Source organism: Salvelinus alpinus, chromosome 1, assembly GCF_045679555.1.
Source record: "Salvelinus alpinus chromosome 1, SLU_Salpinus.1, whole genome shotgun sequence".
In the NCBI taxonomy this organism is placed as follows: domain Eukaryota; kingdom Metazoa; phylum Chordata; class Actinopteri; order Salmoniformes; family Salmonidae; genus Salvelinus; species Salvelinus alpinus.
In genome coordinates, this window is record NC_092086.1 from 64960719 (window position 1) to 65189465 (window position 228747).

A 228747-nucleotide genomic window follows, 5' to 3' on the forward strand; every position below is an offset into this window, starting at 1 on the left:
ACTGCCTGTTGACATCTAGTGGAAGGCGTATGAAGTGCATACAGATCCATAAATATAAGGCAATTGAATGGGCAAGGCCTTACACAGACACCCATTTTCAGAATTTTCACTTCCTCTTTGGAAGTTTGCTGCCAAATGAGTTCTGTTTTACTCACAGATATAATTCAAACAGTTTTAGAAACTTCAGAGTGTTTTCTATCCAATAGTAATAATAATATGCATATCGTATGATCTAGAACAGAGTACGAGGCTGTTTAATTTGGGCACGATTTTTTCCCAAAGTCGAAATGGCGCCCCCTATTTCCAAGAGGTTTTAAGATACAAATGTCAAATACTGTATATGTCAACAATACTTTCTCCAAAGGACCCTTCTATGAATTAAATGTCATGAATATCCCCAAAACCATGTTTGTTTTTTGTTCTAATTTCGTGAGGAATCACCCAATTCACTTACACCAGGGCCTTCACACTGATGGATAAATTGAGGAATTTAATAATCAAGCTTGATTGAGAGAGCGCTGACATTGAGGGGTTTGCTTTTCAAATGTATCAGGTTAAGTTTGGCACTCCGGCTCCAGGCAGACACAAAAGGCCTGCAGCCTAGTACAGGCCCTGCTCTTCCTTACTCAGCAACAGAGAAACACAGGGCTTGCAACTGAAATGTGCTGCTCACAGTATATCTTTCTCCACTGTCCCTGTCCCCAACGGCCTGAAACCAGTGATCCTCTGCTCGCAAACACACTTGAACGTCCTTGACAACGTACCAACCGTTTGAGCTATACAAAAGGAAACTGAATAGCTCCATCATCAACATTTCATGCTAGCTGTGGAGTGAGTTTACAGCACGTTCTTATTAACGCCGTTACACTCACCCCTTCTAAATTCGCTACACAGCGAGCTACCCTGGCTGTTGAGCTGAGCCCAACTGCCGATACGGGTCTAACGGCACCAGGGAAACCAACGTCAGTGTGCGGCTAACAGTATAGCTTCCTTTTTTGTTGTTTCTTGTAGGGTTCTCTTGGAATTTCTTCAGAAGTGTAAGGTTTTGATGCAGATTTCATCATACAGGCACAATAATAGGCTAGCCATTAGCCACAAAGGACAACTGCACTGAGACAGAGACAAGCCAGGGAAAGACAGTAAGAAAAATGATTTCTTAAGTAAATAACTAATCTCCTTCCTCAACCGCCTCAGAGAACGGGGTCCATATGGGAAGGGCAACTGGCTACCTCTGAGGCCATCTGTGTTAAAACAAGACCAAGGAAAAAAATTGAGATCACAGACCACAAAAAGCAGCTGGGCCTGATGGGTGCCATGCCTCTTCTTCTTCTCTGGTATAATGGTGAACCCGCAAATGTTATGTGCATGCCGCCATCTACTGTACGGGTAGTGAACTGGAGAAAAAATGAAAGTCCATTGCGGAAAAGAGAAACAGCATTACACAAACAACAAAAAATCTGACTACATGGTTTCAGAGACTTGTGAGGGTGGAAATTCGTAGAAAGGGTTACTTGCAAGGCTTCGGGTGTGAAATCACGGGCACCAAAAAAGCATCCAGCTGCACTTCTGCACTCACAATAATGCCAATTTTCTCCAATGTATTCTCTGCTTGTGCTGTAGAGTTTATAACATTTGCAATAAGTATATAAAGTCCACTTTTTCACATGCAATAAATCATGATCCTTTCACTGGTTGCTCTACTACCATTGTTTATTCCACACTAATCTCTCCTTCAACTCTTCTCATCACCTTTGGATAGGAGACAGGGTGAAGGAGACAGAATTAGCAATAAGGGCTGTAGAGCCTAAGGGCACTCCAGGAATTCGGGCCAGTGTGCGAATGAGACATTTTTCCATTTCTTTCTAGAATCATTATACAGCCCATGACTATATTCTTCTTTTAGCTCCTTTGTTAGCAGTAAGCTATTGTTTGTAATTCATGCCCAGTTCTTTAGGCAAATGTTTGTATGGAAAGGTACAGTATTTTCGAATAGTTAGTTCCACACATAAATGCAGTTATTTAGGCTACCTGTTTCCTGCCTACAACAGTGAAATGTTGTTTCGGTGCACAGAATCATCGTAACCACTCACGAGTTAGAGAATATGTTTGTTTAATTCTGTTAATGCTTTCCATTGTTCATACTTCCCACGTTGTGTCAAAGTTCCGTTTGTCATGTCTTGTCTGTGTCATTTGAGTTATTATGAGGTAATTATGTGGTAATTATGAGGAAGCCAGTTACATTGGCTATTAGTTATGTGGTTACTTGTCATTTCTACAGACCTATATATATTCTACCCTGCCTTTCTAATGTCTTCGAAAGCCAAGTTACCAAACAGATTACCGACCATTTCGAATCCCACTGTACCTTCTCCGCTATGCAATCTGGTTTCAGAGCTGGTCATGGGTGCACCTCAGGCACGCTCAAGGTCCTAAACGATATCATAACCGCCATCGATAAGAGACATTACTGTGCAGCCGTATTCATCGACCTGGCTAAGGCTTTCGACTCTGTCAATAACAACATTCTTATCGGCGGACTCAACAGCCTTGGTTTTTTCAAATGATTTCCTCGCCTGGTTCACCAACTACTTCTCAGATAGAGTTCAGTGTGTCAAATCGGAGGACCTGTTATCCGGACCTCTGGCAGTCTCTATGGGGGTGCCACAGGGTTCAATTCTCGGGCCGACTCTCTTCTCTGTATACATCAATGATGTCGCTCTTGCTGCTGGTGATTCTTTGATCTCCGCATTTCTCAAACGACACCATTCTGTATACCTCTGGCCCTTCTTTGGACACTGTGTTAACTAACCTCCAGACCAGCTTCAATGCCATACATTTCTCCTTCCGTGGCCTCCAACTGCTCTTAAATGCTAGTAAAACTAAATGCATGCTCTTCAACCGATCGCTGCCCACACCTGCCTGCCCGTCCAGCATACCTACTCTGGACGGTTCTGACTTAGAATATGTGGACAACTACAAATACCTAGGTGTCTGGTTAGACTGTAAACTATCCTTCCAGACTCACATTAAACATCTCCAATACAAAATTAAATCTAGAATCGGCTTCCTATTTCGCAAAGCATCCTTCACTCATGCTGCCTAACATACCCCCGTAAAACATCCTACCGATCTCTGACTTCGGCGATGTCATTTACAAAATATCCTCCAACACTCTACTCAACAAATTGGATGCAGTCTATCACAGTGCCATCCGTTTTGCCACCAAAGCCCCATATACTACCCACCACTGCGACCTGTACGCTCTTGTTGGCTGGCCCTCGCTTCATACTCGTTGCCAAACCCACTGGCTCCAGGTCATCTACAAGTTTCTGCTAGGTAAAGCCCCGCCTTATCTCAGCTCACTGGTCACCATAGCAGCACCCACCCGTAGCACTCACTCCAGCAGGTATATCTCACTGGTCACCCCCAAAGCCAATTCTTCCTTTGGCCGCCTCTCCTTCCAGTTCTCTGCTGCCAATGACTGGAACGAACTACAAAAATCACTAAAGCTGGAGACTCTTACCTCCCTCACTAGCTTTAAGCACCAGCTGTCAGAGCAGCTCACAGATCACTGCACCTGTACATAGCCCATCTGTAAATAGCCCATCCAATCTACGTCATCCCCATACTGTATTTATATATTTAGCTTGCTCCTTTGCACCCAGTATCTCTTCTTGCACATTCATCTTCTGCACATTCTACCATTCCAGTGTTTAATTGCTATATTGTAATTACTTAGCCACCATGGCCTATTTATTACCTTACCTCCCTTATCCTACCTCATTTTCACATGCTGTATATAGACTTTTCTACTGTATTATTGATTGTCTGTTTGTTTATTCCATGTGTAACTCTGTGTTGTTGTATGTGTTGAACTGCTTTGCTTTATCTTGGCCAGGTCGCAGTTGTAAATGAGAACTTGTTCTCAACTTGTCTACCTGGTTAAATAAAGGTTAAATAAATAAAATAAAAAATTGGACAAGTTCAAGGGAGGGTATAAACGCCTGCTTTGGGTTTCTGCGTAGATTAGGTTTGACGATAGAGTAGGCTGCTGGAGCCAGATACACCCCTAACATCTAATAGCTAGGGAAGCTATAGGGTAAAAGGCGCTACATGGCCGTGCAGCATTTACGGTGATACAGCCTCTGCAGAAGTCAGGGCATTAATACTTGTTGCGCCTCATGGAGCAGCGCAGAGCTGTTTGTCTTTTTCTATTTTGTTTGAGAAGTAAGTGTATTGTCTATCCATTTGTCTTGTAAATATTAATCGCTGGCTATCACTAATGAACACTAAAAATAAATTTGGACACCTTTGCACCAGAACCTTCTGCATCCTTCTGATTATGGGCCCTTGATCTCAACGTTACCTACAGTACCAGTCAAAAGTTCGAACACACCTACTCGGGGATTTTTCTTTATTTGTATTATTTTCTACATTGTTGAATAATAGTGAAGACATCAAAACTATGAAATTGTAACGCTTGTCGTGGTTGGAAGAAGAGGAGGACCAATGCGCAGCGTGGTAAGTGTCCATAATGATAATTTAATAAATCAAACAGAACACTGAAAGAAATAACAAAAGTACAAACAAATAACCCGAAACAGTCCCGTATGGTGAAAACACTAACACAGGATACAACCACCCACAAAACAACGACTGACACCTGCCTCTGATTGAGAACCATACTAGGCCAAACACATAGAAAATCACCTACAGAACAAAACATAGAAAAACAACATAGAATGCCCACCCCAACTCACGCCCTGACCAAACTAAAAATAAAGACATAAAAAAGGAACTTAGGTCAGAACGTGACAGAAATAACACATATGGAATCATGTACTAAGCAAAAAAGTTCAAGACTGTAACGATATTCTTCGTCCTCCTCTGACGACGAATAGTAAGAAATGTCGGACCAAGATGCAGCGTGGTGAGTATCCATTTTAATATGAATAAAAATGACAAAGACAAATTTGACAAAGACAAATGTTCTTAAAGTTGTCTGGGATAGGTTTCAGCCAGTCCAGGTTAAAGTCGCCTAAAACCACCAGTTCCGATGATAGAAAAGGTTTTAAATGCTCAGTTATGATACTAATCTATCAACTGAAGCAGCAGGAGGCCTATACACTCCATCAACAAATACATGCACGTTTTGGCTCATGGTCACATCTAAAACCTGGAATTCTTGTTCATCTAACTGCAGTGTCCAATTTACAGTAGCTATTACAGCAAAAAATACCATGCTATTGTTTGAGGATAGTGCACAACAACAAAACACTTTTATCACGTCAACTGGTTTGATACATTCACCTCTGAAGGTAAATACTGTGCTTACATTCAGTAATCTTACTCTGATTTGTCATCCTGAGGGTCCCAGAGATAAAATGTAGCAAAGTTTTGTTTGATAAAATCAATTTTTATATTCAAATGTAGGAACTGGGGTCTACAGTTTGACCCCACTGCTGTCTCTGGCTCCACACCACCCCGCACGGCCATCTAGATGTCTGAAGGTTAGTGTATTTGCTGTAGGGAAGCTAATGATCCATCATGTATGACATTCCTGGGTGTGTGTAAACGTTTCTTTTTATTACCATAGCCTTTTTGTATTTTCTCTATAGTTATGTACTTGAAAATGTATAAATTGACCGATTCGGCACATTTGGGCAAACTCCTGGCGGACTTGATACAACATATTGTGTAGTGATGTAATTCTTCACTGGATCAGTCTGAAACTTTGCACACACACGGCTGCCATCTTGTAAATTCACCTAGAATCCTATCTCAATGTATAGCCCTTCTCTTGCAATTCAAAGATTATGGGGGGGGGGGAATAAGAAAACGTTTGTATTTTGTTTTATTTTTTACCAGATCTAATGTGTTATATTCAACATTACTTTCACATTTCCACAAACTTCAAAGTGTTTCCTTTCAAATGGTATCAAGAATATGCATATCCTTGCTTCAGGTCCTGAGCTACAGGCAGTTAGATTTGGGTATTTCATTTTAGGAGGAAATTGAAAACAAGGGCCCGATCGTAATAATGTAGCTAATGTAGAATTCCTTGACTGGAGTAGAGTATTTAACATCAGAAACAGTTTGATGTGTGATGATCGTTGGCATAACCTGGGTAAAATGTGGGTTATATCGCAGTCAGTCTCTCAGAGCAGCCTCAAAATGGCCTTGCAATGTATAACCCCGAGACAGTTTGGGTGAATTCCATCTTCTTTGTAGAATCTTTTCTCTTTCCAAAAAGTGTAAAAGTTATCAATAAAGACAACATTGACAGAGTTACAATAACTCTTTAGCCAGACCTGAAGTGATAGCAACCTACTGAATCTACCCTATCCACGTCTCATCGTGGGTATGAGACCCTATATAATGGGACGCTTGTTTATGTATCTCCATTTTTGCAATTAGTTCCATGGAGTCTCTTTTAAGCAGTTCAGAGCTGGCCAACTTAGTGTCATTAAATCCTACAAGTACTATAACAGTATCCGTCTGTGTATTTTGGCTTATGGCATCAGGGAGTAGCGTAGTGATATACTTAACTTTTGCACCCGGATAGCATAGGGTTCTGATCCCTGGCAAGGAGATGTTCCTTACCATTGAGCTTCCAATGATGAGCGCCGGTCAGAACCCCCTGCTACCGTATCTCCGATCAGCGACAGGCGCCGCAGAAATTGGCTGGGGAGAAGGCCGCGTAGATCCCGATTGCCGGGTGGAGACGCTAGCCGCCCTACACCCTGAACACGACAGCCCATAGTGCAGCGGTGGTCGTCATTGTAGAAGCTACAGCGTCTGCGTACCCGGTGTCCGTACACCTTGAGGAACACAGCGGGGACAGTAGCTCCAAACGAGTTGAGAGTTTAATATCATGATGCTGCGAGAAAAAAACTGAACGCTGGGGTGCAGGTCTCTTATTTGACACAGGTGAAGTTTTCAGAAAAGTTCTTCACTGGGATGACTGTGAACGTGTCAAATTAAATGCATTTAATGGCCTTATGGTCGGCGATAAAGTCAAAGGAGTTTTCACTGCTTTGTGTAGAAACAGGAGAACACCCTTCACTCAATTCAGCCATTTTGCTTGCTAGCCAATAGGCTAATAAAATGCTAGTAAAATGATCCAGGGACAAATCTAGCGGACCCAGCACCTTGGCTATCTGCGTCGCTGGATCCAAAATATTTAATAAAAAATAGATATAAAATACTACATAAATGAAATAATCAGATAATTAAAAGTATTCAATAAAACTGTTTGTCAGAAAAACCCCATGGCAGCATTCATCAGCTGTTTCCAATCAGCCGTGAGTATTCCATTATTATCGCTCTCCGCCAAACATTTTCTGGTTCCCATTTCACTGGCTGGCTGTCCCTCAAGTGTTTTTCTACATCTCTAGTGGACTCTGGTGCCGCAGGGAACGTTATCGACCAGGACCTCGCCTCCTCCCTGAACTTAACTTCATACCCACTCTCCTCTCCTTTTGCTGTCCAAGCCCTGGATATGTGACCACTGGGATCCGGCACAATTGCGCACGTCACAGCACCACTCCCCCTCACCATGGGACACAAGTTCCAGGAAAGCCTTCCCTTCCTCATCATCACCGCACCCATACATAAAGTCATCCTCGGCCTCCCGTGGCTCCAACTTCATAACCCCACCATCTCCTGGTCAAAGATGAGAATCACCACCTGGGGACCAGGATGCCGGAGGACCTGCTTTCCCACGGCCTGTGGTTCCACGTCGGGGGAGGGTCCTCTGAGTGTCCTCCAGCCCATCAATCGGTCCTCCGGTATCACTGACCCTGTGTTTTGGATGTAGATGTGGACATCCGCCAGGCTCTGGAGAGGGAACCTACCACTTGCCATCCAGAGTGCATGTACGTCCCTCACGGGGGTGAGAGATCGGCTGTTGACCTGGGCACACACATCCCTCGCCGCTGGACACCCAGGTATCACCCGCACTATCCAATCCCTTTCCGATAAATACTGGTGGCCCTCTTTGGCGCAGGACGTCGCCCACTATGTCCACTCATGTTCGGTATGTACTCAATCCAAATCTCCCCGGCACGCTCCAGCAGGAAAACGACCTCTCCCTCCCGTGCCTCTGTGGCCTTGGTCACATCAGTTCATAGACATTGTAACGGATCTCTCCCTTATAGCTGTCAGTTGCCTCAGTCATCAGGCAGTATGGGTTTTGGTTACGTTCAGGAAGCTTCTTCTGTTTTGTATTATCTTGTTTATTACTCACCTTCTGCACCTGCTTCTTGAGTCCCTGTGTATTCGTTACACGTTTAGGCTACTGTAGACCTTCATGCCAGAACAGTGTGTTTTAATCAATTATTTGGTGATGTGAATATATTTAGTATAGTTTTATCTAAAAAAGGATAACTTGATTAAATGTTGGTCCACCTCTTCCTCCACTGCTACAGATCCTCTAATAGGCTGCCACCGCTACAGTACTGTGACCCATGCCAGAGAAAAGGCACTTTACCACCCTTTTTCCTCTGTCTCCTTTGGAAGTGGATGAGGTTGCTGATTACATTTACTTTTGGGGAGGGTGAATGGATTCTTAGACTCAATGAGATCATTTTTGGTTGGCTAGTCGCTAGTAGGTAGTTTAGTCAAGATTAGTCTAAAAGCGAGAAAATACGTTTGGATGGCAGCAAAGACGAGAGGGAGTAAACGAGAAGTGTGTGGCCTCAAACATGCGTGCATGTGTCTTTCAGGATGACCATTAAAAGAACTGAAGAGTTTTACTTCAACTTCAGGCTATAATGGTCAGATGAGGAAAAGTACATTCAGGTTGTCTTTCATTTTACCACCTCCCAATTTCCTCGTTATTGGTCCTCGCTCGTCATTCTTCTCTTGCAGCCTTAGCTCTAATATCATTTGGTGCCTTTTGAAATGGACTGGAAGATTGGACATAAAAAAAACATGTCTCTGATTATTCAGACACTTCTCCCTGTCCGTTTAAATCTGCTCGGTGCCTCTCTCTGCAGACAGAGAATAGATCCTGGAGCAGGTGAGATAAGGAGCAGACAATAACACCCTGAGGTTCACCACGGTTCTCGCTCTGCTCCGAGGTTGGTGTCAGTTCTGAGCTGATGCTTCGCCCACACATAATACTGTCTGACTAACTTACTGAGAGATTAACCCTAGTCTGATCAACTACCCCTCTCTCCAACTTGGACCCGCTACCCAAGTTTCAAGTTTTATGAGTCGTATGTATGGGATACACATGGTATACTCACCACCCAACGGAATGCTTACTTGCAGGTTCCTTCTCGTCAATACAACAACTATAAGAAATAATAAAATATAAGTATATGAACATAAAGTAAATGTCTCAGTAGAATAGAATCACATTTTAGCATAAGTACAGTATATTACAGGAAGGCACAATTTATTTACATGTGTTTTGGGGAAGGGGATTGAGGGACAAGTGCTTAAAGTGTGCAGTATTTAGCAAATCATAAATAGAGTGTGGTAGCAGTGGGTGTGTGTGCGTGCGTGCGTGCGTGCGTGCGTGTGTGCGTGCGTGCGTGCGAGAGAGAGAGAGCGCATGTGTTCTAAGATACGGAGAGTCAGTGCAGGTGGTCAGTCCAGTTCAAGTGTTCAGTAGTCTGTTTAGCTTGAAGATAGAAACTGTCTCTGAGACCTCATGCGCGGATACTGTCTGCCTGACGGTAAGAGAGTGAACAGCTCGTGTGTGGGGTCCTTGATGATGCTGCGGGCCTTCCTCAGGCACCGTTTTCGAGTAGATGTCCTGAATGGATGGATGGGAGCACGGTCCCATCCATGTATGTACTGGGTCGTTTTCACTACTTGTTGGAGAGCCTTGCAGTCGTGGACGGAGTAATACCGGTACCAGGCTGTGATGCAACCGGTCAGGACGCCCTCAATGGTGCAGCGGTAGTATTTGGAGAGGACCCGGGTGGCATGCCAAATTTCTCCAGCTGCATTAGGAAGTAGAGACACTGTTGCGCCCTCTTCACAAGAGTGATGGCGTTGTTAGACCATGTCAATCCCTCTGTGATGTGGATGCTGATGAACTTAAAACTGCTGACTCTCTCTACTGTAGTTCCATTGATCAAATCAAATCCAATTTTATTTGTCACATGCGCTCAATACAACATGTCTAGACCTTATAGTGAAAGGCTTACTTAAGCCCTTAACCAACAGTGCAGTTCTAAGAAAATACAACAACAAAAAAGTAAGAGATAAGAATAACAAATAATTAAAGAGCAGCAGTAAATAACAATAGCGGGGCTATATACAGGGGTACAGAGTCAATTTTCAGGAACACCGGTGTTGAGGTAATTGAGGTAATATGTACATGTAGGTAGAGTTATTAAAGTAACTATGCATAGATAATAACAGAGAGTAGCAGCAGTGTAGAAGGGGGGGGGGGGTGCAAATAGTCTGGGTAGCCATTTGATTAGATGTTCAGGAGTCTTATGGCTTGGTGGTAGAACCTGTTTAGAAGCCTCTTGGACCGAGACTTGGCGCTCCGGTAACGCTGGGCGTGCAGTAGCAGAGATAACAGTCTAGGACTAGGGTGGCTGGAGTCTTTGACAATTTTTAGGTCCTTCTTCTAGCACTGCCTGGTATAGAGGTCTTGGATGACAGGAACCTTGGCCCCCGGTGATATACTGGGCCATACGCACTTGCGGTTGGAGACTGTGCAGTTGCCATACCAGGCAGTGATGCAACCCGTCAGGATGCTCTCGATGGTGCAGCTGTAAAACCTTTTGAGGATCTGAGGACCCATGCCAAATCTTTTCAGTCTCCTGAGGGGGAATAGGTTTTGTCGGGCCCTCTTCACAACTGTCTTGGTGTGCTTGGACCATGTTAGTTTGTTGGTGATGTGGATGCCAAGGAACTTGAAGCTCTCAACCTGCTCCACTACAGCCCTGTCGATGAGAATGGGGGCGTGCTCGGTCCTCCTTTTCCTGTAGTCCACAATCATCTCCTTTGTCTTGATCGCGTTGAGGGAGAGGTTGTTGTCCTTGCACCACACGGTCAGGTCTCTGACCTCCTCCCTATAGGCTGTCTCATCATTGTCGGTGATCAGGCCTACTACTGTTGTGTCATCGGCAAACTTAATGATGGTGTTGGAGTCGTGCCTGGCCGTGCAGTCATGAGTGAACAGGGAGTACAGGAGGGGACTGAACACGCACCCCTGAGGGGCCCCTGTGTTGAGGATCAGCGTGGCGGATGTGTTGTTACCTACCCTTACCACATGGGGGCAGCTCGTCAGGAAGTCCAGGATCCATTTGCAGAGGGAGGTGTTTAGTCCCAGGGTCCTTAGCTTAGTGATGAGCTTTGAGGGCACTATTGTGTTGAATGCTGAGCTGTATTCAATGAATAGCATTCTCACATAGGTGTTCCTTTTGTCCAGGTGTGAAAAGGCAGTGTGGAGTACAATAGAGATTGCATCATCTGTGGATCTGTTGGGGCGGTATGCAAATTGGAGTGGGTCTAGGGTTTCTGGGATAATGGTGTTGATGTGAGCCATGGCCAGCCTTTCAAAGCATTTCATGGCTACAGACATGAGTGCTACGGGTCGGTAGTCATTTAGGCAGGTTACTTTAGTGTTCTTGGGCACAGGGACTATGGTGGTCTGCTTGAAACATGTTGGTTTTACAGACTCAGACAGGGAGAGGATGAAAATGTTCGCCAGTTCGTCAGCGCATGCTCGGAGTACACGTCCTGGTAATCCGTATGGCCCTGCAGCCTTGTGAATGTTGACCTGTTTAAAGTTCTTACTCACATCGGCTACGGAGAGCGTGATCACACAGTCATCCGGAAAAGCTATGCTATTTCAGTGTTACTTGCCTCGAAGCGAGCATAGAAGGTATTTAGCTTGTCTGGTAGGCTCGTGTCACTGGGCAGCTCACAGTTGTGCTTCCCTTTGTGCTCTGTAATAGTTTTTAAGCCGGTGTGGTAAGATTCGATCTTAGTCCTGTATTGACGCTGTGCCTATTTGATGGTTCGTCGGAAGGAATAGAGGGATTTCTTATAAGCTTCCGGGTTAGAGTCCCGCTCCTTGAAAGCAGCAGCTCTACCCTGTAGCTCAGTGCCAGTAATCCATGGCTTCTGGTTGGGGTATGTACATACAGTCACTGTGGGGACGACGTCATCGATGCACTTATTGATAAAGCCAGTGACTGATGTGGTGTACTCCTCAATGCCATTGGAAGAATCCCGGAACATATTCCAGTCTGTGCTAGCAAAACAGTCCTGTAGTTTAGCATCTGCTTCATCTGACCACTTTTTTATTGACCGAGTCACTGGTGCTTCTTGCTTTAATTTTTCTTGTAAGCAGGAATCAGGAGGATAGAATTATGGTCAGATTTTCCAAATGGAGGGTGAGGGAGAGCTTTGTACGTGTCTCTGTTTGTGGAGTAAATTTTTTCCCTCTGGTTGCACATTTAAAAAGCTGATAGAAATGAGATAAAACTGATTTAAGTTTCCCTGCATTAAAGTCCCTGGACACTAGGGATGAGTGTTTTCCTGTTTGTTTATGGCGGTATACAGCTCATTGAGTGCAGTTTTAGTGCCAGCATCGGTCTGTGGTGGTATGTAGACAGCTACGAAAAATACAGATGAATACTCTCTAGGTAGATAGTGTGGTCTACAGCTTATCATGATATACTCTACCTCAGGTGAGCAAAACCTTGAGAGTTCCTTAGATATCGTGCACCAGCTGTTGTTTACAAATATGCAGCTGTATGTTATTAATGTCGTCGTTCAGCCGCGACTCTGTGAAATATACGATTTTACAGTTTTTAATGTCCTGTTGGTAGGATATACGTGCTTTCAGTTCGTCCCATTTATTTAGCTAACAGTACTGATGGCAAAGGCAGATTAGCCACTCGTCGCCTGATCCTTACAAGGCACCCTGAGCTCTTTCCGCAAAATCTCTGTTTCTTTCTCCAGCGAATGGTGTGGATGAGGGCCTGTTCAGATGTTTGGAGTATATCCTTCCCGTCCAACTCATTAAAGACAAATTATTCGTCCAATTCGAGGTGAGTAATCGCTGTTCTGAGATCCAGAAGCTCTTTTCGGTCATAAGAGACGGTAGCAGCAACATTATGTACAAAATAAGTTACTTTTTTTTTTTTTTTAAACAAACATAATAGCACGGTTGTTTAAGAGCCAATAAAACGGCAGCTAACCCCTCCAGGGCAACGTGTGAAAACAGCAGATTTATATGCACTGTCTGTGACATAAGTGTTTTTTGCTTGCTGGGTGGCAGTGTGGAGCTTGTTTTGTACTACCAAACATAACTTGTATAAGATCAAGACCAACGATGGAAAAGGCAACAAAAAGATAAGATAGTCTAGGCCTAGTCTACATGGTCAGGGTAATACACACAAAGGATTGGTTCACAGAATCACTACATAATTAAAACGCTTTGCTTTGCCCACCGTCGTTCACAGGGGAAATGAAAGCAAAGCTTACAACACTCACTGACATCTCTGGCCATTTGGGTAGTAGTCTGACTACACCCTGTGGCTTCACCAATTAGGCTACTTACTTCTCTTCTTCCTTCACATCCTCCCTTGCTTTACATAATGGATAGAATCTCTATTCGATTGGATGGATTTACTTTATTTTTTTTTTACCCCTTTTTGTTTCTCTAGTCCTCAAAATAATGTCATGGCTATTCACAGGCGACTTTAATTTCCGCTCTTGCCTCAGGAGTATTGTTTAAAGAAAGCAGAAAACTCTCAGAGTGTAACAGAGACCCAGTCACATCAAATGCCATCTGAGTGGACCTCATCACATTATCCACACTCATTCAGCCATTCATCATCAAACAGGAAGTGATTAACGTAAAGGACACAATGGATGTGAGCCCTCAGCTCCTGTACCCAGGGTCCTGGTACACGCTACTCACACTAATCTCTGTACAGCTGAATAGGTGCTTCCGATAATGTCCTTGGATATGACTATGCAATAAGGAGAATGACTGGCAGTGAGGATCTGATAAGGATAAGCTGCTTACTGAATCAAATACTGATTTTAAGTACCAAGCATAAAGATTCAGTCAAAGGTCAAGCATGAGGCGTAGAAGATTGATTGTGTCATCCGGTTCTGAGTGTCACAATAATGAGTATCGTAACGATAATTGCCTCCATTTCTCTGATTGTCATGTACGTCTCCTTTTCAGTTTGATACGAGTGTCTCTTGCAATGCAGCCACTACAGATCGTTCTACTCTCTGCACGCTCGCTGGTTTGGGGCTTGTTGACTGGGGTAACCATAGTTAAAACATAATCAAAAGTTTACCACAACAGGAGGACATGAAAATTACAATGCACAATATACTAATAATATTACAAATGTACCTGATATTTAAAAAAAGACATGTTTCCCTTTGTTCATTTCAGAGACAAATAATCCTGTTTTTTATTAAATGCTATACAGTATCCGCCTCACTCTCAGAGAAATAAGTAGTACTACTAGGTTTTACAAATGTTGAATATTGAAATGTACAAACTATCCATTTGTGACATCAATATAAAACAAATACTTTAAAAAAATCAATACTGTAAAATGAGATCTGTATGTAAAACATGTACCTTTGACATTTCAGTCATTTAGAAGATGCTCTTATCCATTGCAACTTACAGTGAGTGCATTCATCTTAAGATACACTATATGACCATAAGTATGTGGGCACCTGCTTGTTGAACGTCTCATTCCAAAATCGTGGGCATTAATATGGAGTTATTTCCCTTTGCTGCAATAACAGCCTCCACTCTAGTGGAAGGCTTTCCACTAGATGTTGGAACATTGCTGCGGGGAATTGCTTCCATTCAGCCACAAGAACATTATCAATCAATCAATGAAATGTATTTATTAAGCCCTTTTTACATCAGCCGATGTCACAAAGCGCTGTACAGAAACCCAGCCTAAAACCCCAAACAGCAAGCAATGCAGATGTAGAAGCACGGTGGCTAGAAAAACTACCTAGGTCGGGCACTGATGTTGGGCACTGATGTTGGGCGATTAGGCCCTGGTTCGAAGTCGGCGTTCCAGTTCATCCCAAAGGGGTTGAGGTCAGGGCTCTGTGCAGAACAGTCAAGTTCTTCCACACTCATCTCAACAAACCATTTCTGTATGGACCTCGCTTTGTGCACGGGGGCATTGTCATGCTGAAACAGGAAAGGGCCTTAGCCAAACTGCTGCCACAAAGTTGGAAGCACAGAATCGTCTAGAAAGTCATTGTATGCTGTTGCGTTAAGATTTCTCTTCACTGCAACTAAGGGGCCCGAACCATGAAAAACAGCCACAGAACATTATTCCTCCTCCAGCAAACACATTATTCCTCCTCCAGCAAACTTTACAGTTGTCACTATGCATTGGGGCAGGTAGCGTTCTTCTGGCATTTGCCAAACCCAGATTCGGGCTGTCAGATGGTGAAGCGTGATTCATCACTCCAGAGATTGCATTTCCACTGCTCCAGAGTCCATTGGCGGCGAGCTTTACACCACTCCAGCCGACGCTTGGCATTGCGCACGCTAATCTTAGGCTTGTGTGCGTCTGCTTTCCCAACAAACAGTTCTTGTGCTGACATTGCTTCAAGAGGCAGTTTGGAACTCTGTAGTGAGTGTTGCAACCGAGGAAAGGCGATTTTTACGCGCTAAGCGCTTCAGCACTCGGCGGTCCGTTCTGTGAGCTTGTGTGGCCTACCACATCGGGACTTAGCCATTGTTGCTCCTAGACGTTTCCACTTCACAATAACAGCACTTACAGTTGACCGGGGCGGCTTTAGCAGGGCAGAAATTTAACACACTGACTTGTTGTAAAGGTGGCAAAATGTCATTCAATAACTCAATCATGGACACTCTTACTGACATTTGTGGCTGCTTTGTGTGATGTATTGTTGTCTTTACCTTCTTACCCTTTGTGCTGTTGTCTCTACCCAATAATGTTTGTATCATGTTGTGCTGCTAACATGTTGTGCTGCTGCCATGTTGTTGTCATGTTGTGTTGCTACCATGCTGTGTTTTCATGTGTTGCTGCCATGCTATGTTGTCCTAGGTCTCTCTTTGTGTGGTGTTGTGGTGTCTCTCTTGTCGTGATGTGTGCTTTGTCCTATATTTGTATTTTATTTTACATTTTTAATCCCAGACCCCCGTCCCCGCATGAGGCCTTTTGGTAGGCCGTCATTGTAAATAAGAATTTGTTCTTAACTGACTTGCCTAGTTAAATAAAGGTTAAAAAAAATATATATATACAAAATGACGGTGCCACGTTGAAAGTCATTGTGCTCTTCAGTTAGGCTATTCTACTGCCAATGTTTTATATCGAGATTGCATGGCTGTGTGCTCGGTTTTATACACCTGTCAGCAACGGGTGTGGCTAAAATAGACGAATCCACTAATTTGAATGGGTGTCCAAATACTTTTGTATACAGTGCATTTGGAATGTATTCAGACTCCTTGACTTTTTCCACATTTTGTTACGTTACAGGCTTCTTCTAAAATTGATTTAAAAAAAAATCCATTCATTTACACACAATACCCCATCATTTTTTGCTAATTTATCTAGTACAAATTAACTGAAATATCACATTTACATAAGTAAAATGACTCTTGTACTTTGTTGAAGCACCTTTGGCAGCGATTACAGCCTTGAGTCTCTGGTTATGACGCTACAGGCTTGGCACACCTGTATATGGGGAGTTTCTTCCATTCTTCTCTGCAGATCCTCTCAAGCTCTGTCAGGTTGGATGGGGAGCGTTGCTGCACAGCTATTTTCAGGTCTCTCCAGAGATGTTTGATCGGGTTCAAGTCCAGGCTCTGGCGGGTCCACTTAAGGACATTCAGAGACTTGTCCCGAAGCCACTCCTGCATTGTCTTGGCTGTGTGCTTAGGGTCGTTGTCCTGTTGGAAGGTGAAACTTCACCCCAGTCTGAGGTCCTGAGCGTTCTGGAGCAGGTTGTTATCAAGGATCTCTCTGTACTTAGCTCCGTTCATCTTTCCCTCAATCCCGACTAGTTTCCCAGTCCCTGCCGCTGAAAGACAACCCCACAGCATGATGCTGCCACCACCATGCTTCACCGTAGGGATGGTGCCAGGTTTCCTCCAGACGTGACGCTTGGCATTCAGGCCAAAGCGTTCAATCTTGGTTTCATCAGATCAGAGAATCTTGTTTCTAATGGTCTGAGAGTCCTTTAGGTGCCTTTTGGCAAACTCCAAGTGGGCTGTCATGTGCCTTTTGCTGAGGAATGGCTTCCGTCTGGCCACTCTACCATAAAGGCCTGATTGGTTGTCTTTATGGAAGGTTCTCCCATCTCCGCAGAGGAACTCTGGAGCTATGTCAGAGTGACCATCGGGTTCTTGGTCACCTCCCTGACCAAGGCCCTTCTCCCCCGGGTGGCCAACTCTAGGAAGAGCCTTGCTGATTCCAAACGTCTTCCATTTAAGAATGATGGAGGTCACTGTGTTCCTGGAGACCTTCAGTGCTGCAGACATTTTTTGGTACCCTTCCCCAGATCTGTGCCTCGACACAATCCTGTTTCGGAGCTCTAGGGACAATTCCTTTTACCTCATGGCTTGGTTTTTGCTCTGAGATGCACTGTCTACTGTGGGACCTGAGATAGACAGGTGTGTGCCTTTCCAAATCATGTCCAATCAATTGAATTTACCACAGGTCGACTCCAATCAAGTTGTAGAAACATCTCAAGGATAATCAATGGAAACAGAATGCACCTGAGCTCAATTTCGAGTCTCATAGCAAAGGGTCTGAATACATTTAATGAATGTGCAAACATTTCAAAACATTTTTTTTCACTTTTTCATTTTGGTATTGTGTGTAGATTGCTGAGGGAAAAAAAACATGTATTTAATCAATTTTAGAATAAGACTGTAACGTAACAAAATGTAGAAAAAGTCATGGGGTCTGAATACTTTCCAAAGGCACTGTATATCGTGTTCCTAGGTGACAAAACCACATATCACAGTCAAATATATAGGATACGAAGATTCCATTCCAGCTAAACAGTGGATATACAGCTTTTGCCAGAAGATAACACATTTTCATACACATCATAAATCTATGAATAAAAAAATCTGAGAACAGTAATATTTTACACACACATGAAGGTACTCATAAGCAATCAGTTCTGATGAAATAACACAAATGTGAACGTGTTTTAGAAAGCGTTTCAAACTCGTCAAGTATAGACTGACTGATCAACAGCAGCAAAGAGGCTCACGTCTCCTTAAACGCTAAGAGACCTCAAATAAATCAACACTTCCATTGATTGTGTTGATCATCAACCCTGTTCAAGCTGGAACGGGAGGATGAAGCCTGAGGGGTCAGTTGTTTAATGGTTACCTTGAGACATTGGTTAAAGGTGGAACAGATCAATTGAATGACAGACTGTTTTTAATCTTCATCTCTCTGTCCCCCCGGGATTGAACCACTGTTCTGTACATCCTTCTATCTGTAGGATGACACTAAATGCATTCTTTTCAACCACAAAAATCTAAGTGATGATGTTAAATCAACGTGGAAAATTGATTGGATTTGCAAAAAGTTGTCAACTGAAGAACATTTTATATTTGTTCACCTAACTTCTAACCTAAATCTAATGACATGGTGACATTTGTTGTTGATTTCATGTTGAGTTCACGTTCATTGACAACTCAACCAAAATGTAAATCCAAAATAGACATTGAACTGACGTCTGTGCCCAGTGAGATTTGTGTTTCTATGAGTAAGGTGCCATAATGTGTATTTGCCTGAGAGAAAATCCTTATACTACATGAATGTAACATGATATAGTGATATAGCCTAGTGGTTAGAGAGGTGAGCCAGCAGCCTGAGAGTTGCTAGTTCAAATCCTGGGTCTGATGGGAAAAATCTGAGCTTGCAACCAGAGGGTTGCTGGTATCAAATCCTAGATGCCTTCCATTATGCACTTGAGCAAGGCATTTAACCATCACGACAACAGCTCTCTGGGTGCCCAGTGTGGCAGCTCCCTACACCTCTCAAAAGAAACCTGCTTGTACTATCCTTGTGGGTACTGTAAGTCCCCACTAGGATAGTAAAATAAGGAAAATTCTACCTTGTGGGGACATTCCCCAGGTCCTCATGAGGACAAAGGCTATTTTAGGGGTTAGGGAAAATAGGTTTTTGGATGGAAATACATTTTAGGTCCCCTAAAGGGGTGTGTGTGTGTGTGTGTGTGTGTGTGTGTGTGTGTGTGTGTGTGTGTGTGTGTGTGTGTGTGTGTGTGTGTGTGTGTGTGTGTGTGTGTGTGTGTGTGTGTGTGTGTGTGTGTGTGTGTGTGTGTGTGTGTGTGTGTGTTTCGGGGGGGTTGGGTTAAAAGCGGAAGTCAAATTTCCCTTGGATCTTGTCTGCAATTGACCAATAAAGTGATCTTAATCTTAAAAATAAAGCCGGACAGACATAACAGGCCAATGAGCCCACAGCTTGTCAATGGTTTATGTATAGTTTCACTGGTACAGATAGCCTAGCGGTTAACAGTGCTGGGCCAGTAACTGAATGGTCACTGGTTTGAATCTCCAAGTCGACAAGGTGAAAGCTCTGTTGACGTGACCTTGAGCAAGACACTTAACCACAATTGCTCCTGTAAGTCGCTCTGTATAAGCATATCACTCTTAATGAAAATGAAATACAGAAATATTTAATCGACATAAGTACCTGTGTTTATGAAGCATGTGAAACATTTTATTGTATTTTATTTGTCTGCTAAATTGCTCGAATGTAGAGTGCCTTCAGAAATGATTCAGACCCCTTGACTTATTCCACATTTTGTTGTGTTACAGCCTCAATTCAAAATGGATTACATATGTTGTTGTTTTTCTCACCCATCGACAGATAATACACCATAATGACAAAGTGAAAACGTGTTTTTAGAAATGTAGCAAATTTGTTGAAAATGAAATACAGAAATATGTCATTGACATACTGTAAGTACGTGATCTGTGAGTCTTTCTCGAGTAAGCCTGTTAGAACTCTGCACACCTGGATTGTACAATATTTGCACATTATTCTTTTTCAAATTCTCAGAGCTCAGTCTAGTTGGTTGTTGATTATTGGTATTTCAAGTCTTGCCATAGATCTTCAAGCAAATTTAGGTCAAAACTGTAACTAGGCCACTCAGGAACATTCAATGTCATCTTGGTAAGCAACCAGTGTATATTTGGCCTTGTGTTTTAGGTTATTGTCATGCTGAAAGGTAAATTTGTCTCCCAGTGTCTGTAGGAAAGCAGACTGAACCAGGTTTTCCTCTAGGATTTTGCCTGTGCTTAGCTCTGTTCCTTTTCTTTTGTATCCTAAAAAACTCCCTAGTCCTTGCCGATGACAAGCATACCCCTAACATGATGCAGCCACAACCATTCTTGAAAATATGAAGAGTGGGGTGTGAATACTTTCTGAAGGAACTGTATATCGTCTGTAAATATCAGTGTCTAATCATTTAATCATGTAATTCATTAACTGATTGGGCTTTCTGGACTTGTCTGTGAAGTATTGTGAGTTATCCTTTGAGGGCAGGGTGCCAGGCTGTGGAGTTTTTACAACTTTTGTCCGTTGTTTTACATCTACTTCCACAATGATTACTTGGTATTCTTCAATGGGTTTCAGCTGACATACAAACATCTTGAGAAATGTTTGTTTTAAGCCCAGTGTTTGACACATTTCTATGATGCAAAGTTCTGCAATCCAGGTTTTTCTTTCAATAAATGACAGACATGCAGGAGACTTTCTCGAGCACCAATGTTTGCCTTCAGGACACCAACACAAGAGGGCGCCATATAACAAGTTCAGAATCCATTCCATGTATTGGTCTGCTTTCGGTGGTAATAGAGGGTTTTCCTCAGTCAGTAATGAGTTCTTGTTTAAATTGGGTGGAGGCATTATCTCTGCAGCTGAAGGAATGCCAACCGCACTCACAGCATGAGCAGACAACATTTTGATTTATTATTTTCAAATTAATGTTTTCATGCCTGATGGATATGGCACTCGATTACAGTGCACGTTCACTCTTTCACTGCTTAGACTGTAATAAGCAATGCAAGGGAAGACCTTGGGAACATATTTCTGTTGTCCACTGTTCATTCTGAATGTTGCACGTCTAAAGAGAGTAAATGTAGGTCACTTCAAGGAATTTAACATTATCCTGTCAGTTGTGTCAGTTTTGGACGTGTTACACACATTCCAACGTTTACACGGAATCTCCAAGTGAATTCAACAGTCTGTTGTCTTTAGTTGCTATGGCAAATAATCAGGTGAACTAGGCTCAGAGAAGGTTGGAAAACTTTGAGCCAACATTCCAGGATTTTCCTGGAGTTGTTGTAGATTATTCTAAATTCCTCCTGATTTTCCAGCCTCTGGCTGCTCTTTTGTAATTATGTTGCAATAACATCTGCCTCATCAGTATTTTCTCACATACATTATACTGCTCTTTGTAAGGGACATATCTACGTTTATGGGAAGGGGGTTGTGTGTGTTTTTTATGGGGCACAAGGGAGGGTAGTACATTTTCCCCCTGGTTTACATTCACCATTTTGCAGGTTTTACTATGTAATGCCTTCCATCGTAGCCAAATGTCCTCATCTGCTTGCATGCACCTCCCCTGTCAAGGTGTTTTGGTACTCCCCATATGCACTAAGCCTTTCCACATGCTATACCATACTGTCTATCCTACCCTCTATACACCAATCATAGTGACAATAGTGGTAGGTGAACAGTTTGTCCAGATCTGCAATAGGCTAACTAGCAATCATTCAAAGCTGCACCAATTTTCAATATAAATCCACAAGAACATAGAGGAATAGCTGATGGGCAGCGGAGAGGCCAGCTGCGTCATTTGCGCATGAAAGGACAGTGAAGACATGAGACACGCAGATCATAAAGCTCCGCTATTGATCTTGTTTCGGGACAATACATAGACTAGCCTACAACACCACACTGTAATGAATAATTGTATTTTTGTTTTCAAGTGAGTACAAAACTCGACTCTAGGCTGTAAACTGCGGTGAAAATGTCATTTGAATAATGGCACAAAAGCCCTGTTTCATTCCATTTGGACCAGTTGTGTGGGTCTACTCTTGACAGTTTATAAGGTCTAGAAAGGTACACCCACTAAGCATTTACCGACGGTGACGTCTTTTGGACGCCATTTTTGGTGCTGCCCGGACCAGACCATTTTTTTTTGGTGCAGTCCGGACCGGCCTTGATTTCCACACCCAAAGACATTGATTTTTGGTCCGGCTGGACAAATTCTGAACCAATCATAGACGTCCATGTTTGGTTCAGATTTGGTCCGGTCAGACCGGCCTTGATTTCAGCATCCACAGACATCAAGTCCGGACAGGCCTTTATTTGGCCCAAACATAGACGTCTAAAGTTGGTTTTATATTACTTTCCCCTTAAGAGGCATTAGAAGAAGACAAAAATGTATGTTTCCAACTGAACGACATCTATTGCAGGATAAATCAATGTTAAAGTTTACATAGCTGGCCATATATGGATGTTATATTTTCCTTTATGGGTTGGTTATGTAGGCTTCTTCTAACCCATCGCTTTCTACTACATATAATAATACAATTAAATTATATTGTTACATTAAAAGCCCAAGTCTATCAGAATTCTACTCATTCCAATAAATGTTATTCTCTTTGATCTTCAAGAATAGGACTTGGAACTATGGAAGTATAGATTATCCAAATTGTTTTACCTGAGCATGAACCCAAAACGAAATACTTATTAGCCAGCCCTACTCTGTTGTTTATGATTTTGTTGTCATGTAGAACTGATTGGGATCATTGATTCAAGTTTAAAAATAAATGCTGCGCTCATGGAATGGCATGCTTTGAGCTCTACTGAAAAGAGCTATTTACATGTGAAAAATGAATGCCATATGCTGCATTTGCTAATGGCCTATTGTTTAACTTTTTGTTGGTGACACTTTTATATCTTGACAATATGCAGCTGTTTAAAGGGCAAATCCACAGGTGCAACAATAACAAAATGGTCTCTGTTTTGGTAAAAAGCTGAGGGATGGGCCTGGAGAAAAGTAACCACTCTCAGATGAATAGGCAGAGCTATGGATGCAATGACTGACCATCCATGATATCAAAATTATTGTTTTAACCATGTTATGAGGCTATACGGTGTTTGTTTACATTTACAATGTTTACAAACATTGGAGAAATACATGCTTATATTTTGGGTTCTCATGGAGTGTGACAGTTGAACTAAGCTCATGAGGCATTTATAAGTTATATTTTTCAAGAATCAATGGATATATATATATATATTAATGTATAGTATATATAATTTATAAGTCCAAAAACGGATGTAGCAACTACAGATTGTCCCTTTAAGTATATCAAAAGTGTGCGAGTTTGAGCATGTGTCCATTAGGCCTAGGGATTTTTTTTTGTTAATCAGCATGAATTAGATTAAAAGCCCCATTTATATTCCATAGGCTGGGATCCGCGCTATGCAGCTGTTGCAAGAGCGCATTTTTCAGTGGCTGTCCACTGGTTTAAAAAACAATGATTGATAGGCAGCTTAAACTTCTTGAATTTAACCATTATTGAGTGCAAATACACATTTAGATGTGTGAACAGCCTACAAAAGCCTATTCCTGCTCTTTTCCATCAAACCCAATTGGTGTGTAATCATAGTGGTCTCTGATATGTGGTCAGACTCGCTCAGGTGGAACAAATTTACGTGTCTTTTTTCAAAGCTGATTTGAATGTCAATGAGAAAACAGAGAAGTGTCAAAGATTTTTTCCGCAAACATCCTTCCTGAATTTAAAAGTAATCCTCGAAGTAATCATCTAGTTCTTCAAAAGTATCTGTAATCTGATTACAATATTTTTGCTGGTAACGTAACGGATTACAGTTACCGGTTTTTTGTAACCCATTACATGTAATCCGTTACTCCCCAACCCTGACTGTACTCTATACTGTGCTCTACTGTACTAAACTAAAATATGTATATTTGCTTACTGGGCAGTAGTAGGACAGTCTGGTTGTATTTTTACATCTGATACAGAGATGCGCTGTCAATTGTGTATCATTCTCTCAAGTCGTTTTATAATAATGTGACCCCATAGGCCTATGTTACCAGCAGGCACAGTTATTCAGGATGCGCAATCTGCGTCCTCTCTGACCTGAGCGGCTATTCCTCGCGCACCTAGAACCATAACGCCTCAATATAGCCCGACTATTTGTCCTTTAACATTTAAAATGTACAATTCTAGCATCCAAACTGTGCACCTGTCATTTGAGGAAAGGAAAGAGACATTAAGATCAAGATCACTTTATTGGTCGATTGCATGCAAGGTCCAACGGAAATGTGTACTTTCTGTTTGTCGAGATTGATACACTCTAGGCCTATTTGATTGTGGTGTTGAAAACTCAAACCATGATGTTGAAGTGCCCGAAGTCGGTAATCGGTATGGAGTTATGTATTGCTTATTGGTTGTGTGTGGTGCATTGGCACAGAAACCTGTTAAAAGAAAATGAGTTGCATATATTTTCTATAATTATAAATATAGCATCAAAATGTTGAAAATCTGATTCACCCCTAGCTGATAATTATTTGCAGTCATCTCTGATTGTATTGTAATGAGACAGACAGGGAGAGTCTTGTTCGTGGTGGTCGGCGAACCTTCACCCTTCTGGCCCAAAGCCTTGGGTAGCATCGACAGTGCCACAAAAGCAAGCTTACGTGGAAAAGTCGATATCCACATTTAGACACAGGGTCGCTTACAGTCAGGGGCGTCATGCACTCATTATTTTAGAGGGGGCACAATGGACGTGAGGATGCATTTTTAAAACACCTGAAACTGCCTTTTCTTGCAATCTTGTGCCATAATCATTATGGATCAACTGAAATTGAGAAAACAGTGTAGAATTTTAGCAACCAGGAAATTATAGAATGATTTCCACTAGATAACACAGCCACAAAGGCAGAACAGCTTTCCGATTTTGACAACAGATGCTGCTCTAGCTGGAGAAATCAATAGGAGATTATCACAACCAATCACAACACTGGCGGGTAACTAATACTGTTTAACACTATCATTCCGCCAGATATATTATGGACATTTTCTGAAATTACAATGCAAAAATTTAAATAAGCACCTTTAATTCAATGGGCTCCCGTGTGGTGCAGGGGTCTAAGGCACTGCATCTCAGTGCAAGAGGCATCACTACAGTCCCTGGCTGAGTCACATCTGGCTGTGATTGGGAGTCCCATAGGGCAGTGCACAATTGGCCTGGGTTTGGCTGGTGTAGGCTGTCATTGTAAATAAGAATGTGTTCTTAACTGACTTGCCTAGTTAAATATAAAAAGGGGGGAGGGTGTTCAATTACGATTTTTTACAGTAGAAGGGGAGGGTCATGTGAAAATATGTTTAAAAGTGGGGAGGTGTTTTTTTAATGACACCTGGAGTTGGACCTTATAGATAGAACCTGTTCTCATCTCAGTTACACTATGCTGAGTGGTTTCCCGGAGTCTTCTCCCTTGTCCTCCCCTCTCACCCGCCCATTCCTTACCTATATTTCTCCCTTTCTCAGTCCCCCTCTTTTCTTAGTGAGAAGCAGTCACCTTGTGATGTGTGCTCACTCCGCCTCTTCCCAGCTGATGCTCGCGCCCTGTCAATTTATTTTCTCAGATGAAGAGTTGAGGAAGGGGGAAAAGAAAGCAAGAGGGTCTGCGGGGGTAGCGCAGTTAAAACATCCATGGGTGGTTGTGTGGGCAGTCACCATGATTCTTCAGGCAGTCTAAACGAAAACTCTGACGGAACTGGAGGTAGGAAATAAGTTACATAACGTCGGGGTGGTATTTGGTCTATAGTTGGTGCTTTTTGGTACATGCCAATTTCATGCGTCTTGCCTCCCCATGTCTTCCTTTATTGCAGCCGCCTAGAACATCGTGGCGGCCACGACTATCAATCAGCTCGGATAGCCCATCTGGCCTCGTGCTAATAGCTTCATAGCTAGGCAACATTTTATGATCTTGAAAATGCCTACTGTTCGGTGTTAAATGACTGCCTTTGTCTGCTTTGAATGAAGGCGTTTGATGTTGTAGTTAGCCAGTCGGTTAGCATGCTAGCTAGCTATCTTGCTACATAATACGTTAAATGTGGGTCACCGTTTGGCACAAGAATGTATAAAATCATAATAGTAAACACAAACAATAATGCTTTGCTTTGTTCTCAGATGCATTTTTTTTGCAATCCTGTTGCCTAATTCTGTTTCATTTTCATGCGTCTTTTCTTGGGGTTCGACATTCTAAAGTGGGGGAGCGTACAATTTTTATTCTCAACTAACGTTAACTGCAGGACTCAAGAGGATGGGGGAGTTGCACCAAAAACACCGGTGGTGGTGGGTCTAGATTTCGAGAGAACGCCACCGCTTGGCGCGTTTACGTCTCCGTTAATTGTACTTTATCGCTGTATTCAACAATAACCAATATCTGCATATCTCAGTGACGCATAGTTAATGGATATTATGTTGCCACCGTGTTCATTCATGTAGCACACTGTATCCAAGGCTTTGTGAATGAGAGACTGGTATTAATCTGCTGGTTGGTCTCCTACGACCCTCGGGTCCCTACTTCACGTTGTTATTTCCTCACCTAGTCGGGATTTCCGGTGTCTAATGTTGCATATGTTGTTTTTGTTATGATTGTAACATGGTTTGATTGAGCTTGTGGTTGTGGGGATGAGGCTTGTACAGGCAGACAAAGAAGAAGTGTAAATGTTGTCTCCTTGCATAGATAAAAGTTATTGATCTTCTTCATGTTTGCATGGCACACCTAGGCAATGCACTTGTCCCTGAGGTGGGCCTCCCAATGCAACAGTGTCTTGGGATCACTGTGTTACCACATGTTATTAGGCCCACACTGTTATATTGCTATAACCAGGAAGCAAAGTTTTAGCCTGGGTACCAGTTAGTTTAGCTAACATTTCACTCCTTGCCATGAGGAGTTGGCAAGAGAGCAGAAACAGACTGGCATGCACCCAGGCTAGTGACGTTTGTGTTGTATGCAAATGTACACTGTTGAACATTTGTGGAGCTAATGTAACTTGCAACTGTCAAGATTCTACATAATGATGTAAAGTAGAGCGAGATGAGGAGAGCAAGATAGGGATCCATCCAGGGAAAGGCTTAACCCAGGGGGGTTGTTCTATATGAATTCAATCGCATTCTGACGGCACCCCTTTTGATTTGACGGAACCTTCCAAACATGTTTGTCCGTGGCAGAAGTGGTCAGAAAGTGACTTTTTGTACCCGAATGCCAAAACATTCAGGAAGTGGAGGTGCTCAAAGTTGACCTATTTTCCATGTCCCACCCTACCGTGAGACATCGGTCTTAGTCACTGAAAAATATAAACAGTTGAGTTTTATATAAATTGAAAGTTTACAAACAGGGTTGTCGAAATATTTTATGATTTCTTGAAACAGGTTTTTAAATAAATATCTTTTTTATTTTTATTTAAAGGGTGCAATCGAGAGTTCAAACAACAACAAAGCCATCACTCCACTACTAGTTTTGGTAAATAGCTGAGGGAGGGGCTTGAGAAATAAAACCACTCTCAAATTCGTAGACAGCTATGGATGTAAGGACTGACCATCCATGAGATCAAAATGATAGTTTTAACCATGTAGCAGAACGAGCTCTATTATAGTGGCCTCTGGGACATTCTAATGCCTTGATTCCATCTGAAATACACAGCTAAATTTATTGAATATTACTTGAACGACTTTATCTCCCAGATTGGTAAAAATGAGTTGCGGTATTGAGTAGAACGATGGGACTTTTATCATTTAAAATGACTGAATTCAGTGTGGTGTGTTGGATATCGGCCAGGCCTATTTGATCATGACATTTTTTTTACATTAAACCTGTCTTCTATTGAGATTAAAGCCATATTTAGAGTTTTACTGCAAGATATGAATTGTCACAATGATGTTTGTTCTTCAAATGATGTATTTTATTGACTCTGCGGCTGTGGACACTTAGGGTAAGGAAACCAATTTGTAATTTGGGTGACCTATCCCTTTATCACTTTGGCCTGTCAATCAATCACTGTGGGTGGGATTGTCAGTGGAGGGGGCAGGATGTTTGAGTCAAAGTGGCATGTCTGAAACCCTATCAAATCAATCACTGTGGGTGGGACTTTGAGGGAAGGTGGTAGATTTGTAATCGAGTCAGAGAAACTAGTCCAATCTACTCTTTGAATTTCATTTATTGTGGCAAAAACCTAAGAAAAAAGGTTGTGTTCTGTCAAGTACACATGGATTCCCTGTTGAGAAACAATATAGAATTGCAGGAAAATGGTTTTAAAATTGCTAAAACAAGTCACTTTAGAAATCACTGGCAAGTCTCGACATTGGCTTAGAATCCAAGGAAAATACAAACAAGATATTTGGTTTACTTGTCCCTATGCGATACAGTAACGGAGAAGGGCGACATCTTACGAGTTCCAACTTTGCTATATAGTGACTTTTGTCTTTATCTTTACTTTTTTTTGTACAGTTCATACTATTATCACATATGACCGCCAAGCACTTCTCGACATCAGATCAACAGTTACTAACCTCAATGTCTACTTCAACTACAACTCGGCCTCAGCTGTTCCACTGTTCGTACCGGACCCTATTCCTTTGTTCCATGGGCTGCCAAAACACTGCAGGCGTAGACAAGGTGGAGTCCTGGTGAAATTGAGGCGAAGAGCGAATCAAATGGCGTTCCCCTCAGTTATATTGGCAAATGTCCAGTCACTCGAGAATAAGATGGGAGACTCGACCGAAGCTTGTCCATCAGCGAGACTTGAAAAGTTGCAAAATTATGTCTTACTGAGACGTGGCTGGTTGATAACGCTATGCACGTAGTACTCAGTGGATTCTTCATGCAGCGACAGAATCGAACGGCGGCTTCGGGGAAGTTAAAAGGAGGTAGTGTTTTCTTTTCTTTTTTTCCCCCCTCATAAATGGCAACTGGTGTTCTGCTTCAATTGTGAAAGAAATCTTGAGCTTTTGCTCACCTGATATAGAATACCTCATGGTAAGCTACAGACCTTTTTTATCTACTAAGAGAGTTCTCATCTGTAATTATCACTGTTGTCTACATCCCTCCACAAGCCAACACCACTCTGGCACTCAACGAACTGTATGGGGCCATAAACAAACAAGAAACCGAGACTTTAACACGGGGAGACTTAAAACCGCCCTACTTCACTTCTACCAAGAAGTCTCCTGCGCCACTAGGGGCGCTAAAGACCACTTTTATTCTAAGGACGTATTCAAGAAAGCCCACTACGACCTCCGAGACATCAAACGTGCAAAAGGACAATATAGGAGGAAGGTCAAATCCTATTACACCGGCTCCGACGCTCGTCGTATGTGGCTGGGCTTGCATTCGATAACTGATTACAAAGGGAAACCCAGCCACGAGTTCTGCGTCACTGGGCAACTCCTAAATTCCTTTTTATGCTCGCTTCGAGGAATATGACACTCTGCCTTGCGTGGAATGCCCCTGTTTTTCCGGATGACTATAATCTCTCTCTGTGGCGGATTTGTGAGCAAACCGTTTAAACAGGTTAACAATCACAAGGCTGAGACTGAATACCAAGGCCCTTTCTCAAAGCGTGCGCAGACCAGCTGGCAGGTGTCTTCATAGACATGTTCAATCTCTCCTTGTCTCAGTCTGTAATCCCAACACTTCAAGCTGACCGCCCTGTTCCCAAGAGGTCTAACTTAACCTGCTTAAATGACTATCGCCCTGTAGCCCTCACATCTGTAATGATGAAGTGCTTTGAAAGGCTGGTCATGACACACATCAACACCATCATCCCAGACACCCTGGACTCACTCCAATTTGCATACCGTCCCAACAGATCCACAGATGACGCAATCTCAATTGCACTTCACACCACCCTCTCCCAACGGAACAAGAGAGGAAATAACTATGTGAGAATGCTGTTCATAGACTACAGCTCAGCGTTCAACACCATAGTCCCCTCAAGCTCATCACCAAGCTAGGGACCCTGGGACTGAACTAACAGGCTCTGAGACAGCTTCTACCCTCAACCCATAAGATTGCTAAATAGCCAGACTACTAAATAGTCTACTAATGGTACCCAAACTATCTTGCACTGACCCTACACAAACTCTCACTAGACTATATACATATACTATACACACACTACATTGACACTCCCACACACATTCACTACATACGCACTCACACACACACACACACACACACACACGCATACCAACACAAACACACATGCATACACCATTTTTTAAATTTAACTAGGCAAGTCAGTTAAGAACAAATTCTTATTTACAATGACAGTCTACTAATGGTACCCAAACTATCTTGCACTGACCCTACACAAACTCTCACTAGACTATATACATATACTATACACACACTACATTGACACTCCCACACACATTCACTACATACGCACACACACACACACACACACACACACACACACACACACGCATACCAACACAAACACACATGCATACACCATTTTTTAAATTTAACTAGGCAAGTCAGTTAAGAACAAATTCTTATTTACAATGACGGCCTACCAAAAGGCAAAAGACCTCCTGCGGGGACGGGGGCTGGGATTTAAAAAATTATAAAAAGACAAAACACATCACGACAAGAGACAACACAACACTACATAAAGAGAGACCTAAGACAACAACACAGCAAGGCAGCAACACATGTCAACACAGTAGCAAAACAACATGGTAGCAGCACAAAACATGGTACAAACATTATTGGGCACAGACAACAGCACAAAGGGAAAGAAGGTAGAGACAACAATACATCACGCAAAGCAGCCACAACTGTCAGTAAGAGTGCCCATGATTGATTCTTTGAATGAAGAGATTGAGATAAAACTGTCCAGTTTGAGTGTTTGTTGCAGCTCGTTCCAGTCGCTAGCTGCAGCGAACTGAAAAGACGAGCGACCCAGGGATGTGTGTGCTTTGGGGACCTTTAACAGAATGTGACTGGCAGAACGGGTGTTGGAGGATTAGGGTTGCAGATACGGGGGAGTGAGGTCTAAGAGGGTTTTATAAATAAGCATCAACCAGTGGGTCTTGCGATGGGTGTACAGCGATGACCAGTTTACAGAGGAGTATAGAGTGCAGTGATATTTCCTATAAGGAGCATTGGTGGCAAATCTGATGGCCGAATGGTAAAGAACATCTAGCCTCTCGAGCACCCTTACCTGCTGATCTATAAATTATGTCTCTGTAATCTAGCATGGGTAGGATGGTCATTTGAATCAGGGTTAGTTTGGCAGCTGGGGTGAAAGAGGAGCGATTTACGATAGAGGAAATCAAGTCTAGATTTAACTTTATCCTGCAGCTTTGATATATGCTGAGAGGACAGTGTACCGTCTAGCCATACTCCCAAGTACTTGTATGAGGTGACTACCTCAAGCTCTAAACCCTCAGAGGTAGTAATCACACCTGTGGGGAGAGGGGCATTTTTCTTACCAAACCACATGACCTTTGGTGTACTCCCTTGGTGACTGGCTGAGACAGCAGATTTTCTGACTTTATTCACTGCACTCTTTGAGAGCGGTAGTTAGCGAACCAGGCCAAAGACCCCTCCGAGACACCAATACTCCGTAGCCGGCCCACAGGAATGGAATGGTCTACCGTATCAAACGTTTGGCCAAGTCAATAAAAATAGCAGCACAACATTGCTTAGAATCAAGGGCAATGGTGACATCATTGAGGACCTTTACGTTTGCAGTGACACATCCATAACCTGAGCGGAAACCAGATTGCATACCAGAGAGAATACTATAGACCTCAAGAAAGCCAGTCAGTTGATTATTGACAAGTTTTCCAACACTTTTTATAAAGAGGGCAAAATAGAAATAGGCCTATAACAGTTAGGATCAGCTTGATCTCCCCCTTTAAATAAAGGATGAACTGTGGCTGCCTTCCAAGTAATGGGAACCTCCCCAGAGAGGAGAGACAGGCTTGGCGATGATAGGGGCAGCAACCTTAAAGAAGAAAGGGTCTAAACCATCTGAGCCAGATGTTTTTTTGGGGTTAAGTTTCAGGAGCTCCTCTAGCACCTTGGACTCAGTGACTGCCTGCAGGGAGAAACTTTGTAGCTGGGCAGTGGACAAAGCGGAAGAAGCATCGGGGATAGTCGCATTAGAAGGGGTGGGAGATGAGGGAATGTTGGACGGGCAAGGAGGCATGGCTGAATCAAATAGCAATCTTGACTTAATGAAGTGGTGATTAAAGAGCTCAGCCATGTGCTTCTTGTCAGTAACGACCACATCATCAACATTAAGGGACATGGGCAGCTGTGAGGAGGAGGGTTTATTCTCCAGGTCTTTAACCGTTTTCCAGAACTTCTTTAGGTTAGACCCACAGAGATAGAACTGCTCCTTAAGCATGTCCCAGTTTAGGTCACCTAGCAGGACAAATTCAGACTTAGTGTAAGGGGCCAGGAGAGAGCTTAGGGCAGGTAGGGTACATGCCGGTGCTGATGGAGGACAATAGCACCCAGCAACAGTCAACAAAGTGCTATTTGAAAGTTTTTAATACTTAAAACCAGCAATCAAATATTTGGGGTCAGACAGGGTGGAGACAACCGAGCACTGAAGGTGATCCTTGGTAAAGATTGTCGCTCCCCCACTTTTGGAAGATCTGTCTTACCAGAAAGGTTAACATCAGTATTCAAAACACTCTTCCTTAACCACGTCTCAGTAATGACTAACACATCTGGATTGGAGCTGTGAACCCACACTTTCAATTGATCCATTTTAGGTAATAAGCTTCTAGTGTTAACGTGCAGAGAATCCAGGCTTTTACGGGAGTAGAAATCAGTGAAGCACTAGTCAGAATTGGGGCTATCAACAGTAGGTGTGCCAGGGTGTACATGCACATTTCCAGATATAATCAACAGTGATACAATCAAGGCACGGCAGAGGACAGGGAAGGGAGAGATCTGCAGTGCTGATTTATGACATCTGAATGTGCATCAGGTGGCAACAAGATCATATTGTATAGCAATTACATCACGTAACATGAATACAATGCCGGCGAGAGGTGTTTTAGAATGGGATGGGAGGCCAATAGAGAGTCAGAGTCCCGAGTGTGGGAACAAACAGTCTTTCCCACGGTTGGGTAAAGAAAGTTCGTGATCAACAAAGCTTTCAGGAGTCTTGAGGCAAATGGCAAAATGCACAATAAATAAATAAAATGTATAACGACTTGGGGCTAGCTTGAGACCCACTTTTACACTAATTTGCTGCTGCTACTCTGTTCTACTCTTATTATTATCTATCACTTTACCCTGCCTTCATGTACATATCTACCTCAAATACATTGTACCTTTGCACATTGATCTGGTACTTTCTGTATATAGCTCCATTCTTGTGTATTTTATTTCTTGTTAATATTTTATTCTTTTAACTCTGCATGGTTGAGGAGCACTCGTAAGCAAGCTTTTCACCGTAAAGTCTACACCAGTTGTATTTGGCATGTGACAAATACAATTTGATTAGATTATTTTTTTTAACTACGTTGTATGATTTATGAATAGCAAAGGCAGAGTCACAGTTCACACTATTGTTGAGGAACTCTGGTTGGCTGAGCAAGGCACCCTGGTGTGTGTGTTGTGAGGTGAAACCAGAGCCACCTGCCAGTGCTGCGTTGTGTGTGGGATCTCCAGACCTCCTCACGCCATCCCTGCCTCACCTGTGCGGCCCAGTCATCATTGCGACAAGGTTGTGTGGAAAATATACAGCCAGTGAAATAGAACTCCGGTGTATTTGTAATCTCCCTCGGCCTGTTGCACAGACCAGGACAGGAGACGTTATTGCTGGTCATAATAATCAGTAGTCGGGAGAGCAAGAAGATACAAACCCCTCATGTACCACTACCAACATCCTGTGTTACTGTCATCATGACCCACAGCAGCTATGACCAGACCGGAGTCATATTCTATATCGATATCTCCATATATGGCTATCTAAGACCATACAGACATGATTTATGTTAGATGTATCTCAGTCTGTCATTTATAGAGCCATGAGCTGTCCTGTACTTGTCACACTGGCAGGCATGTTAGTCCCCAGGTGTCCTCCTGACTGCCCTCATACTATCATATCATAGTGGGACTGGGGCTAAGTTCAGTTGCAAGACTGGAGGGACAATGAGTATTGAAAACCATGCCAAGATGAAGTGTTGTAATGAGGGACGAGCTATCCACATTTCCTCAGTGCTCTTAAATGGTGACTGTATTTATTTTAATTACTCTGTGTTGAGTCTGGCATTTCAGGGTGGGGTTTGATCTAGGGTTGAGCGGTATCCAGATTTTCATACGGTTTCTGTACCATACGGTATTACCGGAAGTGCACACAAGGGGTGCTATTTCTTTTAACACACAAAACAATTTAGGCAACAGGGATTTTTAACCAAGAAGCTTGATTTTGCCATATAGCCACTTGGCTAGCAAGTTAGCAAACCAAATTCATAGCTGAAGCCCTGAGCTGGATGCAATTTATTTGGCACATCTTAAATGGTTATCTTATAGTGGGCCCCACCCCCCAAAAATAGACACTGATTTTACGGTATTGAAAATCATACTGTTGGTGTGTCTAAATACCTGGGTATATGGTATATCGCCCAAGCCTAGTATTCAGACCCATTGACTTTTTCCACACTTTGTTACGTTACAGCCTTATTCTAAAAATTGATTAAATAGTTTCCCCCCTTTATTAATCTACACACAATACCCCATAATGACAAACCAAAAACAGGTTTTCAGAAATGTTTGCAAATGTATAATTTTTTGTTGTTGTTGAAATGATAGCACATTTTACAAGTATTCAGACCCCCTTTTTTCGCCCCAATTTCGATCTTGTCTCATCACTGCAACACCCCAACGGGCTCGGGAGAGGCGATGGTGGAGTCATGCAACCTCCGAAACATGACCCGCTAACCGCGCTCCTTAAAACCTGCCAGCTTAACCCGGAAGCCAGCCGCACCAATGTGTCGGAGGAAACACCGTTCAACTGGCGCCCTGGTCAGCCTGCAGGCACTCGGCCCACCATAAGGAGTCGCTAGGGCGCGACGAGCCAAGTAAAGCCCAAACCCTCCCCTAACCCGGACGACGCTGGGCGAATTGTGCGCTGTCCTATGGGACTCCCGGCCACGGCCGGCTGTGGCACAGTCCGGGAATGAACCCGGGTCTGTAGTAATGCCCTAGACCGCTGCGCCACTCGGGAGGCCCTGATGCTACAAGCTTGGCACACCTGTATATGGGGAGTTTCTCCCATTCTTCTCTGCAGATCCTCTCAAGCTCTGTCAAGGTGGATGGGGAGCACCGCTATTTTCAGGTCTCTCCAGAGATGTTTGATCGGTCTCAAGTCCAGACTCTGGCTGGGCCATTCAATGACATTCAGAGACTTGTCCCGAAGCCACTCCTGCGTTGTCTTGGCTGTGTGCTTAGGGTCGTTGTCCTGTTGGAAGGTGAACCTTCACCCCAGTCTGACGTCCAGAGCGCTCTGGAGCAGGTTTTCATCAAGGATCTCTCTGTACTTTGCTCCGTTCATCTTTCTCTCTCCCAGTCGATGCCGCTGAAAAACATCGCCACAGGCTCATTGTCCACCCTCCCTCCCAGAAGCCCAGAAGGGATGAGAGATCCAAGCCAATGGGTTCGTAGCTGCTGAACTCCGCAGCACACACACTGCTGAATGTATATATTTTTTTCTCTTGCTTTGTTTTCTCTTTTCCATATTATGTCTATCTCTGATAAGCTACCCAGGAAAGGGCTTAAAATAGCCCATATTTATATATGTAGCCTTAGAAATAAGGTTCATGAAATCAATAACTTTCTAACATCAGATAATGTTAATATATTAGCCATTTCTGAGACTCAGTTAGATAATTCATTTGATGATACAGCAATAGCAATATAACATCTATATAAGAGACATAAATGCTTATGGGGGAGGTGTTGCTGTATATATTCAGAGCCACATCCCTGTAATGCTTAGAGAAGATCATGTGTTATTAAAGTGTTGTGGTTGCAGGTTCACTTGGCACATCTAAAGTGAAATGCTTGATAGTATGTGATGTGAACCAAGAGGTCTCCTTTCTTGGGGGCCAGAATATTGACTGGTTTTCATCAAGCTGCCCGCTCAAGAGGAAGCTTCTCACTGTAACCAGTGCTTGTAATCTGGTTCAGGTTATTAATCAACCTACCAGGGTGTTTACAAACACTACAGGAACAAGATCATCCAAATGTATTGATCACATTTGTAGAACTTTGTTCTAAATCTGTACCCATACCCATTGGATGCAGTTATCACAATTGAGTGACTGTATCCAGGAAAGCCAAAGATAATACAAAAGATTTTGCCGTGGGGATGAAGTTAAAAATATTTGTTGCTCTGATGTGATTAATCAGGAGCATCCAGATGCTGCACTTGAGGAATTTATGAAATGCTTCTTCCAATTATTGAGAAACATGCACCCGTTAAGAAACTGACTGTTAGAACTGTTAAGGCTCCATGGATTCATGAGAAATAGAAAAACTGTTTGTTTGACAGATGGGGCAAAAGGAGTGGCTAAGTCTGGCTGGCGCTCTGACTGGCTGACTTACTGCAAATTGAGAAATGATGTGACTAAACTGTATTATGAATCCAAGATGAATGATAGAAAAACAACTTTGGAGTACTTTAAATTAAATTATTGGAAAATTCAAATTGAACTCCATCGTTCATCGAATCAGATGGCTTATTCATCACAAAACCATTTGATGTTGCCAATTATTTTTAATGATTACGTCATTGGCAAAGTGGGCAAACGTTGAGCCATTGTATTCATGCATTAAAAAAAGAAGAAAAGCATTGCAAGTTTTAATTTTGTAAAGTTAGTGTGGGAGAAGTGGAGAAAGTGTTATCGATCAATAATGACAAACCTCCTGGCATTGACAACTTAGATGGAAAGCTACTGAGGATGGTAGGAATGGCTATAGAGTCAGCTATCTGTCATATCTGTAATTTGAGCCTAGAGGAAAGTCTTTGTCCTCAGGCCTGGAGGGAAGCCAAAGTAATTCCGCTAACCAAGAGTAGTAAAGCGGCCTTTACTGGTTCTAACAGCAGACCTATAAGCTTGATGCCAGCTCTTGAAAAAGTTGTTTGTCCAAATATAATGCTATTTCTTTGTAAACAAATTAACAGACTTTCAGCATGCTTATGGAGAAGGCCCCGTGTGGCTCAGTTGGTAGAGCATGGCGCTTGCAACGCCAGGGTTGTGGGTTCATTCCCCACGGGGGGACCAGGATGAATATGTATGAACTTTCCAATTTGTAAGTCGCTCTGGATAAGAGCGTCTGCTAAATGACTTAAATGTAAATGTAAGGGCACTCAACATGTACTGCACTGACACAAATGACTGATGATTGGTTGAAATACATTTTTAAAAAGAAGATTGTGGGAGCTGTATTGTTAGATTTCAGTGCAGCCTTTGATATTATTGACCGTAACATGTGTTATGGCTTTTCAACCTCTGCCATATCTTGGATTCAGAGCTATCTATCTAATAGAACTGAGGGTTTTCTTTGATGGATGCTTCTCTAATATCAAACATGTAAAGTGTGGTGTACTGCAGGGCAGCTCTCTAGGCCTTCCACTCTCTTTTTTTCTATTTTTACTAATGACCTACCACTGGCATTAAAGAAAGCATGTGTTTCTATGTATGCTGATGATTCAAGCATATACCCATCAGCAACCACAGCTAATGAAGTCACTGAAACCCTTAATGCTGACTATAAATACTATGCATGCCAGTCTCTCTTCTTTAAGAGTTGAGGTGAGACTGAATGCATCACTTCTTTTTATAAGAAACATTGTTGAAAATCCCAAATTGTTTGCATAGTCAACTTACACACAGCTCTGACACACACACTTACCCCACCAGACATGCCACCAGAGGTCTTTTCACAGTCCCCAAATTCAGAACAAAGTCAAGGAAGCATACAGTATTAGATATTATTGCATGGAACTCCGTTCCATCTCATATTGGTCAAGTGAACAGCAAACTTGGTTTAAAAAAACAGATAAACCAACACCTCGTGGCACAACGCCTCACGGTAAACACTGTGCCTTTTTGATTATTATTATTTTTTTAGTTCTGTCCTTGAGCTGTTGTCTATTAATGTTTTGTGTGGACCCCAGGAAGAGTAGCTGCTGCTTTTCCAACAGCTAATGGGGATCCTAATAAAATACCAAAATACAGAATGATGTTGCCACCACCGTGCTTCACCGTAGGGATGGTGCCAGGTGTCCTCCGGACGTGACGCTTGGCATTCAGGCCAAAGAGTTCAATCTTGGTTTCATCAGACCAGAGAATCTTGTTTCTCATGGTCTGAGAGTCCTTTAGGTGCCTTTTGGCAAACTCCAAGCGGGCTGTCGTGCCTTTTACTGAGGTGAGTGTCGTGTCTGTGACTATCATAAAATTTGTAGACTGTTATTTATATCAAATCAGTTCTCTAGGTTGAATTATTACGTGATTTAATCATGTAAACATTAATTAACTAGGCAGTCGGGGCACCACGGAAAATGTTAAGATTAATGTTATAATTTTCCGAATATAACTTAGTCTCATTCCAAACATCGTAAAATAATTGGTTATCTGCACAAACCCTAGTTAACATAATGAATCAGCAATAGACAAATTGGCTCAATTATTTATTTACTAACTAACTAAATAATCACAGAAATATATCAAACAAACTGTAGATATTGGTTACTAACAATGATAAAGTCCCTAGTGGGCTAAGCCGATATGAAGGCTTGGTAGACAAAGGAAAGGGGTAGGGACAGAGAGAGGGGGAAAGACAAAATGGAATCACTACACACAGTCTATAATTATATTAATTGAAATGCTAATCCTTTGCCCATGAACGGCCGCTCATTCTGAAAGAAATTGCAATGTACATATTTATGCCTGGATGTCGTTGGTGTCTCCGTTAAACACTCCATCGTCCTGTAGATTTCATCAGAGTCTCTGGTTAACTTTCCCAGAAGTCACAATGTCTTTTGTGGTTGTAGGTGGTTAGAATGGATACTTCAGAGTATCTTTCGGAAATATTCTCATAGAATAGATGCTTCGGCGGTTAATAAGAGCAAATCGGATGTCGATTTGCTCTTATTCTGTAGTGATCGATAGTCTCAGAGTTTAACCATTTCCAGCTGTGTAGCCAAACTACAGCTGTATGGTCTCCGTGGCCTATAGAATTGTAGCCATTCCAGCGTGGGGACTCTGTCCTGGTGTTCTCTGACTTCTTAACCATTCAAAACGTCCGGCTTACCTTGGGTCTCTTTGGCATGAAATGTAAATTTCCTCACGGGTGGTTACTTCAGAGTAGAAAAGGGCGGTTCCATGACGCCGACGTAATGTCTATGCTCACGTGGGCTTGGCCATTGATTTGGTTAACTTTATATGAAAACCCATACTCTTGTTTAGAAGGTTAACATCACATTACATATTTTCACAAATGGGTTCATGTTTAATCACATACGTTTCACAATATTTAGATGTAAACTTGACAGCTGGGAAATACAGATATACAGTTATGTGTGTTTCCTGTCCTTCATGAGATCACCAAATGAAACACACTTGTCGTAACTGTCCCTTAAGTGTCCACGGACCATTCTCAAAAGTAGAAGTATTGTTTAGTTCTCCCATTTTGGGGATTAGGAGTTTTGAACAAAATAAGGTCTTTGTTCTGGTAGACTCTCTCAATACTGCATGGCAGTTTCTACCAAATATTTATGACCTGTCATAAAACTGGAGAGAGAGAGGCCCCCCCCCCCATGATCCTCCTCCCCAGGGCACTTCATGACATGAGGCTTCCGTCTGGCCTGATTGGTGGAGTGCTGCAGAGATGGGATAGTTGTCCTTCTGGAAGGTTAACTATCTCCACAGAGGAACTCTGGTGCTAGGTCAGAGGGACCATCGGGTTCTTGGTCACCTCCACCTCCCACCTCACAAGGCCTTTCTCCCCTGATTCCTCAGTTTGGCCGGGCGGCCAGCTCTAGGAAGAAAGAGTCTTGGTGGTTCCAAACTTCTTCCATTTAAGAATGATGGAGGCCACCGTGTTCTTGGGGACCTTCAATGCTGTAAACATTTGTTGGTACCCTTCGCCAGATCTGTGCCTCGACACAATCCTGACTTTGAGCTCTACGGACAATTCCTTGAACCTCATGGCTTGGTTTTTGCTCTGACATGCACTGTCAACAGTGGGACCTTTTTATAGACAAGTGTGTGTGCCTTTCCAAATCATGTCTAATCAATAGAATTTACCACAGGTGGACACCAAGTTGTAGAACCATCTCAAAGATGATCAATCGAAACAGGACGCACCTCTGCTCAATTTCGAGTGTCATAGCAAAGGGTCTTGAATATTTATGTGAAAAGGTATTTGTTTATTTTTTTTAATCAATGTACTAAAATATCTAAACCTGGTTACACTTTGTCATTAGGGGGTATTGTGTGTAGATTGGTACAATTTGGAAAAAGGGGTCTGAATACTTTCCGAATGCGCTGTAGGCTTGGGCGGTATACCATATGGGCTTGTACAGTAAACAGGGATGTTTGACGGTACCGTCGGTCTGGTTTTTCAATACCGTTAGATCCGTTTGTAATCTATTACATTTACATTTTTTATTTATGTGCGCTGTTTGCTAAATCACATCACAGCAATGTGAGTGAGGGTCATAGACCAAATGAGAAAGGGGAACCCAGGGATTTAACGGCAATAACAGCAAAATAATACATCAAATAAGCGCTCCCACCTCAGGGACCACCCTCTGACCTATGCACAGTTAGGGACCACGAGCGCTGGGGCAGGGCCCTCATCACCGCTTTCGCCAACCCCATCTACATCACAGCTGACAATTGTAAACAATTAAATACAAAAAGCACAGCACCCGGTGGAAGAAGTGCACAGACGCTGTTACCAAATAGGCATATACACTGCTCAAAAAAATAATGGGAACACTTAAACAACACAATGTAACTCCAAGTCAATCACACTTCTGTGAAATCAAACTGTCCACTTAGGAAGCAACACTGATTGACAATAAATTTCACATGCTGTTGTGCAAATGGAATAGACAACAGGTGGAAATTATAGGCAATTAGCAAGACACCCCCAATAAAGGAGTGGATCTGCAGGTGGTGACCACAGACCACTTCTCAGTTCCTATGCTTCCTGGCTGATGTTTTGGTCACTTTTGAATGCTGGCGGTGCTTTCACTCTAGTGGTAGCATGACACGGAGTCTACAACCCACACAAGTGGCTCAGGTAGTGCAGCTCATCCAGGATGGCACATCAATGCGAGCTGTGGCAAGAAGGTTTGCTGTGTCTGTCAGCGTAGTGTCCAGAGCATGGAGGCGCTACCAGGAGACAGGCCAGTACATCAGGAGACGTGGAGGAGGCCGTAGGAGGGCAACAACCCAGCAGCAGGACCGCTACCTCCGCCTTTGAGCAGGAGGAGCACTGCCAGAGCCCTGCAAAATGACCTCCAGCAGGCCACAAATGTGCATGTGTCTGCTCAAACGGTCAGAAACAGACTCCATGAGGGTGGTATGAGGACCCGACGTCCACAGGTGGGGGTTGTGCTTACAGCCCAACACCGTGCAGGACGTTTGGCATTTGCCAGAGAACACCAAGATTGGCAAATTCGCCACTGGCGCCCTGTGCTCTTCACAGATGAAAGCAGGTTCACACTGAGCACATGTGACAGACGTGACAGAGTCTGGAGACGCCGTGGAGAACGTTCTGCTGCCTGCAACATCCTCCAGCATGACCGGTTTGGCGGTGGGTCAGTCATGGTGTGGGGTGGCATTTCTTTGGGGGGCCGCACAGCCCTCCATGTGCTCGCAGAGGTAGCCTGACTGCCATTAGGTACCGAGATGAGATCCTCAGACCCTTTGTGAGACCATATGCTGGTGCAGTTGGTCCTGGGTTCCTCCTAATGCAAGACAATGCTAGACCTCATGTGGCTGGAGTGTGTCAGCAGTTCCTGCAAGAGGAAGGCATTGATGCTATGGACTGGCCCGCCCGTTCCCCAGACCTGAATCCAATTGAGCACATCTGGGACATCATGTCTCGCTCCATCCACCAACGCCACGTTGCACCACAGACTGTCCAGGAGTTGGCGGATGCTTTAGTCCAGGTCTGGGAGGAGATGCCTCAGGAGACCATCCGCCACCTCATCAGGAGCATGCCCAGGCGTTGTAGGGAGGTCATACAGGCACGTGGAGGCCACACACACTACTGAGCCTCATTTTGACTTGTTTTAAGGACATTACATCAAAGTTGGATCAGCCTGTAGTTTGAGTGTGACTCCAAATCCAGACCTCCATGGGTTGATAAATTTGATTTCCATTGATAATTTTTGTGTGATTTTGTTGTCAGCACATTCAACTATGTAAAGAAAAAAGTATTTCATAAGAATATTTCATTCATTCAGATCTAGGATGTGTTATTTTAGTGTTCCCTTTATTTTTTTGAGCAGTGTATAACAAAATAAATGGTTTCGATCTAAACGGTGGGAAAGAAAGCCTTCAAGGACATAATCCACACATTAGGCCCGTAGGCTACGAGCTGCCTCGGAGAAAATGTGTGGTTCTCATGAAAGCAGTTTTAAAATGTCTGTAGCAAATTGAGTTACAAAATCATGATGCATCTGCAAAAATCAACTATCATTCTGAGTACTAAGATGTGTAGTTTTTGGGAAAGTGTCTTATTTTAAATACATTTTACATATTCACCCCAAATTCTCATTCACAAAATGCGTCCCAATTTTAAATTCTCGGTTCATTTTATAAAACAAGGTGATGGGTGATGCGCTAATAGCCTGCCTACAGTTGACCATTGACGGGTTGGTTGTTTAACTATGGGGCAAAACTGACTGGGATGGCTTAGATTGTTGACAGTATGTTAACTACGTCATCTCCAATGTTTATTGAAAACATAAGCTTGCACAATGAGCACTTGTCTCTCAAATACATCATTACAGTTCTTGGTTAGCTAGGTAGCAGTTTTTTTTGCCATATTAGTGTAGAAGTGACATCAGTCAAAAGACCTCAAAACAAGACATGGTATCAAGAACAAGATAACACTAGCTGAAATGAGCCACCTACTATTCCCCACATGGCAGCTTCTTGTCATTGCTGCTAGCTATCTGGCCACCCAGACTCACAACACACGGACTTCTGCACCATTGAAAGCGTGCGCATCGTTTTCGTGACGTTGTCATCTAACCCGTCTATAGCCTACGCACTCGAATGGTAGGCGCGCTTTAATTACGAGTTGAGATTGAGAAATAAAAAAATAGCTATTTTTAATCGTAGCCCAAACAGATTTTCACACACGATTGCATTTATAATTGTTATTTGATTGCACAATGACTCCACTTACAAAAGCAGGTTTCACTCAAGTGAGGAGCTGCTCTCGCGCTGTCTGACATTTGATAGGCCATTCCTCTCCTCAAACTAGGCTCTGTATGCTGTGTGCGTGTGATAAATAGGATACATGACGATTTACGAAAATAAGCACGCGCCAATTTAATTCCACTAAATTATGCAAATTAACCTATTGGCCAGTCAAATGTATTTTCGGCGGCTAAACGATTTTAACAGTTAATCGTTAACTTTTATTCACCCATGTTTAGGGATGTTGACTCCAAATCTTTTTTTTTTTTCTTTTTTTTTGCAGGAACTTAAGTGTTAAGGTAATGTGATAGATGTCCACAGACAGTGTTTTTGTTTTTTTTACACAATAAATATTATGATTCAATGTAAATAAATATACTGAACAAAAATATAAATGCAACATGTAAAATGTTGGTCCCATGTTTCATAGGCTGAAATAAAAGATCCCAAACATGTTCAATACTCACAAAAAGCTTATTTCTTTCAAATTTTGTGCACACATTTATTTATATCCCTGTTTGTGAGTATTTCTCCTTTGCCAAGATAATCCATCCACCTGACAGGTGTGGCATATCATGATCATTACACAGGTCCACCTTGTGCTGGGAACAATAAAAGGCCACTCTAAAATGTGCAGTTTTTTCACACAACACAATGCCACAGATTGAGGGAGTGTGGAATTGCTGCTGACTGCAGGAATGCATGCTGACTGCAGGAATGTCCACCAGAGCTGTTGCCAGATAATTTAATGTTAATTTCTCTACCATAAGCCGCCTCCAACGTTTTTAGGGAATTTGGTAGTACGTCCAACCGGCCTCACAACCGCAGACCACGTGTAACCACGCCAGCCCAGGACCTCCACATCCGGCTTCTTCACCTGCGGGATCGTCTGAGACCAGGCACCCGGACAGCTGATGAAACTGAGAAGTATTTCTGTCTGTAAGAATGCCCCTTTGTGAGGGAAAATATATTATGATTGGCTGGGCCTGGCTCCCCAGTGGGTGGACCTATGGCTTTCCATGTCCACCAATGACTACAACCCTGCCCAGTCATGTGAAATCCATAGATTACGGCTTAATTTCCTTATATCAAATCAAAATCAAATCAAATTTATTAGTCACATACACATGGTTAGCAGATGTTAATGCGAGTGTAGCGAAATGCTTGTGCTTCTAGTTCCGACAATGCAGTAATAACAACAAGTAATCTAACCTAACAATTCCGCAACTACTACCTTATACACGCAAGTGTAAAGGGATAAAGAATATGTACATAAAGATATATGAATGAGTGATGGTACAGACGGCATAGGCAAGGTGCAGTAGATGGTATAGAGTACGGTATATACCTATGAGATGAGTACTGTAGGGTATGTAAACATAAAGTGGCATAGTTTAAAGTGGCTAGTGGTCCATGTATTACATAAGATGGCAAGATGCAGTAGATGATATAGAGTACAGTATATACATATACATAAGAGATGTGTAATGTAGGGTATGTAAACATTATATTAGGTGGCATTGTTTAAAGTGGCTGGTGGTACATTTTTACATAATTTCCATCAATTCCCATTTTTAAGGTGGCTGGAGCTGAGTCAGTTTGTTGGCAGCGGCCGCTAAATGTTAGTGGTGGCTGTTTAACAGTCTGATGGCCTTGAGATAGAAGCTGTTTTTCAGTCTCTCGGTCCCTGCTTGGATGCACCTGTACTGACCTCGCCTTCTGGATGATAGCGGGGTGAACAGGTAGTGGCTTGGGTGGTTGTTGTCCTTGATGATCTTTATGGCCTTCCTGTGACATCGGGTGGTGTAGGTGTCCTGGAGGGCAGGTAGTTTGCCCCGGGTGATGCGTTCTGCCGACCTCACTACCCTCTGGAGAGCCTTACGGTTGTGTGCGGAGCAGTTGCCGTACCAGGCGGTGATACAGCCCGACAGGATGCTCTCGATTGTGCATCTGTAGAAGTTTGTGAGTGCTTTTGGTGACAAGCCGAATTTCTTCAGCCTCCTGAGGTTGAAGAGGCGCTGCTGCGCCTTCTTCACAACGCTGTCTGTGTGGGTGGACCAATTCAGTTTGTCCGTGATGTGTACACCGAGGAACTTAAAACTTTCCACCTTCTCCACTACTGACCCGTAACTCAGTAAAATCAATGAAATTGTTGCATGTTTTATTTGTTTAGTATAGATTGTGATTATCCTCACCCACACAGGAGCTGGGATTTAATTAGAGCTTATTCCAGATGCTTCTCAATTGGAATTTTGGTCAAAATTCAATTCACATGTTCTAATCCTGCAAAAACATATCTAATTCAGTGCGTCATGGCACAGTAACTGCACAGCATATTCTTTTAGTACTTCTTGTGTTTCAGTAATGATACATTCATTGCATATGATCAGAAGCTGTTCTGTTGTTCAGGGTTTAGATGTCTGTGGTAGTGTCGGCATTTCTACTATTGAGCTGGCCATCTTGCATCCTCTAGGAGAGTGTTCATTCCGTCCATGCTAGGGGGCACAGATGTTGGCCGGGTCTATTTTAAGTGGAACACAATGTATTTAGTCTAAACCACATGCTTTTATCTCCATGACACACTGGTGTCTAACAGTAATTGCTCTTTACCCTTGCCAGGCCCAATGTGAATGGTGGTTTACCCCATCTCTCTGATCTCTACAGCTCCCTAGGCCCTAGTACCTCCTTCACTACACCAGTCAGTCAGTCAGTCTTACATCCCGTGACCTCAGATACTCTTTACAGGCATGTTACGTCAGGGCCCTCTTAAGGTCACAGACTGTTCCCATATGGGCCCCTGCTGTGTATTAGAGGTGTTGTTAACCTGTGTTTATTGAGTCCAGCCCATGCCCCATGCAGCTGTATCTCTGTCCATACTGTTGAGATGGTTCTGTTGTGATCGGTACTCTATGTTCCAGCCTGGTGGTCCGGGGTGGAGGGCTATGCCTGCTCTGCCCAGGGTGACTAACAGCTAGGGTTGCACATTTTGGGGAATATTCAGAGGTGGAAACTTTCTGTGGGAATTAACGGGAACACATGGGAATTAACGGAAATATATGCTAATTAATATTAATACCATTTAAATGTAGATGTTTTTTGCATTGGATATATTTACCATATCATATGGAGACAAACATAAACCTTTTACCTTATCATAAGTAGACATAATTGCAAATTATTAAATCCTTCCAATAGAAATAACAAAAACTAATTAAAAGAGTTGACTCTTCACATGGGATGATTTCACTGAACAACAAAAGAAAGGGAATATTGAATGATCCCCAATGATCCATCGCATCTCCCAAAAAACGTTTTCAACATACATCTGTGAAATGATAGTCTAGAAACTATAGCTTTGGTTGTCTTCCTCCCAGGCTTCCACGTCTTCTCCCTGGACCTCCTCAATATCCACCTCTTGAACATCAGACTCTGAGGCCTCATCTTCACTGTCTCTTTCCAACCTTGTTGAGGATGGCTCGTTGTCAGGCTCAAAAAGCCTGAAATTTGCCCGGGTGGCCACCAATTTTTCAACCCTTGTATTGGTCAGCCTGTTTGTGTGTGTGTGTGTGTGTTTGTTTCCAAACAAGGACCAGTTGAGGTTGCTGATGAGGTGGCCGCTCTGAGGTGGCTGATGTTGGTGGGATTTGGAGGATGATGGAGGCAACAGGGGAAAGAGCCTCAGATCCACAAAGTCCCTTCCACCAGGTGGCTGATGAGATATGTTGGCACGACTGTCATATTGCATCTCCATCCCAAAGCCCTTGCTTGGAAGTGTACTTCGCCAGACTGCCAAGAACCTTGCCCTCATCCAGGCCATGGTGGCGAGACACAGTAGTGATGACACCATAGGCCTTGTTGATCTCTGAACCAGACAGGATGCTCTTGCCAGCATACTTGGGGTCCAAAATGTACGCTGTGGTGTGTATGGGCTTCAGGCAGAAATCTTGGCGCTTTTTGATGTATTTCAGAACTGCAGTTTCCTCTGCTTGGAGCAACAGTGAAGTGGGCAGGGCAGTATGGATTTCTTATTTTACATTTGCAAGCAGAGTCTGAACATCAGACAGGATGGCATTGTCTCCCTCAATCCGTGCAATGGCTACTGCAATAGGTTTCAGGAGTTTCAGGCTGCTTACCACTCTCCCAAAATACATAATCCAGGAGGATCCTCTTGATAGGGCTGTTGGCATACTGATTTCGGCAGACTGAGATCAGCAGACTGATATGGCCAATTCTTGGAGAGACTCCTTCCCCTCCAGGAGACTGTCAAACATGATGACAACAACACCTCAACGGGTGTTGCTGGGCGACTTCAATGTGGTGCTCTTATTCTTCTCACTTTGCTTGGTGAGGTAGATTGCTGCTGTAACTTGATGACCATTCACATACCTAACCATTTCCTTGGCTCTCTTGTAGTGTGTATCCATTGTTTTCAGTGCCATGATGTCCTTAAGGAGCAGATTCAATGCATGAGCAGCACAGCCAATGGTTGTGATGTGAGGATAGGACTCCTCCACTTAAGACCAAGCAGCCTTCATGTTCGCAGCATTGTCTGTCACCAGTGCAAATACCTTCTGTGATCCAAGGTCATTGACTGCCTTCAGCTCATCTGAAATGTAGAGACCGGTGTGTCTGTTGTCCCTCGTGTCTCTGCTCTTGTAGAATACTGGTTGAGGGGTGGAGATGATGTAGTTAATTATTCCTTGCCCACGAATGTTTGACCACCCATCAGGGATGATTGCAATAGTCTGCTTTCTCTATCATTTGCTTGACCTTCACTTGAACTCTGTTGAACTCTGCATCCAGCAAACGAGTAGATAAAGCATGTCTGGTTAGAGGGGTGTATGCTGGGCGAAGAACATTCAGAAATCTCTTCCAATACACATTGCCTATGAGCATCAGAGGTGAACCAGTTGCATACACAGCTCGAGCAAGACATTCATCATAATTTCTCTGGCTACATTGCTTCATTGAGTCAAAACTTCTGATTCCAGGAGGACCATGAGCTGTTGCTATCGATAAGGTGTCTGATTCATAATTTTCACCACGAATAGAAGTAGAGGGACTTTTGTCAGATGTTGCTTGTTGTGAGTGCTGAGGGAACTTTATGCACTTGGCCAGATGATTCTGTATCTTTGTTGCATTCTTCACACAGATTTGGCACAGTATTTGCAAATGTACACAGCTTTTAGATGCAGTGAAATGTCTCCACACATCAGATGGTGCCCGTGGCATTTTCCTGTAAAGATTAGGAAAATTTAGTAAAAAACCCCAACTACAATTACATGTACAGATGAATAGTTAAGCAGATAGATTAAACAACTCCTTTGTAAGATAAATGTTTTCAAATGAAACACGTATGGAAACAGGTGAATTAACACTCCTTAGTTAGCAGGCTCAAGCAAGCTAAAACTAACTAGCTGGAATTAAGTTAGAAATTATTTAAACACACTTTGCTGTAGGATACTATTTACTAGTTAACAAAAAATCATGTTATGTCATAGAAAAAATATATTCACCCCACCCAATATTGTAATCAAAACTTACCAGAAATCATGTATAGTTGAAGTCGGAAGTTTACATACTTAGGTTGGAGTCATTAAAACTATTTTTTTCAACCACTCCACACATTTCTTGTTAACAAACTATAGTTTTGGCAAGTCGGTTAGGACATCTACTTTGTGCATGACACAAGTAATTTTTCGAACAATTGTTTACAGACCGATTATTTCACTTATAATTCACTGGATCACAATTCCAGTGGGTCAGAAGTTTACATACACTAAGTTGACTGCCTTTAAACAGCTTGGAAAATTCCAGAAAATATTATGGCTTTAGAAGCTTTTGATAGGCTAATTGACATCATTTGAGTCAATTGGAAGTGTACCAATGGAAGTATTTGAAGGCCTACCTTCAAACTCAGTGCCTCTTTGCTTGACATCATGGGAAAATCAAAAGAAAGCAGCCAACACCTCAGGAAAAAAATTGTAGATCTCCACAAGTCTGGTACATCCTGAAGAGCAATTTCCAAACGCCTGAAGGTACCATGTTCATCTGTACAAACAATAGTACGCAAGTATAAACACCATGGGACCACGACGATGTCATACCGCTCAGGAACGTACTTTGGTGCGAAAGTGCAAATCAATCCCAAAACAACAGCAAAGGACCTTATGAAGATGCTGGAGGAAACGGGTGCAAAGTATCTATATCCACAGTAAAACAAGTCCTATATCAACATATCCTGAATGGTCGCTCAGCAAGGAAGAAGCCACTGCTCCAAAACCGCCATAAAAAAGCCAGACTACGGTTTGCAACTGCACATGGGGACAAAGATTGTACTTTTTGGAGAAATGTCCTCTGGTCTGATGAAACAAAAATAGAACTGTTTGGCCATAATGACCATCGTTATTTTTGGAGGAAAAGGGGGGAGGCTTGCAAGCTGAAGAACACCATCCCAACCGTGAAGCACAGGGTGGCAGCATCATGTTGTGGGGGTGCTTTACTGCAGGAGGGACTGGTGCACTTCATGAAATAGATGGCATCATGAGGGAGAAATTATGTGGATATATTGAAGCAACATTTCAAGACATCAGTCAGGAAGTTAAAGCTTGGTCACAAACGGGTCTTCCAAATGGACAATGACCCCAAGCATACTTCCAAAGTTGTGGCAAAATGGCTTAAGGACATCAAAGTCAAGGTATTGGAGTGACCATCAATCCTACAGAAAATTTGTGGGCAGAACTGAAAAAGTGTGTGCGAGCAAGGAGGCCTACAAACCTGACTCAGTTACACCAGCTCTGTCAGGATGAATGGGCCAAAATTGTGAAACCCGAGTTTAATTGTATTTGGCTAAGGTGTATGTAAACTTCTTACTTCAACTAGTTCTTGGCTCGGATAGTGTAGTAGTGTGGGCTCAATAGCATCTCATTAGTGTGCAAGATCTTGAGAATCAGCTGCACATGTGATGGAAGAATGCACATGGGCATGCAGAGGGTTGCAATTCCATTGAATTGGGGATAGTTGAAATATGCTACAAGACCTGAAATTGCCTTGTGTATCCCACAAAAAAGGTTCACTGTTATAAGCTAACTTTTTTTTAATGAATTTATGCAAAATTCCACAAATTCCCGGCTTAACTACTCATGGAATTTACCAGAAAGTTTCACCACCCTTTGCAACCCTACTAACAGCACTTGTAAATGCAACGGTGGCTCTGATAAATGTGATTAATGTGCCCGCCCATCTTATTTCACTTCCAGTACATTAGTCACTGAACAGAAAATACGCCTATGATGCTAATCAGAGCATGGATTTTGTGTCTGCAGCTGGAGTGTAAACCTGGCCTCTCTTTCGAATGAGGAATCACTTATCTATTGTTTCCATCTTAAAGCCCCGGCAGGCAAGGAAAACAGCAGGCAGGCGCTCTCACACAACAAAGGAACTAATATTGAATGAGGAACTGGAGTAAAAGGTAGTGGTCGTAGGAGTTGTGGTGGTAGTAGTTATTGTAGTGGTGGTGGTATTAGTAGTTATGATGGTGGTGGAAGTATTAGTAGTATCAATAGTAGTAGTAGCTGTGGTGGTGGTAGCGTCATTCCATGAAATGAGTCCCTTTTGCATTCTTTTAATATATATATTTTGGGGGTTTTATCCCCTTTTTCTCCACAATTTCAATCTTGTCTCATCGTTGCATCTCCCCAACGGGCTCGGGAGAGGCGAAGGTGGAGTCATGCATCCTCTGAAACATGACCCGCCTAGTCCGCGCTCCTTATTAACACCAGCCAACTTAAGCCGGAAGCCAGCCACACCAATGTGTCGGAGGAAACAATGTGTCAGCCGCAGCCACCCAGCCCGCCACAAGGAGTCGCTAGAGCGCGATGAGCCAAGTAAAGTCCCACCGGCCAAACCTTCCCCTAACCCGTACTATGCTGGGCAAATTGTGCGCCGTCCTGAGGGACTCCTGGCCATGGCCGGTTGTGGCACAGCCCGGGAATTAACCAGGGTCTGTAGTAGTGCCTCTAGCACTGCGATGCAGTGCCTTAGACCACTGCGCCACTCGGGAGGCCCTCATTTTTTATATTTCAAGTAGAAATTGTGCACCAATAATTTAAAAGCCTGTTATATTAAAGTGACCTAATAATTAAGTGAACTAATAAAGAAACGTCACTTTTTCAGGACCATGTCTTTCAAAGATAATTCGTAAAAATCCAAACAACTTCACAGATCTTCATTGTAAAGGGTTTAAACACTGTTTCCCATGCTTGTTCAATGAACCATAAACAATTAATGAACATGTACCTGTGGAATGGTTGTTAAGACACTAACAGCTTACAGATGGTAGGAAATTAAGGTCACAGTTATGAAAACGTAGGACACTAAAGAGGCCTTTCTACTGACTGAAAAACACCAAAAGAAAGATGCCCAGGGTCCCTGCTCATCTCCATGAACGTGCCTTGGGCATGCTGCAAGGAGCCATGAGGACTGCAGATGTGGCCAGGGCAATAATTTGCAATGTCCGTACTGTGAGATGCGTAAGACAGCGCTACAGGGAGACATGACGCTACAGGGAGACATGATCGTCCTCGCAGTGGCAGACCACGTGTAACAACACCTGCACAGGATCGGTACATCCGAACATCACACCTGTGGGACAGGTACATGATGGCAACAACAACTGCCCAAGTTACACCAGGAACGCACAATCCCTCCCTTCAGTGGTCAGACTGTCCGCAATAGGCTGAGAGAGGCTGGACTGAGGGCTTGTAGGCCTGTTGTAAGGCAGGTCCTCACCAGACATCACCGGCAACAACGTCGCCTATGGGCTCAAACCCACCGTCGCTGGACCAGACAGGACTGGCAAAAAGTGCTCTTCACTGACGAGTCACGGTTTTGTCTCACCAGGGGTGATGGTCGGATTCGCATTTATCGTCGAAGGAATGAGCGTTACGCCAAGGCCTGTACTCTGGAGCGGGAACGATTTGGAGGTGGAGGGTTCGTCATGGCCTGGTGCGGTGTGTCACAGCATCATCAGACTAAGCTTGTTGTCATTGCAGGCAATCTCAACGCTGTGCGTTACAGGGAAGACATCCTCCTCCCTCGCGGTACCCTTCCTGCAGGCTCATCCTGACATGGCCCACCAGCATGACAATGCCACCAGCCATACTGCTCATTCTGTGCGTGATTTCCTGCAAGACATGAATGTCAGTGTTCTACCATGGCCAGCGAAGAGCCCGGATCTCAATCCCATTGCGCACGTCTGGGACCTGTAGGATCAGAGGGTGAGTGCTAGGGCCCCCCCCCCCCCCCCCCCCCTTCAGTGTATGTCTCAGTTGTTGAATCTTGTTATGTTCATGCAAATATTTACACATGTTAAGTTTTCTGAAAATCAACAGTCAGATTTTTTTATATGAATGACGACTTGCTTAAGTGCAAAAATACAGCATTTTTGCATGTCCCTCAGTGCACCCTCTATGACTAGGAAGATTTTAACCCCAATATTTCCCCAAGTTTTCACCATCATTGTGAAGCCCTAGTTATTTTGTTGCTTTGACAGTCATTTCTGGAGATTAAATAAATAATAATGTGATTTAGTGATTCATAAATGTAAAAAATACCTGCCCCTCAAACCTGTTGGTGAAAACGTCATTTTTTTCAATCTTTGTTATGTATAAAATCATGAGCCCTATTCGGATGGCATCTGTTTTACTGGGGGAGTTTGGGTAATGTAATTATGTGAACGAGCACAAAACACCACATCTGTAATTTTAGTCCCGTCCGAATCTGCCATGTCAGTCATGTTTACATGGCAGGAGATTAACAATTCCAGCCAGAATAACCTACTTTTTTTTTGCTTACTCCAAGGTCTTCTGATAATACTTGTCCCGTGTAATTCGACATCTGTGTTTTTTGAGAGAAATGTCTGAGTTTGACAGGTGTTACTCGCGGTTTGAGTAAGAAATCAATACCTGATTCGATAAATTGAACGAAGTGCTGCGCATAGCATACAGTGCATTCAAAAAGTATTTGGACCCCTTTTTCCACATTTTGTTATATTACTGCCTTGTTCTAAAATGGATTACATTTTTATTTCCCCCTCATCAATCTACACACCACCTCATAATGACAAAGCAAAAACAGGTTTTTAGAAATGTTTGCACATTTTATAAAAAATGTACTGAAATATCACATTTACATAAGTATTCAGACCCTTCACTCAAATCAAATTTTATTTGTCAAATCAAATCAAATTTTATTTGTCACATACACATGGTTAGCAGATGTTAATGTGAGTGTAGCGAAATGCTTGTGCTTCTAGTTCCGACAATGCAGTAATAACCAACAAGTAATCTAACCTAACAATTCCACAACTACTACCTTATACCCACAAGTGTAAAGGGATAAAGAATATGTACATAAAGATATATGAATGAGTGATGGTACAGAACGGCATAGGCAAGATGCAGTAGATGGTATAGAGTACAGTATATACATATACATATGAGATGAGTAATGTAGGGTATGTAAACATTATATTAAGTGGCATTGTTTAAAGTGGCTAGTGATACATGTATTACATAAAGATGGCAAGATGCAGTAGATGATATAGAGTACAGTATATACATATACATATGAGATGAGTAATGTAGGGTATGTAAACATTATATTAAGTGGCATTGTTTAAAGTGGCTAGTGGTACATTTTTACATAATTTCCATCAATTCCCATTATTAAAGTGGCTGGAGTTGAGTCAGTATGTTGGCAGCGGCCGCTAAATGTTAGTGGTGGCTGTTTAACAGTCTGATGGCCTTGAGATAGAAGCTGTTTTTCAGTCTCTCGGTCCCTGCTTTGATGCACCTGTACTGACCTCGCCTTCTGGATGATAGCGGGGTGAACAGGCAGTGGCTTGGGTGGTTGTTGTCCTTGATGATCTTTATGGCCTTCCTGTGACATCGGGTGGTGTAGGTGTCCTGGAGGGCAGGTAGTTTGCCCCCGGTGATGCGTTCTGCAGACCTCACTACCCTCTGGAGAGCCTTACGGTTGTGGGCGGAGCAGTTGCCGTACCAGGCGGTGATACAGCCCGACAGGATGCTCTCGATTGTGCATCTGTAGAAGTTTGTGAGTGCTTTTGGTGACAAGCCGAATTTCTTCAGCCTCCTGAGGTTGAAGAGGCGCTGCTGCGCCTTCTTCACAACGCTGTCTGTGTGGGTGGACCAATTCAGTTTGTCCGTGATGTGTACACCGAGGAACTTAAAACTTTCCACCTTCTCCACTACTGACCCGTCGATGTGGATAGGGGGGTGCTCCCTCTGCTGTTTCCTGAAGTCCACAATCATCTCCTTTGTTTTGTTGACGTTGAGTGTGAGGTTATTTTCCTGACACCACACTCCGAGGGCCCTCACCTCCTCCCTGTAGGCCGTCTCGTCGTTGTTGGTAATCAAGCCTACCACTGTAGTGTCATCCGCAAACTTGATGATTGAGTTGGAGGCGTGCATGGCCACGCAGTCGTGGGTGAACAGGGAGTACAGGAGAGGGCTCAGAACGCACCCTTGTGGGGCCCCAGTGTTGAGGATCAGCGGGGTGGAGATGTTGTTACCTACCCTCACCACCTGGGGGCGGCCCGTCAGGTAGTCCAGGACCCAGTTGCACAGGGCGGGGTCGAGACCCAGGGTCTCGAGCTTGATGACGAGTTTGGAGGGTACTATGGTGTTAAATGCTGAGCTGTAGTCGATGAACAGCATTCTCACATAGGTATTCCTCTTGTCCAGATGGGTTAGGGCAGTGTGCAGTGTGGTTGCGATTGCGTCGTCTGTGGACCTATTGGGTCGGTAAGCAAATTCGAGTGGGTCTAGGGTGTCCGGTAGGGTGGAGGTGATATGGTCCTTGACTAGTCTCTCAAAGCACTTCATGATGACGGAAGTGAGTGCTACGGGGCGGTAGTCATTTAGCTCAGTTACCTTAGATTTCTTGGGAACAGGAACAATGGTGGCCCTCTTGAAGCATGTGGGAACAGCAGACTGGGATAAGGATTGATTGAATATGTCCGTAAACACACCAGCCAGCTGGTCTGCGCATGCTCTGAGGACGCGGCTGGGAATGCCGTCTGGGCCTGCAGCCTTGCGAGGGTTAACACGTTTAAATGTTTTACTCACCTCGGCTGCAGTGAAGGAGAGCCCGCAGGTTTTGGTAGCGGGCCGTGTCAGTGGCACTGTATTGTCCTCAAAGCGAGCAAAAAAGTTATTTAGCCTGTCTGGGAGCAAGACATCCTGGTCCGCGACGGGGCTGGTTTTCTTTTTGTAATCCGTGATTGACTGTAGACCCTGCCACATACCTCTTGTGTCTGAGCTGTTGAATTGCGACTCTATTTTGTCTCTACTGGGACTTAGCTTGTTTGATTGCCTTGCGGAGAGAATAGCTACACTGTTTGTATTCGGTCATGTTTCCGGTCACCTTGCCCTGGTTAAAAGCAGTGGTTCGCGCTTTCAGTTTCATGCGAATGCTGCCGTCAATCCACGGTTTCTGGTTTGGGAATGAAACAAAATACTGCATATTTTCCAAGGAACGCGAAGCGAGGCGGCCATCTCGGTCGGCGCCGGAAGTACTCAGTACTTTGTTGAAGCACCTTTGGCAGCAATTAGACTCTACAAGCTTGGCACATCTGTGTTTGGGGAGTTTCTCCCATTCTTCTCTGCAGATCCTCTCAAGCTCTGTCAGGTTGGATGGGGAGCGTCGCTGTACAGCTATTTTCAGGTCAGGGGCTCTGGCTGGGCCACTCAAGGACTTTCAGAGACTTGTCCCAAAGGCACTCCTGCATTTTCTTGGCTGTATGCTTAGGGTCATTGTCCTGTTGGAAGGTGAACCTTCGCCCCAGTCTGAGGTCCTACTTTGCAGACAGAGTTCAGTGTGTCAAATCGGAGGGCATGTTGTCCGGTCCTCTGGCAGTCTCTATGGGGGTACCACAGGGTTTAATTCTCGGGCCGACTCTTTTCTCTGTATATATCAATGATGTTGCTCTTGCTGCGGGCGATTCCCTGATCCACCTCTACGCAGACGACACCATTCTGTATACTTCTGGCCCTTCCTTGGACACTGTGCTATCTAACCTCCAAACGAGCTTCAATGCCATACAACACTCCTTCCGTGGCTTCCAACTGCTCTTAAACGCTAGTAAAACCAAATGCATGCTTTTCAACCGTTCGCTGCCTGCACCCACCTGCCCGACTAGCTTCACCACCCTGGAGGGTTCCGACCTAGAATATGTGGACATCTATAAATACTTAGGTGTCTGGCTAGACTGTAAACTCTCCTTCCAGACTCATATTAAACATCTCCAATCCAAAATCAAATCAAGAATCGGCTTTCTATTTCGCAACAAAGCCTCCTTCACTCACGCCTGCAAACTTACCCTAGTAAAACTGACTATCCTACCGATCCTCGACTTCGGCGATGTCATCTACAAAATAGCTTCCAATACTCTACTCAGCAAACTAGGTGCAGTTTATCATAGTGCCATCCGTTTTGTTACTATAACACCTTATACCACCCACCACTGCGACCTGTATGCTCTAGTCGGCTGGCCCTCGCTACATATTCGTCGCCAGACCCACTGGCTCCAGGTCATCTATAAGTCCATGCTAGGTAAAGCGCCGCCTTATCTCAGTTCACTAGTCACGATATCAACACCCACCCGTAGCACGCGCTCCAGCAGGTATATCTCACTGATCATCCCAAAAGCCAACACCTAATTTGGCCGCCTTTCCTTACAGTTCTCTGCTGCCTGTGACTGGAACGAATTGCAAAAATCGCTGAAGTTGGAGACTTATTTCCCTCACCAACTTTAAACAGCTGCTATCTGAGCAGCTAACCAATCGCTGCAGCTGTACATAGTCCATCTGTAAACAGCCCACCCAATTTACCTACCTCATCCCCTTACTGTTTTTATTTATTTACTTTTCTGCTCTTTTGCACACCAGTATCTCTACTTGCACATGATCATCTGATGATTTATCACCCCAGTGTTAATCTGCTAAATTGTAATTATTCGCTCCTATGGCCTATTTATTGCCTACCTCCTCATGCCTTTTGCACACATTGTATATAGATTCTCTTTTTTTTTTTTTTCTTTTTTTTTTTTTTCTACTATGTTATTGACTTGTTTATTGTTTACTCCATGTGTAACTCTGTGTTGTTGTCTGTTCACACTGCTATGCTTTATCTTGGCCAGGTCGCAGTTGTAAATGAGAACTTGTTCTCAACTAGCCTACCTGGTTAAATAAAGGTGAAAAAAATAAATAGACAAAACGGGCTCAAAGTATTATGCGAGATGTCGGTGGAAATGCTTTTATTGTACAAATATTGACAAAATAACCATCATATCGAAGTATACTTGGAGTCACGCTGTGTGTGTGGTCCTCCAACTACAACTTGTCGGGAAAGCATGCAGTTTAGGACTATTAGTCTACACATGAAATAAATGATGATGAACTTCACAGGGTGGTGAATGTGCAAGGTGATGAGCTTGATTTCCAATAAATATTGAGGGTCTTATTCTGGTGACATGATAATTGATTCTTTGCTGCCATTTGTCAAATAAAAAGAATCTCGCTCTTTTGTCCATAATAATAATCTTATCGTGTTATAGTGCTGTTAGCGACAGCGCACGTGCCAATACCAGAGTGGGAGAACTCGCTATATAACGCAACATTTATTGTGAATGTAGAGTTGAAAATGCAATGGAAATATAACTTTTATTTTGTTAGGTACATAGAATTTAACCTCAAGGTATTTTTATGTGCACTACGTCATCATGCAGTACACCATAGACAGCGCCTTAACTTTTTCCACATTTTGTTAGGTTACAGCCTTATTCTAAAATTGATCAAATCGTTTTTTTTCGTCATCAATCTATTTTTGCAAATGTATTTAAAAACAAACTGAAATCGCATATTATTCAGACCCTTTACTTGGTACTTGGCAGACCTGTATTTGGAGAGTTTCTCCCATTCTTCCCAGCGTCGCTGCACAGCTATTTTCAGGTCTCTCCAGAAATGTTTGTCCGGGTCTGTCTGGGTCATTCAAGGACATTTTAGAGACTTGTCACAAAGCCACTTCTGAATTGTCTTGGCTGTCTGTTCAGGGTCATTGTCCTGTTGGAGGGTGAATCTTCACCCCAGTCTGAGGTCCTGAGCGCTCTGGAGCAGGTTTTCATCGAGGATCTCTCAGCACTTTGTTTTGGTCATCTTTCCCTCAGTCCTGACTATTCTCCCAGTCCCTGCCGTTGAAAAACGTCCCCACAGCATGATGCTGCCACCACCATGCTTCACAGTAGGGATGGTGCCAAGTTTCTTCCAGATGTGATGGTTGGCAAAATCCAAAAAGGCCAAAGAGTTCAATCTTGTTTCTCATGGTCTAAGAGTGTTTAGGTGCCTTTTTGGCAAACTCCAAGTGGGATTTCATGTGCCTTTTTACTGAGCAGTTGCTTCCGTCTGGCCAATCTACCATAAAGGCCTGATTTGGTGGAGTACTGCAGAGATGGTTGTCCTTCTGGAGGTTTCTTCCATCTCCACATAGGAACTCTAGAACTCTGTCAGACCATCGGGACCACCATTATCCCAGAAACCCTAGACCCACTCCAATTTGCATACCGCCCCAACATCCACAGATGATGCTATCTCTATTGCACTCCACACTGCCCTTTCCCACCTTGACAAAAGGAACACCTACGTGAGAATGCTATTCATTGACTAGAGCTCAGCGTTCAACACCATAGTGCCCGCAAAGCTCATCACTAAGCTAAGGACCCTGGGACTAAACACCTCCCTCTGTAACTGGATCCTGGTCTTCCTGACAGGCCGCCCCCAGGTGGTAAGGGTAGGTAACAACACATCTGCCATGCTGATAATCAACACGGGGGCCCCTCGGGTGCGTTCTCAGTCCCCTCCTGTACTCCCTGTTCACCCATGACTGCGTGGCCAAGCACGACTCCAACACCATCATTAAGTTTTCCGATGACACAACAGTGGTAGGCCTGATCACCGACAACGTTGAGACAGCCTATAGGGAGGATGACAACCTCTCCCTCAACGAGATCAAGACAAAGGAGAGAATCATGGACTGCGGGAAAAGTAGGGCTGAGCACACCCTCAGTCTCATTGACAGGGCTGTAAGTGGAGCAGGTTGAGAGTTTCAAGTTCCTTGGTATCCACATCGCCAACAAACTATCATGGTCCAAACACACCAAGACAGTTGTGAAGAGGGCACGACAACGCCTGTTCCCCCTCAGGAGACTGAACAGATTTGGCATGTGTCCTCAGATCCTCAAAAGGTTCTACAGCTGCACAATTGAGCATCCTGACTGGTTGCATCACTGCCTGGTATGGCAACTGCTCGGCCTCCGACCGCAGGATACTACAGAGGGTAGTGCGTACTGCCCAGTACATCACCGGGGCCAAGCTTCCTGCCATCCAGGACCTCTACACCAGATGGTGTCAGGGGAAGGCCCTATAAATTGTTAGACTTCAGCCACGCTAGTCATGGACTGTTCTCTCTGCAGTCCAAAAGGCTTCTTACCAGCTTCTACCCCCAAGCCATAAGACTCCTTGCATTGGATTATAAACCATGGATTATAAACCAAAGTGAAATAAACAATAAAACATTTGCAGTAAAGAGACATTCGAAGTGTCATTATGTCTATATACAGTGTTGTAATGATGTGCAAATAGTTAAAGTACAAAAGGGAAAATAAATAACATAAATATGGGTTGTATTTACAATGGGGTTTTTCACTCGTTGCCCTTGTAGCAACAGGTCACAAATCTTGCTGCTGTGATGGCACACTGGTATTTCACCCAATAAATATGGGAGTTTATCAAAATTGGACTTGTTTTCAAATTCCTTGTGGGTCTGTGTAATCTGAGGGAAATATGTGTCTCTAATATGGTCATACATTTGGCAGGAGGTTAGGAAGTGCAGATCAGTTTCCACCTAATTTTGTGGGCAGCGTGCACACAGCCTGCCAGGTCTGGCTACGATGGCCTCTCAATAGCAAGGCTATGCTCACAGAGTCTGTACATAGTCAAAGCTTTGCTTAATTTTGGTTGAGTCACAGTGGTCAGGTGTTCTGCCACTGTGTACTCTCTGTTTAGGGCCAAATAGCATTATAGATTGCTTTGTTTTTTTTGTGTAAATTATTTCTAATGTGTCAAGTAATTATATTGTTGTTTTCTCATGATTTGGTTGGGTCTAATTGTGTTGCTGTCCTCTGTCTCTCTGTCAATGTATAGACTCGTTGTTTCTGTGTCAACTAGGAGTAAGGGCAGAAAGGTGCACTGATTCATCGCCTATGGCTGAATTATTGATGCACAGCATGTGAGGTGGCCTGACAATGTATGACCCGGTGTCTCTGTCTCTCACTCACTCTCACTGGGAACGCTGCAAACTGTGTTCAGACTGAGGAGAGTTGGTGGGTATCCCTATTAGCACAGCAAAGTGTGTGTGGGGTGTGTGCGCAGACGACTGTCTCCCAGCTCTAACCTCAGAGGCTGTGTGTTTTTGAGCCAACTAAACCTATGGAGGCTGCTCTCAGATAATGCCATAAGCTAAGTCCCCGTTAAACAACTCCCATCAGCCTGCCTCTGTCTGTGGCTGGGGGCCCATGGCAACGGTTATGGAACACATGTCTGCTGTGCTGTGAGGGAGACGATGTGCTGTTGGTACATGTGGCTGGAACCAGCAGCAGCACCCAAGAAGAGCAAGGCTCTCTCTCTGTCTCTCTGTGTCAGCGCAGGGCTCTAGCTATTGTTTGTCAGTCCCAGAGCCGATGTGTTGAATAATAGCAGACAGATGTTTTCCCCCAGTATACCTTCCTCTCCCGGCCTCCCCTCCATTTTCCACAGGCTCTGGGGCGGGTCAGGCGCGGCAGCCCGCTGATGTAAGGCTGCCGAAGATCTTGGCTTGGATGGCAGCCCTGTCTGTCCGTGGAACAGGCCTAAAACCATCCGTTTTTAAGATGAAGTTCAATTTATTCGTCAATTGTACACAAGGTCCAACCAAAATGTTACTTCCGCTTTATCCCAACCCCTCTAAAAGACACATATACAGGTAGGAGAGGTTGGAGCAGGGGGCTGCCACAAGCCTCCGGTTGCCAGCTCACTTCCCGTCATATTTTTCCGGTCAGACCCAGGATTGAACTGGCAACCCTCCGGTTTCTGGCTGGACTCTCTAACCGGTAGGCTACCTGCCACCTTATTCACCCCCAGGGCTCTCACGGGTTCCATGTTTGACGAGGGCTCAGGCTCAGCCAGTGTGTGGGTCTGCTGATAGCACAGTGCTTAAGGGTGATCTACTGGTATAGAGCCTACTCAGGGCTGGCTATTCCCTGTACCCCCCTATAGGAAGACATGGCTCATGACTGTTGGGATGGAGCTCTGTGTCTACAGTGTGCCTCCATGCATGAACATGTTGCAGGGGCTGAGCTGTGGGCTCTGACTGTTGACACACCGGCAGGTGAGCGCGCGTGTGTGTGAGCGTGCGTGTGTGTATGAGCGCATGCGTGTGTGCGTCTCCCAGCTCTAACCTCAGAGACTTCAGACCAACAGGCAGAGCAGACTGGGGGGGAGGGGAGGGATGGAATGATTTAAGTTCAGTCAGTCTCCAAAACAGGAGGGAGGGGAGGGAGGGTCTCTGTCTGCCTCTACCCTCTTTGTTCTCTCTCACACAGCTTTACATGAATGCAAACAGCCAGGCAGGAGTTGTGCAACACAGTAGCCCACTCACTTTATGTGCACCAGATGCCTACTTCAGCAACATGATAGCCAAGTTATTATGGATATAAATAGTCGTTTTTATAAACCATTAAATCGTGCTTTAGCTGACCTCAGTGGAATTTAAGCAAAATTGTAGAACAGGCAAAGTTGTAAATAGGCTGCAATTGCTATACTGAATGTTTCCAAAACGTTATGATGTCCAATTGTTGCTACCATTTTATTGTTATTACCATTTCTGTCTTTCTCTCGCTCTCTCTTTTTCTCTCACCTTTTCTTTTGCTCTTTTTCTTTCTCTCCCTTTCTCAAATTCAAGTGTTAAAATTCACATTGCTTTATTGGCACGAAATACAATTTGTAGATATTGCCAAAGCAAAATAGTGGTACAGCATTTCAGTAAATACACTACAATGCAATGAAGTTAATGAAATACAGTTCCTTTCAGTAGTAGTAATAATAGTACATACAGTGGGGAGAACAAGTATTTGATACACTGCCGATTTTGCAGGTTTTCCTACTTACAAAGCATGTAGAGGTCTGTAATTTTTATCATAGGTACACTTCAACTATGAGAGACGGAATCTAAAACAAAAATCCAGAAAATCACATTGTATGATTTTTAAGTAATTAATTTGCATTTTATTGCATGACATAAGTATTTGATACATCAGAAAAGCAGAACTTAATATTTGGTACAGAAACCTTTGTTTGCAATTACAGAGATCATACGTTTCCTGTAGTTCTTGACTAGGTTTGCACACACTGCAGCAGGGATTTTGGCCCACTCCTCCCTACAGATCTTCTCCAGATCCTTCAGGTTTCGGGGCTGTCGCTGGGCAATACGGAGTTTCAGCTCCCTCCAAAGATTTTCTATTGGGTTCAGGTCTGGAGACTGGCTAGGCCACTCCAGGACCTTGAGATGCTTCTTACGGAGCCACTCCTTAGTTGCCATGGCTGTGTGCTTTGTGTCGTTGTCATGCTGGAAGACCCAGCCACGACCCATCTTCAATGCTCTTACTGAGGGAAGGAGGTTGTTGGCCAAGATCTCGCGATACATGGCCCCATCCATCCTCCCCTCAATACGGTGCAGTCGTCCTGTCCCCTTTGCAGAAAAGCATCCCCAAAGAATGATGTTTCCACCTCCATGCTTCACGGTTGGGATGGTGTTCTTGGGGTTGTACTCATACTTCTTCTTCCTCCAAACACGGCGAGTGGAGTTAGACCAAAAAGCTCTATTTTTGTCTCATCAGACCACATGACCTTCTCCCATTCCTCCTCTGGATCATCCAGATGGTCATTGGCAAACTTCAGACAGGCCTGGACATGCACTGGCTTAAGCAGGGGGACCTTGCGTGCGCTGCAGGATTTTAATCCATGACGGCGTAGTGTGTTACTAATGGTTTTCTTTGAGACTGTGGTCCCAGCTCTCTTCAGGTCATTGACCAGGTCCTGCTATGTAGTTCTGGGCTGATCCCTCACCTTCCTCATGATCATTGATGCCCCACGAGGTGAAATCTTGCATGGAGCCCCAGACCGAGGGTGATTGACCGTCATCTTGAACTTCTTCCATTTTCTAATAATTGCGCCAACAGTTGTTTCCTTCTCACCAAGCTGCTTGCCTATTGTCCTGTAGCCCATCCCAGCCTTGTGCAGGTCTACAATTTTATTCCTGATGTCCTTACACAGCTCTCTGGTCTTGGCCATTGTGGAGAGGTTGGAATCTGTTTGATTGAGTGTGTGGACAGGTGTCTTTTATACAGGTAACGAGTTCAAACAGGTGCAGTTAATACAGGTAATGAGTGGAGAACAGGAGGGCTTCTTAAAGAAAAACTAACAGGTCTGTGAGAGCCGGAATTCTTACTGGTTGGTAGGTGATCAAATACTTATGTCATGCAATAAAATGCAAATTAATTATTTAAAAATCATACAATGTGATTTTCTGGATTTTTGTTTTAGATTCCGTCTCTCACAGTTGAAGTGTACCTATGATAAAAATTACAGACCTCTACATGCTTTGTAAGTAGGAAAACCTGCAAAATCGGCAGTGTATCAAATACTTGTTCTCCCCACTGTATATAATCATGTATACAGGTACAACACTACTGCTGTTGTACTGTGTAGTCTTCTATTGATACATTAAATTAAATAAAAAATAAGATTATAAAAAAGAATGGCTAACAAATAAATAAACTGTACATGGATGATGGTTACACTATGTATTACTTGTAAGTTATATAAAATGTAAATACTGGAGTGAATTGATGCTCATGGGATGTCCCTCAGGCTCTGGCAATCATATACATATCTGGAAGTAATATTTGCGGTTTCTACCTCACCCAGAATAATTCCCGGCTTATTGTCATTAGTAAATGCACAGTTGGGAATTGGTTTGAGATATTTTCTAGAAAAAACATGATCTTATTTGGGAGTATTTCTCACAGTAGAGGAAAAGTGCATCTCTGTCTCTACCTCCCCCGTCGTGCAGTGACCACAGAGACGCTCCTCTTTGGGTAGCCATGTCATTTTGTGTCTCCCTTTTTTTAATCTATAGCCAATTGGTGCTCAGTGAGCCTGTGATTGGTCAGGAGCTGTCTCTGTTTTGTATATCTGACAGTAGAACTATTCTGCCAATTTGTATTCTCTTTTTACAATTTTTACATTTGATTTCACCTTTATTTAACCAGGTAGGCCAGTTGAGAACAAGTTCTCATTTACAACTGCGACCTGGCCAAGATGAAGCAAAGCAGTGCGACAAAAACAACAACAGAGTTACACAGGGGATAAGCAAACGTACAGTCAATAACACAATAGAACAATCTATATACAGTGTGTGCAAATGTAGTTTAGGGAGATTAGGGAGGTAATGCAATATATAGGCCATAGTGGCGAAGTAATTACAGTGCAGGTAGTTGGGTGGGCTAATTACAGATGGGCTGTGTACAGGTGCAGTGATCGGTAAGCTGCTCTGAAAGCTGATGCTTAAAGATAGTGAGGGAGATATAAGACTCCAGCTTAAGTGATCTTTGCAATTCGTTCCAGTCATTGGCAGCAGAGAACTGGAAGGAAAGGCGGCCAAAGGAGAAGTTGGCTTTGGGGATGACCAGTGAAATATACCTGCTGGAGTGCGTGCTATGGGTGGGTGTTGCTATAGTGACCAGTGAGCTGAGATAAGGCGGGGCTTTACCTAGCAAAGACTTATAGATGACCTGGAGCCAGTGGGTTTGGCGACTAATATGAAGCGAGGGCCAGCCAACGAGAGCATACAGGTCGCAGTGGTGGGTAGTATATGGGGCTTCGGTGACAAAACAGATGGCACTGTGATAGACTACATCGAATTTGCTGAGTAGAGTGTTGGAGGCTATTTTTTAAATGACATAGCCAAAGTCAAGTATCGGTAGGATAGTCAGTTTTACGAGGGTATGTTTAGCAGCATGAGTGAAGGAGGCGTTGTTGCGAAATAGGAAGCCGATTCTAGATTCTTAAAATCAACAAAACATGCAAATTCTTTTCCTCTCTGAACATGCTTTGTGTGTGTGGTCTGTTCTGTGTTTGGGTAGAAAGCCAATAATTTGTTTGCTGAGAGCACTATGTTGTGTAAGGAAGGTCTGTATTTGGTTATTGAGAGTACAGCAGAACAGTTTCCCCGTGTTACTAGTGAAACATATTATCCTATAGTTATTAGGGTCTAGTTTGTCACCTTTTTTTAAATACATGTGGGTTACGAGCCCCTGGTTCCAAATATCAGGGAAGCAGCCACTCCAACACCAGGTTGAATAGTTTTAATAAGGCATCCTGCAGCTCAGTAGTACTGTGTTTAAGCATTCCATTCCTGATGCTGTCAGGACCACATGCTTTGTATTTTCTTTGACCATTCAGCCTGTGTAATTTGGTGTTCAATTGTGTTCTGGATGTTTTTCATTGTGTGTTCAAAGGAGCTGAGATTTTCTTGCATATTTTTGGGGTCGTCTGATGGTATTATTCCATAGAGACTTTCAAAATGAATCTTCCAAATGTTGCCATTTTGAATGGCGAGGTCATTCCTCTGTTTTCCATTTAGACTATTCCATTTCATTCAGAACTGGTTTCCATCAATGGGGTCTTCAATCTCTTTCAGATTTCTCAAAATACTCGGAACGTCTCTATCCTGTGGTTGGTGACGTATTCTATTTGATAAAGATCCATTTTCCCCTTATGATAATAAAATACGTGACTAAGGCTCGACATACTGTAGATGCACCAACTCCTTTCCATTTTTGTTCACTACCTGGTCTGGGCCATTTCTATTACTAGTGATGGGACGGGTATATGGAGGGATGTCCAAATATATGTCTATAACCCTCAGGGTCTACACATTCAAGTTCAGAACCGGTTTTAGTATTCAAATATCTACACAAAAGCACATTTCCCTCAGCTTGAAACAGGTTGTTCTCTCTTTGGACATGATCATCATAGTAAGAGGAATCTGAGGGAGAAGCATACACTGCATCTATATAGAAATCATTGTCACTAAGGATTGTGCATTTGAGTTTTAACCAAATGTGGGTGTTTCCCTTTTTGATTTGGCTCAGTGAAAGGACCTGGTAATACCATATGATCATTCCTCCCGAGAACCTGTTCGGTTTTTATATTTTAATGGTGGAAGTAGAATTTCCCTATAGCCTAAAGGACATTGAGTATCTATACTGAACAAAAATATAAACGCAACATGCAACAATTTCAAAGATTTCACTGAGTTACAGTTTATATAAGGAAATCGGTCAATTGAGAAATTCATTAGACCCTAATCTATGGATTTCGCAGATACCAAAAAAGGTAGGGGTGTGGATCAAAAAACCAGTGAGTATCTGGTGAGACCACCATTTGCCTCATGCAGCGCGACACATCTCCTTCTCATAGAGTTCATCAGGCTGTTGATTGTGGCCAGTGGAATGTTGTCCCACTCCTCTTCAATGGCTGCGCGAAGTTGCTGGATATTGGCTAAAACTAGAACACGCTGTCGTACACGTCGATCCAGAGCATCGCAAACATGCTCAATGGATGACATGCAGGCCATGGATGATCTGGGACAGTTTTGTTTTCCAGGAATTGTGTACAGATCTTTGCGACATGGGGCTGTGTATTATCATGCTGAAACATGAGGTGCTTTTAAAAAAAATGTACGTAACCTTTATTTAACTAGGCAATTCCGGTTAAGAACAAATTCTTATTTACAATGACGGCCTACCGGGGAACAGTGGGTTAACTGCCTTGTTCAGGGGCAGAACGACAGATTTTTACCTTGTCCGCCCTGGGATTCTATCCAGCAACCTTTCGGTTACTGGCCAAACGCTCTATCTATTAGGCTACCTGCCGCCCCGATGGCGGTGGATGAATGGCACGACAGTGGGCCTCATGATGGCCTCATGGTATCTCAGTGCGTTCAAATTGCTATCGATATAATGCAGTTGTGTTCGTTGTCTGTAGTTTATGCCTGCCCATACCATAACCCCAACACCACCATGGGGCACTCTGTTCACAAAGTTTACATCAGCAAACCGCTCACTCACACGACGCCATACATATGGTCTGCGATTGTGAGGCCGGTTTGACGTACAGCCAAATTCTCTAAAATGACGTTGGAGGCGGCTTATGGTAGAGAAATTAACATTTAAATTCTCTGGCAACAGCGCTGGTAGAAATTATTGCAGTCAGCATGCCAATTGCACGCTCCCTCAACTTGAGATCTGTGGCATTGTGTTGTGTGACAAAACTGCACATTTTAGTGGCCTTTTATTGTCCTCGGCACAAGGTGCACCTGTGTAATGATTATGCTGTTTAATAAACTTCATAATATCCCACAACTGTCAGGTGGATGGATTATCTTGGCAAAGGAGAAATACTAACAGGGATGTGAACAAATTTGTGCAAAAACATTTGAGAGAAATACGCTTTTTGTGCGTATCGAACGTTTCTGGGATCTTTTATTTTCCAACAATTGTTTACAGACATTATTTCATTTATAATTCATTGTATCACAATTCTATTGGGTCAGAAGTTTACATACATCAAGTTGACTGAGCCTTTAAACAGCTTGAGAAATTCCAGAAAATGATGTCATGGCTTTAGAAGCTTCTGATAGGCTAATTGACATCATTAGAGTCAATTGGAGGTGTACCTGTGGAGGTATTTTGCCTCTTTGCTTGACATCATGGGAAAATCAAAAGAAATCAGCGAAGACCTCAGAAAAAAATTGTAGACCTCCACAAGTCTGGTTCATCCTTGGGAGCATATTCCAAACGCCTGAAGGTACCACGTTCAGATGTACAAACAATAGTACGCAAGTATAAACACCATTGGACCACGCAGCTCAGGAAGGAGACGCGTTCTCGAAAAGTGCAAATCAATCCCAGAACAACAGCAAAGGACCTTATGAAGATGCTGGAGGAAACGGGGTGAAGTAGCTATATCCACAGTAAAACGAGTCCTATATCGACATAACCTGAAAGGCTGCTCAGCAAGGAAGAAGCCACTGCTCCAAAACCGCCATAAAAAAGCCAGACTACGGTTTGCAACTGCACACGGGGACAAAGATCATACTTTTTGGAGAAATGTCCTCTGGTCTGATGAAACAAAAATAGAACTGTTTGGCCATAATGACCATCGTTATGTTTGGAGGAAAACGGGGGAGGCTTGCAAGCCGAGGAACACCATCCCAACCGTGAAGCACGGGGGTGGCAGCATCATGTTGTGAGGGTGCTTTGCTGCAGGAGGGACTGGTGCACTTCACACAATAGATGGCATCATGAGAAGGAAAATGATGTGGATATATTGAAGCAACATCTCAATACATCAGTCAGGAAGTTTAAAGCTTGGTCGCAAATGGGTCTTCCAAATGGACAATGACCCCAAGCATACTTCCAAAGTTGTGGCAAAATGGCTTAAGGACAACAAAGTCAAGGTACTGGAGTGGCCATCACAAAGCCCTGACCTCAATCCTATAGAACATTTGTGGGCAGAACTGAAAAGCTTATGCTTTTTTTTTTTTTTTTTGTAGGAGGCCTACAAACGTGACTCAGTTACACCAGCTCTGTCAGAAGGAATGGGCCAAAATTCACCCAACTTATTGTGGGAAGCTTGTGGAAGGCTACCTGAAACGTTTGACCCAAGTTAAACAATTTAAAGGCAATGCTACCAAATACTAATTGAGTGTATGTAAACTTCTGACCCACTGGGAATGTGATGAAAGAACGGCTGAAATAAATCATTTCACATTCTTAAAATAAAGTGGTGATCCTAACTGACCTAAGACAGGGAATTTTTACTAGAATTAAATGTCAGAAATTGTGAAAAACTGAGTTTAAATGTATTTGGCTAAGGTGTATGTAAACTTCCGACTTCAACTGTACATAAGAAATGAATACACAAACAAATTTAGAACTCTTTCTTTCTCAGTGGCTCTTGGGCGTAACCAGGCCTTGAAGAGAGAGAAGCCCAAATGGAAGAGTGACTATCCAATGACGGACGGCCAGCTGCGCAGTAAGCGGGATGAGTTCTGGGACACTGCGCCTGCCTTCGAGGGCCGCAAGGAGATCTGGGACGCACTCAGGGCCGCCGCCCAGGCCTTCGAGAGCAACGACCATGAACTGGCCCAGGCCATCATCGACGGGGCCAGCATAACATTGCCACACGGTACGACACACACCAAACATATCTACTCCTTTATCAGCTCTGTCTCTGCCCACTCTCTTTGTTAGCCTGTATCGTAACACTGCCACACGATACGTCACACATTCCATAGACCCCTGCCCTCTTTCAACTGTCCCCTCACTGTTACAGCATAACACTGCCTCACAGTATGAAACACACACGCCATCTCTCTACAGCAGACATGACACATCTATCAGCTCTAGCCCTCTATCTGTTCTACGTCTGTCACGATGATTCAACACACACACACACACACAGCCCTCTTTTTCTGCACACCACCCGTGTCATACTTTTCTGACTATTTTGAGGAAGTGTATACTGGCTATGGCTTCTCAAAATGGACAAACAGTACTATTGCTGCTTTTTTCTCTCGTTTTTCAAGTGAAGGTCCTTTCAGGGAGTATGTAAGCACACTTGTACGGCTAGCTGAAGCATGCTGACGGCTTAACCCACCTGGCTGATTCGTGGTGTCCATTTTGGAGAGAGAAATGCCGTGGGATCTTTGGGGCCACAGGACCTCGGTTTAACATCTCATCCTAAGGACTCTGCAGGGTCCCGGTCACTACCCTGGGGCATTGGACTCTCCTTAGAGCAGAGGAAAGAGCGTCCCCTACTTGTTCTCCAACCTTACTGTATCTTCACGGGTGGTCTCTCGATCAGACCCAATCCTGTTTAACTTCAGAGGAAAGCTGGCTGGGTGGTATGCCGGTTGGCTTTCCTGAGTCTTTTTGAGGCCTTCCTTTCTCTATCTCTTATCTCGTCACACCATTACGTTGTCTCCATCTCTGTTTTGCTTAAGTCAGTTTTGTCATCCAATTTCTCTGCTTGCGAGGCAGCAGGCCCCCGCTTCTATATACTTCCCTACCAGCTGAAGCTGTCAGTCTGTGGTCTGTGGAGAGGAATATTACATAGTCTCTTTAATCCCGCCCAGACACACAGACAGACAGACCAAAACATCCATTCGTCCCCCTGCAGCCTTGCTGATTGTGAAGCCGGCTGTTGAACAGAATCAATTAGCTCTATGAAGATAGTCCAACTGTCCTGCTCTGAAGTTACACTGCAGCAAAGAGCCAGAGGCTGGCCGGCAGGCTGAGACACTGTAGAATAGATGGAATGAGCCATCAAGGTTAAGGTCAGCCTAGTGTTTGTCCATATTAGCCTGCTCTCCTTCTCTTTGACTTCTGCTTTGAAGTCAGGTTCCCCACCCTCTACTCATCTTTTTGGTCTCTCACCAAACACACTGCTAAAAGGTTTGTGTGGTGCCTGCCTTGGCGCTGCTCTGGGAGTGGTTTGAATCTGAGCCATCGAGACAGCAGGGGAGAGTGGTTTGATCTGTACAGCGGCAGACAGGGTGAGCTCACCTTTTAAGTCCATGCACCAACACAGAGCCCAGAGAGAAAGGGAAGGAGAGAGGGATAGAGAGGAGAAAGAGAATGCCTGTCTCAAGAATAAAGTTTTTAATTTTTATTGTCCGTTTGTGGGAACAGCATATGTGGGAACTCCTTCAAGACTATTGGAAAAGCATTCCAGGTGAAGTTGGTTGACCAAATGCCAAGAGTGTGCAAAGCTGTCAAGGCAAAGGGTGGCTTCTTTGAAGAATCTCAAATATAAAATATGGTTTGATTTGTTTAACACATTTGGTTACTACTGTACATGATCCCATATATGTTATTTTATAGTGTTGATGTCTTCACTATTATTTTACAATTTTGAAAATATTTAAAAATAAAGAAAAACCCTTGAATGAGTAGATGTGTCCAAACTTTTGACTGGCACTGTAAGTATTCAGACCCTTTGCTATGTGAATTGAAAATGAGCTCAGGTCCATCCTGTTTCCATTGATCATCCTTGTGATGTTTCTACAACTTGATTGGAGTCCACCTGTGGTAAATCAAATTGATTGGACATGATTTGGAAAGGCACACACCTGTCTATATAAGGTCCCACAGTTGACAGTGCATGTTAGAGCAAAAACCAAGCCATGAGGTCGAAGGAATTGTCCGTTGAGCTCCAAGACAGGATTGTGTCAAGGCACAGATCTGGGGAAGGGTACAAAAAAAATTCTGCAGCAGTGAAGGTCCCCAAGAACACAGTGGCCATCATTCTTAAATGGAAGAAGTTTGGAACCACCAAGACTCTTCTTAGAGCTGGCCACCCGTCCAAACTGAGCAATCGGGGGAGAAGGGCTTTGGTCAGGGAGATGACCAAGAACCTGAAGGTCACACTGACATAGCTCCAGAGCTCCTCTGTGGAGATGGGAGAACCTTCCAGAAGGACAACCATCTCTGCAGCACTCCACCAATCAGGCCTTTATGGTAGAGTGGCCAGACAGAAGCCACTCCTCAGTAAAAGGCACATGGCAGCCCGCTTGGAGTTTGCCAAAAGGCACCTAAAAACTCTGACTATGAGAAACAAGATTCTCTGGTCTGATGAAACCAAGATTGAACTCTTTGGCCTGAATGCCAAGTGTCACGTCTGGAGAAAACCTGGCACCATCCCTACTGTGAAACAGGGTGGTGGCAGTATCATGCTGTGGGTATGTTTTTCAGCGGCAGGCACTGTCAGGATCAAGGCAAAGTACAGAGAGATCCTTGATTTTAAAAACCTGCTCAAGACTTCAGACTGGGGTGAAGGTTCACCTTCCAACAGGACAACAACCCTAATCACACAGTCAAGACAGTGCAGGAGTGGCTTCAGGACAAGTCTCTGAATGTCCTTGAGTGGCCCAGCCAGAGCCCGGACTTGAACCCGGTTGAACATCTCTGGAGAGACCTGAAAATAGCTGTGCAGCGATGCTCCCCATCCAACCTGACAGAGCTTGAGAGGATCTGCAGAGAAGAATGGGAGTACTCCCAAAATACAGGTGTGCTAAGCATACCCAAGAAGACTCGAGGCTGTAATCTTTGCCAAAGGTCATTCAACAAAGTACTGAGTAAAGGGTCTGAATACTTATGTAAATGTGATATTCCTCTTTATTTTTTAATACATTTGCAAACATTTCTGAAAAACCTCTTTTTGCTTTGTCATAATGGGGTATTGTGTGTAGATTGAGGATTTGGGGGGATACGTCTAATGTAACAAAATGCTTAAATAGTAAAGTGGTCTGAACACTTTCCGAATGCACTGTATTGTGAATTGCTCATAAATTAGAAAACTTTGATTTTTAGACCATATCGCCCAGCCCTAATAAACACACACGCCCCTTCATGAGGTGGAAAAACACTGCCCCCACTTTGCCTGTTCTATATGTCCGGTTATATGACCAGTGACATGACATGGTTGAAGCTGTTAGATGGTGTCTGGGAATCTCTCAGCAAAGTTACCCACAGTACAAAGTACAAGAGTGCTGCCTCATCAGAACATGGATTTGGCCTGAGTTATTGTAGACCTCTCCTCTCCTGAGCCCATTCTCTCTCACGGCCCCCGGTCGCTCCATAATACACTGAGACATCCTTATCTCCCCCGCCAATCGTCTGCCATTTTGTCTCAGACCGGGTGTCACTGGGTTGGTGTAAATTAGCCTTGTGTATCCACCCCCCCCCCTATCCAGATTAGAGGTAGATTAGCTGGGCTGGCTGGCTGCTTTAATGCGGTGCTGTGGAGCTGCAGCTGTGGATTCCTGAGGCCTGCGGTCAATGTCTCCTGAGAGAGCAGGGGAAAACACACCCCTCTAGTACATTGCAATCACTGGCAGACAGGCAGGCAGGGAGGGAGGAATCTCACAAACAGGTCTCTCTCCCTCTCTCTCTCTGCTCTCTCGGCCTCTCACACACAAAGGAAAATCAATCACCAGGGTTCAGTCAATATAGAATCTCTCCCTATCAGCACTCCTCTGGCATTGCTGTCCGACTGCCAGGTTCATAGATTCAGGCCTCCTTTGTCTTGTCAACATACTTCTATTACTACAGTAGCTATCAACATTTCTGACTGCTAGTTCATGAACATAATACGGGCGATGTGATCAGTTTGAGATATGGGTTACATGTTTGGTTATGAGAGGGTCAGTTGACAGTGTTCCAGTGTCAGTTTGCCGCTACTGTGCATTTATTTTAGACACGCCAGTCTTGGGCCTGTATCCACAAAGCGTCTCAGAGTAGGAGTGCATTTTTTTTTTTTAAGTTTAGATCATAATGAACAAGACTATTAACAGGTGGGGACCTGATCCTAGATCAGCACTCCTACTCTGAGAGGCTTTATTGATACGGGCTCTGATCTACAATGAGTGGATGGATCTCAGCTGGAACTACAAAGTCTTGTGATATTATATGCCAGACATGATTCTGAGTTACACCTGAACCACCCAGCAGCCCATCCCCCCCTCCATCCCTGCTGTCTGACACTGGTGCCGAAAGGAGGCCTAGCTATTTAGGGCATGCTCATGAAAGAGACTTCTCATGTGTACATTCTCCTAGCAGGGAGACAGACGGCCAGACCGCTAGCTGGGTGTCATGTACAGTTGAAGTCGGAAGTTTACATACACTTAGGTTGGAGTCATTAGAACTCGTTTTTCAACCACTCCACAAATTTCTTGTTAACAAAATATAGTTTTGGTAAGTCGATTAGGACATCTACTTTGTGCATGACACAAGTCATTTTTCCAACAATTGTTTACAGACAGATTATTTCACTTATAATTCACTGTTTCACAATTCCAGTGGGTCAGAAGTTTACATACACTACGTTGACTGTGCCTTTAAACAGCTTGGAAAATTCCAGAAAATGATGTTATGGCTTTAGAAGCTTCTGATAGGCTAAGTGACATCATTGGAGTCAATTGGAGGTGTACCTGTGGATGTATTTCAAGGCCTACCTTCAAACTCAGTGCCTCTTTGCTTGACATCAAAAGAAATCAGCCAAGACCTCCGGAAAAAAATGGTAGACCTCAACAAGTCTGGTTCATCCTTGGGAGCAATTTTCAAAAGCCTGAAGGTACCACGTTCATCTGTACAAACAATAGTACGCAAGTATAAACACCATGGGATCACGCAGCTGTCATACTGCTCAGGAAGGAGATGCCTTCTGTCTCCTAGAGGATATCCCCGAACAACAGCAAAGGACCTTGTGAAGGAGCTGGAGCAAACAGGTACAAAAGTATCTATATCCACAGTAAAACGAGTCATATATTGACATAACCTGAAAGGCTGCTCAGCAAGGAAGAAGCCACTGCTCCAAAACCGCCATAAAAAAGCCAGACTACGGTTTGCAACTCCACATGGGGACAAAGATCGTACTTTTTAGAGAAATGTCCTCTGGTCTGATGAAGCAAAAATAGAACTGTTTGGCCATAATGACCATCGTTATGTTTGGAGGAAAAACGGGGAGGCTTGTATGGCGAAGAACACCATCCCAACCGTGAAGCACGGGGGTGGCAGCATCATGTTGTGGGGGTGCTTTGCTGCAGGAGGGACTGGTGCACAATAGATGGCATCATGAGAAGGAAAATTATGTGGATATATTGAAGCAACATCTCAATACATCAGTCAGGAAGTTTAAAGCTTGGTCGCAAATGGGTCTTCCAAATGGACAATGACCCCAAGCATACTTCCAACGTTGTGGCAAAATGGCTTAAGGACAACAAAGTCAAGGTACTGGAGTGGCCATCACAAAGCCCTGACCTCAATCCTATAGAAAATTTGTGGGCAGAACTGAAAAGACGTGTGCAAGCAAGGAGGCCTACAAACCAGTTACACCAGTTCTGTCAGGAGGAATGGGCCAAAATTCACCCAACTTATTGTGGGAAGCTTGTGGAAGGCTACCTGAAACGTTTGACCCAAGTTAAACAATTTAAAGGCAATGCTACCGAATACTAATTGAGTTTATGTAAACTTCTGACCCACTGGGAATGTGATGAAAGAATTCAAATCTGAAATAAATAATTCTCTCTACTATTATTCTGACATTTCACATTCTTAAAATAAAGTGCTGATCCTAAGACAGGGAATTTTTACTAGGATTAAATGTCAGGAATTGTGAAATACTGAGTTTAAATGTATTTGGCTAAGGTGTATGTAAACTTCCGACTTCAACTGTATATGTCTAGGTCAGGCTATCGCTCTGATGTCTGCAGTCAGTGTGAACCAGGAGGATCCCAGGACACCAGCTGCCTGCTCTGCTCTGTTATCATCTGCTCTGACACCTCCTGGAGGAACGGATGAGCAGCAGACTGCTCTACATCTCGAGGAGAGCAATGAAGGGGTCTGGGCCCCGAAGCTCTGACTCAGTCACTATCGTTTCAGGCCACAGACATACATTTGCTGTGAAGAAGAAGGGCTGATATTTTTGGGGGTGTGTCGTTGCAGTTGGAAATATGACTTATTCGTTCCTATGAGAAAATTGTGTTAGTGATCTATTCCAGGTGTCGCAGCCACAGCTAGTGATCTCTTCTTGTGATTCCCCTTTCCAGTAACTGAATCAAATTCACCATGGCCTCAAGCCCCTCATCTGTAATATTGAATATCAATCATTCGGAATATAAATAGTTGTGAGTAATTTAGTGTTATTGGGTTGTAAGGTGGTCTGGCGGCTGGTAGAATCCCCCCCCAGTCGGGCGGTTAGTATGTGAAAGCTGAAAGTGAGAGTCGAGCACAGCCCTTATGCCCCTGAGCACCTTGTGTAAGGCAGCCTCTTTTGTGTGTGTGTGTGTGTGTGTGTGTGTGTGTGTGTGTGTGTGTGTGTGTGTGTGTGTGTGTGTGTGTGTGTGTGTGTGTGTGTGTGTGTGTGTGTGTGTGTGTGTGTTTGTTTATAACAGCTATACACACTCCGACAGGCTGTGAGACACTGCTAGCTGAAAGGTCAGCGCTCTCCCTGTTTCTCCTGCTGAGTGTCAGCAGAACAGGTGTGTCACAGAGCACCTCACCACCACCACCAAATACAGTACCCCTCTGGGAGGCCACACTACTGCCTGATTTAGAAACACTTTTCCACTGCACCCTGTAATCACACTATGGCAATTCCCTACTGCATGATGCGTTCACACTATAGCACCCCCCCCCCTACACAGGGCATTCACGCTATAGCAGCACTAGAAACATTACCCCCACAACACCAGAAACAGTCCCCTCACTACAACACCGGAAACTTTTCCCACACTGCAACAGTCCTCCCTTCTGTGGAGTCGATCGCATGATGATATAACAAACAACATTCCAGCACTGCAGTGCAGGGAGCATATCACACTGCATCACAAGACATATTCCACCTCAGGATAAGAAAAATAACAGGCTGGCACTTAATGGACTGTACAAGGCTATAAACAAGCAAGGAAACCTACATCCAGAGGCTGCTGTTCTGGTTGCCGGCGATTTTTAATTCTGCGTCACCAAGACACGATGCCCAACTTACTGTACCTGTACTCAGCCAATCTGTAAATAGCACACTCAACTACCTCATTCCCATATTGTTATTTATCTTCTTGCTCTTTTGCACCCCAGTATCTCTACTTGCACATCATCATCTGCACATCTATCACTCCAGTGTTAATGCTAAATTGTAATTATTTCGCCTCTATGGCCTATTTATTGCCTTAACTCCCTACTCTTCTACATTTGCACACACTGTACAACATTTTTTCTATTATGTTATTGTTTATGTGTAACTGTTGTTTTTGTCGCACTGCTTTGCTTTATCTTGGCCAGGTCGCAGTTGTAAATGAGAACTTGTTCTGAACTGGCCTACCTGGTTAAATAAGGGTTAAAATGGCTTAAGGACAGCAACGTCAAGGTACTGGAGTGGCCATCACAAAGCCCTGACCTCAATCCTATAGAAAATTTGTGGGCAGAATTGAAAAAGCGTGTGCAAGCAAACCTGACTCAGTTACACCAGCTCTGTCAGGAGGAATGGGCCAAAATTCACCCAACTTATTGTGGGAAGCTTGTGGAAGGCTACCCAAAATGTTTGACCCAAGTTAAACAATGTAAAGGCAATGCTACCAAATACAAATTGATTGTATGTAAACTTCTGACCCACTGGGAATGTGATGAAAGAAATGAAAGCTGAAATTAAACATTCTCTCTACTATTATTCCCACATTTACCATTCTTAAAATAAAGTGGTGATCCTAACTGACCTAAGACAGGGAATCCTTACTAAGATTAAATGTCAGGAATTGTGAAAAACTGAGTTTAAATGTATTTGGCAAAGTTGTAAGTAAACTTCCGACTTCAACTGTACATAAATACAAATTAGTCTTAAGAAGACAGTGATAGTAATTGCAATGAGCCCAAAAATTGACATAAATACAGGAGTCGTGTATAGGAGTCTATAGTGTTTCTCCTGTTGGAACACTTTTACTACCAAGTCGACGACTGACGGATTTTAAACGAACAAAATATGTTGGTTGGGGCCTCCCGGGTGGCGCAGTGGTCTAGAGCACTGCGGCGCAGTGGTCTAGAGCACTGCATCGCAGTGCTAGCTGTGCCACCAGAGACTCTGGGTTCGAGCCCAGGCTCTGTTGCAGCCGGCCGCGACCGGGAGGTCCATGGGGCGACGCACAATTGGCCTAGCGTCATCCGGGTTAGGGAGGGTTTGGCCGGTAGGGATATCCTTGTTTCATCGCGCACTAGCGACTCCTGTGGCGGGCCGGGCACAGTGCACGCTAACCAGGTCGCCAGGTGCACGGTGTTTCCTCCGACACATTGGTGCGGCTGGCTTCCGGGTTGGATGCGCGCTGTGTTAAGAAGCAGTGGGGCTTGGTTGGGTTGTGTTTCGGAGGACACATGGCTTTCGACCTTCGTCTCTCCCGAGCCCGTACGGGAGTTGTAGCGATGAGACAAGATAGTAATTACTAGCAATTGGATACTACGAAATTGGGGAGAAAAGTGGGTAAAAATTCAAAAAAATATATATATGTTGGTTGGGTGACTAAACTACATAACGTGTTATCGTGTGCAATGGGTGAATAGAGTCTGCAGACACACAACGCATACAGCAGCAGAACAACGTGTAGTGTTTTTACAAGAGTAGGGAACACTGAAAGGTTCAGTTTACATATTTGACAAGCTATTAGGAAGTTAGACAAACCATGACATTTTCCCCCATCCCGAAGTCCCCACATCATGCATTGTGCTAAAAGTTAACTCACTATAAAGTAGTGGGTGGTGGTCACGAAGATGACTTGAGATTTGAAGTGTTGCCCCCTTTCGCAGTGACTTTTTTTTGTTGTTGTTGCATGTTCTGCAGCCAGTGGGACCATCTTCAGTTAAGTTTCCCTCAGCACTCTTGAAAAAACAACAAATATGACCACACTTCAGATTTGGTCCTCTTGGAAGGCTGAAAAATCTCCCGATTGCGGTCACTGCCTTCCGCCATGTTTTCACACAAAACAAAACCCAGGTTGCATGCTGAGCCTGCGTCAGACTGTTGCTAACTTTGGTTGATGCTGGGCAGTATTTACCGTAAGTTTTTCAAACCACGGTAATCAAACATTGTTTTAATGGTAATTAAAATTTGAAACGAATATTAACTGTCAGGAATTTTACTGTGGTTTATCGTGAATCCGGTAACCGTTTCATCCCCTCACACTAACCAGGGAGTACAGGAGGGGACATAACATGCTACCCTGAGGGGCCTCCGTGTTGAGGATCAGCGTGGCGAATGTGATGTTACCTACCCTTACCACCCAGCGGTGGCCCATCAGGAAGTCCAGGATCCAGTTGCAGAGGGTGGTGTTTAGTCCCAGGGTCCTTGGCTAAGTGATGATCTTTGAGGGCACTATGGTGTTGAACGCTGAGCTGTAATCAATGAACAGCATTCTCACGTAGGTGTTCCTTTTGTCCAGGTGTGAAAGGGTAGTGTCGAGTGCAATAGAGAGTTGCATCGTCTGTGGATCTGTTGGTGCGGTATGCAAATTGGAGTGGGTCTAGGGTTTCTGGGATAATGGTGTTAATGTGAGCCATGACCAGCCTTTTAAATTATTAGTTATTATTATTAGTACTATAGGTCGGTAGTCATTTAGGCAAGTTACCTTAGTGTTCTTGGGCACAGGGACTATTAGGGTCTGCTTGAAACATGTTGGTATTACAGACTCGGACAGGGAGAGGTTGAAAATGTCAGTGAAGACATTTGCCAGTTGGTCAGTGCATGCTCGGAGTACATGTCCTGGTAATCCGTATGGCCCTGCAGCCTTGTGAATGTTGACCTGTTTAAATGTCTTAGTCACATCGACTGAGGAGAGCGTGATCACACAGTCGTCCGAAACAGCTGATTCTCTCATGTATGTTTCAGTGTTACTTGCCTCGAAGCGAGCATAGATGTTATTTAGCTCGTCTGGTAGGCTTGTGTCACTGGGCAGCTCTCGGTTTTGCTTCCCTTTGTAGTCTGTAATAGTTTGCATCCCCTACCACCTCCAACGAGCGTCGGAGCCGGTGTAGTACAATTCGATCTTAGTCCTGTATTGACGCTTTGCCTGTTTGATGGTTCGTCAGAGGGCATAGCGGGATTTCTTATAAGTTTCTGGGTTAGAGTCCCGCTCCTTGAAAGCGGCAGCTCTACCTTTTAGCTCAGTGCGAATGTTGCCTGTAATCCATGTCTTCTGGTTGGGGTATGTATGTGCAGTCACTGTGGGGACGACGTCATCGATGAACTTATTGATGAAGCCAGTGACTGATGTGGTGTACTCCTCAATGCCATCGGAGGAATCCCGGAACATATTACAGTCTGTGCTAGCAAAACAGTCCTGTAGTTTAGTATATGCTTCATCTGACCACTTTTTTATAGACCGAGTCACTGGTGCTTCCTGCTTTAGTTTTTGCTTGTTAGCAGGAATCAGTAGGATAGAATTATGGTCAGATTTGCCAAATGGAGAGAGAGCTTTGTACGCGTCTCTGTGTGTAGAGTAAAGGTGGTCTAGAATTTTTTTCTGGTTGCACATTTAACATGCTGATAGAAATTAGGTGAAACTGATTTAAGTTTCCCTGCATTAAAGTCCCCAGACACTAGGAGCGTCGCCTCCTGGATGAGCGTTTTCCTGTTTGCTTATGGTGCTATACAGCTCATTGTGTGCGGTTTCAGTGCTAGCATCGGTCTGTGATGGTATGTAGACAGCTACGAAAAATACAGATGGAAACTCTAGGTGGGCAGTGTGGTCTACAGCTTATCATGAGATACTCTACCTCAGACGAGCAAAACCTAGAGACCAGCTGCTGTTTACATGTATGCATAGGCCCCCGCCCCGTGTCTTACCAGAGGCTGTGGTTCTATCCTGCCGATAGTGTATAACCCGCCAGCTGTATGTTCTTAATGTCGCCGTTCAGCCAGGACTCGGTGAAACATAAGATATTACAGTTTTTAATGTCCCGTTGATAGGATATACGTGCTTTTAGTTCGTCCCTTTTATTAGCTAACAGGACGGAATGCAAAGGCAGATTAGCCACTCACAAGGCACCCTGAAAAGAAAATAGCATGGTTGGTTAAGAGCCGATAAGACGACAGCCATCCCTTCCGGCGCTATCTTCAATGTCCACGGGCTCGTTCTGAGAGCATGCGCAGAACAGCTGGCTGGCATATTCACAGTAATTTTCAACCTCTCCTGGTCCCAGTCTGTAATCCCCACATGTTTTAAGATGAACACAATCATTCCTGTCCCTAAGAACTCTTAAGGCTTCGTGACACAATGACTGCCGTCCTGTAGCCCCCACTTCTGTAATCATGAAGTGCTTTGAGAGGCTGGTTATGGCACACATTAACTCCACAATCCCAGACACCCTTGACCCACTCCAATTTGCATACCGCCCCAACATATCCATAGAATACGCAATCGCAATTGCTCTCCACACTGTCCTCACCCACCTAGATAAGAATAAATAAATAATTACCGCACAAAACATTTTCTGATAATGATTTATTGATACAAGTGATGCGTGCCGGCAGTCAGTCACGTAACCTCTCACTCTGAGCCATTCAGTGTTGTTGTTTATGTCTGTAGCTAGTGAGCTAAACTGTAGCATTAGCAATGTCTTTCAAAAGGAGACAAATATGGAAATTCTGGAGTTTTTTTAAATTCTGACAATTAGTCTGAGTATGAAAGTCAGGAATCAGATTCTGACAGTGAGGAGCTGCCCACCAACGTTGTAGCCATTGAGAACCCTGAATCTGAGGACCACTTGTCCACTGATGAAGTGCCCGGTCCCTTTTGAAGGTGGTGGTTGCAGACCGACAGTGGATGAAGTACAGGAGGTCTGTGGTAGCTGGAAGGCCACCAGCTATTTCACCCCTCCTGGCCCTACTGTTTGCTTTGAGTCCCAGTCTGGAGTGCAAAGCCCCTTCCCATTTCCCTCTGAGGCAGAGGGCTTCAAGCTGTTTCTGACAGAGGAGCTGGTGGGAGACATAGTAGAGGAGACCAATCGCTATGCCTTGGAGCTACAGGAGAAGAGAGAGCCAGGAGTGAGGGGGAAACTCGCTAAATGGGTGACAACCACAATTAGTAAAATGTATACCTTCCTGGTGACAGTCGTTGTCATGGGAATAGTAAAGAACTCCCTAAGAAAATACTGGAACACAGATTCTATGTTTGCAGCTCCCTTCTTTGCCACCTTCTTTTCCCAAGACCGCTTCCTAGTTCTGCTGCGATGCCTGCATTTCGTCAACAATGCTACTGCTGACCTAAATGACCCGTTACACAAAATAAGAAATGTTCTTATCAGGCTGATATCAGCAATTTGTGGGGTCTTTGTGCCATACAAGGACCTATGCATTGATGAGTCCCTGATGTTATGGAAAGGTAGGCTGGCGTTCCGTCAATATATTCCCTCCAAAAGGCACAGGTTTGGGGTCAAGTTCTTTGTCATGTGTGACGTGAAGACAGGATTTGCCCAGGACATTATAGTTTACACAGGGTCCACCACTGACATCTAACGTTATGAGGGGCTTGGCGTGTCTGGGTCCGTGGTGATGACCACGCTGGCTCCTCATCTCGGCAAGGGACACACTTTGTATGTGAACAATTGGTACAGCAGTCCCACACTCTTCCAGCATCTGCTCTCCAACAGCACAGGGGCCTGTCGAACAGGAAGGGGATGCCGGCATTCGGATGCAGAGAGGGGAGGTGGAGTTCAAGAAGAACGGCTGGCAGTAAAGTGGCATGACAAACGAGACGTCCATGTCCTCTCCACTGTCCATACAGCAACCATGTCGGCCACAGGGAAGGTGGACCACCTGACAGGAGAGAGAGATCAAACCAGACTGTGTGCTTGACTATAAGGTCAAAATGGGGGCAGTGGATAAGGCGGACATGATAAACAACTTTGTGGAAAGCGCTCGGGAAAACTACCAAGTGATATAAGATATTTTTCCATCTGATCGACACTGCTGCCCTCAATGGCCACATAGTTCACCGCCAATTAACAGGTGAGATGATTACTGAACAAGGTATTTTTTGTAATTGGACATACAGTTCACATACAAATCACATACAGTTCCATTATGCAATTATAGTGGCAATATCTCACCCACCTCCCCACTCCCTCATAGGTAAAGTAATTACCCACCAAAAGCCTCATGAGAGAGCTGCTGGAGGAGCACCACACCGCTTGGCGTCCATCCACTGGGGACCGTCCATCCACTGGGGACCGTCCATCCACTGGGGACCGTCCTGCTGCAGACAACCCCCTACGCCTCACTGCACGGAATTTCCCCTGCAAAGTCCATCAAACTGCTGCTCAAGGTCGTCGCACACGGAGGCACTGCATAGTCTGCCGGTCTGGCACCGGAAGAAGGAAGCAGAGGAGGTTGACAAAGCACATGTGTTTAGTTTATGACACACCTAAGTGTTTCGCCATGCTTTGGGAAGTACCATATGCTCAAGTACTATTGAGCACATCTGCAGCAATTACTGACTGACTGACCTGACAGGGGACTTGACCGGTGATCTGCCATGATACTATGATACTGTGCCTTTAGAGGTGGGGGGTGGAAATGCAGTTGTTGTTCAGTCACTGCATGAATAGGAAATATGGGTTAGTTGCCAGTCTTTTCTTGCTGTTTATTTTTCCTTTAGTAAAACACGTTTTTGTTGTTCAACCACCACCAATACTTCAATAAAATGGACGACAATTCCATATAGTCCTGTGTGTTTTCGTCCAGTAAAACTGTTAAGGAGTGTACGTTGGCATACACGCTGGCCTGAATCTTCAGCTCCAAAGATGTCCAGCTCCAGTTGTGGTACTGGCAAGTAATGTTCAATACTGTTGTGTCTGGTTTCTGAAAGTACAGAATAAAGAGGAGTTATTAGAATACGATATAGCAAGTAACATAATAACACTGCTATAAAAATAACAAATTGCATGGACAAAATCACAAATATGAGTTATATAACAGTAAGAAACCGTAACTGTTGAGCTCCACAAGGGGGCAGGGCAGAGCTATGCTAAACAGGCCAAATGAAAACATAAGGCCACGGTAGCTTCAAAAGACAACACAAGCTAATACCTCTCTGATGCAATTAGCATTGTTTTACAGCGCTAATAGAAGAATGTAGCTAGCTACATAAGCACGATTGAGTATAACATCATAAAGGCTATGAAATTAGTGACGTTACCTTGCGCGTCTGCGGTTATCAATCAAATTCAAATTTATTTATAAAGCCCTTATTACATCAGCTGATATCTCAAAGTGCTGTACAGAAACCCAGCCTAAAACCCCAAACAGCAAGCAATGCAGGTGTAGAAGCACAGTGGCTAGGAAAACTCCCTAGAAAGGCCAGAACCTAGGAAGAAACCTAGAGAGGAACCAGGCTATGAGGGGTGGCCAGTCCTCTTCTGGCTGTGCCGGGTGGAGATTATAACAGAACATGGCCAAGATGTTCAAAGATAACGAGCAGGGTCAAATAATAATCACAGTGGTTGTCGAGGATGCAACAGGTGAGCACCGCAGGAGTAAATGTCAGTTGGCTTTTCATAGCCAATCATTCAGAGTATCTCTACCGCTCCTGCTGTCTCTAGAGAGTTAAAAACTGGGGCAGGCAGAACAGTTGAAACTGGAGCAGCAGCACGGCCAGGTGGACTGGGGACAGCAAGGAGTCATCAGGCCAGGTAGTCCTGAGGCATGGTCCTAGAGTTCAGGTTCTCCGAAAGAAAGAAAGAGAGAGAGAATTAGAGAGAGCATACTTAAATTCACACAGGACACCGGATAAGACAGGAGAAAGTCTCCAGATATAACAGACTGACCCTAGCCCCCCGACACATAAACTACTGCAGCACAAATATTGGAGGCTGAGACAGGAGGGGTCAGGAGACACTGTGGCCCCGTCCGACAGTATCCCCGGACAGGGCCAACCAGGCATGATATAACCCCACCCACTTTGGGAATACACACATATATTATGCTCCATACATACAGTGAGCACTTACTTTTGATAGAAACTCACCCATGTCCAAAGTTATTATCATGTAGTAATGAAAACAACAATGAAGGCGACGCGAGCACCAGCCAGAAAATGTGAAAAAGTTTATGCAGGTCCTTCTCTAAATGTTTGGGGTCTTGCTGTCAAGTTGCAGTCTATAATTACTTGTAATTATGTTCCGGCACCCCGCCCATCCACTCAAGATAAAATTGTCCCGTGGCTAAATCTAGTTGATGATCTCTAATCTGATGGGCCCTAGTGCACTAAATAGGGAATAGGTTGTCATTTGAGACATGGAGTTGGGTGGGAATGAGAAGGGTCAGTGCTGCTATAGCTATAGCATAACCAGTCCATGGAGACTTCATTGCTTTACAGTACTGTAGCAACATGCAGCCATTTGGCCTGTACAAGCTGAACACTCCATTCAATAGCTCTGAAATATCACACATTACACTTGGCAAGGGCCAGTTTTCCTGCGTCATTTCATAAGCAGCACCAATGTGTCTCTAAAGGGGATTAATGAAACTCCTCTCCTGTTCTGTCAACGCTGCTCTTGTTAAGTCAGTGGGCCTGTGTGAGAGAGAGAGAGAACACACTTTACTGTGGGCCTCGTGTGCCCCCTGAACGCTGCTCCTTTACACTCAAGTGAACATTAAAGGGGCATCTCAAAGACATGCCAGCACTGCCTCTACGTCTGATGCGTGGTGGTAATTGAGTGAGCCGGTCGTCTGGCCTTGGCCGGCGTTTTGATGGTCCAATTGTTCCCAGCCATCTGGTGTCATTGAGGAGATGTTGTAGCGCTGCGTGTAATGGCTCTGGTGGGAGGCCAGACCCATCGCTCTTTAGGACGCTTTCCAGAGGGGGGGGGGGGATGTATTAAAGAGAGAAGTGTGCGTTTGTTTACCAACTCGTAGAAGAAAAGAATGACATTGAGATGGCCTCAATGGCGCTGGCCATGCTCTCACAGATGCCATAATGGGACAGATACAATGTTGCATCCTCTAACTATATATTTACTATTGCTGACTAATCTCTCTCTGCCTCCTCATCTCCATCTATCTATTCTCCATCTTTCTATCCTGAACCAAAAATATAAAACACAACATGTAAATTGTCAGTCCCCTGTTACATGAGCTGAAATAATAGGTCACAGAAGTGTTCCATACACACTAAAAGCTTATTTCTCTCAATGTGTGCACAATTTTGTTTACATCCCTGTTAGGGAGCATTTCTCCTTTGCCAAGATAATCCATCCACCTGACAAGGGTGTCATATCAAGAAGCTGATTAAACAACATGCTCGTTACACAAGTGCACCTTGTAATGGGGACAATAAAAGGCCCCTCTAAAATGTGCAGTTTTGTCACACAACACAATGCCACAGAAGTCTCCACTTTTGAGGGAGCGTGGAATTAGCATGCTGACGACAGGAATGTCCACCATAGCTGTTGCCAGATAATTTAATGTTCATTTCTCTACCATAAGCCACCTCCAATGTCGTTTTAGAGAATTTGGCATTACGTCCAACCGGCCTCATAACCGCAGACCACGTGTAACCATGCTAGCCTAGGACCTCCACATCCGGCTTCTTCACCTGCGGGATTGTCTGAGATCAGCCACCCGGACCGCTGATGAAATTGAGTATTTCTTTCTATAATAAAGCCCTTTGTGGGGAAAAACAAATTATGATTGACTGGGCCTGGCTCCCCTGTGTGTGGGCCTGGCTCCCCAGTGGGTGGGCCTATGCCCACCCATGGCTGCGCCCCTGCCTAATCAATAGATTAGGCCTAATTTATTTATTTCAATTGACTGATTTCCTTCTATGAACTGTAACTCAGTAAAATTGTTAATTGTTGCATGTTGCGTTTATTGTTTTTTTTGAATATACAGTACATTCGGAAAGTATTCAGACCCCTTGACTTTTTCCACATTTCGTTACGTTACAGCCTTATTCTAAAATGGATTAAATTATTATTCAACCTACACACAATGCCCCATAATGACAAAGCGAAAAAGATTTTAAAAAATTTGTGTTTTTACATAAGTATTCAGACCCTTTGCTATGAGACTCAAAACTGCACTCAGGTGCATCCTGTTTCCATCATCCTTGATGTTTCTACAACTTGATTGGAGTCCACCTGCGGTAAAGTCAATTGATTGGACATGATTTGGAAAGGCACACACCTGTCTATATAAGATCCCACAGTTGACGGTGCATGTCAGAGCTCCGAGACAGGATTGTGTCGAGGCACAGATCCGGCGAAGGGAACCAAAAAATGTCTTCAGCATTGAAGGTCTCCAAGAACACATTAGCCTCCATCATTCTTAGATGGATGAAGTTTGGAACCACCAAGACTCTTCCTAGAGCTGGCCGCTCGGCCAACCTGAGCAATCAGGGGAGAAGGGCCTTGGTCAGGGAGGTGACCAAGAACCCTGTGGTCACTCAATCAGAGCTCCAGAGTTCCTCTGTGGAGATGGGAGAGCCTTCCATCAGGCCTTTATGGTAGAGTGGCCAGACGGAAGCCACTCCTCAGTAAAAGGTACATGACAGCCTGCTTGGAATTTGCCAAAAGGCACCTAAAGACTCTGACCTCTGGTCTGATGAAACCAAGATTGAACTCTTTGGCCTGAATGCCAAGCGTCATGTCTGGAGGAAACTGGGCACCATCCCTACGGTGAAGCATGGTGGTGGCAGCATGATGCTTGGGGATGTTTTTCAGCGGCGGGGACTGGGAGATTAGTCAGGATCGAGGGAAAGATGATTGGAGAAAAGTACAGAGAGGTCCTTGATGAAAATCTGCTCCAGAGCGCTAAGTACCTCAGACTGGGGGCGAAGGTTCACCTTCCTACAGGACAACTACCCTAAGCACACAGCCAAGACAACGCAGGAGTGGCTTCGGGACAAGTCTCTGAATGTCCTTGAGTGTATACTATATATGTATGTATTATATTAGGGCTGACCCCATTTTATTTGACTGGTGGAATATTTAGTCGATAGGCTGTTGTTCAGCTGAGAGCAGTCGCATATAGATTGTCATCAAGGCAAAGGGTGGCCACTTTGAAGAATCTCTTTTTTTGGTTAGTACATGATTCCATATGTGTTATTTCATAGTTTTGTCTTCACTATTAAAATAGTAAAAATAAAGAAATACCCTGGAATTAGTAGGTTTGTCAACTTTTGACTGGTACTGTATATATCGCAAATAAATATCCAGTACAGAAATGTAATAATGGTCAACGTTTAGAATGTAATTCAACAAATAAAATGTAAAATGACTGCTGGCACTTCTATTGCCTTACTTATAATATATGGAGAAAATAGTACACTTTGTTTCCTTCCTTGTGGAATTTCCCCCAAAAGTATACAACGTTTATCATTGTTTGATTGTTTTGTGTATGTAGAACTTTTCATTTTGAATTTGCGAAGAAGGAAACTTTACTTCATGTATATTTGGGCCAGGTGATTAGAAATTGTTCTTCACTTCACTTCTATCTCTCCTGACCCAAAGTGATGAGTCTGTCCTCTCTGGCCAACCATGTCTTTTGATGGTGTCCGGTTTCAATTGCCAGGCTATGATCACTAATTCTGTATTTGGTTAAGGTTTTTATTTGTTTGGGGTATTTTACACTGGTTAACTATTCAGCTAAGGTGGTCTCTTTCCAATGTTTGGTAGATCTCTTTCTCTCGCTCTCTTTCCCATTTAGAGGAAATGAGTGACGATGGGAGGAGGAGAAGAGGTGGTACTGTACAGTGGCCAGTGAAGAGAAACAATTTATCCTTCTAAAGGAAGGCAGTAGTAATGGGAGGACAGTAAGCATGCAGCCTCAGCGGAGGAGATGAATGGAGAGCATTAGTCTCCAGTCCCGTCTAGTCTCGGCACACACCTCCCTGAGAACCCATTACATTTATATATAGGAGAGAAAAACGGTCTATTACCACATCCTGTTATGCAGCGCACATAGAACATGGCCAGGAGTAAAACAGAGAAAGATGTTAGGCTGGCTATACACTACCGTTCAAAAGTTTGGGGTCACTTAGAAATGTCCTTGTTTTTGAAAGAAAGACACTTTTTTGTCCATTTAAAATAACATCAAATTGATCAGAAATACAGTGTAGACATTGTTAATGTTGTAAATGACTATTGTAGCTGGAAATGGCAGATTTTTAATGGTATATCTACAGAGGCGTAGAGGCTCATTATCAGCAACCATCACTCCTGTGTTCCAATAGCACGTTGTGTAAGCTAATCCAAGTTTAGCGTTTTAAAAGGCTGATTGATCATTAGAAAACCCTTTTGTAATTATGTTAGCACAGCCGAAAACTGTTGTGCTGATTGAAGAAGCAATTAAACTGGCCGCCTTTAGACTAGTTGAGTATCTGGAGCGTCAGCATTTGTGGGTTCGATTACAGGCTCAAAATGGCCAGAAACTAAGATCTTTCTTCTGAAACTCGTCAGTCTGTTCGTGCTCTGAGAAATGAAGGCTATTCAATGCAAGAAATTGTCAAGAAACTAAAGATCTCGTACAACCCTGCGTACTACTCTCTTCACAGAACAGTGCAAACTGTCTCTAATAGAAAGAGGAGTGGGAGGCCCCGGTACACAACTGAGCAAGAGGACAAGTGCATTAGAGTGTTTAGTTTGAGAAACAAATGCCTCACAAGTCCTCAACTGGCAGCTTCATTAAATATTACCCACAAAACACCAGTCTCAATGTCAACAGTGAAGAGGCGACCCCGGGATGCTGGCATTCTAGGCAGAGTTGCAAAGAAAAAGCCATATCTCTGTCCAGTGTTTGTGTTATTTTGCCCATCTTAATCTTTTCTTTTTATTGGCCAGTCTGAGATATGGCTTTTTGGTCTTCCTGTGACATCAGGTACTGTAGCGGCAGGTAGCCTAGTGGTTAGAGCGTTGGACTAGTAACCGAAAGGTTGCAAGATCTAATCCCTGAGCTGACGAGGTAAAAATCTGAATTTGTTCTTAACTGACTTGCCTAGTAAAATAAAGGTAAAATTTAAATTGTCATGAAGGGCAGGTAGTTTGCATCAGGTGATGCGTTGTGCAGACCGCACCACCCTCTGGAGAGCCCTGCGGTTGTGGGTGGTGCAGTTGCTGTACCAGGCGGTGATGCAGCCTCACAGGATGCTCTCAATTGTGCATCTGTAAAAGTTTGTGAGGGGTTTAGGTGACAAGCCAAATTTCTTCAGCCTCCGGAGATTGAAGAGGCGCTGTTGCACCTTCACCACACTGTCTGTGTGGGTGGATCATTTCAGTTTGTCAGTTTGTACACAGAGGAACTTAACTTTCCACCTTCTCCACTGCTCTCCCGTTGATGTGGATAGGGGGGTGCGCCCTCTGCTGTTTCTTTAAGTCCACAATCATCTCCTTTTGTTGATGTTGATGTTGAGTGAGAGGTTATTTTCCTGACAACACACTCCCAGAGCCCTCACCTCCTCCATGTAGGCTGTCTCATCGTTGTTGGTAATCAAGCCTACTACTGTCGTCTGCAAACTTGATGATTGAGTTGGAGGTGTGCATGGCTACGCTGTCATGGGTGAACAGGGAGTACAGGAGGGGGCTGAGTACGCACCCTTGTGAGGCCCCAATGTTGAGGATCAGCGACGTGGAGGTGTTGTTTCCTACCTTCACCACCTGGGGGGCGGCCCGTCAGGAAGTCCAGGACCCAATTACACAGGGTGGGGTTCAGTCCCAGGGCCGCAAGCTTATTGATAAGCTTGGAGGGTACTATGGTGTTAAATGCTGAGCTATAGTCAATGAACAGCATTCTTACATAGGTATTCATCTTGTCCAGATGGTTGTGGCCTTCAAGCTAAACTGATGTGATTTGATTGATGCCTGACAGTGAAGAGGCTGTAGTTAATCTCCATAACTGAACAGTAGCATACTACACACTCTGCATAGTGAAAAGGATTGCCTTTTTTACCCAATAAATGATTTGAAAAAATTCTATATAGGTCTCTCCACACTACCTGCTGGCTGTGCGGGACTAACTGACTGCACTGCAGTGTCTGGTCTAGAGAGGCTAACTGACTGGCTGACTGGGGCCAGATGGACTGTTTACTGAGCCTCGGTAAAGACAGGGAGACTGAGTAATAATGATGCTAGTGTCTCCAGAGGCCAGACATCGCTCACTCTCTCTTTATACCATTACTACCATGTTGACATAGATCAAATAAGTCTTATATCTATGAGGTGGATGGGCTTTATAGTTTTCAGCAGAGAGAAACGCTTAGCTGTTTTTAAATGATACTCAAGGTCAAATCAAGCCTTTTTCTCTAACTGGCTGGCTGGTCCGTTGTACGAAAAAAGTAATCAGCGATTGAATCGTCTTTAACCAATCAGAGTATCAAAGCCAATGACACATTTTCATACCACTGCTTTACCCACGTGCGTTCTGGCTCGGGCCTAACCCATCGGTTTCTGGACTAAGGGTCGGAAAGATGCTCCGATCCAGACTCACTGCTGAGAAGGAACTAATGTCCGTAGCCATGGCAAGCGTTATCGTTTGGCCGCAGCAAGGAGTCTGGGTAGCAGGGCAAGTAGGTAAATGGATAGTATTTTTCTAACCTGTCTGTATCTCCATTTCAACCCCCTGGAAGACTGTACAGTATATATCAGTGACACCATTTGACTACCGTATGTTTTATCTTCACACAGTGATGCTGCAGCCCTACAACATAGGCTACAGTCCAGTCATCATCTGTTCCACAGCCCAGGCTTTCCATAATGTAAGACTCAAATCTTGAAGGTCGTGTCTACACTTGACACTCACGTACGACTTCTGCTGTCAGAATACGAAGATCGCATTGAAAAGACGGGTCTAGACGCACAAAAGTCGCCTTGTGGTCTGATTGTGTTCAGGTCTGGCTGACCACTTCAGGAGGTGGTCAGGGATGCATTGTGTTTGGATTTCTCCTCAGTCTGGACGCAGTCAGGCTACCGAAAGCGCATACGGTTGGCGACGTCATCAGCACTCCCCCCACAAGTTTCCAGAGAACTTCTGATTTGGGACCAAGAGGCATTTTTTCATTATAATGTTGGAGGAACACAGTTGCTGGCCTCATAAATGCTAGCCAGCGAGCTAATATTTAGAAAAACAATGTTTTGTTTGGCTAGAGTTATGCTAACCTGTTTGCAATCTCTTTTGCGTTGCTTTCTAGCTTGCAGGCTAGATACAGATGTTAGCTGGCTAGTTAGCTACAGTAGTTAGCTACAGTCGTTAGCTACTGCCATCAGTTGTTGTGTTATTATATTCTGCCTATTCCACCGTTTGTAGAATGCAAACTCAAAACAACAACAAAAATTGGGGATGCATACCAGCAAAGCCACTACACAACACTAAACAATACATTAATTGCACTATAACGGTGACAAGCGGTGCCCACAAACTGTTAGGGCCGACATAAATCTGTCCCAACAGCAGAGCTTTCTTTTCAGCACCATGGAGTGAATCCTTACCACTGCTACACCTGGCTATCAGTGGAGCCTTGTCTGGCAGCGAAACAGTTCATTCAGCCTCATTTACTGCCGTTTTGAAAAACATTGCTGATATGGCTGACTTGCTTAAACAAATGTGGTTTCTACTGACAATTGAGATGCACAAACTATGCTCCCGTGTAGCTCAGTTGGTAGAGCATGGTGCTTGCAATGTTAGGGTTGTGGGTTTGATTTCAGTAATAGTCTGCTAAATTTCTCAAATGTAAAAAAATGCATAAGGGAACAATGAGCGGATAAAAGGCCAACTGTAATTTCGATTAAGACATTAATGAGCGAGCAAAGACGGACGTAGTCAATATAACTATTTATTCAGCACTTTTGAAATGTACAGGGACAGACTTACATTATTCTCCTCGTAGGATAAATAAATGGGACATATAAGCATACAATGAAAGCTCTTACAATATTTGATGATGTAATTTCTCTAAAACAGGCTATAGGCTACATAGTAGGCCAAGTTATGGGGAGAAAGCGACCAAATTATTAGGGTGAGGCACATGGGTTACTAACAGCTAAGTCCACAACATACACTTAGTATTACTTTCTTAGCTACAGTATACATATCTCCCTGGCATATTACATCATTTATGCAGCAGCATACAATACATTTTTGGACTCGGCGTTATGCTAGCTAAGATCTTGAAAGTATGATGTTGACATGATCAGTCCAATCAAAGCCACGGTAAATATAACGTGATTTGACGTAATTTTATCTGTGGCCAATGACCTTGAGCCTTCATGGATGGGTACTTCTAATGTAAATCTATGGCAGCACCCAAGGGGGCTTGAACTTTCTAGCTCTCCCTGTAGATTTTGCGGTGACGTAGTGTCCCCATGAGTGACGGAACACCGAGCCAATCACGGCGCAACTAGAGAAAATTGCCAACCCCTACGCTCTGTATTTTCCGCTGGCTGCTCCTCCACCACAGAAAACACTGAGCTAGGCTGAAACACCTGCATTTTGGAGCTGCCTAACTCAAGAAAGCAAAAAAGAGACCATGTTTGTATGCAGCTTTATTAACTCTGTTTATTTATTTTTTACATTGTTTGCAAACTGATATGTGACAAAATGCCAAAAGAACATGCAAAACAGACAACAACACATTTCTTTTTTTAGCTGAACAGGTAGGGTTCAAAACAGGTGGGGCTCTGCCACTGCACAGCACAGAGGCGGGCTGTTTGAATGTGATTTGCATCTAGAGTGGATGGTGTTGTCAGAGATCAGACGGCGTGATAAAGAAACTGCTGAAAGCTGTATTGTTGTGCTTCTGCCTGTCATTGACTGCTCGCTGAGGAGAAAGCCATGCGTCACTCAAAGCCTCCTCACTCAGCCCCTCGCACACTCCGCACACACAATCTTGAGTGACAGCACTGGGGTGCTAACTGTAACACACCCCCTCCAATCACTGCGAACACAACTCCTACAGACACTTCACCCTCCTCAAGATGGCTCTTTCCTATTAATCATTTTCCTTTCATTCATTCTCTCTCTTTCTTTCTCTTCCTACCTCTCTCCCCTCTCTCTCCCTCTCTCTCACTCATATGAAGTACTCCTGTGATAAGAGCTGTTGAGAGTAGAAAGCCAGTACTTAATGATCCTCGTCAAATCAACATGCTTGCAGAGAGTCTTATGGTGCTTCTGAAGTGCTGTTACCATTGTTTATTCTGGTGACATTATTGAGTGTGTCGTATTGTCAAGTAGCCTCTGTGTGACGAGTGGTGACTAGAGTATTGACATGGTCTGTCCCAACATAAAACAATGATCAACTGAAACCCTGCTTGACACCGTTGAGTCTTTGTTATTCATTGATATTCTCTTGATTAGTCCCGTGTGCTGATGTGGACAGAAAAGTGTGTGACATAAAGAGAGACCTCCAGATAATCCCAGCTTTGATCGAGGGGATTGGGAAATAAGGTTAATACTATAATATTATGCCATTTAGCAGACACCTTTATCCAAACAGGACTGGCTTTTTATCTCTAAATGTACACTGTCTGCGAGACATCTGTCAATCACCTCACCTCCACCACACATTTTATCACGACAGTGCTGTTTCTCAGCCTTTGCGCTAAACCAGATCCTGTGTGTGTGCCTGTGTGTGCTATTCAAAGGGGTGTGTGGAGGGTTGGGCTGTTTGTAGCGCTGGGCAATATGGCCCAAATATCATATTACTGTATCGTTCCAATTTTGACAGTATTTTATGTTTTTTGAATAATACAAGTTCTAAATTTGCTTTGAGTAGTGCGTCACCCTAGGATGGCAACACATACATTCTAAGGGATTTCAATGGGTCGCTCTCCATTCTGATTTTTTTATACTGTTCAATTAAACTTCAACCCAAAATAATTTTCAGCATTTTCATAAAGTTAGAAGATAGTGGGCACCAATGGAGGCTGCTGAGGGGAGGACGACTCATACTAATGGCCGGAACGGAGCAAATGGAATGGCATCGAACACCTGGATACCATGTGTTTGATGTATTTGATACCAATCCCGCTCCAGCCATTACAACGAGCTCGTCCACCCCAATATGATGCCACCAACCTCCTGTGTTGGGCACTTTGAATACAGCGGCTGCATTCCAAACACGTAAAAGAAACACCCTCCTCCACTTACCCTCGCCTTATGTCTTTTGGGGGAATCCTCTCAGCCCTCCATTGCAAGGGAAGTTGGCAACGTAAGCCCCTCAGCCCTCGTTTGTGATCGAGTGTACAATTCTGTTCACTCCTGGGCCTGAAACGCCCCATAATTCAATTCGCGATGATTGTACATCCGCTAAGAAAAGTCAAACCAACATCAATATGAAGAAGTCAACATACAAGTCTAAGTAGAAACAAATGTAAATAAGTTCGAAATTGTGCTACTAATGCACATGACGGCACAAACACGTCTCGTGAATGTAATGATGTTGTGCTTGGTCAGCTTTTGGAAACGTTAGCTGGCGCATACAACTCTCCCTGACATCACACTAATTTTCGATTTACCTGATATCGTCGGATGGCTAACATTCGATGTCTGCGGATGCGTTGTCCTCTAGCCAAGATATGAAATGCAATCATAATTGACTGTAGTGCATATAAAGCACACAACAGCTACCGGTGGTTCCATGATGACTGAAAACACGACCGTGGGACGAACGAGTGACACATTTCTGGGCAAGGGCTGTCCATTTAAAATTAATTCATTCTTCCCTTGCCCTGCAAGTGTCAACTCATCATACGTCATCAGAAGTGTCCACTTTATTTGAGGGCTGAGGGGAGAGGATGTCTTTTTATATGTTTGGAATGCAGCCAGTGTTGTTTGACATGACAACGAATGAAAATGCCAGGGAGGAGTTATTGTGACAGGGTAGGAACCACAAGTGTTGGTCAGTGTTTCCTACGGGACCCTACAATCTTGAGCTACATTGAATGTTTTCTTTTAGCTACTTCATACAGCTAACATATTCATGCTTCCTCTAATCCTCTTTGGTTTAGAAGATCATGTTGCACAAACAACATGCTGATTTAGGCCTACACCATCACTGGTATCAGGCTGTATAGCTAGCTATGTTTGCTCTGATTCAGTAGATTTATTAGCGATTAGCATTAGCGGCTAACACGATTTAGCCACAACTTGCTAAGAAAGACAAACTAGCTGTTTGTAGATGTAAGAAACACAAACTAATAGTGTAATTATAGAACGCTTGTGGATTTATATTAAGACGCAAAGTGGATACAGCATGGTTAATATCAGCATTGTTGCATGTGCTGCAGTAACCATGCAGACTGAACGTGGCGATGACAGGGTTGCCAGGTCTAGCTAAAATTTCTAGACCAATGACTACTCAAAACCTGCCCAAAAGGCCTGAAAGCTAGCCCTAATGTGTTTGTTTTTTCACAGCAAGAGAGGAGTTGCCATATTTATACAATAAACCCTTTTTCCATAACGTTATCGAGCCAGTTAAGAAGCACAATTCGGTTTTCCTCAAAAATAATAATTGTTGGGAGCTATGACATGACGTAATAAAGGAATTTGAATATGTCGCAAGATAAAATATAATTTTACCTTATTAAACTCGGCAGATCCTTTTCCATCAATGAATGTTGATTTAACTAGTTTGACTGCTATGATTAACCTTTCTAGCGCAGGCGATCCGCTAGCGGAACCCCTCGACAACATTCCGCTGAAAAGGCACTGCGGGAAATTATTATTATAATTTTTTTTTTTTATATGTAACTTTCACACAATAACAAGTCCAATACAGCAATTGAAAGATAAACATCTTGTTAATCTACCCATCGTGTCCGATTTCAAAAAGGCTTTACAGCGAAAGCACAACATATGATTATGTTAGTTCAGAGCCAAGTCAAAAAAAACACACAGCCATTTTTCCAGACAAAGATAGGAGTCACAAAAAGCAGAAATATAGATCAAATGAATCACTAACCTTTGATGATCTTCATCAGATGACACTCATAGGACATCATGTTACATGACAATACATGTATGTTTTGTTCGATAATGTGCATATTTATATCCAAAAATCTCAGTTTACATTGGCGCGTTACGTGCAGTAATGTTTTGATTCCAAAACATCCGGTGTTTTTGCAGATAGCCACAGAAGTCCCAGAAATACTCATAATAAACATTGATAAAAGATACAAGTGTTATTCACAGAATTAAAGATAGACTTCTCCTTAATGCAACCGCTGTGTCAGATTTTTTTTTTAACTTTACGGAAAAAGCATAATCTGAGTACGGCGCTCAGAGCCCAATCCAGCCAAAGAAATATCCGCCATGTTTGAGTCAACAGAAGTTAGAAATAACATGATAAATATTCACTTACCTTTGATCTTCATCAGAATGCACTCCCAGGAATCCCAGTTCGACAATAAATGACTGATTTGTTCCATAAAGTTCCATAAAGTCCATAATTTATGTCCAAATAGCCACTAGTTGTTAGCATGTTCAGCCCAGTAATCCATTTTCATGAGCACTACGTCCAGACAAAAACTCGAAAAGTTCCGTTACAGGTCGTAGAAACATATCAAACCATGTATGGAATCAATCTTTAGGATGTTTTTAACATAAATCATCAATAATGTTCCAACCGGAGAATTCCATTGTCTTTAGCAAAGCACTGGAGTGAGAGCTAACTCTGTCGGGAGCGTCACGAGCCTGAGACACTGCCAGACCCATGACTCATTCAGCTCCCATTCCCCCCTCCTTTATAGCAGAAGCCTGAAACAACAAGTTTCTAAAGACGGTTGACATCTAGTGGAAGCCTTAGGAAGTGCAACTTAACCCCATAGACACTGTGTATTCGGTAGGCCAAGCTTTGAAAAACTACAAACCTCAGATTTCCCACTTCCTGGTTAGATTTTTCTCAGGTTTTCACCTGCCATATGCGTTCTGTTATACTCACAGACATCATTCAAACAGTTTTAGAAACTTCAGAGTGTTTTTTATCCAATACTACTAATAATATGCATATATTAGCATCTGGGACAGAGTAACAGGCAATTTACTCTGGGCACGCATTTCATGCAAAAATGAAAATGCTGTCCCCTATCCCAAACAGGTTGCAACAATGCACAAGGGGCTATGGTATATGGCAAATATACCACGGCTCAGGGCTGTTCTTAAGTATGACGCAACGCGCAGTTGAGGTGTCTTATTGCTATTATAAACTGGTTACCATGTAATTGAGCAGTAAAAAGTATGTTTTTGTCATACATATACCAGGGCTTTCAGCCAATCAGCATTCAGGTGTTGAACTGGGTTTATAATAGTAAATAAATCTCTTTTGCGCATGGATAGTTTCCGACAGGATAGTTTGAGTGATTCAAGTTGGACAGAGGATCTCGAAATCTCTGCGCAAGAAACACTTGGAGGAACATCAAAAAATGTATGCGAGGCTGTTTTCTGGCAATTGTGCCCGACGTTAAGACTACAACCTGTTATAAATGGCCCATTTGCGAGATTGACTTGTCATTTCAATAGGCACAGGCTACAGACTCAAATCTGGGTTTATGATTGCAACTATGCCATGGTTTGCTTTGATAAACCTAGGTAGCCTATAGCCCCTGATAGGCCTAAATCTAATTTCAGATAGTCTACAGTAGCCTAAGCAATATGTAGGCAAGATTTAAACTAAACAATTTAGCAGCTTGCTTAGTTCCAATTAACAAACTAATTTATTCAACATGAATAGTGAGTCAATTTCGAGATAAGAAGTGATTGTGTTGCCCAATAGCCTGCTGGAATAGGCTACTGACGAGTGGGTCATCATTTCAATCACTGAATTAAATATTAAGCATATTCAATTCATATAGATATTATTGTCAACAACAGCCCGTGTTTAATAAGAAACATTTGTTTTACCTGTAGCCTAATCTGACTAGTTACCGTCAATCTAATATGTTCTAATCGACAATTGCTGATCGACAATTGCGATAGAGCTTTGATAACTTCCAATTTAATGAACTAAACATGCCCATTTAATAATTGCATAATAACACAAGGCTACAAAAACAATAAGCAAAAGTTATGGTGCTATTTATGTAATCCGTTTGCCATCTCCCAGTAGGCTACACAAGTGGCACAAATTGATTTGCAATGACTCCAGTGATATCGTCATTTCAACATATTTATTGTATCAGTAGCCTACAATGGCATATAAATGAATAGGCTACATTATGCCAAACAGAAACAAATGTATCATTCTTCACATTTAATGTCAGTTTCATTGAAGACTTTACCCCCACCCACCTATAAAAAGAACCACGCGGGGGGGAATCGCTTAACTTCCCTTTCAAATTTCCCAAGAACTGAGCATGCGTTTTCTTCTTTCAGCTAAGTCTACATTAGAATGCCGTTTAAACCACAATCGTTTTCCATTGCTTTGCCTCCATTATTTCTTGATGCGCATCAGTTATAGCATGTTAATGTTTCATGGAAAGAGGGTTGGACATAGGTTCCGTCATGACAATCTACAGTGCATTTGGAAAGTATTCAGACCCCTTGACTTTTTCCACATTTTGTTACCTTACAGCCTTGTTCTAAAATTGATTAAAACATTTTTTAAATGTACTCACTAATCTACACATAATACCCCATAATGACAAAGCGAAAACAGGTTTGTAGAAATTTTTTAATACGTCTTATAAATAAAAAACAGAAGCATGGTGGTGGCAGCATCATGCTGTGGGGATGTTTTTCAGCGGCAGGCACTGGGAGACTAGTCAAGATTGAGGGAAAGATGAACGGAGCAAAGTACAGAGAGATCCTTGATGAAAACATGCTCCAGAGCGCTCAAGACCTCAGACTGGGGCGAAGGTTCACCTTCCAACAGGACAACACCCCTAAGCACACAGCCAAGACAATGCAGAACTGGCTTTGGGACAAGTCTCTGAATGTCCTTGAGTGGCCCAGCCAGAGCCCGGACTTGTACCCGATCGAACATTTCTGGAAAGACCTGAAAATAACTGTGCAGCGACACTCCCCATCCAACCTGACAGAGCTTGAGAGGATCTGCAGAGAAGAATGGGAGAAACTCCCCAAATACAGGTGTGCCAAGCTTGTAGCGTCATACCCAAGAAGACTTGAGGCTGTAATCGCTGCCAAAGGTGTTCAACAAAGTACTTAGTAAAGGGTCTGAATACTTATGTAAATGTGATATTTCTGTTTTTTTTTTATACATTAGCAAAAATCGAATCTGTTTTTACTTTGTCATTATGGGGTATTGTGTGTGTGTGTGGATTGAGAGGAGAAAAAAACCTATTTAATCTGTACTGTATTTATGAATAGTGTGTAAATCGTATTTTTGTTGTCTTTCCATTATGTAACTCTATAGAATTTATTTAGAATTTTATGTATGTCATGTTTTTCTTGTCTAGCTATAACTGTTCTGTACTTTGTTGGGTATTAGTACGTTTTGTGTGGTCCCAGGAAGAGTAGCTACTGCATCTGCATTAACTAATGGGGACCCTAAACTAAACTCTAATTTCTCTCTATTCTCCCTCTCTCCAACTCTCACTCGCCACTCTCACTTCCCATGACAGGCCATTCACAAAGAGGAGCAGCCACAGTGTCACTACTACAGTTGACTGAGGGATACTTGTCTGTCTGTTTAGGCTGTATAGTCTTCCACTGGTTCACTCTGTCACATTCATCTATTTTGTCAAACTCAACATTTCATCATGATGCACATAAAAAAACACCAATATGGCATCATTCATCAAAACGAGCAGAGGGCGAGAGATTGAGAGTAAGGGAAACATCATTTCACTAGAAATGCAATAGCTCGAACGTTATCGAGCAAAACCGATGAAAAGACAATATTCACAATCCTTTGAATATGAGGGAAGGATGACTAAGTCAGACTGAGTGAATAATCAGAAGTCAATGGTCTGTCCTGTTCAGTGAGTGACTGTGTTCCCCTGTCCTTCTGTGTCCCCCTGCAGGCGCGCTGACTGAGTGCTATGACGAGCTGGGGAACCGCTACCAGCTGCCGGTCTACTGCCTGTCGCCACCTGTCAACATGATCGAGGAGAAGAGTGACCCGGAGAGTCTGGAGGCCAGCGAGCCGCCGCCCAGCGAGGGCCAGGAGTGCCAGCTGCGCCTGCGCTTGTCTACGGGCCGGGACCTGCGCCTGGCGGTGAGGACCACGGACACGGTGCAGCACATGAAGCGCCGGCTGCAGACGGTGGAGGGCGTGGCGGCGGCCACCCAGCGCTGGTTCTTCTCGGGCCGGCCACTCACGGACAAGATGAAGCTGGAGGAGTTGAAGATCTCCAGGGACTACGTGGTGCAGGTGATCGTCAGCCAGCCGCCCGCCCCCCTGCCCACCCAGGCACCGCCCACCCCCACGCCAGACACGCCCGCCACGCTACCCCAGGACCCCACACCCGTGGAAAACTAGTGCCTGGCACCCGGAGAGGGCATGCATGTAGGAGGAGAGAGGACCACATTGGGAGGACCAGCTTGTGTCTAAGAGAGCGAGCGAGAGAGGGGTGGAAGTGTGTGTCTGTGTTGAGGGAGATGTGTGTGTGTGTGTGTGTGCGTGCGTGTGTGAAGGAGCTAAGCAGGTAGAAGATTAAACACGTGTCTGCAAAGGGGCTGAAACAGGACTAGAGAACCAAGTCGAGCTGAGTGGTCATTGAAAGGGTTTATATACAGTTGAGTGTTTGTTAAGCTGTGTTACCTCCCTCTCTCTTCTCCCTCCTCGACGGGACGGCGAGGTTATTCTGCAAGGCATGCTAGGATAGCAGCAGGGGTGTGTCTGTGTCTCAGCCGGAACAGGAAGACTCCGCCTCCTCGACTGAAGACAACCAACCAGGAGGAGGAAGAGACTCAACCACAAGACAGGACCACCTGCCAACCTGACTTTTAACAAATCAACCTTTTACAAAAACTATTTTTAAAAACTTGTCTTGCTTTTAGTGGAAACTGAACAACCAAAAAAATTAAGATCTGGGGAAACTATAAGGAACAGGGAAGAATATACAGTAACAACTTTTTCATTTTGCATTGTTTTTACTCTTGTTTTGATTTCACTGCTGTTGCATTTTAGTCCTTGTCTTTGTCAAGTGTGATTCTGTATTGATTTGGAGGACTGGGTCAATGTTCCAGAACCTCTTACCTGCCTGCCTGCTCTCCATCTCCTCTGTAGCTTCTAGTCAGTCAGCTGTCTGTCCTTCTATTTCTCTCTTTGTTATGCATCCTACCTGTAACAGTCTTGACCTGTAGCTTCCTTCTGCAGACATTACATGTAGCTCTGCCAGTCAACTCTTAAGTAGATGAATCACATGCTCCGGACTATACCTTTTTTAACTCCCGTCTTGGTTTGTGAAGTTAGTAGGCCGTCACTGCGTCAGATTAGTTCCCTTCTCATTCTCCAGTAAACATCCCAATCGTGTAAACTTGACACTCTCGCTCTACAGTTGTCTGTATGCACCTGGTATTTGCTTGAGATGGAAATACAGTAGGTTTCCAGTTATTACAGGTGCAGAACTTTAAAAAAGGAAAACATACAAACTGAATGTGCTGGGATGAGGTGTCATCGCAAAGTGTTACTAGCACTGTGTTTAGAAATTCTGCTTCACTATACTTTAAGATACGTATCAGCGCAGTGTGTATTCAATTTGTGTGTGTGTGTGTGTGTGTGTGTGATAGAGAGAACGAGCGAGAGAGTAAATGCATGTTTGAGAGGTTGTCAAGAGAAAGTGTTGGATGTACAGCTATGTTCATGTGTACAATATCTTCTGGTGACAAGAGCCAGACCTCAGAACATACCAAGAAGAGGTTACGACCTTAGCAGGTCTCTAGGGGTTGTACTGTGGAGCGTGGACATAAGTCACACCAGAGGTCTTGTCCTGTACTCCTGTAGCTGTTAAGACTTGAGTAACATTTTTCTGCTTCTCTCCTCGTGTGTGTGTGTGTGTGTGTGTGTGTGTGTGTGTGTGTGTGTGTGTGTGTGTGTGTGTGTGTGTGTGTGTGTGTGTGTGTGTGTGTGTGTGTGTGTGTGTGTGTGTGTGTGTGTGTGTGTGTGTGTGTGTGTGTGTAAAGGCACATCAAGACTTATTCATGAAAAATGTATTTCAGAAACCTAGTTGCATATTTCGAAATAGAATGTTTTTAATTAAATTGACCAACATTTGTACTCCACAATCTCTCTCTCATTTCATTGGACCAGTTGTTGGGAATAGAAGAGCCTCTGGGGGTTTCAGTTAGAAAGCAGAACAAAATGGAATGGAATGTTTGAAGAACAGAACCAGCCTATTTGGAATATGACCTATCCTGTATAGAAGACTAGCTGTAGGTTCTATTTCACACAGGTGTGAAGAATAGGGTTGCAAAGGGAGGGTATATTACTGGAAACCGTCTGAGTTTATCAGTAAACTACCAGAATTCTGGTATCTTTCAAGGATTTGATGTAATCTATCACAAGACATCTAGTGGCCCTTTAGGGTACTTCAGATTATCACGTGTAAGATTATCACGTGTCCGTAATAATCCTGGCCCTCAGTGGGCCTTTATCACCAAAAAATATATGAAATAATAACATGATTTTAAAATAGAAAATAGAATGACAAAGCTGTAAAATGTAGGTACCTCCCCAATTTCTCCCGTTTCGTGCCTAATGACCACGGCACTGATAGCGGTTCAGAGTTTGAGTACACTGACGTTTTGTTGTGGGTTTAGAGACCTACGTCTGCAGCTGTAGAGGAAGAAATGTCCTCCACTTCCTCTGAGATTCCACCTATTGGAAAGACAATGAAAAACAGGGAAGCAGCTTTGTGATCGTGGTTCCATATTTCCTTTAATCTGCTGACAGAGAGTAAATCCCTTTATTTTATCACAGTGGAGAGAGAGAGATGGGACCTTATGTTCATGTTAGGAAGACTAGATATTCTGTGTATATACTCATTTGCCTGGCCACCCATGGCACGTAAACCACCATCCACTCTCCTGTCCATGAGGCAGCCCATGGACCTAATCCTGTTTTTTTTTTTAAGTCATCAGTAATTTCCTGCTGGAGGAAAGTCTGCTGTCAGCCATAAATTACGAGTTGTTTACCTTGTGGACCTTTGCCCTTGTAATATTTTCATACTTTTACTACAAATTATTTGTCAGATAAACAGCATGGGGAATTTTCCCTGCCCATGTGAAAGCCTGGTATGATGTATTAGGGGAGGGAAACCCAGAGCTGATGTAGGAACATCAAAGATTTGTCTTTGTTCTTCACGTTATACAGCTACCTACTTATATTCAGGGGTGTGGGGCTCACAATAATGCATTTTTCAATTTCTCAGTAGACCCAAAACAGCAAGTGCCATGACACATTCGCCCTATGATATGATACAATCCTCTGCGACAATTAATGTCCCTGAATCCAACTATAGGAAGCCAAACAATGTAATCCGCTATTAGGAATTCATCAAATGTGACATTAATTGTGGTGTATGACATTGAGAAAGGCCCTCTGACAGCTACAGCGCCACCTAAGAGGAAGTCATTGGGAAAGACTATAATGCTTTCAGCTCGCCTCTCTCCCTTGCAATTAGTCTGATGGTTGTAATCCATTCCTCTGTAAACGGATGCCATATCTAATCAACATTCCAACGCTGGGCTAATTAGTAGGCCATCTTATCTGGGGGAAGGATGCTACTGCTGCTAATGAACTCTACCATGCATCCCAATGGTACTAACATACGAAGCCAACATGGCCAAGTCAAAGGAGCACACAGATTGAGATTCTGGTCCCCCTCGTTTCGTAAGGCAATCACAGTTTAATTTACCATAAAAACGTACATTCTGATGAGGTTAATTAGCCTCTGAATTGGTTTGCACCATGTCCATGGATAAGCTATTCAAAAACAAATTACACAATGATATGAAGTGTATAACTGAAGAAAACCTTTAATTAGTTTATTTGAGATAAACTCAGCAAAAACAGAAACGTCCCTTTTTCAGGACCCAGTCTTTCAAAGATAATTCGTAAAAATCCAAATAACTTCACAGATCTTCATTGTAAAGGGTTTAAACACTGTTTCCCATGCTTGTTCAATGAACCATAAACAATTAATGAACATGCACCTGTGGAACGGTTGTTAATAAGACACTAACAATTTACAGACGGTAGGCAATTAAGGTCACTGTTATAAAAACTTAGGATACTAAAGAGGCCTTTCTACTGACTCTGAAAAACACCAAAAGAAAGATGCCCAGGGTCCCTGCTCATCTGCGTGAACGTGCCTTAGGCATGCTGCAAGGAGGCATGAGGACTGTAGATGTGGCCAGAGCAATAAATTGCAATGTCCATACTGTGAGACGCCTAAGACAGCGCTACAGGGAGAAAGGACGGACAGCTGATCATCCTCGCAGTGGCAGACCACGTGTAACAACATCTGCACAGGATCGGTACATCCGAACATCACACCTGCGGGACAGGTACAAGATGGCAACAACAACTGCCCCAGTTACACCAGCAATGCACAATCCCTCCATCAGTGGTCAGACTGTCCGCAATAGGCTGAACTGAGGACTTGTAGACCTGTTGTAAAGGCAGGTGGTCACCAGACATCACCGGCAACAATGTCGCCTATGGGCACAAACCCATCGTCGCTGGACCAGACAGGACTGGCAAAAAGTGCTCTTCACTGACCAGTCGCGGTTTTGTCTCACCAGGGGTGATGGTCGGATTCGCGTTTATCGTCGAAGGAATGAGCGTTACACCGAGGCCTGTACTCTGGAGCGGGATCGATTTGGAGGTGGGGGGTCCGTCATGGTCTGGGGCGGTGTGTCACAGCATCATCGGACTGAGCTTGTTGTCATTACAGGCAATCTCAATGCTGTGTGTTACAAGGAAGACATCCTCCTCCCTCATTTGGTACCCTTCCTGCAGGCTCATCCTGACATGACCCTCCAGCATGACAATGCCACCAGCTATACTGCTCGTTCTGTGCATGATTTCCTGCAAGACAAGAATGTCAGTGTTGTGCCACGGCCAACGAAGAGCCCGGATCTCAAACCCATTGAGCACGTCTGGGACCTGTTGGATCGGAGGGTGAGAGCTAGGGCCATTCCCCCCAGAAATGTCCGGGAACTTGCAGGTGCCTTGGTGGAAGAGTGGGGTAACATCTCACAGCAAGAATTGTCAAATCTGGTGCTGTCCATGAGGAGAATATGCACTGCAGTACTTAATGCAGCTGGTGGCCACTCCAGATACTGACTGTTACTTTTGATTTTGACCCCCCCCCCTTTGTCAGGGACACATTATTCAATTTCTGTTGTTCAGTTTATGTGTCAGTTGTTGAATCTTGTTATGTTCATACAAATATCTACACATGTTAAGTTTGCTGAAAATAAATGCAGTTGACAGTGAGAGGACGTTTCTTTTTTTGCTCAGTACATAGCTTTTAGGTACACATTCAGGAACCCTCTGCAAATACTTTCATATGTTTTACATCACAATCAACCTCAGACACAGTTCCCTGTTCCAGTTCCTTGATGACATGTCTCGAGCGTGGTTAGATACTAGGTAGGCAGTGTTACGTGATTCTCACCTCAACCCAACTATTTCCAGTTCCCCTTCATCTCTGTGTCATCTTTAGTCTCAGTCTCCTACTGCACGTCCAGGATTCCTGTCCTCACGTTACTTCACACAAATGTCGTCTAAAGTCTGGGTGCAAACCTGACTTGTCATATGATAGCACAGCCAGGATGAAGCCCACACAAAGTTAGAACAAAGTCATGCCCCTGCAAAAAGAGAAACCAGTATGGGATCATGGGATGCCTGGTCATTCGCTCTCATGGCAGATGAATGGATTGCATCACTACTACGTCCATCTCAGGTAGTGACATCAGTCACCATACCACAGAAGTTGCAATAATAGATTCCCCATCCATTCAGTAGTCTAGTTCTTAATTAAAGGCACAGTGCAGTCAAAAACATGATTTACTGTGTTTTATATATAGTTCCACAATACGAGTTTGTGAAATGTGAAAATTCGAGTAGATAGCTTGTCTAACTATCTTAGCTGTCAAGACTGGTAGACTTTAGAAAAGCAAGAGATTACTAAATAAGACGCAGAGAAACATATTTAGTTTCATTAAAAGATAATGAAGGATAGACAACTCAAGAGGTATGCTTAGATATGCAGAAAAATAAACTTTTTTATTTACATAGAATTAAGCATAATGATTATGGCTCTAGATTGCAGGAAAAAGTTGTTTCAGGTGTTTGAGAAATGCAAAATTGTCCAACTTCCGGATGGAGGGGCATACCACCTACGGACCACCCTCCAGGCATCCTCGTGCATTTTGTGCCCCCTCAGATTTTGCTCCCAGACAGTTCTTTCAAAATTCTTGCTTGAGAAAAAGCTTTTTGCTGGGAAGCTATTTTTTCTTTCTTTTTGACCCTATTAATTGAAAACAATCACGGTAAGGTACTTAACAGTTGCCCAGAAATGATTTGATATAGAAATACAAACGGCTCCATTGGACCTTTCAACTGACCACACATTCTCAAATCCCATTTAAATAAATACCAACAGGTCAGTTCCTCTAATCTGGCAGGCTGGACTTTTTTATTTTGAGCATGCCTGTCTTTACTCCTGTTCCACTGATATATAAATACCGGCTGGGTCCACATGACAGCACTACACTCCAGCCAGGCTCACACTCTGCCTATATCTCATTATCAAGGTAAGATATGCACATACTACTACGGTATAGCTTATTGATTGGAGTATATTTGACTTTGTCTGGTTCAGGAGAACGTCCTTAACATTTCGATCCAATAGATATCAATAGACGTGAACTTGAAAGTACTCTTGATTTCCTTTCGGCCAGATGTACATGTTGCTGCTCAACGTCCTGTATCTCATCCTACATATGGCATCGAGCAGCCGACATGAGACCGTTGTGACTCTCATGCCAAATGGTGACTGTTTATCTATTTATCTATCATCTCTACCTATGTCTACTTCTCTTTACAGATACACTATCTTCTTCTGATTATATAACTTCTGCTGTCATAATATTCATATTTCGGGGGACACCAAAGAAATGCAAACATTTGTATAAAAGGTATTTTAACATGGAGGCTATACTAAAACAGTGGTGGTCATGTGGTTCCCAGTACTTGTCGTCAAGGTGGATCGAAAGGTCTTCACTGAGACGCAGGTCCCTCTGCGATGCGGGGACTACCAGGACACAGAGGTGATCTGGAGGAATGGCGAGGAGCATCTAGAAAACAAAGGGAACCAGATAAATGTGGAAGTGGTGGAGATGATGGGAGGGAACTACAGCTGCCACAACGCTGCTGGAGACTACCTCAACCACACTCTGGTGCTGGTGCAGGACATACCATCACCCAACAGAACGAGACGCGTCCTGGAGAAGTCACATGACACAGACAAAGATGGTGAGTGAGTGTGAGTGTGTGTGTGTGAGATAGAATCAGATAATCATTTTTTTCATTGGGTTTCTCTTTTTACCCAGAGTACATCAGATGTTTGGCGAAAAATTACAGTGGAATATTTCATTGCTCTTGGAAGAAGACCGAATATCGGATGTCAGCAGCTGTTGTTTTTGTCCAAGTAGGACGGTAAGTATTCAAACACACGCAGTGGATATTAGAAACAATAGTCTGCTTTCATGTACTTGTGTTTACATCGTTTGATCTCGTCGCGTGAACTTGAAACGCAGCACGGATGCTCTCTTCATTGACCCCCTGTGAAGAGCTTATGATTTGTTATGTTTGGACCTGAGGCTTCTTTCAGAGAGAGGGCTCCAAGACTAACCAGGAGATTTGTGTCCCTCATCCAGCACCATCTCCTGCTCCGTAGACAGTGATGGTGAAGGCCTGACCTGTCAGGACCGGGATAGCTGCCCCTTTGCTGAGGAGTTGTCCCGCATCAAACTCACTGTATACTTCAGGACTAACTACCTCCTAGAGGACTACACCATCACGCCCTTCTACATCCGAGAAATAGGTACAGTAAGGCCAGGATTCACGTGCTCCACACTCATTCACTGGAAATAGCAACGTCACATAATAATAAGTTAATATACAGTACATCTCATTTCATCCTTGCTGTATGTTGCTCAGTACATCATAGGAGTCATATGGCCCCCACTTCATCCAATTTAACCCTTCAGAAATATTGATTCTGTCTGGTCTCCCTCAGTGAAACCAGACAAGATCGACATCACCAAGGTGGAGGGGAACACATTTCAGTGGAGGTACCCGGCGACATGGAGCCGCCCATGCCCTTACTTCCCCCTCACATTCCGAGTCAAAGTGGTCCAACACGAGGCAAGCTGTGACTCTAAGGAAAAGGTATACGCACTTTCTTTCTTGTACACTGATTTTATCCTGGGAATCCTCAATATGTCTTGATTTACACTCTAGTCTGTGATACATGGCCGGTCTGTCTAAGGTAGGGCGGCAGGTAGCCTAGCGGTTAAGAGCGTTGAGCCAGTAACTGAAAGGTCGCTGACTAGGTGAAATGTGTGATGCTCCCTTGAGAAAGGCACTTCACTTGAATTGCTCCTCTAAGTCGCTCTGGATAAGAGCATCTGCTAAATGATGTAAACATAAGGTGATGGTACCATCTCTCCTCTTTGATAGGTGTTGATAAGTGAAACCAACATAAATGCAACAGAATTCACTGTTCGTTCCAGCTACAAAAAATATTGTTTCTGCCTCGGGGCAAAGGATGACCTGGTTGACTCCCAATGGAGCCAGTGGACACGTCATGAGTGAGTTGAGACTTTTTCACTGTGTCCTGCCCTCTAATACACAACTTCGTTCGTAGTTAAGAGTGTAAAAAAATTCAACAGCACTAAACTGTGCAAAGATGAAAGATTTGTGACTGGCGTGTCTTTGTACAACAGGGTGAAGAATAAACCTAAGAAACATTGACAGGTTTGATGGCTCCTTATCACCCATAAATCACAACATTTCAATACTTATTAAAAAAACAATTGTCATTTGATGAAAAATGTCTAATTTCTGTCTCTTTATTGTAAAAAGGCAAGGAAACCCAGATGAAGACCGACAACATACCATTCCTCAGCTTCAACCAATACATCCAAATATGTAATAGTCTGGTCACTGTACAGAAACAAATATTTTACATTATACTGAAGACAAGTTATGAAATGTAGCTAGTATACCATGTTTGTTGTGATTGTTATTTATTTATTTGTAAAAATTCTGAAATGTAATTACACCATTATTTATGTTATGTCATCTCTTTTCCAAGATGGTTTTCATTGCTGTAGCACGAAGATGTTTGATTAAATAGACGCAAAAATAAAAAGGTACTGCACTCTGATTCACGCTCATGTTCATTTGTTTGCATCGGAATCAACAAAGCAAATCATATTTAGATGACTTTTCAAAAAACTTGGAACAGGTGAGTATTTACAATGGTTTACACTAATTCAAAACTGACGAGACGACTGTGTGTAAAAATCGGACTCCAAAAGTGTATTTTCTAAAAAGTGTCATCTTTTATTTACAGTCGGGATATGTTCACAACAGGAATCCGGTGTCCGCTTGTTAAAAACATGTTCGCGTTGTCCTCCACTCCCCTACGTACTTGGACAGTGAAACTTAAACTTTTAATTTGGCACTACACTATGGATTTCAGATCAACATGTTTTATATGAGGTGACAGCATAGAATGTCACCTTTTATTTGAAGGTGCTTTCTGTTTAGGAATGAATACACTTTATGTATCTAGTCCCCCCCATTTGAAGGGGTCATAAGTATTTGGACAAATTCACTTAGTGTATTAAATTGTCAAAAGTTTAGTATTTAGTCTACATTCCTAGTGTGCCATGACTACATCAAGCTTGACTGTACAGACTTTTTGGATGACTTTGATTAATTTCTATTGTGCACAACATAATCGAAACATAACCAAAACAACCAAAGCATCCAACAAGTTTGTAGGGGCATTTCTAAAAAGTCAAACAGATGTATAAAAATACCATCAAATAAAAAGGTGACATTATGGACTGACGCATCATATAAAACATTTGATCTTAAAATCCAAAATTCTGGAGTATAGAGCCAAATGAAACATTTTAGTTTCACTGTCCAAATATATACATAGGGGAGTGTAACAGTCTGCAAATGAAATCTCACAGGACAAATGTGATGGTTTCCTCATATTTTACAAATCATGTGAAGCAAACTTAACTGAGGTAACAAATATGACAAGCTGAGAACTAAACAAATAATAGTTTGAAAAGTGCTGCTTCAGCAACAGACATGAGTTACCATACATACTGAATGTCAGTTATCCAAGTGTGTATTCAGTGCCTAAGATGCATGTAGACAAGAGTACACACAGCTTGGTAAATGAGAGTACCAAAGACAGTATGAAGATAGGCTAAAACAGCTTCTCCAACAGAAATCCCCAATCACACCCGTAGATGATGTCATGGCGACGTTGGATAGCTAAGCTGGTTTAGAAACACGTCGTCGGGTCTAAAGGCCATCAAATCAAAGGCACTCCTTCGATATAAAGTTTTGGACGAAAACGAAAATGTGTCAGTTTGTCACAAGGTTGGAGTAATAGCATGTTCAACTACCTAAGACATTGGCTCGAATCTAGGTTGTGCCTTTAGATTGAGAAAACATGTACTACTAAGGAAGAATCATTTCCCTTCTCCCATTGACGTCTCAAACAGCTAGTCTGTTTCGCAAGCGTTTCCCGGAAGCTCGCGATGTTGCGCCTCTGGGTTTAGAAACTCTGTGATAGTACCTTAATTTAACAACGGAAATGCTTATTTAAAAATTGACCTTTGCCACCTGACATGAAGGTAGCAAAACATATTCTTTACAAGAAAACAAAGAAGTTAGTCTGCAAAATAAATATTTGACAATCCAAAACAGAAAATAACAGAGTTGAAAATATTCTGTAAACCCTGACATGTGTTCATATCCTCTGATAGCAGTTGATCTTTAGATTATTGCATAACTTTGCGGGATGACGTGAGAGCATTGATGCTTTAGTGTTAGAGCTAATAAAGCAAAACGTTGGCAAATATTGAATTAACCTAAATACTGTCAAAGACTGTTCAATTGCCTCTTAATGAGAATACTAGTAAACAGATACAAATATCTATTTCATTCAATGTTCAGAACCATATCCATTCTTCCAACTATCCAACTGAAAACGCAATTCTATTTCCAAATAAACATCATAAAAAAAATTGAGAATTTGAGCAGTTTAGTGGCTAGTGCTTGTGCTGATTCTAACACAATGCCTTTCAATTTCCCCACCCACCTTCAAAAACAACATACGTGCCTTTTTCCAACTTATTTTCAATCATTCTACAACAAGTATAGTTTGGTTCATTAACTTCAGTGGCCTTAACAGTTGCCTGAGAAGATGACAAAAGTGTTCAGCTCAAATCAAAATTCGGTCAAATGCATAATAATAATTAAAAAAATACTGGTTTAGCCACACGCACAGTGCCTTCAGAAAGTATTCACACCCCTAGACTTCTTCCACATTTTGTAGTTACAAAATGGGATGAAAAATGGATTTAATTGTAATTTATTTTGTCAATGATCTACACAAGATACTCTGTAATGTCAAAGTGGAAGACAAATTGTAACATAAAAAAAATAAAAAACATATATTTTAAATTCTACATCAATAAAATATATTTAGTGATTACATAAGTATTCAACCCGCTGAGTCAATACATCCACACCTGGATTGTTCTTTTTTAAATTCTTCAATCTCTGCCAAGTTGGTTGATGACAGCCATTTTCAAGTCTTGCCATAGATTTTGAAGCAGATTTAAAGTCAAAACTGTAACTAGGCCACTCAGGAACATTCAATGTCATCTTGGTAAGCAACTCCAGTGTATGTTTGGCCTTGTGTTTGAGGTAATTGTCCTAATTTGTCAGTTGAAAAGCAGACAGTCAGGGTTTCCTCTAGGATTTTGCCTGTGCTTAGCTCTATTCCGTTTATTTTTATCCTAAAAAAAGTCCATAATCATTGCTGATGACAAGCATACCCATAACATGATGCAGCCACCACCATGCTTGGAAACATAACACTTTTTATGCAGGACAGAGTTAATTTCTTTGCTACATTTTGTGCAGTTTTATTTTTGCAATGCCTTATTGCAAACAGGATGCATGTTTTTGAATATTTTTATTCTGTACAGGCTTCTTTCTTTTGACTCTGTCATTTAGGTTAATGTAGATAACTACAATGTTAATCCATCCTCAGTTCTATAACAGCCATTAAACTCAAACAGCCATTAAACTCAAACTGTTGCCTTTGGCCTCATGGTGAAATCCCTGAGCGGTTTCCTTCCTCTCCGGCAACTAAGTTAAAAAGACGCCTGTATCTTAGTGACTGGGTGTATTGATACACCATCCAAAGTTCAATTAATAACTTCGCCATGCTCAAAGGGAAATTCAATGTCTGCTTATTTTTTTACCCATCTACCAATCTTTGTGAGGCATTGGAAAACCTCCCTGGTCTTTGTGGTTGAATATGTGTTTGAAATTCACTGCTCGACTGAGGGACCTTATAGATAATTGTACGTGTGGGCTACAGCGATGAGGTAGTCATTCAAAAATAATGTTAAACACTATTATTGCACACAGTGTGAGTCCATGCAACTTATTATGTAACCTGTTAAGCACATTTTTACTCCTGAACTTATTTAGGCTTGACATAAAAGGGGTTGAAAACTTATTGATTCAAGACATTTCAGCTTTTCATTTTTAAATTTGTAGAAAAAAAAAGATTTCCACTTTGACATTATCAGGTAATGTGTGTAGGCCAGTGACAAAATCTTTATGTAAATCCATTTTAAATTCAGACTAACAACACATGTGGAGGGTGTGAATACTTTCTGAAGGCACTGTAGATGTTATTTCCCGGCAGGCATAGCTGATGTCAGTACACAATGACATAAACTAAACTGCCTGTTGGACAACATCTTCCACCTCCTTCTGAAATGACCTCTGTGACAAGCAGCAGCATATGGACATCATCCTAACAGAGGCCTAATCCACCTCACTGGTTAGTTAAGTAACCCGTCTGATCAACTCTACCTTTGTGTCAGGTGCACTCAGTAAAAGTCAGTTCCTGTGCTAGCCGGGGGGGAGAGAAAGAGAATATGCAACGGTATCAGCATAGAACATGTTCGTATAGCTACAGATGATAGAGTCACTACTCTGAAAGAGCGATTGGATGAAACCTAACAAAAACCATTGAATGTAAACTGTGTACCGGTATGTGTACAGCACTTACCGTGTGTCTCCCGGTTTATGGATAGGTGACAGAACTGTTATACTGAAGGTAACAAAGAATTTCAGAGATGAGGGGGGAAGAACAGAAATCAAAGAACAAGCCATACAATGGGAAACAGCTCCCAGTCAGAAACAGGCAGTAGTAGTATGGTGAGGGCTTCAGTGTCCAGCACTGTTCCTGGTTGAGGAATGACCGTCCCTTCACATATCCACAACAATGCTCTCACTGGCTCTGTTTCTTTGACAGATACCTGTAGACATACACCACAACAATGGTCACAAAGCTATCTTCATCTACCAACTACTTACTCAGATAAAAAAAAAAGAATAATAATTAAATCAGTATTGCAGCAGCAAAACACAGGAAACTGAATTAGTTGCAGAATAATATTTTAGTAACCTTACCTCTCCCAATGCTTGTGGTTGAGAAAAGAGAAGTCCTCCAGTTTGGCAATCTCTTTAAGATACTGAGACAGTTTGAAGAGCTCTTTGTCTTTCTCACGGTTTAAGTGCGCTTTCATGAATGGACGAATCTAAAGGGAGAGAAAAAACCCCATTGAAAATGGCTTCTATAAAAATTAACACCATAATAACTGTCAACTCAGACTCAAGTAGGCTTTGGTAGGGTAACTTACCGTAAAACTTCCATTGAAACGCAGTCTCAAACAAACGCTGCTCTTATAATGGCCGGTCATCACATTTTAGCAAATAAACGCCAGTCTCTAATAGAGGTCGACCGATTAATCAGAATGAACGATTAATTAGGGTCGATTTCAAGTTTTCACAACAATCGGAAATCAGTATTTTTGGACACCGATTTGGCCGATTTTTTTTTTTTACCTTTATTTAACTAGGCAAGTCAGTTAAGAACACATTCTTATTTTCAATGACGGCCTAGGAACGGTAGGTTAACTGCCTTGTTCAGGGGCAGAACGACAGATTTTTACCTTGTCAGCTCTGGGATTCGTTTTTGCAACCTTCCAGTTACTAGTCCAACGCTCTAACCACCTGCCTTACATTGCACTCCACGAGGAGCCTGCGTGGCAGGCTGACTACCTGTTACGCGAGGGCAGCAAGAAGCCAAGGTAAGTTGCTAGCTAGCATTAAACTTAGAAAAAACAATCTTCACATAATCACTAGTTAACTACACATGGTTGACGATATTACTAGTTTATCTAGCATGTCCTGCGTTGCAAATAATCGATGCGGTGCCTGTTAATTTCTCATCGAATCACAGCCTACTTCGCCAAACGGGTGATGATTTAGCACTGTCGTTGCACCAAACCTAACCATAAACATCAATGCCTTTCTTTAAAATCAATACACAAGTATATATTTTTAAACCTGCATATTTAGTTAATATTGCCTGCTGACATGAATTTCTTATAATTAGGGAAATTGTGTCACTTCTCTTGCGTTCCGTGCAAGCAGTCAGGGGTATATGCAGCAGTTTGGGCCGCCTGGCTCGTTGCGAACTGTGTGAAGTCCATTTATTCCTAAATAAATTAGCCTGATTTTTGTACATAATTATGACATAACATTGAAGGTTGTACAATGTAACAGCAATATTTAGACTTAGGGATGCCACCCGTTAGATAAAATACGGAACGGTTCCGTATTTCACTGAAAGAATAAACTTTTGTTTTCGAAATTATAGTTTCCGGATTCGACCATTTTAATGACCTACGGCTTGTATTTCTGTGTGTTATGTTATAATTAAGTCTATGATTTGAGCAGACTGAGCGATGGTAGGCAGCAGCAGGCTCGTAAGCATACATTCAAAAAGCACTTTAGTGCGTTTGCCAGCAGCTCTTCGCAATGCTTCAAGCATTGAACTGTTTATGACGTCAAGCCTATCAACTCCCGAGATTAGGCTGGTGTAACCGATGTGAAATGGCTAGCTAGTTAGCGGGGTGTGCGCTAATAGCGTTTCAATCGGTGGCGTCACTTGCTCTGAGACTTGGAGTAGTTGTTCCCCTTGCTCTGCAAGGGGCGCGGCTTTTGTGGAGCGATGGGTAACGATGCTATGAGGGTGGCTGTTGTCGATGTGTTCCTGGTTCGAGCCCAGGTAGGGGCGAGGAGAGGGACGGAAGCTATACTGTTACACTGGCAATAGCTAAAGTACCTATTAGAACATCCAATAGTCAAAGGTATATGAAATACAAATGGTATAGAGAAAAATATAATAACTACAACCTTAAAACTTCTTGCCTGGGAATATTGAAGACTCATGTTAAAAGGAACCACCAGCTTTCATATGTTCTCATGTTCTGAGCAAGGAACTTAAACTTTAGCTTTTTTACATGGCACATATTGCACTTTTACTTTCTTCTCCAACACTTTGTTTTTGCATTATTTAAACCAAATTGAACATGTTTCATTATTTATTTGAGGCTACATTGATTTTATTGATGTATTCAGTTAAAATAAGTGTTAATTCAGTATTGTTGTAATTGTCATTATTACAAATAAAAATAAAGTATTTTATTTTTATAAATCGCCCGATTAATCGGTTTCGGCTTTTTCTGGTCCTCCAATAATCGGTATCGGCGTTGAAAAATCATAATCGGTCGACCTCTAGTCTCTAATAAGCGCCGGGTCCAATGAAGTGTAATTACACCTGCATGCATTTTGTTGGACTGCTCGGTAGAATTTCAAAGCATCAAATCCAATTTCATTGGTCACATACACGTTTAGCAGATGTTATTTCGGGTGTAGGGAAATGCTTGCATCTCTACCATGTGCCGAATGATTGAGCCCTGCATGTCAAAACGCAATTCTGTTTAATGTAAACAGCGAGAAGAACAGATTAGTTCACCCTTTTCGTAACATTTACAATGCGTTCTAAAGCCAAAAAAGTGTTATTCAGTTGTGACGTAATATATATTTTTTTTTACAAAATCGACAGATAAATATTGGGATATTATTTGACGATATATTGTATCGTTTTGACAATATTGCAAAATTATTTTTGCACTAGTTGACTGTTCCTGCACCAGAAATGTTTGCTAATTTATAAACTGAAATATTACATTTACATAAGTATTCAGACTCTTTACTCAGTACTTTGTTGAAGCACCTTTGGCAGCAATTACAGCATCGATTCTGGCACGTGTATTTGGGGAGTTTCTCCCATTATTCTCTGCAGAGCCTCTTAAGCTCTGTCTGGTTGGATGGGGAGCGTTGCGGCACAGCTATTTTCAGGTCTCTCCAGAGATGTCCGTTCGGTTCAAGTCCGGGCTCTGGCTGGGACACTCAAGGACATTCAGAGACTGCATTGTCTTGGCTGTGTGTTTGGGGTCGTTGTCCTGTTGGAAGGTGAACCTTTGCTCCAGTCTGCGGACCTGAGCACTCTGGAGAAGGTTTTCATCAAGGATCTCTGTACTTTTCTCCATTCAGCTTTCCATTTAGCTTTGACTAGTCTCCCAGTCCCTGCCGCTAAAAAACATCCCCACGGCATGTTGCCACCACCACGTTTCACTGTAGGGATGGTGCCAGGTTTCCTCCAGATGTGACGCTTGGCATTCAGGCCAAATAGTTCAATCTTGGTTTCATCAGACCAGAGAATCTTGTTTTTAGATGCCTTTTGGCAAACTCCAAGCGAGCTGCCATGTGCCTTTTACTGAGGAGTGGCTTCCGTCTGGTAACTCTACCATAAAGGCCTGATTTGTGGAGTGCTGCAGAGATGGTTGTCTTTCTGGAAGGTTCTCCCATCTCTACAGAGGAACTGTAGAGCTCTGTCAGAGTGACCATCGGGTTCTTGGTTATGTCCCTGACCAAGGCACTTCTCCCCTGATTGATCAGTTTGGCCGGGCAGCCAACTTTAGGAAGAGTCATGGTAGTTCCAAACTTTTTCCATTTAAGAATGATGGAGGCCACTGTGTTCTTGGGGACCATCAAAGCTGCAGACATGTTTTGGTACCCTTCCCTAGATCTGTTCCTCGACACAATGCTGTCTCGGAGCTCTATGGACAATTCCTTCGACCTCATGGCTTGGTTTTTGCTCTAACATGCACTGTCAACTGTGGGATCTTATATAGACAGGTGTGTGCCTTTCCAAATCCTGACCACAGGTGGACCCCAATCACGTTGTAGAAACATCTCAAGGATGATCAATGGAAACAGGATGCACTCAATTTTGAATCTCATAATAAAGGGTCTGAATACTTATGTAAATAAGGTATATATTTTATTAATATTAAACCATTTGCACAAATTTCTAAAAGCCGGTTATTGCTTTCTCATTATGGGGTATTGTGTGTAGATTGAGGATTTTTTTGTTTTATTTAATCCATTTTATAATAAGGCTGTAACATAACAAAATGTGGAAAAAGTCAAGGGGTCTGAATACTTTACGAAGGCACTGTAGAATTGTAAGAATCCCAATACATAAGTATTGTGATAATATTGTATCATGAGGTCCCTGGCACGTCCCAGCCCTAATATTCAGTATTTCTGGACATTTTTGGTAACAGGGGGGTGCAGAACCCCCTTCCACCCTCCCGCTCGGGGGGTAATTTTATTGTAGAACAAAACAGTCAGCTCTAGTGACTTTCAGATAGCATATTAAAACACATAAGCCATGCCAAAATGTTAAATGTTTCGAATTACCGTAAGTTTGCTTTAAAACTGCAACGTTTTCACTCAGCCTCATGGGGGGGGAAAAATAGAATAGCATGAGCTTAGCTATAAAACTTCACTCTCTGCCCCATGGCAAAATATGTAGGATTACTAGAAGTTAACAGTTTTGTCTGACCTTTGAGAGGGGGGGACTTGACTAGTTCAGTACTGAGACTTGACTAGGTGAGGTCTGAGGATGAATGGTGAAGTTCCTAATATCTATTCCGCACCCGTGACTGGCGTTGTCTTGAGGACGGGTGCATTGTGTTTTGTGCGCAGGCATGTTTGGCTGCCACAGTGGCACATAGAGCTAAATAACCTATAGAACGGTGTTCAAAGTAGTGAGCAATGATTTTGCCACGGCACACCGCCACAGCTAAATGCATGCAGCGGATACACTTATTTTAAACTGGCTATAGAACTGATTGATGACAATAGCTGGTTCTTAGCAACATGTAGAGCTAGAAAAACAAATCATTATGCAGTGGGCTGGACTTTCCATACTTCGAATGGTAATAAATGCCAGTCTCCAATACGTGCCCGTCTCCAACAACCGCGGTTGAAGCAAATAAACACCCGGTCTATTAAATGAATGGACGTTTTACCATAACTTACCTTCAGTCCGTTCTGTGGGTTCATGAGGAAATTTCTGCCAATGTCGTCGAACATGATGGTGTTCCTCTTGCTGTAGAACTCACTGTACTTGCCCCATATCACCCCGAGAGGCTTCACCTGAAACACACCCAACATGACAGACTAACTGGAGACAGAGTTACATCAGGCGAATGGGACATGAATCAGTGGGATTTATGAGGTTGCATGCGCCAATGTAGGACGACTCACTTCCACTACACCCCTCTTAGGTGTGTGCACTGTGATCATGGCTGCACTGTCCAGCATGAAGGTGATCTTGTAGTTAGGGTTGTCTGTCACTCCCAGCTCCTGAGAAACCAGAGGGCACGGTGAGACAGTCACATACGCAACAACAGGAAGGCAACATCTGATCTGATGCTCTACACTACAGGTCAACACTACATTAAATCACTGATCCTCAATTTGCATAGTCTCCTCAATGGAGGTTTACATGCTGTGAAAACTATTTTTGGGGAAACATTGCCCTCTTCTGGCCAAGAAGTGTCAACACGTTAAAGGAAATATTCAAAAATGTTCTGCTTCATTTTCATCATCTGCAGTACCACCTCAAAAATCAACTCGTGAAAATTGCGCGTTTCTGTGTTTTGTAGTAAAAAATGTGGAAACATTTATCTTCCTCTATTTTTTTTACTACAAAACATAGAAACTTGCCATTTTCACATATGGTGATGATGGGGTGATGCTGGAGATGAATTTGAACATTTTGGGGAATTCCCTTTCACTGAGAAAAATACAAAAATCAACATTTCAGAAGGGAATACATACTTTCATTTTAGCATCAATCCACTTCATACTCGTGGCAGCTAGAACAAGAAAACTAATTAGGGCGAGTTAACTTGAACTTTCCATTTACTTTTCCAAAATCGAAAAACAAGGAGTTTGGTACTTACACCAAATTACAATGTCATAGTCTTCAAACGCAGAGGTCAAGAACTCATGGAGAAAGGGCCTCATGAGCTCTTGACCTGTCTCTGCACATGACTTGTGATCTGGAATGAAACAAATCACAGAGGAAAACACTCAAAAGTTTGAAGAACAGCAGGACAAGGGTTTAAAATCTTTCAATAATGATCAGAATTCTTAAACAAAATCAACAACAAAAAATGCAAAAAATTGTGTAATTATGCATTTAACCAGGAAAAACAGCATTTCCCACGGCAGTTTTAATAGTCTTCCTACACACCAAACAATGTGTAGTCCACATCTAGTACTAGCAGCCTCTTTCCTTCCCTGGGTGGGTTCATCTCCTCCACTTTGTAGTCTTTGACACGGCGGGCTATCTTGGCCAAGTTCTCCTCTCTAAAGCAGCAAAGCGCATGGCATACAGTTAAAATAAGACATTGAACCGACTATGAGAAATCTTAGAAAACTTACCATAGTGTCAAGCAACGTTTGAGCCAAATCAATTACTTGTATTACTGGAGCTACACTATAAATTTGTTGTCTCTGCAAAGTCCTACTATACCTGTTCTCTACTTCAATCACCTCTTCTTCAATGTCAAAGTCATTGACAACGTCATCATTCTCCGGGGGAGGTGCTAAAACGTCTTCCTTCGCAGCACAAAACACAAAGTGATTGAGTGTTACAAAGTCTTTGACATGCTAAATATAGGACATTGCTTCTGGTAAACGTCTGTCTGGGGTGGATGGAAGAGGAACCCACCAGACTCTCCTCTCTGCTGCCCATCATCATGATCTTGGTATTGGGTTTCAGCTTCAGTGAGCCCAGCTTCACGTCATCCTCTGCTGGTTTACCTGGGACAGAGAGAAATATTAACACACAATGACTCAGCTGTCAAGACAACGCAGACAGATGGAGAAGTCCACAATGGTGACATTTCCTAAATTCACACGTTCCACTTGCAACTAGCGATGGGAGTTTAGACGACACCGGGGTCTTCCAAGTCGAGAATGAATAAGGTATTGCCGTGCTTACGGCGAAATAGCAGCCTGTTATCGACGGCTATCACAGCGAATGACGAGAGACGTTTGAGTCCAGTCCATCAGCTAGGTCTTACCTTTTACTTTTAATCCTAGGAGTTTCTGTCTCTCTGGAAGAACCCCAGTCAGGGACTTGATAGACTGCTTGAGGTCCAGCACAGTGTCCTCTTCAGAGAGTGTACTGATGGAGTAGTCCTGTCCACCCCATTTAATGATTACAGACACAGACATGCTGGCGAAAACCTCAGACAGGCTACCTGCACGAGAGCAGAATGAAAGCCATCAGCTAACGTTAGCTAGCTACCTACCTACATCTAGACACCATGACAGGATAGCAATCTAATGGAAATTGAATGCTTCCTTTACTTTGCCATGAAAATAAGTGATAAATGAAGTTTAATAAAGCTTCCATGTGTTAGCTAGCTATATTTGGCCATCCCTAACCTAAATAGCGAACTAGGTTATCTAGCAGAAATGAATCAGTACAGTACCTTTGTAGTTGCAACATTCAGCCCATTCCATGCAGTAAGTAAGCTAGACGTTAGCTAGGTAGCTTGCAATTAGCCGCAACACTCAGACAAAATCTGATTAAATGATGATTGTAAAAACGCACATACATGACTAACAAGCTGGCAGTAGTAACAAAACACAGCATTCGTGTCTCTCATTCATCCAGCTCCAGCTAGCCACTCAAGCTAGCTAGCAAGCTAATTCAAGGGCCTGCCATACATGGACTGTTGTTAGCTAGGCTATTTGTAGAATAGCAAAGACAATCAGATGCGTATTCATACCTAAAAATTGCGCTGTGTCACAAAACCCTTCGTTTATGTGGTGTACAGGAACACGTACTAGCTACGATGGGGAATAAATTAATAAAGTAGGTGATTTCTGAAAACTCATTCAGCGTTGATTAATCAGCAATTCTTCCTTTCTCCCAATGATGCCCGGCCCGGTTTGTGACCAAGCACGCTTGGTTTGCACCTTCCTGTGAGTGTTGTACTACTAAAATACCGACAGATGGAGACAACTAGCAAGGGGTCTTCTTCTGCTTCGGTGGGGTTTAACGGCGGGTGGAATCAAATATAATGTTGCATTACCGCCACCAACTGGACTGGAGTATAAATCACTATACTTTGAAATACAAATTAAAGGACTAACCCTACACCCATTAAAACCCAACACACATTCTACTATTTTAACCCTATCTGATCCTACATCAGGCCAATGGCCTGGGAGGACAGGACACTACCATTCAACACCCCTGTAACTCTTCTGCAGTATAATCTCGGAATCTCGGAATCTTGCAGCTACCACCACGACACCTATTTTCTGTGATTTATGTTCCATTCCTGTAGTACAGTTGATAACCTTACTGAAGCACATTTCATTTGTAGGCCTATCACTCTGTACTGGAAAAAGTCTACTACTCACATAAGCATTTTAGGATCCCTCAACCTTGATCCATCTTCCTCTACTTTCTTCACTGCCTCAGCACATGACACCTTCTGTACAACACTGACCCTGTCAACCTCAACCTGCCTCTCTCGCACCGGACACTTCCGATCCCCAGCAATATGGGCACCCCTACAGTTAACACAAATACCACTTCTTTCACTGATTCTACACATCCCTTTGTCCCATGCCCTCCTGCACACTTCTCACATTTTGGAATCTCCCTCCTACACAATGCTGCATTATGATCATTGGCACCTGAAGCTTGGCACCTGAAACATCGTAGTGGATTCGGCACAAAAGCTTGTACGGGATAACTGATATATCCTAACATTACTTTGTCGGGTAACGACTCTGCATCAAAACTCAAAAGAACAGACAATGACTCTTCTGTTTCACCACTCTTGCCACCAGGTATGCGTTGCACCAAACAGCGGGCGTCACAGACACCGGGAGATAACAGGAGTTTCACCCCATTGTCATGATCAGTGGTTCCAAGTTTGTATCATAAGATTTTTGACAAGCTGATCATAGCGAAAAATAAAATACATTGCAAATAGGCTTGCGATAACTCCTGATAAAGTTGGGTAGCTACTAGCTGATATTCAGAGCTTAAATAGCCAAATTAATTAGTCACAGGAATCAAGTCTAATAAAGCCAATGCAATGGCCTTTTTTTACAAACGGTGGGCCTACCACATGGATGGGCATTCAAAAAATTCCATTACGGCCAACATGGTAGGCTACACCCCAGTAAGCACGAGCCAACGTCTTTTGACGTCTTTTTTTGGTCCTGTCCTGACATCGTTTTTTGGTGTTTTACAAACGGTAGGCTTACCACATAGATGAGCATTCATAAAATAACATTTCAGGCACCACTGTAGGCTACACCTCAGTAAGCACGGACCGACGCAGACTCCTTTTGTACGTCATTTTTTGATGCAGTTCCGTACCGGCCTTGATTTCCACATCCACGGATATTGGTTTTTGGTCCGGTCCAGACCAAATCTGAACCAATGATAGATGTCTATGTTTGGTTCAGATTTTGTCCGGTCTGGACCAGCCTTGATTTTGCACAAACATAGATGACATAAATTACTTATTTTCAACTTTTATTCAGAAACCCAAAATTTGCCTGATTTCAAAATCTGGAAAATACATATTTCAAACGTCTGTAAAATACGTATTTTCAACAGCAGGAAAATACATTTTTTTCAACTTTCGAAAACAAACCTGATTTCAACATATGGTAAATACCTTTTCACCTTTCATTCAGAACCTGTCATGCATACTCCCACTCCCCCGCTCCGGCGCTCGACGTCACCGGTCTACTAACCACAGGCCCTGGCAACCATCATTACGCACACCTGCTCCCCATCATTACTCACAACTGGACATCATTATTTCCGTATTACTCTCCCTTTATTTAGCCCTCAGTAGCCATCAGTCACTCGGTAGTATTGTTTCAATTCACACTGTACACTTCTCATGTTTTGTTTATCTGTATTTCTCATTATTAAACTCATCTTCTGCACCTGCTTTCTGACTCCCGGCGTATACATAACTGAACCTAAACGGAACCTAACTTCAACGTCTGGGGAAAAAAGTATTTTAGATGTCTTTTCTACGTAAGTTTTGCGCGGGGGGGCGTCATTTTTTGGTCTCGCCAATGGCGGCAGAATGGCAAGGACCTGTATTAACTAGATCACTAACTCTAAATATAATACCCACTGCTAGTAGCCATGTATTCATCAAACAGTAAATATAATGTTTTAAAAAAACGTTGCAGTTGTAGGCTAATACCTAGACCTATGGGCCTATTCCCTCGCTCAACTCCATATCTCAAAGCCATACCAAATATCTTGGTTGTAAAATAGTTGCTATTGAGAGTTGAGAAATTGAAATTACAACTACAGAAATCTGAAACCCTCGCCTCTTTGACAGGGATGAGGGGACTAAGCTTCCAACGCTGTGTTCTTCCCACAATTGCATTTTGAAATGTTATACGATCAGAATGCATTTTTCTCAGGAGCGCATGGGGGTGAGAGGAGAGTGTCTAACTCATCACAGCAGCAGACCCCAGCAAAGCAGACACGTTCATTACAGGAATCATGAGGATAATGCACTAAATTTACTGTTTGAACAAATCATGGTTTTAGCCGCCCAAAAAATAGGATGTTTGAGTGAGGTGACAATATAGAATGTGCTCTTACTAAGTTTATCGGTACCAACTTTCCATTTTTTAATATCCATGATCTTGGCTGTCACTAACTGATGACAGTCAGAAAGGGTCTCTTTTCTGATGTTGCATTTGACTTTGAATGGGAGTTTGTGTGACAGAAAACCATGCTGACCCATCTTGGTAGGGGGGCTAAACGTTGCCCACTGAACATTGCCCAATCAGCCAAAAGCTCATTATATATCTGATGGCCAAATCTGCCCCTGAGACAAACAGTGAATAATTTGTGAAATACCATGTTTATTGTCCTGATTCCTAAGTTCTCAAAACAATAACTCTCTGAGCAAGGAGTTCTCTTTTATAATAAAGAGGAGCTGCTGCGCATGGTCAATAGATGCTTCATCACTATGGAGCAGCTACTGCCAGCTAGCTAGTGAGAGAGACATTTTTGGAGTGAAAGGGCAGCTGGCGAGATGACGCAAGGCAGAAAGAAGGGTGCTAGGTACAAACCGCACAAACCTACGTCGGCGAAATACAAGCCGAGTACTTTGTCTTTTGAAAATGACATGTTCCTCTCCTAAAAACCCAGAGGAGTCGATGGATAGTGAAATCACAGAAATTGAAAATGACAAAAGTAAATCAAATCAAATCGTATTTGTCACATACGCCGAATACAACAGGTGTAGACCTTACAGTGAAATGCTTACTTACAAGAAAAATAAGTGTTAATTAAAAAAAATAGATAATAAAAAATAACAAATAATTAAAGAGCTGCAGTAAAATAACAGTAGAGAGGCTATATACAGGGGGTACCAGTACAGAGTCAATGTGCGGAGGCACAGGTTAGTTGAGGTAATTGAGGTAATATGTACATTAATCAAATGTATTTATAAAGCCCTTTCTACATCAGCCGATGTCACAAAGTGCTATACAGAAACCCAGCCTAAAACCCCAAACAGCAAGGAATGCAGATGTAGAAGCACGGTGGGTAGGAAAAACTCCCTAGAAAAGCCAGAACATAGGAAGAAACCTAGAGAGGAACCAGGCTCTGAAGGGTGGCCAGTCCTCTTCTGGCTGTGCCGAGTGGAGATTATAACAGTACATGGCCAAGATGTTCAAACGTTCATAGACGACCAGCAGGGTCAAATAATAATAATCACAGTGGTTGTAGAGGGTGCAACAGGTCAGCACCTCAGGTTTAAATGTCAGTTGGCTTTTCATAGCCTGTCATTCAGAGTTAGAGACAGCAGGTGCGGGAGAGAGAGAGAGTTGAAAACAGCAGGTCCGGGACAAGGTAGCACGTCCGGTGAACAGGTCAGGGTTCCATAGCCGCAGGCAGAACAGTTGAAACTGGAGCAGCAGCACGACCAGGTGGACTGGGGACAGCAAGGAGTCATCAGGCCAAGTAGTCCTGAGGCATGGTCCTAGGGTTCAGGTTCTCCGAGAGAAAGAGAGCGAGAAAGAAAGAAAGAGAGAGAGATAAAGAGAGAATTAGAGGGAGCATACTTAAATTCACACAGGACACCGGATAAGACAGGTGAAATACTCCAGATATAAACAGACTGAGCCTAGCCCCCCGACACATAAACTATTGCAGCATAATTACTGGAGGCTGAGACAGGAGATGTCGGGAGAGACAGTGGCCCCGTCCGACGATACCCCCGGACAGGGCCAACCAGGCAGGATATAACCCCACCCACCTTGCCAAAGCACAGCCCCCACACCACTAGAGGGATATCTTCAAACCACCAACTTACTACCCTGAGACAAGGCCGAGTATAGCCCACAAAGATCTCCCCCACGGCACGAACTCGAGGTGGGGTGCCAACCCCGACAGGAAGATCACATCAGTGACTCAACCCACTCAAGTGACGCGCCAGTGACTCAGACCCCGTAATAGGGTAAACGGCAGAAAATCCCAGTGGAGAGAGGGGAACCAGCCAGGCAGAGACAGCAATGGTGGTCCGTCGCTCCAGTGCCTTTCCGTTCACCTTGACATCCCTGGGCCAGACTACACTCAATCATAGGACTTACAGACGAGATAAGTCTTCAATAAAGACTTAAAGGTCAAGACCGAGTCTGCGTCTCTCACATGGATAGGCAGACCATTCCATAAAAATGTAGCTCTATAGGAGAAAGCCCTGCATCCAGCTGTTTGCTTAGAAATTCTAGGGACAATAAGGAGGCCTGCGTCTTGTGACCGTAGCGTACTTGTAGGTATGTACGGCAGGACCAAATCGGAAAGATAGGTAGGAGCAAGCCCATGTAATGCTTTGTAGGTTAGCCTTAAAACCTTGAAATCAGCCCTAGCCTTAGCAGGAAACCAGAGTAGAGAGGCTAGCACTGGAGTAATATGATCAAATGTTTTGGTTCTAGTCAAGATTCTAGCAGCCGTGTTTTGCACTAACTGAATTTTATTTAGTGCTTTATCTGGGAAGCCGGAAAGTAGAGCATTGCAATAGTCTAATCTAGAAGTGACAAAAGATAAAATGTATACATTTTTCTGCATAATTTTTGGACATAAAGTTTCAGATTTTTGTAACATTATGTAGATGGGAAAAAGCTGGATATGTTCGTCAAAAGAGAGATCAGGGTCCAGAGTAACGCCGAGGTTGTTCACAGTTTTATTTGAGATGACTGTACAACCATCAAGATTAATTGTCAGATCCAACAGAAGATCTCTTTGTTTCTTGGGACCTAGCACAAACATCTCTCTTTTGTCCGAGTTTAAAAGTAAACAATTTGCCGCCATCCAATTCCTTATGTCTGAAACAGAGGCTTCCTGTGGACAAACCTGTGGACAAACCATCCACAGAGACAAACTGATATCTTTCCGACAGATAAGATCTAAACCAGAACTTGTCCGTGTAGACCAATTTGGGATTCCAATCTCTCCAAAAGAATGTAGTGATCGATGGTATTAAAAGCAGCACTAAGGTTTAGGAGGACGAGGACAGATGCAGAGCCTTGGTCTGACGCCATTAAAAGGTCATTCACCACCTTCACGAGTGCAGTCTCAGTGCTATGATGGGGTCTAAAACCAGACTGAAGCGCTTCGTATACATTGTTTGTCTTCAGGAAGGCAGTGAGTTGCTGGGCAACAGCTTTTTCAAAAATGTTGAGAGGAATGGGAGATTCGATATAGGCCAATAGTTTTTAATATTTTCTGGGACAAGGTTTGGCTTTTTCAAGAGAGGGTTTATTACTGCCACTTTTAGTGAGTTTGGTACACATCCGGTGGATAGGGAGCCTTTTATTATGTTCAACATAGGAGGGCTAAGCACAGGAAGCAGCTCTTTCAGTAGTTTAGTTGGAATAGTGTCCAGTATGCAGCTTGAAGGTTTTGAGGCCATGACTATTTTCATCATTGTGTCAACAGATATACTGTAGTATTAAAAAATGTGAGTGTCTCCCTTTATTCTGGGTCCTGGCAGTGTTGTGCAGACTCAGGACAACTGAGCTTTGGAGAAATACGCAGATTTAAAGAGGAGTCCATAATTTGCTTTCTAATGATCATGATGTTTTCGTTAAAAAAGTTCATGAATTTATCACTGCTTAAGTTAAAGCCATCCTCTCTTGTGGAATGCAGCTTTTTAGTTAGCTTGCAACAGTATCAAAAAGATCTTATTCTCCTCAATTAAGTTGGAAAAATAGGATGATTGAGCAGCAGTGAGGGCTCTTCGATACTGCACAGAAGACTTCCAGTTTGGTGTAGCACCATTTCCGTTCCAATTTTCTGGAAGCCTGCTTCAGGGCTCGGGTATTTTCTATATACCAGGGAGCTAGTTTCTTATGACAAATGTTTTTTGTTTTTAGCTGTGCGACTGCATCTAGGGTTTACGCAAGGTTACATTTAGTTCCACAGTTAGGTGGTTAACCGATTGTTGTACTCTGACGTCCTTTGGTAGGTGGAGGAAGTCTGGAAGGGCATCTAAGAATCTTTGGGTTGTCCGAGAATTTATAGCACGGCTTTTGATGATCCTTGGTTGGGGTCTGAGCAGATAATTTGTTGCGATTGCAAACGTAATAAAATGGTGGTCCGATAGTCCAGGATTATGAGGAAAAACATTAAGATCCACAATATTTATTCCACGGGACAAAACTATGACTGTGGCAGTGAGTAGGTCCGGAGACATGTTGGACAAAACCCACTGAGTCGATGACAGCTCCGAAAGCCTTTTGGAGTGGGTCTGTGGACTTTTCCATGTGAATATTAAAGTCACCAAACATTGGAATATTATCTACCATGACTACAAGGTCCGATAGGAATTCAGGGAACTCAGTGAGGAACGCTGTATATGGCCTAGGAGGCCTGTAAACAGTAGCTATAAAAAGTGATTGAGTAGGCTGCATAGATTTCATGGCTAGAAGCTGAAAATGTGAAAACTCAGTCTTTTTTTGGGGGGGTAAATTGAAATTTGGTATCGTAAATGTTAGCAACACCTCCGCCTTTGCGGGATGCTCGCGGTATATGGCCACTAGTGTAACCAGGAGGAGAGGCCTCATTTAACACAGTAAATTAATCTTGTTTAAGCCATGTTCCAGTCAGGCCAATCACATCAAGATTATGATCAGTGATTAGTTAATTAACTATAACTGCCTTGGAAGTGAGGGATCTAACATCAAGTAGCCCTATTTTGAGATAATGATATCACAATCTCTTTCAATAATGACAGGAATGGAGGAGGTCTTTATTCCAGTAAGATTGCTAAAGCAAACACTGCCATGTTTAGTTTTGCCCAACCTAGATTGAGGCACAGACACGGTCTCAATAGGGATAGCTGAGCTGACTACACTGACTGTGCTAGTGGCAGACCCCACTAAACTGGCAGGCTGGCTAACAACCTGCTGCCTGACCTGTACCCTATCTCATTGCGGAGCTAGAGGAGTTAGAACCCTGTCTATGTTCAAAGATAAAATGAGAGCACCCCTCCAGCTAGGATGGAGTCCGTCACTCCTCCACAGGCCAGGCTTGGTCCTGTTTGTGGGTGAGTCCCAGAAAGATGGCCTATCTACAAATTCTATCTTTTGGGAGGGGCAGAAAACCGTTTTTAACCAGCTATTGAGCTGTAGAGCTCATCACTCCTAACTGGGAGGGGGCCAGAGACAATTACTCGATGCCAACACCTTTCTAGCTGATTTACACGCTGAAGCTGTGTTTCGTGACCTCTGACTGTTTCATCCTAACATCGTTGGTGCCGACGTGGATAACAATATCCCTATACTCTCTACAGTCGACAGTTTTAGCCTTAGCCAGCACCATCTTCAGATTAGCCTTAACGTCGGTAGCCCTGCCCCCAGGTAAACAGTGTATTATCGCTGGATGATTATTTTTAAGTCTAATACTGCGGGGTAATGGAGTCGCCAATGACAAGGGTTTTCAATTTGTCAGAGCTAATGGTGGGAGGCTTCGGCGTCTCAGACCCGGTAACGGGTGGAGAAACCTGAGAAGGCTCGGCCTCTGACTCGTTACTTAATGAGCGACACCGGTTGAGCATTCTTACAGCCTTTCCTTCCAGAAGCCATGAGAAAATTGTCCAGTTGTGAAATTAGACTGTGCGAGGGGTTTATACTACTATATGTACTTATTGGTGACACAGACGCTGTTTCATCATTTCCTACACTTAAATTACCCTTGCCTAACGATTGCGTCTGAAGTTGGGCTTGCAGCACGGTTATCCTCGCCATAAAACGCTCGTTTTCCTGTATATTATGAGTACAGCGACTACAATTAGAAGGCATAATGTTTGGGCACGAAGGCACTTACAGGGTATTTCACAAATCCCAAATACATTTGAGAAGGGAGACTCTTCTTAAAAAAAACTATAGAATGGAAGGAGAGGGATTCTTCACTCCATCGACCATGCGGGTTAGTCGGTGTGCACAAACCACTTGATCCATTTCATTACTTACAGTACCAGTCAAAAGTTTGGACACACCTACTCACTCAAGGGTTTTGCTGCCAGTCAACGATGTGTTAAAAGGTGGATTTTGTGGTGTTCATTGCCACAGTTATAAATGGTATGGTTCAAATGTCAAAGAAGTAAAATAAACTACATTATTGTGATTGCGGCATACATGTTTTTGGGACTTCAGGAGTTTACATCGGAAGACTTGCAAAGGGTACGGCACCATAAGACTGCTCGCCCTCCCAGGCTCTCCAGATCTGTTTTACTTTTTTAAACAGAAAAGTAGTTTGATTCAGCTTATTTATTTACACTCACACCGGCTCCGTTTTCATCCCTCACAGTAGGTGGCGGCATGCACACTAAATTGTGCGAACTCCAATATACCATAGAATAAGGAAAAGAAGCGGCGGCAGCAGAAGACTCGATCCATGGTGGAAATCCCATCGTTTCAACCGTTAACTCGGGAGAAGCCGAGTTAAAATGGTTGATATTCGACCGGAGAAGCATCCTCAAACTCACTTTAACGTCGTGAACGTCGTTCTTGCAATGTAGGTTCTTTGTTTTTCCGTGGGGCAATGTTGATAACGCGAACTTGGCTACTCAGCTAGCTTGCTAGCTAACCTGGATTGTTTTGACTCTCGAGGGACTAGCTAGCTAGCCAAGTACCTAGCATTAGCTATTTAGCTGGCTGGTTAGCGACACAATACATGCAGTTCTGCGATAAGGCGTAGCTAGCTAGCAATATTTCTAGCCAGCTGTTGCTAGATTAATTTAAGTCGTGAGCAGCTGTTGATCTCGTGCTTTATTTTTTAGTTAGCTAAACTATGCATGGTGGTCGTTTCAATTATTAAAAACATCAGGTAACGTTACTGCTAACGTTACATTGATGTAGGCGGGTCATCAATGCAGTTTTTCGCCCGTCCCGACTCTGCTCATCTGCGTTGCTAACATACGTGATGCATAGCTAGTTAGCTAAACCACTGACTTTTAGCATCTTGTCTCGTTTTACGACCCTACAAATGTACGTAGTTGTAGTTTGGTACGTCTTGGAATATGAGATTGAGAATGTGACAATTCATCACCCTTCTTGCAGGGCACAACTAATTACGGTTAGCTAGCCGCTGCTAACGTTCGTTTGGCGAGGTTACTAAAGTTCATGTCATAAACGCTCGGAGCCCAACAAGCCATTAATATAGTGTAACTAGCTAGATGTCGGGCTAGACTTCAATACCTGTGCTAACTTAACCCTCAACATGAGGGTGATCCGGTGCCTGTATAACCATAGTTCACACCATTTCGGTTATGTAATCATAATGCGAATTGGTCTTGTTAGCTAACGTTACGTTTCCAGTCATCATGGGAATTGCAGATGAATGTGAATTACAAAGTGATGTAGCTAGAAAATTGTACGCTTGGTACAGTGGACCTTTATGTTTCATAATTGCATGTTCAAAAGGCCATCTGAAAATGAGGGCCAGGTGGATGGGATCTGAGGTCGTATGAATCAGTTCTATATGTAATTCAATGGATGGGATATCCACTCCATCAGTGTCTGCCTGCAAATGGAGGACCGCACAGCCTCTCTGACCCATATCAGAATGTGTAGGATTGCAGGAAATTACTCTAAATCAAAAGTATCCTTGCTGTCAAGAGGGGAGAAAACAACATTTTAACTTTGGGCTCTCAAAAGGCTCTGACTGCATAAACCACTGTGGCCTGCTTGAGTTCAGATTTTGTGTGGCCCCCACCCTCATCAAAGTTTCCCATCCCTCTTATAGGGTGTCCACCTACTCTGCCCAGAGTGGGTGAAAACGCACTTTGGTGATAAAATTTCACCTTATGTTATAAAATACATTTTTACCAAGACAAATATCAATTATTCGTGTTCTGAATCGTTCAGTGGGGTCTCTAACATTTTGTAAACATTCTATCCAAGAAGTTGGATTTCGTAACCTAATCCATCTGACAAGCTCTGACGTAGCAGTGCAGGTTTCTCGTAACAACTTTTGAGGATTTTACATTTTGTGGTCATCGTCTTCAAAGCAAAATTAGCATGAGTTGAATTAAATGTAAAAGGTTTTGAAAAATAAAAAGCTTGGTATACGCCAGTGGAGGCTGCTGAGGGGAGGACGGTGGAACGTAGCGAATGGAATGGCATCAAACCCATAAAACCATGTTTGATGTTGATACCGTTCCACTTATTCCTTTCCATCCATTACCAAGTGCCCGTCCTCCCAAATTAAGGTGCTACTAACCTCCTGTGGTATGTGCTCTGTTGACATTTCAGAGATATGCTTGTTTTTGTGAGAAATCTTTGAAAAATAACTTAAAAAAAAAAAAAAATTATATGAAAAGGATATACTAAAATATGAAAAGACGCCATGTCTCAAAATCAATATCAATCTTACCTCTATATTGTTTAATGTCCTGCGATTCGAGAAGAAAGATGAGTTCAACGGGAAAGTGAACATGTTAGATAGCCAGTAACCTTAATTATTGTGCAGAATCCAGCCTAGCTGGTGTGATTCTATAAAAACAAATCCACTTTTTCTCTGGCCTCTATTGATTTAGTCACCCTAATTCTGTCTATCCTACAAGGGTAAAAACACCAATCATTTTTGAACGGATTATGATAGAGACATGTGGTTTGAGCCTTTGGTTTTCTTTATAGTATTATCTACACAATTAACATACTTTTACCCATTTGTCAAAAGCTGCATTTTTGATTGGGTGCTAGTTATTAGCATGTTTTTCACATGGTAGGTTAAATATAACCAACCTGTCTTACAGATCATGTGAAAGGGCAAAGGCAAGCATCATGACCATACACCACCTAACTAACTCATCAATATGGCATGAATGCTTACAGTATTTCAGGTCGATGCAGGTACAAGTTGGGATGCTTGGCTGTGTGGCAAATAGATACAATTCCACTCTTAAACGTAGCAATGTATTTTTATTTTTTTAAATATCAGCTAATTACTTTACTACGTCTTCGATCGACACAGGTTTTTTTTTCTTCCTTCATTGCGACTAGGACATCCAGCCCCTTTTTACGTTATGGTCTCATGACACATTTAATCTTGCATTATGGAAATTGCCCTAGAAATACCGACCCAGAGATCATTTTATTGCTATTTTGCATGTCTAACTCTTTTACCATGTAACTCTGTTACGGGACATCTGTTTGGATTATCTCTATTTTCATTATGAAATATTGCATCAAATGTTATAGGGATGTTAATGGGTATCCATTAATCGGTTAGCTGCCGAAAATACATTTGACCGGTCATGCTGTCGGTCTATAGGTTAATTTGCATAATGTGGTGGAATTAAATTAAGCGGAATAGCCTATCACCTGTCAGACAGCGCGAGAGCACCTCAGAAAGCTGCACCTCAGAAAGCTGCTACTGGAGTGAAACGTGCTTTTATAAGCCCAGTCGTTGCGCAATAAAGAGGTCAGTGGAGCGCAAACAGTAGGGAATAGATGGATGTGGTATTTTTATTTTATTTAACTAGGCAAGTCAGTTAAGAACAAATTCTTATTTACAATGATGGATTGGCTCACATTCAACAAATTTGATCTAACAAAGTGAATATTTGTCATCTGTCATGATTGATGTATTGTAACAGGCCCACAATGTGGTTACTAAAGTTCGATTTCGGGAATATATTTGGCTGTTTTCGCTGCATAACATTTAGAAGTTGTCCTTTTTCAGGTTTAGAAGAAGTGACTGCTAAATGCCATTCGTATAAGCTGGTAGTATAGTTGGCATACAGAAATCGGTGGTGTGGTAGTCCGTCATTTTTAACTGTAATGCAGTTGATTGATGACGATAACATCAACATTTACTGTGGTTGACATCCATACAAGCATTATACTTAAGGCTCGGGTGGGTGTGGTATATTGGCCATAAACCACAAACCCATGACGTGCCTTATAGCTATTATAAACCGGTTAAGTTTATTAAAACAGTAAAAGCAAATGTTTCATCATACCTGTGGTATACAGTCTGGCTGAAAGCTGTGGTATATCAATCAGAATTCAGGGCTCGAACCACCCAGTTTATAATCCTATTTTTTTTTACCTCAACATATACTGAACAAAAATATAAACGCAACAATTTCAACAATTTTACTGAGTTACAGTTCAAATAAGGAAGTCAGTCAATTGAAATTAATTTGTTAGGCCCTAATCTATGGATTTCACATGACTGGGCAAGGGTGCAGCCATGTGTGGGCCTGGGAGGGAATAGGTCCACCCAGTTGGGAGCCAGGCCCACCCACTGTAGAGCGAGGCCCAGCCAATCGGAATAAGTTTTTCCCCACAAAAGGGCTTTATTACAAACAGAAATTCTCATCAGCACCCCCTCAGACGATGCCGCAGGTGAAGAAGCCAGATGTGGGATGGTCCTGGGATGGCGTGGTTACACGTGATCTGCGGTTGTGAGGCTGGTTGGCTGTACTGCCAAATTAGAAATGAACATTAAATTCTCTGGCAACAGCTCTGGTGGACATTCCTACAGTCAGCATGCCAATTGCACACTCCCTCAACTTGAGACATCTGTGGTGTTGTCAAAACTGCACATTTTAGTGGCCTTTTGTCCCCGTCACAAGGTGCGTGTAATCATGCTGTTTAATCTGCTTCTTGATATGCCACACCTGTCATGTGTATGGATTATTTTAGCAAAGGAGAAATGCTCACTAACAGGGATATAAACAAAATTGTGCTCCAAATTTGAGAGAAATACGCTTTTTGTGTGTATGGAACATTTCTGGGATCTTTTATTTCAGCTCATGGAACACATGGGAGCAACACTTTACATGTTGCATTTTATATTTTTGTTCAGTATAGTTTGAAATACGCAAACAATAGCCAAAATTAGGCAAATTTTGTCAGGGTGGCAACGAGGAGACTCGTGATCTTTCCCCCACGGAATCTTTCCCCCATGCGTTTCCATGTTATTTTCATTGTTTTGGTCGAGTTTCATTGACCTCTTTGCCTAATCTATTGCGCAACAAATAACAATTCTAAATGCGATCGAGTGTTAACTTTTTAAAATTGTGGCCATAAAAATAGTTATCAGTCTTGCCATAGATTTTCAAGTAGATTTAAGTCAAAACTGTAACTTGGCCTCTCAGGAACATTCACTGTCTTCTTGGTAAGCAACTCCAGTGTAGATTTGGCCTTGTGTTTTAGATTATTGTCCTGCTGAAAGGTGAATTCATCTCCCAGTGTCTGGTGGAAAGCAGACTGAACCAGGTTCTCCTCTAGGATTTTGCCAGTGCTTAGCTCTATTCTGTAATTTTTTTATCCTGAAAAAATCCACAGTCCTGAACGATTGCAAGGATACCCATAACATGGTACAGTCACCACTAGCTTGAAAATTATGGAGCGTGGTACTCTGTAATGTGTTTGGAGCTAATCCAATACAACACAATTATTATTTTTTTTGGTACAAAAAGTGAATTGCTTTACCACATTTGTAGCATTTTTACTTTTTTACTTACTGCATGTTTTGGAATATTTTTATTCTGTACAAGCGTTCTTCTTTTCACTCCGTCATTAAGGTTAGTATTGTGGAGTAACTACAATGCTGTTGACCCATCCTCAGTTTTCTCCTATCACAGCCATTAAACTTTGTAACTGTTTTAAAGTCAACAATGACCTCATGGGGAAATCCCTGACCACTTTCCTTCCTCTCCGTCAACTGAGTTAGGAAGGACGCCTGTATCTTTAGTGACGACTGGGTGTGTTGATACACAAAGTTTAATGAATGACTTCCCCATACACAAAGGGATATTCAATGTCTGCTTAGATTGTGAGGCATTGGAAAACCTCCCTGGTCTTTGTGGTTGAATCTGTGTTTGAAATTCACTGCTCAACTGAGGAACCTTACAGATATTTTTATGTGGAGATGTAGTCATTCAAAATTTATGTTAAACACTTATTGCACACAGTGAGTCCATGCAGATATATTTTTACATGTACCTTTATTTAACTAGTTAAGCCAGTTACAAACAAATTTCGTATTTACAATGACTACTTACCCCGGCCAAACCCTAACCCGGACAATGCTGGGCCAATTGTAAGCCGCCCTATGGGACTCCCAATCACAGCCGGTTGTGGTACAGCCTGAAATCGAACCAGGGTCTGTAGTGACACCTCTAGCACTGAGATGCAGTGCCTTAGTCCGCTGCGCCACTTGGGAGCCCATGTGACTTGTTAAGCAAAGTTTTACTCCTGAACTTATTTTATGCTTGCCATAACAAAGGGGTTGAATACTTATTGACTCAAGACATTTCAGCGTTTCATTTTTTATTCATTTGTAAAAAAAAAAAAAATAATAATAATAATAAATAAAAAAAATAAACTCTAAGCATCATTCCACTTTGACATTATGCCGGGGCGGCAGGTAGCCTAGTGGTTAGAGCGTTGGACTGGTAACCGAAAGATTGCAAGATCAAATCCCCGAGCTGACAAGGTAAAAATCTGTCATTCTGCCCCTGAACAAGGCAGTTAACCCACTGTTCCTAGGCTGTCATTGAAAATAAGAATTTGTTCATAACTGACTGGCCACATTCAATTGAGAATAGTCTGATGGGTGAGAATATTATCAAGTGCTTGTCAAATTATAAATCAGAGACTGATGAAGTGTGTGCAGCCTGCGCAAGAAACAGCAGAGCGCATGGATTTCATGCAACTTTTTTTCAAATCCTCATTTGTTGTTCATGCAGCCTTAGCCTAAATGTATTGATTTATAATAGATTCTAAGGTTTGTATCACAGCCAAAGTTGCATAAATAACTCTAAATTAACCATATAGGAGGACCTGTTTCAAATGGTCACTTTGTTAATCACTAAACACAGAATAAACACATGTATGCACTCCCTTGTAAATCGTTTGGGGGAAAATATCAATTGTATTCTTACTATAAATCTATACTATAAATCTTGTCTGCTAAATGAACTAGTGTAGCCCACAGCTGTATGGCATAGCCAGATCAGGGCCTAACAAGGAAGACTCAGAATATGCTATTATGTTCTTCTGAAATAGGCTACATTTTCTTCATATAATGTTTGTGTGCATTTTACATTTAATGTACTTTTCACTGCATTTGATACATTCAATAACATGATAAGAATATTCCTTAAAATTCGAGACAAATAAGTGGTTTGAGTGAGAGGAATAACTGGTATCTCCAAGTGGCCACACACCTCCAAAGTGTGCACAGTTCCTACGTAATTTCAATGCACATTTGACTTAAAGACGAGTCTTCAACTATACAGTGCTTTTTTTAAGCTCTCCTTAGCTGTGCCATTAAGGAACTAGAGTAATCACACTTTTAGTTGTTTGGGACACAGCCCTGTATCCCCGCCATCAAACAATTACTGTTGTTTACACAATCATAAAACGTGGCCATTTTAAATCGCTTTCTGGGTCATGTGGGCATCATTTGAAAGCTTGTTCAATTGCCAACGTGACAGCTAAGTTATAAAATACGATCTTGCGGTGTGAGACTTTCACAAGTCTATTCAGAGAAATGGGATTGTAAATTTGTGCATTCAGGTGTGTGTTCTGTTGTGAATTTTCATCACAATAGACAAACCGGGCTCGTTTTGTTCAAAACAACCCAGGGTATGACGCCATGTCATCTTGTAAATATACATCAAAAACGTTGACACTGTATATGACATGCGTTTTATGATATGGAAATGTGAAGTACACATTTGGAATCTCGGGTGTTTGGCTGCTTGTATGACATCAAAGCGGTATTTATTGTAATCCTCAACATTTTATCTTTCAAAATACATAGTCCTTTTAATTTACAGCATTTCCCTAACTCGGGACAACAAAAAGTGACAAAGTTGCCCAATTAGCAGGAACGATGGGGGCAACTTCTTGTCGCGTGCGGTGCTCATGTTCAGCATGGCTATCCGTCTTCCCATACAGCGCTGTCAAGCTCGGAGCCTGAGCTTTGATGTAATTTTTAGCATATTACTGTACAGCCACTGCGTTCCAATTTAGGCGCTTATCAGTGCCCAAATCGGACATTTTCAACCCGTATGTATATGGGTACTTGGCCCTGATTTGTACTGTTAAATTTTTTTTGATAATAATTTGTGGAAGTGTGCATCCTTTACTGGGTGACCTTGCCCTGCTGCTACTGTGGTATAATTATTCTGCTGCTCAATCACTTTAACCCTGATTACACAACTGTAACCAGTATCACTTTCATTGATTGGTATGGATATTGACCTTTATTATATTAGGGTTGGGAATTGCCAGGGACCTCGCGATACAATATTATCACGGTGCGCCGATACGATATGTATTCCGATTCTCACTATTCTTTATGTATTGCAATTCGATATTACAATTTGATTTTCCAAGCATTTTGCTCACTACATGTCTGCTGCAGAGAGATGAGAGAGCATGAGAAAATGCGTTTTGATCAGTCATGGAAATTAAAAGCACTGAAAACACGTTGGCTCACTATTTAAAAAGGAGAACAAGCTATAGGATGAAAAATACCGGTGTTTTGTCGCAGGTACAGCCAATTTAGCACTAGCTAACGTTATGTAGCAACAAAAAAAAAGTCGAAGTATCTATATAATATCACTTACTGTATCGATTCCCCATTCCCATCACTATTGTATGTAATCTAGTGTATATTCTTGTGTGTTTATTTTATTCTCATGTACTTTTTTATTTCTTGTGTATTTATTTTATGACTGATTTGATTTAACCTATGAAGCTCTGAAAAAACAGCTAGTTGCATAAAAAAAAAGTATATTTTGCTAGTTTTCTTTTTGTCTGCGCGCTATCATTTTATAGCACCTCAGACGACTCACTTTTTGCTCCCTCTCTTCTCCCTATCTTTCCGTCCCCCTGTCCAGTCATATTAGTGTGTAGCTTGCCGCGTCGGAGCCATGTTGGTGAAAGACAAGCTGGAGGCGGTGCTGAACGTGGGGCTGCGTGTCCCCAGCATCATGCTGCTGGAGGTGCTTTACCGCTGGGATGTCAGCTCCTTCTTCCAGAAGATCCAGAGAAGCAGTCTCAACAACAATCCCCTCTTTCAGTACAAGTACCTGGCTCTCTACCTGCACTATGTTGGTCAGTACCACCCCCCTCCCCCTTCCAGTGCTGCCCTTTTGAGTGGTCATTTATAGCATTTGTACTTTTCAACAGCATATTTTGACAAAAGCACCCATCCACTTCTGAAAAATTCATTTTTAAAAGTTGGTGTTTCTTTCTATTAGCCCATATAACATTTAAAGTCACCTCTTCACTGTTGACGTTGAGACTGGTGTTTTGCGGGTGCTATTTAATGAAGCTGCCAGTTGAGGACTTGTGAGGCGTCTGTTTCTCAAACTAGACACTAATGTACTTGTCCTCTTGCTCAGTTGTGCACCGGGGCCTCCCACTCCTCTTTCTGTTCTGGTTAGAGCCAGATTGTGCTGTTCTGTGAAGGGAGTAGTACACAGCGTTGTACGAGATCTTCAGTTTCTTGGCAATTTCTCGCATTGAATAGCCTTCATTTCTCAGAACAAGAATAGACTGACGAGTTTCAGAAGAAAGTGCTTTTTATCTGGCCATTTTGAGCCTGTAACCGAACCCACAAATGCTGACGCTCCAGATACTCAACTAGACTAAAGAAGGACAGTTTTATTGCTTCTTTAATTAGAACAACCGTTTTCAGCTGTGCTAACATAATTGCAAAAGGGTTTTCTAATGATCAATTAAACTTTTAAAATGATAAACTTGGATTAGCTAACACAACGTGCCATTGGAACACAGGAGTGATGGTGGATGATAATGGGCCTATGTAGATATTCCATAAAAAAAGGTTTCCACATAAAACTGTCATTTACAACATTAACAATGTCTACGCTGAATTTCTGATCAATTTGATGTTATTTTTAAGGACAAAAAATTTGCTTTTCTTTCAAAAACAAGGACATTTTTAAGGGACGCCAAACTTTTGAACGTGTGTGTAGATAGATTATTTTGTTTTACCCTTCCATCTTTCCCCTAATGGGAGTAAACTAATGGACAACATCTCTTAGGCTTCTACTTCCAGCTTATACATACTATATGCATTTTACGGACACAGTGTAGTTTACAGTAGTTATCTTTTTGTTTGTTTTTAGTCCCATCCATCAGCTCCACTCAACCCCTCCCATCTATCTCTGAACACCATCTATTTGCCATGTATCTTTTAACTGTGCTGTGATGTTTCACAAATGTTCTGAACCTTTCTACATATTGTAATATTTTTGCTAAGAGTATTATTATATTATTAATCGATTGACTATGACTTTTAAAATCACCCAGCCATGCTATTCGCAGTAAATAGCCCATATATCTTTAATGATGTTGTAATCGTCAGATTAGTTCTGTTTGCACTTTCCTTTATGGAGTGGCCAAGAAAAGCTAGAAATGGTGTGAGCCAATAAGTTATTTGGGCTGTAGTGCTGCAGTATCACTAGTGTGCCCTGACCAGGAAAAACACTGCAGTTGCAGTCTGTAAAACTAGGACCCAGTTTTTCATGGTTGGGTCTCATGCATATGAATGTAATTTATGGACTACTTAAGTGATAATCGAGGGGACTATGCGTTCTATGGGAAATAATGCACGATGTGGAAAGTGTGTAGCACGTCATGGCACTGCACTTTCCCGATGTTGCGTTGTTTTCCAGAGAACGCATTGAGCCCCCGAGTTCATTATCCCGCTTATACCATAGCTATAATTTGAAATGTGTTCATTTTGCCGGTAAAAATGTGTTTGGCATCCACTGAAGTAGCGAACAAGTTTACTAGATAGCTACAGCTGCTGCCTTGGTAACCAAACAGACTTGCTAGCTTAGCTATCCTAACCATCAGTCCTCGCTTACTATGAAAATCAAATTGAACAATTCAACTTTTAATTTCAAAAGCAGCTCAAACATAGAACACGTAAGAATGAACTATAGCCATTGAATTTTACAAGACTTTATAGGGAAATAATTCACGCCTTCGAATGCCCATTCAAGCCAATTGAAAACGAGTATTCAACAATGCCATGGTATAAATGCATATCGTTTAAGTTCAGCTAAGCATTTTTAAACCTACGACTGTCTTGAATGGCGTTGCATTTAAATGCCTTTAGGTTTGTGGTAGATTTAACTAAGACAGGATAAAAGCAGTGACGCAAGGATAAAGTCTGACCGTTTGTAGTCAGCGTTGACTGTAAGGGTGAACATGCTTCTCCTAAGTTTTGTATTTCTAATGGCACGTCAACATGGGCACAGACAGTACTTCTGATTCAGTATGTCTATGCTCTGCTTGAGAGTGGGCCTGGCCCACTAAGAGCTCAGTGGAGGCAGGGTGTTGGCAGATGCTTGTTTCATAATTAAAGCATGGCCTGACCTTAGACATCTGCTGCTGCAACTGTCTGCCTGCAGTCCGACACTTTTTTTACTTTGTCGTCATGGTGAAACGTTGGCTCAGACACATTTTCCGCTCCTTTGTCATTTACCTCTGCTTTTTTCCACCATCCGAGACCCAAGTATTTTAATGGGACTTTCCGTGATGCTCAAGGTGGTATAATTAACCTTGAAATGTGCACAGAAGAGTTAAAGGAAACATTCACCCATTTTGAATGCATTCACCCATCGCTCCGAGATGCACAAATACGATATAACATTCAAAATGGGTGAATCTTTCCTTTAACCTGTCTGGGAACGGGGTTCCGCCAACAGCCAATGAAATTGCAGGGCGCCAAATTCAAACAACAGAAATCTCATAATTCAAATTTCTCAAACATACAAGTATTATACACCATTTTAAAGATACACTTCTCGTTAATCCAACCACAGTGTCCGATTTCAAAAAGGCTTTTCGGCGAAAGCACAACATATCATTATGTTAGGTCAGCACCTAGTCACAGAAAGCACACAGCCATTTTCCAACCAAAGAGAGTAGTCACAAAAAGCAGAAATAGAGAGAAAATGAATCACTAACCTTTGATATTCTTCATCAGATGACACTCCCGGGACAACATGTTACACAATACATGTATGTTTTGTTCGATCAAGTTCATATTTATATTCAAAAACCTCAGTTTACATTTGGCGCGTTATGTTCAGTAAGGCTTTGCCTCCAAAACATCCCGTGAATTTGCACAGAGCCACATCAATTTACATAAATACTCATCATATACTTTGATGAAAGATACAAGTGTTTTACACAGAATTATAGATACACTTCTTTCTAATGCAAACGCTTTGTCAGATTTCAAAATAGCTTTCCGGCTTTCCGGAGTACAGTGCTCAGCCATCAACGCAAGCTATACAGTTACCCGCCAACAAAAGCCATAAATTGCGTTATAAATCTTCTCTTACCTTTGCTGATCTTCGTCGGAATGCACTCGCAAGACTCCCAGTTCCACAAGAAATGTTTGTTTTGTTCGATCAAGTCCATCTTTATGTCCAAATAACTCAGTTTTGTTCGCGCGTTTAGTCCACTAATCAAAAAGCACAAAGCGCGTTACCATTATCTAGACGAAAAGTCAAAAAGCTCCATTACAGTTCGTAAAAACATGTCAAACGATGTTTTCAATCCATTCTTAGGGTCTTTTTATCATAAAGATGCAGTAATAATACAACCGGACAATAGCGTTTCCATTACAGAGGAACGACCGGCGTGCCCAAGAGGTAAACATCCCATTGTCCTCGTGCGAGTGCCACCTAATCAAACTGGTTTTATTCGACTCCCTTTCTCAATAGAGGTCTGGAAACAACTTCTAAAGACTGGTGACATCTGCTGGAAGCCTTGGGAAGTGCAATTTGACCCCACAGACATTTGATATTAGATAGAGGCTGAATTGAAAACTACAATTTCCCACCTTTTTCTCAGGTTTTTGCCTGCTATATGAGTTCTGTTATACTCACATACATTATTTTAACAGTTTTGGAAACTTCAGAGTGTTTTCACACTATATCCATATCATAGCTTCTGGGACTGAGTAACAGGCAGTTTACTCTGGGCACGCTTTTCATCCGGATGTCAAAATACTGCCCCCTAGCCCAAAGAAGTTAACCAATACCATGCATGAATTGTATACTGTTTTGTGGTTTGCCATTGTGTGTACTTTACTAGGCATGGGGGGTCATGTTATCAGCTGGTCAGGCTGGTGGGTAATTGTGTAGTAGGCAGACGGATAGTGTGGTCCGTGCGGGAAAAGCAGCCAGCTTGGTTACTGTGACACTTATTTAGGCAGGCTAAAGGCTGTCTCCTCACTGTGTGATGGGCTAGCACAATGTGCTGTGTGTGTGGGGGGGGGGGGCTGGCCCGTGCAGGGAGTAGGAGAAAGAAGTCATCCCCTCCCCCCTCAAAGAAGCCTTTCTCATCCCAGGGGAAAGGAGTGTACGAGGCACAGGCCATGATAACCAGCTCACAGGCCTCGACTATAATGCAGTCACTAGATCTGATAATTATCAATGGGAAGGAATTACATTTTTTTTTTTTACTGTAATTTTTTGATAACTTTGTATTTTGTATGTATACTGTGTGTGTACAAACTTTCCTTGACCTCACCAGTGGTATTTTTAGTGGCTTTGCATACTTGGCTGAAGTTGGTGGGTGAGACAATGAGGCTGGTATTTGCTGATGAACACACTGGGCAGCAGAGAACAGTGGACTGGACTGAACCTCAGTGTGTGTGTGCTGCTGATGTGTCTCTTGGAAAGAGACAGACTGAGGGAGAGCAGGATATTTTCTAATCTTTTATCTGTACTTCTAGGTTTCAGCAAATATTTCATATCTCATGAGGCCCTACCTCATCTTATTAGCGTTGTTCGTCATTTTGGCGCTTGCTGTAGCCTATTGCTGTAGTCTTTCTCTAACTGTTTTGCTTATGGACGATTAGGGTCAGTGTATTTATACTGCCAGCACTGATGGTTCTTTCACACCGGTCCACTCTTTGTCCTGTCTGCATGACTTTGCGTAGCAAACGGCTCGGGACCCATGACTGTGGATTAACGGCTCTGTTTTATTGCTGTCGCTGCTGTTAAACAAATTCTTCTCATCCGTGTTGGCTTACCTAATGCAGGCCAAGGAACAGGATGTGCTCTGTTAATACACATTGCTGCACCTGACCATGGCTGGAAGGCTTTTCTATGTGCACCATACAGATACTGTCAGGCCCATCCCTCCCCTATGGACTCCTGAGTCAGTAAGCCTAGCTAGGCCAATATCACCAGGACGGCCATATTACTTTTATGTGAAATAGTTTGCCCCAGGCACAGGATAATATATATATTTTTTAATGTTTTTTATAGTCACAGTTCATTATTTTCACTATCTGCACACAGGGCTTAATGTCCCCACAGCAGTGAGCATGTCTGGAGGAGTGGCTGGGGAGCACGTGACTTGAGTTTGTCAGGTGGGGATAGGAACCTGTGAGTTGGGTCTGTTGGGAAGCCGGGCCTCTACTTTTTGTATTCAGGCCCTGTTAATTATTTTGGCCTGTACCAACGTAGCACACACGTAAGGTGACAATGACTGAGTGGTCTAAGGCTGTGTTCCTGACTGGCCGTAGCCTCCCTCCCTCGGAGGCGTGGGTTCTGAGAGTGCAACTGCGAGCTAAGAGCAGGGAGCAGGAGCCTCTCCAACCAAAGCACCCCGCACATTGTTAAACACGCTGACTCATATTCACCATTGAAGGAAGGTGCTAGGCTACTAACCAAACACAGGCTCTGTAAAGTAAGAGCTTGTACTCTTAAGATTACAGTATGGACTTCTTCTTTCAGTCAAGATTTTATCTGGTTCTGATTGTGTTCAAGGCATATCGTCAGCAGTGCTTCCTCTCCCGTCGTACCGCCACACTTCTCTGTTTTCTGCTTTGTGATGGTTGTGACTGAGCATCCAGACCAGAACAGAGGCTCAAAGATAAGCCTATTGACAGCAGTGACGTGACGGCCTGGCCGGCTTGCAGAATATAGGTCCATCTCCTCTCAGGATTACTTAAGCAGCATCCGGTGCTGGCCACAGGCTGAGGAGGGAGAGAGGGAGGGTAAAACGGCCCACACAAAGCTCTAATCCGTCCCTGTCACCCTGGCTGCCTGTCACAGTGAGGCTGGCTCACCCTGACTTGGCCACACACACACCACTGGCTGGGAACACTGACTCCAGTCAGGGCCCGTGGCACTTAGACTGAGAGGATCATAATCATTTTGGTTTTCGTGGGAGGTAGAATCATATCAGTATCTGTCTGTGTAGTTGCTGTCATGCCAGAATGATTTAGTCCACTGACCACTCTTTCAAGCCTCAATGGCTAACTAGCCTCCTATCCCCCACTGTTGTTGTCATGCTCCCTGCCCTTTAATAATTGTTTGACCAGGTTAAGTTGCATGTTTGACACACACACACACACACACACACACACTGTCTGTGCGCAGGATGGTGGAGAGGGCTTTAGAGGAGTGGGCGTGTTAGCTGTCTGCTAATGGAATCCCCAGGATGGATTGGCTGGGTGGATCTGTTGCACGCTGGGTCCAGGTCGAGTCCCTGGCGTTTTGGTGCCTGATGATTTTGTCTAGGGGAGAATCTCAATGACATACTCCTCGTATCCTCTCCCCTCGCTGCCGCCTCAAAAGGAGGGCCCTCTGACTTTTTCCCTCCATCTAATGGGTTTTGAGAAGTAGGTGAAGAGAGCGAGGACGCGAGGAGTATGCAATTGAGATTTTCCCTAGGACCGTTTTCTGCTGACTCCACTAAACCAGGCAGGCCACGCTCCACCAAGATGGCGGAGGGCAGGCAGGCAGGATTATTGGTTTCACTGTCCTCCTGATAATAGAACTCCTCTGAGATGATTGGAATAACAGTTGAGGATTATTCAAGAAGTGAATGCCAGTAGTGGACGTCCGTGTTAATAAACTATTCCTTAATATGTGTGAAACCGACAGCAGCTGAAGCAGGCACATATATTTTTGTCCCTTTAAAAACAAATAAAAACAGCCTTGTTTGTGCATTGTTCCACTTCCATGTGTTGTACTGTACAGACCCCTCTCCTTCCCTCTGTGATTCACTGTCCCGACTGACCGTCTCTGCTCTGCTGTGTGTCAGGTTACATCCTCAGCCTGGTGCTCCTGACTCTGCCTCGTCAGCACCTGGTGAAGCTCTACCTGTACGTGCTCACTGCCCTGCTGCTCTTCGCCGGACACCAAGTCTCCAGGTGAGAGAGAGACACCCACTACAGGAACTACAGCTAAAATAATCCTTGACCTGTCTACTTGTTAGCTAGGAGATACGTGTATTCGGAAGATAATTTAAAAGCCGTTAAGTGTTGCGATTTGAAGTTCTGTTTTGTAGTTGTTACATAAAACAGTTACCGGTATTACAGTAGTGACTTTCTGACCATATTATGATTCTGGCTCCGGACTATTGGTGGCTTCTACTGGCCTTGATTGTGCGTAACTCTTGTTGAATTCTCTGAGGCATGGTTCTGTGTTTAACCAGTGAGGACAGAAGACAGCAGGTGGGACTGCAAGAGCTGAGCTCTGACTGTCTTGTCTTCCTGTTTTAGGGATTATGTCCGCAGTGAGCTGGACTCCGGGTACGAGGGACCGCTCTACCTGGAGTCGCTGTCCATGAACCGTTTCTCCACGGCCCTCATAGGTAACTAACTAAACACAGTCCCACCTTCACCGCCGCCCTCATAGGTAACTAACTAAACACAGTCCCACCGCCCTCACAGGTAACTAACTAAACACAGTCCCACCTTCACCACCACCCTCATAGGTAGCTAACTAAACACAGTCCCACCTTCACCACCGCCCTCATAGGTAACTAACTAAACACAGTCCCACCGCCCTCACAGGTAACTAACTAAACACAGTCCCACCTTCACCACCGCCCTCACAGGTAACTAACTAAACACAGTCCCACCTTCACCACCACCCTCATAGGTAGCTAACTAAACACAGTCCCACCTTCACCACCGCCCTCATAGGTAACTAACTAAACACAGTCCCACCGCCCTCACAGGTAACTAACTAAACACAGTCCCACCTTCACCACCGCCCTCACAGGTAACTAACTAAACACAGTCCCACCGCCCTCACAGGTAACTAACTAAACACAGTCCCACCTTCACCACCGCCCTCACAGGTAACTAACTAAACACAGTCCCACCGCCCTCACAGGTAACTAACTAAACACAGTCCCACCTTCACCACCACCCTCATAGGTAGCTAACTAAACACAGTCCCACCTTCACCACCGCCCTCATAGGTAACTAACTAAACACAGTCCCACCGCCCTCACAGGTAACTAACTAAACACAGTCCCACCTTCACTACTGCCCTCACAGGTAACTAACTAAACACAGTCCCACCTTCACCGCCGCCCTCACAGGTAACTAACTAAACACAGTCCCACTTTCACCACCGCCCTCACAGGTAACTAACTAAACACAGTCCCACTTTCACCACCGCCCTCACAGGTAACTAACTAAACACAGTCCCACCGCCCTCACAGGTAACTAACTAAACACAGTCCCACCTTCACAGGTAACTACAGTGCCTTCAGAAAGTATTCACACCCCTTGACTTTTTCCAGATTTTCTTGTTACAGCCTGAATTTAAAATTGATTAAATTGAGATTGTTTGTTTTTGTCATTGGCCGGGAAACACTATACCCCATAATGTCAAAGTGGAAATATGCTTTTAGAAATGTTTACAAATGCATATGAAAAGCTGAAATGTCTTGAGTATGAGTATTCAACTCCTTTATGGCAAGCCTTAAGTTCAGAAGTAAATATTTCCTTAACAAGTCACATAGTAAGTTGCATAGACTCACTCTGTGTGCAATAATAGTGTTTAACATGATTTTTGAATGACTACCTCATCTCTGTACCCCACACATGCAATTATCTGTAAGGTCCCTCACTACAAAGATGCAGGCGTCCTTCCTAACTCAGTTGCCGTAGAAGGAGGAAACCGCTCAGGGAATTCTAAACAACAAATTGACAGTGAAAAGGAAGGAAGGCTGTATAGAATAAAAATATTCCAAAACATGCATCCTGTTAGCAGCAAGGCATTAAAGTAATACTGCAAAAAAATGTGGCAAAGCAATTCACTTTTTGTCCTGAATACAAAGTATTATGTTTGTGGTAAATACAACACATTACTGAGTACTACTCGCCATATTTTCAAGCATAGTGGTGGCTGCATTATGTTATGGGTATGCTTGTAACCGTTAAGGACTGGGGAGTTTTTCAGGATGAAAAAGAAACGAAATAGAGCGAAGGACAGGCAAAATCCTAGAGGATAATCTGGTTCTGCTTTCCACCAGACACTGGGAGATTCATTCAGATTTCAGCAGGACAACAACCTAAAACACAATGCCAAATCTACACTGAAGTTGCTTACCAAGAAGACAGTGAATGTACCTGGCCGAGTTACAGTTTTGACTTAAATCTACTTGAAAATATATGACAAGACCTGAAGATGGTTGTCTAGCAATGATCAACCACCAATTTGACAGAGCTTGAAGAATTGTGAAAAAAATCGAATGCAAATTTTGCACAATCCAGGTGTGGAAAGCTCTTATATAATTACCCATAAAGAATCAGCTATAATCGCTGCCACAGGTGCTTCTACTTAGTATTAACTCAGGGGTGTGAATACTTCTGTAAATGAGATTTCTGTATTTCATATTCAATTAATTAGCTACAATTACTAAAAACATATTTTTCACTTTGTCATTATGGGGTATTGTGTGTAGATAGGTGAGAAAATAATACATTTTATCCATTTTGAATTCAGGCTGCAAGACAACAAAATGTGGAATACGTCAAGGGGTATGAGTACTTTCTGAAGGCACTGTAACTAAACACAGTCCCACCTTCACTACCAACCTCATAGTTAACTCACTAAACAGTCCCGCTGGGCCACAGTCTCACAGGTCTCGTACCAGCCTCTTACACCCCCACACTTCTCTTACCCCACTTTCTGAGAATCTACGAGTCTCTTTGTAGTCGCCCTAAAGTCTGCTTTTACTCGATAACACAGTGATTGTGCACTTCCATCACTCACATTATTTCATATATATTTTCTTCGACATCCTTCTATTTTCTTCTGCGTCCTTTTATCAATCCGACGCCTATCTTTGTCTCTGAGTCTGCTCTGTTTTTTTTTCCCCTGTCTGGCCATTGTACAAATCTACCGGTCTTCTGAGTGTTCGAGCTAGTTTCATTTGCCCTAGAACCTTTTCAGACAAAGGGAAAGGCCGTGTTCCTTTGCTTCATCCTGTCAGGCAGAAGGTAGGCGGCTGAGGAGAGAGGGGAGGAGAGTTCAGGGGGTTGGCAGTGGGTGCTGTATAATCTGACGATCTGAGGTGCCGTTTGCCGCAGAGCTCCTCGCTCTCTCTCGCTGCCAAAGGTGCTTCCACAGAGTGAGAGTGTGAGTGGCCACAGTCTCCAGTACAAAGGGAGCGCTCACAACTCAGGCAGGCATCTGTCTTTCCTCGTGCTTTCTCGTTCTTGCTCACTCATTGACGTATTTCTTGTTGTGCTGCTTGTCGTAAGAGTGTCAGGTGTTCTGTAGTGCGACTAGTGTCTTGTCAGGTTTTATGTTACTGGGGTGTGGGTTCTGCCTCTTCTGAAAATACAGCCGGCCCACAATAGTGTTAGCTTCAGAGCTCAGTGAAAACCTGAAAGCCCAAAAGGGGAAGAAGCGAGAAATGAGTGTCATCATGAATAGGAAGCCTTCCTGTGAAATGACTGGCAGTTACGCATTGGTCTGTTTCTGATGCTGAGAAGATTCATCCTTCTCTGTTACTCAACACTGCTACTTTGACCATTTGAAAACAGCAGCACACTTAGATGTCCTCCAGGGATTTTATGTTATTACTTTTACTGTTGAAAAGTGATATAAAGTACACATACTCAAGAAAATAAAGTTAGTAACAATATTGTGTTTTTAGACACCATTGCAAGCTTCATGGCGATCCGTGATGTCATCGGCCTCCCCCCTTGCTTCAGGAACGATAGAGGAGCAATAGAGAACAAAAGAGGAAATTCCCCCCCCACTTGTGTTATGTCATTACTTACCTGGACCACCTATTGAAATCAAATGTTATTTGTCACATACACATGGTTAGCAGATGTTTATGTGAGTGTGGTGAAATGCTTGTGCTTCTAGTTCCGACAGTGCAGTAATATCTAACAAGTAATCTAACAGTTCCCCAACAACTACCTAATGCACACAAATCTAAAAGAGGTGAATGAGAATATGTACATGTAAGTATATGGACGAGCGATGGCCGAGCGGCATAGGCAAGGTGCAATAGATGGTATAAAATACAGTATATACATATATGAGTAATTTAAGATATGTAAACGTTATTAAAGTGGAATTATTTAGAGTGCATTGTATAAAGTGACTAGTGATCCATTTATTAGAGTGGCCAGTGATTGGGTCTCGATGTAGGCAGCAGAGTGATTGCTGTTTAGCAGTCTGATGGCCTTCAGATAGAAGCAGTTTTTCAGTCTCTCGGTCCCAGCTTTGATGCACCTGTACTGACCTCGCCTTCTGGATGGTAGCGGTGTGAACAGGCAGTGGCTCAGGTGGTTAATGTCCTTGATGATCTTATTGGCATTCCTGTGACATCGGGTGCTGTAGGTGTCATGGAGGGCAGGTAGTTTGCCCACGGTGATGCGTTGTACAGACCTCACTACCCTCTGGAGAGCCTTGCGGTTGAGGGCGGTGCAGTTGCCGTACCAGGCTGTGATACAGCCCGACAGGATGCTCTCGATTGTGCATCTGTAAATGTTTGTCAGGGTTTTGGGTGACAAGCCAAATTTCTTCAGCCTCCATAGGTTGAAGAAGCGCTGTTACACCTCACTGTCTTACCACACTGTCTGTGTGAGTGGATCATTTCAGTTTGTCTGTGATGTGTACGCCAAGGAACTTAAAACTTTCCACCTTCTCCACTGCTGGCCCTTCAATGTGGATAGGGGGGTGCTCCCTCTGCTGTTTCCTGAAGTCCACGATCATCTCCTTTGTTTTGTTGACGTTGAGTGAGAGGTTGTTTTGTTGACACCACACTCCGAGTGCCCTCACCTCTCTTTAGGCTGTCTAGTCGTTGTTGATAATCAAGCCCACTACTGTTGTGTCGTCTGCAAACTTGACGATTGAGTTGGAGGAGTGCGTGGCCACGCAGTCGTGTGTGAACAGAGAGTACAGGAGGGGGTGAGCACACACCCTTGTGGGGCCCCAGTATTGAGGGTCAGCGAAGTGGAGATGTTGTTTCCTACCTTCACCACCTGGGGGTGGGATGTGTGTGTTGTTAAGTAAATCAGGTGTTCAAATGGGGTGAAAATGAGACTGGTGTGCCACTTTAAGTAACCAGTCCCTCCCTCTTTGTAAAATGTTAGGGAAAGGATCGATGATTCCCTTTGGCACGGTGTGCTGACTTGGCTTGGGACAGTTGTTTGAACTTTGGCCTTTTTAGGTTCAATCACATAAGTACTTGTTACTTTTCTCTGAAAGACAAGTGGGATAAGCTGTCTGATAGCCAAGTGCTTGGGTAAGGCTACTCTCGATGCACATTCAGCCATGAGTTCTGACTGCTGTATTGCACAGTTGCTTTCTAGGGACACTCAAATCTTCACGCACGCTCTGCAGGCGGGTCGCAATGAGGGTTCGTGTTTTCCAAGTAACACAGGAGAGCAGTAGGCAGGGACCTCTTGGCCTAGTCCCTAGAGTGTTAGGGAACATGCTGCCTCTCCGTGCTGTCGTCACCAGCCTCAGGGATGTCACACTCCAGCTCCTGGAGACAGACTGGATCTGACGTTATGGCTTCACTATGTCTCATTCCATCTCTCATTTCTCTCTGGTGTTATGACGAGTCTCTTAGCTTTCTAGTGCAGTCACATGCTTTAGCACTGTATCGTCAGAGTTAACTTGGGGCACGGTAGCGGTAAAGACGCACGTGCTCCGGGCCTCAATGAATTCTTGAGGTGCCTTTTTTTTGCCCTTATTTGTCCTTGAGGGCGTCGCACATTTTGACTTCGCATGTCACATCTTGGAACACTCGCCCTTTAAGATTCAGCTGTTTCATGTTACTACACAGTTCAGATACGGTGTGTGTTCCTATAGACTGGGCGTTCACCTGCAGTGTGTTAACCCCGTCCCTCCTGTGTCCCCGCCTCTCTCTCCAGCTCAGCTGGTGGTATGCACCCTGTGCTCCTGCGTCATGCAGACCAAGAGGATCTGGCTGTTCTCTGCTCACCTGCTCCCCCTGGTGGCGCGCCTCTGCCTGGTCCCCCTGGAGACCATCGTGTTCATCAACCGCTTCGCCATGATCTTCACGGGCCTCGAAGTCATCTATTTCCTGGCCTCCAACCTGCTGGTGCCCTACAACCTGGCCAAGACCGCCTACAGGGAGCTGGTGCAGGTAAAATAGTCTGCGTGGCACTGAATTATTTCCACGCCAGCTAAGTGTCTGCTGGCTCTAGACTGGAGGAGATTCAATGACTACTCTACCACCTGATTGTCACTTTTCTTTCACACATAAGACTGTAAATCTATCAGTTTGCTGCTGTCTCTGTGTTTTTATTTCTCATAGCTAACAATATCTGTGGCATCCTCTGTTCCATGTCCTCCTGTGCCCAGGTGGTGGAGGTGTATGGGCTGCTGGCTCTGGGGATGTCCCTGTGGAACCAGCTGGTTCTGCCCGTCCTCTTCATGTGCTTCTGGCTGGTGCTGTTTGCCCTGCAGATCTACACTTACTTCAGTAGTCGCGACAAGCCCACCTCCAGAGAGAGGTTGCTCTTCCTCTTCCTCACCAGGTGAGACAGGGCACTGCTTCCTAGAACACTAGAAACCTTTTTTCCCTTCTCTCGTGGAATCCCGAGAAGTTGGAAACCTCAATTCGATCTGTTTTGCCGGAACTTTTGCACAACACAACATTATTTCATCTGACGTTCTACAATTTCAGTCCTTTATTATGTCTGTTTGTCGTAATCAAAGAGAATGTGACGTGCCATCTATTACAAATACATACATGATCTCTGAATTGGTTTAGTGAGTTTTCTTACTGTCCCCTCAGTATTGCAGAGTGCTGCAGCACCCCCTACTCCCTGCTGGGCCTGGTCTTCACCGTGTCCTTTGTGGCGCTGGGCGTCCTCACCCTCTGCAAGTTCTACCTGCAGGGCTACCGGGCCTTCATGAATGACAACACCATGCATCGGTCAGTCAGCCGCATTCTCATTCAGCCCATTTTATGTTGTGTGTTTATGCCCGGTAAGTGTGTTATTTGACCCATAGCTTGAACAATCAGGAATCTTTTCTTTTTTTTTCTTTTTTTTGACTGAAATCACCACATTATTTATGAATCTCTCTCTCTTTTCCCCCCCCCGCTCTGTCTCTCGCCATCTCAGGGGAATGACGGAGGGCATCACGCTACTGATCCTGGCTGTGCAGACGGGTCTGATTGAGCTGCAGGTCATCCACCGAGCCTTCCTCCTCAGTATCATCCTCTTCATCGTGGTGGCCTCCATCCTGCAGTCCATGCTGGAGATAGCTGACCCTATCGTACTGGCTCTGGGGGCCTCACGGGACAAGTAAGACACTCCAGGCTGAGTTGGAAATGTCTCACTACTTTGACCAGGGCCTAGGGTTGTGCGGTGTCCAGATTCATAAGGTCATTTAATTTCTGTACCATACCGGGGTATACGGTATTACCAAATACGCACACGAGGCGCTATTACTTTTTAAAATATCTACAGTATATTTTACAAAAATAAGTACAAAACAATTTAGGCAACAGGGATCTTCATCCAGGAGGGGATTGAATGTCTCTGCTGTAACCAAGAAGCTTGATCTAGCCACTCAACTAGCAAGTTAGCGAACCAAATGCATAGCTGAAGACCTGAGCTGAATATACATTGATTGCTTATAACTCATAAGCAGTGGCGCAGCATGCAGCCCCCGCGAGGGTATTGAAAATCAAACGGTATTGAAAGTGACATACGGTATATCGCCCAAGCCTATCCAGGGCCCATAGTGTCATCCACATCCGCAAGAATGAAAAGATCAGAGAGGGCCTCGCTTTCACATGGAAGTCCGTCCAAAATGCCACAACTACATGATTCAGTTCAACACAACTTTACTAAGAGGTGTTGTCCTAGTAAAAGCTCTGTCGGTTGTCGCTCTGTTCAGGAGCCTGTGGAAGCACTTCCGGGCCGTGAGCCTGTGCCTGTTCCTGCTGGTCTTCCCAGCCTACATGGCCTACATGATCTGCCAGTTCTTCCACATGGACTTCTGGCTCCTCATCATCATCTCCTCCAGCATCCTCACCTCCCTGCAGGTACACACACACACACACACACCTTAAGCTCTGTCGCCATGGACACACCCATACACACACACACGCTGTAGTCTGTCCAATTCAAGAGTTCCTTTTAGCCACTGGTACACTGGATCCTTTGTCCGTTTGTTTGCAGTAATGACATAAGAACACGTCAACAATGTTTCATATGTAAGGTAGATGGCTTTTCCGTTAGTGCTGAGATATATTGCACAGGTCCGTGATGGTGATGTGACGGGCACGGTAAGGACTGTAAGCTCCCGTATCTGTGCCTGCTATTCCCTGGCCACCTGTGAGTATATATTCCCTGTGAAATATGGAAAACCCTGTGAGGTTTCAGCAACCCACCATCTCAGATTGTTCTGAAACGGTTTCTGTAGTAGAAACCGATAAGATCAGCATTCCAGCAACATTATTTTGTTAAAATGTGGTTCTGGTGCGTTGACCTTTAGAAGATTCCGGTGCGTTGACTATCTCTGATAGAAAAAAGGAAGGCCGCAGACCTTACTACTTTTGATCTATATATTACCTGTGATCCTAACCCTTGACCCCCAACTGCTTGCCCCAACGTGAGAGTGACTTCTAGTGTCAAAACAAGTGAAACGAAGCACCCACACTCAATGTCCTTCTCCCCTAGGTGCTGGGCACCCTGCTAATCTACATCCTGTTCATGGTGGAGGAGGTCCGTAAGGAGCCCGTACAGAACATGGACGACGTGATCTACTACGTGAACGGGACCTACCGGCTGCTGGAGTTCCTGGTGGCGCTCGTGGTGGTGGCCTACGGCGTGTCTGAGACGGTGTTCGGGGAGTGGACGGTGATGGGCTCCACCATCATCTTCATCCACTCCTACTACAACGTGTGGCTGCGTGCCCAGCTGGGCTGGCAGAGCTTCCTGATGCGCCGAGACGCCGTCAACAAGATCAAGAGCCTGCCCACCGCTTCCGACCTGCAGCTGGAGCAGTACAATGACATCTGTGCTATCTGCTATCAGGTGACGGAGTGTGTGTGTGTGTCCGGTGTGTGTACATGAAGAAAAGTGTGAGTGCATGCTGTTTGAGAGGGCACCATTATTGTTCTGATAAATGTGTTTTATAGCCCTCTTCTGGTATGAAGGGGACAATGCGGCTAGAGGGGATATGACATGGGTTCTGACTAGGGTTGTAAAATTCTGGTAACTTCCTCAAAATTCCCAGGTTTTCCAGAAATCCTGGTTGAGGTATTCCAGATTTTTTGCTGATTCCGGCAATCCTCCAACCGGGTTTTTTGGAAAACCTGGGAATTTTGGGAAAGTTACCTAAACATTAAAAAGAAAAATGATAGTTTAGTTTGAATAAGGATGTGTACTGTGATATACTTCCACTTATCAGAAAAGCATCATCAGGCATTGTAGCAGACTCTTCTGTGGTTGTCCGTAGTCCTTCGGTAGTTAACCAGTATTCTGTCTCCCTTTCCAGGACATGAAGTCTGCCGTCATCACCCCCTGCAGTCACTTCTTCCACGCTGGCTGCCTCAAGAAGTGGCTCTACGTACAGGAGACCTGCCCCCTCTGCCACAAACAGCTGAAGAGCCAATCACAGCCCACCAATGCCACCGCTGCACCCGCCCAGGACATTCTTCCAGCCAATCCCAAACCAGCAGAGGCTGGGCAAGGAGAGCCAGTGGCCAGTGTGGCTGAAGGGAACGAAACGGTGACTCAGAACGGTGTTCCTGTTGAAGAGAGCCAAGCCAGATCCTCTTTCTCCCATGCTAACCCTGACCCAGAGCCTGAGGGCCAGGCAGAGGAGGCAGGTCCGTCACAGGGCTCAGGGGAGTCATGTCTCAGGCATCGCCAGCCCCAGCAGTCTGCCTCCTGCCCTGAAGCAACATCATCCACAGCATGTGCAGCTGACCTCCAGTTAGAACTACAACGGTCTGCCAGCCCCTGCTGCCTCTGAGCCTCGCTCATGCACGCCTCCTCACACACAGCTAAAGACTATTCATCCTCAAGTGGCTAATACGTACGACTTCGCCATGACAGGTTAACTGTTGGACTTTCCCTATTGCCACTATCCAACACCTTCCCCTTAACAAACTCATCTATTTGTTGCCTGTTACTTAAAGTATGGTCTTAAACGTCATTCATTAACATTTCATGCTTACTTCATTTCATGGTTAATTAATTTCATTCAAGTACATTTCATGGTTATTAATCCTATAGGATTCCAGGTATGAAGTCTGACGCAGACTTGAGTGATGCCATACTGAACCTCCATATAATTTCACTGAGAAATCTGCATCGATTTCTCTCACTTAGCATCAAAATAAGTAAGTAGCCTTGCATGAGCCTTGGCTTGTGCTAGCCGGAACGGCTCATAGGAGCAGGAGCCTATCTCCTGTTTCTGTAGCGTGAGGCAGGTTGATGCACAGGTACACCCCCTGGACAGGACGCTAGTCTATCGCAGGGATTTACCCTCAATCGATCTTTTAAACTCTTGAGTGCCAAGCAGAGACTCATTGGTGTCCCATTTTTTTAATCTTTAGTGTATGACTCGGGCCGGGGATCGAACTCACAACCTTCCAATCTCAGGGCGGGCACTAACAACAAGGCCACTGAATTAGATGAACAACAAAATGCATCTATTTGGCAGTTGACTGTCATTATACTGTACATCTATCTAGCGTAAGACAAAACACAGTCAAAATATAACATTTGAGATTTCATTAACTCTCATTCAACATGTTTCACACACCTTTTCCCCTCTTTAGGTCACTAACGTTAGCTCACTATTTTGCCACTCCCAAGTGTTTTCCACCTCCTTCCGACCCTGGTTGGGCCTCGCCGACCCTCTCCTGGCCTTGTGGCCCACCCTCCCTCACCTTGTTCTGCTTGATGATCGGTTACACAACAACCTTACCAAGTAAGGGCTCAGGGTGGGAAAGGGCGTTGTGTAGGTCGGAGACACAAACACTCACCGGGATGTGTGGTTGACATTCATATACTGAAGAGAACAGACAGAGCACTTGATGTAGAAGCTTCATACGCACGCTTAGGCTTGCACGCTGTCACCATCTGGTAGCTGTAGGAACCTTTATTTTCATGATATGTAGCCCACGTGTTATGACATTTGCACTAATGTCATTTATAGCGACGTTCCAAAGTAGTTTTTTTTGTCAGGTACTAAATATTTTTGGTTTGTACGAGGAAAGACCTATAAATGTGTGTGTATATAACCGTTCATATATTATATGAAAAGGACTTTTGATATGCCTGCCATACAGTGTTAAAGCTGCACCGCCCAATATGAAGTGATCTGAGGCTTGTGTGAACACGTCAGTGCCCTCTGTAGGTATAAGTGTGAAGGGTTGAAGATCACAGATTGAGAGAGGTGTCAGCACTGAATTTACCTTCAACAGTATTTTTTGGGCATTTGTTACAGTTTTGAGAATGAATACATGTTATGTATGATCAAACTTGTAAATGCTCCATTTGAATTAATTTGTAGCGAGTTGGTGGCTTTAGCACATTTTCTTGAAGGTAAATTGTGAGAAGCGGCTAAGAGTGTGAATAGTATTTTACATACATCATGATATTGACATTTGAAGAGGACTTCTTTTAGCATTTGAAATGCTTTCCTGTTTGGGATTTTGTTTCTTTGTGTTGAAGACCTACAATTTAATTCTGTTTCGATAGTTTTTTTTCTTTTTTCTTTTTTTATACAAAAAAACGACATGCTCTGTGAATGCTGAATTCCAGTCAAGTTTCTGTATTGTTTGGTGAGAAATTTGCCTGGTGTCGCCTTTATTGTACAAAACTGAATGTCAAATAAATTCCACCATCCAATTTGAACCTGCATTCTGAACTAGCTCTTAGTGTTGTTGGTTTGATTATTAAAGATGGAGATGGATAAGCCACAACCTTAAACATCACCAGACAAGCACTATCGTGGCTGGAACCTAGTCTTGCATAGCTAGACCTCAATGATTGCGGAAGTAAGCAGTCTGGCTCGAGACTAGCTGGAACCAATCATTTATATATACACTAGATGACTGATAGGGTGCGCTGTGTTGAAGTCGCTGCACCTCCATCCTGGCACTCACCCACAAAATAAATAAATAAATATATATGTTTAACTCAGCAAAAAAATAAACGTCCCTTTTTCAGGACCATGTCTTTCAAAGATAAATTGTAAAAATCCCAAATAACTTCACAGATCTTCATTGTAAAGGGTTTAAACACTGTTTCCCATGCTTGTTCAATGAACCATAAACAATTAATGAACAATTAATGAATGAATGACGCTAACAGCTTATTGACGGTAGGCAATTAAGGTCACAGTTATGAAAACTTAGGACACTAAAGAGGCCTTTCTACTGACTCTGAAAAACACCAAAATAAAGATGCCCAGGGTCCCTGCTCATCTGCGTGAACGTGCCTTAGGCATGCTGCAAGGAGGCATGAGGACTGCAGATGTGGCCAGGGCAATAAATTGCAATGTCCGTACTGTGAGAAGCCTAAGACGGCGCTACAGGATGGACAGCTGATCGTCCTCTCCTCTCAGTGGCAGACCAGTTGTAACAACACCTGCACAGGATCGGTACATCCTAGCATCACATTTGCGGGACAGGTACAGGATGGCAACAGCAACTGCCTGAGTTACACCAGGAACGCACAATCCTTCCAGCAGTGCTCAGACTGTCCACAATAGGCTGAGAGAGGCTAGACTGAGGGCTTGTAGGCCTGTTGCAAGGTAGGTCCTCACCAGACATCACTGGCAACAATGTTGCCTATGGGCACAAACCCACCGTCGCTGGACCAGACAGAACTTGCAAAAAGTGCTCTTCACTGACCAGTCGCGGTTTTGTCTCACCAGCGGTGATGGTCGGATTTGCGTTTATCATCGAAGGATTGAGCGTTATACTGAGGGCTGTGCCTGCAGCAGGATCGATTTGGAGGTGGAGGGTCCGTCATGGTCTGGGGCGGTGTCACAGCATCATCGGACTAAGCTTGTTGTCATTGCAGGCAATCTCAATGCTGTGCGTTACAGGGAAGACATCCTCCTCCCTCATTTGGTACCCTTCCTGCAGGCTCATCCTGACATGACCCTCCAGCATGACAATGCCACCAGCCATACTGCTCGTTCTGTGAGTGATTTCCTGCAAGATAGGAATGTCAGTGTTCTGCCATGGCCAGCGAAGAGCCCGGATCTCAATCCCATTGAGCACGTCTGGGACCAGTTGGATCGGAGGGTGAGGGCTAGGGCCATTCCCCCCAGAAATCTATTCTTGTTCTGAAAAAACAAGGCTATTCCATGTGAGAAATTGCCAAGAAACTGAAGATCTCATACAACGCTGTGTACTACTCCCTTCACAGAACAGCGCAATCTGGCTCTAACCAGAATAGAAAGAGGAGTTGGAGGCCCCGGTGCACAAATTAGCAAGAGGACAAGTTCATTAGTGTCTAGTTTGAGAAACAGACGCCTCACAAGTTCTCAACTGGCAGCTTAATTAAATAGTACGCGCAAAACACCAGTCTCAACGTCAACAGTGAAAAGGCGACTCCGGGATGCTGGCCTTCTAGGCAGAGCTGCAAAAAAAATCCATATCTCTGACTGGCCAATAAAAAGAAAAGATTAAGATGGGCTGAAGAACACAGACACTGGAAAGAGGAACTCCGCCTAGAAGGCCAGCATCCCGGAGTCGCCTCTTCACGGTTGACGTTGAGACTTTAATCCTTAAAGTATAATTTTTTGAGATGACTGTTACTGTCCTTATTACAATAAAACATACTTTAAAAATGTTCATTTAAACATTTAATTGAGATGCTACAGAAGTCCATTAATTCCTATGGACAGACTGCTCCTACTGTGGAGTGCCAATATGGCCGACCAGTGGCTTCACAGCCTCTCAATGGCCAATGCATGCATCGGCAATCAAAGGTTTACAGTGCATTCGGAAAGTATTCAGACCCCTTGACATTTTCCACATTTTGTTACGTTACAGCCTTATTCTAAAATTGATTAAATATTTTTTCCCCTCATCAATCTACACACAATACCCCATAATGACAAAGCAAAAACAGGTTTTTAGAAATGTTTGCAAATAGAAAACGGAAATATCACAGCCTCGAGTCTTCGTGGGTATGACCCTACAAGCTTGGCACACCTGTATTTGAGGAGTTTCTCCCATTCTTCTCTGCAGATCCTCTCAAGCTCTGTCAGGTTGGATGGGGAACGTTGCTGCACAGCTATTTTCAGGTCTCTCCAGAGATGTTCGATCGGGTTTAAGTCCAGGCTCTGGCTGGGCCACTCAAGGACATTCAGAGACTTGTCCCAAAGCCACTCCTGCATTGTCTTGGCTGTGTCCTTAGGGTAGTTGTCCTGTTGGAAGGTGAACCTTTGCCCCAGTCTGAGGTACTGAGCGCTCTGGAGCAGGTTTTCATCGATCTCTCTGTACTTTGCTCCGTTCATCTTTCCTTCGATCAAGACTAGTCTCCCAGTCCTTGCCGCTGAAAAACATTCCCACAGCGTGATGCTGCCACCACCATGCTTCACCGTAGGGATGGTGCCAGGTTTCCTCCTGACGTGACGCTTGGCATTCAGGCCAAAGAGTTCAATCTTGGTTTCATCAGACCAGAGAATCTTGTTTCTCATGGTCTAACAGTCCTTTAGGTGGCTTTTGGCAAACTCCAAGCGTGCTGCCATATGCCTTTTACTGAGGAGTGGCTTCCGTCTGGCCACTCTACTGTAAAGGTCTGATTGGTGGAGTTCTGCAGAGATGGTTGTCCTTCTGGAAGGTTCTCCCATCTCCACAGAGGAACTCTGGTGCTCTGTCATTGTGACTATCGGGTTCTTGGGCACCTCCCTGACCAAGGCCCTTCTCCCCTGATTACAAAAAAACATTAAAAAAACAAAAACACCTTATTTACATAATTATTCAAACCCTTTACTATGAGACTCGACATTGAGCTCAGGTGCATCCTGTTTCCATTGATCATCCTTGAGAATTTCTACAACTTGATTACAGTCCACTTGTGGTAAATTCAATTGATTGGACATGATTTGGAAAGGCACAAATCTGTCTATATAATGTCACACAGCTGACAGTGCATATCAGAGCAAAAACCAAGCCATGAGGTCTAATGAATTGTCCGTAGAGCTTCGAGACAGGATTGTGTCGAGGCACAGATCTGGGGAAAGGTACCAAAAAAATATCTGCAACATTGAAGGTCCCCAAGAACACAGTGGCGTCCGGTTAATCAATCAATCAAATGTATCTATAAAGCCCTTTTACATCAGCAGTTGTCACAAAGTGCAGATGGTTGAAGATGTAAAATATTTATGTTGGTCTTAGGGAATCCAGATTCAGCATTGGAAATATTTGTAAAATTACTCATGCCAATTGTTGACAGTCATGCGCCTGTTTAAGAAATTAACTGTGATAACTGTTAGAGGCCTCTGGATTGATGATGGATTGATGCAAATGAGTTGGCAAACAAGTCAGGCTGCTCAGCTCTTTGGTTGACATACAGTACTGTAAACTGAGAAATGTGACTTCACTGAACAAAAATGTAAATAAACGACATTACCAAATCAAGATAAATGACAAAACACAACGGGAAAATAATTTGGAGTACCCTAAATTATATATTGGGCAGAAAACCCAATTAGTCTCCATTGTTTATTGAAGTTAATGGGTAATTTATAATGAAAACTTTTGATATTGCAAGTAATATCAATGACTATTTCAATGGTAAAGTGGAAAAACTCAGAAGTGAAATTACATTGAACAGTGAACCATCATATTTTTGTATAAAAGTAATAATGAAAGAGGAGGATTGCTGTTTTGAATTTGGTCATGTGTGTGGGAGAGGTGGAAAAACTTATCCATAAAAAATCATAAGCCATCCGGTATAGACAACCTAGATGGGAAACTATTGAAGATGGCAGCAGACTGTATTGCCACCCCTATCTGCTATATATTTAACCAAAGCCTAAAGGAGTGTGTGTCCACAGGCGAGAAAGGAAGCTGAAGTCATTCCACTACCTAGAAATTGTAAAGCACCCTTTGCTGGCTCGAACAGTCGCCCAATCAGTTTGCTGCCTGTTCTTAGTAAGACGATGGAGAGAATTGTGTTTGACCAAATACAATGCTATTTTTCAGAGAACAGCTACTTTCAGCATGCGCATAGAGAAGGGCACTCAACTTGTACTGCACTGACTCAGACGACAGATGATTTGTGAAAAGACACGGATAATAAGATGATAGCTGGAGCCTTCTCGTTCGATTTCAGTGCAGCCTTTGATGTGATTGATCAACAAATTGTTATTGAAGAAACTCACTTGCTATGGCTTTACATCACCTGCCATCACATGGTTGCAGAGTTACTTATCCAATAGAACGCAGAGATTTTTCTTCAATGGAAGCTTCTCTAACATCACATATGTACAGTGCGGTGTCCCTCAGAGCCTTGGGTCATTACACTTCTCTATATTTCCAAATGATTTGCCACTGGTCTTACACAAAGCTAGATTATTCCACACTACACGTCAGCGCCCTATTGTGGAAAACTCGGTCCAAAGATAAGGCAGAGAGTCATTTATAATTATAATATCACATCTTTAAAACATACGAGTAGCTGCAAGGTAGATCCCTCTCTGATCACTATTATTCTACAATGTAAAGAATAACCCTTGAATGAGTAGGTGTGTCCAAACTTTTGATTGGTACTGCAAATTTATATTGATGGTGCCTGATAAATTCAGGGCAGCAATGTTATTGAGAGCAGTAGCAACATATTTGCAGTTCTCCATAGCTAACGTTGTATCTTTAGATTTAAAAAATATATATCTTTAGAAATGATTATCTATGCATAACGAGCAGCTCATGTTATAGATACAAGATGCTACACCGCAGACCAATCTGAAACTCACCTCTCGGAATGTCCAACCCACTCATTATCTCAGCCAATCATGGCTATCGGGAAGGTTCCTGGCTTTTTCTATGGCTAAACCAACTAAGTTTATTCGTATTTACAGATTGCTTACAAGTTTGTTATAAAGGCACATGAAAGTTATAATGTTCCAGAAGGCATTTCTGCCCCAAAATACATTTTGATGAAAAAAAAATACGTTCAAATGGCTCTCCTGTGATGTCGTGACTTGCGACATACTCCTAGTTTCCTGAAACGGGTCACAAATTGGTTTAAAATGAGCTTGATCCCCTCTGTTGAACCTTCTTTTCGTATCTTTTCAGTGATATTGTTAACAAGCACGCCCCATAAAGAAAATGAGAATTAATAACAGGTTCAGTCACTGGTTCAGCCGTGATCTGGCAGAGTTACTCAAGAAGGCCAAAGTTAGTTACTTTAAGGAACAGTTCTCTCTCTCTGGGTCTAACCCCAACATGTTCTGGAAAATGGTGAAAGACCTGGAGAATAAAGACTCCTACTCACAGCTGCCCATGTCCCTTAATGTTGATGTTTTGTTTGTTACTGCTAAGGAGCGTATGGCTGAGCTCTTTAATCACCACTTCACTATTTGACTCAAATCCCCAAAAATCGAATACAATTTTATTTGTCACATGCGCCGAATACAATAGGTGTAGACCTTAGTGTAAATTAATTACTTACAACCCCTTAACCAACAATGCAGTTTCAAGAAAAACAATTGTTAAGAACATTTTTACTAAATAAACTAAAGTAAAAAAATAAAAGAGCAACAATAAAATAACTGTAACGAGGCTCGATGAGAATAGGGGCGTGCTCGGCCCTTCTTTTCCTGTAGTCCACGATCATCTCCTTTGTCTTGATCACGCTGAGGGAGAGGTTCTTGTCCTGGCACCACACTGCCAGTTCTCTGACCTCCTCCCTATAGGCTGTCTCATCGTTGTCGGGGATCAGGCCTACCACTGCTGTGTCGTCGGCAAACTTAAGGATGGTGTTGGAGTGGTGCTTGGCCACGCGGTCATGGATGAACAGGGAGTTCAGGAGGGTACTAAGCATGCACCCCTGAGGGACCCCTGTGTTGAGGATCAGCGTGGCAGAAGTGTTGTTGCCTACCCTTACCACCTGGGGGCAGCCCATCAGGAAGTCCAGGACCCAGTTGCAGAGGGAGGTGTTTAGTCAAAGAGGTCCTTATCTTAGTGATAAGCTTTGAGGGCACTATGGTGTTGAACGCTGAGCTGTAGTCAATGAACAGCATTCTCACGTAGATGTTCCTTTTGTCCAGGTGGGAAAGGGAAGTGTGGAATGCAATAGAGATTGCATCATCTGTGGATCTGTTGGGGCGGTATGCAACTTGGAGTGCGTCTAGGGTTTCTGGGATGATGGTGTTGATGTGAGCCATGACCAGCCTTTCAAAGCACTTCATAGCTACAGACGTGAGTGTTACGGGTTGGTAGTCGTTTAGGGAGGTTACCTTGGTGTTTTTGGGCACAGGGACTATGGTGGTCTGCTTGAAACATGTAGGTTTTACAGATTCGGCCAGGGGCCGGTTGAAAATGTAGTCCCCACCATAGTCCCTGTGCCCAAGGAAGCGAAGGTAACGTACCTAAATGTGAGCAAGACAAAGGAGCTAATCTTGGACTACAGGAAAAGGCAAGCCGAACAGGCCCCCATTAACATCAATGGGGCTGTAGTGGAGTGGGTCGAGAGTTTCAAGTAACTTGGTGTCCACATCACCAACGAACTATCATGGTCCAAACACACCAAGACAGTCGTGAAGAGGGCACAACAAAACCTTTTCCCTCAGGAGACTGAAAAGATTTGGCATGGGTCCCCAGATCCTCAAAAAGTTCTACAGCTGCACCATCGAGAGCATCCTGACCGGTTGCATCATGGCATGGTATGGCAACTGCTCGGGTAGTGTGTACGGCCCAGTACATCACTGGGGCCAAGCTTCCTGCCATCCAGGACCTATATAATAGGCGGTGTCAGAGGAGAGCCCATAAAATTGTCAGAGACTCCACTCACCCTAGTCATAGACTGTTTTCTCTGCTACCGCACGGCAAGCGGTACCGGAGAGCCAAGTCTAGGACCAAAAGCCTCCTCAACAGCTTCTACCGCCAAGCCATAAGATTGCTGAACAATTAATCAAATGGCCACCGGACTATTACATTGCCCCCCCACCCCCATTTGTTTTGTACACTGCTGCTACTTGCTGTTTATTATCTATGCATGGTCACTTCACCCCTACCTACATGTACAAATTACCTCAACTAACCTGTACCCCCGCACAATGACTTGGTACTGTTACCCTCTGTATATAGCCTTGTTATTGATATGTTATTGTTACTATTTTTTACTTTTGTTTATTTGGTAAATATTTTCTTAACTCTTCTTGAACTGCACTTTTGTTTAAGGGCTTGTAAGTAAGCATTTCACGGTAAGGTCTACACTGTATTCGGTGCATGTGACAAATAAAGTTTGATTTGATTTGAATGTAGGCCTACATTGAACACCATACATTGGCTGCTAGGATAAATGAAAGAACAGCTATTTCCATGTAAACATTTTATGGGATACATTTTCTCCTTTGTTTTTGATGGTAGGCCACTCTGATATGCCTACATTATGATCAAATAGCCACAGTCGCCTACTTGGCCACTGTAATAACTATAACTTATAGCGGGTACAGCCTCAGTGCTCACAACAAACACACGCCAGAAGTTGCACAGAATTGTCACAAAGTTTGCGCTCAGCTGACCTGAAATTTGCTCAGTGCCGAAAAAACTTAAGATGGAACATTGTTTATGGTATGGGCAGGCATAAGCTACGGACAATGAACACAACTGCATTTTATCGATGCAATTTGAATGCACAGACATAACGTGACAAGATCCTGAGGCCCATTGTCGTGTCATTCATCTACCGCTATCACCTCATGTTTCAGCATGATTATGCACGGCCCCATGTTGCAAGGATCTGTACACAATTCCTGGAAGCCGAAAATGTTTCTGTTCTTCCATGGCCTGCATACTCATCAGACATGTCACCCATTGAGCATGTTTGGGATGCTCTGGGTCGATGTGTACGACAGCGTATTCCAGTTCCCGCCAATATCCAGCAACTTCGCTCAGGCATTGAAGAGGAGTGGGACAACATTCCATAGGCCTCAATCAACAGCCTGATCAGCTCTATGTGTCACGGCCGATGCTGGAAGAAGACCAAGGTGCAGCGTGGTGAGCGTACATTTTCCTTTTATTTTAGAAATGTCGCCAACAAAACAACAAACGAAAGAAACAACCGTGAAGCTTACAGGGCATTAGTGCCACAAACAAAGTTAACTACCCACAACAAAAGGAGGGAAAAAGGGCTACCTAAGTATGGTTCCCAATCAGAGACAACGATAGACAGCTGTCCCTGATTGAGAACCATACCCGGCCAAAACATAGAAACACAAAATCATAGAAGTAAAGGACATAGAATGCCCACCCAAATCACACCCTGACCAAACCAAAAAGAGACATAAAAAAGGCTCTCTAAGGTCAGGGCGTGGCACACGCTGCATGAGGGAAATGGTGGTCACACCAGATACTGACTGCTTTTCTGATCCACGCCCCTAACCTTTTTTTTAAAGGTATCTGTGACTAAAAAAACATGAGCTGGCGCACACCAAGAAAATATATTTTGTGTGGAGGTGCTGACTAACGGCGAATAAACTATAAACAATAAAAATAAAGAGAGTTGCGCACTCCATATATAAACTCCCAGTAATTTATTGGGTAAATCACCAACGTTTCGGCATTGCTGTGCCTTCTTCAGAGTAATGTCATGAATACTGGAACCAGGTTATGTTGACAAACAGTGCAATTAGTGCAACCAATGACAATAGTGAGAGGTGTGTCATAATGATTAAGTTAATTAGAATGAATTGAGTGAAACTGTTAAAAAACAATCGTTTATGGCATATTAAATATACTAGGCTATTGTTATCACATGCAAACATAATTGAATATTGTACATAATATTAGCATCAACAGACATTGTTTAATTCAATTTCACATATCTAATTGTTTCCCATTTCATTTATATTTGTTACATGTAATCTTTTGGTTCAACCTTAATGCATAATAAGCATCAATAAGAGGGGGAACATAGTAGGTGTACGCAAATAAGCTGTAGAAAGGATATCTCAATTTATAAGACTTGTTCATAAAAGAGTGAATTGTTCACAAGGGACTGAGATCAAAGTCAATATTCAGACCACTAGGGGTCAATGTTTTTAGACAGGATATCCAGTAAGCCTCCCTTTGTAGTAGTAGGATCTCGATGTTACCTCCTCTCCTTGGTAGAGCAACATGCTCAATGCCTTGTGTATTTGAGGGAGGAGATTGGATGGTTGGCTTCAACAAAGTGAGCTACTACTGGATAGTTTTGTTTGTTCTACGTAGGCTTTTCCACATGAGGAGGTGATGAGATAGATTACTCCCTTGGTCTTGCATGAGATAATACCCCTAACAGGGATTTTTCAACCTGTATGTGGGTGCCTGAAGAATTATGTTTTTATAGTGCTATTGCACTGTGCGCATGAGCCACATTTGTAGTTCCCATTTGGAATTGGTGTCAAGAGTGTCTGAGTGGGCTCAGGGTACAGGTCAGATCTCACCAAGCTATCTCCAGTATTGCGACCACGCTTATAGACCTCCAGTGGGGATTCCTTGAAGAGGGGTGCAATTTTTTTGTCTGATGGCAGAATATGCCAGTGCTTTTTCAGGATTGCTTTCATTTTCTTCGAACACTTTGTGTACTTGGTGCAAAAGACTGTTGCGCTGTTTTTCTTCTTTGGTTGAGTTTTTAGTAATTCCTCTCTTGGTTTTTGAGATATTTTCATCATTGCAGCATCAATTGTTGTGTCCTTGTAGCCTTTCATTTTGAATATATCTGTCTTTTTTTTTAGCATTGCTATCAAAGGATCTCTTTTCCAAGCTTAAAAGGATAAACATTCAACATTGGCCATGCTGTCAATCCAGCATGACTTCTGCCGCTTTCAAAACAACTGGAAACTCGGAACTGGGAAATCTTATACTTCAGTGAGTTCAAGTCAACTGGGAACTCGGGAAAAAATTTGCTCCGACTGGTAAAATATACTTTTGAACTGTCATCCAACTCAGAATTCCAAGTCGGGAACTCGGGTCTCTTTCTAGATCTCCGACCTGAGGATCACTAACGTCATGATTCAACCTTGTTTTTTTCAGAGTCCCCAGTTGTCTTGAAAGCACCATGAATCCAGAGAATGCCAGTCTTTGATTATAAAGTTTGATGACAAAAATTGCCCACAAAGGACAGCCGCGCCACCTTCCTGTTCAAGTGAGCACGGCATAACATTGTGAGTCAAAAAGTACATTGTGTTCTGCTACATAAATGATGTAATATGCCAGGGAGATATGTATACTGTAGCTAAGAAAGTAATACCAAGTGTATGTTGTGAAGTTAGCTGTTAGTAGGCCATGTGCCTCACCCTAATAATTTGGGCACCTTTTCCCTCATAATTTAGCCTACTGTTCAGACTTAGTGGTGCACATGTTGCCTATAGCCTTTTTTTTGTTGAGAAATGTCATCATTGAATAATGTAAGAGCTTTCATTGTCTGCTTATATGCCCCCTTAATTTAACCCTACGGTTCAGACTTGGTGTACAGGGAAAATACTGTAAGAATGGCCCAAGTTCTGAATTCTGTCGCTGTACATTTCAAAAGTGCTGAACAAATAGTTATATTGACTACGTCCGTCCTAGCTCGCTCATTATTGTCTTAATTGAAATTACAGATTGCCTCTTATCCGCTTGTCTTCCCCTTACGCCATAGTTTGTACATCTCAATTGTCAGTAGAAACCACATTTGTTTAAGCACGTCAGCCATATCAGCTATGTTTTTTAAAAGGCAGTAAATGAGGCTGAATGAACTGTTTCGCTGCCAGACAAGGCTCTGCTGATAGCCAGGTATAGCAGTGGTAAGGTGTTGGGACTGCTGTTGGGACTGCCGTTGGGGCTCTGCTGTTGGGACTGGTGTTGGAACAGCTTTATGTAGGTACTAACAGTTTGTGGGCACCGTTTGTTACCGCTATAGTCCAATTAATGTTTTGTTTAGTGTTGTGTTGTGTAGGTGCTTTGCTGTCATGCATTAAAAAAAAAAATGTATTTGCCCCACCAATATTTATATGCTAAAATCGCCATTGGTCTCAGCCATGCCCGACAACAGTGCCGGTGTCGAAGAGTCAGTTTCCTGCTACTGCTACCGCTACTCTAACATAACAGCATACCAAGGGTCAATTAGCTATTGGATTTAGAATTATAGGACCCCTTTAGGTATCAAAAATATATATAAAAAATGTATTTGATGAAACATTGAATTTGGCCTTACTGCTATTAGCCCATAGAAACGCATTGAATAACAGATTCAAATACATGGAATAACAGATAGTCAAAAAACACATCAAAAGGAAGTTTGTTTTAAAGTGTCCTCTCCTATATCTGAGTGATATATGAAAGATCAGTATTATAAAAACATTTTTTTTACCCGTATTTGAACAATTGTTTTTCATATATAATTCACTTTTTTTTTTCATAGTGAGGACTGTGGGCATCCTAGAGGAAAGCCGACATGCACATGTTCGTAAGATTCTCACCTTTCCATAGAGGGGTCATATTAGTCTGTAGCCCAAACTGTTCGGACTCTACAGGTAGAAGTTCCCAGATTGGCAGTAGCGACTTCAGACGGTTCCCGTAATGCTTGTGGGGGTCGTAAAGACATTTCCGTGAGAAGATTGATTTTCTAGATGTCTCATGGTCTGACGAACAGTGCTGTAGCTCGGGCCAACTTCCACCGCAGGTGCGGAAGGCTGCCATTGGCGGATGTGGTGGATTGAGACTTTGCCCATGCAAAAATAACAGATAGCTTGAACAGACGTATTTTCATTGGGATTTTTTATTATGCATATTTTTATTTTCACAGGGGCACGGACATTGACACTAGGGGGTTTTAAAGATATGTGGGGTTTTGGTCATGGAATAACAAGGCACAAGGCAATGTTTCTTAAACTTACAAAAGGCCAATCATTTCTCCAAAACGAAATATAAGTGTTGATATTAGTTGGCAGGGTTCTTCACCAACATTATTTTGTTATGATGTATTTCTAGTATCTTTTAATTAAGACTTTTTCTGGTATGTGTTTTCTAAGACCACTTATCCATCTGTTCACCAGAAATCAAAGCAATTACTTATTCCTTATTTTTAGGTTGGAAAATGGATCTGTGCCTTCATTTTCCAAAAATAATAGACTCTTAGCTTTCATTTGACACCCAATTCGATATGCTTCAAGAACTTCACACGTCGGCGCTCCGCCTTCGCAATTTAAGTAGTCCGAATTCCTCCGGCTGTGTAAAACACCCACCGTTTTTCTCCACAGAACCTCCTGGGGATGAGTGAACAGGAAGTCCAGCAGAGAATTCAAGACAGAGAGAAGGAGCTGAAAGATCTCAAACAAGCTGCAGCATCTCTCATTGACCTACTCTTGCTATGTCTAGCAGCCTTTTAATAGAATATAGGATCATTTGTGCCTGCTACAACTACAGGCAACAGTCGTCCCCTTGTCTTTTTTGGAGCCTTCACCTTCCTTTCTGTGTCCTAACAGCACTCTGCACAAGAATCAGTAAAAGACAGTGAGAGGAACTTTACTGAGATAATCCACTCCATTGAGAGGTGTTCTGAGGTGAAGGAGCTGATCAGAGAACAGGAAAAGGCTGGAGTGAGTGGGGCTGAAGGACTCCTGAAGCAACTGGAGCAGAAGGTCGCTGAGCTGAGGAGGAGAGATGCTGACCTGGAGCAGCTCTCGCACATACGTAGGTGATCACACCCATTTTCTCCTGGTAACTACACTGTACCTGCATTTGTAATACAAATAAAGAGTATCAACAGTAAACTGCACCTACCACTGCATAAACAAATCAATGAATTACCTCAATCCTTTGTTCACCCTGTCTCTCTGTATTTCTCTCCCACCAGGAATATCCGGTCTCAACATACCTTCAGACTTACCTAGCATCGATGTACTGTATACCTGGGTGTTTTCTACTTTAGAGATGTGAATAAGGCTGTGTCTAAGCCGACAGAGACATTAGGGGACTTTCTTGGAATGGTGCAAAATCTCCCACCACAGGTCAGTAAAATACTCTACCAGCAGTGTTCTCTCTATAAAAGTAACTTTAGACTGATTAAAAATATGTTTGCTTTGACAAAGCAAAATGGTTTCTCTTTTTAATAAGTAAGAGCACCTATGTGTTGAAAAAATACATTGCTGTTGCGTTTTTGGGGGGGAGATATCAACACATTAATGTATTAAAGAATATCTATTTTTTTTGTGTCTGTTGTGGATGTTTTGCTGCCACCGGAGCCCAAGAGAACTCGGCTCTACTCTTCTTTCAGATTCCCGTCGCCTCACTTTGGACCCAAACACAGCGCAAATGAACCTAGGTTTGTCTGAGGATGATAGAAAGGGTACATCAGAAAAGCAGCCATATCCTGAGCATCTAGAGAGATTTCAATATAGCTGACAGGTGCTGTGTAGATAGGCTGTGTTTGGAGGTTGTGGAGTGGGAAGGGTGTTCTTCCGTCAGTCTCATGTAAAGACATCAACAGATTGGGTGTAGGCTCTGGATTTGGAGACAATGATCAATCCTGGATTTTAGATGACACTATTCAGGGTTACTGGTTCATGCACAATAATGTGAGGACTCTAGTCCTCTAGAGTAAGGGTGTACCTGGACCACAAGGCTGGAATTCTGTCCTTCTACAGTGTCCCTGACACAATGACCCTCCTCCACAGAGTCCAGACCACATTCAATGAGCCCCTTTATCTTGGGCTTTGGTTTTACGACAGAACCACTACTAAACTGATTTGGAGGAGAAGTCCAAAGTCCTATAAGGAAAATACTTTGTTATGCGCTATTACACTGTAATCTTTTTTTGTGATCCAGGGTCAGAACCAGTTTTTCAGTCAATTTTAGAATTGCAGGTTCTCCAGCCAGATTCCCTTTTCTCTCAAAATCTCAAAGTTATTCTGGAAGTAGTTAGTACATTTAGCAATTTGATATTTTGAGACATATGAATCTGTTTTTTTGTCTTCCTTTCTCATTTTTAATGACATAAAACTTTTGGCTAGCCTGAGAAAACATATTCCAGCACTGCAGGTGGCAGTAGGCCTAAATCAAGAACTTTGGCTTAACGTCTGTAGACAGTACACTACAGCACTCTTTGTGACAGTGAGTACCTTTTCAGTTTTTCCACCAATAAACTCATAAAAGTAGAACAAGAAGAAACGTAGGTCTACTACTTTTAATTAAATGGAGATTATCCATGGCCCTATGCTGTCACAGAAGCAATCAAAGGCAAAGGTAAGCCCTCTTTGTACAACCCCCCCCCCCCAAAAAAATACAAATAAAATCAAAATAACTAACGATCACTGGTATTTTGGGAACTATGATACCTATATGCTCAGTTTGCTTCTTACGTGCTCTGGCAAAACTTTTACAGAGAACACACATCGACTGTTGATGCAGTTGATTGTGCTTCCTGAGTAGACATCTTGGACACACGGTGGCGACGTTTCATCACTTTTGAAGGCGTAAAATCCCCCCCCCCCGAGACCATCATCTGCAGACTGTACAATAGTAAGCTTGTCATAAAGCCAGTCATACGGTAAATGATCCAGAGGCATCCTGTTTAAAAAATATATATATATATATTTTTTTCTTCTCTGTAATACTACTGGTCACTTAGCAAATGTGTGAAGTTGGCTTTAGCTGGCCCAGATAGGTTTCAGGCTATCAATCAAGTTAGTTAGACAACCTAGCTACTCTATCTTGGCTGGCATGCCTGCTGGCAAGGTTGGTAGACTTCAGAAAAGCAAGCAATAACTAAACGTACTGAATAAGACTCACACTCCTTTCAGTCTTTTAACCAGATTTTAGCAGCGATGCAGAGAAGCATATTTAGCTTCTTTAAAAAAAGAACCACCAGTCGTGGGAATACAGACAGCTCAAAAGTTATGCTTAGATATGCAGAAAAATATACATATTTTTTACATAGAATTAAGCATAATGATTATGGCTCTAGTTTGCAGGAAAAAGCTGTTTGAAAAATGAAAAATGATCCGATTTACAGGACAAGGGGCCTAGCCCCCCTCCGGACGACCCACCAGCCATCCTCGCATACTTTGTGCCACCTCAGATTTTTGGGCCTGAAACGTTCTAGAAGTATTCTCTAAATTCAGTATATGGTCCCTTTTTAATGTTTAGCCAGTAGCCGAGGCCAACTCCTGCATGAACTTTACAATGAAACACAGAAACTCAATGCAGCACTGGATGTTGGTGACACTTTAATTGGGGAGGACGGGCTCGTGGTAATGACTGGAGCACAATCCGTGGAATGGTATCAAACACATGGTTTCCAGGTGTTTGATCCCATTCCATTTGCTCCGTTTGGGCCATTATTATGAGCCGTTCTCCCCTCAGCGGTGCAATTCTGATATTTTTCCACTAATTGGTATTTTGACGAATCAGATCAGCTCTTTGGCCAATAACTTGGCAAAAGATCAGAATTGGGCTGCCTGTGTAAACGCAGCCACATAGGCCTCTAGTCTATAGGCCTATTATTTTCCTCCATTGCCAACGTTCCATCCAAGACACAAGGCCTATTGACCACGGGAGGGAGTCGCTGTTGCATCTCAACTTCCTGATGCTACCAATGTATGATGGAATCAGCAATTTACAGAGGAAACACAGTGCTGAGTATAGCCTACCTCCACACAAGCATTATCGACTCATGTAGGTTGTGTAGCCTATCTTCAGCACCCACAAAACAACCTTGTTTAAATGGGTAGTATAGGCGAATTGAATTGGATTTGGCTGCATTCTAGTATAGTTTTCGAGTATAGTAAAGTAGCCTAATGTGTTTTGATGGCTAGCTTATTGTGAAACGTAGGCCTATCGGAACAAGAAATCAAAATATATGTGATCATTGAGTTGACAATCAATTCTGTTTCATTGAATTCTATTTTTTCCCTCAATGGTTTAGGCATTTTATTCTGACGAAAGACTAAAATGATATGTATTCATCTTACTAATATACCTAATATATTATGATACAGTAAGGCTAAGAAACAGATGATTATTATATCTGTCGTATGCACTGGGCCATTGACGTTTAATTGTGGGTTGGTGGGAATTAATTAGATTAAGCATATATATTTTAAAGGATCCATCTCTCATGGGAAAACTTGGTGGGGAAAGGGGGATAAAAATATTCGTGGCTCAGGTATGTGTCAGTCACAGAGAAGAGAAACTGTAACATTTACATTTTCTCTCTATAGGCTCAGGTATGTCAGACAGTCACAGAGACGAGAAACTGTTAAATTGACATTTTCTCTCGATCGACTATAAAATACCCCAGCGCTACAATCAGCAACACTCTGTGGGTGCGCGCGCACGCGCTTCAAACCATTTCCTCAAATCTACGTCGATGTGCTGAAATATAACATTACATTGACAACTTTTAATTGACCAACATCTCCCACATTTCTTTCGAGAGATAGGCTTCTTATAAATACTCATCTTTTTCATCGCGCGTTACATTGCCCACTGTGACCAGCCTCACCTCAAACTTGTTTCCTTACAATTTATTTCAGCCCTTTAACAGGAGACTGATAATCATACCTAGGCTATATAGTAGCACAACAAGGTCGAAAAGTGTAATGGATAGCGACAGGAAAAATGTGCAGAATTGAACAGGAAAAATGTATCTTTCAATTGTCCACTGTATTCATAGTTTTTTTTAAATTAAAGGCCTAAACCACGATTCACAAAATAATGAATACATCTCTCTACAAGGAGTCACGTAGTCTATTTTAGCCTATTGACTTAGCGCCAGCAAAGCCGAGGAATCGGGTAGCAATTATGCTTCATTGTTCTTTTGAGCTAATTATTGTTATTGTCACTTTTGTTTGTGCCTCAGCACAAATACAGTTCCATTTAAACTGGAACCGTGAATCTGTTTTTTTTTTCATAACATATGGGTTTCATAAATTAGTCTAAACAATTGTCTAAATAAAATGGTGGTAAAGACGCAGGGTATTTTCTGCTGAAGTCCTGAGACCAACATTGCAATCAAATGTTCTCACGACAACAAATATCTTCAACACCATGTCTTGATATTACTGCTGCTAATCGCATTTTTGAATTCATCTCAAGACTGTTAACTTGACAGTGTATGGGCCTACCACATACAGTCTATAACGCAGTCACACATGCGCTTTTGCTGCATTATAAGGACCTTCAGAAAGTCAGCGTTAGTTTGTCTAAAGAAAATATGTACTGTATGAGTTGGACGCATGGACATATGTCTACATCATGATAAATGATGTTTCCAAATCAAATTAAAACAGTTATATGTTGTTCTGCATTCCTATATTGGTGTGGGATATATTCAAGTGTGCAAAATGGTGTAAGCTAGTGCGTAAGCATGCATAAAAATATGGACTCGTGTCATCTGTGCAAACTCTTCTAATTGTGTTAGTGTTAGTAGGCTAGGTTAAATGTTTTAAGATTGGCGCTGGGGTTGACATCTAACGTGTAATACTTTTCACTCGTCGACATTAATAGTTTAATAGTCGAGACAAAGATTCCGGTGTGCTCACACGCGTCTCCACTCCACTCTCCACTGTGGTCACAATGAGAGCCTCTATGCGTAAAATAGCACATGATACCCAGAGGCACCAAAAGTCCGACAATTCTATATTGAACAAAGTAGAAAAAAACTGAATGTAGTATTTTCCCATAATAAGAAACGTATCAAGACCCGCGTAGAAATGTCCCACTGGTGGCTACACAGTCAGACACGTTCTCAAGACATATCGGAACGAATTTGAATTTTCTCGCTATACGCTTCACTTCATGTGACCAAATTTTCGGCATGGAGTCATCTTTAGCCAACTGTCTCCGAAAGCTCCTTTTGGGCACTCTCTTAGCTGTGAGAGTGCGACGGTAAGGTGCCGTGGAGGTAAGGGAAGGGGCGGCCTTTAATGAGGCGATAGGAGCTGTGGTTGGGCGGATCTGACACTGGGCTCGTCTTTGTTTGGGGCGGCCCGCCTCTAACAGTCACTCCCTCTTCCCTCTGGGGTTGGTGTGCTTGTGTTTAGTTCTCAGAGATAGTCAAATAGGATTCCTTTGGGAAGGGACACAAATCACTCCCATTTTAACAAGAGGAACAACACGGGATCTGCAGCCACAAGGGTCCTCCTCTTCTTGATTTCCAATTTCTTATTCATTTCCATTTGACAGGGAATATCTCTGCAAAAGGAAAACAAAGACAGAGAAAAGGAAGAAAAAAACAACTTGTCAGGGGTTGATGCCATTTGATCTAGCACAATCTGAAAGCTCTAGTTGATCCCAGAGCCCATAGAGCAAGTCTCTTTAATACGGGGGGGATATCGTCAAAAACCTCAAGTGAGATTCTGTTAATTTGCACTGTCTTGCGTTTCGCTCGTTTGTCTTTTTATCACTGTTTGAATTGCTGTTCGTCTCTGACACACCTGGATTTCGATAAGTCGTCTTTGGACTCTTTTCGTCTTTTTCGCTTGGTTTGAAGTAAACAGACAAGACTGTCACTGGCATCAACGCGGACCCGGTACTCGCTCGCGCCCACGTTGTTACCCTCTTTTACCTGTGATTAGAGAAAACACATTTTGGGACACTCAAACGGAGAGAGGGAGCGCGATTTTTTCATGTTTGGGATTCAGGAGAGCATCCAGAGGAGTGGGAGTAGTTTGAAAGAGGAACCCATCGGATCCGGTATGAACGCAGTTCGGACATGGATGCAGGGAGCCGGGGTGTTGGATGCGAACACCGCCGCTCAAAGGTAAGAAGCCGGAGACAGCATCTTCCTCCCGGCGCGAGGACTCTACCAGCACACGGATGGTCCATGGTCCACACTGTTTTGGAAAGCTATATTTTCAAGGGACCTATTTATTTTTTGTCTCTACATTTGCAGTTTAGCTTACAGTTTAGCTGTGTGATCTCAGTTTAGCTCTGTGATCGAAGAAATGTTGAAGTTTTCTTCCCCCGCAGAATCGATCCCCTCATCTTGGATGTAGAATTGAGAGTTTAGCATAATGGATGACTATACTCTACTGTTAACTGGACATAGTCTACAACAATCCGTAATGGCTTAGTTTAGTTACAGAACAGTTCAAATAAGAGACATCACATTTAGAATATAATAGGCTAACTATTATATTATGATAATAAAAACATGGTAATAAATTGGCCATGCATAGAAATATGTGTATTGGTCTTGAGTAGGCTATCAATTAATTGCTAGAAGATCCAAAAGCCTAGAATATGTAACATGCATATCAACTACACATCACCATAAAATAGCCCACTGCTATAGGCTACATTCATTTTCCAAATTAGGCTATTTGGTTAAAATGAGCCCGGTAGAACAATATATAATAGAATATCAAAAGGTTCGCTTCGCAGATATGAAAAGGACTTGTGCGTGTAAACGAGCAGTACACACGTTTAATTCTAAGAAGTTTGACTCTTAAAGGGTAACTATTATTTCCATACGTTTAAGTCTGCTGATTCCCTAACATGACTACCCCTTGCATGTCTATCCACAGTGGAGTGGGTCTTGCCCGGGCGCACTTTGAGAAGCAACCGCCATCAAATCTTCGGAAATCCAATTTCTTTCACTTCGTTTTGGCTCTATATGACAGACAAGGACAACCAGTGGAAATCGAAAGGACTTCTTTCCTCGGTTTTGTCGAGAAGGAAAAGGTGAGTGATATTTTAAATATTTGATCAGCTTCTCGAACACAAAAAATTGTCCCACATCCACATTTTGACAATATTATAGGCCTACAATTAGTCTACCACGTAGATGTATCAGATTATTCTAATTTAAAATTAAAACCCCATTCAACCTATCCATAAACCTGTGTATTTATTTTGCGAAGCTTTATAAACATTTCCACATGTTAATATAATTGTAGGCTATAATAGGCAAATAGTAGCTGAATTAAATTGTATCCAAATAATAATAACATACCTAATAATACTAGCTACGGATAATATTAATACTAAGAATAATACTAATACTAATATATTTTGAGAATAATATTTGTATTTTGAAGTTGATAAGTTATAGCCTATAATTTCTGTTTTATCTAGAGGTATACTTGTTTAAAATAATATTAAGTAGCCTATTTAATGAAATTAAACTCAATGTGTTTTTCTCCTTACAACATTTCAGTATTAAGTACTACTGCTTAATTGTTTGTTTTTTTTTGGGGGGGGGGGGCAATGGGTTTTGTATATTTCAGTAAATAATAATAAAGCTCAAATAAATAAAATCGCTTGTTCCACAAATTATCCATGTCATCTCCAATAAACTCACCATGCATTTCTCTAGTAGCACTAGGCCTACATTAAGTAATTACTTCAATAACTTTATTACATTTTGCTCCCTTTCAGCCATGAAACCAGAGGCTAATTTCTATACAGTTCTATATACAGTTAAATTAAGTAATTGTTGAAGCATTAAAAATGTATGTGTAGAATAATTATGCTACATTTTGCCAATGAAACATTTTATCGAGTTATATTCAATGTACTAGCCTATTTCTGATATCCCAGTCTAATTTCAACACAAGCGCACCAATGTCCATCTTATCGGATCTGAATCAAATGAGTTCAATCACTTTAAATCTGTTCATTTACAGGAATCCACTGGAGAAAAGACCAACAATGGTATACACTACAGACTGCAACTTCTCTACAGTAATGGTAAGTGTAAAACATTGGTCAACTCTCCTCTAGGCAATGTTATGCTTATGTTCCGAGTCGCAGGAAGCGGACACATAGGCTACCACAAACACGATTTGCATTGAATTCTACAGAAATAACAACACCAGGTGCAATTTAGTGTCGCCTTTTCACTGAGGTCATATTTGCGTTGATTTGAGATCACGTCATGCACTTTATCAGGCTAATCCAACGTTTAATTTTGGATATATTTTTTTAATCATTACTATATTGGCTGCTCCTGAAGAAATAGGTAGCCGATACTGTCAGTGAAAAAAAGTTAAGCATTTGCTCTAATAATGCTAGCCCGGTGAAGGAGTAGCCTAATTAAACTCTATTGCTTTCTGAATTTCATGTCCTGAATTGTCTTTTCTTAACAATTATCATGGTTAAATATTTCCGGATACAAGCAGTCTTGCGCTTGTTATTTCTTATACCTGCGAGCATGTATTGTAGCCTATAGTGTACGTTGTCCATAATGGCCCTGCTTGGTTAGTTAATCTTTTGGCCGCCGTTAGCAGCAATTCGTCTCACTGTAAAAAAGCGAACCGTTTTTAGGTCCCCGTCTAGCTATTGTGTTTCTATGTATGGAATGTGTTATTGGTTTTATGTGCTATCCTGTTTACTTGATCCGTTTGAAATGGTCGCGTTCTCATCGTTGCCTTCACAATGCGAGGCTTAACAGTGTGTCGAGCAAAATCTTGAATCTTTTAGATTCATTGATGAATAGGCTATAACCCATTGCACAATATATAATATATTGTGACATTATTTATGCCTATTCAGTTGTCTCTATTGGCTTGGAAATAGGCTATATGCATATTTGAGTAATTTGTGTATTTTTATTTGCCAAATGTTTTTTGTTTGGGAACAACTATTGCATAATCCATCAAAAAACTTGTTCCAATACAATTTAGCTAATATTGTATAAAGACAATAACTATATTCACTAACATTGATAATTGCCATGGGAAACACATTTTATTAGCCACTATTGACACTAAATTGTGACTAAAATATATTTTTGAAAAGTTTGGAGACTGAAGTTCAGTCATTTATTTTGTTTTGATCGCACCTTTGGTGACAAATACCTTTATTGACAAAAGTTAATTGCTTAGATTAAAAATACAGATTGCAAGTACCAAACATGACACAATAAATGTAAGTTAGCATAAAGCATAACCGTAACATTTTCAATTAGGTCGAGTTTTTTGTTGCTTCAATGCATAATTTGCCACTTACAATAGTCATTGTCAGCATCTCTGTAGTGTTTGTGTGTGTCTCAGGCCAAGGTACCTAATTCTATTAAAACCATTTCCACTCATGTATTTTGTCCTCTCTCTCCCCCTCTCCCTCTGTCAGGCATCAGGACAGAGCAGGACTTTTATGTGCGACTCATCGACTCCATGACTAAACAGGTAAGGTTCCATTTCCTTATCCCTCTGCCTAAAAATTAAGAAGCAATATAGAACAATAAAACAAGCGTTTAGGAAGTGAAAGGAAGACAAACAGTACATTTCTCTATGCGGACCTGGTGCAGGAGGCAGAAGGCAGCAGCCCATGGAAGACTGTGTGTACACGCAGCCCTCGGGCCTGTGTCACGTTTGGACAGGTCCCCACTCACTTGGTAACACTGACAGCCCAGAGTGTCTCCTTGTATTACGCCCCTGACAATGAGGCGGGGACCCATTGAAGTATCTTTTCTGAGCCGCTCTGCTCTCACTGTAATACTCACTCTGATGATTTGGTTGGGGACGGGGGGTTACCTAGGTTATTATTCCGATTTTAGTTCATAACAACCTAGAGTCATTTAATTGACATCCAAGTGCAGGAGTTTATTCTTTGGAAAGCGGAACTATTATTTTGAATCGCATTTTTTTGTGATGGACATCGTATTCTGACACCCCCAAGAAAGTTACAATTTCATACACTGAATTATAATGTTCAGAGATATTATTTACAGGTAGGCCTTCAGCCAGAAGTGTTTGTACCGTTTCTGTTTTCTCTCCTGGATTGTATCCGTATGGATAGTGTGACATGTTTGGTGATTGGCTAGTGTGCTCGTTAGCAGGCTCAGGGTAATGGCAGGCCGCTGAGAGGAGAAACAGACCCATGTTACACTCTTTTAATGCTCACTAACGTGCCAGTGCCCAATTGCCACACACTGCTTGAATCAACGTTGTTTCCACGTCATTTCAATGAAATGACGTTGAACCAATGTGGAATAGACGTTGAACTGACGTCTGTGCCCAGTGGGTGGGCTCTGATGGTGTCACACAGTCTTGTTGTTTCTTAATAAACTGTTTGACCTGCACTCGTGGGGGGGGGGGGGCTGAGGGTTGGTTGGTTGGTTGGTTGAGAGGACTAACACATTTTTCTCTTTCTGTCCACACTTGTGTGGACACACTTTTGTTTACCTCTGTCGAGGAGACGAATGGAGAGTTTGAGGAATAGACTCACATAAATAGGTTGAGCTGCTGTTGATGGAAGACCAAAACGATTTGATGTAGGAATCTGATTATTTTGTTTTCGTATTATCAGTGTAGCAGCTCCTCTAATTTCTATGTCATATTTCTGTGTTAGTCAGTGATTGTTAGATGTATGACTAGTGTGGTGAGGCCCATTTCATGGCGCACATGTGTCTTTGATGCCTCGAGATGAGTCAGATGACTTAAGGATCAGGTTTGTTTTAGCTCTGGGCGTCTCTTGAGTTCTCTGTCAGGAATGTGAGCAGAGCCGGAGCACAGGTCTCACAGCTACTGTAGCCGCTACCAGAGGTGGAGCCGATATACTGTAGTACGGAGGCTGGATAATAAGTAGAGTTGTTTTTCTGACCAGGAAAAACTCTGTGCTGTAGTTGTAGCCTATATCAGGGCCAGGAGTTTTTCCTGGCTGTGTCATCTGCGCAGGAAAAAACACGTGTGGCTCAAATAATAAGGGTTAACAGAGAGACTGCTGTAGCCAGTGTGATGATGACATGGGGGCGGTGGGAAAGGAACACTAACTAACAGGTGGTCCAGTCAAAACATTGTTGCGGTTGGGTAGGATAAGGGATAAGGTCACCACGATCAGCTCCATAGCCCCATGCACTTTCTCTTCAGTGAGTCTGTCTGTCTGTCGGTCTGTCACAGCTGTGAATCCCAGTGTCTGATCACAGTGCTGCCTGCATGCCGCTGTTCTAGCCCCCATGGAAATAAAGGGTAATCACACTAATCCTATAAACCTAACCACAGTGTTTAAGAGTCACTGTGCTGTTGTTACTGTGACCACCACCGCTGCACTGCGCTGCGGCTCTGATGTAACAACCGCTAATGTGACACTGTGGCTTCATATCCTACTAGAGATAATCTAACAGGGAAAATGGAGAAGTATTTTAAGGTTTGTGAATAACTGTATTGACAACTACCATGCATATGGAAATCACATTTAGTGAGTACATTCATTTTCATCTCAACCCCCAAAAATGCTGTTATTAACATAGCAATTATTGTTTTAAACAACTATAAAATCAGCACTACTATCACACATAATGAATAGAGAAAAGATGTGAGGTAGGGTTAAAGGGTGAGAATGAGGTAGAGGGAGAGAGAGAGAGAGAGAGAGAGGGAGATACTGTAGATAGATAGAGGGAGAGGTAGAAGCCCCGGGGTGTCAGTCAGACAGCTGTATCTGTGATCACCGTCTCCACCTCTGACAGATCTGATTAAGACAGCGCCCAGGCAGGAGGGCCTCCCCTTCTCTCCCCCAACTCTATCTCTCTCTTACTCTCTCTCACTCCCTCCTCTCTCTTTTTCTCTCTCTCTCTCCCTCTCTCTCTCTCTCTCTCTCTCTCTCCCTCTTTCTCTCTCTAACTATCTCTCTCTCTCTCTCTAACTATCTCTCTCTAACTCTCTCTCTCTCTCTCTCTCTCTCTCTCTCTCTCTCTCTCTCTCTCTCTCTCTCTCTCTCTCTCTCTCTCTCTCTCTCTCTCTCTCTCTCTCTCTCTCTCCCCCTTATCCTGAGTTTTGGCGCCAGAACAGCTGAGCCGGGGGTGGGGTGGAGGAGTTGCTAGTTTGAGATGGGAACAAAGAAGGAGATAGGCAGGCTGATCGTGGCACCTCTTTAAAAGTAGCTGTGGCAGCGGCCCGGGAAGAAAGGCTGCCATGCTCCTGGCGGGACGCTAACAGATGACGCTAACAGAGTGGGAAGTGTGTTTCCACATATTTATAGCAACTTGTTTACACGCCTCCGATTTCAGCCGTCACATCAAAGCCAATGAGGAAAACAGCAAATGAAAAATGAAAAGTGTACGGCGTGAGATGAAATATGTATTAAAAGGCACATGAACGCTACATGCCTTTTAATGCACCCAGTACATCCACTTTGTTCTTAGCACAGGATGCGTCTGAATGTCATGTGTGTTACAAAGATGGTGGCGGTGGAGGGAGCATATTTTGTTTTCATGGACTGTTGACTTCAAAGATAGAAAGACATGGTTGAACCATACCTACAGTAAAATGTCATGGGTAGGCCTACTTCATTTGTGAAAATCCAATGATACAAACTGCAGTTGTTCTCCTTTTGCAGACAGATTTAGTCCTTATTAGAATTGTGGATGTATCAGAAGCCGTGTAAAATATTTAGATACCAAACACTTTAATGATACGAACAATAAACCAGACAAAGGGCTATTCATCTCTTCTATGAGACATTTCCTGCTGTTGGGAGGCTGTCCGATAGCTTTGGATATTCAGCCTTGTTCAGGATTAGATTGTGGTAGTAGTGACTTGCGGGGGAATGTTCCAGAGGCCCAGGTCTGGAGGTCTGGATTGTATGGGGCTGGTCAACCTGGACACCGTCTCTCACTTAGCAACTCCTGTTTTTAAAACCTGACTGAAAGATGAGCCAAAAAAAATACCACTGTGTTATTTATATTTTCTGCTAATGAGTTTGCATCCTCTCCACTGCTGGTGCTGCTCTGTGTAGTTCCTGTTTTTGCAGCCATGTTTTTCAGCACTAATAATTTTTGCGTTTAGACATATTTACTGAACATGGTGAAAAACAAACTCGCAGAGTGAGAGGGTTTCATTCAAATGTGAATGGTTTTGACCAGCTCTTGGTTTCACCCGACAAAGGACTTGGGATCTTCAATCTTCATTTTTATTTGCAGAAGAACATAGATATTATTTCATCACTGTATATTTCAACGACTATCATCTGTCATGATATAGGTAATGTTATTCTACTAGAGGACAGGACATTGCACAAGGCCTAGTTGTGCTCAGTAAAGATAGATATAACCTGGAAGTTGGGAGCAGTGGACTCCGAGCCTGGAGACATTGATGCATGCAGTGCTGTTTTAGAAGACCTTGGCCCTTATTCTCTCAAAGTGAAACCAAAGGAACAAGTCACTTTCATAGTCATCCTGACTGCCGAGTAGCTGTGTGGAGCAGGCTCGTTTTTCAGTCGCGGTTATGAGGGAACGGATCATTTTAACACCATATCTAAAATTAGCTCAAGATCACAAATATGGATTTGGTTGACTCCTTAAAACAATCCCAACATGCTTTGTGCCTGCACGCAAGCCTGCTGATGAGAGTGTCTTGTGTCTGCCGTGCCGATTCCATGCTGCGACTGTTTTGCCGTAAACGAGAGTTTTGCCGGTGCTGGGACATGTTGTTGGGTAATGGGAAGGTGAAAAAAAAAAGCTGAGCCATTTTGGAAGGGGTGGAGGCTGGGCCAGATGGTGTGCCACTCTCCAGTCTGGCATCCCAACTGCTCGCACACACCCACACCTCCCCTCCCTACCCCGTGCCCCTGCCTCCATCTTACCGCCCCGACGCCACCGCCACCGCCGGGCGCATGGAGCTTTACACGCTAGAGTAGGTAGAATAAGAACCGTTACACTCCTACAAGACAGACAGCCACAGAAATGCGTGAGCAGCTAGCATCCTCTTCACTGTTAACAACCGAGAGAGGGGGAAGCAAAGCCAGTAGACAGACACCCAGCCGGCGCTTTCAGTATCTGTTCGGTGCTCTGCGCGATGAGTCATGAATATCTAAGCCCTGAGAGAATGAGAGAAGAGAAGGGTGGGGAGGCAACAATGTTCAGGGAAATAACACAACATTCCCGATTCCCACTGCACTCATAAAGCACCAAGAATCTCAAGCCCACTTTCCATAAAACATTGCCAGGATTCTGTGTAGCATGTTCAAAATGACGTCTTATGCATCCATGTGTCTGTTTGGTTTAAGAGAGTCACAGTGTGAGCACAAAGGTTTTGTGTGTGTGTTCTGTGCTTAGGGTGAGAGGTCGTAGGCCCTTCCCTGGGTATAGTACCTGCAGCAGGCCTCTTGCAGTGACAGTGACTGGGTCAACCTGTGCTTCTCAGCAGGGCTCATGGCCCCCTCAACAGTCAACAGCCACTCTCACTGTTACCCTCCTATGAAATACGATCCCCTCTCAGCTCTCTTCACGTAATGTCCCACGCTGTAGTTCTGTGGGTAGCCAGGGCCCTGGACGGTCTCTTCCCTCCCTCCCTCCCTCCCGGACAGAAACATTGGACATATCCCACAGATTTCCCACGACACACGCTGCTATTCATTAAACATCCCCTGGCCAGAGGCAGTAAATACTACATTAAGCTCTTAGGGCCACACTGTGTGTTTGTGTGTTTCTCAAGTGGAATCTGCTCTTTTAAATTCCATGCCAAACGGTAGGGAGGGAGAGTGTGTTGGTAGTGGTGGTGTGGAGGGGGGCTAGGGGTGTGATGGCTTTTGGGTGGTGAAAGGAGATTATGCATTCTAACAATAAAGTCCTTTAAGTTTGTGGACTGTATGAAGTATATGGGTAGTAGCATATTTTTTTTAACCAGGCAAGTCAGTTAAGAACAAATTCTTATTTACAATGAAGGCCTAGGAACAGTGGGTTAACTGCCTTGTTCAGGGGCAGAACGACCGATTTTTACCTTGTCAGCTCGGGGACTCGATCTTGCAACCTTTCGGTTACTAGTCCAATGCTCTAACCACTAGGCTACCTGCCGCCCCATAGATTAAAGAAACTGTCCAATGTTTCTAGATATCTATGAAAGAGGACCCAAAGTCATTCTCCCCAAAAAGTGTTCTGAGGTATGTTAGAAAGCAGCTTTTTTGAATTGGACTGGTGTGGGCGTAACCCAACAATAGAATGGTGTGGGCGTAACCTGACAATAGAATGGTGTGGGCGTATACCGGTCATTAAAAATATTGATGCGAGTAGCCCGCTGATTAACCAGCTCATCCTCTATGAGGAAATAGCAAGGATTTCTTTTAGATTGAGGTGGGGGTGCTTAAAAAATAAAAATGTAGTATAGGGTGAGTCAACAACATTATCTGGGTACGAGTTAACAGAACAGTGAGAGTTACTTTAAGGATAATGTCCTTCAGTGTGCTGTGTTGCATCCAAATCTAATGGCCACATTTGTGTCCTATGGACCCTGGCCGAAAGCAGTCCCCTATATAGGGAATAGGGTGCATTTTGGGACACAGCCCATGTTAAAGAGAGACAGGAAGTAATATTTCCATCAGCACTCACAGCCCTGTTTGGCTGGACCACAGCAAGCTGTAAAATGCCCCGTCCGGGCCTTTCCAGAGAATATTTACTTGGTTTTTACAAAATGTGGTGATATGTTGTCACACAAGGAAACGCCAGAATCAGTCAACATACTGATGTGTCGTGTTTGGAACAGAAACAGAACAGAACAGATAAAAGTTCCATGAGTTAAGTCCACCATACTGTATCTGGCTAGCTTCCCGTGATTTCCTTTTCTTAGCATGCAGAAAGTGACATTGGAAAAATGCTCCATTCCAATATGTCCGTTCATGTTTCCATAGAGACTGCTGTGCAGTGTGTGGAGAGAGATGTGACCAGATGTGAGCCAGGCCACAGTAGGAACTCTCTCTCTCCAGGGCAGATATAGTTGACCTGCTCCACTAACATGCCTCTGTGAGGACCATAACCCAACCTCGCTACGAAAACAAATCCTCAACCTGTTTCTAATACAATATTTTTGATCATTTTCCCCCTCGCAGGCCATTATTTATGAAGGTCAAGACAAGAACCCAGAGATGTGCCGAGTGTTACTGACACACGAGATCATGTGCAGGTAAGAAGAGGAAGCTCTGGAACTCTGCTTCTCCCCCAGTCTGACCCTACACTGCGCTACACCATGCTACACTACGCTACACTACACTGCACTACTCACCCATATACGTACAGTATGTTACAGTGATGGCAAGGCCTCACCATGCATCGTCTATGGCAGTTCTCATAGAGGCTCAACCTTACTGTAGCTAAGCAGGTCACCCCTATACCTCCCAGCAGAAGAAGGGGAACGGAGAAACAGGGAAAGTAGAGGAAGATGAGTTTTGCTATCAAATGGTGTACCTTTAATTAAAATCAAAAGATGAATTTGCTTGAAACTGGGTTGTGAGGATCGACTCCTTCCTATTTTTAGAGGCATTTGAACAGTTCTCTCTCCCCCTAAAAATACCTCTCTGATGCCTGCTTAATTAGGACATGCAGAAACTCATTACTCAATTTGAATTCTCCTGTTGTTCAGCTGCTAACAAATGGGCCTTCCCTTGCATTGTGACTATGAAATATATGCAAGGACTTATGTACGTATACGCACATACGCACACATAGTCACACGCGTGCGCACACACACACACACACAACGCACGCACGCACGCACGCACGCACGCACGCACGCACGTACGCACGCACGCACGCACGCACGCACGCACACACACACACACACACACACACACACACACACACACACACACACACACACACACACACACACACACACACACACACACACACACAATCAAAGATGCATACTCCTCTTTCGTACTCATATTTAGAACCTGAATTAAGTTATTTTCGAACCTTTCTTCAGAACCACTTTAACTGTAACTCACTCTTTAATTTGAGTTAAAGTCATGATTAACAGTAGCATTAGAAATCGACAAATATCACACAATGAACTTTTTAGCACAGGGTTTACAGCCTAAATTTGACCCATCATTCCATGCAACCACCACAGTTGTACAGATTAGCTGTTTCCCATCTACGGCCCTCAAATTCAACTCTGGACCTCGAAGCCAGTTCCACTTTTTCTTTTTACATTCTTCCCCTCTAATCAGGGACTGATTTAGACCTGGGACACCAGGTGGGTGCAGTTAATTATCAGGTAGAACAGAAAAGCAGCAGGATTTTTCCCCCAGACCTCGCAGGGGAAGAGTTGAATAGCCCTGCTAAGCAGTGTTTGGTTAAGGCATTGTATCTGGTCTGAGAGAGTGCGAGACATCAGTAGAGAGGCCCAGTGTGAGGAACCTAACCATGGAGACCGTGATGTATCAGACAGTGACTTTTGGGGTGCCAGTCCCACCCGCCCTGCACCCCTCCCCAGTCCCCAGTCTCAGGGATGGAGACGTGCTGATTCTGCACTGGGGGTTCAAACACAGTCTCAATTATAAGCAGAAAATGAGTCTGCTCACCATTAATCAGTACTGCTAATTGCTGTGCACCACCATTAGCCATATGGTGCCAAGCCAGCTTGCAACCGTGGGACATACATTAAGTGCTTAGTCCTTTCATTTTACAAACTCAAATAACGGGCTACAATGATCTTTCCAACGCTTCCACAGAGGAACATATTTAAGGTCATATTACATTTTACGTGGACCAACAAAAAAGTAATTTCCAAATGATGAGATCCACTAATTAAACAAATTGGGATTTAATGTTTTGGTTTTAGGCAAGAGTCGGTGGACTGAAATAATTTGTCATGGTTTTGAGTAAATTAAAAATAAACAAGGGTTAGAGGGTCTGGTACGGTAGCATTGTCCTCACAGGAACAGACATCACTACATCCTGTTAATTACATGAGGCGATTTAGATTTCATTTCTTCAAAAGCTGCGGCAGGAAGGAAGCGTTGAGATTAAAGATGTGATTTCCTTTGGATGTCCTGCGGGAACGAATGGAAGTTAACAGGAAAAGAAAATATCCCCTCAACAAAGCTGGTGGAGGCATGTACTAATTAGCATAATTTTGGTTGGAGGAAGGGGAGGGTGGTGGGTGGGTGACAGTGAGTGTGTGTGTGCGGGAAGGGTAATAGAAAAGAATCCTGTCTCCCATGGGTGCTGCCTGATGATTGGATTGCAGGGAAGCCACGAATCAGTGCTCTAGTCCCCCCCCCCCCCCCCCCCCCAAGCCTCGCTCTATTCTGATCCAATGTGACCCACTTCAGAGAGTCGCACAGAAATGAGAGCAAGGGGGAGACAGAGGAGAGAGGCCAAAGAAAGAAAGAACGAGATGTTTCAAAGACCTGGGACGTCCTCCTGAAATCCTTTGGTTGACTCTCACTTGTTCTCACTACACCAGCGATGCATTTTCACATATAGCTGTACCCGCAGCTTTTACAGTCACAATGTACTCCTGCTCTCTGCAGAGACTGTTCTGCACCCAGTTGGCCTGTCTTTCTGTTGTGCACTGCACTCTCCACATGTGATTCAGTCAGATACGCTGCTTTACACTCCTGCATTACAATATCTCTGAGGCATGAGAGACACAATATGAATCATTAATGGAGCTGATCGATCAGTCCTGCCAAATGGATGAGGCAGAAGGCTGAGAGAGAAGAGGGAGGGAGGAATAGAGAGGGGGATGAAGTAACAGAGAGAGGAGGGATGGATGGGGGGGGGGGGGGGGGGGGTGTAGGTTGACTCAGTGCAGAGAGCAGCCCCGTAGGAGGGAGACAATGCCTTGGGTTTTATGTGACAGGCCTGTCCCCTGCCCCATTCTACACCCCACTGCCATCTGTGCACTGGAAACATGAGCTGGGGGTCTCTCCAAGCTGCTCCACTTTCCCCGCAGCCTCCCTCCCTCCAGCTCCCTACCACCGCACCCCTATTCCCTCGAACCCAGCCCAGCCCAGCCACCCTCCAGCCCCCCATGATGCTCACCTTTGTCAGAGTGAGGCAGGGGAGGAGGTGTCAGGTTAGCAGTGAACAGAGAGTGTTTGACCCAGGAGGGTGAAGGGAAAGGGGGAGAGACTGGGAGAGAGAGGGAGGGGGGTGATTACCAGCTACCTGCCTCAGGTGATACAAGGGGTGCTCTCACCCGCCCTAACTCCTCTCCCCTAGCACACCTGTCATCCCTTAACCAAGCTGGCCCCTGAATGACTTGTCTTTGTGGGCTGCTGTAATCAAGCCATATGTAGAGATAAATAATGTACCCAGACACACAGAGGCAGTCTGTTCTACAGGTGACAAAGGGCTGGGTGGGCTGGGCAGGGCTTAGTTCAGGCCTCAGAACAGGGCCAGGCTGTTGGGTAATTGGTACCTTCCCCTTTATCCTGTGGAGGTCTGGGCCTGGCTGAAGCAGCTCTCTCTGAAACACGGCTCTGTTTTTCTTTCTCTCTTTAACCCCCCCCCCCTTCTCTCCCTCTGTGCCCCTCAGCCGCTGCTGTGACAAGAAGAGCTGTGGCAACCGCAACGAGACCCCGTCTGACCCAGTCATCATCGACAGGTACCGTAACACAGTCCTCCACTGGCTCTGCTACTCCTAGTGTGTGTGTGTGTGTGTGTGTGTGTGCGTGTGCGTGTGCGTGTGTGTGTGTGTGTGTGTGTGTGTGTGTGAGTGCCTGCGTGTCTGTGTGCGTGTGTCTGTGTATTACCCCCTTTGAGGCTGCTGATGCCATGAGGGAAAGCGGGGCACACAATCAGTACAATCTATGTATCTGGTATGGTTTGGTCAGAGTGTACCTTGTGGTTCTATCTGTAGAGTTTACAGTGACTACTACAGTGTGTGTGCAAGTGTACTGTGCTCTACGCGGAGTGGTCAGTGCGTACAGTGTGTGCTCCTCCGCAGTCAGGGAGGGAAGACGAGGGGAGGCAGAATGAGGAGTCTGTCCTCTCCTTTCCTTTCCTCTCCGCTCCCCTTAATAAAACCCACATGGATAATGGACTGTGAAACAATAGCTGCCAAAGTGCTTGGAGCCCCCCCCTCCCCCCTCCCTCCCTCCCTCCCTCCCTCCCATCATTCCTCCAGGGCACTCAAACACGGGCCTTCTATCTTACACAGTGCATTTGTCTCTCTCAGCTAGACAGGAGCCATTAGACCTCAGCCTCCCATATAGCTTTACTGTATTCATTTGTTGTAATATTACCAGTCGTGCTCGTAGGGGTGTTAGTCCCAGAGTATTGGAGTTTTACTTGTTAGACGTCTATCTAACACAATAGCCCTGGTGAACCCGGCTCTGTTGATTGGACCTCCACAATGCCTGTATCTCAGCGGCTGTATGAGCTGATGCTAATGTCTCATTTATAACCACGGGAGTAAGCTTTTGATTTAAACCATACAGAGCTGCATTGGTTCACACCAGAGTTATTGTTCAGTGCGACGAGGCCGATCTGATTTGTCGCTTTTGTCAAATGGACTTCGGGGCTCATTTGTGAAGATGAAACCCTACTGAAGCAGAGGATGTGTGTGGGGGTGAGGTATGTATGTACACGATGTATGTGTGTGTATGGTCGTGCAGAGTGATTAACCAAAATGTTAATTATTTTTCATTTTTTAAACAACTAATTGACTAACGTCGGTTCAATGATTTTAATCCCATTTCATTTTTTCTTCTTCTGTGAGCTCCATGTGCACACTGCACAGTTTCTCTTGAGATAAACCAGATCCAGCCGGAACCTTGAGATGTAGTAGGTAGTTGTAGTTTCCAACAGACCAATATTTGACATAGTTTGGCACATGGAATTTAGTAATTAACTACAATGACCATAATCCATTGCACATCTATTTGTCCGGTCTGTGTTTCTTTTACGCCTGCTGCTAGTGTGGAGAGGCAGAGAAGAATGTGCTATCGCGAGGGGATCTAGAAAGCAGCTGTTGCTTCGCAAGGTATCTTTACCTGAAAATACATGATCTAAGTGATTTATAGTTGGTATTAAAGCAGTCATAAAAGTATGCCTTATTTACTTTGAAAAACTACAAAATAGTGATTTGTCAGACAGCAGCTCTATAGAGATGAGATGATGACTTGGAATGAATTAATAAAGTCATCAAATAAAACAAATGTAATATACACAACAACTGAAATATTTTATTAAAGTAAATTAATTGAATAAATGATGGTTAATAAGTGATAAGCACTAATGGGCAGTCACTACCATCATGTGACTTTTATTAATTGTTTTATTCTGTGTTACAGCCCTCAACCCAAATAATCGAAACCGAAATTGAAAAACATGAATATTTTTGAATAATCGAACGAAACCGAACCAACCTCAAAAATAACTGATTGCTCTGCGCTAGAGTATGGGCTATGATGAATATGTACATATATTGGTGGATTTCAGTAGTCCAAGATATTCATGTCTTTTCAGGTCAAACACATGAGCCAAATGCTTCTCTCAAGCAACACGCCGACACACACACACGCACACGCACACACACGCGCACGCGCACGCGCACACGCACACGCGCACACACACACACACACACACACACACACTTCATGCCCTTGTAAAGAGGGATGGCAGTAGTGTGTGTGTGCTGTGGTAATGTATTCACTGACCTGCGCTAGAGGAAGGACACAGATGCACATCAGCTGTGGCACACGCAGCTCTCTCAGTGCCAGGAGAGGAGAGAAGCGGGCCCCATACCTGGGACATGTGTTCTGCCCCCTCCCCTCCTCTTACCCTCACTGCCCAACGTTCCGCTTCGCTGGGCCAGAAAGGGTCAGCGCTCTTGGGGGGGGGGGCAGCTGAAACTCCCACCCAGCACCCCCTGCTCCCCTCTCTACCGTCACACACCTTCAGACTTCAGTGAACAAACAGGGGCTCAGATGAGAATGGCCAGATGAACCCAGAAACGTCTGTTGAGCTCATCCTCTCTCACTGCCAGCACACTGCTGTTGTGTTTGTGACTGCTCAGTGCCTTACGCTTTCAGGAGATACATCAAAACAAAGAGGTGCACTGGCCTCAGCACAATTCATATTGCTCTCCCAGCGCCTGTAAAATACTATTATTTGCTGAGGTTTGTGGGGGAAAGGGAATGTATTGATGTTCATAGACTATTAAGATATCCAAAGAGGACCCAGGTGAATCTACTGAAAAATAACCATGTGTCCTGTGATGCTGTGGCTGGTCCCTTGTGGTGTGACTGTCTCCTCTCCCTGTGCTTTGCCAGGTAGCCAGGCAGGCACAGTCCACGGCTTAGTTGTGAGGTTATCATACCATCACACACAATTATTCTCCTCCCTGTCACGCGCTCCTGCAGCACCGGAAAATGGGTCATGTGAAAACAGAAAAAAGGAGAGAAAAAATGAAAAAGAACCTCATTTATGTCTGATGTATTCTGGCAGTTTTTTTTTTACCCGCTCTTCTTCTTTTTGGGGGGGGGGGGTGGTTCACAAACAAGCAGCTTGCCTTTGCTGATAGATACCATCTCAATTAGGACTTATTATCCCCCCTCCCTCCGAATACATCATAAAAAACTCTAACTTCTATATTTTCCCTTGAAGTTGTTTAATTCAATAAATAAGGCCTCATTAGTGTGCTCTTGTTTCAGAGAACAGATTCGATTGTGGCGCTGTAATTAGCAGGGCTAGCGTTAGCTAATTCTGCTGGCTGAGAGAGACAGAGAGAGAGAGACAGAGAGAGAGAGACAGAGAGAGAGAGAGGAGAGAGAGAGCGAGAGAGAGAGAGCGAGAGAGAGAGAGAGAGAGAGAGAGAGAGAGAGAGAGAGAGAGAGAGAGAGAGAGAGAGAGAGAGAGAGAGAGAGAGAGAGAGAGAGAGAGAGAGAGAGAGAGAGAGAGAGAGAGAGAGAGAGAGAGAGAGAGAGAGAGAGAGAGAGAGAGAGAGAGAGAGATTCACTAATTAGATCACTCTTATAAGACACCAGGATAACTGCAGCAAATCCCCCGGAATGGAAAAACCCCACTAATGATGCCTTATTATGTTGTTAAAAGAACAAATCTCATATTAACTGTGGTTTATTCCCTCTCTACTTTGTAAACACACAATATGAAGCATTGGGTTTTCTGTGGGAAAACATTTTTTTTTATTGCTTTTGCGATCTTCTTTTCTGTGTGTGAAGTCAGGTTACGGTTGTTTTCCTGATTGAGGTTATCTACGAAAACAGTGTGTCAGTGAATGTAATGGCTGCCTTGTGCATACCGTGTTATTGTTTACCTGTTAGTGTGTGTGTGCATGTGTGTGTGTGGTCTCCCTGCTCTGCCATATGCTCCTCTCCCTCTCTCCCTCTCTGTGCTGAGACCTATCCGAGTCTCAGTCAGATTATTTCAAATACCTTAATCCTCCTCATTGACATGGACACAAAAGCCCACTGACATCTAATAGACGCCTCTTCACTTTCCCCCTTTTCCTCTCCTTCAGATGGGCTTCAGATCAGATCTGCCCCCCCCCCCCCATCCCCTTCTTCCCTCCCTCCCTCCATCCACCCTCCTCCTCCTACTCCACCCACAGAGAGCCCACTATTGTCTTCTGCCTCGTCTCACTCCGCACACCCCTCCTCACTTGTTTTTCTGCTTGGAGAAAGCCTTAAGATGTGGATAAACACTTGTGTCCCAAAGTGAGGCTTTGATGGAACAGTTTCAAAGAGCACATTTATTGTGTGTGTGTGTGTGTGCGTGTGTGTGCGTGCGTGCGTGTGTGTGCATGTGTGTGCGTGCGTGTGTGTGTGTTTGTGTGTGTGTGTGTGTGTGTGTGTGTGTGTGTGTGTGTGTGTGTGTGTGTGTGTGTGTGTGTGTGTGTGTGTGTGTGTGTGTGTGTGTACTGCATAGGTGATTGTGTTGGCTGGTCTGAAGAACGGCATGGTATCGGTACATCACAAGCCCTGTTCCCGTTCCCGTCGGCTCATTTGAGACGTCTCAGTTTACACACACTCCATTATTCCCTGGCCTGGAGATCCTCCAGCAGCAGGGTGTGGTGTACGTGTGTCTATTTGTGTGTGTGTGTGTGTGTGTGACTCTCTCGACTGATCCCTGTCGATGTACCTCTACCATCGCCTTTTCACCTAGGTCTAGTTACAAGCAGAATAGGCGAGAAATGCGTACGTCATAAGCTAGATCCGAGCTATGCATTTCCCTTAACAAAGCAGTGTTCTGGGCAGGGCAGGGCCCCTGAGTGTGTCCTTGGCTTTGTTTTGTCTCTGGGAACCCCAGCTCCAGCCCCATGTAGCTCCAGCTCCAAAGGAGGGAGTGCTGCTCTGCTCTGTCCTCCCGGGACCAGCGCTCTACTCCGCTCTGCTCCCCTCTGCTCCGTTGCGCTCTGCTCCGGTCTACTCCACTCCGCTCTACACCACTCTGCTCCGCTTTACTCCGCTCTGTGTAGCTCAGCTAGCATGCTGGGAGATGTCAAGGATGTCAGGGAGCCCGCGGGAGATGGAATGTGAGAGTTCCCGTGGATACCGTGGGACTTCCTGTCACCCCCCCCTCCACCCCGCCCCCCTCCAACCCCATCCAGAGGCGTTCTCAGCCCCTCTGGCTGGCCTGATATCCACTCACAGACCAACATCTGGATTTGTGCTCTCTAACCAAAACAACAAAGAGAGAGAGAGAGAGAGAGGGAGAGAGACAGACAGATAGAGTGGAGAGAGAGAGAATGAGAAAGAGAGAGAGAGAGGGAGAGAGACAGACAGATAGAGTGGAGAGAGAGAGAGAGAGAGAATGAGAAAGAGAGAGAGAGAGAATGAGAAAGAGAGAGAGAGAGAGGGAGAGAGAGAGAGAGAGACTCCATAACCAGTCAATAGGATAATTAAAACTAGGTTGCTTTGCCCTCCAGTTGAATGTTTAATAGAATGCAGAGCGTTACCTATAGCTACAGGCTGCAGTGGTCTGGGGAAGGCCAATCCAAACAGAAAAGAGAAAGTTGTGATTGTCAATCATTAGTTTGGGATTATGATGATTCCTGTAGATAGTATACACTGAGTGTACAAAACATTAAGAACACCTTCCTTATAGTGAGTCCCCACCCACCCTTGGCCCTCAGAACAGCCTTCATTTGTCGGGGCATGGACTCTACAAGGTGTCGGAAGAGTTCCACAGGGATGCTGGCCCATGTTGACTCCAATGCTGGCCCATGTTGACTCCTTTGGGTGGTGGACCATTCTTGATAAACACAGGAAAGTGTTGAGTGTGAAAAACCCAGCGGCGTTGCAGTTCTTCCATTACAGCATAATGGATGACTGTCATTCATATTCCATTCACCCAGTTCAATGTAACATTGATAGGTTTAGGCTACGACATGATACTCACATTTTTTCCTTTACACATCATACGGTTGCTATCTAGCCTATGAATTAAAGTTTACAACATATGTGCACAGGTCGAGAGAAACATCTGAGTAATCAAGGTGACACACAGTGACACGTTCATTAATGTCTTGCATATTCTTGCATGCATCTTGCTGATCTAGGGTGTGATCGTTAGTCCAACAGTTGCAAACGGAAGTTTCTATAGGACAAATTCAGATATGTTTATCCGTTTATCCACGTTTTGTTCCGTTTGCTTCATTTAAGAAACGTTTTTCAACAGAATCGGCGGAATGAATACACCCCTGATCACCTCAAACACAGTTCACTTTCATAGTAGCAACATACAAACAGCATCATCACTTCTCGCATCTATGCGTTCTCCTCCTCTCACCTTTTCCCTTCGCTTGTGGACTTCAGTGCACAATACAACAGCTGTCTGTCACCAAGTGAAAAAACCTTTCCAAGCCAAACCTTCATGCCATAACCGCTAAACGCTACATCGTTGTCAGCATATTAGCTAACTCCATAGTCAACATAGCTAGCTACTTGAACTAACGCGTTAATAAACCCTCTACAATCATGCAGTACAGTGTACAGCAAGTAGTTTATTGCCTCAGTGGCAATAAATTAATAAACCAAAAACTTACCTTGACTTGGAAGAGTTCCAGTGTTTAACATTTTTATTAAAACATTTTTTTATATATTTTTTTATTGAATATCCAAAACATACAATATACTTGCAGTGAAGCCGCTCAACAACTACACAACACCAGCCATCCAACAGACTGCCATTCGGAGTAACAAACAGAAGCATCCAGGGTCATCGCCCTGCTCAAGGGCACGTTGACAGATCTCCCACAAGGCCCCCCCCCCCCCCCCCCCCCCCAAAACAAACGGGGATGCGAACCCTCCAAGATCCCCCCACAGTTCCTCATAGCTGTCCCTCAACCATCCGAGACCCCTCCCACAGTCACCCCCCAATAAAAAAAAATAAAGAAAAAGGAAAATAAAAAAAAGATAATTAATTCCATTCTCCACCCCCAAGAACTCCCCCCCCCCCCCCCCCCAATGCTCCAACAACCAATAAAATGAACTCATGAGAAAAAAGAAAAGACAAAAGAAAACAGAAAACAACAATGCAAAAAAAACTAAGGACATCAAGGACAACTAAAATCATAACAGCATGGCCAACTGTATATATTTGAGTGCATGTCTGGCACTATTACATGTGTGTGTGTCCGTGTATGCGTGTATTTGAATGAGAGTGTGTGCATATGCATGTGTACAAACACCTGCACGGCATCCGCCTCAGGCAAACCGGCATTAGCTGTAAAAACACTGCCCCTCGGTGTCATTCAAACGTACTTTTTAGTATGTTTTAATTTGACTATATTTTTGATGCTTTATCTTTGACCATCATTCTGTCTCCTGCCCAGCAACTCCACTCCCACTTGTCTCCAATTCCACATCCCAACCCTCAGCTGCCCTCAGCCCATCCCACCTATCTCTGCTGGCCATAGCAGAGATAGGTGGGATGTTCCAGTGTTGGATAGCCATAGCCAGATAGCTAACATAGGATCCTCTCTGTTTGAGGCGGGTGTTTGAGTAGGCTAAACCAGCTAGCTGCATTCGCTAGCTAGTTAAGTAAAAGTGAAAATAAATACTACAAAATATAGATAGCTCTCTTTCTCTCTCTCTCTCTCTCTCTCTCTCTCTTGCTTCTCATTCATTTTTTGTATTTTTTAACTGTTCAACTATTGTCTTTCTTTCTCTTTGAGTCAACTACTCTCCACATTTTATGCACTGCAGTGCTACCTGATCCTTTGATTGGGTCGACAACATGTCAGTTCATACTTCCTCCGGAAGTTGTCTTAAATACTGTGTAAGTCTATGGAAGAGGGTGAGAACCATGAGCCTAGGTTTTGTATTGAAGTCAATGTACCCAGAGGAGGACGGAAACTAGCTGTCCTCCGACGACACCATGGTACTACCCTACAGAGTGCTGTTGAGGGTACTGTTGACCTTCATTGTGTTTTAATCAGTTACTTGTTTATGTGAATATATTTATTCTAGTTTTATCTTAAAAGGATAACTTTTTCTGAGGAGCCTCCACTGGCTCTTTATTATTAGTAGAGAAGACCTGCAAACTGAAATGTTTTTTCAAGTCTTGCTGATTGTGTGTGTGTTTATATATGTGTATGTGTGTCTGTGTGTGTGTGTGTGCACGTCCCTGTATGCGTGTGTGTGTGTGTGTTTATATATGTGTATGTGTGTCTGTGTGTGTGTGTGTGTGTGTGTGTGTGTGTGTGTGTGTGTGTGTGTGTGTGTGTGTGTGTGTGTGTGTGTGTGTGTGTGTGTGTGTGTGTGTGTGTGTGTGCACACCCCTGTATGTGTGTGCGTGTGTGTGTGTGTGTGGCTGGGCCTGGGCCATTCAACCTGGTATTAGTGTGATGAGATGAATATGTGTATTAGCAGGATCCTTTCACTGCCACATGGCCTCTCTGCATTATCCAGCACGGGGGTGAAGCCGCTATTGTTGCCCCAAAGCCTGTCCAGATTGTGGCCCTATTGTACAGCAATTACATTGGGGGACTGACATATAGATAGGTAGAGAATGAGAACGAGAGAGAATAAGAGAACGAGAGAAAGAATGAGTGAGTTTAGTCCCCATCCGCTCCATGGCGCTGTGTGTAAGCTCTGCTTCAGTCTCAGTCTTTACACACGCTGCTTTCCTCTTGGGTGACAAAGAGGTTTTGTGTGTGTGTCTGTGTGTGGCCCACTTAATCCCTCACAGAATAGGGCATAATAACAAACCATCAACCTCCACCTCTCCAAGTTAATATAGGGTTAACAATATGCAGCGCGCTGTCCACAATCCTATCATGCGCCTGGTTGACTCTAAAAGAGGTGTACTCATTCGTCCGTGCTGCATGTGTGTGTGTTTGTGTAAGCCTCTCCCCTCTCCCCCTGCCTCTGCACGCCCTATTTTCTCAGTCTCACTCAAGCTCTCACTCTCCATCACTGTCTCTGTTTCTGATGTGTTCCTTTCTGTTCTTCTCTCTCTCTCTCTCTCTCTCTCTCTCTCTCTCTCTCTCTCTCTCTCTCTCTCTCTCTCTCTCTCTCTCTCTCTCTCTCTCTCTCTCTTTCTCTCTCTCTCTCTGTCTGTCTCTCTCTCTCTGTCTCTCTCTCTCTCTCTCTCTCTCTCTCTCTCTCTCTCTCTCTCTCTCTCTCTCTCTCTCTCTCTCTCTCTCTCTCTCTCTCTCTCTCTCTCTCTCTCTCTCTCTCTCTCTCTCTCTCTCTCTCTCTCTCTCTCTCTCTCTCTCTCTCTCTCTCTCTCTCTCTCTCTCTCTCTCACACACACTCTCGCTCTCTCTCTGTCTCTCTGTCTCTCTCTCTCTCTCTCTCTTTCTCTCTCTCTCTCTCTCTCAATTTCAATTTAATGGATTTATTGGCATGGGAAACATGTTTACATTGCCAAAGCAAGTGAAATAGGGAATAGACAATACAAAATTAACAGTAAACATTACACTCACAAAAGTTCCAAAAGAAAAAATACATTTCAAATGTCATATTATGTCTATATAGAGTGTTGTAATGATGTGCAAATAGTTAAAGTACAAAAGGGAAACTAAATAAACATAAATATAGGTTGTATTTAAAATTGTGTTTGTTCTTCACTGGTTGCCCTTTTCTTGTGGCAACAGGTCACACATCTTGCTACTGTGATTGCACACTGGTATTTCAACCAATAGATATGGGAGTTTATCAAAATTGGATTTGTTTTCGAATTCTTTGTAGGTCTGTGTAATCTGAGGGAAATATGTGTCTCTAATATGGTCATACATTTGGCAGGAGGTTAGGAAGTGCAGATCAGTTTCCACCTAATTTTGTGGGCAGTGTGCACATAGCCTGTCTTCTCTTGAGAGCCAGGTCTGCCTTCGGCAGCCTTTCTCAATATCAAGGCTATGCTCACTGAGTCTGTACATAGTCAAAGATTTCCTTAATTTTGGGTCAGTCACTGTGGTCAGGTATTCTGCCACTGTGTACTCTCTGTTTAGGGCCAAATAGCATTCTAGTTTGCTCAGTTGTTTTGTAAATTCTTTCCAATGTGTCAGGTAATTATCTTTTTGTTTTCTCATGATTTGTTTGAGTGTAATTGTGTTGCTGTCCTAGGGTTCTGTGGGGTCTGTTTGTGGGTTGTGAACAGAGCCCCAGGACCCGCTTGCTTAGGGGGCTCTTCTCCAGGTTCATTTCTCTGTAGGTGATGGCTTTTTTTGGGAATCGCTCCCTTTTAGGTGGCTGTAGAATTTAACGGTTCTTTTCTGGATTTGGATAATTAGCGGGTATCGGCCTAATTCTACTCTTTTTGCAGAATTCTGCATGCTGAGTCTCAATTTGGTGTTTGTCCCATTTTGTGAATTCTTGGTTGGTGAGTGGAACCCAGACCTCACAACCATAATGGTTTATGTAACTGATTCAAGTATTTTTAGCCAGATCTTAATTGGTATGATGGATTTGATGTTCCTTTTGATGGCATAGAAGGCCCTTCTTGGCTTGTCTCTCAGATCGTTCACAGCTTTGTGGAAGTTACTTGTAGCGCTGATGTTTAGGCCGAGGTATGTATAGTTTTTTGTGTAATCTAGGGCAACGGTGTCCAGATGGAATTTGTATTCGTGGTCCTGGCAACTGGATCTTTTTTGGAACACCATTATTTTTGCCTTACTGAGATTTACTGCCAGGGCCCAGATCTGACAGAATCTGTGCAGAAGATCTAGATGCTGCTGTAGGCCCTCCTTGGTTGGGGACAGAAGCACCAGATGATCAGCAAACAGTAGATATTTGACTCCAGATTCTAGTAGGGTGAGGCCGAGTACTGCAGTCTGTTCTAGTGCCCTCGCCAATTCGTTGATATATATGTTGAAGAGGGTGGGTCTTAAGCTGCATCCCTGTCTCACCTCCCATGTGGAAAGAAATGTGTGTGTTTTTTGCCAATTTTAACTGCACACTTGTTGTTTGAGTACATGGATTTTACAATGTTGTATATGTTTCTCCCCCAACACCACTTTACATCAATTTGTATAGCAGACCCTCATGCCAAATTGAGTTGAAAGCTTTTTTGAAATCAGCAAAGCATGAGAAGACTTGGCTTTGTTTTGGTTTGTTTGTTTGTCAATTAGGGTGTGCAGGGTGAATACATGGTCTGTCATGTGGTAATTTGTTAAAAATGTGTTAAAAACAATTGCTCAGTACATTGTTTTTGCTGAGGAAATGTACGAGTCTGCTGTTAATGATAATGCAGAGGATTTTCCCAAGGTTGATGTTGACACATATCCCACGGTAGTAATCGAGATCAAATTTGTCTCCACTTTTGTTGATTGGGGTGATCAGTCCTTGGTTTCAAATATTGGGGAATATGCCAGAGCTGAAGATGATGTTAAAGAGTTTAAGGTCTTTAAGGAATTTGTGGTCTGTAAATTGTATCATTTATTTTAGTATACCATCAACCCCACAGGCCTTTGTGGGTTGGAGGGTTTGTATTTTGTCCTGTAGTTCATTCAATGTAATTGGAGAATCCAGTGGGTTCTAGTAGTCTTTAATAGTTGATTCTAAGATTTGTGTTTGAACATGTAGAGTTGAAGTCGGAAGTTTCCATACATCTTAGGCAAATACATTTAAACTCAGTTTTTCACAATTCCTGACATTTAATCCTAGTAACAATTCCCTGTCTTAGGTCAGTTAGGATCACCACTTTATTTTATGTCAGAAATGTCAGAATAATAGTAGAGATAATTATTTATTTGAGCTTTTATTTCTTTCATCACATTCCCAGTAGGTCAGAAGTTTACATACAGCCAATTAGTATTTGGTAGCATTGCCTTTAAATTGTTTAACTTGGGTCAAACATTTTGGGTAGCCTTCCACAAGCTTCCCACAATAAGTTGGGTGAATTTTGGCCCATTCCTCCTGACAGAGCTGGTGTAACTGAGTCAGGTTTGTATGCCTCCTTGCTCGCACACGCTTTTTCAGTTCTGCCCACAAATGTTCTATAGGATTGAGGTCAGGGCTTTGTGATGGCCACTCCAATACCTTGACTTTGTTGTCCTTAAACCATTTTGCCACAACTTTGGAAGTATGCTTGGGGTCATTGTCCATTTCGAAGACCCATTTGCAACCAAGCTTTAACTTCTTGACTGATGTCTTGAGATGTTGCTTCAATATATCCACATAATTTTCCTACCTCATGATGCCATCTATTTTGTGAAGTGCACCAGTCCCTCCTGCAGCAAACCGTAGTCTGGCTTTTTTATGGCGGTTTTGGAGCAGTGGCTTCTTCCTTGCTGAGCGGCCTTTCAGGTTATGCCGATATAGGACTCGTTTTACTGTGGATATAGACACTTTTGTACCTTATCTTCCAGCATCTTTACAAGGTCCTTTGCTGTTGTTCTGGGATTGATTTGCACTTTTTGCACCAAAGTACGTGTCTCTAGGAGACAGAACGCGTCTCCTTCCTGAGCGGTATGACGGCTGCGTGGTCCCATGGTGTTTATACTTGCGTACTATTGTTTGTACAGATGAACGTGGTACCTTCAGGCATTTGGAAATTGCTCTCAAGGATGAACCAGACTTGTGGAGGTCTACCATTTTTTTCTGAGGTCTTGGCTGATTTCTTTAGATTTTCCCATGATGTCAAGCAAAGAGGCACTGAGTTTGATGGTAGACCTTGAAATACATGCACAGGTACACCTCCAATTGATTCAAATGATGTCAATTAGCCTATCAGAAGCTTCTAAAGCATGACATCATTTTCTGGAATTTTCCAAGTTGTTTAAAGGCACAGTCAACTTAGTGTATGTAAACTTCTGAGTCACTGGAATTGGTAAACAGTGAATTATAATTGAAATACTTTGTCTGTAAACAATTGTTGGAAAAATGACTTGTGTCACGCACACAGTAGATGTCCTAACCGACTTGCCAAAACTATAGTTTGTTACAAGAAATTTGTGGAGTGGTTGAAAAACAAGTATAAATGACTCCAACCTAAGTGTATGTAAACTTCCAACTTTAACTGTATATGTTTTTTCTGTTTGTTCTTTGTTATGGAACTAAAAAGATTGGAGAAGTGGTTTATCCATACATCTCCGTTTTGGACAGATAACTTTTCATGTTGTTATTTGTTTAAAGTTTTCCAATTTTCCCAAAAGTGGTTCGATTCTATGGATTCTTCAATTACATTGAGCTGATTTCTGACGTGCTGTTCCTTATTTTTTCCGTAGTGTATTTCTGTATTGTTTTAGTGATTCACCATAGTGAAGGCGTAGGCTCAGGTTCTCTCTCTCTCTCTCTCTCTCTCTCTCTCTCTCTCTCTCTCTCTCTCTCTCTCTCTCTCTCTCTCTCTCTCTCTCTCTCTCTCTCTCTCTCTCTCTCTCTCTCTCTCTCTCTCTCTCTCTCTCTCTCTCTCTCTCTGTCTCAGCAGTGTTTGATTTCTCTCGTCTCCCCCTTCTTCCTTCTCCCATGGCCCTGAGGGCTACCTACCACACAGCTCAGCTCAGGCTCCGCTCGGCTGCTAGGCTGCTAGGCTGCTAGGCTGAGGGGCTCAGTGGCTCAGTGTGTCTGAGGCTCAGTGCTAGAGGGTTGCTGGTGTCGCTCATCTGTGTCCTCCTGGGGTGGGGGTCACCCCTAGCCACTCCACAGGAGCCCGCGGGAGACCTTTCAGCATTCGTCCGTGGGCTGTGGGGCTTAGAGGGGTAGTACTGTAGGGGGGGGGGGGGGGGGAATAAGGGCCAGTGACAGGAGAGCAGTGAGTCCCGTCAATCAAAGTCATGCAGTCAGGTGGAGAGAAGGGGGGGGGGGGGGACTCGGGCTGCCAATCATACATTGACTGGGGGTTTGAGTGTTTTTTTTCTCTTTAAAAACAGACCCAGCATGTTGTGTGCGGCAGCCTGGGTTCTAGTGGCCTTTGACGTTTCAGTGTAGATGGGTTGTGAACGTTGAGCAGGATTTCACCCACCGTTACACCCTCGAACAAGCCCCTCCTCCTCTAGGAATGAATGTTCAAGATGCCCCCCCAAGGTACACACAGACAAGGGGTTCATTTGAAATGGAGAGGGTCATGAAAAATTGATGACAGTCATTCATCTATCTCCCTCCTGTTTTCCCCAAGTTTTTATTGTCTTCTGATGGGTCTCTCTCTGGGCCAGACATCTGCAGAACACAGACCTCCATTCATAGTGTTGTGTCTAAATGGTTGGGATAGAGTTTTGTCTTTTGAAATAGCTGGTGGTGGTTGGTGGTTTCTTCTATAAGTGTCCATCTGAAAGTGTGTGTGTCTGTATGTCAGTGTGTGTGTGCGTGTTTGCGCTGCAGTGTGGTTAGGTGTGGAAAGGATGTTGGAAGTGATCTGGGCTCTGAGCTGATGTTCAGGGTTTCCTGCTGATTGCTGTGTTTTTTTTTTTTGTCTCCAGCGAAGAATGGCAGACAGGAAGCGCACCTCTCTGGGAGCTGATGTCACTTCCTGTTCAGCCCTGGCCCGTTTTGTGGGCGCCTCACAGAGGTGACACAGCCATGCCCTGACAGATGTGCAGGTCGCACAGTTCATGCGTTTCATCTGACTTATGTCCACCAAAGGCTTTCTTTGAGGAAAAAAAGTTTAAGCTTATAAAAATGTGTTGAAATGATGAAGAAATTCCAACTTTTTGAGACATCCAAAATGTCCTCTTATTGTTTTGTCTTTCAACTCACTGTGACTAATGTGAGACTTATTCAAATTCTGAGCTCAGATTTACATCCATCAGGGGTTCTGGGGCTACAAGTAGGGAAGCTGTGCTGTAGAGATGGAGGAAGTGAAAGTCTAACAGGGGGGCAAGCAAGTTTCAGGCCACCCTGCTTAAAGTGCACATTCTGCCATTTTAACTCTTATTTCTCTTGGCACATAAATAGGAAAATGTCAGACTAGAAAATCGAAGGAAGTATCCCATGTTTTTCTATGTAGGCCACTACCTAATTTGTCTTGAATGATGGCTGACTTATTAGATTCAAATAGTGTGTAATAATTCAAGTAGAAATAGACGCACACACACACACACACACACACACACACACACACACACACACACACACACACACACACACACACACACACACACACACACACACACACACACACACACACACACACACACACACACACACACACACACACACACACACACACACACACACACATACAAACATACATACACACGCACACACCTGGGGTGTCACTAATCTCATTAGCTCTCATCAGCAGGCTGAGATCACAGAGCTTGGCGCCTCACCGCATCACATCAGCCATCAGCCCTACTCCCCTATCTGTCCTACTTCCCAAAATATACACGCACACACACACGCACGCACGCTCGCTCGCTCGCTCGCTCGCTCGCTCGCTCACTCACTCACTCGCTCACTCACTCACTCACTCACTCACTCACACACACACAAACTGTTACTGCCTGACACATTACAGTACACTCATCTACTGACTACACTGATAGAATGGATCACTAATGACAGCTATATAATACTAGTGTTTGGGATGACATGGGAAGCGTTGACAGGGAATTCATCACTATTTCTGTGGGAAGGGGTGACGTTTGGTGGACATTATGAGATATAAATGAAAATGGATGAGTAACAAGCATGTGTTGATTCCTACACGGTGGAACACAATACATAACACGTGTGGTTGTTGATTACAGATCTGTTTGTCTATTCATTCTGAGGGCTTAGTTATAGTTGAGGGTTTACAGACAGACAGCTGTAGGTGAGGTATGTGAGCTTTAGCCATGATTTACTCATTCTGTTTAATCGTCCTTATTCTGACCCATCTTTAATGTCTTGGTGGTGGTGTGGTGTTATGGGAGACCCCCCCCCCCCCACCCCCTCCCCTCGCTTGGTGCGCTTCAGCTCCAGGCCCATTGTTGTGTTTCGATTCCACTTCCTGCGGGGAAAGGTCAGCCGTGGCTCGGAGAAGGAGAGTGCTGTGAATTATTCATGCCATTGACTTTGTGTCAGCTTTCACCGCTCTCTCTCTCTCTGTGTGTGTGTGTGTGTGTGTGTGTGTGTGTGTGTGTGTGTGTGTGTGTGTGTGTGTGTGTGTGTGTGTGTGTGTGTGTGTGTGTGTGTGTGTGTGTGTGTGTGTGTGTGTGTGTGTGTGTGTGTGTGTGTGTGTGTGTGTGTGTGTGTGAGAGAGAGAGAGCGCGAGAGAGAGACAGCAAGAGTGAGATTGAGAGATGGAGAAAGAGAAAGAGAGAGAGGGAGGGGCTGAGGGAGAGAGAGAGAGATGTTTTATTCATTTATCTCATTTAGGGTCTCCGACTGCACCTGTTCTGCCATTAAGTAGCCAGACATTTACATTCAATGCTAATTCAGTTTAACTGTGACACCCACATCGCTTCATGGTTAATTCTGTCTCAATAGAGAGCCTTTCCTTTCTCCCCGCCAGATATCTCTGGCTGTCTGCTGTTTGAAAGTTGAGCTGGTTTGTGTGGTCCAGTGCCTGAGGTGGAGTCCTGCAGGCTATAATATGACGGTTAGAGTCAGTTATAGGAGCAGAGATGACCGTAACTCCCATTGGCTTGGTTTATTACAAAGGATCAGGATAGGGGCCTGGGATGGAGGCAAGAGGGGTGAATGTTGGGGTGAAACGACATTGCCTCAGGGCATGTCCCAGACAGATGTGCCCCCCCCCCTCCCTCCCACAGCCTTCCGGCAGGGATCCCCTTACCCTAAAAGCAACAAACAGTGCCAGGCCATGGATAACTCCCTGTCCCCCATCTGTCCCTCAGATCGGACGGCCGGACTGACAGACTCACATGCAGCTTTATCAGCGGATGTGTCATTCCGAGCCCTTCCTGCAGTTCATATTCCTGCAGTTCATATTGACTAGCCCCCATCACACGCACGCACGCACGCACGCACGCACGCACGCACGCACGCACACACACACACACACACACACACACACCAGCTCTCTCTCTTTCAATAAGTCAAGGGCGACTTCAAACATTCTCCTCAAATTAACATTCAAGTACAGTCTCAGCAAGAAACGTGCTCAAAGATGACAGGATGTGATGTCATGAGGCAGGGGCCGTTTTCTTCTCATCATGTTTACAAAGAGGGGTCCAGTGGTGGAGGATTCTGCATTGTGCCCCACCCCCAGACCAGCCTACCGCCCCCCAGCCTCCCCAGGCTGGACTCCCTGCAGTCAGCTGGTGGCGGTGGGTAGAGTAGCCTCTTGGTCCGTGATGGAGCTGTGGTTTTGGGAGGCCTCTGGCCCCTGGGTGCCTGTAACACAGAGGCCCTCTCACTCCACGGGCCATTAGTGTGTCCCAGCCGCACCCCCTACCTCAACAGGCCTGACCCCAGAGCCTGCTTGCCATGAATGAGCCGCTGTGTGCCACACTGCCTGCAGCCTGGACACACACACACACGCACACCCACCCACACACACACACACAAACACTGCCCCCCACCCACCCAGCCAGAAACAGCGCTGTGCAGAGTGTGTGTTGCATTAGCTCTGTCATTAAAAAGCAAACAGACGCTGTTCACCTGGAAACTCCCACAGGCACTCAATAGAAAGATTCAGTCGTTTTTTTCTCCTGACCAATGTAAATATGCCCATAATTTGGGTGTGCTTGCGAGAGCATTGAGTGTGTTTGTGTATGCGTGTGTATGTATCGTTTTATTAAGAGAGGAACTTAATATACCACGCTGTTTCTTCTTACCCCAAGCCTAACGTCATGTTGCTCTCTGCATACACACATTCTGCTGGTACTCTGACATTGCGGGAAGCACTGTTTGAAACCTAGGCTTTGAAACATTGCTCGTTTTTTTTTCAAGGGCGCCTTTACATGCAGCCCGGGCTTCAAAAGCCCTTTGGAGGCATGTTCAGATGGCTACTGTCCATCAATGTGCTGTTTATATCCTCCCTGCCTGCCTGCCTCTCAGGCTCTCAGCCTCTTAGCCTCTCAGGCCCCAGGTTTTAAACCGGAACAGCCACAGGCACATTAAACCAGGCCCGGCTAGGGAGGAGCAGCCAGTCAGCTCACCACCCACACCGTGTTGACAGTCTCAGTCTCTGTGTTTTGGCTGAACAGACCGTTGCCGGGGTCCTGTACTGTCCTGTACTGTCCTGTCCTGGTCCACTAGTCACAGGGTCAGTCTGGTCACATGGCCTGGCCTAAATGAGCGACCGGGCGGTGAGTGACAGCGTGGGCCAGGGGACGGGCGGTCTGCCTGGCCTGTCTGTGACGGAGCGGACAGAGTGTGACAGGGAGGGGACGGGGGGGGACGGGGGGGGACGGGGGGGGGGGGGGGGCACGGGGGTTTGAGGGCTGTCACTGTCTGCCACTCACCACCTCACACCCCATCCACACCACACAACAGAGGCCCACATATCACTCCTGGAAAGGAATATGGAAAATAAACAGACAAAGAAAAACAGGATAGTTGGAGCCTGGGTAGGAAGCCAGTGTGCAGGGCTGCTGACGTGGCCCTGATGGCGGTGTTATGCCACAGTCAGGGCTCAGGTGTTACTGAGCATCAGTAGCGGTGCGTGGGGAAAATCACTGGGGAAGCCAACCTCCCCCCTAAATTTCCTTCATGGGCAACGCTAGTTAACATTAGCCTTCTACATCTAGCTACATATTGAACTTCCATCCTCTCAGGCCAGGGGCACAATGTATGAATTTATGGTTGGATCAGAATCGCCATTGTAATCATTGGCCAGTACAGAGAATTAAGTCCCCATCCATGGCTAATTTAGGGAAGGGACAATTTTAGCTAGCTGGCTAGCCACTGGAGGACAACACCAAAACGAAATGCAACAATTCAATTTTTTCTGTCAATGACAAATGCTCTCAATGGGATTTGACAGGAGTGACGCCAAATCCAAGCTGACTTCCCTTGACACTTTTCACAGATGAGCTCGCTCAGTTTCGCTCAACGCTGATTGGCAAATTGGTTATACTTTTTTTGTCAAGGTAGGCCAGATGCTCGCTGGCTTCCCTTGCCTTCTATGCTACGTGTGGCAACCATGTCATACTCTTTTGGACCAGACAGCATCAGATAGATGGCCTACACGTAGAGAGACAGAGGGGCGCTGTTTCGCTCGCTCGGATGCATTCTCCTGTGAGATACATCTAGCCTCTTGTGAATTGAAGGAAAATTACGGAACACAGAGAGACAAAAGATAAATTATATTTTTTTCATTTATCTATTTTTTGGGGAAGCCTGGCTTCCCTTGGTATCCATGAATACACACCACTGCTGAGTATAGAGCATCAGAACAGGGGCCTGGAGCCAGCTACCTCTCTCTCTCTTTTCGTTCCCTCACTTTTCTGGAGAAGGGAATGCCCTAGGGGTTGTGGGTAACTATGATTGACTAACTAAACATTTGGTTGGTTTAAAACTGCCAGTCTTCCCTCACTTTCTCTCTCTCTCTCTCACTCTCTCTCTCTCTCTCTCTCTCTCTCTCTCTCTCTCTCTCTTTCTCTCTCTCTCTCTTTCTCTCTCTTTCTCTCTCTCTGTGCCAGTCTTCTCTCCTTCTACCCCTATGCCGAGTACAGGGCCCATGCCTCCTGTGGTTCGATGCAGATTTGTCTAACTAACAGACGCAAACTTTTTGTCTAGCCTCAATGTAAAAGTATAGTTTCGTTGTGGTGTGGTGTGTAAACCTAAAGGTTTTAGTCTGACATATAATTCACTGGTTTTATGTTGAAAATCCACCCGCCCGCCTGTCCCCCACCTATTTGGCATGTAGACAAATACCATCGAAGCGAGCCTATTGGCAGTGACATTGACAGCTAATTGGGAACAGTTGTGAAGTATTATTCAAATGACACAGTTGATCACGCTTTGTCACCGTCTTTTACGAACGCAAGCAGGCGTCTTAATAATGCCCTGGACTTGGCACTCACACGGGCCCAGGGTTCCAGTCTAGAAGCACGCTTTTCCACTGTTATCAGCTCTGTGAAAGCAGATGACAGCAACCACGAAACGGTGCATGCGAACGTGACCAGATTACATTGGAAACATCGGTCGGCCATCTTGGGCGTTGTCTCCAGTTCATATATACCTCAGTGGGCACTCAGTCACTCATCTAGCTACCCAGCATGCACCGCACTAGTGAGCGAACAGAGCACTCCATGTCCCTCAAATGGCTCTAAGTGTGTCTAGATGCACGGGCCACCACGTTAGTCATGGAACATACTGACTTTGACTGTTTGTATAATATAGCTGCTGGCTCTCATTCCCTCCTGCAGTGCTAGGTAGGCTGGCAGGCTGGCTGCCTGAGAGAAGAGGAGGGGGCAGTGTGAACCTGCTGTTGACTCAACGTATGGCTGTGTCGAATGGAGCGTGTTGAGCTAGGTATCACGTTAGTACTCAGCTGGACCCAGTAGAGAGAGCTAAAAGCATCTGTGTGAGTGAGGAGGGAGGGAGGAGGGGTGAAAGGACAGGGAGGGAAATATGCCAGCCGTGCATCACTTCATTATTAATCGCGGCGTCCAAATAAAAATGCAAACCATGTCTGATTTAATGGATGGCTGCGTCCACGCCGCCCGCCCGACCACACCACATCCCAGGGAGCCGCGGGCGCTGGAGGAGTGGGTGCCGCCACGCCGCTACACTGAACACTCCACGCAAGGCCTGGTTTCACTTCCTGGGGTGTGTGGGTGTGTGCGTGTGTGTTAGGGGGCATGAATTTCACCCTCGGTACACAGGCAGAGTGATGAGAGGTGTCCTGTTTATTTATTTTTTGTCTCAGCACCGTGCGGCACATCTGGGCCCGGTAAAGGGCCTGTTAAAAAGCACCTGAAGGCCCCTGTCACTGTGCTCTTTCTCCAGTTGCAACATAAGTGTGACCAATTTAGTCTGTTAGTACTGTCGTTTTCAAAATACTTTGGACCAAGAGGCAGATGATGGAAGAGTTGACCGAACAAGCCAGGAATGACAACAATATGAATCTGTTCTGTTATTACATATCCCTGGGATGTACACAAATCTCACTGGAAGCAACACCTCCAGACAGTTGTACATTCATATTCTTCCCGGTGCGTAGCTGGGATTCCTGAGGTGGGATGGATGTTAGTGTATTTCAGGCCTCCAGCCAGCCTGTAAAATGTTCAGAGGCTTTAACAGTCTCTTACCGTTTTGAATGATTCCTTTCTCCTCTCCTCTCCTGCCGTTCAGGTTCACAGCAGAGGCCTTATCCTCTAGGGGCAACGAGGGTGTGTGTGTGTGTGTGTGTGGGACTGGGGGGTGGGGCTTGAGGCTTGCGGTTGGGGGTAAGGCACTGGGACCAGGGGGAGGCAATGCTCTCTAAGACATCTCTCACTAGAGATGTGCTTGTGGCTACACAACAACATCTCCGTTCTATTTATGTTACTCATTCTTAGCCTCCCTCCAGCTTGTTTCAAATCACATTTTCTTTTCAATTAATTATGCCAAACCTTGATATTTGAACATCTGGATATCTGCATCTGTGTATTTATTGAGTGTTAATTTGACCTGTACACTCTTAGAAAAAAAAAGTTGCTATCTAGAACCTGAAAGGGTTCTATGGCTGTCCCCATAGGAGAACCCTTTGAAGAACACTTTTTGGTTCCAGGTAGTAAGTACTCTTTTGGTTCCAGGTATAACCCTTTTAAGTTTCATGTAGAACCCTTTACACAGAGGGTTCTACATGGAACCCAAAAGAGTTCTACCTGGAACCAAAAAGGGGTTCCAGGCCCCGCCTGCCTAGCGGCCCCGCTCCCAGGCTGCTGTGGGCTGTGTTATGGGCTGTATGGCTCTAACGTTCACAACACTCATTTCCTTCGGCAGCTAGGCAGCTCTTTAACAGGTCTGGCTGTTGGACAGCCAGCTGCTGTGTAACAGGGCCTAGAGCTAGCCTCTCTCTCTCTCTCTCTCTCTCTCTCTCTCTCTCTCTCTCTCTCTCTCTCTCTCTCTCTCTCTCTCTCTCTCTTTCTCTTTCGCCCCTGGTCCTCTCTCCCCCTTCTCTCCCAGCTCGACAGCAGCTTTCTCTGTGATGACAGGCTATAAAGAGAGCAGCCACCCAGCCAGCCAGCCAGCCAGCCAGCCAGCCAGCCAGCCAGCCAGCTAGGGAGAGAACAACCCAAGAAACACTCTTTCATTTCCCTTCTGTTTATATGCCTTTTGTTTTGCTCTGGGTTTTTGGCTAGGGGAGTTGCAGCAATACCACGGGAGCCACAGTGACCCAAATGACTAGAGCCACCCAATCCTGGGTTTGGTAGTCTGACTGTTTGGGAGGTATTTCTGGAGATATAGGCAGGGATAAGGACAGCCTGTGGCTGGGTGTCTCTGTCAATATGACAATAGCCTGCCCTCCATGGCCCAATGTCAGGATAGCCTGTCTTCCAGGGCCCAATGTCAGGATAGCCTGTCTTCCAGGGCCCAATGTCAGGATAGCCTGTCCTCCAGGGCCCAATGTCAGGATAGCCTGTCCTCCAGGGCCCAATGTCAGGATAGCCTGTCCTCCAGGGCCCAATGTCAGGATAGCCTGTCTTCCAGGGCCCAATGTCAGGATAGCCTGTCTTCCAGGGCCCAATGTCAGGATAGCCTGTCTTCCAGGGCCCAATGTCAGGATAGCCTGTCTTCCAGGGCCTCTACAGGTCACAATAAGAGGAAGAAAGCCCTGAGTGGTCCCTTGCTCCATGTCCCTGCATTCTGCTAACATGGTGCTAAGTATTTATGTACAAATGATCTGCCAGTGTTGTTATACAGATGTAACTATACTCACCCACAGGGCAAATCAACTGAAAAGAGAGTCACCACAATCAACTGAAGAGCGAGTCACCACCTTTTCAACAGTCCTACAGTCTCCTTACCTCTCTCACATTAAACGGCAGAGTCAGAGGTACAGACGTAGGATTTCAGAAGACCCTGTTTGTGGTCCTGTAATTTGGTGGTGACATCATGGTTGGGATTGATGTAATCTTTGTGAGGTTGGCTGTGTCTGTGTGTGTGGAGGGAGCAGCTGGGAGTTCCTGTTGGACAGATCTGAGGGGGGACGGGGATGGGGATGGGGTATACGGGGGACATGGAGAACAGTAACAGAACAGGCGGTAAAGGCCTCAGAGGGGCTTGGGCCACTTCCCGTGCCCCGCTCCCCCCCTTCCCCCCAACGCTCCAGGAAGAGAGCGCCAGCGTCCCGCCGAGAGGGGTATTGTTATCCGCCCTCCAACCTGCCTGGCCGGCCTGATCGATGGCCCCACACACCGTCTGTGTCGCCCCCGGCAACACACAGCAGACGCCCAAACAACAACAAACAAGGTCCGGCGCTGCTTCATGCACGCCTGCTTATAGAGGGCACAGAAAAACACAAGAACAACACACACAAATACACAATGCTACAGCAGCAGCCGTACAACCACAACAACCAAAGCTAGCAGAGCATATGCTACACAAAGCTAGCAGAGCCTACATTACACAAAGCTAGCAGAGCCTATGCTACACAAAGCTAGCAGAGCCTACATTACACAAAGCTAGCAGAGCCTACATTACACAAAGCTAGCAGAGCCTATGCTACACAAAGCTAGCAGAGCCTACATTACACAAAGCTAGCAGAGCCTATGCTACACAAAGCTAGCAGAGACTACATTACACAAAGCTAGCAGAGACAACGCTACACAAAGCTAGCAGAGCCTACGTTACACAAAGCTAGCAGAGACAACGCTACACAAAGCAAGCAGAGCCTACGCTACAAAAAGCTAGCAGAGGCTACGCTGCACAAAGCTAGCAGAGCCTACGGTACACAAAGCAAAGCAGGGCATGGCCCTTGAAAAATGCATTGCGGTGGTATTAAAGAAAGGAAACCAACGTTTGTGTTTTCAGGAAACCAAAGCAAATTAACACCAGATGTGTGAGTGTTGTGACTGCACTCAGTGGTTCTCTATAAATGAGAGCTGTAGTCCCAGTGAAGGGAGGGCACTGCGCTGAGATGTTTCTCTACAGTTTGGGAGGTGTTACCCTACCTACCCCGACAAGAAAAATAGTTACAAGTCTAGATGCTTTGTGTCTATGTGTGTGTGTGCGTCTTTGTTGCAGACAGTAGGAGACTAACACACTGTAATTGCATCTTCGGCTTCCCTGTCAGTCTGTCACACTAGGTGATACACATGTGTGATAAACATGCATGTCTAGTCTCAGAAGGGTACGACGATGTGTGAGTGTGTGTGTTCAGCGTGTTGTATGTATGAGATGATGTGTTTATGGACTTGAGACTGCCCTCTCAGCCATTTAAAAGAGGAGCATGGTTAGGGCCTCCCGGGAGTCTAGCTAGCTAGCGTAGCCGAGCAGATCCATCTGGCTGGCTGTGTTAGCGTTAGCCTCAGGCTAATCCTCCTCAGACTGACTCAGGGTGTGGAAGACAACGCCTGACCTCCGACCTTATTCCTCTGCTGCTAATATAATCCGGACACTTATTATGCACGTCTTAGCAGTGATTTAATACACAGTTCCTTCTCAGAATTAAATCATTGCCATAAGCCAATTACATTATTATTTCTGTGATGATCTGTTCCTAATTACATATGGAAATGAGGGTGGAATCGATCTTACTGGAACAACGATGACAGCGATATTGTTCTGTTTGTTTCAGGACCTGTAGGCTTATAGGCGTCAGTGAAATACATCTCTGCTCTCCCTCTATCACTCTGCTCCCTCCTTCTTCAGACAATGTAGAGATGGTAGTGACCCCTCTCTCTCTCTCTCTCTCTCTCTCTCTCTCTCTCTCTCTCTCTCTCTCTCTCTCTCTCTCCCTCCCTATGCTTGCTCGAATATCGTCTTGTGTTTAGGGGATATTTGTCAAATCCGTTTTTGTGGACAGTTTACGCTGATATTTGATAAATCCCCAAAAGGAGCTTATGCAAATCAACATGACAGATTAAAGATTAGATTAGATTAGATGCCTTAAACCAATTTGAAAACACCAGGTTGTGCTTTCTACAGCTGTGTGGCATTGTCAACGCGGCCCCTGCTCTTTTCCGGGGCCCGAGAAGAACAGCTGAAACACAAAGGAGAAATGGCTGTTTCTCTCTGTTCTCTCTGACCTTCTGTCTATTCCATCAGTCTTGTATGAAAACTAAAACAACATGCAAAACGTATCTGCCTCTATCGTCCCCGAGGAGTTCAGGCCACTGCAAACACTCACATGTGTTACAACAACCCATAAGTCACAGCGACCGACTGGCCGGGTGGGCGGGCGGGCGGGCCGATTCAAACGCCAGCCATCAATTAAGATGCAATGCCACTGCCACCTTCGTCCTACACCGGCCACTTCTCGGTGTCCTCTTGACATTGTGAAAACCAACAAATAATCCCTCCGACACACACCTCTCCTTCTCTTTCTCCTTCCTTTTTTGTCGTGGTGTGGGTGGCAGAGCAGAGAGAAAAGCCCGGAGCACTGCATTTTTGTAATTCAGTCAAATAAAGCACTCCCCCTGTCAGCTGTCAGACAGGGAGCTTACCGTCAGGGTCAGGGGGCATGCTGCTGCTTTCATGAGAGCGCTAATCGATTAGCCGTCAAGGCGCCGCCTCAAGTGGGAAGAGCGATGGAGGGCCACCTGGGTCCCATCTCAATAATTGCTTGCCTCCTCGGTGTGTGTGTGTGTGGCACCTCCTCCTCCATGGGGAAGGAGCAGGGGAGCAGGGAGGTGGCTCTGAGAGAGGGGGGGGGGACGTAATGAAAGTGAACCACCCCCACCCTGCTGCCGGAGCGGGGCTGTGTGGGTGCATGTATTGCCGGACTGTATCGATTAGCCGGTGCGGGTGAAATAATTTAGTCTGAATTTATCGTGAGACCCTGGAGAGGTTAAGCACATCGCCTTGAGCATCTCATACACTCTCTGACTCTGTGAGCGAGGCCTCATTTAGTCCGTGGTCTCTCTGTAAGCCAGGGCACAGCCAGCCGGCTCGGAGAGTCAAACGGAACCACTTGAACCTTGTGCTGCACTCTGTCTGCTCTGCCGTTGTTCACGTTGTTCCAACTGCACCTCCAGCACACGTACTGTAGTACTGTAGTACTGTAGTACTGTAGGTGAAGAAAGACGTCGTTATACGACCAAACACCAATGCTTTCTATTGAATCCTTTGTGCTGCACTACATGCAGTACGTACAGTACACACTACATGCAGTACATACAGTAGACACTACATGCAGTACGTACAGTACACACTACATGCAGTACGTACAGTACACACTACATGCAGTACGTACAGTACACACTACATGCAGTACGTACAGTACACGCTACATGCAGTACGTACAGTACACGCTACATGCAGTATGTACAGAACACGCTACATGCAGTACGTACAGTACACGCTACATGCAGTACGTACAGTACACACTACATGCAGTACGTACAGTACACGCCACATGCAGTGCGTACAGTACACACTACATGCAGTACGTACAGTACACGCTACATGCAGTACGTACAGTACACACTACATGCAGTACGTACAGTACACGCTACATGCAGTACGTACAGTACACACTACATGCAGTACGTACAGTACACACTAGATGCAGTACGTACAGTACAGTGAACTATGCTCTCCATATCTGCTTAGTTCCCACTCGGTCTCCTCATCTTCTACAAGTACTGAGGATTAGCATAAGAAGATAAGCCCCCAATCCAAACAATGAGACAGTTCAAAGAGCCTCATAACCCACGTGTGTCTCTGTCTGGGCTCGGGGGCAGGAAACAGCTACATTTCCCCTTCTGACACAAGCCAGGACCCTCAGAGATAATATGAGGAAGTTGATGTGAACCCAACAACACACATCTCCCTACCCATCTTTGCTGGGCTGGGCTTTGAAACTGGTCTGGTCTGACATGGGTGAGAGACTGGAGAGGATTTTCCCCAGTGCTGCTGCTTTGATTGTGTGCGTCCATCATTAGCTCCAGGAAGCTTGGGCTGAAGCGCCAGTGACCAGTGGACTGGGAGGGGGAGGGGAGGGAGGGGATGCAGAACGAGGCTGGACACCTCGTTATACGCTAGCTAGGTGTCTGCTGTTTAATGCACTGTGAACCTAGCTGGGGCCCTCCCCCTCTGTTGAGGAGGCGATTCATTTCAGTCCAATTGGGAATCGTTGCATTTTGACCCCTGACCCCTTATCTTACATTGATGTATGCGTGATTACTAATGGCAACTGGCAAGTGGAGGAGGTATGGGTTATTAACCAACCTTCCCCTCTCTCTCCAAACCAAACACACTCTCTTTTTTCCCCTCTCTCTCCCTCTCTCTCTCTCTCTCTCTCCTTCCCCTTTCATTGTGTGGATAGTAGATGGAATGGAATTCTACTCATAACATAATTTATTGTCATTCCTGCCTCTATTTTAGGCCACTTTATTGTAACCCCTTGTTACCCCCGCCCACTGCATTACAGGTTCAACCATTTTAATACACTGGCAGTTAAAAGTTAACTGCACCGTTGTTTTCGTTGGCCCTTGATTTCAGCAGGCTCTGTTTTATGACGGGGGGCTACTGATGGCTCTCGTTATTTCACATTTAGAGGAGCAGACATCTGTCTGGTAGATCCATCTGTCTGGTAGATTTCTGAAGATGGTGCACCAAATTGACTAGAACTATTTGAATGTGAAAGGAAACGAGAGCTCATAGAGGGCCCATTTCCCTGGTTGGTGTATTTTCATCTTTAATTGAAATCAATAGACTTGGAACATTCTGCTCGTGGTCTTTAGGTTTCCTGAGGATTTGAGTGTATTGCCCTTTAGGAATTAAATCGTATCAAAATCCATTTCCCTTCTATATGAACCTCCATGGCAGACATGGGGGTAGGGACGGGGGCCTCAGGAAGTGACTGACCAACAATAGTCTTACACGCACGCACGCACGCACTCACACACACACACGCACACACACGCACACACACGCACGCACACACACGCACACACACACACACACACACACACACACACACACACACACACACACACACACACACACACACACACACACACACACACACACACACACACACACACACACACACACACACACACACACACACACAGAGGCAATGGGAGTGTCGGTGGCTGAGGGAGGGCGGTTGTTCGCAGCCCGCGGGCAGCGGTTATTAAGCGCTAACAGATTGCTCAGTCAGGCACTGTAGCTTAGGCTGCTATTAGCGCAACCATTTCTGACACAGGCGTCGCATCGCTGATGTCACACGGTCAATTGGAGATGAGGCAGGGCCCATCCGTCAGGCCTTTACTACAGTTATCATTCACCGTTATTATCAGCGCCACTGTCGCCGCTCCGCTCTGCACTACGTGCCCCCTGTAAGATAACAGAGACAGGAGGGAGCCCGCCTCCTCGTATGCTCAATCAACTGAAGGCTGCTCTTACACAGCCACAGAGAGAGAGAGAGAGAGAGAGAGAGAGAGAGAGAGAGAGAGAGAGAGAGAGAGAGAGAGAGAGAGAGAGAGAGAGAGAGAGAGAGAGAGAGAGAGAGAGAGAGAGAGAGAGAGAGAGAGAGAGAGAGAGAGAGAGAGAGAGAGAGAGAGAGAGAGAGAGAGAGAGAGAGCGATATAATACAATGGCGGTTAATGCGCTCATTGTTGTTACCCTTTGTTTATGTTGGTTTATTTGTCTAGGTTATGGAAGCCTAGTTTCACTGTGTATAAATAATCCACACGTGTTGAGCCCAGCGGAGGGAGGCCATCTCTATCCATAATGTGGCCTGTCTGTCGACTGGGACTAACTGATTTACGCTTACGGAATTGCAAATGAGCGGCTGTAAATTCCCCGTCTTATTTTCCCCAGTTCTATTTGCCGTGCTGTAATTTAGGTGCCACCCAACACTGAGATGCTAATTGGCTAAATTACTATGTGAGCACACAGGATTTATGCTTACCTAATGAGCACTGGGGTATCAGGCTGGTTCGCTCGCTCCCCAAATGCGGCACAATAAATAAAATTAAAACTAGAACGGAGGAGAGGAGCGAGGAAGTGAGCATCATGGGGAGGAACCCAGCTAGCGACAGAGCTGGGCTGGGTGATTTATGGCCTGACGTCCCGGCGCAGGGTTACAAATGCTGGATCTCCTCCGGAGCTAGATCATAAATTTAGCTCATGTATCGGAGTTTCCCCCCCCGCCATCTAACCACCCCCATCCATCCCTACTAGCACATCATGGAGTTTGTAGCCTGACCCTCAGTCCCTCCCCCTTCTCCCCCTCCTCCCCCTTTACATAGGCCCTGTGGTAAGGTAGTGTGATTGGGCTTTGGGCTGTGAGGAGTCAGATCAAGGAGAGAGCAGTGAGGAGCTGTGAGCCTGGAGACTGTAGAGAGCAGTTGATCCGAACCGGAGGTTGTTTGCCCCGTGGAGAGATGTCCTCGGTTTGCCTCCCTAATGAGGCGGAGGAGAAGAGAGACGTACATGGTTTCAGTCACAACAGCATTCTGTTTTCACACAAGCCCCTGATTTGTTTGGACGGTTTCTCCGAGAACGCATCGCCTCCAACTGTAGGTGCTCCAGTCGGTAATTATGTAGTCAAATCAGTGTCTCCACACGAATATAGACACTCGTTCTTTTTTCTCTCCCTCGCCCTCTCCCTTGTTCTCTCTCTCTCTCTCTCCTCCGTCTCCTCGCACAGACAACCTGTAATTTAGCAGTCGAAGAATCTGTGGCGGAGAGAAGAGGAGTCCACACTGTCTAGTCAGAGCAGAGCGCAGAGAGAGAGAGAGAGAGAGAGAGAGAGAAAAGGAGAATTAGTTTGCGCTGGCTGACGGGGCCAGAGGCTCACGCCGCCCATGTTTAAAAATAACCAGGCCCATCTCTGAAGTGCTGTTTGTGTGTTCAGCCCATGGTGAGTCTCTGTTCTTTGCACAGTTCAATAACAAACGTCCTATTAATACAAGTCATTGTGAAATCACGGCATAGAGAGAGGAAAAAGCCCCCTCGGACAGAACAGAAACAGGGCCCTCGGACAAAGAAGCCGTACGTATGCTTGTTGCAGGTGACAATAGATGGCGGACAGAAATAGGCTTGGAGAGAGAGGGAGGGCGACAGGGTGGGACCCAGCAGCAGGTACGTTGATGTGATAAAAGGGGTCCGCCACACACCCATCATCCCTAGCAAGCCCTGAGTAAACAGCTTGATGGGACTGTCATCGCAGGATGATATATAAAAAAACATACACACGTAGACGCAGAGTGACAGAGGGCTTCAGCACACACTCCTCTAACACAAACACTATCACAGGATGCAGCCTGGTAGAGGGGCCATGTGGGAGTGGACGGGTGGGTCGTTGTTGGTGTGTGTGTGTGTGTGTATTGAGGGGGGTCATATGATTCCCACCAGCAGGGTCAGACTGCGTGTGACCGGGCCCCTCTCTTCTCTCGCACCCCTGCCTCTTGCCCCCTGGCCAGCTCGCCTGCCTCACAGATGAGTTTTCCACTTGGGCAGGAAGCTGATTCTCCTGCCACTTCCTGTGCAAAACACAAGTCTTCCACCTTCCACCCACCATGCCATTTATAGCTTACACACTCCTACACCCACCCACCTATTCAGTCACTTCCAGCATTACATACACTCACACTCACACACATACCTATATGTGTGGAGAAGTTATATAATGTTTCCTGTAATGTAGAGCCAGTGGAGAAGGACAATGGGGGGGATTAGGTGGACAAATACAAGCTTGTCTCATTGCTTTTTCCTTCTCAGTGTTTCACTCCTGTCACGACTGCCTCTGTGGGCGAGTAGTAGCTGTCTGGGAGCAGGGGTCAGGGGTCAGGCCCATAGTCAGATAACACATAGTGTGTTTATACTGCCTGGACAGGGGAGAGGGGACTAGGGGGTGTGTGTCTGTGCTCAGGGGAGTGGGGTGTGAAGGATGGAGGTGTGGAGGGTGGAGGTAAAGGTTGGATGGATGCCAGGCGGTGGGTCGGCGGGTGGGGCGGGTGGGTGGTGTGTGAGAGGCAGCAGCAGACAGGAGAGGGCTGCTCGTAGAGGGATGATGAATTCCCCCAGTCCGCCAGTCAGTCAGTCAGTCTGTGGATTGCTTCCTGTTCTGGAGGGCCGTTGGAGGGCCGTAGCTCGCCAGGCTGCTGCTGGCCACACATCCCAGCACAGCAGAGCACAGGGGCCAGGGCCCACAGGAAGCAGGCTCCCATCGTCCTCCCATCAGCTAATGGACAGGAATGTAGGTCCCCGGGGCCTGGGGGTGGAGGGGTGGAGGAGTGGAGAGGCGGGGGTCCCAACCTCCCAACCAAACACACTGGGCTTCTCTTCGAGGTGGGGGTGAGGGGTGTATGGAGGAGGGGGGAGGAGGGGGTTGTAGAGTTTGTGTTCCAGGGCCCTCTTGAGAGACGGAATTAGAGAGGCAGAAATAAACAGAGGAATCAGAGTGTGGTTGGTTGGTTGGTGGTAGAGGGGAGAGGGGCTGTTGTGTATTACAGTGAAAGGGCCCTGGGGCGACGGCTGTATACCTCCAGTCCTGCACCAAGGCCACGGAGAGGGATCTGTCTAGACTCAGTGCTATGGAGGAATGCTGTCTTGAAACACTAACGTACATGCACCGTGTTTTACCTTCAGATCATACAGTGACAATTTTGGACGGTCACTAAAACACCCATCGCAATTCCTCTACGGCGCACACACACACATGACATATGAAGTGCTATCCCCTTCCGCAAAGCCAGGACAAGGAACTCGCTAAGCGCAGGGAGGGATCTGATATGTCCAGGATGCAGAGTGGGAGGGATTAGGTCGTCAGTGTGTTAGCTAGCTAGCATGTGAGCAGGAGAGAAGTGATGTACGCCGGACCTGTCAATAGACCCACTAACCCAGGGGTGACAGTTCTCTGTCACTGCGACGTATTTCCGTCATATGGATGACGCACGAGGTTTGAGTAAAAAAAAATATACAATACATATTCAAATTTTTCCGGGGGGAATTAATATTTTGGGTAAAAAAATACTCCAGGTTTTGAACGTCTTAAACTAGATAGAAAGTATGGAGAAATGATGATGGACCTACGGAATATGCTGTACGTTCACATAGCTGCCCTTTTTCTGGCGCGCATCGATTTTCACTAACAAGTCAGTTTACAAAAAATCTGGGTGGCCCTCCGTTGAATTTCGAAACGTTTTCCCACCGATCTGAGATCGACTTAAGTTATCATATGCCTACCAGCCCCAGTCTACCCCTCCCCCCCCATTCCACCCCATCAGGACACAATCGCACCCCTGCCCCCCTGGCACGACGCCAGCCCCCGTGGCTCTAAAGTGGGACAAGGAGAGGAAGGGGGAGAGGGGGTGCTAGGAACTGCTGGTAATGACAAGAGAGAGTTCTGGACAAGCTCAGGTTAGCGTGATAGGACCAAGCTGGAGCTGTATCTTTGGGCCTGCTGTACAGTGATATCCAGGGTATATCTGACTGTAGTCAGGTTGAATATCCCAGTGTGTCTCAAGCTGCTCCCTCCCTCTTCATCATGTCAAATAGACTGGAGGACAGACAGACAGACCGACAGGGCCTCTCTCTATGATGGATGAAGGAATTCTGCTGGAGAGATGATGTCATAGGGACATGGATAGGGTTCAATTAGCCAGTTGGAAGAAATGAGAGGGGTATGAAGAAAACATGGCGTGTTGAAAAGAAATGTCACAAAATTGCACAAAAAAAGGGAATTGGGAAAGAATTTGGATTTTTGTTCAGTCTTCGTTCAAAGATTAGTTATTTTTCTATGCCAAACATTCCTCTCTTTGGAAAAAAAAAAGAGAAAGAAAAAAAACTTAGAAAACAACAGCTCATTTTGCGGAGTTACTGAAAGCAGGGCGTGTGGATTTCTTTTGTTTCTTTTTATAATTTGTCCCGGAAAAGCCGACAATCGGCTGGCTGTAATGAGCGTCGTTATCAATCTCCTCAATGACAATACTAGGAAAGAGTGTGCTGTGTGTCGGCCTGGACAGACGGCATTTCCTCCCAAACCACCACATTGACCTTCACTTTGCATTCCACGGTAGGTGTGTGCATGTAAGACTAGAAAAAAATTGTATGAGCGTTTAACTGTCTTTACAAAGACGTGTAGAGAGGTAGACAATAGCAGACAGACGGACAGACGGACAGACGGACAGACGGACAGACGGACAGACAGACAGACAGACAGACAGACAGACAGACAGACAGACAGACAGACAGACAGACAGACAGACAGACAGACAGACAGACAGACAGTGACGGGGAGACACAAAGAGAGACAGCTATGACGGTCCGGTTACATAAACCACTGGGGACAGTCAGAAGAACGCTGTGCTGTGCTGTGCGGTGCTGTGTGTCTGTTGTGTTCTGGGTCATGTTTTCTGGGTCATGTGTTCTGGGTCATGTGTTCTGGGTCATGGATGGATGCTGCTGAGTAGGCCTTTCATTTCCACAGTTAAGGAGAGAAGAGTTAAACATAACTTCACTCACTTTCACTAGCCTGTCAGCTCCCAAATCAACTGTTTACTGTGTGTGTGACAGTGTGGTGGTGGTGGGGGGGGGGGGGGGGGGGGGCTCCGCCATGCTCCCCTGGCTGAGGTTTATTTATGTAGTGGGAAGATGTTGCTCCAGAAGCCACAGGATGGGACGGGACCCACCACAAACAGAGGTACACAGACAGGCTCCCACCCTCAGGCCCAGAGTCCATCAGCCTGCTACACTACAGCCATCCAAGGAACCAGGGTCTCCCCAGGGCCCTTAACATACAGGCCCCCTCAACAGCCTCTGACTGACTGGTGTATGCACACACGCACTAATGCACGCACACACAGTCTTGTTTTACTAACCTTGTGGGGACACACCATTGATTCCCATTCAAAATCCTGTTTTCCCTAACCCCTAACCCTAACCTTAATCCCAAAACCTAACTTTAACCCTAAACCTAAACCTAACCCTAACTCCAAACCTTAACCCTTTAAACCTTAACCCTAATTCTAACCCTAACCCTAAACCTTCTTGAAATAGCCTTTTTCCTTGTGTGGACTTGCAAAATGTCCCCAGTTGTTCAACTTTTTGTTCGTTTACTGTTCTTGTGGGGACTTCTGGTCCCCACACGCACACACACACACGCACACACACTCACTGTTCACTGCTACTCCCCATGGCTCTGTCAGCAGCTCTGGCTACAGCCTGTGTGTTGTTGCTTCAATCCCAGTAGACACCACCAACAGTCATGGCCGCGGTCGAACCATGGTCGGGGAATGTTGTTGTTGTGTTGGCTTTTCATGATGAATCATTTACTTAGAAAATCGATTATACAGATATGCAGAAATGTCATTATTTGTGAAAATGTGTATTTTAAGAAAGCTTTGGGGGGAAAAATGGGTAGAGTCAGGGTGAGATGAAGAAAAATATATTTCTGCTTATCGCTGTGTTTTTCTGCTGGCTGCTGTTTGTTTGAAGAGGAGAAACACACACGCGTGCACGAACGCCTCGGACTGGAATGAGTCGGTATGGTTTGTTAGCTGAAATCTCTCTCTCTATCTCTCTCCGTCTCCCCACCCCTATCAGCCCCTTTCTTTCTCCATGTCCCTCTCTCTCTCCAATGTATAACCTCCTCCTGAGCATAGCTCTCGTCGACTGTGTAGTCAATAAATTCAAACTGTTTTAAAACCCACTTTACCGCATGCGGCTTTTACGATTTCACTAAACCTTAGAGGAGATGAAAAACATATCTTGGAAGTCTTAAGGATCCCAAAATTCCATGAACTTACACAAAACCTGGTGAACCATAGCCTTCAGTGCTTGGCCAAATAGCCAACCCCTCCTCCTCATCCCTCCTCATCCCCCGGCTCCCCTCTTACCTCACCCCTCTCACAAGGGGAGCAGTTATCAAGCTTTTAGGAAGCGGGCCCGGCCCATCAATTACCCAGAATGCCACTCACCCTGCTCTTATCACTAAGCAGGAAGTGACGTCGTCTGTGACTAACTGCCCACAACCCAAGTCCCAAACCCAGTCCTCAGCACAATGGGACAGATAGCTCAACCCTCTCTGTGTCTGAAAGCCTATCTACGTCCTCCCTGTAAAGAACATGTGAAATCATGTGAAAACTTGTTGCTGGAACACTTCACATGTGCCAACATGTTTTCACATGTGTAGTTTCATGGTATCACATGTTGCTTTACATGTTTTCACATGTGTAGTTTCATGGTATCACATGTTGCTTTACATGTTTTCACATGTGTAGTTTCATGGTATCACATGTTGCTTTACATGTTTTCACATGTGTAGTTTCATGGTATCACATGTGCTAACATGTTTTCACATGTGTAGTTTCATGGTATCACATGTGCTAACATGTTTTCACATGTGTCGTTTCATGGTATCACATGTTGCTTTGCATTTGGTCACATATTATCACGTTAACTTCACATAAGATCCCATGTGATCACGTGAAATCACGTGAATTCAGGTGTTTTTTCCATAAGGGCCTCTATGGGACGGGAGTGTGGAGCCCCTAATCTGATAGCTTTAGACAGACCTGCAGGTGGAGCTTTTATTACCACTTGTCTCAGATAGAGGAGGACCGAATTTACCCCCCTGATCTATGGAGCCCAGTGCAGTGTGTGTGTGTGTATGTGTGTGTGTGTGTGTGTGTGTGTGTGTGTATGTGCGTGTGTGTGCGTGCGTGTGTGTGCGTGCGCGCGTGTGTGTGCGTGCGTGTGTGTGTGTGCATGTGTGCGTGTGTGTGCGTGTATGTGCGTGTGTGCGTGCATGTGTGCGTGTGTGTGCGCGTGTGTGCGTGCGTGTATGTGCGTGCGTGTGTGTGCGTGCGTGCGTGTGTGCGTGTGTGTGCCATAGCAGCCAGTGCTGGTTAATCCCGGGTCTAGCCCTCCTCGGCAGGCAGTGGGGGGGGGTTCTGGGTAGCCACATATGTATCTTATAATGGCAGGCCTGTCACACGAGACCTAGAGCTGAAAGCACAACAACAAACACTTCGGCTAAATCCAGTTAGAGATCAAAACGGCATCAGAGACGAGGAAACAGACAAACAGACACACAAACAAAGGAGTCAGTAAAGGAACATTACTCGGTGTCATAATTCAACATGTCTTTGTAGTGCTGTGTGAAGTGCGAGGTGACGGTGAGACTTGTACACGCTACAGACGTGATCACCGCTCTCATCTCCACGGGGAGTGCAGAGACCAAGACGACAACTGAAGGCAGAGGGAACCGCGACGAGCTGATTCTGGAGCGTTTGCTTTGTTCTCCGTTGGTCTTCTTGACAGCTCCGAGTCCCCGCCACCCTCCCAACTAACGCATATTAATTCAGTAAGGTACAAACTATGTATATCTTTTTATAGGAAAAAGAAATGACTTGGCTACGTATAGCCACCGCCGTTGCTAACAGAACAATCTTCACCCGCACACTTCACCCCCCCAGTACCCCTCGCATGGGAAGTGTTTTTTTTTTTATTGACTACCCAGAATTATAAATGTTATACCGTTTTTATAGCTTATTAAGGTTTTACAGGAAGGCGGAAAGTTGTGTTTTATTGGGTTCATTTGAAAAGAAAAGCTTCCTTGCTGCATTAGCACTATTTTCCCCTCATCAACATGTTTGGCTGGTGAGCAAGTACTGTGCTAAGTCAAACGTTTTCCTCCTTGCTTTCTGCTGAAGTGGGAGAAAGGGGTCGTGTGTGTGTGTGTGTGTGTGTGTGTGTGTGTGTGTGTGTGTGTGTGTGTGTGTGTGTGTGTGTGTGTGTGTGTGTGTGTGTGTGTGTGTGTGTGTGTGTGTGTGTGTGTGTGTGTGTGTGTGTGTGTGTGTGCGTCTAAGTCTGCGTCTGCGTG

At 43.9% G+C, this 228747-nt stretch overlaps 5 protein-coding genes across 18 annotated transcripts in view; 4 read left to right on the top strand and 1 right to left on the bottom strand.

Annotated features, from left to right (window-relative positions):
• Positions 1 to 25597: 25597 nt before the first annotated feature.
• LOC139583683 (ubiquitin domain-containing protein 2) lies at positions 25598 to 103332 on the top strand. The gene is made up of 3 exons (XM_071415021.1): positions 25598 to 25821; positions 69722 to 69958; positions 101275 to 103332. Exons 1-3 carry the CDS (start codon positions 25752 to 25754, stop codon positions 101730 to 101732), a joined length of 765 nt encoding a protein of 254 aa, XP_071271122.1. The 5' UTR covers positions 25598 to 25751; the 3' UTR covers positions 101733 to 103332.
• A 4476-nt stretch (positions 103333 to 107808) lies between these two features.
• LOC139583662 (interleukin-12 subunit beta-like) lies at positions 107809 to 110658 on the top strand. Its single transcript, XM_071414990.1, has 9 exons — positions 107809 to 108019; positions 108167 to 108257; positions 108456 to 108740; positions 108818 to 108923; positions 109145 to 109311; positions 109507 to 109658; positions 109950 to 110080; positions 110216 to 110246; positions 110355 to 110658. Exons 2-8 carry the CDS (start codon positions 108167 to 108169, stop codon positions 110241 to 110243), a joined length of 960 nt encoding a protein of 319 aa, XP_071271091.1. The 5' UTR covers positions 107809 to 108019; the 3' UTR covers positions 110244 to 110246; positions 110355 to 110658.
• Positions 110326 to 122818, bottom strand: LOC139583670 (ubiquitin-like domain-containing CTD phosphatase 1). 2 transcript variants are annotated; one of them, XM_071415011.1, is made up of 11 exons: positions 122624 to 122818; positions 121910 to 122085; positions 121555 to 121646; positions 121357 to 121442; positions 121075 to 121190; positions 120782 to 120880; positions 120657 to 120694; positions 120081 to 120179; positions 119853 to 119969; positions 115023 to 115150; positions 110326 to 114868 (listed from the first exon to the last, which is right to left on the bottom strand). In XM_071415011.1, exons 2-11 carry the CDS (start codon positions 122061 to 122063, stop codon positions 114841 to 114843), a joined length of 957 nt encoding a protein of 318 aa, XP_071271112.1. In that variant the 5' UTR covers positions 122064 to 122085; positions 122624 to 122818; the 3' UTR covers positions 110326 to 114840. The 2 variants fall into 2 exon arrangements, with proteins under 2 accessions (XP_071271112.1, XP_071271103.1); XM_071415002.1 differs by having other exon boundaries at positions 121910 to 122089.
• An 8940-nt stretch (positions 122819 to 131758) lies between these two features.
• On the top strand, positions 131759 to 159561 carry LOC139583359 (RING finger protein 145-like). Its single transcript, XM_071414346.1, has 11 exons — positions 131759 to 131919; positions 140273 to 140489; positions 147483 to 147591; positions 147943 to 148034; positions 153583 to 153818; positions 154037 to 154212; positions 154473 to 154613; positions 154804 to 154986; positions 155585 to 155732; positions 156370 to 156726; positions 157190 to 159561. Exons 2-11 carry the CDS (start codon positions 140306 to 140308, stop codon positions 157667 to 157669), a joined length of 2106 nt encoding a protein of 701 aa, XP_071270447.1. The 5' UTR covers positions 131759 to 131919; positions 140273 to 140305; the 3' UTR covers positions 157670 to 159561.
• An 18345-nt stretch (positions 159562 to 177906) lies between these two features.
• LOC139583366 (transcription factor COE1-A) overlaps positions 177907 to 228747 on the top strand; it is a 148331-nt gene continuing 97490 nt past the window's right edge. For all 13 annotated transcript variants that reach the window (XM_071414359.1, XM_071414414.1, XM_071414378.1 and 10 more), the window contains exons 1-6: positions 177907 to 178617; positions 179384 to 179540; positions 180485 to 180548; positions 181929 to 181984; positions 188616 to 188689; positions 192056 to 192124. In XM_071414359.1, coding sequence (XP_071270460.1) covers positions 178484 to 178617; positions 179384 to 179540; positions 180485 to 180548; positions 181929 to 181984; positions 188616 to 188689; positions 192056 to 192124 — 554 coding nt within the window. In that variant the 5' untranslated portion in view covers positions 177907 to 178483. The remainder of the gene's footprint in view (positions 178618 to 179383; positions 179541 to 180484; positions 180549 to 181928; positions 181985 to 188615; positions 188690 to 192055; positions 192125 to 228747) is intronic.

Bases quoted from the DNA above. Each gene is read 5' to 3' on its own strand.
- LOC139583683 (XM_071415021.1), top strand. From the start codon at position 25,752: ATGGGTGGTTGTGTGGGCAGTCACCATGATTCTTCAGGCAGTCTAAAC. The intron at 25,822-69,721 runs GTAGGAAATAAG...TTTCTTTCTCAG, and splicing joins AAACTCTGACGGAACTGGAG to TGGCTCTTGGGCGTAACCAG. The intron at 69,959-101,274 runs GTACGACACACA...GTCCCCCTGCAG, and splicing joins CAGCATAACATTGCCACACG to GCGCGCTGACTGAGTGCTAT.
- LOC139583662 (XM_071414990.1), top strand. From the start codon at position 108,167: ATGTACATGTTGCTGCTCAACGTCCTGTATCTCATCCTACATATGGCA. The intron at 108,741-108,817 runs GTGAGTGAGTGT...CTTTTTACCCAG, and splicing joins ACATGACACAGACAAAGATG to AGTACATCAGATGTTTGGCG. The intron at 109,312-109,506 runs GTACAGTAAGGC...GGTCTCCCTCAG, and splicing joins CTTCTACATCCGAGAAATAG to TGAAACCAGACAAGATCGAC.
- LOC139583670 (XM_071415011.1), bottom strand. From the start codon at position 122,063: ATGTCTGTGTCTGTAATCATTAAATGGGGTGGACAGGACTACTCCATC. The intron at 121,647-121,909 runs GTAAGACCTAGC...TCTCTGTCCCAG, and splicing joins CCTAGGATTAAAAGTAAAAG to GTAAACCAGCAGAGGATGAC. The intron at 119,970-120,080 runs GTGAGTCGTCCT...GGTGTGTTTCAG, and splicing joins CTAAGAGGGGTGTAGTGGAA to GTGAAGCCTCTCGGGGTGAT.
- LOC139583359 (XM_071414346.1), top strand. From the start codon at position 140,306: ATGTTGGTGAAAGACAAGCTGGAGGCGGTGCTGAACGTGGGGCTGCGT. The intron at 154,614-154,803 runs GTCAGTCAGCCG...TCGCCATCTCAG, and splicing joins AATGACAACACCATGCATCG to GGGAATGACGGAGGGCATCA. The intron at 155,733-156,369 runs GTACACACACAC...CTTCTCCCCTAG, and splicing joins GCATCCTCACCTCCCTGCAG to GTGCTGGGCACCCTGCTAAT.